This window comes from Cynocephalus volans, chromosome 4, assembly GCF_027409185.1.
Source record: "Cynocephalus volans isolate mCynVol1 chromosome 4, mCynVol1.pri, whole genome shotgun sequence".
Classification (NCBI taxonomy): Eukaryota; Metazoa; Chordata; class Mammalia; order Dermoptera; family Cynocephalidae; genus Cynocephalus; species Cynocephalus volans.
Genome location: NC_084463.1, coordinates 72,896,507 through 73,184,864, shown reverse-complemented (window position 1 = coordinate 73,184,864; position 288,358 = coordinate 72,896,507). Strand labels below are relative to the sequence as shown.

General features: G+C 37.9%; 1 protein-coding gene and 1 non-coding gene across 2 annotated transcripts; one reads left to right on the top strand and one right to left on the bottom strand.

The window, feature by feature from the left end:
* Positions 1-61,666: 61,666 nt before the first annotated feature.
* TRPC6 (transient receptor potential cation channel subfamily C member 6) lies at positions 61,667-192,715 on the bottom strand. Its single transcript, XM_063094302.1, has 13 exons — positions 192,546-192,715; positions 107,916-108,690; positions 92,991-93,173; positions 90,856-91,020; positions 81,664-81,880; positions 75,302-75,535; positions 73,097-73,361; positions 71,574-71,769; positions 70,616-70,819; positions 68,900-68,974; positions 64,110-64,193; positions 62,368-62,443; positions 61,667-61,818 (listed from the first exon to the last, which is right to left on the bottom strand). Exons 1-13 carry the CDS (start codon positions 192,713-192,715, stop codon positions 61,667-61,669), a joined length of 2,796 nt encoding a protein of 931 aa, XP_062950372.1.
* Positions 192,716-193,721: 1,006 nt separating this feature from the next.
* On the top strand, positions 193,722-193,828 carry LOC134377410 (U6 spliceosomal RNA). The gene has a single exon (XR_010023458.1). It is a non-coding gene; the product is annotated as a U6 spliceosomal RNA (small nuclear RNA).
* The last annotated feature ends 94,530 nt before the right edge of the window (positions 193,829-288,358 follow it).

Sequence of the window (288,358 nt, the reverse complement as noted above, 5' to 3'; positions counted from 1 at the left end):
TTTATGAGGCCTCCAGCTTATATTTTCACCATTATAGGAAGCATTAATTGAGCCTTAAATTTTATCTCTACTGCTTTAACCCTTTGCAAATTAAGGTAAGTACACATTATGTATATAGTTAAAACTAGTTTCTTCCTTTATAGAATTTGCAGTTCATTAAGATGTTTCATCTGTCTTAAAAGACCTCTTTCCTTCCTTTGGACCTCTGCCATACCTGGATGTCAAAGACCTATTCTTGACTCATTTAATAGACATCAATTGAGACTACTTTATTCTAGGCATTGTGTTAGATATTGGGAAAAGAAAGTCAACTAAAGGAAAAAAAAAAAAATGACCTGTAAGGAGCTTACTGTCTAAGCAGGGACACTTGGTTTAGAGTCCATGGGGGTTTCTTAGAAAATCCTTGGATAGGTATCTGTATGTCAACTGAAATTGTGAACAAAATATGTGCGAATTTACATTTTTCTAGAAATTGGGTCTAAAGTGTTTACTAGAATCTCAAGGATTAACAAGCAAACAGAAAGGACATTGTTGGGGGGGAGGGGGGGAGGGAGAAGGGAGGGAGGTGTTGGTGATGGGGAGCAATAATCAGCTACAATGTATATCGACAAAATAAAATTTAAATAAATAAATAAATAAATAAATAAATAAAGTGGAAAAAAAAAAAAAAAAGAATCTCAAGGATTTAAATGTAAATGGGCACTCTCAAAAAGTTAAAAGTTTAGTGACAGAGAAATGCCTGCAAATTAAGAGTCATTTTGATGAAAGTATGCATTCATTCTATGGCAGCAGAGAAAGGTAACAAAAATGAAACTGTGGTCGGTGAAGTAGTGAATTATAATAGAGCCGACTTTTGAAACCTGGATAACTACATGCGAGGGCAGAAGAAAATGCTAGGCGAATTGAATGGGCAGGCACAAAGGCATTACACAGGACAGTGCTGTTGGGTTCCTGAGAGTAATTTGATATAATTGGGGAAGAAGAGGGTGATGAAAGAGCAGGAGTGTGATTCTGAGGAGGCTGAGTACTGAGCCTGGAGAGGCAGGCAGGAGTGTTACCACCCAAAGTGTGGAATCCTTCTGTCACTTCCATGATATTCAGGGTCAAGACAGTTTGATTTGAAATTTAAGATCCTTACTCTGCAGCAGAAAGATAGGTGAGGACAAGCTAGATGCAAAGACGATTGCAAAAGGCATGAGGCCGGAATTAAAACTACTACCGAGGTCATAAAGAGGGTGGAACCAAAGGGTAACGGCTGGAGTAGACTCCACAGGCCTTGCTGGCTTTCTGAAAGAGGAATGAGTGAGACGAGGTTAGGATAGCCCTCAGTCTTTTACCCCCAATACCACTCATGAGACAGGGATTTTGGGAGGAGAAGCACATTTGAGAGAAACTGCATATGATTTTAAGCATGTTGAGTTTAGGTGTCAATGGGATAACCAAGGGGAGTTTGATGTACAAGTTTGGAACTCAGACAATAGGTGGAACAGGGGACTTGGAGACATGAGCATATGCAGGAAGGATTGAGTGTTGTCACCAAGGAGAGTACATGGAGTGCTAAGAGAAGCTTGTAGGAAAGCTGGTAGGAAGCATTATCATGGGTAGGAAGAACAGGCAGAAATTGAGAGAAGACAGAGAAAGACATGGTGTAGGGAGAGAGAAAGAAAGGATGAGTAGACAGAGAGAGGTACAGAGGAAGAGGAAAAGGAAAGGGAAAGAGAAAGAGAGAAGAAAACTAGAACAGAAACTGAGGGGAAGGACAGAGTGGCTAAAAGTGTCCAATGGTTCAGAATGGTAATGTAGGGTAAGGCAGGTTAAGTATTCCACTGGATTGCATCCTGATTGAGGCATACCTATGTTTCCTCATTGTTTTGTAAGCGAGTAGGAAGCATATCTCTAATATTGTCTCCTACAAGGTTCCATTCCAGATTTTTCTTCCCTGGAATTGATCTCTCATAGCATGTTATTTAAAACTTTATATTCCACTGTCTTTTCTAGTATGTAATGTGTATTTTATTTCATCCATTAGATTGTGAATTACAAGATGGCAGAAACCATATATTATTTATCATCGTATCAAAGACAGGGCCTATATAGTTCTGGGCATAAAATAGATTCTTAATAAATATTTGCAGAATTGAATTAAATTCGTTTTTGTGGATATAGCCCATTTCCTCTATTTGACTAAATGCCGATGGAATAGCCTTTGTTTTGTGGAGTGACATTATTGGCTCTTTTCTTCCACAGATCAATTTTCCCATGACTCATTTCTTTTTAAAATTGTATAGCTGGGGTTTTGGGTAGCATTCAGCCAGTGATTTCAAATTCTTATTTTGCAACATGGCACAACTATCTCAGGTAGTGTCATTAAATTTTCAAAAAGATTTTAACAAAAGATTTTAGCAAAGATAAAATTTACTCTAAATTTAGAAAACTTGCACATATTTCCATTTCGCTTTTGTGAGGAGAGAGGCACAGATGTTTTGAAATCTAAAACATTACACTACAGAATTTCACAACTCCAAACTGTTTGCATATCAAAGTTTTAGATGTTCCTATTTGCTAGAAGAAAGGACAAATTTGTAATTCACACATGGATCTTGAGATCCTAATCTCGTTTGTAGAGATTTTGCTTTCCCTTTAGTCTTCTCAACAAAACAAGTACAGAATCTGGGTGATTTTGCCTACATATCAAAATGAATTTATTGTATAATAGCAGCTAATTTGATGTTAGTGGGGGATTTGGAGTCTCTGCAAGTTTTAACCATAGTAAAACAAACAAATACAACTCCAGAAAAGCAGAACTTATGGTTTCTTTTCACTTAAAGACTGTTCGCAAGACCAGTTTTGAAATTTCATTTTATTTATGTTGAGTACACGATTCTTGTAGAACATTTGAGAATAATGATTTTGACAATGTTCAGTTGTTAATGTGCTTTAATCCTTAAAGGTGTACATAGTGACTCAGCAGGCAGTGTGCTCTAGATGAAACAGAATGGGCCATGAAGTCTGAGCTGAAATCCTGACCCCAGCCCTCATAGAACTTGTGAGCCAGGACTCATTCATTAAAGGAGAGCCAGGCCTGAGCAATGGTAGAGCATCAGAATCTCAGACTTTGGATCTAAATCAGCTATCCGTCTGTACTAGGGCAAATCGTTTAACTTCTGTAAGCTTTCGTTTTCTGTAGAATGGGAAAAATTGCAATATTACCTGCCAGATAAGACTGTTGTAAAGATTAAATGGAGCGATTATGTAAAGCAATTTACCAGATGTCTGGCTCATAATAATATCCCAATAACTTACATGCTTAAGCATATCAAAAAATTATTTTTTGCTCCTATGAAATGGACATGGTAATAGTATCTTTCTCATGGAGTAGCTGTGAGAATTAAATGGGATTCTGTGCAGTAGGTACCTTTTAATTCCCCGGATATATAGTAACTTTCCTCCTCTCTCCTTATAATCATCATTCATTCATTCCACAAATATTTACTGAGAGCTTAATATGTGATTATTACTATATAGATAATTTCGTGTATCAGGATCTTATAAGAATAAGAGAGACAGAAAGAGCTGGTGGAACAATCACTGGTCCTAGAGACAGAAGGTCAGATTATTGTCTTAGTTTCACTAATCTTTGGCTTTATAAATTTAAGTTTCATTTAATTTTTTGGTGGTCAGTCTCTTTTTCTCCTAAACTTGCATAGTAACAACTGTCCTGCCTGACTTCAGGGGTATTGATAGGACCAACACAATACATGTAACTGTTCTATGTAAAGTGTCAAGTGGTATTATTGATAACGATTTGCTTCTATTCCCCAGGCTGACAGGATATATGGAAGGAAATTCTTTAGTGTGCTAAGAATTCACCTCTGAGAATAATCAGGTGAGAAATGGACTGTCAGAAAACTGTTATTTAGACTTCTTCCTCATTTCTTTTGGAATTATGTTATTTGCAAAGTCCTAAAAGTCAAAATCATCTAAACTCTGAAGGGGATGTCTTCATAGAATTTAAAGACTGAATTTGTCTATGGTAATATGACATGGGCTAAGAAGTTGGTTGTTATATTTTCTGTAATAGTTCTCTTACTCTGGCTAAAAAGATTACCATTCCATGCAGGACTAAACCTGAAATGCCTACCCCAAATCTAGATATTTCAGATGCCAATTTAATGCCATCAACTTCAGATGGATTGGCTGGTATTATAGCTCTATGCAGAACACACCTCCAGGCAATCTGTTCTTACCTGGTTTTCAGGAGAATTCTCCAGACTAGCATATGCTGCTTCGTGCTCTCTTATTAGCAACGTGTTTTCTTCAGTTTCTTGTAAACAGCATTCAAAAATTTAGGAAGCCTTAGAATGGTTCACATTGACAACAACCACTATTGGCTGCTGCAGTCACATTCTGTCCTGTTCCTGTATTTACAACCCAGAGACCTCAAACCTTGTCTAAGAAACTGTGAGGCAGTCAAGAGTAGAGGTGCAAAGTGTCAAGGAGCCCTGGCTTCTAAACAGACATGTGACAACTGTGAAGTGAGAATTTTCTTCCCCAAACTTTTTATACTTTCTCCCATGGGGAGAAGCAATTTAGCTTTCTGACACCAAATCTCTTTCATGTTGTTTGTTCTAGATGGAATTGTCAAAGTTATGTCTTTATAAAAACATTTAAGTACAAGTTTGAGAGTTAAAAAAAATAAAAATTATAATCTCAGAAGTCTTTTCAAAAATCTGGAAATGTCAGGCAAATATTTATAAGTAGTAAAATAATTTTTCTCTGAATTAGAGATATTTTCCTATGTTATCCCCAGGAATAAAAGCGACCATCCTAATTGGCAGAACATCCAAGAACATACATTTCTGAAAGTCAAGAGTGTCATGATTCTGCAACAGGGGCCTTCCATGTTGACAAAGCAGGTGACCCTTTAGGGGTATGACTTGGTCAGAAATATCTCGTCTACCTCAATGCCTAGGTTTCTCGTAGTAAATTGGTGGGGAAATGTGAGCCATACTAGACAAGCGAGCAGGTAGATCAAGACTCTGATAGAAAAGATTCTAGAATGAATGGACAACTTTTTATGGGGAAGCAAAAAAATGGAGTCAGCACTGTGGAATCCGTGAGGTTTTCGTGATAGTAACATGATGGCTTGGGAATGTGACATGGGAAGGGAAAAAAGGCAAACCATGCTTCCTTTTTTTTTCACTTTAATTCAACAAATATTTAAGAGCATACACATATTAGGCTCTAGGAATACATAGTCTCCACCCTCGAAAAGCTTATAGTAGTGGGAGATATAAAGGTAAACAGCTAGTTTTAATATCATGTAAGGTGTGCTGCAACAGGAATAGTACAGGAGGCTATCAGAGCATAAGAGAGGGGGGCCCTAACCACCTGAACTCTTATTTTGGGGAGAAGTGAATTCTGAACTGTAACATTTTTTATTATCTAGGGAAAGACAGAAATACTAGAGGCGAGGACACAGCATTCTCTCCCTACCATCTCCAAGGCTGCATTTCAGAAGAGCTGCAGTGAGTTCAATACAGTTGCAATGCAGTATTGAAAGGGGATATGATCAGAAATGAGGCTAAGTGTGGATTCAATCCAGGAAGGACTCTGCCAGCTTTCTAGGAATTGAACTTTATTCTAACGATGATGCATTTTTAACAATCTTATGAGAAGAGGCAGCAAAATAGAGTATTTAGGATTGTGTCCCCCATGCCTCAGTTTCCTTATCTGTAAAATGGGAATGATAGTAATAAAATCTCCCTTGTTAGGGTTGTTGAAAGAATTGGAGAACTTAAATTACATAAAGCATTTAGAATGGTACCTGGAACATAGTAAGTACTCCATAATGTTAGTTATTGAATTACGATGTGTTTTAATCTAGGGAATGATGTCATTAGATTTGTGTTGTGAAGTAATCACTGTGACTTCAGAAGAGGGAATGGATTCTCAGAACTACAGTTTGTCCAACAGTGTGAGGTTTTTCAATGTGGAAAACTCTTGGATGTGTGTATTAATTGTGGTAAGGGATGTGATTGTGTTCAGAGTAAACATTTTGTTGAAGCTTGAGTGGGGTTTTAGAATTTTAAAACACATAGAATTTTAAAACACATGATCACATAAGAAGAACCTTATGTGATCATTTCAGATGAACCCCCTTATTTCCATATGAGTAAACTGAGGCTCAGAGAAGTTACATGACTAACTCAAAGTCCCACAGCTAGTGGGTGGCAGATTTGGTAATGAATATTGGGTCCTTTGGATCTTTGTCCATAATGTTTTTGGTTCTTTTACTGTGTCCTTAAAAGACCATGAGAGGAGTGGTCAATAGTGACCAAGTTTGTTCCTCAGGCCTTTTTCTCTACAGCAAGTCTCACTCGAGCTACCAGGAAACACTGTGACCTGCATTTAAATAACATCCCCAGACACTATCCACATGTTATTGTAAGATTTTTGTTAATTTTATTTTCTAATATTTCAAAAGATGAAAAGAACTTTCAGTTGAGGATATTCTACCTCTTTTCCAATTTCTGAACCAAATCCCTTAAGTGTGATTAAAAAAAAACCTCAAAAACAAAAAAAACAAAACTACCCTCTTGAACACAACTGGTTCTTAGGAACAAAGACAACCTGGGAAATGTTTGTTTCACAGATAGTATCCCATAATATAACCTTTAAAAAACTGCTTCAAGAGCAGCATTTTTCACTGTGAAAAATGGAGAGCAATTTTGATTTAAAGTCTGTCTAGACAGTCCAATGTCACTAATTCCTCAGGCTGTAGTTTCTACTGATCATTTGTTTTCCTATCTATGGGCTATACTTTTCTGTTTCCTTGCATGACTTATAAGTTTTTGTAGAAAACTAAACATTTTGAGTATGTAGTAACGATGCAAAACAGATTTTTTTTCTCTCCTGAGAATTTGTTCTTGTTGCTACTTATTGTAGTTGTTTATTGTTGTTGTTTTTTAGTACTTTTCTGAACTAACTCTGTAAAGCTTGTATTCTTTGTTGCATGTGCTCCCTGAAGCCTCAGTTCCATTAGCTTAGGGGTCAGGAAATGATCAGATAAATTTTCTTAAATACCTGAAACCAAAAATAGCTTCCTGTCTTTGCCAAAGGGCTCTTTGTATGCATTGGGTCATGCCTTAAACACTCAGCCAGGCAGTTTACAGCTCTGCCTTAACCTCCACTTCCTAATTCCATGACCATTGGGGTCAGCAGGTGGTGAGAGCATAGGGACTTCTTGGGTGTTACCTGAGTATAGAAAAAGCCTTGAGAAGGCACATGGCCTTCTAGATTCCCAGGATTACATTGGAGCTCTTCAAAACTCTCACAGACATATTCTCCAGCCTTTCTTCCCAAGATGTTTGGTGGATTGCTTGTCCCAATTGTTATTTACCACCTAAAGCAACAACAACCTTGGACATTAGCCTGCAAATGTCTTTGACAAATGTTGCCTGGGAAGCACATTTAGTACCAGTTCCAGGTTAGGTAAAATAAAGACCATCCTTCTGATGTGGTTTCAGGGAGCCACCAAAAATAATTAGTTACAATTCTTTGCAAATGAGGCCTATTCTTCTCTATCCTGTACTGGGAATACAAGTTCTTGTTTTTATGGCTCCTGCTTAGCTGGAGGGTTAGGGATGAGACTGGAATAAGTTAAAATGCCCCAAAGTTTGCTGTTCTTATGAGAATCTACCAGGGTTTTTTGTTTTTTCTTTTTTTTTTTGTCTTTTCTTTTTCTTTTTCTTTTTTTTTTTTTTTTTTTTTTTTTTGCTGTTTTGAACAAGCCTTTGGTTAATTTCTAGAGTCCCAACAATGTTGATGTAGTTTTTGCCTATTTTTTAATTGTTTTTATGGAGGTGTGAAATTTAGAGGTTTTTACTCCACCATTTTCACCAATGTCACCCTTTCCCTTTATTTGAAGTAAAAGTTTAGTAAAATTCTATTGGGGCTCCATTCCATTATTTTATCTGAAAATATCTTTATTTCACTCTCATTCTTAAACAGTAATTTTGCTGTCCTCACAATTCTAGATTGAAGATATTTTCCCATTGTTTTACGGTTTTCATTATTACTGCTGAACAATCTACATCAGACCTCTTACAAAGAAATGACAATTATTATGGTTTTATATGGTTGCATGCAAAATCTCTTTTACATGGGTTCTGCTATTTCACTGCATGATTCTAGGTGGGATTTCTTTTTATTCTCTTGCTTGACATACCATGTACTTTCTGTATCTGAGGATTCATGTTTTTCCTCAGCTTAGAAAAATTCTTGGTCACTACCTGTTGATTATTTTCTCTTGTCTAGTCCCTGTATTCTCATATCCTAGGATTTTAATTGTTTATAATATTAATATTGTATAATATATAGCAATAGTATAACGAATATTTGTGTTATTTATTATATAGATTATATAATATGTATACACATATGAGGGTTCTTTGAAAAATTTGTAGAAAGATTCATATTACTTTTAACTTTATTTTTCCATGAACTCTTTGAAGTATATAAGTATATATTTTATATATGAGTATGTATGTATATGTGTGTGTGTGTGTGTGTGTGTGTGTATATAAACACATTCATACAACCTTTTCTATCTGTTCTTCAAATTTTTATCTTCTATTTATGTTTTCCATATTCTTGTTTCTCCAGGTAGTTTTCTGAGAATTTCTTCAGGCTTATACTCTAGTTTAATGATTCTCTCTTCAGCTGTGACTAATATTCTGTTTAACCATGTATTAAGTTTTTAGGGTTTTAATTTTAAAATTTGTTTATATATCTAAAATTCTTACTTAGTTCTATACAAATCTGGATAGTAATTTTGTTGGTCTCTTATTTCTTGATGATTTTTATTTTCTATTTTATTTCTTGAAATTCTGTATAAATGTTTATTTGACTCAGGTGTTCCAACTTATAGTCCACTGCTCTCTCCCTTTTCCTCTTGGCTTAGTATATGACTGCTGATAGTCTTTATATCATCTGTGAGGCAGCATTCAAAACACTACATTTTGTTGGCAGAAAAATTTGCTTAAGGGATAAATAGATCTCAAGGAAAAATTTTTAAAAGAAATAGAAAAAAAAAGAGATGCCATATACAGAAAACGTTGACATTTTGTATACTCTTTGCATTAACAAATTGTCCATTCCTCCAATGATGTTTTTTCTATAATTCCTGCTATATGGTTGTCATGCATGAAATACTTTAATTCTCACCTCCATTTGTAAAATAAGACTAGCATCTTTTCTGCCTCCTGTTAACTGACCTCTAATGTCATCTGTTTCTAGTGGACAGAAGTAACATCCTTTTGTAATGGACTATAGCTTTGTTTTGATCCCTGAATATTCGAGAGTTGACTGTAAGAAGTGAAGTTCATATGTCTTTAACTTTACATACTATATTCTGAAAATTGGCTTCTTGTTCTATAAATGACTTTTTAAAAAATCATCTTCCTTCTGAGTCCTTTTTCACTTTCATTTTTGCTCTAACAACCTTTGTGGTTTCACCAGGAAGAAACAGCCATGGATGGATAAATATCCTCAGGATACACTAGGCAATTTTGCTGCCCAAAATTAACGTGGCAGAATAATGCATTTCTATTGACTTATTTCCTCATTGTGTATGATTAGACAGGCATGAAAGTGTTTGAGGAAAAAAGTAAAAATTCATGTAAAGTTTTTATCCATAGGAAATTCCTCTAAACAAGTCCTGTTTTCCTCTTCTGTTAAGGTTATCTTTCAAGATTAGTTGATTAAGTGGATAGAGACTACTCTTTGTCAAGCCTTGTGTTACCTCTGATAAAGCACTTTATTGGCCAGAAGACTGCCAACCCATTTTGGTTTGGGGAACTTTTAAGGATATTGGATTTAAATTTGATTCATTTATTTCAGATTCCAGGAAGTTGTAATCAGTTCCGCAAGTAATTTATTAATCAACAAGCAGAACATATTGAAACCAGAGTTTGTAGGTTGTAAGAATAACATTTCTCAAGTTTCTGCTTTTTACTTGCATCTAGTCATTGTTTGGCAGAAAAGTTGCTATGGGTCAGATGAAGTTCAAGTGTTAGAAACTTGATCTCTACTGGAACAGTATTAAGAGGGTGGGAAATCCAATTATGATATTTGAAAGGTGGGTCCTGTAATGGGTGATTAGATTGTGAGGACTGTGCCCACGTGAATGGACTGATACATTCATGGAGTCATGGGCATGGTTCTAATGGCTTAATAAGGAGAGTGAGTGAGTGGGTTAGCGCTCCTGCTCAGCTCATTCTTGCCATGTGATACCTTGCTTTGTCGTGGAGTCATCACCAAGAAAAGGGCCCTCACCAGATGAGACCCCTGGCCCATGATTTTCCCAGCCTCCCAAACTATAAGGAATAAATACCATTTCTTTACAAATCACTCAGTTTCAGGTTTTCTGTTATAAGCAACAGAAACAGATGAGCACAGAAGTGTAGAATCATGAGAAAAAAGATTACAGATGCAATTCAGTAACATCCTGATGAAGTTTCTCAGTTTGGAATATATCTCCATCCCATATTTGGCTATTTTGATAGTCAGATCATATGCACTTGGCTCAGATTTCTTAGGTGTTTTTCTGATAACTCAAATTTAACATGTCTGAAACAAAATCTTGAAAGGATATGGACTTTTAAATGCAAGACCTAAGTTGAAATCTCAGTTCACTCATACATAAGCTATCTGGTTTGGGGCTAGTTAATAGCTGAAATGAGAATATTAACAGAAGCAGATCAAAGGTATTGAGAGAGTTAGTAAGACTCAATATATAGAATGGTGCAGTGCTGGCTACTCAAGAAATGATATTTGCATTTGTATTTTAAAAATGGCATCTCCCTTCACTTCCATTTCCTACACTTGGACAAGTTGTTCATCAACTCCCAGTGGAAAATAATTTGAATTATTCCAAAGTTAGGAAATAATCCTTACAAATTCCCTTCCACTCACTCTTCTAAATCAGTTGATTCACAGAGATTTGCATTCCTGCCTCATATTCTTCCTAGAATTAGTCTTCTTTTCTCTATTTCCTGTGTCACAAAAGATTCTCTTCCTACTGAACATTTCACTAGCCTTTAACTGGCTTCCCCATGCCCACTTTTGTTTCTCTTCCTGCCTATCCATTTTCTGAGCTTATTTTGCTCTTAGTTTTCTAACTTCTAAAGATGGATGCTGCCTTGGGTTGAATGTCCCCCCAAAACTTCATCCTCACTGTGACAAACGTAAAGAGGGTGGGAAATCCTATTATGGTAATTGTAAGTTGGAGCCTTGAAGAGGTGACTGGATTGTAGGACCATGCAGTAGTGAATGGAATAAAAATGGTAGTCATGGGCGTGGCTCTGAGGGCTTTAAAAGGACAGTGCCTGAGGAAGTATCCCTCTCTCTGCTTCCACAATCTTGCAATGTGAAATCCCTAGGTCACTATCACCACCACCAAATCTGTTCCTTGGACTTTGGACTTCTGAGCCTGCAAAACTGTGAGCAGGAAATTTCATTTCCTTATAAATCACCCAGTTCCGTGTATTTTGTTATAAGCAACAGAAACGGACTTAGATAGATAGATAGATAATAGGCTATATGTATGTCATATTACATATATAATAGGATATATAGATGTATTCCTCCAGGGTTCCCTACATATGATATATATACATCATTCCACTTGGTGGCACTCTTTCCTGTCTTATACATTTGTTATAGTTTTATTCTTATATTCCTTTTTATTTTCCCATTTCATGAACATTTTGGTGGACTTATGTTTTTAATATGCCATCTTGGTAGAAAAAATCTAGAGCCTTTCTATGAGAGAATCATTCAATAGTTGTAGGAGAATTTGAAAAAGTTATTTAGATTTTCTGAAATTCTTCAGTCAATTTTGATGACACAGTTTTCTTTAGAATTTATTTTATTAAGAATGTGTTTAACATTTATACAGCATATCCTCATGTTTATTTTCTATGCCAATGGTGTTACCTTGCAATTTTCTGCCTTTACGGCCAAACTACCTGTTATCAACACAGCCCCTAAAAACTATCAGTAGGTAGGGGGATAAGGGAATGAGAAAGAGGTAGGCCCAACTGTAGAGAAACTAAAGTTGACATAATAAGACAGCTAGGGAATAAGATCTATGGAAATACTTCCACAAGTCTATGTTTTGATATTGAATAAATTTTGAAAGAAACCTTACTTGATCATAATGAATTATATGTTAATTCATGAGTTATATGTTACTTAATTATACGTTAATTATATGTTAACCAGATTTTTTTTCTAGTATTTTGTGTAACTCAAAAATGGTTTCGTTTACATTTTATTACTGATGCAATTGCTTGACATGTCAACTGATACGTTTTCCTCCCACCACGTTTGTGTCTCCCTATTAAAATTGTGGAATCAGAGTAACCTTCTCGTTTTTTGCACATCATAAACCGTGGCCTTTTGATTTGTGAGGCTGTTGATTTTTTACCTCTTTCCAGTTGACAGCTACAGTAAGGGAAGTTAGCCCTGCTTTTACCTGGTGATAACTAAGTGCCTCTTTTCTCAAGCCTTTACCTTTACTGATGTTGCCTTTTGCTGCCCTAGATCACAGAGCATATTGCCTGCCAGCGATTTACTCCCCTTTCTTTTCTGAGATCTCACCATTCTGTGCTTGAAAATGATTCAAAAGTTCTTATTGCAGTGTGACAATGATAGAATCCAAACCATGCAGGGTCAGGGACAAAAAAAATAAGTGAGGATGGCAATTCTAAACTAGCCAAATTGTTGCCGAGAACAAAATAAAACCTGTTATCACTATGCTGAACTTCCAAGGGTACCCGCATGGAGAGCCTCTCAGCCTTCTTAATGCATAAGCTTCCCCCAGAGGTCCCGTTGCCCCAGCACTCATGGGCTGTGGCCCTGTCTTGGCCCTTCTTGTGTCTTGGTAGATGAGTGCTATGACTCACAACTTTAACTACACTCTTGTGCTGCTGTCTGGGGAAAGAGGAAACTTCTGGTCCTGAGGCAGGAGCAACAAAAGGAGAATTTAAGGGTAATCTTGAATCTGGATGATAGTTTATTGTTTTAATGTCTTTTACTGGTTTTGGTTGAACCTCCAATTTTTTTTAAATGAAATAAGTTATAGCATAATCTTCTGCCAATAGCTTTTTCAGGGTCTATTTCTGAGGTACATGTCTCCTCTGTCAGCATAATTTTTATTTTTATTTATTTTCTTCTTTATTTTTTAATTTTTATTTTAGTTTATCAATATACAATGTAGTTGATTTTCATGTCCCTTTACCGATTCCTCCCTCCCCGCTCCCTCTGCCCCCTTCCCCCATCAACATCGTATCTGTTCGCTTGTCTTAACAAGTTCAAGGAATTGTTGTGATTGTTGTGTCTTCTTCCCCTCCCACACCCCAATTGTTTGTATATTTATTTACTTATTTTTAGCTCCCACAAATAAATGAGAACATGTGGTATTTCTCGTTAAGAGTACCTTCTTTCTTCCAAACATGGATTATATCGTGAAGCTTTCTTCCGATCACTTAACCTTGAGGACATCAAAACCCTTTGGCCCTTCTGGAAAACGTTTTCTCAACACCTGACTGCAACAGGGACATTCTCAGCCCATTTAGTTTTTTCCCTCTCACTGATGATTTTATTATTCATCAGTTGTGAGAAGACTACATGAATATATATATATATATGTATATAGATATATGAGCATGCATATATGTACACACAATATGTAGACACACATGAAGATACGTCACAAAGTTCATGGAAGGATTTGTGTTATCTTTTAATTTCATTTTTCCATGAGCTTTTTGAAGTACCTTCATGTATGTGTGTGTATCTATATATTGCCACATAACTGCCTTCTTTCTGCTTTATTTATTTATTTATTGGCAGCTGGCAGGTACAACAATTGAACCCTGGACGTTGCTGTTATTAGCACCGTGCTCTCCCACATGAGCGAACAGGCCAGCCCATTTCTGCTTTAAATTCACTAGCAGCTATATCAAAATATTGGTCATGGGATTGGAAATCTCACTAAGTCTTTCATTCATTTAAAAAAGTGTGTGTATACATTTATATGTATATATGTACATGTGCATATATAAACATACGTATTGAGCACTTATGATGGGTCATGCAATATTCTAGTTGATGAAAAAAAGGTAAACAAAATATTTTTCCTTATTCTAGTGGGTATTGGGAAGACAACATGTAAAGAATTCAACAGACAAATAAGTATTCATAAAGTAGTTCCAGGTTGTCTTAAGAACTATGAACAAAAAGTACAGTAAAAAGATCACGAGATGGGGTGGGCAGGTGGCTCTCTCAGAGACCAGAATGAAGGATTGGGGTAATTTCAGTATGCAGGCATGTGAATGTACTGTTAAAACGAACAGGCTGACCAAGAATGTTAAATGCGAGTCACTGCCCCCCATGCCATGGCTATTAGATGTTTCCTGCCTGGGTTGTCTCTCAGAACTCCTTCCTTCACTGTTACAGGACCTCCCTTCTACATTTTAAGATGTGCTATGCACTCTAAGGGAAAAAATACTTGAGTCAATATCCAGGTCATGGGATATGTAATAAATAATTCTTCAGTCTTCCTTTATAAAGAATTAAATCTGTGTTTCATAAGAATGCATTCCCCGTCATTAATCCTTTAGCTAATCTGTATGATTCTTCCTTCCCTTTTGATCCACAACTTTACAAACGCTTTCAATTTGGAATTGTATACTGCTTGTCTCCTTGTTCCGTACAGTCTTCTTGTCAGTGCTAGGCTGGAAGAGTATGAAAAATCTACTTAGTTCTTCATATACACTTTGAATCTAAATGCACTTATGGCAATATCCACTTGTGTTTTCAGACAAGCCACAAATCAGACTACCACTTCCATTGACACAGCACAGTACTGCGACAGCCTTGTTTGCTTCTTGCACTGATTAAATGCAAAATGACTATCAAATTTTCTAGCCTGCCCCAAACTTGAAATGTGATAGACAAGAACACAGTGGACTTTTATCAAATTGCTATATTAGTGACAGCCTGATTTTTCTTCCAAGTGGTTCTTTTTCCATTTGCTTTAGTGGAGCGATCAGAAAGTAAGTTAATACAACATTCTCCTGCTAAGCTTGAGTGATAAATGGTAAGAAAATCATTCCGACTGCACATAGGTGCCTTATAAAATAAAAAATATGCCCCTGCTCTGTTGTTTATTTATCTATTTATTTATTTAATAACTGGAAGGGAAGACTTATAAAAATAAAATAATTAAAAGGTAAACATTTTCCTGAAATTGAGAGCAAAGTAAAAGAAAGTAATGCAATAAACCTTGAAAGCAGAGACTTGGTGATGATAATAAGGGATAAGGGGTTTCCTTTTAGGATGAGGAAAGTGTTCTGAAATTAAGTGTTGCCTAATTGATAGGCATTACGCTAAGTGCTGAGAATACCAAGATCAATAAAATGTTGTCCTCATCTTTAAAAGCTTATGGCCCATTAGGGGAGATGTGACTTTTACTTTCTTGGTACATGATTTTGGTATTGCCTTTGGGCATGTAAATAAAAACACTGAGGAAACACAGTGGAAAGGGTGATAATCTCTACTGATTGAGGAGAGATCCAGAAAGGTGTTGCAGAAAGTGTTATATCTAAACTGCAACTTAAAGGCTTAATTGGAGTTTATTAAGTGGCTATCGAGAGGGATAGATGGTGATTGAACAAGCATTTCAGGCAAAAGGATAGATATGTGCAAAGGCTCAGACTCATGAAATAGCCTGGTGCAGGCAGGAGTTAGAAGCAGGTGGGTACTCTTGGCATGTAGATGCTCGAGGGGACCAGGTGGAAGAGACAGAGGATCACTGGTGAGACAGGAAGGAGGGGTCAGATCATGACGAGTTTTATGTTTTAAGTAAAAAAGCTTGGCTTTTATTTTTAGGAGTATGATCCCATTTCCAAGGACTTTTTTTTTTTTTTTTTTTGTCATTTTTTCGCGACCGGCACTCAGCCAGTGAGTGCACCGGTCAGTCCTATATAGGATCCGAACCTGCAGCGGGAGTGTCGCCACGCTCCCAGCGCAGCACTCTACCAAGTGCGCCACGGGCTCGGCCCTTCCAAGGACTTTTAAAGAGCTCCCTGGTGTTGTATTTTGTTTTGCTTTTGTTTTAATGCAGCAGGGTTGAGAACCCTGCTTTGAAATTGGCTGGTGGGTAAAGGATATGAAAATACACAGTCACATATAGATCTTTGTACATGTAGTACATTTGCTTTATCACACGTAGCTCATTCTGGCCATAGAGTTGAAGAGAGAATCTGGATTCAGAAGTCATGTCCGGAAATAAGGGAAACAGCTCTATACCTTGCTACTAATCCATGCTAATATTTTTTGAGTGGAAAGAGCATGGACTTCAGGCCTAGTTCACTGTGTTGGCATTTCACCATGAACAGACGCTTACTCTCTCTAGTCCTCAGTTCCTGCATCTGTAGAACTGGAAATCTAGTAGTAACCATCCAACAACGCTGTTATAAAATCATTCATGTGAGAGCAGTTTGTTAAAGTGCCAGTTATTTCCTAGGTAGAAGCAGAAGCAGTCTACAAGTTGAAGCAGACGTTGTTTTCGTTTGTCCGACAACCTTCCACACCAGCTAATCATGAGATTTCCACTCTCTTTCTACAAGTTTTATTATCCTAAGACAGGTCTATATAGAGGAATGGATTCTCTTCTTCCCCTGGACCTTCTTATTTCTGGAGGTGACTCCTGCTTCTGTCATTTTCCTAGAGAAGAAAAGTGTAAAGAGCCTGTGTCCTTGCGGAGTGTTAAGAATGAAACAACCAACCTCGGAGTCCGCACTACGTCTCGGTTTCTTTTATGTGAGATACTACATTTCATTATTGTTTTACCAGTTTGGCTAGGGCTTCTTGCAGCAAAATGTATCCAAATTGACGTGCAAACTATTGATCAAAAAATTAAAAATTGTGGAACAAGTATTTACCATGCTGAAAGCAGACTATTTTATCTTGAGCTTGAGCAGACTGGACTGAATAAAAATAGACCTAAGGAATCTGACTGAGATCTGATTTAAACTTACTAAAAATGGAAAATTGACTCAGTTGGATGGGAGAAGTTCCAGGACTATAATAGGGCATTAAGGACACATGGGGGTAACTATGATGTGAAGTCCATGTACTCTTAGGTCCCTAGAATCAATATGGCTTTACTTTGCTGTTATCCTGGGTATCCCTGGAATACCAGCCTCCAGAAAGATCATATAATGTAATGCAAATCCAAGCTTCAGGGGTTCTCTGACTTAGCTTAACTCTGTTGCTTTCTTCTTTTTTTTTTTTTTTATCGCTGGCTGGCTGGTATGGAGATTTGAAGCCGTGACCTTAGTGTCATAAGGCTGTGCTCTAAGCAACTGAGCTAACTGGCCAGCCTTAACTCTGTTGCTTTCTAATATGTGACCTCTGGCAGGTTACTTGACCTCTTAGTGCCTGATTTTCCTTAACTGTTGCATAAAGAACATACTACCTACTTTGAAGGGTCTGTTGTGAATATTAAGTGAGCTGTTACAAAGTATTTAACACAGAACATGGTAAATAGTAATAGTAATTACAACAGCATTGGTGAGAATATCCATTTGTTAGGCACTTAACTGGAGAGAGAGGAGCTGTGTTTGGTAGTGGTGACCCCACTCAGGTTGTTTCAGACTAAACCTGGTGCTCAGAGCTGTGTCTAAATAGACTTAGCCCCCAGAAAAGATAGCAGGGAGCAGAAGCTGCCTTTTTTTCTTTAAAAATCATAAGTAGCTTAAACATAAGAACACCTCTTTACTCAGTGTAGAATTTCCACAAAATTCTATAAATTCTGTTGATATAAAAAACAGAAATTGTAGTAAGCAGCATAATAACTTCACGCAGGAAAAATTTGGTACATACTTAAAATGCATGAATAATTACCTTTCACCTTGATTTTTGGCTTCTTTCCTTAAACCAACAGCCTGAATTTCAGAAATTACAGAGTTGCCTCATAGTGATTAATGTCTCACATGCTGAAGAGTGAGCATTCAGAGATAGAGAGATGAGATTTCCTTGGGGAAATGGAACATAATTTTCTTCAGAATAAAATGGCAAAACTGTAAAGTTTGGAAGGATGTTAGGGCAGAGAATTAAAAGAAATATAAAATAAGAATACTCTTTGGAGTAAGAAAAGATGTTGAGGTCCAAGTACCATTACTTAGGAATTAGGCTAGATGATAAATCTTTCAAAAATGAATGCAATTGATCTACAAACCAACATGAGGCAAAACTTCGTGAACAGAAAAGCCTGGAGTGAAGAGTGCTTGCTGATGGACTGTTAATAGAAAAAGGTGAAATTAGTAGGTTTAAGGATTGAGCTTCTTCCTTTCAGGATTGTTCCCAACTTTTTTTCATTATCATCAGAAATCTAATCTGATCAAAATCCTGACTCAATGTAATTCCTGGGTCGTGCTACTGAGCCAACTCTATAAAAATCTTCAAATTAAATTAGAGTTGTCCTCTCAGCCCTGCCATGGCCTAGCTGTGTGAATGGCACTGCATAAACTCTATCCCTTTCTGCTGGATGTGTTTAACTGTGCCCTATAGCAAAAAATAATCTTATGTGAAAATGGAAGAAACTGACCTGGTGTTTTGTCTTTCAAATAAAAAGCAAACATAAAAATATAAGAACTAGAAAATATACATTTGGTAAACAATTTATTATCATATTATGCATTTTTTATTGCTGTCCTTTTAAATATATTATTTCCCTTCACATTCTTTAGTACAGCCATCGTAAATTTTAGATCAATAACATTTTCAACTGACTAGAAGAAGCTTGTTGTGAATAACATAAGTATCTATTACATGACTTTGTATCAAAAGAAGCCTATTTGACTTGGTGCATTTTAGGAAATTCATGTATTTCACGGACTTATAAGGAATACAGATCAGAAATTCCTGTAATCCCCAAAATTGTATGTCTAGTTCAACTCCATCATTTTACTAATGAGAAAAAAGACCCTGAAAATAAAAGATTACTTGCACAGAGTCATACAGATAGTGAATCAGTGACCCACATCTTCTAATAACCTTTCCAAAATGAAGTTTACACCAGTCATCCAAATATGCCTGGTTATTTCCTAGAAGAAAGGTAGGCATTTAGCTTTAGAGTTAATTTTATTTCATTAGCTTCCTCTCTACCCAACGGGAATGTTTTATCTAAATTTTAATCAGATGATTGTAAAATGAGAATACAGAATCAAAACTTAGGTGGATTCTTAAAATCTCATCAGTAGTTCTTGATCTTTGATTGAACCCAACCAAGTTTAATACATACAAAGTCAAATTTACCTTTTCTAAACCTCTACCATCAGATGATTATTATTTTGCATGATATTGGAATATTCTCCCAAAATGGAAATATCTTTGGGAGGTAGAAATTATCGGGAGTGGAATCTCAATCAGTTATTTACACCTTAGTGTGGTTCATTTTAATGAGTCAACTCCCCACTCCACCCCCAACAACAACCATAAGCTAAAATCATCTTTTTCTTTTGGCAAAAGAGATTTGATAATACTGTAAGCAGCAGGGATGGATGATTGTAGGCTACTGAAAATTACTCTGTGATGGCAGATTTAGGATAGTAGCAGAAAACAGTCAGTCACAGAGTAAATGGAGGAATTTGGGGTCCATGGACAGAAGGAGAGAAAAACTTCAGGAAAATGAGAGGAGCAGCTTGGTGTCTTTGACAACTTTACAAAAATGGTGTTTAGTACACTTGTTCTAATAAATTAAATTCCAAACCTGACACCAAAACATTCTAGTATCATAGACTGAATATCAACTACAACAAAGCCTTGCTGGGCTGAACAGAAGGAGAAGAATCTCAAAGGGTCACACCCAGGTCTTGGAGATTAAGGGGAGGAGACATTCTCTCCTTAAAGTGGTTCCTTCAAAGAGTTGAGCAGGGGTCAAGGAAGCTTACCTCATCCCACCTGCCCTATGGCATCTCACCAGTCCTATGCAGCAGCTAGGACTGAAGGCCTTTCCCTTCTGAAACCTAAATTCAGGACAAGAAACAAATGTCTTGACCTGGGATTCTTGCGAAGATATCCCTATCTGGTGTCTGTTCAGTAAAGAAAGGCAAGAGGACTACAAGGTATGCTTTTCTCTCCTCCAGCATCTATCTATTTCCAGACCACCTGTCAGCCTGATTCCCAAATACTGTTCCCTCAGATTACCCACAATCCCTAGGGTTTCCCCTAAGTGCACCAAGCTCTTCCCATTGGCTGCTCCACCTGGACTGCTCTTTCTTCAGCCCTTTGCATGAACTGCTCTTTTTAGGTTGAAACATAATTTTCCTTGACTGCCCCATTTAGAAAATGTCTTCTCTGTTACTCTCATTATCAGCCCCCAAATAATTTAAATGCCTTAAAGGAAATAATTGCAGATTCCAATGTTTTCTTATTTATTCTTTGGCCTCACCCTCTTGCTAGAATGTGAGCTACCTCAACAACAGGCTGAGTTTTGTTTACTACAGTTTCTATAGCACCTACCACATGATGGAATTACTTACTGCACAGATACTATGCTGGTTTCAGTGTAAGTGGTGTAGCTGTCAGGTCTGAAAAGGGCCAGGCTGTCACTATGCTGTGGAAGGTCAACCGCAGTATTTTTAGACTTGTCTCGACAGAAGGACACCCCCTCACAGCCTGAGGTGGAGGGAAGCAGGGAGCAGAGGTGTTCGCAGGAGGTGCCAGCACTTTCCTCAGTAAGGAGCTTTATCTCTTCTCCAGCATTTGCACAAGCCCTCTGTTGAAGCTCCAGAATTCTCCACTGAGTGGTGTGAGGGACTTTAGTTTAAAAAATGAAAAGGAACATGGTTTGACCAGATGTTACCTACTGATTTTTATGTCCACAGAAAATAAATGAATAAACAAACAAGGAAACTTGTATAGTCTGTGAACCCAAAATGTTAAGAATTGCTATGTGAAGACTGTAATCTCCTTAGAAGGAAGGGACCTGCCTCAGTCACCTCTATAGCATAAAGCCCTAGACCAAAAAAAAGGTGATTCATTGTTCAAAAAGTGCTAACTTCTAATGCAAACCCTCCAGCATGAAAAGGCTGCCAAGAATACCACAAATAGCTGGAGTAATAAACTGACAGGAGATGCTGGTTGAGTTTAGGTATAACTAATATGACTGTTCCTAAGGTGACTGCCATTTCTAGCTCCCTGCTTTCCTTTGTCTTTCGTGCCCCTGGCACTGAAATTGAGTAATCATGGGGAACAAACAGGAAGGGAATGATGATTTATCAGGTGCTTCCTACGTAACAAAACCAGATCTATGTGCATTCCCTAGAGCATGTTGTGAGAATTACATGAAATAACCTATAATGGGGTGATTGTTTTTACTGTTATACTGAGGAATAAATCTACCCTGAGTGAATCACTGTGCACCATAAATATGTATGGAAACAACATAGAGTACCCCAACAAATATGTACAAGTAAATGTTAATATATTTTTAATTTAAAAAATTGGGATTCAGAGTGCTCATGTAACTTGCTAACACTCATAAAGCTAGAAAGTAGCAAGGCTGAACTTGAAATGAAGCCAGGTATGTTTGACTTAGAAGCAAGTTCTATTTCCATTACATGTCACTTTTCCAGAGCATAATCTGAGAAACTGAACAAATCACTCACATATTAGTAGAAACCTGGGGCTCTCTTGCATAAGCGCTTTCCTTTTAAAAGGAAAGGATGGGAAGAGACCGACACTTAGACCAGAGAAGGGCTCTCTAATAGTAGTATCTCAGACATTGTAATAACTGCACTGGACAGATTTTTTTAGATGAAAATCTTTCTGTGCTTATAAAAATGGTACTCACATGATCATGGGCCAGCCCTCGAGCTTCCTTATTTCTTTTCATCCACTCTTAGTCTACATCTTATTTCCCCTGGGAGTTGGTCATTCTCCTATTTCCAGTGCCTGGTGGTTTTTGCAGAATCCCTGCAGTATACATGAAGTGTTAGTATCCAATTTCTTGAAGGTTATCAAATAGCATTAATTTTCGTTCTTTCTGCAAATACAAACCTTGACTAAAGCTCCAAGTTTGTTTCTGCCATATGACTGCCCATGATAAGCCTGCCAGATGTTGTTCTAACCTTTGCTCTTTCTTCTTCAAAGATCAGACTGACAAACTGACTATGAATCCAGGTTAGCAAAACCCATGTCAAGGTGTCTTGTTTGAAAATCAACTCTGTCACAAAATAATGTGTAACCCAAATAGAGTTTCTAAAAAGATCAGGGCACAAAGATAAAGACACACTCTTTTCAATTCAATTATGTAAAGTCTCTTTGGGAAGCTACAATATTTATCATAAGCTTAGCAATGCGGCACATCTTGTCATAACAAGGATATATCCTAAAATCTAAACATTTCACTTCCACATTCGTTATCTCTTTCATTTCCACAATAGTCCTCTGAGGTAAATGTTGCCATACCTCTTGTTTATTTTAAAGTTTATTTTTCTAGCTTTATTGAGGTATAATTAACAAATAAAAATTGTATATATTTAAGATACGCAATGTGATTCAATATGCACATACATTGTGAAGTGACTATCACAGTCAAATTAATTAACAAGCATTACCACCTATAGTTACCATTCTGTGTGTGTGTGTGTGTGTAGTGAGAAAACTTAAGATCTGCTCTCCTAGCAAATTTAATACCTTGTAAATGAGTGAAGTAACAAAAGTAAAGCAAGATGAAGTAACAATTAAGTTCCAGAACTGGGACTTAAGTGAATTTAGGTAGTCTGGAGCAAGAAAGTCTAGTGGTAGAAAATACAGACATTAGAATTAGAGTTTTTCTTAAATAATGCCTTTATTATTTATTAGCTGTCAGACAGTTGGAAAATTTCTTAACCACTCTATGCTTTGGTTGAAATAGGGATAATCATTATACCTATTTTAAAGGATTATGTGAGGATTTAAAAAGATGTTATTTATGAAGATTATTATGATTACTAGGCTCTCTTCAGGCTTAGCATTTTTTTCTGATTAATTTCAGCTGCAAGTGAACAGTCCTGCACCAGAAAATATCTTTGATCCAGCAGCTATCCAGAGAGCACCTCGCCACCACCCAAAGTGCCGTGTGCAGGCACCTTCATTGTTACTGCAGAACACAACGACAAAGAGCAGTACTGTTTTCCCCCCAAAACTACATCTCAAAGTAAGAATGGTACTTGGTTCTGCCTTTAAGCTTAGATCAATGTGGATACAACTTCCAGTATTGATTACTGTAAAAGCAAGGTGTTAGAGTCTCACTGCCTGCTCATGAAGATATATTTCTTAAGCATACAAGGCCCCCTGTGTAATTCCTTCACAAATTCTTGCAAATATCCCCTCCCAAAGCAGTAAATCTTCAACCACATTGAAGGTCTATGTGTGTGCAGGAAAAGGAAAATAGCATTCTGGATAAGGGTAGCCATGAGAAACAAGGAGTCAAGGTCACAGCGCTGGCAGATAGCAGAAGGACCTGAAAGGACTGTCTGGGGCAGTGGGGGACTGGGGAGAGTAGGGTTTGTGGAAAGTCCCCAAGCAACCCCCAGCCCCAAGGAAGGAAGAAGAAGACATTTATAAAGCACCTGCACCAAGGCCAGAGGTGGGGGAATGGGGTTTGAGGACTTGAGAGAGGAGGGGTTAGGATGGTTGTGAAGTGTCTTAGTGTGTTTGTGTTGCTGTAACAAAATACCAGAGACTGGGTGGCTTATAAACAACAGAAATTTATTTCTCACAATTCTGGAGGCTGGGAAGTTCAAGATCAAGGCACTGGCAGATTTCATGTCTGGTGAGGGTCCTCTTCCTGGTTCATAGATGGTGCTTTTTCCACTGTGTCCTTACGTGGTGGAAGAGGGGAGGGAGTTCTCTGGGCCTATTTTAAAAAGGCACTGCTTTGGATTGAGTGTCCCCTTAAAAACTGACCCCCACTGTGGCAGTGTTAAGAGGGTGGGAAATCCTATTATGGTAATTTAAATGTGAGGACTTGAAGGGGTGGTTAGGTTGTAGGACCATGCTATAGTGAATGGATTAAAAATAATGGTCAGAGGTGTGGTTCTGAGGGCTTTAAAAGAAGAGCACATGAGAGGTTAGTGTCTCTCTGCTCTGCCATTTTCTGCCATGTGAGACCCCTACATTGCTGTAAAGCCACCTCAAGACCCTCACCAGATGTGTTCCCTGGACATTGAACTTCCCAGACTTTGAAACTGTAAGCAATAAATTTTGTTTTCTTTATAAATCACCCAGTTCCAGGTATTTTGTTATAAGAAACAGAAGTGGACTAATAAAGGCACTAATCCTATTCTTGATGGTACAGCCCTCATGACCAAATCACCTCCAAAGACCCCACCTCCTAATACCATCACCTTGAGGGTTAGGTACAAATGAATTTTGAGTGGACACAAACATTCAGTCTAAAGCATGGAGTGTCAAGGCCTGAGCACTCAGATGATACTTGCACGGGAGTGTGTCCCTGCCATTTAGCCTACGAGCAGCTCCTGTCTCAAATATCTCAAAAGCTTCTCAGACTCATGGGAAAGTGTGAGGGTAGTAAGACTTCCAGGCCTGTGTAGGCTGCTTCCAAACCCAGGAGGAATGCAGCAGGCTTGCCAAGAGATGAGCTGCCCCTGTTCGAAAGGAGGGGAGAGCAGTTCTTTATTCTTTCTTTCTCCCACAGCAAAATGAAAGCACACCCAAGGCCATGGAGACCTGTTCTGCAGGATGTCATGACCCTTCACATTCCAGTCTGGACAGGAAATGTGGCAGAATCTGCCATATAAGCTGCCTATCTGGCTTATGAAACTGTTTTGCAATCAGATTTCTAGAAAATGCCATATTGAATGCTTGTACATTTTTATGTCTTCTCCTTGTTTATGAATTGATTAGTGCAAACATTTGGATATGAGATAAAAAGATTTCAAAAAATGAAATTTAGAGGACAGTATTCCTTTGCTTACTAATTTAATATCTTCTTCAATGACTTGTCAACAAACGTATGTAAAATCAGGTTTAATTCTTCTCCCTAATTCCATTTTTCTGCCAAAGTTGAGACTAAAGATGGCTAAAGCATTCTAGAAGATGTAATGTGTTTAAGTTCATGTAATGGTTTTTGTCAAACGTTAACTTTGGTGATAGTGACTCTCCATTTATGTCAAAATGAATTTTAGAGGAACAATGCCTGAATAAAAGTTTGACCAAAGGGAACAATTCAATTAAAAATAATTAAAGCTATCATTCTATTTCTTATAAATGGTAACACAAGATAAAGAAGTGAAGTGAAGGAATTCTGAACACTAAAAATAGGACATCACAGCTAATCTTTCATTCTGCATCATCAACAATGTTCTGTGTTGATATCACTGATATGTATAATCCTTCCTTTGGAAGTTGTTCTAAAGAAGAGGTCTATCATGATGGTCTTTATTTCTACAAGGAAAGTTAAAAAACATTATCCACAGGTTGGTAGAGCCCTATTATTGCAGACATTGTGAGCTATAATAAAATGCTTAAATTGCTAACAAGAATCTCTCCCTCACTACATGCAGGAGGTTTACCTAGGTTCACTATGGACAGCTGTGATTCTCTGCATGGATTATTAATGCAGTAACTAGAGTTGGATGTCTGAAAAAAGATGCAGAGGCTGGAACTAGAAATACAGAAGCAGGGAGACCACCACGAAAGCAGCTGATCATGCTCACAGCAAACCCAAAATGTCTCCTGTTGCCAGTTAGTTTTTGCTAAATTACAAATCTTTCTAAAGTCATCCTACATCGTTATTCAGATTCCACAAGTGTTCCCCCATTATGTGCTAGGAAATATGTCAAAAATGCTTACATTCTTTGTCATGTAATTCTCACCACCGACCTTTAGAGTAGGCTTTATTCCCATTGTAACCCAAACTAGGACTGGGTTCTGGCTCTCACACTTTTGAGTCATGTAACTTTGTATATGCCAATTGACCTTAGACAAGGTACCCACCTGTCCTACAAAATCCCAGGCAGACATGAGTAGTAGTTCAAGGTACATTTGGCAATGTCTGGAGACATTTTTATTGTCACAACAAGGGGGGCGCTACTGGCATCAAGTGGGTAGAGCCCCAGGAAGCTTCTAAATATCCTATAATACACAGGGAAGCCCCCCAAAACAAAGAATTATGTGTCCCCCAGAATTAACAGTGCTGAGGTTGAGAAAGCTTGGATAAAAAGAATAAATTGGGTAGCTAAATCATACATAAAAGATAAGTCTTAAATTTGAGGTATATACAAGCTTGACAAAAGTAAAAGAATGGAAGCATTTTTAAACTGCGTATCATTTTTTAACTCGTTTATTTTTTGACTGTCTAAGGCCTTTATTTTTCAGAAACAGTGAACACAGATTTCCATTATGAAAATCTGGAAATATGGAACACAGTTTTCATATTTATTAAACATTGGTGTATGCCAAATATCATCCATGAGAAAATACAAATAAATAAGACGTGGTTGCTATCTTTAGGAAGTTCAAACTCAGATGAGGAAAGGCTAACCAAAAATCCAATCATTTTTATGTAATGCGTAAGTGCCGTGATGGTCTCACACGGAAGGGTCAAGAAACTCTGTCTGGGTCAGATAGAGAAGGCTTTCAGTTATGAAAATTTAAAAAATATTTTTTTGTATATTTAGGTTTGACTACAATTTGAGATTTATGGCATGCTGGTAGAATCTCAGTCTATTGGATTTTTCATGTGCTTAGTCATATGTACTTTCTAATATGCTTTTAAAATCCCAGAATTCATTTCAAATTTATTCATATGAACTTATGCTTTTATCAAGTGTGGACAAACTAAAAGATGTTCTCTACAATCTGTGAATAGGGTCAGAGGTCTGAGTTAACTGTGTTTTTTGAAGGAAAATGGCCACCCCAACGTCACCCACATCATGTAAGTTCTTAGAATTCTGGTAACGCATCTACTGTAATCCTTTTTAATGCAAACCAAGAGGCATGGTTCATGTATTCAAATCTCTTCATTTCCTTAGCAATTTTTACATGTAGATAATATTTTATAACCTATACTGTCTAAATGGCAACATTCAGAAAGTAAATCAACATCTCTTCTGTGTCATTTGGAAATACAGCCGGCTCTTCATATCCACAGGTTCCAAATCTGCAGATTCAACTAACCGTGGATCGAAAACATTCGGAAAAAAATAAACAATAAAAAATAATACAAATTAAAAACAATAGAGTATAACAAACTATTTACCTAGCATTTACATTGTATTAGGTATTATAAATAATCTAGAGATGATTTGAAGTCTACGGGAGGATGTGCATAGGTTATATGGAGATATTATGCCATTTTATGTAAGAGACTTGAGCACTTGTGGATTGAGGTATCCTCAGGGGTCCCGGACCCAATCCTCTGTGGATACTGAGGGATGACTATACAAATGTGTTGAGTGAACTGATGAATGGTCACAGAGTACCTGTTATGTTTCAGATGTTATGCTAGGTGCTGGGGCTATGAACACAGTTAAGGGCGAGAGACAAGTAAAGGAAGGGATATGATCGGTTTAATGTGTGTGATCTCTCTCCCTTCCCTCCATCCACTCAATCACCAATCATGTTGATTCTGCTCAATACATTTTGAATCTATGCATATCTCTCTAACTTCATAGCCACTACCAGAGTCAAAGTCATCAACATCCTTTTTGGCTGTCTAGCAATAGCTTCTTAACTGGTCTCCCAACATTCCCCCTGGCTACAGAATACGGAATTGCATGAATGGAGGATAGGAATGATCTCTTAAAATTCAATTCTGATCACTTCACTCCTCAGCATGAAGTACTTTAATGGCTACATAGGCCTTTTATGGGAAATTAATTCTTAGAAAACCTGAACAGATCAATGGCCTTGTAGGAAATCAAAAATTGAAATGACCTAACAAGAGTCAGATAATTTGTATTTTCTTATGAACCCATTTATTGCACTTAGCTATTCAAATCTGTTTTCATATTTTGCAAAGTACTCTTATAATTTCTGATAGAATCCACTTTATCTTTTACTATTCAATTTTTTGTCTTTGTGCCTTCTTCCTTTTTTCTTGATTAGGTTATCTAGTGTCTTACCTATTTTACTGAGTGTACCTTTAAAGCACATTACACATATATTAGTGATCCCACTGTTTTTCTCTTTTCTAACTTAGTTTCTAGTATGCTATCATTATTTTCTTTTTTTCTTATTGCTTAGATTCATTTTGTTGCACTTTCTGGCTTCTTGAGTTAATTACATTACTAAAAATTATGTGAACATTCAATCTACTAAAAATTATGTAAACATTAAAATTCAAGCTATAAACTTTCTTCTGGTCATAGATTTACTCATATTTTGTAGATGCTTATATACAGTATATTCAATATTAGTGTCTTTCAGATGTTCTGATATGTTGTTTTTTATTATTGCTGTGAAGCAGTTATTTAGGAGAACATTTTTAATTGAAGAGATGGGAATTTATTTATTTTATAGTTTTCCTTGGATCTATTTTCTAATTGTATTGCTTTTGGTCAGTTAAATTTGGTAAATTTATTGAGCTTTTTTGGTGACTTACTCTCTGGTCGGTTTTTGTAGAATGCTCCATGAGCACTTAATCATCAGTCAGTCTGATGAAAAGGTCTATTAGGTTAAGGGACCTTAAGTCAGGGTGATGAAGAGAAGCAGTAGTAATTATAAGGTTATGAGAGGGTTGTAAAAATGATTGACATCTTAGAGGAAGATTTCAGGTTTAAAATTTCTGAGCAGAACAACTTCAAGATCAAGTTGTAGTGTATAACCATGGGAGTAGTTAGTGACAGACAAATGTGTGAGTCTCAAACAGTGATGGAATTATACCATGAAAACATCATTAAGGGATTAGGAGGATGCTGGCTCCACATTCTGACCTTATTTCATGTAAAATGTGAGAGAATAAGCAGCCCTCATGGAACAGGCCTTCAGTAGAAGTTGCATCCTCTGGGACAGCTATGATTTAGTTAGGTCAAGGAGGTTTGGGGAAAGTTCTTTGAAAATAGTGAGTATATAAGGTAGGATTGACCCTATATCCCTGTTGGGCCAAGACAGTCCCAATCTGTTGCCTGACTAAAATATTACCAGCATTTTCTTTCACTCTGTAGAATGTCTTAGTTTGGAAGATAAACTATATGGTCACCAAGAAAAAAAGGAATATTGTTTTTGAAACCCATACAAAATCATAAAGGATTTTATGTAAATATTGGGAAAAGAAGAGTGATAGAAGTAACCATCAAGGGATAAAAGGCACAGAATGGTTTAGGAATAACAACCTTCCCTTGTCTTCAACTTTAAGTAGAAAAGTAAAGCCAGCTGGTGGTAACTCCTTAAATACTCCTCCACCAAATTCCCACAGTTATGGAATCTACACCTGTATTCTTTCTCTCTTTCTTTTTCTTTCTGTCTTTGTTTTTTTTATTTTTTTCCTATTAAAGAAAGAGGTGTTGTCTTCCTGCCTAAGGATGAGCTCTCCACCTGCTCATCCTTTTATTTCCACAGGTAACATGCTTTCCTGCCTTACTAGTCCCTCATCGCTTCAACTTCTGACCCATCAGCATTTAAATGTGCTTAAATGTCTCCTATCTTAAGAATCATGACTTCTCCAGAATAATAATCTTTCAGCTACTATATCGTGCTTTTCTACACCTATCCCCACTTCCTCACCTTCCATTTACTTTTCAACCCTCTGTAATCTGGCCTCAGCTCTTCAGTGTCATTGAAACTGTAATTTTCAAGGTCACCAATAAACATCTTATTGCTAAATCCAAAGTCACTCTTACATTCAAATGTTTTATATACTTTAAGTGCTGGCCACATCTTCTCCCATCTTGAAACCAGCTCTTCTCTTGGTGACAACACATTCACTGACGTTCTCCCTAACTCTCTCACACCCTTGTTAGAGTTTCCTTCTCAGCTTCTTTTTCACTATCCACCCTTCCACTACTGGCTTTCATTCAGGTTCTGTCCAAGCATCTCTTACTTTCTCACTCTTCCTTGGTAACTCCTCTCCACGTCCATTGTAGTCACTATTACACATTCCCTCATGACTCTGACAATCTCTATCTCCCTTTCAAATCCTGCTCTTCCCTCCTGAGGTCCAGATCAGCATATAAAGCTGCTTACGGAATAGCTCTAGTTGACTCTCCCATAAATACCTCAAATTGGCATGTTTACAACTAAAATCATTATCTTGTCCTCAGACCTGTTGTCCCCATGTTCCTCATTGAGGGAATGGCGCTGCCATCTACCCAATTGCTCTGGCTGGAAATATGGAGTTATTCTGAACACTCACCCTTTCTTTACCTCCGATGTCTAACTAATTTCAAAGGACTTTTAATTCTGCTTTAATTTCAAAAATCATCTACTTGTTTCTATTTCCACTGACACCACTTCACCTTCTGACTGGTCCTCTGCCTCCTATCTTAATTTCCATGTGTACACACACGGACACACTCATCTTCAACCCATTCTCCATAGTGTACCAAGTGATCTCGCTGACATGTGAATATGTCACATCACTCTCTTTCTAACAACAATCCACTTTCTTTACATTGCCCTGAGGAAAATTTCAAATTCTTATCACTAGCTTTTTGGAGGGTCTCAATTTGTTGGATATATAACCTTCAATCGGTTTTAATTTTTCTCCATTCACTGCTGTTGGTCAAAATTGGCTCTCTCCTCCCTGCTCAGAAGAAGAGTCCTTCATGACATTTTGGGCAACTTCCTTAACACCTAGGTTATTTTTGTCTATTAAAAGCCCATTGAGTTTAAAACATTCATCTCCTATTGAGGATTAGCCTTCCCTCTTCCGCTGTTCCTCTAGTCAGTCAGGTGTGTGGGGTTGGGGAAGGGAGCCTCCTCTTGAGCTCTCAGCTTGGGCGAGGCTGGAGGAAGTGTGATATGCCTCTGGGATACTTTCTATTCTTCTCCAAAGTTCTGATCCTAGGCTATGCCAGGGCAGGAAAGCATCAGGCAGCATCTGTCCCTCCCTAAACCGTGCTGGTGGTTCTTGCAGTCCTTTCTGTTCATTGTGGCTGCTTCTCTGACTGACCCTCTAATCCCTTGGTGCTGCAGGCATTCAAGTGCTGGCTCTCCGACTAGGGTGGGGGAAGGATGTGTGCATTCTTTGTAGGGGCCCCCTAGGTGGGGAGGGGTGGGCATTATCTCAGTTCTTTGATGTGAGAGACTCAGCTCCCCTTTGACCTCTTCCACCCTCCTACTACTTCAGCTCCCACTTCTGGAGTCCTTTAATAGGTAACTTTGCTGGAGAAATTCTGTCTGGCTGAAACTTGCTTAGAACTGTGCTGCAGCCCCAGACTCAATCCCCCTCACTTCCTACTGGCCTTCACAGGTTTAAAAGCTGCATCATGGATTAAAGGCTCTCCCCTCCTTTGCTGTTTCCCTCCCCTTAATTCTTAATTGATATCTCCCCCAATGAATCTAATCTGATCTTGACACCTGCTTCTCAGAGGAATTGAACCAACAAAAATGGTGCCAGGAGTAGCCCAAGAAAAAGGCAGTAAGATAACAGTTTGGAACTGGCCAGTGAAGATGCTGTCCTGAGTGGTATATGGGGCACGGATAGTCTCTGGCATGAGATGCCACCTACATTCTAAAGATTGCACAAGTAGTGACCTAGAGAAATGCCCCAGTGAAGGGAAACATCGTTGCGGGCACATTAATTCAAACTTTTGAAAGATACGGGTGTGCAATACCTACAGGACAGCGAAATTGGTGCCCTACAAAGGGAGAATGAGAAACTGAGGAACTTTAACAAGGATTTAAAGGCTAAACAGCCTGTTGAGTAGCTTATCTCCTGCAGTGAAGAAACTGATACAGCTGAATAGCAGACTGAAGATCTGAATGTTAAAGCTGGAGCTGCTACGATACTTTAAATGCTGGGAAAGCTTGGAAAAGGTTGAAGAAACTTGGGACACTGAAAAATGAGATGTGGGCACCTGGGTGGATATCCTGAGGACGTTGGCTCTGCAGACACACCCCCACCTCTGACAGTCCTCAGAGCTTGAGCAGCATGCTACCTTTCCCTAGTAAGAGCTAACACTACCCCCATGCTGGAAGACATAGCAGAGACTTTTTCCCAAGGTAAGAGCACCCCACTCAAGAGATTCTTCCACCTGGATTCCTGTCTGATAACCAACTGAAGATATCCTGGGCCTGATAAGGAAAAGAAGAGATCAGAAACCAGAGGAACTGCAGAAACTCGCTAGCTAATACCAGTATTAGATTTTAAGGATGTTTGATCAAGGATGTTGAAATGTAAGCATGGATAAGCCAGAATTCATTGACTTGAGGGAAATTTCTCAAGAAGCTGAATTGAACACACTGGTAGGGACCCCAGGGGATGGGGCAAATTCACTGCTAAGGTGGTTTTAAGAAGACAGGAGAAAGCTATGGTCCAGTCTGAGTAAAGCATAAACACCTGAATTACCCTGGAAGATAGAGGAAGGAATAAAGAGGCTGGGAACATGGGCATGCCAGCATTGGTATGCTACCTGAGGCCAGAAGATCCAGCAGAGGATTGTGTCTCTGGAAGGCCCAAAGGATACACTGTTCATCAAGGCCATTGCACTGATGACGGTGGCTGCAGAATCACTGAAAAGTTCAGTGGTGGCTGTCCTCTGCAGGCCAGGGTCACAGAGCCAACAGAGCTGGGCTTGTTGATATCCCTGGGGATGATGAAGTCTTGAAGTATTAGAGGCTAGGTGGTGACATTTAACTGCCCAGGCCAGAAGGCCATAATTGCCATAATATCTGGCAGGGATGGAGGGCAGCCAAGGGGGCTTGATCTTCAGAGAGCTTTGTAGATGGTTAATTGAACATATGGTTGCTGGGAACAAAATAGATGGGAGCCAAAAAGGCTGCTATAAAAATCTATAGAGAGAAAAATGAAGAATGGAGGAGTAGGAGACTGAGGACGGTTACTCCAGGGTTACTCCATGCTCAGTACCCAGACCTAAGCCAAATTTCAGAAGTAAAACCGATTGACATACGTCATCCTACAAGGGATGGTAGGATGACATCACCATCCATTAGAAAGCTTACGGATGCAGGGGTGGTCGCCCCTATTATATCTCCATTGAATTCACCAGGCTGGCCTCTGTATGGATCCTGGAGATAGGCTGCAGAATACCGCAAGCTCAGCTGAGCAAGAGCCCTGATCCCAGCTGCTGGCCAGATGTGCTATCATGATGAGAGCAGATTTATGAGGCCGCAGGTGCATAGTATGCAGTTATTTATTTGGTGAATAAGTTTTTTCTATTCCAGTTAGAAAAAAAGGTCAGAAATGGTTCGCATTCACATGGGAGGGACAATACTCACAATTTCACCTCAGAGCTATGTTAATTCCCCAACTTCTGTTTTATAGTACAGTACATAGAGATCTGGACCACCCACACCTCCCACAGAACATTGCACTAATCTATTACATCGATGACCACAGGCTGATCAGACAGGACAGGAAAGAGGTGGCTTGTACACAGGAGGTGCTCCAGGAGGCAGGAGACAGACCCTATGAAGATTCAGGGACCTGCCATTTCAATGACATTTTTAGGAGTCTGGTGGTCAGGGGCATGCTGGAATACCCCTTCAAAAGTATAAGACAAGTTGCTGCATCTTATATCTACTACCATGAAGAAGGAAGCATAGTACTTGGTAGGCCTGTGCGGATCTAGAGACAACACATTCCACCTGTAGCAGTGCTGATTTGGCCCATATACAAGGTGACACAGTAGGCTGCTAGCTTTGAGAGGGGTCTAGAGCAGGAAAGAACTTGGCAGTAGGTCAAGGCTACTGTGCAAGCAGCCCTGCCCACTGGGCAATACAATCCTGCTGATGGACTCTAAAGGCCATGGGTTCCGGCCAGGGGTGGAAAAAGATTCATTGTGGAGCTTGTGGTAAGCCCCAGTGGGAGAATCACAGTTCAGGCCCTTGGCAATCTGGAGCAAGGCTGTGGCTTCCCTAGCAGAGAATTAATTATATACCTTTTGAGAAACATCTTGGAACCCTTAACCATGGGGCACCAAGTGTCCATGCAGCCAAAATTGCCCATTATCAGCTGAGTTCTATCAGACCCACCAAACAATAAAGCTGGACAGGCCCTACTTGCTGTGGCTGTCCCAGCCAATGACTGAACACAGTGGGGGTCAACTGCAGGCTCATTCTTGCAATTTTGGCTGGAGTACTTCAACAGGTAGCTTTGGCCCAAGTGCTCTCCACTGGCCTGCCCAAAACTTCCTTAGGACTGTGCTGCAGTTTGCTGTGGGTCAAGCTTCCTCCCACCCAGTTGCCCTTCTTTCCCCACTCTCTATCACAGGTGCTTGTCTCTGACCACCCTTTTAATTTCCCTCCCCTTTATCCTTACGGGCAACCCCTCCAACACCCCCCCCCCAAAAAATTCTCTTGCACATAAAATCTTGTCTAGGTATCTGCTTTAAGGAGGGTCCAAATTAACACAGGGAACTCTTCTGGTGTGAGTCTATGTATGAGGAAAAAAATCCAGACAGAGTAAGAAACTCCCTAAGGACTTGCTTTTCTCCAGGAACTTTTCCCCCTGGATTTTTTCTCCCATATCTCTGGTAAACAACTTCAAATAATAAGTTGTTTTTCCCAAATTATCCCTATATTCTCAGACTTAGAATTCTACTGCCCAAGGCTGCTCCCCTCTGAGCAGAATATAAATTATAACACTGACTGCAACAGGGGTTGAAGTATGCTAGCTTCAGTTTAGGTTTTGGAAGCCAGAGAGCTCCAATCCTATCCTCAGGGCTCCCATTTCAAATCAGTTTCCAACTAGTGATCATGAAAACAAAAAGAAGCTTGCTGATCACAGTCCTGTGTAGTCTCTCTTTGGCAGAAACTTGTCTTGCTCCCTCTCTTTGCTTTCATTTAATAATGTTATAAAGTGACCCACTAGGGAACCATAAGACCTGTTCCCAATACAGCCCACCCCAGATGAATCCTTATGTGGTTCTGATAAGGTTTTAGTATCCACCCTGCCCAGAGCTTTTTTTTTTTTTTTTTTAAGTTTATTTATTAATGTGTATGTATGTATATATATATATATATATATTTTACATTCTGTGATGTTGTTGCAGAGCAGTTGGGGGGAAGGGGAGAGGAGAAGGAAATAGGGTGGGAGAAAGAAGAAAGAGGAGGGGTGGGGTAGAGGCCTGTGGCACCCCCTCATTCCTGCCGGGGAAACCAGGAGGCTTCCAGTGGTGGCTTGGTCATTGCTGGGCTACGTGCAGATGTCAGGGGGGTGTGGCTGAAGCTCTTGTCTCCCAACGCCCCAGCTCAGGGGCCTGGGGTGCTTCCTGCAGTGGCTTGGTGGTTATCGCTGGGCTGGTTGTGGGTGTCAGGGGGGCATGGCTGAGGCCCTCAGCCCCCCACTTCCCTGGCTCGGGAGAGCATGGGGCACTTGGTTGCAGGTGTCAGGGGCATGGCTGAGGCCCTTAGCCCTACCCCCCTCCCTGGCTTGGGAGCCCAGGGGACTTCCATCCTTCTAGGTGTTATAGGTGTTCTTTGGTAATGTGAGACCATTACTAGTTAGTATCTAACTTTGTCTCTGATCTGTGGGTATTTTGTTTTTTCTTTCAGTTCTGTGATGGATTATTTGCTGTTCCTACCACTTAAACTCTGCACTGGAACTAATTTGTTGTCCTTTGCTTACTTCTAAAATGGGGGAACTTCCTGTGGGGACCAGCACTTGAGCTCTGTGGCTCTGTGGTTTAGCTGAATTGCTGCTTTGCTGCCGATTCCCTGGGAAAGGCTTTTTGTGCAGCTCAGATTTTAATGGTTTACTTTATTGGTACTTCTGGATCTTGTGAGATCCAGCACACCTGGGTTGTGTAGAAACTCTGGTCTGGGTCTGAATCTTTTCATCAAACTGCACCCCATGCAATTCTATATTCCTGACCAGTGTCCACTGAGTGGACCTGTGCTGACTGGGGTGCAGATCAACTGACCTTGCTGTACCCCAGTGTTCTCCTAGTGGGCCCATCTCCCCCATGCTCTAAGCACTTCCCATGGGACAGGCTGTGCTCCAGTCCCTTGTGATGACTCACCATCCTATGAGTTGCTCCTTTTTTTCAGTTGTTCTGGCTCCTTGCTCCTATGTGGGTCCATGGGAGTGCTATTAGTGGTCTTGCTGGCCTGGGGGCCACCAAGGCCCTGTTCTCCCCTGCCACCTCCAAATAACTTCAACGGGAGGGCACAGCTGTGGTTTTTACTGGCTCCTGCTCTGTGTGCTCAGCAGGGCCAGCCTTAAAGCGTCCGGGGATCGAAACAGTCAGAGTGGTTCTTTCTTTCTCTCATTATTGCTTCTCCCACCTTCATGCACTCCAAAGTTCTCTCCTCCTCTTCCCATGAGCTCTAGTGGCCTCAGCATGGCTGTCATTGCTTTTTTATAGTTGTAAATTGGTTGATTTGTTGGAGAGAGTGACACTGGAGACCGCCTATTCTGCCATCTTGACCAGAAGCCCCGGGGCTTTTTTGATTTGACAGGAAGAGCTGCCTCAGGGTTTGATAGAAGTATCTAGAAAAGAGAGCCCCACTGTACCAGTCACTTTCCATTTGAGCTGAAATTAATCACTTTCACCGAACACGTCATCACTTTTAAGCAAGGACTCACCTGGTCAATATTGACTGCCTTCATCTCAGTTTTCTCTGAGACTCCTATATCAAGGATTTATACAAATATTCTTCAGCATCCCTTCTCACCCATGCACAGTTCTGCATCGTGTTAATTTGCCATGTGAGGTGCTCGTTACTTTGGTATGCCTTTCCCGAAAAATGTGTATCACTGAACATTGATTCCTTGAGATGGTAATAACTATTCTGCAAAAATGGTTTCATGGTCAAGTAAATTTAGAAAATGTTGGGTTAAAAAAATACATATGTAAAGGACTACAACAATATAAAAACATCTTAACTTCAGGACTTCTTAGGATCTTCAAGATGACTACAGTACTGTGAATCTTCAAGAGGGAGGTAGAGTATGTAACATTTCTTAAAATTATTTACCACATAATTCACGGAGTTCATTCTGATTTCTGCTGGGTAACTTTCTGCAAGTAATGCCTCGGGGACTGGCACTCGTGAAATTCAAGGCTGAGTGGTGAGAAGGTTGTAGGGCACCTCCCCCTGTCTAATATAGAGTCTCCGCTGGAAAAAGACTGATTCCTCCTGCCCCTCCATGGAGCTTCCTGCAGCCAGAGCCATCAAGACTGGGAATAATTCAATTTTAGAGACCTGGATGCTTCTATGACAACATACAAGTGTTTAATTCTAGTCCCTGCCTTCAACTTTAAAAGGTGCCAGAACCAAATGTGAGGTGTGCAGTTAATTATTTCAGTTCCTTTTTTCCCCAGATTCAACTGAGTCCCATCAAAAAAAAAAAAAAAAAAAAGCTCATGGTGGTTGAGGAAAACAGGTCACAGTTTGAATTCATTTGGCAATGGAGGGTGTTGGATTATGTCCCTGAATATCTCCGTTGGCAGCACTGAAACTCCCAAGCTTTTGATAAACAAACTGTTCCTGTTTATGTGACATACCATGAGCCATAAGCCCAGACTGCCCTTCTGTTTGAAGGCCTCCTAAGTTGTAGTTCATATCCAAACCTATTGCACTTCCCTGTCCAATGTTTAGCAAACCCCTCTAGGGTACATATAAATTCAGAGTGTTCCTGGTACATTCTATGGTCTAAACATAACCTGGGTTGCTTTACAGGGAGCATCTTTGCCAAAAACTCTCTGGAGTTAGGGGCCCATTTCTATGTGGATCTGCATGACAGACCCAAGCAGGGAAAACAGCTGAATTCCAACTGAAAAGATTTAAGTGCTTGGCTGATACAGCAAATCCTCGGGATGTAGGAATTGGGAGAAGCACTCTTGTTGTTGATTTTCTTACCATCTTGAAGCTCAATCTAATTCAATTTTTAAATACTCCAAGGCTAGCTCAAGGAGACTAAGCCTCAGGGGACTCTCTGAGAATGTGAAGGGAACTGCTGTCGCATTGTGGAGTATTCAGTTATTACAGGAGATTTCTTTAAAAGTGTCTGTAAAGTTTCTTCATATACCATTAAGGATTTATTTCAGTATTTATTTATATTTACGTATTTATCTTTCACTAAGGACATGAGAGTATAGATTTATTTTAAGAATGTGAGATTTTTCCAAATACATAAGACATATTTTCTATCCATATGTTGCTCATTCTGCATCAGTTCCCAAAAGTGAACCACATCGCCTCTCCTACAGCGACAGGACATCAGGACTTTCCCCTTTGCCATTTTTTTCTCCTGGAGAAGTGTGTCTTCACCGTGTCTTCAGGGAGGCCTATTTGTTCTGGAATAACAGGCAGGCAGGAAGACGGTCTGTGAAATGAGAGTTAATGACAGGTGTGATTAAGAAGAGATTAAGGGAAAATGAGGACGGAATCAATGAGCATGCTAAGAACTAGAGGATGTCAGGAAACCCTGTGTATTTGACTTTCTAAAGTATCTAATTCAACTATATGCATTTACCTGTGGCTTAACTACATGGAGCTTGGACAATGCCCTTTCTTAGGGAAACACTGGCACTTCTGGCCTGTGCAGACAAGAACACCCTAGCAGAATACATCGTCCAGGAGCCTCTTTTTGTCCAAAGGAAATAAAATGAAAATCATGGAAATTTTTGTAAGATTAAAAAAGAAAGAAATGAAATGGAGTTGGATGCACAGACCCTCAGGTCATAATGAGGCTGAGTGTACCCCTGGGGCATAAGTGGGGTGACTGTAAGGTGCACAGTGGAACCAGGGATGACAATTATCTCTTGGCACAGGAGGTTTGGGGCACGTGGGGAGAAATCTTCATCTATGTAGATGAGAGAGATTTTTCACCCATCAACACTTTTAAAATCAATTTACAGGAGGGAAGAAGTAGGATTGTGTGCTAGAAAGCTGTCTGCATTCCTGATTACGGTGTTCTCATTTCCATGAATAGAGAAGTTTTCTACAATTGTCCTTCTTCTACAGCAATAGCGTAAATTGCTCTCTTATCTGTACTACATCTTTGTAGCTTTTGTGCATAGACCTATTGTTTCAGTCACCACACTATTTTATTGCTTGTCCGTCTTCTGTATGACACTGGTCCTGGAGGGACAGGTAGCATGTCACATTCATCTCACTTCCTCAGTGCCTAGCACACTGCCATGTGTTGAAAAAGAATTCAAATGAGGTTTGTTAGACTTGATTGAATTTGAAGGTGGCCATAACGGGAGTGGAGAAAGGTTAAAGAAGTGTAAAACCTTCCTTTTTTCGTACTCAGAAGGAAATTAAGGACAGAGTTCTTAGGATCATTCAGTTTCATTTTCCCACCTGAAGCCTAAAATCTGCTAATTCCAGTTGAGTTTGCACAGACATGCAAACATTAACCACACATCCTACCTCCTTTATAGTTCAGACTGAAAACCAAAGCTCTATCTCCATAGTTCACAGCCTGAACAAGCCAGTCTAGATTTGTACCAGCCACCAGCTGCTCCTCGTCCTTGTCAGACAGAAAAATGGATACATGACCTATAGCTGTCACAAATTACAGTGCTCATGCTACCCAGAATAGTACAAGCTGTTCTTTCTTCTCTCAACAATCAGCCTAGATGTGGAAAACCCATTAAAGCATCTCTGCTGTGCTTCCCCCTGCCTCCTTCATCCTCTCATTGCATTCCTGCAGGAAGGCCTCTAGGCCTATTTCTTTTTCTTAGTTAATTAAGGCAGGGGACAGCCACTACTGCTGATGGGAGGCAATTATACACATTAGCACATCTTATCATTGATGTCTCCCCCTTAAACTGTTCCATACTCAATTTTCCATAGCTCTGCTTCATTTCTTACTCGTAATTAGAGCCAGATCCTACTTAATTCATCAGGTATTTTTGAAGCATCTACCATGAGAGTAAGGCTGTGTCAGTAAGCACTGGCAGGAAAAGAACAAATCCAAACATCTTCTCTGCTTGATTTTCAGCGTGCTCACTTCTGATGTGTATGTGACCATGCTCAAGACCATGGCAGGATGAGTAGCCGGGAATGTGGAGATCACCTTGTTGCTGTTGGGGGTATTTAAGCAAAGACTTCACTCCCTCTTTCATTCATTAACCACTATTTATTAAGCGCTCCTTGTGGATGGAAGTCCCTGTATCGTCCACTGTTTAACTCCCATGTCCTATAAGTGGCTGGATGAAAATTTAGAATTGGTGGTGGTGGTGGTTGGGAGATGGAGCTAAAAATCATTCTGTGTCAGTTTAAACTCTGTGATTCTTCTGGCAGAACTGGACAAAGCTGATTATTCACAGACTAATCCCCACTTCTTAAAGGAGGAAATTAAATCCATTCCAAGAAAGATAGCAAGAGCTATTGTTTGCCCTTCTGGGTCTCATTTAGACATTTTAAAAACAATTTCTAGTGAGTTTAAAAAATCCTCTGAGGACCACTTTCAAAAATACCAATTTACCTATATCCATAAAGCTCAGCTTGCTGTTTGCTTACAGGGAAATTTTCTTACTGATCTCCTAAATTTTGTGGAAAGTAGATGCTGGAGCTTTACAGTCGTGTAGTTTGGAACCTCTCCCCTGGACCTTTCCTGTAGGCAAGGTAGGTGAACATCTTGGGCACGCTATCACCACATCCACAGGGAGGGGTGATAGCACCCTCTAGTGCTGTACTTTTGTAAAGATGCTCTTCGCTTCTATTCCTGCTTGGCAAATTGAAAGACAATTTGTTCTTTGCCTAACTTCGCTGCCAACAGACGGGAGCAGCTTGACCTGAATTTGAGGATTAGTTCAGTACTCTTCCTTTTGGGAAGAGCCTCTTCTTTTGCCATTACATGCTTGCATGCATAAAATACTGGCCTCAGCGTTCAAAGAGCTGGGGTTAGAATCCTGGTCTTAAGCAAGAACAATTGTTGCACTTCTTTTCTTTATATGGGAGACTGCTGTGAGGATAGATAAGCAAATGTGTTAAGATACAAGATGAAGCACACCCAGAGGAAAACGGGACACATAAAATAAGCCTTCTGTAAGGGGACTGCTCATCTACTTTTTCTTACTCTGTGTATCAGAAGTGCAATTTTTATAGTCAGATGGGATCCAAATATATGCAAATAACCAGACAGGGGCACAGTGATGCTTAACAAATCATTTTGTCTTCTCTATAAAGTATTGAGTTAAATACTTTGCCAGGAGAGTGAAACGAAACTTAGCTATGCATTTATCAGAACCTTTTGTATACATCTTTGATCAATTGCAGAGTTCACGCTCCAAGTTCTTCTTACTAAAGAGCTAGTATTTGTTTTAACTCAAGTGATGAGGGAATAGAAGAGAATTCAGAATAGATCAGCAGCCAGACTAAGAGTCTCATCAAAACAGACCATTCTTTGTATGTTAGCTTCATGTTTTTGGACCTTTGGAACCAACCAAAAATAAGTATTTTGTCCTTATTAACTCTGGACACAGCTGCGCAAAGTGAGAGCTCTCTGCACAACCTGAGCTTCTGCAGACCTCTGGTTGTCACATCTCTTCTGAGCCACCAGTTTTCTCAATGGGCTTGATAGTGTGTGGGGTGAGTTGTTTTTTCGTCAGAGTAGGAACTAAAATGGGAGCTGAAAATATATTCTTTCATTTTTGCAGCACCAAAACAGACCCAAAGTAACACCCTTCAACTGTGCGCAAACCACTTTCCATCCACAAAACCAACCACTGCCATGTGACTTCAGGCATTTAACTCCAATGCCTGCACTCCTTCCACTTCACTGTTATTTTCAAACAGACCCTATTTAAATCCTGATTCTACCACATATTATCTGTATGGCTTTGAGCAAGCTATTTGATCTCACTGAGCTTGAATGCTCTCATCTCTGATGTAACAATAATATCTACGTTATAGGGTTGTCATGAAGATTCAAAGAGACAATACAGATAGTAAATCTACAAGTAATAACTTTTAAATGGTAAAAATTAAAAATGATAAAATAAATATTTTATTATTAAAAAATCCTTAATATTTTTAGATGTGCTTTATGTTATATGTGAACACATTTACTTGCAAAACCCAAAGATTACAGCAGCATCCCATCTATTGCTGGGGAAGATAATGTGATGGAGTGACTTGTGTATAGTCCTTGTACAAGTCAAAGCATAAATGCTCTATAGATGGTCTTCAGGGCTCCATCTCAAACGCTATGGTTTTGAGTAGGGTTATTAAGAGCCTACCAGTGACCTCATAAAACCATTGAGCCAGTCTGTGTCACAGTGCTCCAAGCTGCCTGGCAGGCTGCTCCAGAGCTGGAGCACACACTGCTCCTGGCTGTCTGCTCCGGGCTTCAGAGCCCGGCCAAAGAAACGGCATGCATCAGCCCTCCTCCGCCACAAGGTGGCGCGAGAGAGTGACTCAGGGAATAAGGTTCATCCTGCTCCTGGGTTGCTTCAGAGATGCAAACCACATTTGATGTGCCCTGAAATGCTGGCTCAAGTCAATTCCAAGAGGAGAAAAAAAAAAGGGGGGGGGGGATTTTAAAATTTCTATTGTAAATCAATTTTCCTCTTGGCCTATAATTCTTGAGGCAAGAACTATGCTTATTTTATTGCCACTTCTTGACAGAAATGGGCGGGAAGATGGAGGTGTGGAAGTTTCTAGTTGAACACCAGGCAGCCTGCTACCTATGTCAGCACTAGCTTCTAATAGGTATTTAAAAATCCCTGAGGTTAGCACCAGTTTCATGACATGCTAGGGACAAAAGAGCCCAGGTGAAGGAAATTATGGGGGAAAGGTTGGGCAAAAGGGGAGAAAGAGATTTGGCTAGAAGCCAGCAGGAACACGGAAGGCATGGGGGAGGGCGGCCGGGACCAGAGAGCGTGTGAACGTATCCTAGCAAGGGTCTGTGGAGAACACCACCCACCACACGGGCCTGGGACCCAGCCAGTTCCAATGCTCCCCACATCATGCAAAGTGTCATCAGGTGATGGCAGCATAAGATGAGAAAAGACAGGGCTCAGCCTCTAGAAATGAGGGTGAGAAACAGGTCCCCCAGCCAGCGAGCACGAGAACAATGTTGTTCACTGCCTTCAAAGTCCTGCTGTGGCTCCCTGGTCCACTCGGAGTAAAAGCCCCGGCCTTCCTGCGGCCTTCGCAGTCCTCTGCGACCCGGCGCCTCTTGTTTCCCCTCTGGTCTCTTCTGCCTCACTCTGCTGCACACCCCGCTCCTGTACACCGTCCCTGCAGCACACGGCCATGCTCCTGCCTCGGGGTCTTTGCACTCAGGGTCGCCCTGCCGAGCATGTTCTTCCCGCCTATATGCTTTTCTCCTTTACCCCCTCCAGGTCTTTTCCCGTGAGGCCTTTCCTGAACCCTCTATTTAAAATTGCAGTTCCTTTGCCTCTTTATTTTTCTTCATAGCACATAGCGCCTTTTAACACACTATGTATTTTACTTACGTGTTTTGCTTAAAGCCTGTTTCCCCTTTTTGAATACAAGTCCCATGAGGGGACGGAGGTCTCCCCTGTTGTCTTCACTTCTAGGCAAGAATAGCATCTCAAAATCGAGGTGGGTGTCTGGGGCAGAAGGTGTCAAAGGTGTCGTATCCACCCGCTTCCCGACAGATGCTTAGTCGTGAAATCCTCAAAGACCAAGGACTTCATGTACCTTTTCTTGTTTAACCATCACTTCAACCTCATCAAATGGGCATTTTCATTTGTTTTACTTTTTATTATTTGTATTTATAGTATTTATGGGGTACAGAGTTGACTATCAGTATCTGTGCACAGTATGTGATGATCAAATCAATATTATTACCATGTTCATCATTACAGATCATAATTATTTTTTGTGTCTCTTACCTAGTTATTCCCCATCCTTTCTCCTCCTCTCCCTTTCCCATCTCTAGTAACTATAGATCTTCTCTCTTCTTCTGAAAGTTCAGTGTTTTATGGCAATCTTTCTTCCTTTCTTTGTTTCCTGGCTCCCCTGATGAGCGAGGCCATGTGGTATTCCTCTTTCTGTACCTGGCTTATTTTGCTTAACATAATTTTCTCCAAGTTCATCCATGCTGCTGCAAATGGCAGAATTTCATTCTTTTTTATGGCAGAGTAGTATTCCATTGTGTATATGTAACACATCTTTCTTATCTAGTTGTCCATTGATGGACATTTAGGTTGGTTCGAAATCTTGGATATTGTAAATAGAGCTGCAGTGGACACGGTAGTGCAGGTATCCCTTTGATGTGATGATTTCCATTCCTTTGATTATATACCCAGAGGCAGGGTTGTTGGATCATATGATAGTTCTGTCATTGCTTGAGAAACCTCCATATTGTTTTCCATAACAGCTGTACTAATTTACAGTCACACCAGTAGTGTAGAAGAGTTCCCTTTTCTCCACATCCTTATCAGCATTTGTTATTCTCAGTCATTTTGATAATAGCCAGTCTAGCTGGGGTGAAATGATATATCAATGTGGATTTGATTTGCATTTCCCTAATGATTAACAATGTTGAGCATTTTTTCATGTATCTGTTGGCCATTGGTTTGTCTTCCTTTGAAAAATGTAAGTGTCTATTCAGCTCCTTTTCCAATTTTTTAATTGGATTATTTGTGAGTTTTTTACTGTAAAGTTGTTTGAGTTCCTTGTATATTCTGGTATTAATCCCTTATTGCGTGTATGGTTAGCAAATATTTTCTCCCACTCAGTAGGTTGTCTTTTCACGCTGTTAATTGTTTCCTTTGCTGTGCAGAAGCTTTTTAGTTTGATATAATCAAACTAAATGTAATGTTTATTTTTTCTTTTGTTGCTTGTGCTTTGGGGGTTTCATTCATAAAGTCTTTGCCCAGTCCTACATCCTGAAGTGTTTCCCCTCTGTTTTCTTCTAGTAGTTTTATAGTTTCAGGTCTTGTATTTAAGTCTTTAATCCATTTAGAGTTGATTTTGGTATTTGGCAAGAGTTATGGGTCTAGTTTCATTTTTCTATACAAGGATATCCAGTTTTCCCAGCACCATTTACTGAAAAGTCTGTCTTTTCCCCAGTGGATGTTCTTGGCTCCTTTGTCAAAGATCAGTTGGCTGTGAGTACCTGAGTTGATTTCTAGATCCTCTATTCTGTTCCATTGGTCCATGAGTCTGGTTTTGTTTTGTTTTTTTCTGACCGGTAAGGGGATCGCAACCCTTGGCATGGTGTGGTCTGCACCACGCTCAGCCAGTGAGTGCACTGGCCATCCCTATATAGGATCCAAACCCACGGCCTTGGCACTACCAGTGCTTCACTCTTCCGAGTGAGCCATGGGGCCGGACCCATGTGTCTGTTTTTATGCCAGTACCATGCTGTTTTGGTTACTATAGCTTTCTAATTTGAAGTCAGGTAGTGTAATGCTTCTAGTTTTATTTTATTTTTCTCAGGATTGCTTTGAGTACTTGGAGTCTTTTGTTGTTTCATATGAATTTTAGGATTGCTTTTTTCTATTTCTGTGAAGAATGTCACTGTAATTTTTATGGGGATTGCATTGAATCTGTAGATTGCTTTGGCTAATATGGAAATTTTCACCATATTAATTCTTCTAGTCCATGAACAAGGAATGTCTTTCCATCTTTTGCTGTCCTCTTTAATTTCTTTCAGCAGAATTTTGTAGTTCTCATTGTAGAAATATTTCACTTCTTGGTTAAATTTATTCCTAGGTAATTTATTCTTTTGGTAACTATTGTAAATGGGTTTGTTTTCTTGGTTTCTTTTTCTGCTTGTTCATTGTTAGTGTTTAAGAACACTACTGATTTTTGTATATTGATTTTGTACCCTGCAGCTTTACCGAATTCATTTATCAGCTCTAGGAGTTTTTTGGTAGAGGTTATAGGTTTTTCTATATATAGGATCACATCATCTGTGAACAGTGACAATTTGACTTCATCTTTTCCACTTGGATATCCTTTATTTCTTTCTCCTGCCTGATTGCTCTGGCCAATCCTTCCAATACGAGTTAGTCACCTCTAAACTTTGGGCTGGCGGATGCACCCAGCACTACGAGACGTGCTCAGAGTAAATGGTAACTGGTAGGAGGGGGAGAGAAGGTGCAAAAATTGTCTTCAAAGAAAACCACGACCGTGGGAAGCCATGCAAAAGCAGTCTTAGTACTTCAGTATTCGGGAGAGAAAAATGTTGAATAGGAGTTGTGAGAGTGAGTATTCTTGTCTTGTTGCTATTCTTAAAGGAAAAGTTTTCAGTTTTTCCCCATTCAGTATGATGTTACCTGTGGCTTTGTCATATATGGCTTTTGATGTGTTGAGATATTTTCCTTCTATACCTAATTTGTTCAGAGTCTTTATCATGAAGGGATTTTGTTAAATGCTTTTTCTGCATCTATTGAGATAATCATATGGTTTTTGTCCTTGCTTTTGATGTGGTGTATCACATTTATTGATTTGCATGTGTTGAACCATCCTTGCTTCCCTGGAATGAATCCCTCTAGATCGTGCTGTATAATCTTTTTTATGTGCTATTATATTCTGTTTTCTAATATCTTGCTGAGGATTTTTGCGTCTATGTTCATCAAAGATATTGGCTTGTAACTTTCTTTTTTGTTGTTGTGTTTTTGTCTGGTTTCGGTATCAGGGTGATGCTGGCCTCAGAAAGAATTTGGGAGAATGGCCTCTGTTTCAACGATTTGGAATAGTTTGAGAAGGATTGGTGTTAAATCCTCTTTAAAAGTTTGGTAGAATTCAGCAGTAAAGCCATCTGGTCCTGGTCTCTTCTTTTTTGGGAGACTGCAGATTACTGCTTCAGTCTCATTGCTTGTTATTGGTCTGTTCAGGTTTTGTATTTCTTCTTGGTTCTGTCTTGGTTGTTTGTATGCATCCAGAAATTTATCCATTTCCTCCAGGCTTTTGAATTTGTTGGCATATAGTTGTTCATAATAGTCTAATGATTTTTTGTATTTCTGTGGTATCAGTTGTAATGTCTCCTTTTTTTCATTTCTGATTTTTGTTATCTGGGCCTTCTCTCTTCCTTTTTAGTTAGTCTGAACAATCACTTGTCTATTTTGTTTATCCTCTCAAAAAGCCAACTTTTTGTTTCATTGATTGTTTTGCATCTTTTATTTTATTTTATTTTTTGGTCTCTATTTCATTTAATTCCGTTCCGATCTTAATTGTTTCTTTCCATCTGCTAGTTTGGGTATCAGATTGTTCTTATTTTTCTAGTTCTTTGAGATTTAATGTTAGCTTGCTTATTTGAAGTCTTTCTATTCCTTTGATGTGAGCACTATTGCAATAAACTTCTCTCTTAGTAGTGCTTTTTCAGTATACCATAGGTTTTGGTAATTTGTACTTGTATTTTCATTCATTTCAAGGAATTTTTGGATTTCCTGCTTTATTCTGTGTTTGACCCACTGGTAGTTCAGGAGCATGCTGTTTAATTTCCATGAATTGGTAGAGTTTCTGAAATTTTGTTTGTTGTTAATTTCTAATTTTATTCCATCATGGTCTGAAAATATACTTGACATGATTTCAATCTTTTTAAATTTGTTGAGACTTAATTTGTCATCTAACATGAGGTCTACCCTGGAGAATGATCCAAGTACTGAGGAGAAGAATGTATATTCTTTCATTGTTGGGTGAAATGTTCCGTATATGTCTGTCAAGTCCATTTGCTCTGAGGTGGTGTTTAAATTCAGTATTTCGCTGCTGGTTCTTTGTCTAGATGATCGTTGAATGTTGACAGTGGTGTGGTAAAGTCCCAACTCTTACTGCTTTGGGATCTATTTCTGTTATTAGATTCAATAACAGTTGCTTTATATATCTGAGTGCTCCAATGTTGGGTGTGTATATATTTATGATTTTTATATCTTCTTGTCCATCTTTGTCTCTTTTCATAGTTCTTAGTTTGAAGTCTATTTTATTTGATGTTAAGTATGGCCACTCCTGCTCATTTTTGTTTTCCATTTGCATGAAATATCTTTTTCCATCCCTTCACTATTAGTCTATGTGTATCCTTATTGGTGAAGTGAGTTTCTTGCAGGCAGAATATAGCTGAGTCTAGTTTTTTAATCCGCTCAGCCACTCTATATTGTTTAAGTGGGAAATTTAGTCCATTTATATTCAGGATTGTTATCAAAAGCTATTGCCTTATTCCTGTCATTTTGTTAATTTCTCTATGGTTGTTTATATTTCTTATGTTCCTTTCTTTCCCTTTTATTGTTTATCTTTGCTTTGGGGTGTTTTTTCGTAGTGATAAAATACATTTTCTCTCCCATACTCATTTGCGTATCTGTTCTATGAGTGGTTTTTATTCTTTCTTGTGTATTTATGGTGACCTATATCTCTCTTTCAATTCCAGATGTAGGACTCCCTTGAGGACTTGTTGAAGGGCTGATCTTGTGGTGGTAAATTCCCACAGTTTTGGTTTGTCTGGGAAAGATACTATTTCCCCTTCATTTCTGAATGAGAACTTTGCTGGATATAGTATTCTTCATTGGCAGTTTTTTTCTTTTAGCACTTTGAATGTGTCATCCCTTTCTGTCCTGGCCTACAGGGTTTCTGTTGAGAAGCCTGTGATGAGCCTAATGGGGACTCCCTTATAGGTGATTTGACACTTTTCCCTTGCTATTTTTAGAATTCTTTCTTTGTCTTTTGATAATTTGACTGCAATGTGTCTTGGGTCGGTCCTTTTTGGGTTGAATCTGTTTGAGGATCTTTGAGCTTCTTGGATATGGAAGACCATCTCTCTCCCAATATTTGGGAAGTTTTCAGCTATTATTTCATTAAATAACTTTCAATGCCTTTTCCTTTCTTTTTCCCTTCCCATACACCTATAATATGGATGTTTGTATGCTTAAGATTATCAGAAATATTTCACAGGTTTTCTTCATTTTTTTTAATTCTTTTTTTCTTTTTGGTCCAACTGTGTTAATTCAAGAAAGCTGTCTTCTAGTTTGGAGATTATTTCTTTTGTTCTAGACTGCTGTTTATGTTCTTGGCTATATTTTTTGTTTCTCTGAATCAATTTTTCAGTTCTAGAATTTTTGCTTGATTTTTTTAATTGCTTGTATCTCTTTGTTGAATTTCTCATACATATCCTCAAATTTCTTTTTGACTTTATTATTATTTCTGTCTATTTTTTCATCCATCAATCCTTTCGCATTGCCATTTGGGATTCCTCCTAAGGCAATTCATCTATTTCCTGTATGGGATCTGGTATTGGAGAATTGTAGTCTTCTTCTGGGGCTGTCAAGCTTCCTTGCTTTTTCATGTTTCTTATATCTCTGCATTGGTATCTGGGCATCTGGCAGTGCAGTCACTTCTTTCAATTCTAAGAGTGGGTTTTGAAGGGGGAAACTCTTTCCTGTAGAAGTATTCTATATCGGCAGTCAGGTTGGATGTTTTTAGCTTGGATCTAGGTGGGTGTGATAGCACAGCTTCATGCAACTTCTTCAGCTGTATTCAATCATAGAGTTGCCAGTGTGTGCCTTTGTGGCCTAGGCAGTAGGGCCCTCAGAAGTTTCTTGTTGGGGTTGGTGATCTCCTGTCAGTCGGTGGGTAGTTGTAAACTGTTGTAGCAGTTCCTCGTAGGTCCATAGAGGGCCAATGGTTCAGCTGTTGAGCCTGGAGCAAGCCTGTGTGGATGCTTCAGGACCCAGTGGCTTTCTAGAGGGGTGCTGTAGGAAGGGAAAGCTGCTACCCAATCAACTGCTGAGTTGGGAGTAGGTGTACACAGCTGTCACAAGACTTGGCAGCTTTGAAGGTAGCCACATGATCAGCTGTTGAGCTAGATATAAGCGTATGATGGTGCAGCCAAGGCCAGCAGCTCTGTAGAGGCCTGCCCTGGGGTGTCAGAGATGCTACCTGGTCTTCTGTTGGCCTGGGAGCAGATATACACTCAGGCAATGGTCTCGGGAGCGCTGTAGAGGGTCCCTGGCTCAGCTGTTGAGCCTGGAGCAAGCCTGTGTGAGTGACGCAGGACCCAGCAGCTCTCTGGAGGTGTGCTGTAGGAAGGGAAAGCTGCTACCCAATTACCATTGAGCTAGACGTGAGCCTGCAAGAGTGCAGCTAAGCCCAGCAGCACTATAGAGGCCTGCCTTGGGGATAGAATGCTGAGTGAGTTCAGACATTGGGATTTCAGTCACTCTGTCTGTCCCAAGCTCCCTGCAATCCTCACCCTGATCCCGCCGGCGCCCAAGTGCATGGCATAGAATGCAGACAGTGCCTCCAGACACAAGGACCTAGGCTGGCTAAGTTCAGTGCAGGGGTCCAGGCTCCAAATAACTGGGATGTCAGTGCCTGGGTGGGCGTGTGAAGGGTCCTGGTGGGAGGTAGGGCCTCCTCTGGGCTAGCCATGAGCCACACAGGGACATGTGGCCTCAGCCCCCACGGCCTGTGCAAGCTCGCTGTGAATGCAGGGAATGGCTGCACTCCAGCAGATTTTATGCTCAGCAGGTCTGCCTGCTTGCCTAGAGAAGAGCGAGTGCTGAGTAAGTTCAGATGTGGGTCCCAGAAGACTGGGGGAACTCCTCCGAGGCAGGGATTGCTGGTCTTTGTGGAGGCAGTGGGAGTAGCCGGGGCCTTTTCCAGCCTGCCTTCTCTGCACCTGGTTCTGGGCTGGTCCCTGCAGCAGGGCTGATGCTGGATTCCCTGCTCTGCAATCTCTCGTGCCCTTCCCTTCTTCTGTGCCTCACAAGAATCTCCCCACTCTCTTGGTGATCTGCACTGTGTTTCCTCAGGTTCCAACCAAAATACATTTGTTTGTCTGATGTTTTGGTCTCCTTTTATGGGGAAGGGACCAGCACCAGACTTCTCTAGTCAGCCATCTTGGCGGGGGGGGGAAAGGAAACAAATATTCCAAATGGGCATATTTAAACAGCTAAGAAATGTGGGCCTCAGAAAGGTTCAATATTTTCCCAGTTTCATGTGGGAGATGGTAAGTAGCAATGTGCGGGTCTCTCTCCAGATACGTCTCTGAAGCTATGAGGCACATTGACATGAGATCGGCACCAGCAGGGCCCAGCTGCCTCCCACCTGGTTCCTCGCAGGCCTTGTCACCAGCCTGCCTGAACTGTGTCAGTGTGTCCTCCCAGTCTGAATAGAACACCATGTGGTTTGGCCAGCAGCCAGGCTTAAAGGAAACAAAGAAAACCCAAGGGAAGCCAGGTTTGTGCATTCTTTCTGGCAGTCTGTAGGTAGATTCCTATGGCAACCAGACCAAAATAGCTCCCCCAAGCATTGGAAATCCACGTTCTTCTCTAGGTCCCAATGCTGACTGAGCCTGGAGAAGGTCACTGAGACATCCATGGCAAAGCAAGTCTTGAAATAGTTTCCCGTGGGGGTTTTTCTCTCTAGGGCTTCTTCCACTTTTTCCCTCCCAGGCTGTGGCCATGAGCCCTACTGGAGTTGATAGTGGCTCCAAACAAAGGATTTACTCAACAAATGTATTCATTCAATAAATATTTTTCAAGCAACCCTTCTGTGCCAAGACTTCTGAAAGTGACTGTGAAATAACTCCTTTGGTTATGTGATTACTCCTTGGTCACTCCAAGGTTTGTGCACGCTCTTTTTTGGTGGCAACAGGAACAAGAGGACTGTGAACTAGACCGCCTAAGGGAAAATTAGTCAGTGGTGCTCTTCGCTGCTCTTTATTTAGGCTGCCCTTGACTCTTGCACTCCGTGGAGCTCTCTAATACATTCCTGCTGCCCTCAGACCAAGGATACTGCTATGGTGTTCTTGGCTATGAAGTGGGCTAACAATATGACCCCATATTCTGGATCTTTTCTTGGAATTACCCTCATCTAAAGTTGCCAATTTTGGATCTCATTCTTCAGTGGTCCAGATAAATTCATTCAAGTTAATATTGACAGTTGGTTAATGTATAATCCTCACTAAAACTGCATTTCAAAGAAACCTATTGTACTTCCTCTTAAAGGAATGACAATTGGTGGACAATTTCAAGGGTCAAGGTGCCTCATGAGGAGGTATGTGAGTCTGGGATATCCCTGTAACTCTCAAATCGTATTAATGAAGTGAGCAGCCACCTGTGGAACAGCCATGTCCTTGGAGGGTGCAGACATCACCTGGTTTAACCATAAGTAACCCAGATGTTCCTTGATTTCAAGAGAAGCCAATCCATCTCCTCTGCAGACTCAAAAACAGATACTATTTCTCAAATTTCCAAAGTTCCATGGAAAACCAAATAGCATTTTTGAATTCTGATGTAATCTGTGATTACAAAGAACACTGACCTGGGCACTGTACATTAGGTTTTGAGTGGATATTGTTGGAACTCCTCCTAGATATCTTTTTGGTGTGTCTCTCCCTGAAGTCTGTGTGTTTTTGCTTCTAAATGCCTGTGCCTGCTGCTCTCTCTAGAGGCCTGCCTCGAGCTACTGGAGCCTCTGCTGAAAGTGCCTGGGACTTTACATCCCCCTAAGCCAGCCCTTAGCCAATGACTGTTGGACAAGGGGTATGAAAGTCCAGTTCAGAGATATACCTTCAGAATTCCTCTGCAGGATCAGATTGAAGTTACCTTAGCAGGTTTTTGCCTGAATTGCACAACTGCTTGGCTTTCTCCTTCCTGGTCCTGCTTTCCCCACCTCTTTATCAGTTTTTCTCAGTAGCATTTTTTTCATAAATTACTTGCACATGAATCTTCATTTGGGTCTCCTTCTGGGGAACTCTATTTAAGACAGAGTGTATGAGGACAAGCAGCATGCCAAACAACAGACTTATTTCTGACACCATTGTCCCCAAGAAATGCAAGTACCAATGCTTCAGTCTAAGCGCAGGCTTCTCCAGAATATATGTCACTTAACAACTTCTTTGATCTGAAATACCAGCCTCCTCCCCTACCCCATACACACACCTAGATGCTCCTCTTGGGGGGCTTTCACAGCATTTAACAGGCCACATATCTGATTCAGAACTCTTTGAGGGCAGAAACTGTGTCTTAGTTATTGTTTGAATTTTAAGTGAAGTGATTGAATAAACCACGAGTTGCTGAGCATAAAGTCCCAGGAGCTCTGCTAAGCATAGAGGTGTATAAAAGTCATTGGAATGAGAGTGGTGTTAGATACTTCTCTTTCAAAGCACAAGGCAGGACACATTGAGTACTGCATTATTTTACTTTTCTGCTAATGCATTTCTTATGGATATTTTTGCAATACTCATTAAATACTATAAAATACTGGAAGGTTACAGGCCTGGTGCCTGCTTGGAGAAGGGGGTGTTGGGAATGATGTAAATGATCCCGTTGGTTACAGTAAGCTGCAGATAGGTTACAGTTAATGATTATATTCTAACACTAGGTATAAATGAATTGCTAGAAAAAATCGTTATGTTATTATAGTGTCACAACCTCAGATCAGACTGCATAGAGGAAAATGTTTATTAAAAAACAAAACAGACAAAACCCCTATTTATCCTGTGTCATATTAAATGCTTTTACCAGCCACAAACAATATTGGAGGACTTCTGATTTTTCCCAATTTATGGCCATTCAAGACGCTATAGAGGGTCTTAACTACTCTTCACACCAAGATCTTCTTTATAAAGGCTCCCTGAGCTCTTAAACTATCAGAAAGTTGTCAATGGGTTAAAAGAGAAAAGCTTAAATATATCCCAAGGTCAGACCTAACTGTGTTGGGGATTTGTGAGAAAAAATAATTGTCCCAGAATGGACAGTATCAGGCAGAAGTGACAAACTGAGACAGCCTGCTCATTAGTGAGACTGAATGTTGAATGAATTAATGACACAAGCGAAGGCTTAATCGTATCCTATTAGTGGACCATAAAGAAACAGTTGGATCATGGCTCTGAGGCAACCTGATAGGCTAGAACCATCAGTTATTTACAAGAAAAAGCTGGTGTGTGCTTAATTTATTATTTACTTGTTCGTGAGCCAAAGGATAACTTTCTTATTAAACAAAAGTGTGGAGGTACGAGTCAAGAGTCATTACCTTCCAAGAGGGAGATACAAGTCAATCAGGAACCATCCAGTCAACGACTGGACAAAGTTAACATTTTCTTACATGGGTTTGTATGTCCTCTAAGAAATAAGATGAAACCACACACTGCAGCAGGTAAACCTAATACAAATTAGTCCGGACTTCATTTTCTACTTTGAGGATGTCAAGGAATTTCTCAAGTGTTGCATAGCTATCCGGGATGAATAAATACAAATAGGCTTCATGGAGCTCGCTTGCGTTAATCAGGTCTGCTGCTTATAAATAGACTACTCGTGTTCTGCTCCCAGTACTACTACTGCCAATAACACCAGAATTGCAATGAATAACATAGGTTTTAAATACAAGTTTTACAAGCAGGAGCTAATATGGTATCTGCCTTAAATAACCTTATAATGCTATTATAAAATGAAACAAATGTAATGTCAAGTGAGCAAAATAACAGTGCCTTGAAATCTTCCCAAATATTGTTTAAATGTGATTCATCTTTTTCAAGAATGGCAAATATGTGGCATAAGAGCCAACTTTCCACTTCCATGGCAAGCATTGTCACCTGTCTCTATGTCATTCTTTCCTTCTGATTCCTACTAACTTTCATTAGGTTTTATAAGGTTTAAGAGGGGTAGTTTAACATAGGGTGGAAAAGGGAATTTTGGTGCCACATTGTTTTTCTACAATTGCTAACGTTAACAGAATGCTTACTATGTACAAGTACTATTTTCTGAGCCTAAAATGTATTAACTCACTTTGTCTTCACAAAAACTCAGTGCAGGAGATAACATTAGGTTTTTCATCTGTATAATTGGGATAATGAGGTCCAGAAAGGTTAAGAAACTTTGGCGAATAATAAACAGCTGGTAATTGTCAGAGCCAGCATTCGAGCCCACACATTCTGGCTCCAGACTCTTTACTCTGAAACGCTAGAATGAAAAGAACTCACAAGAAGAGGTAGATAACATAGAGACCAGACAAAGGGGGAACTCATTAAAGGAAGAATAAAAACAAAACGACAAGTGAGAAAATAAAATAATCCATAAACATGATTTTTTTTCTAGGATCATAGATAGCTATGCTTTAAAAAAGTCTTTAACCATATATACATGTGTATATATATGTGTTATATGGCTATTATATATCATTGCAGCCTATATATGTATATGTGTGTATATATTCTTCCACATGTTAACAAACAGTAGCAACAACATGACAACATGTTAACATTTTTTGAAATACAAGAAAATGCTAAAATTTGACCTTTTCCAGTTATTCCAACAAAAGTCCATTTTCTGAAGAGTGAAGGGTAAATGTCATATGGCTGAATCACAGACTACTGAAAAGGTTAAGGCAAAAGCAGAGTATTGCCATAATTCTCTCAGCCTGGGACAGGATAATAAGTAAACCTCCTTTACTCTGAAGAGATTGTTCTTACAGTGGTACGAGAGTCTATTTTCATGGACAGTAATTGGTACAAAAAATGCAGGGCAGTGAAGTTCAAGGTCCACTTCCTGAATGTCAGGATCAAGATTTCCTTTCATGATTTAGAAAAAAAATTATGATGTTCTATGCATCTCCCAGAGGACACACCTGACCATCTGCCTTTTTTACACTGTTCCTATGGTTTATTAGTAGACAATGACAAAAGCCTTGTGGCTTGCAGGGTGGGCATTAGAAAAAGAAAAAAGATTAAAAATTCTTAGATTCTGTACATACCAATTGCTATGGTCTGAATGTTTGTGTCCCCCAACCCCACCAAATTCATGTATTGGAAGTCCATATGTTGGAAGTGATTAGGTCATGGGGCCAGAGCCCTCATGAATGGAATTAGTACCCTAATGAAAAAATTCCCAGATAGCTGCCTTCCGTCTTCCACCATGTGACAACACAGGAAGAAACTGCTGTCTGTGAATCAGGAAGCAGGATGTCACTGGATTCCAAATCTGCTGGTGCCCTGATCTTGGACTTCCCGGTCTCCAGAACAGTGAGGAATAAATTTCTATTTATAAGCTACCCAGTCTATGGTATTTTGTTATAGCAGCCCGAAAAGACTAGGACACCAATCTTTCTCCTGGTTTTCCCTTCATTATCCCAGGTAACATTACATTTACTCAGGAAGTATTATAGTCATTATGAATATATGGTCTCCTTAGTAAATATAATCACCTTTCCTGTTGAATAAAATGGCTTTCAATACATGTTATTTTCATGAGAGTTTGAAAAATATGAGTCACTATCCCTATGATCTACTATACTGGATAAATTGATTATCCATCAAATGGCACTAATGTAAAACAAACAAACAACAACAACAAAAAAACCCTACCATACAAAAAGCTCTGCAAAAATTGATTCCAAAATGAAAGATTTCTGATATATGTAATCATCAAATTTATCCCGGGTGGAAGTGTTTTTAAAAAGTGCCTCTGGAAACTTTTATAGCTATAGTCATAAACACAGAGCAAGGGGGAAAATTCAAGCAATCATTCTAATGATTAACAAAAAGAAAAATGCATTTGCCTTAATTACCCAGGTCTTTCAAAGAGTTCATGGTGTATCTCTCACTTCAGCAAGCCACATTTAAAAGTAAGGACTCAAAGCATAAGTCAATGTTTTGTACAATAACAGATGTTTAGCTGAATTTTCAACTTCCATCCATTTTAGAATGCTGGGCTGCCCTCCCGCACAACCTTTAATTAACCTGCTCGCTTGGAAACCTGTACTCTCTACATCAAAGGGCAGAAACTCTAACATGCAGAAACTCATATCAAGCACCATTCAACAGAGCTGCCGGAAGACTGACACGACTGAGTGACATGACAAGACCGACAAACCCTGCTTGGCACACAGTGATGAGGGAAGGTTCTAGAGAAAAGAGGGAGCCTGTATTTTCATGTTGGAATTAGAGCAGATGCAAGGAAGACTTAGAAGGTGCCATCTGGAGAAACATCATCTGTGTCTGGGGCCCTTCTTTGAACTGAAACTGGTAATTGGTTCTGACAGCTATCCCATTAGGAGACTGGTCACTTAGACTGCCTGGTTGGCAAATGCTGACATATAGTCTCTCCATTTTTAAGTGAAAGTTTGATTTGTTTTTACGACTCACATGGTGACAAGATTCTTTCATACTGAAATAGTCCTGGAAGGATGAGATAGACTGCCAAATAAAGTAAAAATGTTTGCTCCTGAGTCAATCCGTTCTCTTCAGTGACTCATAGCCACTGAATCTACTCTTGCTCTCTGGAGAGCTCCATAAGTGTCCCACACTCATGCCCAGTTCTCAGCCTCACTCACACCGTTCCCACCCCTAAATATACATCTCCATCTTTTATTCTTTTTAATAATTATGATGTGGCTCAGGATATGCTACCCCCAAATATGGCACCTTGGCATTTTAATGTTTTAAGCTGAACGAATTTGAGAGATGGAGGAAGCAGGAAATTCACTCTCACCTTCCCCTCACCCTTCTCCCCAGAAACAAGTTGTGAAACCTAAAAACGCTTTCCTGAACTTCCCCGAAGCAGGTCATAGGACCCCATTCAAGAGGTGCCCTTCCTATACCTGAAGGAAGAGTCTTATCTCTGAAGACACAGGGTCACAGAGGAGAATCTGAACAAACAGGCCTTCTTAGTTCCCTCCAGTTTATTACCACGAGATCATATCCCCCTGTCCAGTTATATTTCTCCACTGCTGTCCACTCTCCATCAAACTTAGCATAAAAGTATGCAAGTTAAACTGTTTCTTTTAGTCTTTATTTCTGAAGGCTCCCATGTCACATAAAACTTATATTAAATAAACTTGCATGCTTTTCTCTTGTTAATCTGTCTTTTGCGATAGGCGCCTCAGCCATAAACCTGGAAAGGGTGGGGAAAGATATTCCTCCTCCCCTACATCTACAATCCTTTTGAAGCCAAATCTCTTTACCCACAGCCTTCCTTACCTAATGCTATTGCCTGTCTCTGGACTGGACATATAATAGGAGTTAGGGTGTTCAGATACAGCCCTCACCTAGAGACTTAACATAAGCTGCACAATGAGACAACCACACTCCGATATGGCCAAACAAGACCACTGGTAAATGTGAGGCAGACATAGGTTTCATTCCTGGCTCTGACACTTACTCTATGTGCAAGTTAGCCTCTATAAGGCCTCAGTTGTCTCATTTCCAAAATGAGGATAATAATAGTGTTTATCTTGTACAGTTATTGTAAGCACTACATAGGATTAAATTTGATAATGCATGGAAAACGTTCATCACAGTGTCTGGCACAATGTAGATGCTCGGTACACATTTCTCATAGTTTTATTAAGTCTTATTTCTCCATTTAGTTGCAAGTACCTTGAGTTGAGACACTCATTTTCTATTCCTTTCAATTCCTGATAGTTTCAAGCAGAAACTAGATTCTGATGAGTTACTTTCTGTGCCTAGTAAAACCATATTGAATTTGTTCTATTTTTCAGCTTTAGAGTAATGAGGGCAGCAGAGTGTAATGCCAGGTGTTGATGTACAAAAACAGGGAGTCTGTTTGGTTCATTGGTGGTGGGTCTGTGCGAGGAGGTGAGGGGTGGGCAGAGCTTGGCCCCTGGGGAGCAGCTGTGTGGTCAAAATGACAAGCATTGCTGTTCTGTCCTCCTCAGGGTGCCCAAATCTCCAGAGAGCATCAACTCAGAGGGGAGAAATATGACAGAGAGAGCAAGTGGGATCAATACTTATCAAAACTTATTACTCAGTTTGTTTTAAAGGGTGAAGCTGACTTTGACATGAACACAGAATTTAAAGCCAGTGGTATTGAGACTTTTATCATGTTTATGACCATCCTTTGGCAATATGCCTTTAAGTAAGCTCTCGTTGGAATTTTTAAATCTTTAAACACCTTCAGTTTCTCTTTTCATCTTCCAATTTAAAGAAAATTAGAAGAGGTGCCAACTTAGCTGCACTTTAAGGAAAAATCTGTTGACTTCAGGACACTAATTTTGAACGATAATAATAGGAGTTACTTGGAAGGTAGTGACTTTTACTGAGGAACCCACAGTTATGCCTGCTGCATTTCCCAAAACTTGTCAAGTCAGTTCAACATAGAAGACATTGAGGAATCTAAACATCTTTTCTAGAGCCTTCTGAAGTCAAGCCCACAGTCAAACTGTCATAGAGCGATCCTGTCACAGAAGCCAATCTTTTGCATGGCACAACACACCAACTTTGTGAATGTTAGATTATTTTAATTTGCTCATAGTGCATTCGATATGAGGTGGATTTTTCACAACTGCTAATTCAAATATTGTCACAAAGCATTTGAAAATGGACCTTTTTCTGTATCGTTAAGTCAATAAGTAATGCCCACAAATACAAAATCACTGAATATAAATTTTCCACTCTATTTTCTGATCTGGTTACATAAAGGTTTTCTAATTTTAATTAAGCCAAAGTTGGGGCTAAACAGATTTTCTGTGACTATTTCATCTTTAAAATAAAGTAAAAGATTTGCATGTAAAGCCTCCCTTTATTGAAGTTAAAGCAGCATTTCCAGTTAATGTCGATAGTCTTCGGGTGAACAGATGAACCTTCATTTCCCTCTTTCAGTTGTTTATGATACAGCCTCACATCATCAGGAAGTCAAACAACAACCTCTTGGTTGTTGAATGCAAAGTCCTGTTTTATATATTGGGGAGGAGGGTAGAACAAACTGAGAATAACAGACAAATATTTGCAAATTCCCATATCACTTTGTTTTTCTTTACATTTAATGACCAAATGTGGAACTTCATCTGTAAGTGCCCCTAGAAATGGTACACAAATGTGCTATTTAATTGGACCAAATAACCACATTGTTTGTGGCTTTGATACCTCTACAATAGAAGTGTCTATAGACAGTAATTTTTCAGTTGCAATAAAAAATTATAAAGACATTTTGAGTGTCCATATTAGCTACAAAAGAGATAGGGCAAACATTTTACATGTGTGTGCACGTCCACATACACGCACACACACACTCACACTCACACACATACACACACACAGTTGGACCATGTTTCCAGGATTTAGCAGAGGGAACACTTTTTTTTTTAACTGTAATACTGTAAAAGAGATGAATCAGAAAATTTAACATAGATGTAAGCCCATTTGGCACAGATAGAATGAATCATATTCTTTGGGGGATAAGAAGGGTAGATTAAAAAACATTCTAAGGATTAATATCCAGAATATATAAGGAACTCAAACAACTTTACAAGAAGAAAACAAGCAACCCAATTAAAAAATGGGCAAAAGAGCTAAGTAGGCATTTCTCTAAGGAAGATATCCAAATGGCCAACAGACATATGAAAAAATGCTCAACATCACTCAGCATCCGGGAAATGCAAATCAAAACCACATTGAGATACCATCTAACCCCAGTTAGGATGGCTAAAATCCAAAAGACTATGAACGATAAATGCTGGCGAGGCTGCGGAGAAAAAGGAACTCTCATACATTGTTGGTGGGACTGCAAAATGGTGCAGCCTCTATGGAAAATGGTATGGAGGTTCCTTAAACAATTGCAAATAGATCTACCATACGACCCAGCCATCCCACTGTTGGGAATATACCCCGAGGAATGGAAATCATCAAGTCGAAGGTATACCTGTTCCCCAATGTTCATCGCAGCACTCTTTACAATAGCCAAGAGTTGGAACCAGCCCAAATGCCCATCATCAGATGAGTGGATACGGAAAATGTGGTACATCTACACAATGGAATACTACTCAGCTATAAAAACGAATGAAATACTGCCATTTGCAACAACATGGATGGGCCTCGAGAGAATTATATTAAGTGAAACAAGTCAGGCACAGAAAGAGAAATACCACATGTTCTCACTTATTGGTGGGAGCTAAAAATTAATATATAAATTCACACACACACATACACACATACACACACAAACGGGGGGGGGTAAGAAGATATAACAACCACAATTATTTGAAGTTGATACAACAAACAAACAGAAAGGACATGGTTGGGGGGGAGGGGGGGAGGGAGAAGGGAGGGAGGTTTTGGTGATGGGGAGCATTAATCAGCTACAATGTATATCGACAAAATAAAATTTAAAAAAAAAAAAAAAATAAAAAACATTCTTTAAATGGACATAGGTTATTTTTCTCCATATTTCAGGGCTGGAAGTCACCAGCAGGGGGATCCACTGAGAAAGCAATAATGTACCTGAAATCCTCTTTGGAGGAAAAAACCAAACCATAGGGAATACGTGAATCTGACCCCTGTCAGCTGAACCCATTCCCAGGCACAATAGTTATACCCAAGAAAGCAGTTTATAAAACAAGCACCCAACGGCTGGGCATAATTTTCAATCATAATCTACAAACGTTAGCCTGAACAATGAAATTCAATCACTAAAAAATAGTAGATATTAGGGTTCCAGACAATACGATGACCCAAGTTAACATTTAGCTTCTTCTTGTTTAAAAGTTGGGCACACTGGCACTTAAAAAAATAAATCAGAAAAAAATATGGCTTCAAGTGGACAAATAAATATGAATTTTGAAGGACGTCTTTGCATTATCTATTGCTTTCCCCTTGATTTGGTTCCGTGGATAATTTCTCGCCAAGTTTTCTAATAAGTTCTGCTAGGTCTTCTGTATTCTGAGACTTTTCTTCAAGGAGTTCATAGCGGAGGCTTGAGATGTCCTGCTTAATTTCCTTCAGTTCCCCTTTAAAAAAGCAAGAGTGATAAGAAGTCAACTGCAAATCCGTAATGCAGAGAAACTAGTGATTCTGCGGTAGGATGAAATCAGTCCTAATTTCAAACACATATGTATTTTGAATCTTTTCAAGGAAATAACTTCCTAATGGAGCAGGTTTCTGGTTTCTCATTTAGGTACTTTGGTGAATGAAGGGATTATAGCAATATGATAAGAAGCAATATGATAAGAAAAGTCCTCCTAAAGTTAAAGGGAAACGGTGGCTAATGCTGCAGGGGTTGGGGCAGCAGCCCTTCCCCTTTCTTAACTACTTTCTCCTCCCTTCAAGCACCCAATAAAAACAATAGCTTTTTATCTAGCAAGTAACATCTGTCCCCAACTGTGGAGAAATAGCTGATTTCGCACTACTTGATGGAATTGAGGGTTGGTGAGATCCTGTTCTATTCTTTCCTTTGAAGCTTATTCTTCCCACGTCATCTCTCCAGCTCTCAGCTCTACATCAAGGCCCCGTGTCCTGGCTCGCACTCAGGGACTGGCTTGTCCCCGTGTTCAACTCACCTTCATTCACCTCGTCACTCTCCTTATCTATCTGGGCTTTCAGTACATATCTTTTAATGAGCCTTTTCATTATTTTCTAGACAGAGAAAGAGAAATTCAACTCAGTTTTATGTTCATGACAAATCTCTCATTTGGAGTAAGTTTCTGTCTTCCTCCCTTCGTAAGCACTTTGGAAGTGGTGGCTCTCAAAGATTAAGATGATTTAGCTGGTGGGGAATGTATAATATCTCTATATTTGGTTTTCTTTTTAAAGCAATTTTCATATCACTTAGGCTAATGACTCAAATGCTAATTCTTGAGTAAAGGATAAGTTTAGACTTGTGTACAGTTATAAAATAGTTACATTTTATTTAGATTAACAATACTTCAGCTTTTATAAATTTCCTCAAGATGCATCTCTGCAGATATGGTGTTTGGATACATCTTCTCCAGAAAATGCTGGAGAGGGTAAATCCAAAGTTTAGTGCAGACTGGAAGAAAACCAGCAGCATAGATTGTATGTTCCCTTTTCGAGAAGCCTGTAGATCCAGTTAAGTCCCAAGGGAACTACAGACTCTACTTTCGATGAAAAATCAGAGGTGACAAAATTGCATCTTAATCAATGTTTATTTGCAAATTTGTTTAAATTGTAATTTTTAAACAAAGTAGTAATTTGACAAAAAAAAAAGAATATACATCTGATCCTTTATGTCCATTGCTTGTATTTTTTTTTAAAAAAGTATTAGAGCAAGGCACAGCCTTTCAGTTGGGCAGGTTAAAGGTGCACAGTACTGAATGTGGAAATGGAGAATTAAGCAATTGTCCACTCATTTGTGCCCCATTCCTGCCCCACCAAAAAATGTAGCCAGTTTTGATTTTATACTTGCTATTAATTTAAGAATGGCTAATTTCAATGTAATAAAGATTCTCCAGTACCTGGGGTTTTATCCTGTGGATGTTGCTTTTATTTTATACTTTTCATAAAAAGCAAGAGACTCAGCCTGTGCTCAGGAAGTCCTGGATTAATAAATATACAGCTACACCAAATCTTGCACCTACACCCAAGATTAAATGCTGGAAAGTAAAACTCCATGTTCAAGAGCTTATTCTAAGGATATAATTTGGTACATAGATGAGTACGTTTATAGAAGTACTACTTATGATAGCAGGAAAAAAAACCCTTAAATGCCTATCAATACAGGACTATTTTAATAAATCATCATATATTTATACAAAGGAATACTATACATCCATTAAAATTGATAGGAATATATATTTTGCAGAGAGAAAAACACAGTCTACAAAACTATTACTCATTATGTAAGTACTATTAACTCGTTTATATAATATTACATATAATTTACATAATATTAAAATATATTTAAAATTATACACATACATACATATAATCATCTGGCAGAATATTCACCAAAAGTAAACAGTTTTTATTTCTCAGTGGTGGGATTTGAGGAGAATTTTACTCTCTTCTTTATGTTTTTCATAAGGTTAGCCTTTTTACAATGAACATGTAGACTCTAAGCTCCATGATTCCAAGACTTTATCTATTTTGTTCACTTATGTTCCCAGCACTTAGGAAGTGCCTGGCACATGGTACTCACAAAATAAATATCTGTTGGATAAATGCATTATTTTGATATTGAGAAAAATATCCTAATAGTTCATTTCCACTTAATGAGTCACATAGTTTGAGAATCTAAATATTACAAAAAACTAGTCTTATTTCTTTAAACATTCATGCTTACCTGATACTGTCTTGGAGGCTTATTGAAACTATTTAAATGGAAATCTTCTGAGCTCCTTATGCTGGATTGTTTATTGTGCCCAAGCTACAATTTGAAAAGAATTAGAAATTGATTCTTATTTAATTTTTATTTTAACTAATGTGATGAGATTGTTTATTAGTTACATATATAAACTCAAAAATAATTTCATATGTATAAAGAATTTTATCTAGATGTATGGTGCCATTTTAGCTTAACTTGTTTAGTATTCTGTCTTCCAAGACAAATCAGTGGCACTTTAGGTGTGTTCAGTCTCTCAATGGTTGTTAGAAGTTGTCTGAGGAACCTCTTAGACCTTGTGGCTGTCAATCATGTTGTCATGAGAGTCATACTTTAACTTTCCCCCCAGAATCATCTATGGTACAGGAAGAGACTAACAAGCTGGAGAAATAATGGTGTTGATCTCAGGAGTCCATTGATAAGGAATCAATAAGCCAGTCTGATAACTACAACATCTATACAGAAGGATCTGATGGGGATACTGAAGAAACACCAAGGAAAGACTTTGTTGTGTGAGAGTTCAGGTAAGAAAGCACTAATTAATCCATCTGAATTTTAGGATCTGTATAGTATCGCGTGTTGGCAGCACTTTTCAAATAATATAAATGAAAGCAATCTGCAATAAAGGTGGTAACATACCATATTAATATGGTATAAGGATGACTGAAAAACTCTTTAATGCATTTTCTAAAAGGAAAAATTAGTTTACAAAGAAATAAGAGATCCTGAGCAAAACAGAGAAGCTCCAAATTTATGTTTTTGGTGGACAACTACCTTCCAAGGGGACTGAAACTTCAAGAATCTCTTCAAAAATACCCATGATTTGTATTTCCCAACGACATCTAACTTACTATAAGTAAAGCTCAATAAGACTCAATTAAAATCCTTGCCTTAACTTCAGTGCTTCAATGCTTCAGTGCTTTCAGTGGCCACATGCTGAGTTAAACATATACACATCCATTCATCCATTGAACAAGCACACTGAGTGTTCTCGGTGCTATGTGACTCTGGGTATTCAATGAAGAACATAAACAATTGTGATCTAGCCGAGTTATAATAATAGGAAAAGTATGGCAAGACTGATAATATCCATTAAAAAAAGATAAGTTTGAAAATATTGCTTAGATAGCATCTTCTTCCATACAGCTATTTCCTTTCACTCCCCTCTAATAAGTCAGCAAAAAGTCCATACGTTTTTACTTATATTCATTTTTTAATTCTTTAGGATAAAATAATACAATTCATCAAATAACCAAAGAGAGGTAGCTTAAGTTTTCAAAGCGAGCACTTGATGGCAGCCTGACATCTAATTACCATCTGGCTCTGCCACCAGCTAACCGTGAAACATTAGGCTAGATGCTTAAACTTTCTATAATCTCTACTGATAATGAACGGAGTTGTCTAGTTGACCCCTACCATCCTTCAGGCACTACTAATTTATGAATTCATGAAATGCTTACAAACTTCCACATAACATTTTTAATAATACAGTGGGAGCCCTGGCTTTCAAACTATAATTTATGCCGGACATCATTAGATGCGAGGACCATATTCAAGCACACTTCATCCCAATGTCCCTAGTGCCAGCACTGCTTGGCAAGTGCTCAAAACCTGTTGGTCGGTGAAATGAATGCTGAAAGAAGTGGTGCTTTTTGGTCACTAGTGAAATTCACTTGGTTTCTGGACAGCTTACTGTACAAGACGTACAATCTGGATTCATCAACCAGTTGCTTGCAGTTCAACTGCATGGTAAAGATACATTTGAAACCTGGGGAACTGTTTTAAGGCACAAGGCAAATGCCTTACAAACTTTAATAGACTGGATAGCATAGAAGAAGTAACGATGCCAGGAAAGGCAGAAAACGGTATTCTTTTCATTTGAGAATGGGTATGAATGCGGATTTTCTGGAGTGTAGATTTTGAGGTATCATTGACTGCAGCTGCAGTATATTCATACAGTTTCAGCAGCACACTCAGCTCTCTTCTGCATGCTCTCAGGGGTAGAATCCAGTATTTCTCAATCTTGACACTAATGACGTTTTAGGCAAGATAATTCTTTGGTGCACGGGGTGTCCTGGGCATTGTAGAATGTTTAGCAGCATCCCTGGCTTCTAACAAAGAGACGCCAATAATAGCTCCCCTCCCCTATTGTGACAACCAAAAATGTCTCCAGGTATTATCAAATGCACCCTAGGGGTTGGGGTGGGGGCAAAATCTCTCCTGGTTGGGCACCACTGGTATAGTGAAATGGTATATGACTACATAGCTCTAAATCCATCTGGATAGTTTTATGTGACTAGTTCTGCTGTTAAGTTTAAAATACCAAGTTTTGGATGCAAACATATTTTTTCAGCAAAAAATTTCTAATACATCATAGATATTCAACAAATACTTGTTAAAATTTGAATAATAATACAGAGAAGTAGTGTGTCAGAGTAAACTAATTCAATGGTGCAAAGAAGCATTTTTACCACTTGGTGGCAGAAAATCTTAACATATGATTGTTTCCATGTACAACTACTAAAATAGTTTAATGTCCGGAAAGTCATGTCTGCAACACTTTCGCACATACAAAGGAACAGATCTTGCAATATGAGTAGTATTTAAACCTTAGGGCTTTGGGTATTTATATATCATGCCAACATGTGCAACGCCACAGGGGCTGGAAGCGGGAGCTTGTGTATTGGAAAGACGGGATGCAAGTTTTGAACGTGTCTAATATATAAATATACATTCTCTCCAATTCTGAATGAACCATTGCCTATCCTTTCTCCCCCACCCACCTTTTCTTATGCCTTTGACAACATTTTCTGCATTCTTTATGCTTTTTCTTTTCCATGTCCTAGTAATTAGTTTGATATTGGCATTTCTCATCTTATAGGTTCACTATACAACTAGAGTAAGGAACACTAAAAAACTTGTTTGTTATTCATTAAGAGGAAAAAATAAACTTCAGCCTTTGGAATTTCTTACATTGCTGTACACAGCAATGGACTGTTCTCCCATTACCCACAAGCATTAAATGGCCAGGAACAAAGCAAAGAATTGAAAAGGTAAAGGCAATATATTCTGTCAGTAGGGAGAGCAGATGAGAAATGAAGACATGTTGTACAATGCTTGTCAACATCTTGCTTTGAAATCAAGTACATGTGGATTTGATTTCTGGCTCTGTCACTTGTCTGAAATGGAACTCTGGGCAAATCATTTTATCTCTGTATCCTCAGGAATAGAACAGGGAAAATAATTTTACCTACCTCCTAGAACTAATGTAAGTATTAAAGAGATAAGGAGTATACAATATGTATACTCCTTGACATATAGTAAGCATTCTACAGTTTTCAATAGCTGTTATTAGATAGATAGATAAATATCCACTATGTGAATTTAGGTCTCTTTCATGGCTAGCTTTAATCTAGTCTATTCATTCTGAAGATACTTTGCCAAATATTGGTTTCTACTCATGTGCCCAAGCCCATGAGTAAGTCCTTTAAGGAATGAAATATTCGGTAATTCCCACATCCAGATAAGCAGTAAAAGCTTCTAAGGTCTTCTCAAAATACATATTATTTTCAGGCCCTACTGCCAGAAATTTTTAACTCAATAGTTCTGGAGAAGTGAATTGGGAATTTGTACAAAATCACATGGAGAAATGGCCCTGGTGAAACTGACATGGTTGGAACCAACACTTTATGTGATTGTTTCATCAGATGATTGAAAAGATAGCCTCTGCCAGGAGTAACTGTTAAAGGACACAGTGTCTAAATACATAACTGATAAAAACAAAACAAAACAAAACAAAAAAACAACACTCACTTAATCCAGTGCAGAACAAACCTAATTTCTAGGGTGTAAAAACCTGCTCTAAACCCAACAACTTGAGAGTGCTCTGTTCTGAAGCTGGAACAGAGCAGTAATTCAACAAGTTATTTACATTTTTAGGTTTACACATGTAATAGTGTATGGCAGAGATGGACTTTTAATTTATGCTATCCTTTCAGACTGTGTATCTGAAAAGCTAACGTTAGCAATCACCAAAGTCAGTGACCTTTAGAATTGAAGGACGTGATCAAAGACAATGAATAGGTCTGCTTACCTTATCTCAAAAAGTATTTTTATATGGCTCATCCTACTGATTACAAAGTATACCTGGAGCAGACGTGAAGGCAGCGTTTGTGTGGCTAACTAAACACTTTAAACTTCAGTGGCATCGGAGAGAAGACTTGAGTAACATAGAAACTGACGGTGCTATCTTAGCTGTAGACTTTATGAAAAGGAAGCTGATGCATGTTTAGGACACATTGTTCATTATGAACTGTGCCGACCACAAGAGCCACTCCCTCCCCATTGCGCCTTTTCCAACTGCTTGATTACTGACAAATAAAGAGGCACCGCTGGTATGCATGCTCTCCACCCACGCTGCAGAGAGTTAAGTTAATTATGCCCTCCCTGAGGTCCCTGACAAATTTCTCTCTTAATTTCCCCTTCTTCACATCACTAGTCCTATATTACATCATTGATAAATACCCATGAATATGTGCTTAAATATACACATAATTCGTTTTTGCTAGTTGGACATCGGCTTATTTCCACCTTTCAATAGCAGATTCTTTGAAAGTTATTAAAATAGTTCAGTTCTTTAATGTGTCCGTTATCTATTTCTTGAAATTGCTTCTGAACATCTGTCCCTTTCTCAGAAAAGTTAAACCTGATCATATACGTGAGTGACTTCACATTCTCAAATATTACCTTACCTGTTTTTTATCAAGTGATAATTTTGAAAGGTCTTCGTGACTTCCTAAAATTCCAAATTTCTTTTCTTCATTTCTCTTTTAAAAGCAGACAGTAAAATGAGTACAATTGCAGAGCCAATTTCACTCTTCATTTCATGTTTTAAAAGCTGTCTAATTCCCCAACAAATTTAATGAGAGAAACATCTTATTGGGTGCTTGGAGATTTCCTTTGGACACTGAATTCTCTCAGGTTGCAGTTCTAATCCGACCTGTAAACTACACACTTAACTACATTAAATGAAGTAATGTAAATTTTTGCCATTCGACCCACTGAGTTCTACAAGTCATACATTTGGATGAATGCCATAGATGGAATATTTTTCCAAAATTCCTATTAATATAATCATAATAATAACTATATTTAACGAGGGCTTTAGAATTATCAAAGCACTTTTAAATATTAATGTGATTTTATCTTCATGAAGTAGGTATAATTTTTATTCTTATATCACAATTGGGGAAACTAGAATTCAGAGAGTTTGTTACTTACTTCAGAACCCCAAATACTAAGAAGCAAACAAAGCAGGAATTAGAATATTTCCCTTTTATTCAATGACAGAATCTCATCATTGCAAGGAACCTTTATAATCATTTGGCCCAATTGTCCACCCAGCGTAGAAAGGAAGATCTTCTATAAATTCCTAATGTCAGTTATCCAGCATTTATTGATTACCTGCAATGATGGGGAGGTCACTACTTTCTAAAGCAGCCCATTGCTCTGTTGGGCAGGTCATATTGTTACAAGTTTGTTCCTATGAAGAACTAAAGTTGAACTATTCACAACTTTTATCCATTGCTTCTGTTCCTACTTTTGAAAGGATAAGAAAAAGTGTACTCCCTACTTGAAGGTGGGAATTCTAAAGAGATTCTCAGAAGGAATAGCTGGCTCCTTCAGTTCTTTCTCATATGATATTATATTCACACCTGACCCCGTCCTGATCCTCCTCTAGATGCACCTAGTATCTCAATGCTCCTCCAGGGTGTAGAGTTCTGCACCCAGCAAAGTTCCTAGCACAGAGTAAGCCCCCGGCTCCCACCCACATTTATACACAACATTCCACATGTGCTCTAAACATATCTGAACCTACTGTGATCAACCTACCTCCTCATCTAAGTGCTATCTCTCTCTTATGGCTTTTTGGGATTGCATCGCCTTCTGGGATTATTATTTCTGATTAATAACCTTAGATCTTTCTTGAACTACTTACTGTTCAGTCTGGTCTCCCATATTGTATGTGAGCAATTGATTTCTGAACTTTTCAATGAAGATGTTATTTAAGAGTCTGCCAAGTTCCCCCCAGTCATAATCAGCTGCTGAGGCTTTACTGGCTGTACAAATTGAAGGTGAAGTAAGGGACATGAAGCCACAATAGCAAACATAGGACCCATTTTTTTAAAAGGAGAATTGCTCTCCTTTTCAGTACTCACTCCAGATAATGCAACACATTACTTTAGTTACATTTTATGAATTTTTCTTATATTTGTTTGAGGTAGGAAATGTCCAATGTGCTCACTTAAACAGACACAAAATTAAGGATCATGCTTCCTTAACTCACTGCATTTGAAAAGGAAAGAGCATGTCATCATGACCTGCCTCTTTTTAAAGGGACATGGCACAGTGGTTTCAATGATCGTAGCACTTAAGAATTATCATTACAAATTATCAAGCCAAATTACCTTATTCATCTCTGCATCTTCCTGGAAACCTTTTTTATGACCCTGGAACAGCTCAGAAATCCATTTTTTGAGCTTCAGTAAAAGATAAAACAGGGACTTTGGACTTGGCACCAGGTTGAAGGGAACAGGAAGTGTTCTTCCCTCCTCAAAGTAGGAAAACCACAGTTTGGCCCTTGCAAATTTCCACTCCACGTCAGCATCATCCTAAGCAAATACACAGGGCAGATCAGCAAGGAGATGCATAAACGGTATTACTGGGATGCCCTTAACATTGTGTAGACAGATGGATGGAGGTAACAATGCCTACAAACACTCTCAGCCCCCAAAGACCACCCCAAGATATTTGCAAAGTGTTAACGTTCTATTCACACATTCTTTTCTAAATCTGTCTACAATCTTATCAGGCTTACAGGACTACAGATCTCAAAGCTTACATATGTTTATGAATACAATGAAATATATAAATATATTTTTCTACATTCTGAAAAGCATAATGAAAAATTATTCTCTCCTTTATTCTGCAATAGATCATTCATTAGCTTGGAACAAAGACTAATAAGATTTCTAGTACAAAAAAATACACTATCACTCTCAACTTGAGAAAGTGTCAATTTTGAATATCACACAAAAAAGATTTGTAAAATAGAGGTATTCATAAGCAATATTTTTTGAATAAATATAAATTTAGGCTGATGTAATATTTCTAAAGATTTTCTTTTTTAATCAAAAACGAATCAGTCAGCATTTCTACTCTTTATTCCTCACTGCCCCACCACACCCCATCAATGTTTTGTTTGGAAGCAGAGTTAAAATTTTCTAGATTACTGGTCAAACAAATGTATAAAACAGGAACAACAAGGGAGAAACAGCAGTCCGTACTTTCACCCCATTGCTCAGTTGGTCCTTGGAACAGTTAGAACACGTAGGCACAACCTATAAAAACGTATAGAGATTATACCTCAATTTCCTGGAATGAACTGTTGATCATCGCAATTAACATATTTAGCAAAACAATGACCATTGTAACGTTATAGACTCCATAAAGAACATAACCGATGTTTTCAATGAATTTGTGGTTATAGTTGATGACCACTGACTTCACTTCAGAAAGCCCAAATATAGCCCAGAACAGTGTCTTAAAACTCTCTTCAACTCTGGGGAAAAATTAAAGAAAGAAAATAAATAAGAAAGTGTGTAAATAAATAACAATCATACAATGAGTTGATTTAGTGTCTTTGCAAATTACTAGGTATTCATGAGAAAATTCTTTACTTCTCTGCACCTCAGTTTTCTTTTCTATGAAATAGGTATGATAGGATTGTTGCAAGCATGAGGTAATATTGTGCATATGAAGTACGTAGCCATAGCTCAATATCTGGCACATAATAAGCACTCAATAAATGCTATTAACATAACTTCATAATCACAGATATTAACGTTTAAATAATCCACAGTTCTGGCAGTGGAAGTATTAAACGTATTACTTAAAAATAATACAATTTGTTACAGTTCTTTTAAGTTTCCTACTTACCTATACTTCTACTTACATCCAATAAATAGATAATAATAGTGTATGTCTTAGGAAAAAATGACAATATAAACATACAATGTTACCAAAATCACTGACATATCTTAGACAGGAATTTGAATTATTTAGGCATAATTATTGAACAAAACTAAGCCATCTGCTTAACCCAGGTGGTTTCATTTCCTGACAAACTGTATTTTAGAGGAATATGGAAAACATTAGGTTATGCTTCAGCTGATGCTTCTTACTTTAACACCGAAGACCTAACATTTGAGTAACCTATTCTAAACATACTTTATAAAAAACACAGGTCCAAGGTGAACATCAGTCAAAACTCGTCACTATTGATAACTCAGATCTTCTCAATGATAAGATCCAAGAAATTGAATTACGGAAACAGCTGTTCTCACAGTCAGTGCCCCAGGAGTCCCTAGCAAGCAGAAGGGCACAGGAATTTAGAGCAATAGATGCTAGAGTCAGTACACAAAGGGTTAATCCTGGCATTCCCACATACTAGCAGCTATGGAACACTCAGCAAATTATTGAACTTTTGTGAATTTGTTCCCTCCTTTTGTGAAATAGAGATAATAAAGGGACGCATGTGAGTTATTTGCCACAATACCTGTCTCTAAAAATGTTAGTTATTATTATTTAATATTAGGAAGGTTCCTACATTTTAGAATTCTTTTAACCTATTTTAAAATCCTCTCATTTGTGAAAGAGGAACTAGAGATAAAGTCATTACTAAAACATTATATATCCCATGTACTTATATAAACACTATTAAACTAACATTTATTTAATCTGCAATCTCTGTCATCAAAACATATGAAAGCACATATATTGTGAAGGCTTCAGTTTGTTCTACACAACATTTATTAAATACGTAATTATTTAAACTGATATTTATTTTATTTGTAATAACCATCATCAAAACATCTGAGATCACATACGTTGTGAAGGCTTCGTTTTGTTTTGCACCAATGTAGTAGGAGTAGAGGTTGAACATTCCAATCATAAAGGCCACAAACACCATGATGAATATGACCATAAACTTGAAGATATCTTTTACTGTTCTTCCAAGTGATATCTGCAGAGGTCCAAAGCTTTCATTTGCTGGTAAAATATAAGCTATTCTGGAGAAACTTAAAACTACAGCAATTGCATAAAGGCCTTCAGATATAATTTGAGGATCGGAGGGGTCCCACTTTATCCTGGCTAGGAAAAAGCAAAGACAGAAGTTATGGTGAGTTTCTTTATTTAGGTAACTTCTTTTCTGGGAAAGAAATATAAATAAATATTATTAAATATAATTAGCAATCCAATTCCTAAATAGAAGTCTCCGATCTTAAAGAGCTTCTTAAGTGTGAGCTATATTTGAGATTCTGAATTTATTGAGAAAATGACCCTTCTGGTTTGCTGGTGATTTTCTATAATAGTATGACAGTTATAGCATAACAGTTAAAAGCTCAGAATATGGACCCAGTATCAGTAAAAATTCCACTGTATATATTGAAAGAACTGGTGCAAATTACTTAACTTCTCTTAGCTTTATTTTGTCATCTTTAAAAATGAGATACTAATAAAATTCCACTCCTACCTCTCTCATCTGTTGCCGGAATTCAATAAGTCAACATATGTTCAGTGTTTAGAAAGTGTCTGGCACTTAATAAATTGCAGCATTTATTATTTAATCTTAAACTATAATTACACTATAACGTAACTTTGTGCTTGTAGGATATTTATAGTTATTTAAACTTACTAGAAGTAATTTTTATTGACCACCAGAGATCTATTTTTACCATTAAAATGTAGCAAATATTCATTTATAAATTTTTTTGGACTTATTATATCAGGTCATTAATACCCAATTAAGAAGCCATTTGTGAAGGAAAATGCAAAACAGTTTGTAGGAAAAATATGATTATAAATTTGTATTTGTTTACTTGCTGAAAAGTGGAATTAAGAAAGGATAACAAGAAACTAATGAAAGCAGTTTCCTTTTTTACAGTGCTTTGGATATAATTACTATATATAAATAGCTCTGACTTGGTAAAAAAAATATATATTTTTTAGAATTTTTTTAAATTAAGCATTAAAATAAATACTAAAAATATCTATATAATAAAATTATATAATATAATCATATAATAAATCATATATGATAAATATATATCATATGTAAATATGAAATAAATTATATGATAATGTAATTATAATATTAAAAAGGAATCATTATGTGATATAGTCAATAAACCCACAGAGGTGCTAATTGAATGTTAACATATTTCTTATCAGAGAGTTTGAAATAGTATCCAAAGGGAATATATTTTCCCTACTCCAGGTTTCTATAAAAAGAGATTTTTATTAAACAGATAACTACACCTTTTTCCATCTCTAGTCCTTTTCCTCCTGGGATGGTAGACGGACTTATCTGATTGCTAAATTTGGATGAATTACTGGGGCATACTTGGTTCAGCTCTATTCTCTTCCTCTTAAGAATTCTCTGGTCCTCCATGGAGGAGTCTTGCTGTCTCCCTTGTGGGGAGGGCTGCCCTGGTCCATTGCTGTCTGGAAACTGGAGGAGAGGTCTGTCTAATTCTGGGGCTCAATATGGCTGAGCCCATTGGCTCAGAACCATGTCTTATACCCTGAACTTTATCGGTATGAGAGGTGATGACCTGGCCTCCACATCAACTCTCTGTGTTATTTCTCAACTAATTCAAAGCCTAGGTGGGAAACCGTGATGTTATTTATAAGGGGCCCTCCCAGAGACCCCAATAATTCCCTTGCTTTCAAGTAGTTTATATGTCTAAAATGGAAAAGGGTACTCAATTGTGAACTATTTTTAATACATAAAAGGAATAAAATAAATCCAAGACATAGACAGGCACTCTCAATGGAGTTTAGTAGTTAGCCAATTGATCTGAGAGATACAGGGAGATGATTCTTGTGATTAAGGAAGGTTTCCAGCCAGTAGAAAAATCAAAGGAAGAAGCAGAAAGCATGTTCCGTCAGATACAGATGCTCTAAAGAAGCTGGAAAATAACCAACAATTTTATGAGAATTGAGCCATAATCAAACTACTACTGACATCTGTTTTATAAAAAAATTCTGCATTTTTATTCATTTATGTTGACTGTGTACTGTAAACTCACCCAAATTGTAGTATTTCACATTGTCTCCCAACGTAACTTTTGTCAAGTCCTTCAACGTATCATTTGCATCAATGATGCTCTGGGCTCTGGAAGCATGCCAAAATGCCATGAATCTTGCAATAAATGACGCTGCAAAGATTGCTAACATACCAAAATCAAGCATATTCCACAATTCAAACAAGTATTCCTTGGGGCCTTGAGTCCAAATTTCTTTACATTCAGCCCATATCATGCCTGCATCAGAAAGGGGTTAAAATATCAATTCAATTTCATTCCAGCCTTAGCTCTTCAATGAAACAAAATAAATTTGAAAGGTCTCAGCCTAACATTCAAAACTCTTCAAAATTTGACCCCAACCGGCCTGTCCAGCCATAATTCACAAATCCCCACAAATCCCACAGTCCAGCAATCTCAGTGCATTACCTGAAAGCAATTTGACAAAGCTTATAGACAGCCTTAAAACAAACAAAAAATCCTGTTGATCCATTAATTCTACATATAAAAGTATATATTGAAAGATGTTCATTGTAGGATACTTTACAATAACCAAAACACAAACACTCACACCCACACACTCAAAATAGAAGTATTCATGGGACTTCCACAGATGGAGTATTAATAGATACTTTATTAATTTCCTTGGGGTAGTGGCCATGAGAATGTGTCTACAAACCTCCAACTACAGAAACCTGACCAAGGTCCTTAGCTACTGCTTTCTGACAACCACTGCCACTTTTGCCCCAAGGCCGTGCTTCCCCTGGGCTGCTCCCAGCCAGTGACTGAGAGTGCCCCTTTTGGGGAGATGTGGGACTCTTCTGCAGGCTGACTTTGGCTCAAAGATTTCCTGACGACCTTGCCAAATTTTTCTTAGAATGCATGGAGATCTGGGATGCTTCTACCCAGCCTCCCTTCCTTCTCTACATCCCTCGTGGTTTGACTAGAATCCCAGTCTGACAGTCCTTGCGACCTTCCTAAGCTCTCTCCCCATTTTCTCTCACACAAAATTTTCCTTAATAAAATTTCCATTTCCTTTAATAATACTGCTGTACACTTAATCTTTGCACCTGCTTCTTAGAGGACCTGGACTAACACACACTGGAAAATCTTTATATCATCATGTTAAGTAAAGTTTAAAATGTTATATATTCCATGACTTCATGTTTAAAACAAACACGATGAAAGATTAGAAGAAAATGCAGGAGCATATTAATAGTAGTTATCTCTTTCTGATGAATTATTAATAATATTGCATATTCTTTCCAAAATTTAGTGTGGTATTTAGGAGCACAGGTTTTGAGATCAGACCACCATGGATTTTAGATCTTGTTCCTCCACTTATCAGCAATGAAGTCTTTGGCAAGTTATTTAAACTTCCTAACACTCATTTGTAAAATGGAGATGATAGTAGTTTGTACCTACTTCATGGGATTGCTATGAGATTTAAATAAAATAATACATGTAAAACACACAGCACGATGTCTGGCACTTTGAAAATATGAATAACATTTATTAGGAACTTACTACTTAAAATTGTCCATGGTTTGCACATATTTTTTATTTTAATTTGAAAAATCTTACTTAATTAGAAACAAGTTACTTTACCCCTATTATCTTTAAGATACCCTACTCTTTGACATCATGTCTCTTCCTAGAGCCATCTGGAGAAATACAATCCGAAGTCCAACAACCAATGAAAACCTACACCCATCAAGAAGTCTTTCTCAACCCCTAGTTGAAGTTAATCTTCTCCTCTGACCCTCAGTCACCACCTGCTCCAAATTCTCACATTTGTCCTGAATGTCTATCACAGAACCTGCCATGTAAGTGGCTGTGAAACCCTGTAGCATGGAATAAAATGCTATTGTTTCTATTCTGCAAGAGAGTATTACATGCTTTTCTCAAAACCAGCATCCGATACAGCACAGAGGATGTGGTTTTAACAGAAGACAACTTCATTACTTATTTTGAGTTACTTCAAGTTCAGAGGGGATGAGAATTGAATTCAGATATACCCCAGTGAATCAAATTTGAAAGAGGAAATACTGCACGGGTGCACACACACACTTACACATGCACACATACACGCACATACACATGCACACATATACACACCTGCACATACAAACATGGGCAGAGATGAAAATCTGAAGGCAGCTTTCTTTTTGTGGTCCCTGGATTCCTGCCAGCCTCAACAGGAGACGAGGGTAGTTCGGAGTAACAAGCATGGGGACTAAAGGGACATTTGAACTCACAAAGTCTAGTCATTTCCAAAGCCTCCCCCCTCTTTTTCCTCCCACTTCTCTTCCATCTTCTTTTCTCTCTGTCCTTAAGAAGTAGAATGATTGGTACAAATGATGTCTTACCGAAGCGTGAAAAACTAAAACAAATACATGAACTATTCTGCCTGAAGGAAGAACTCCTGTCTTATTTCTCCCGAGGACCCTTGGGAGTTGCTAAGCACAGTTTGAAATCCCCCATCCAGTCCCAGCTCTCTCAAGCACAGGGCATCTTCACGGGGATCAAGCCTCCGCTCAAACACATCTGGAGGTGAAGTGCTTATTACTTCTGAAGGCTGCTCATTCCATTGCTGAATTTTCAGGAAGTATACCTTCAGCGTGGGTCCGTTGGTTCCATTTCTGCTCTTTAGAGCAGTAGGGAATGAGTCAGCTCCCTCTGCCTTTAAATTTCTTTGAAAAAAAAAAAATCATAACCACCTGTGTGCTCATTAAATCTATTCCTCACCAGCAGAGGCAAGTTTACCATGAAGCTAATGAAGCTTAGCTTCAGGATGCTGTACTTGCCCAGGCTCCCTCTCAGTCCCTGTTTTGTTTTCTTTGTCTCTAAATGTCCTTCCAAATATATAAGTCCCAGGTTCCACAATACCTGGATGCCACCCCATTCCTCACCCTCCAGGATCACCTTCCACAACCCCTTCAAGTGCTGTTCTGTGGAGAAGCCACTTGGTCTTCTGGGATGCTGTGCACGGAACGCATGCTGCCTAATTTGCCAGCTGCCTGCACATGGCACCCAAGCCATGCACAGTCCTGAAGATGTGGTCTGGCCAGTGGGGAATTACAGCTCTTTTCTGCAGTCCCCTCCTACTGTTGGAGAGTAGACCCAGGAGTGCATTTGCTTTCTAAGCAGGTTACACTGGCCATTAAGTTATAAGCACTGCTTAGGACCTTCTCACATGAGGGTCATCAAGCGTGTCCCTCCCTGTTTTCCTGCTACACATCCTCTCAGTGGTTTGAGCTCACTATTCTGCCTTGCCCAGATCTCCTGGAACATTGGTTCTGTCAGTCAGCCTTTCAACTTTTTGTCAAATAAAAGTTAGATAAATTTGCTTTCTGTGACCAACAATGCGAGTCTTCTCCCTCAGGCCAACATAACACACCGAATGTCTAACCTAAGTAGGTCACTTATCAATATGCCCAGAAGGTACAACAGCTTTCTTTCAAGAATAACTTCAAAAAGGAAAATAAATACCAGTGTCAGAAACTGAACCAAGAGTCTAAAATATACTATAAAATCATTGGATATCTGTTCTGAATCATTCAATGTTTTCCCTTTAAATAAACACTGTGAAAAATACACCAAAGTGAAATATAAAGGTTAGTGGAACAATAGTTTCAAGGAAAATGCTTTTATTCTTAAAATTAAAGGCTAATTTAATATTCTTGGTTTAGGCTTCTAAATGAACAGGAAAAAAATCATCTGAAATTTATGAAAAAAATTAGACTATTTTGAGGAGAACAAATTATGACAAAGATAAAATGAACATTCATGATAGCTAATCTCCTTATATAAAATTTAATTTTTTCAAAGTTTCATCTTATACTAAAAGAGTCATGTCTTGCCTAATATGTCTTTTGTAAGAAATACCACTCCTTTATAAGTGGTATAATACCACTTCACTCTTAGTTGAAAGCTTAAAAATAATTATAATTACCTGAAATTTATTGAACATTTCCTATGTGCCAAGCACTATATTTACATACTTTACATATGCTAACACCTAAAAAATAAACCATAGCACATAGGCTTTTAGTCTAATAAGATAAAGGCAATGCCCAAATAACTGTTTATTCCTATTTAAATCAGGTATTAGAGGTGAAATGTAATTTATTTGTTATAGTTTCATCAATTACATTAGAAAAGAAATAGTAGAAAATCGAAAGTCCTCTTATTTGTCCAAAGCGTATCGTTACTTTGGTGGTGCAGTCCACGTTTTACGCACTTCCACATGTTTCCTTGAAACATATCCGGGAAATAAAGTTCTTCAGAAGTTTTGAATAACTCAATTGCTGTTGAATTACCTCACATTCACTTTAAATGGTCATTTGGTAATTTGCATAGGGCTTCATAATATTCCAATTTATTATCCCGCCAAGCTCCAGTGTAAAGAAGCCAAGAAGGTATGCCCTGCCCTAGAAGTGATAAAAAGCAGACTATAGATGCTTCTCCAGGTCACTGGGGAGGGGGGAAGGATGGAAAGGGAAGGGTGGAACCAAGTTTATAGACTATTAAAGGTTTTGTATGAAGATCCCCTGAGCCCTCTTCTCTTTACACCTGACATATTTCCACCCTAGGTAATTTCATGCATAGTCAGGTTTTAAGTACCATCTGGGAATTGAGAATTGCTGGAAACTTATCCACAGCCCAGACTTCTCCCAGGGGTTGTGCTTTCTGTTACTTAGTGGACATTTCCACCTGGAAGTTCCATGAGCCCTTCAAAGTCAACCACAAATCTAACTTAATTACCAGCTCTTTGTACCTCCAGCCCCTTCTGTATTCTCCCTCTTAGAGAATTACAATCACCACCTACTAATCCATGTCAAAATCCACAGCTCCTCTTTTGATGTGCAATAATCCCAAGTTCTTTGGAGTTTATCTTTCACTAGCTCTCAAGTGTTTTTTCCCTCATCTCCTGAATTCCACCCTCATGCTCCTCACGGGTTCACTTCAATCACGTCTCAGCCTCTGGACTCATCCCTCCTTTAAGCCATCCTCTACCTCACAACCACTGTGACATTTCTAAAACGTGATCAGATCGCATCACCAACCATCCTCTGGCCATTTCTCCACCCTTATTCCCGTCAATCACATCCGAAAATATGTCTGGGCTCTAGCTCTGCCTAACTTATAATATTTCAAGTTGTCGTGGTTCCACATCTCTGCATCTAATCTTTCCATGGCTTGTAGAGTCATTATCCTCCAAACACTGAGTCCATTTAACAATTTCTTATCCTCAAAATCTCAAATTGAAGGTACTGTCGAGGAAGGGCTTCTCTGCCACTTTCCACCTTACTCAGATTTAGATGCCCAGTCTGTGTATGGTCATAACACTCTAACAGCTCCTCAGTTATGGCATTTGTCACACTGAGTTTTAATCATTGTAATTATTGATTTACTTATTGATCTCCCCTCCCCCAGCTTAACTTCCTTGAGTGCAAGAACTGTGTCTCATTCACCTCAGCATCTTCATTATATAACAAAGGCACCTAATAGCTATTCAATTTATTTATTCATAAACATCCAATTAAAATATTTTCTCACTTACGTTATATTTAATGACAAGCCACATGTATGATTGATTCTTTTTTTTTTTTTTTTTAAAGATGACAGTAAGGGAATCTTAATCCTTGGCTTGGTGTTGTCAGCACCACACTCAACCAGTGAGCGAACTGGCCATCCCTATATAGGATCTGAACCTGCGGCCTCGGTGTTATCAGCACCGCACTCTCCCAAGTGAGCCACGGGCCAGCCCCTTATGATTGATGCTAAAGACAAATAGTGTAGTAATTAAAATTGAATTCCTTCTCTTTCACTTACCACCTGGGAGAGCTAAAGCAAATTATTTAATCCTCACATAGATCTTGTAAGATAGATATTATATGTTACAAATTAGAAATCTGAGGTATAGAGAGATCACATGATTTGATGTATGTAAAGTGCTTTGAACAATTCCCCGTACAAAATAAATGTTCAATAAATGCTAGTGGCTATTAGCTTCAGTTCCTTTAAAATCTCAACATCATATGGTTGTTTTAAAGTTCGAAATCACAGCTCTCCCAAAATATGAACAGCAGTTTTGTCGCTGGTAGGGTTTGATTAATACAATCCTGTCGGTTTTCTTCCTGGGTTTTTTTTGTAAATGCAAAAAGCACAGGCATGTGAGAAGACTATTGCTCTGATAATGAACCCAGGGCAACTGTGCTTTAAGAACACAAAGAAAATCATGGTGTGTGGTGCATTGCATCATGCTGCATACATTTGTATAACTGATGTGTGAAAGAATCAGTGTCATTCAGTTCAACTGCTAAGGCTGCAAAAAGAAATGACGACAGAAAATCAGTCTTTACCTATTACCCAGGATATAATGAGCATCTCCATCCATGAGAAGCAGGATGTTTTCATCCTGAACAGCTGTTTTGCATTATCTGTGCTGGTTTCATTAGGAAGGAGTTTGGTGCCTTCAAATCTGTCAGCTGCATTCATGACTAGCAGTCCCAGAAAAATGGTGAAGGAGGCTGCGTGTGCTACAAACTTCATGAATGGCCCACGCATTATCTTCCCCATCTGCCACAACACACACCAAAAAGAAATCTTAACTTTGTTTTGTACACTTTGCAAAACACACACACATAAACACAAGGATAAACAACTGTATATTCCAGTTTCTTTTAAGACTTGGGAAAGCTAAAAGTTCTCCTAAGATAATTACAAATATTTATATGATCAGTGATGAAATAATTCTTTATGCTGTCATAAAATTTCACTTGCATACTTCATCTACATGTGCTCTTTTCTTGATTAATAATGAAATTAACTTTTCTATTAGAAAATATTTAAGTTCTTAAAATTTTATATAATATTGGTTACAAAACACAGCATAATATCAGCATAAATCACAGAAAGCAAACTAATTTACTGGGACCCAGTATTAAGGAAGCAGCAATAAAAAGATTAAACTGAGTTTACTTTGCCATGTATCGATCCTTGGTTGTTACCCTCATGTGCATTTCATTGACATGCATGTAGTTCAGGCCTCAGCTGATGTTGCTGTCTTAGTGATGCTGTAAATGGGTAAAAGTGATCAGCACCCAAAAGAAAACTTGCAACTGAGGACAGGACAGCAGGGCTGTCCCCATAGTGTATTTGAACAATGTCTTAGAATGACACTGGATCTAAGTCCAATGTTTTAGGTTCATATTCCAGTTTCATTCCTTCATTAGTTAAGTGACAATAAGTACATTTCCTAAATTACGTAACGATCAGATTCTTCATACGAAATATGGGGACAATAAAAGCCATTTTCCCTCTGTAGTTCAGGATCCATTTCCATCTGAGATGCATGAATCTTAGCCTAAGCTTAGGGAAGGAGTAGGATATGTCTACAGGGCGCCAGGCATGCTCTGAAATAATGAAATGGTAAATAAAATCCAATAAGTCTGTGTAATTTTTTTCCCCTTAGGAGGAAAATCACAGCTTTCAACAGCTTTTCAATTGAGTTTATTATTACAGAAAATTTATGAATTAATAATAATACCAGTAACACTCAGTACTTGTATATGCCAAGTATTGTTTTAAGTGCTTGACTATGTTAAATCATGTAATCATTACAACAATTCAAAGGGGTAGGTCCTGCTAAAATGCCCATTTTGGATGAAGAAATTGAGGAAGTGAGGCTGAGAAACTTGTTCAAGTCAAACAGCTCATAAGTACTAGAGCTGGAATGCAAATCCAGGCATTCTTGTTCCAGAATTAATGTTTCTATCTGGTTTACAAAACAATTTCATACTTTCTCTTCAAAGCACATACATTTCTCAATTATTAGATAAAACAGAGAAGTTTCTTTTAAGACTTGGTAAAGCTAAATGCTATAATGGAAGAAACAATTGGTGTTCTCTGTTCCTATAAGCTTTATTTGTCCATACGGTTTTCAAAATCATAAAAGTGAGAGCTAGGATGAATCATTAGGTTTAAGTCCCTTTTCACGTGATATTTTGAATCTTAGGCCATGCAGAACATCAGGAGATTATATATATGTGGTTTAAAGCCAATAGATCCATCTAGTACTGCAAAGTCAATCAAAAGTTACTTTGTAAAAATCTGCTGTAAAAATAATATCTTAAAACCATACTTCCATAAGATTTCTCACTAAATTGATTCAAAGACTATCTTTTGTTTTAGTTTTATTAGATCCTGTTAAAATATAACTTAATCAAATGAAGACAAAGTTAAAACAAATGGTAGACAAACTACATTCGATTTTCTTTTGCCTATTGTCCTTAGCTGTTTTTTTTTCTTTAAATATAAACAGTTAACAAATGAACATCAGTGTGTCTTTAAATCTTTTTCTATGGTGTGCCAAATATACAATTTTGATTCTACAATGTTTATATATGATTTATTTTAATCACATATTAACACAACTGAAAATTTATTGCAAGATTCAATGTCTTCCTTGTGGGAAAAGCTACTATAAATCTTCAACCAAGTTTTTAAAAATCTCAATTTATTTGACTATTTTGGGAAAACTGGGATTGGAGGCAATGACTGTTAGCAGTGAAATCCATAGAAAAGTTATTTATCACCTACCTTGCTCCAAAAAGTATAAGAAGCCATATTTGAAGACATCAAATATATAAGACAGCATAAATTTAAATAGAACCAAAGAAATAAGTAAAAAAAAAAAAAAAAAAAAAAAAACAGGAAAGAAAAGAAAGAATCAAAAATGAGGTTGGGGACATAAAATGGGATTGAGCCCTGACCTGGCTGGCCTTCCTTCTCCACTGGGCTACTGGCCCTTACATAATATTACTTGGAGTGGATTGCATGCTTCCGCTAAACTCACTGAAGCTTGGTTCCCACTGTAAGAGTGTTCAGAAGATGGGAAATCCAATTATGGTAATTGAGGTGGGGCCTTGAACAGGTGATTGGATTGTGAGGACTATACCTTTGAATGGATTGATCTACTCATGCAGTAATGGGTGTGGTTCTGATGGCTTTCAAAGGAGAGCAAGGGAGAAGCTAGCTTCTCTCTTGCTCAGTCATTCTGCCATGTGACACCCTGCTTCTCTGTGAAGAGTCACCACCCAAGAAGAAGACCCTCACCAGATATGTTCCCTGGACTTTGGACTTCCCAGCCTCTGGAACTGTAAGAAATAAATTTTGTTTTCTTACAAATTACCCAGTTTCAGGTACTTTGTTAGAAGCAACAGAAATGGAGTAATTCATTACTTTTTTATTTTATTCCAAAGGGAGGGATGAGAATCAAACCAGGTATTTTTGCTGTTTACTAAAAGCTTCAGGTTTTTTGGTTATTTTTAAAGCATGTGAACAGATAGACAAAAAGTAAACAAAAGTTGGTGAGCAGGAAACCAAAGTTTCAATCCTCATAGCCTTTATTTCTTACTACAAACAACTTACAGAGTTGTATTTTTCTTTAAACTAAGGGATATTTGGGTACCTCTTTAGGAACTGAAATGTTATCCATTTTGGTAAAATTTGCCATCTTTATGTTCTGAGATATACAGATGCAAACAAATTTCTAAAAAGTAATTGTAAAGAGGGAGACTTAGTTGAATAAGTTGAACAATTGAAGTACCCAGCAAATTATTCAGGGTAAGCAATTAAAGAAATACTTGCCTTTAAATTTTATATATCATACTATTTTCAGGTATTTATTGATAACCAAATGCCTAGCTACCCAACACCACATGGAAATGATAAAGGTTGAGGCTAGCTTAAAACAAAATGATTTGAAACCACATTATAACCTACTATTATTGCAATGAGAATAAAAGAATTGAAATTTGGGTTATGGTAGAAGAAAGAGAAAAAGTAAGGACAAAAAATGTTTCTGAATGGGGAAGAGAGAAAGCTTGAGAATAGAAAACCAAATTTATTATTTTATTTATTATTTTTCTATTACTTTTATTTCTACATATGTATGGGGTACAGAGTTAACTATCAGTATTTGGTGATCAATCAATATTACTAGCATGTTCATCATTATGAATTATAATTACCCTTTGTTTCCCTTACCCAATTACTCCCTATCTTCCCTCCCCCTCCCCCTTTCCCACCAAAAGTTCAACGTTTTATTGTAGCCTTTCTTTCTTTGTTTCTTAGCTCACACTTATGTCTGAAGATGTGCAGTTTTTCTCTTTCTGTGCCTGGTTTATTTCACTTAGAATTTTCTACAAGCTCATTCATGTTCCTGAGAATGGCAGAATTTCATTCATTTTTGTGGCTGAGTAGTATTCCATTGTGTATATATACCACATTTTCCTTATCTAGTCATCCACTGATGGACGTTTAAGTTGGTTCCATATCTTGGCTATTGTAAATAGAGCTGTGATGCACATGGGACTGAAGCCCTTCCTTTGACATGATGATTTCCATTCCTTTGGGGGTACACCCAGTAGTGGGATTGCTGGATCATATGGTGGTTCTCTGTAGTTGTCTGAGAAACCACCATACTGTTTCTGTAATGGCTGTACTAATTTACAGTCCCACCAACAGTGTAGAAGAGTTCCTTTCTTTGCACATTCTCACCAGCATTTGTTATTCTCAATCTTTTTGACAGTAGCCAGTTTTTTAAAAAAATTTTTTATGTAGATATACTCTGTTCATTTTGATTGCTTTATATCATTTCATTGTATAAATATTTCATTACACATTTACTTATTCCACTGTTAATGTCATATTTGGGTTGTTTCCAGCTTTGAGAGATTACAAATAATATTTCCATGAACATTTGTGTGTGTGTCTCTTGATAAATATGTGCACACATTTCTATCGGTTACCTGAGGGTGGATTTGCTGGATCCTCAGGTATGTGTCTTCAACTTTAACAGAGAAAGCTAAACTATGGTTGTATCGCTTCTGCCAGCAGTGTGTGAGAGTTCCCAGTGCTTCACATGGTTGCCAACAGTTGTTATTGTCACTCTGTTTAATATTAGCTATTCTGGTGGGTATATAGTATTATCCAATTATGATTTTAACTTGAATTTTCCTGATTACTAATCAGGTTGGTCTATTTTCATGTATTTATTGGCTATTTGATATCCTTTTTTGAAATGCCTGTTCAAGTCCCTGGACTATTTTTCTTTTTTATTTTATTTTATTTTATTTTGTCGATATACAATGTGGTTGATTATTGTGGCCCATTACCGAAACCTCCCTCCCTCCTCCCTCTCCCCCCTCCCTCCCAACAATGTCCTTTCTGTTCGCTTGTCATATCAACTTCAAGGAATTGCAATTGTTATGTCTTCTTCACCCCCTCCCCCGGTGGTTTGTTTGTGTGTGTGTGTGTCTGTGTGTGTGTGTGTGTATGTGTGTGTGAATTTATTTATTTATTTTTAGCTCCCACCAATAAGTGAGAACATGTGATATTTCTCTTTATGTGCCTGACTTGTTTCACTTAATATAATTCCCTCTAGTTCCATCCATGTCATTGCAAATGGCAGTACTTCATTCTTTTTTATAGCTGAGTAGTATTCCATTGTGTAGATATACCACATTTTCCGTATCCACTCATCCGATGATGGACCTTTGGGCTGGTTCCAACTCTTGGCTATTGTAAAGAGTGCTGCAACGAACATAGGAGAACAGGTATACCGTCGACTTGATGATTTCCATTCTTCTGGGTATAATCCCAGCAGTGGGATAGCTGGGTCATATGGTAGATCTATCTGCAATTGTTTGAGGAACCTCCATACCATTTTCCATAGGGGCTGCACCATTTTGCAGACCCACCAACAACGTATGAGAGTTCCTTTTCCTCCACAACCTCTCCAGCATTTATTGTTCAGAGTCTTCTGGATTTTAGCCATCCTAACTGGGGTGAGAAGGTATCTCAGTGTGGTTCTGATTTGCATTTCCCGAATGCTGAGTGATGTTGAGCATTTTTTCATATGTCTGTTGGCCATTCGTATATCTTCCTTAGAGAAATGCCTACTTAGCTCTTTTGCCCATTTTTTAATTGGGTTGCTTGTTTTCTTCTTGTAAAGTTGTTTGAGTTCCTTATATATTCTGCATATTAATCCTTTGTCAGATGTATATTTTGCAAATATTTTCTCCCACTCTGTTGGTTGTCTTTGAACTCTGTTAATTGTTTCTTTTGCTGTGCAGAAGCTTTTTAGTTTGATATAATCCCATTTGTTTATTTTTCCTTTGGTTGCCCGTGCTTTTGGGGTCGTATTCATGAAGTCTGTGTCCAGTCCTATTTCCTGAAGTGTTTCTCCTATGTTTTCTTTAAGAAGTTTTATTGTCTCAGGGTGTATATTTAAATCCTTAATCCATTTTGAGTTGATTTTAGTATATGGTGAGAGGTATGGATCTAGTTTCATTCTCCTGCGTATGGATATCCAGTTATCCCAGCACCATTTGCTGAAGAGGCAGTCCGTTCACCAGTGAATAGGCTTGGTGCCTTTGTCAAAGATCAGATGGCAGTAAGTGTGTGGGTTGATTTCTGGATTCTCTGTTCTATTCCATTGGTCAGTGTGTCTGTTTTTATGCCAGTACCATACTGTTTTGGTTATTATAGCTTTGTAGTATAGTTTAAAGTCAGGTAGTGTTATGCCTCCAGGTTTATTTTTTTTGCTCAGCATTGCTTTGGCTATGCGTGGTCTTTTGTTAATCCATATAAATATCTGTATATTTCTTTCCATTTCTGAGAAAAATGTAATTGAAATTTTGATGGGGATTGCATTGAATTTGTATATCACTTTGGGTAGTATGAACATTTTCACTATGTTGATTCTTCCAATCCAAGAGCATGGGATATCTTTCCATCTTCTTGTATCCTCTCTAATTTCTCTCAGCAGTGGTTTGTAGTTCTCATTATAGAGATTTTTCACATCCTTGGTTAACTCAGTTCTTAAGTATTTTATTTTGTTGGTGGCTATTGTAAATGGGCCAGTTTAACTGGGGTGAGATGATATCTCAGTGTGGTTTTGATTTGTATTTCCCTAATGATTAGAGATGTTGAGCATTTGTTCATGTACCTGTCGGCCATTGGTATGTCCTCTTTTGAAAAATGTCTATTCATCTCCTTTTCCCATTTTTTCATTAGATAATTTGTTTTACTTACAGCCAATTGATCTTTGACAAAGAAGTCAAGAACATACATTGGGGAAAAGACAACCTCTTCAGTAAATGGTGCTGGGAAAACTGGATATCCTTGTATAGAAGAATGAAACTAGACCCATACCTCCTGCAATATACCAAAATCAACTCAAAATGGATTAAAGACTTAAATATAAGACCTGAAAGTATAAAACTCCTGGAAGAAAACATGAGGGAAACACCTCAGGATGTAGGACTGGGCAAAGACTTTATGAATAAGACCCCAAAAGCACAAGCAACAAAAGAAAAAGTAAACAAATGGGATTATATCAAACTAAAAAGCTTCTGCACAGCAAAGGAAACAATCAATAGAGTGAAAAGACAACCTATGGAATGGAAGAAAATATATGCAAACCATACATCCGATAAGGGGTTAATTTCCAGAAGATACAAGGAACTCAAACAACTTCACAGTAGAAAACCAACTTGAAACAGAAACAAAGACTCTGTCAAGGTGCAGAAGCCCGCAATTTGATCTGAATTAATTTTCATGGATATATAGAAAAATATAAAATATTTTAAATAAAAGCATCAGTTTAGTTGGATTAATTTCCACCCGTACCCCCATTAAAAAATCAATTCTGTGACCTGTAAATAATGTTTATATTTATTGCTAAAGGGAAAAATTGGAAAACAGATTTTATCATCATGCTTCAAAAGACAAATAATAACAGTCAGTAAAACTGACTTTAGATATGAGAAAAAAAATGCCTTCACAGTATCCTTTTAATTGATTATTTGCCTCAGTATTCATAAACAAGGATAGAAAACAGATGCCATAAAGAAACAAAGCCAGGGAAGAAAAAATATTGAAGGAAATCAAGTTAATTAGGATTCGATCAAAATTTAAGAAATATGTAACTCTACAGACTGCCAAAAATAGTCTGTGTCAAAACACCAGACATTCTGGAAGGAATTATGCTTTTGAATTCACTGGTTAGGGGAGAGAAAAATTATTCAGTTAGAAAAGAGATGATAATTTAACTGATCACAGAGTGATAACAGGGATAATTCAGAAATTCCCCCTATTTTACTTCAGTTTAAATCTCTGAAGACTCAGGAAATGTGAGCAGAAGCAGAACAAAGAGACTGCATACATAAATGTAGCTTATGTTCTAGTGATGACGAATTTTTTAAAAAGTGAAATCCATCATTCTTATAAAAAAGAAAAAATACAACTTTCTAGAAGAAAATATGTGCTATAAATGTCATTTGAAGTAAATTTCACTATTTTTATTTCATGTTCCTCATTTATATCTTATGTATACAAGATCAATTTTTGGCCTTATATATTTTAGGGGAAAAAAATCTGTGATAATGGATCTTACTCTCCTGGGAAGATGCCCAGTTCCCAGCAGATCCTATTATCTCACTAGAAATAATTAGGAAGTTCCCACTGTCTAAAAGGGTTTGCACCAGATTTCTAGCATGAGTCATTTTGAAAGGTCCCTATATAGCTAAAACACCAACTATGTGACTAAGTAAGAAGACCACAACATATTGGTAATGGCGGTTATGTGTTTGCACCCACGCATTACAAGTGTTTGAAAATGAGTCATACCCATGTTTAAGAACAGTAAGTGATCCAACTGGTATTTCTACACAGAACATAAATAGACGATCCAGCAGACATTGTAGGCGCACGGCTTTAGAATTATTTCAGTTTGCCTCTCAGAGTTGAAACTTAAACAGATCCAGACATGTGGCTTCAAAAACATGAAAAATGAGGCTGTTGGCAATGCAGGACAGAAATTTCTGTGCCTTTTAGAACGATAGGTCAACATTTCTTGAATTTGTTCTGTCACACTAATGAAAAGCTAAGTCCATTTGAACATATTATTTTCACCAAAGCCTAGGCGGATATATTTTACTAAGAAAACAGGCTATCTTTGCTGTTGAGTTCCGGTGCACTTTGTCTCTAAAATGAATGTTATTTACTGAAAAAAGTAAAACATTAGTATTTACATGACTGTCCTTAAGTTAAGAAGTATCTGGTTATATTAGAAAAAATAAATACAAAACAAAACTTTCATCTCCAATTTTGCCAGAGGAGAAACAAAGAGAGAAAAAATGTTCATCTTTTAGGATGCCATTTGAAATATCTATTCAATGGTACTATGACCTCATTAAAATATATAAAAGTATAAGAATAGACATGCTTAGAGAAAAGGCTAAAAGGAAATAAACATAGTAACTGAGGTTTTCTTTCACACTAACAGTGCTGGTATTACAGATGAATTTTCTCTTTCCATTTTTTTCTGTCTTCTATAGCAAATATGTATGATTTTGTCATATTAATAACAATAAAGATTATTTAAACACAACTATACACTTCCCTGAAATTTTCATTTCAGAAATAGAATTTTTCCCTTCTTAAGACATACATAGATAATAGAGGTCCAGGCTTCACAGACGTACCTTGCTGCATGGAGCAAACCAGTAAATGAGAGCGAGGAAGGGAAGTCCAATGGCCACAGCGAGAACCACGAGAAACTTGACTGCCATCGTCTGCTGCCGTAAACCAGAAAGATTCTCATACCATATGGAGAGAAGCTGCTGCTGGCAGTTTGGATGAGCTACAAACTAGCAGGGAAGTGACAAAATATTGAACGGCTTGATTAAAGAAAGGTTCAGCACACTCTGTTTTCATGTGTTCTAATATTTAATTCCGTGCTTTCCCATGAAAAATATTGTTGGAATTAAAGAACCAACATAAAACACCTAATTAACAGGAATCAAGCAAGATGGCAACAGCTTCTAAAAAGTATTATATAAATTGAAGAGTTCAATTTATTGAACTTTTCCTTTATGACTAATAGGTTTACTCTCAAATCATAGAAAAATTTTTGAAATTTAATGTTATGAAAAAATTCATCAATGTTTTTACAGAAGGGCTTTTATGATTATATGGTTTTGTTTTCCATCTAGAAGGAATGAGATAAAGATCATACCGACCCAGATGTATAAATACTTTTAAAAAATATCACCTTTCCTGCACTGACCTAAAATGCCATGCTTATTTTACACTAAATTCTCATTTATATATAAATCTGTTTCTAGACTACCTGTTCTGTTTCACCGATATCTCCTTTTATTCTTGTGCCCAAACTTTTTCAAGTAATAAAACTTTAAATTTTACTTTTTATTTTTTCTGTTTTTGAAATTCCCATATATTTATGTTTTAAAAATGAAGCATACTTAGGACAGAGGGCAAAATTATATAAAAGCAACAACCAAAAATAAAAATTGATAAAGAATATTAAAAGGTTATATAAAGGACAGGTTATATAAAGGAACTACAAATTAGTCTTAAGGATGGTTAATCTGGAAGATAATTTTTAAAAGACATAATGTTTACTCAGAATGGTAAAGTTTGGTAATCCCCATGTGGGTGGAATAGTAAGCCCTCTCATAAACTGTTGGGTTGTGTGTAAACTGTGCACCTTTTCTGAAGAGAAATTTAGAGAATGTTTTGAAATTTAAAAATGAAAATTTGACATATTAATTCCACATCTAGGAATGCTGTCTGCAGATAAAACTCATGCAAGTAAGCAAGCTATATAAACAACTACGTCTACTTTATATAAAAAAAGACAAATATCTTGTAATAATAAACACCTAAAAATATAATAAGCATCCTTAAATAGTAAACTGATTAAATGAATATAATGATATAACAACACAGCCTTGAAAAGACAAAAGTGGGTATTTACTGACTGATATGTGAAGATGTCTGATATATAAATTTGTGGAAAGAAACATAATGGTGATCAATTACTCTCTATTAAGAATTGGAAAGATTGAGAGGGGACGTGTCTATATCATTTGAAAACCTACCATAAGCATGTATTACTTTTATTATAAAACCTAACTTTAAAAACTTTAAAAATATATATATATCCTTTTTGTTTTTTTTGTCTTTTTCGTGACCTGGGTACTCAACCAGTGAGCACACCGGCCATTCCTTTATAGGATCCGAACCCGCGGCGGGAGCGTCGCTGCGCTCCCAGCGCCACACTCTCCCGAGTGCGCCACGGGGTCGGCCCAAAAATATATATATATCTTACATAACCGAAGAAAGCAGTCAAAGGAGGGAGGGCCACTGCGTGAAGACTGAGACTAGAAATATTCCACAAATAAAAATACAGCTGGAGGGGATTCTAGTTCACTCAAGGAGGAATTGGAGGCATTGGTCCCAAATTGAAAAAAAGGAATAAATGGGAAAATGGAGTTGGGTCTGAAATAATGATGTTCTTATCATATAACAAATGCCTTATAATTTGGGTGCATGAAATCACTGTTATGTCATTAGCTGAGTCAAGGAAAGTGGCAATCACTGCAATGTTCTGTATAAATAAGTCTAGATTTTAAAGAGTGGCATTCAGTGTAGGTTAAGTGTCTCACAACTATGTGCTTAAGATTCATTAGAGAATCTGCCTAGTGCCACTGTTGATTAGGAAAACCCAGCTCAACCTAACAATGCCAACTCTTTATCCTTATTTGGCACCAATAAGAACTGAAATAATGTAAAGGGGCTCCATGCCTGACCTTACTTTTTTTACTTCATATTTAATGGCAAGTTTTAAACGGCTAAGATTTGGACGACCGTGATCACCACTGCAAAGCGTTTCAACATCTCCATTCAGAATGGCTTCGACTTCTTCAGTATTTCTGCACAGATCAAGGAGTCCAACGACAAAATCTTTGCATTGCATTGACAGTTTTTTGTAGTCATTCTAGGAAAGACAAAGCAGAACAAAAACAATAATGCAGAAGTAGCACATTTTACTATGCTACACATTAGAATTTTTCAGAGACTTGCAGGACTGTAAACTTCAAGAGAAAATTTTTAGTTTTAGTTTTATTATTCATTTAACACATTTTAATTGCTGTTCTGCTGACTAACTTCTAAAATATTTTAGGACCATTAATATTTTCTTCATACCCTAAAAAAGGAAATTTGCCTAAAGCATGATCAAAGTTATTTAAAAAGGAGTATGCTGTGCCAAATTCACCTGTTGACTCAGGAGAAATATAAAATAACCAACGTTTTCCTCAGCACAATTATAGTATTTTGTATACATCATATCCATTGTGGTCATAACTTATTCAGCTAGGTACATGATATACATTTGGTAGATCTTTAGAAGAATTTATAAACTGTGTTGGTAAACTTGAGAAACATAGAACATTTGCAAAGTTTTCAGGGAAAAGCAAGCACATATTAATTATTTATTTGACAAATTGTTATGGAGGAACTTTATGTACCAAGCACATGATCAAAAGATAAGATCTAGATATAAAGTCTACAGATTGAGATCCTTCTCTGTAGAGAAAAAGAAGTTTAATGAAAATTCTTTCATTCTAATTTTGTAGCTTGTTGCTGATGACCTAATCTTCTGTTGGGAAGACTTAGAGAGTGCAGGTCATATCAAACTACCATGAAGTCATGTCATCCTACTATACAGCATCTATTCATATCTTCATTTGAGTCTTTCTAATATTTCCTTCCTCTTTATTTTCTTACACTGAAATAAGGCCATGTATAATGATGGAGTTTGGATGTGTTGTCCCCTCCAAAACTCGTGGAAATTTGATCTCCAATGTGGCGGTGTTGGAAACTTATTGAATCATGCAGGCGGATCCCTCATGAATGGATTAATGTTCTGCCTGGGGGAGCAGGGAATGAGTGAGTTCTCGCTCCATTAGTTCCTGCAAGAGATTATTGTTTATAGGACCCTGGCACTTCCTCTCTCTCTTGCTTCCTCTCACCATGTGATCTGCTTGTACCTGCCAGCTGCCTGCCACCTTCTGCCATGAGTAGAAGCAGACTGAGGCCCATGCCAGATGCAGCTGTCCCAGAATCATAAGCCAAATAAGCCTCTGTTCTTTATAAATTACCCAGTCTCAGGTAATTCTGTTATAGCAACACGAAACGGACTAAAACAGGTGGCGAACAGAATGCTGATAGAAATGTGGACAATAAAGACCATGTGGATAATGAAGTCTCAGGTAGGAATGAGGAACTTATTGGGAATTGGACAAAAGATCACCCTTGCTACACTATAGCAAGGAATTTGGCTGCATCGTGTCCATGCCCTTGGACTTTGTGGAAGGTGGAACTTAAGAGTTGTGAACCAGAGCATTTGGCAGAAGAAATTGCTAAGCAGCAAAGCATTAAGGATGCTGCATGGCTACTTCTAACAGCCTGCTCTGAGTTATGGCAGCAAAGGCATGATGTAAAGCCAGAAATTAAAAGGGATGCAGAGAGCAAAGTTTTGGAATATTTGCAGCCTGGGCATGTGGTAGAGAAGCAGAGAGCAGGAGAAAAACACAAGGGTGAAGCAGATAAACTGGCTGCTAAAGACATTATCTTGGCAGTGAGGCAGCCAGATGCTAATAGCAGAGACAATGAAAGGAAAGCCCTGCAGGCATTTGAGAAGTCTGAAGGTTGCCCCACCCATCACAGACCCTGAAGCCTAGAAGGACTTTGTTGTCCCAGAGGACAGAGCTGGGGCACAGCTGCCCTCAGGATCCTGTTCCCTGCATCCCAGCTGCTCTGGCTAGAGTGGCCCCAAGTGTGGTTTGTGCAGCAGCCCTGGAGAGTAGCCTGAAACCTCAGTGGCGTCCACGTTGTATTGTCTGCAGGCCAGCAGGACATGAGAGCACTGGAGGCATGGTAGCCTCCACCCAGATTCCAGAGGATGTATGGAAAAGCCTGGGGGCCCATGCAGAGACCTGCCACAGGGGCAGAGCCACTGCAGAGGACATCTACTAGAGCAATGCCAAGCAGAAAAGTGGGGTCAGAGCCCCCACACAGAGCCTCCACCAGGGAAATGTCTAGTACAGACAATGCAGCAGGGCTGTCACCAGGACCCCAGAACTTCGGGGCCACTGGTAACATGCAACACAGGCCTGAAAAAGCCACAGGCACCAGCATGGCCCATTGGGCTGTGTCTGGCAGAGCTGTGGGAACAAGTCTGCCTGATGCTTTGGGGGCCCAGATGCCCAATAGTGCTCAGCATGTAGGACTTGGAGTCAAAGAACATTATTTTGGAGCTTTAAGACATAATGCCTGCCCTGCTGGGTTTTGGACTTGTTTGGGGCCTGTTTTTCCTTTTTTATGGCCTATTCCTCCCTTTTGGAATGGGAATGTATACCCAATGCCTGTTCCACCACTGTTATTGGCAGTAGATAAATTTGGTTTTGACTTTTACAGGTTCACAGCTGGAAGAACTTTTGCTTTTGGTCTAGGATGAGACTTTGGACTTTGGACTTTTAAGTTGGTGCTGGAGCAAGCTAAGACTTTTGGGACTGTTGGGACAGAATGATTGTATTTTGTATGTGAGAGTGACATGAGTTTTGGGGGGCCAGGGGCAGAATAATGGAGTTCATGTGGAAATTTGATCTCCAATGTGGCAGTGTTGGAAACTGATTGAATCATGGGGCGGATCCTTCATGAATGGATTAATACTCTCCCTGGGGGAGTGGGGAGTAATGAGTGAGTTCTCGCTCTATTAGTTACTGCGAGAGCTTGTTGTTTATAGGACCCTGGCACCTCCTCTCTCTCTCTCTCTCTTGCTTCCTCTTGCCATGTGATCTGCTTGTACCCGCTGGCTCCCTGCCGCTTTCCGCCATGAGTAGAAGCAGCCTGAGGCCCGTGCCAGATGCAGCTGTCCCAGAATCGTAAGCCAAATAAACCTCTCTTCTTTATAAATTACCTAGTCTCAGGTATTCTGTTATAGCAACACAAAACTGACTAATACATATAACCAAATGTTAACCAAGAAAACCTATTAGTTAGAGCTTGTTGTGTTGAAGGTGGATGATAATATCTCATTTAATCTTAATAATAATCTTGCTCAGTTATGTTAAATAGTTTGTCCAAAATCACACAGCCAGTGAGTGTCAAAATCAGGCTTTAATCCTAATCTGTCTGGCCCCAAACCCTTTGCCTTTGAGAATAAGTCTCTTCTTTGTAGTTGCTTTCCTATTTTGATCTTTGAAACAACTGGGGGACAAGTAGGGCAAATACCATTCCCATTTTTGCACATGAAAAAACTAAGATTTCCTTAAGTCACACATTCTCAGTGGCAGAGCTTGCTCTTAAATCCAGCTTTGTAGACTCCAAGACAGTTGCCTCCCCATCCTGAAACTACCAGTGTGTTCTAGGATGAAAACCATCCCTTAGAAAGATCAAGGAGGAAGATGCTGGGGAAACGTGTGGTTCTGGATGTCATCGAATAAGGTAATATTTGGGAAAGTCCATATGGAACACAGCTTTATACTGAATACGTGTATAGCACCGACTTAGGCTCCTCTCTGCAAATCATGCCAAGTGAACAGTTTAGTAATATAGAACAGGCTACACCTTGTTAACTGCAGGTCCAAACAGATTCTATAAAAGAAAATTGATAAAGCAAGTTATGTTTTAGCTGAGATCAGCTCAGGTATCTCTTAACAGGTGTCTGGTCAAATAGTGTAAACAGGTTTGCAAGGAAACAGCTTTGCCCCTTTCATAAAATAGTCAGTTAGGGTCATGGGGACAAACGAGATATGGAAGTGCATATGTTGTCTATGTCCACTATACTATAGTATAGTGGTCATAGTGTAGTGGTTACGAGCTTGGGCTTTTAGAGCTAGACATATCTGTAGTCAAATCCCAGCTCTTCCATTTATTAGATATGAGACCTTAAATAAGTTAAAACACTCCATGAAATAGGTGCTATTATTAAGTAACCAGTGACTTTTCCTTTAAAATTTACTCCCTGCCTAAATTGCTTGTTCTTTCAGTACATTTCCATAACTAACCTCCCATTCTGTTTCTTCTTATCTGCCTTTTAAGATAATGCCGCTGGCATAGGAGTCCCAAGTTGTGTGCCTGAAGTGTTTTTGCAGGACCATTGGAGTTAGCTTGGCCCAATGAAAACCAGGCTATACTGGTTGAGTCCACAAACCTCTCTACTGAGCCCATGCAAACGTCTGATGGGTGATTTTTTGATGTCAGAGGCCGAAAACTGCACTTCCAGATCCTGCTAATGCCACTATTTTCTAAACATGCTGAGGCATGCAAACGGCTTGCGTCTATGCAGATCCCTGAAGAACTTCTTCAAACACTTTAACCAATCTTGATCTCCCATACCTCACACCACCCCTAACCACTTCCCCATAAAGATCCCTTCCTTCCCAATGGGACAAGACTTAGATGTATTTCTCACATCTCCTTGCTTGGCCACCTGGCAAATAAATCTTTTCCTCTGCTACAAATACTGGTGCTTCGATGTCTGGCTTTCTGTTGTGCACAGGCAAATGAATCTCATTAGGTTTGGTGACAATTACTCCCATTCAACAGATGAGAAAACTAATGCTTAGTGAGATTGAGTAAGTGTTAAAGACATCATGCATGCAAAGACTTAGTATGGTGCTAAGCATTTAGCAAGCATTCTATAAAATTTAACTTTTATTTTAGACCATCAAAGGCAAGATCTGAAAACAGGCCATCTCTTGACATTCGTAAGATAACATAAAGCCATGACAGAATTTAATGCACTTGGCTTTTTTTTTTTTTTTTTTGCATACAGAGATCAATTGTAGAAGTATCCTTAGTCCTTTTAAAGGAAACAAAGTAGCAGTCAAAATCAATGCTCTCTAGCTAAGAAGGTACAGGTGAAATAAGATATTTTAAAAGAAGAGTATAATCCTTCAAGTGTGGGGTAACATTTTTTAGTAGAAACCATGTGGACTGAAAAAGTGAAGTGCAGGAGTTTTGTGGTAATACTTAATAGCTTAACCTAAAAAATTTTTCAAATTCACTGTTAATTCTCAAGACATATTCTTAAGCAAAAATACCTATTTAAAAAAAAGAAGAGAAAGAATAAGACTCTGCTTTTAGAAACACATGTTTTTTTCAATTTGAAAGTCCTTCACAAATGTTTTTATACTTTAACTTTTCTCAAATTGGCGTGTAAACTCACTTAAAATAAAAAGTTGGCAGCAACTCATTAGACAGAATGCAGCACTGCGATTTTGGTTCTTTGAAAGAAAAAGGGAAGCTGACAGGTTGACTTAAATCTGGGTCATGTCTTTGGGCCACACACCCACACCACACGTTAATAAATTAGCAATGGGTGCTTGCCTATTTACCCTTCCGTTGAAAAGAGATGACTGATAGTGAACTAATAAAACAGAGTTTAGAGACTATAAAAATAAATAAAAATATCCTTAGCCTTTCAAACAGTTTTTTAAGTTGTATTTTACATGGTAGAAAAGATGTTATGATTTGTAATTTTAATCGCTGGCTCTTCTTTCTATATAGAGAATGAAATTTACTTCATAGAAATTAAAAGAGTGAGAAAAAAATACTTACCTTGATTCTCAGTAATGACCTGTATGGGCTTTGGAAAAAGGCAGACCTGGGTTTAAAACTAAGCTCAGCCACTTACTAGCTGTGTGACTGGACAAATGACGTAATCCCTTAAATCCTGATGTGTAAAATGGGTGTAATACTAGTACCCACTTCTTCCAGTCACTGCGAAGATTACACAAGGTAATGAATGCCAAGTTCCCAGTACAGGGCAGTGCTGATCAGTGGCAATTATTACTGCTGTTTTCATTATTTCACAAACAATATCCAGCTCTTCTCAGTCCCTCATCATAAAGCTATGCTAACAAATATAAAGGCATGATGGAATTCCTGGGTATCATCTGAAAATATATGGAAAATAAAACAATTATTCATTCATGCGTTCTTTCAATGAATATTCTATGCACAAGTGCTATGATAGATACCACAGCATTACTAAGCCAGGAGTTTTGTAAAATGGGATTATGTACATGAAGATAAGTATATATTATTATCCATATAGTGATGAATTGATCAGCCATGCTTCTTGGGACCCAGTGTAACTCTGAGGCTTTCCTCTCCCTCAGGATAACTCACTAAATGACACATTGATCATGTCACAGTTGACGTGGTAATGATTAACAACCATTTATAGAGCACCTACTATGTGGGGTTGTGAGGGATGCAAACATTAATCAGTCATTTTTATCCTTCCAAAAAGGTAAAAGGAAATGGGATACGATTTCAAAACAATAATTGAAGAAAAACATTTTCCTAGATGTGTCAGGTGCTACTGGCTTTTCCCGTGATGGTTACCACCAGCAGTGGCTGTCCATTTAACTTAATGTAGTGTTTGGTAACCAGCTTTTATTCTTCCCTCTGCATAGGAATTTTCAGGTCCTATTGCAGCTGTGAAGCTTGAACACCAGGGGTGATGGTGAACAGGCAGTTTCAGGGGCTGAGGCCACACTTACCTTCCCTCTTTAACTGTCGACTTGTCTCAGAACTAAAATTCTGCCAGAAGGGAGTTTTCTTTGCCCATATGTTTCAAGCATGATAGGAAATTCAAAGGTGAGAATACACACACACACACACACACACACACACACACACAAGCACACACACAACCATACCACTTGACTGCATGTATTTGATTCCATACCTGCCTCTCTTGAATAGATTCAAATGTCCTTCAGGACAAGGACTGTCTTACTCAACTTTGAGTCCCCATACCCTAACATGGTGTAAGGCACAAAGTCAGTAATCAACAAATTTTGTTGACTAATGTAAAGAAAAGAACATGGCTGGGTACAAATAACACCTGGATTTGAATTCCTGCTCTGCCCCTTAATAACGACATATCTTGGAAAGATTAATTTATTTTCTGGCCTTCTCCTAATCTCTCCTAATTATGAACTTAAATGCTGCTATATCATATGGTTAGAGTATAAATCACTTAAAATAATTTGTGAAGCTCAATAAAGGTACATTTCCTCCTTCCTCTTTGGTCGCTGCCCCAGCACTGTGCTTCTGATGCTGTGACCCTGCCCATGCAGGCTACTTTGCATGAAAGTGACACCTTTTGTCATCCTGTTAAGGTCTGATACCAGCCACACCACATCTCAGCTAACCAAAACTACCTTTTAATTCAGCCAGTTTCTTGGAGAATATTTATCTTTCAAACAATGCCAGACATTTTTGAACATTATATACCAGAACATAGCAACAGTTTAAAAACAGATATGGCAGGAGTTTCTCTACCCTTCCTCTTTCTCAAAGTCAGCAGCTGAGGCATCTGGAGGACCATGTGCATGTCTATGCACAGAAAACTAAAAAGACATTAAAAAAAAGCTGGAAAAGCTCCCAAAAAGTTATCTATCCAGAATGGCAGAAAAGAGGACAATCCCTGCTGTAAACAAGAGGTTGTTTTAGGGGGGATACAAGGAAACATTGTGTGTTCCTACAAACACCCTAAAATATAAACATGTATGAAAAAGCATTTAGAGACCTAAGTCATAGGTACATATTCAGATACTAAAAGGAAATTAGGAATTTGGGGGAATGCATTTGTTGACAAGAACATTCTTGGTATTGATCTCCTTGTCTTTAAATTTGCTATCCCTTATCTGAGCTTAGATTTGAATCAAGGAGAGAAGCCAGGAGTTTTGTTCTCCTTCTTTAGAATCAAAACCAGTCAAAGTTCTGGCTTTTCTATTTTTTACTGATTTTGTGTTTGTTGCCAACTTCAGGCTTAACCCAATTTTGAGCTTAAAGTGGCCCAAATCTCATGCTACCAAAGCCTAAAAATTGAATTTTTTTTAACCCATTTTCTTTAAAGATCAGCAACTCTCCAAGGCCTACTGGTTTTCTTCTTGTTCCTGTAGCTCCATCTTATATTTCCTCTGCTGTGGTCTGGTGTCATTTCTGCTTGGAGCTAGCTACAGACATGGTGATATCAGCAATAAAGCAATTTATTTGGCTTAGAAGATTCAAGAAACAAGGCTAAAATTGAGTGAGAAAATGCAACTCCCCTGTGGACTATGTGTTATTATGGAAGAGGAGACTTAGAGAAGGTACATATTGAAGCTTACAAAATCTTTGTGAAAGTTCTCATTCTCTGACTGTCATGAAATAGATTAGTTGTCTTCAAACAGAGGTACATAAAGACTTTCCAAAAGCCTATAGAACATTGATAATTTTTAAGGAAATCAATTTCCGTATCTTCAACTTTCCTAAAACTGATTTTCTTTAAAATAGATCTTCTGCTCCTTTACAAAATAACTACCCACCCACCCATTCATGTGCCAAACAACAGAGAATCGTCACCCTTTAATGGTTAATCCAGGTATCTTAAACCCTGCAAGGATTCCTGGATTTCCCGCCTTAATTCACATTTCTGTTGAAGATGAAACTTAGAGATAGAAATGCAACACGTTGCCTCATGTTGAGATATTCCGGATTCAGATGTATAATGCAGTGTGGTCTTAGAAACAAAGATCACTTTTAATGGGATCCTTCATTCTCCAAAAACTGTCAAAGAATGTGCCTCTCTTTAGTGAGAGTCCAGTAAAATTAGAGCATAGAAGGCATCAACAGGGAACTTGAGTACAAAAAATTGCCTTTTCACTTATTTAAATGTAAGTGATTCTTTTAAACTATTCTCAGTATTCATCTTTTAGACGTACCATTAGCTAGAAAGAAAAGCATCTCAAAAGGCAAAGCAGAAAAAGTTAACGAGGACGATTCTTTCAAATAAGACTTGGAATGGTTTCCAGGACTCTAAATTTTCAAAGGACATTAGCTAAAACCCATGGATAAAACTTTCATGTGATTTCTTTCAGATTCAGTGTGTGTAATTCAGTAAGATAGTTATCAAATCACATCAAGAAACATTTTTTCCAACTACAATCAACCCTTTTCTAATTTTATTCTATAAAATCTTTGATAATTTATATATCCTATTAACAAAGATTAAAATAACATGCTGGCTGCCTTATCAAGTAGTTTTTAGCTATACATATATATATATATATACACACATTTTTCTTTCATTAAATATATAGCAAAAGTGTGAACATGACTAATACCACTAAAAATGCAGTCCCAATAAGAATTGCATGTCATATGTTTAAAACTTATTTTTCAAAATTTTTATATATTTGTTATTTTGAACTGGATTTAATTTATGTAGTTTTGATCAAATGTACTAATAAGAGTGGTAATGGTCACTCTTTCCAGAATATTTTCAATATCTAGAGGCTTATGATCACAAGAAATAAAAGAAATTCTAAAATTTCAAATATAAATGTGTCATAGATATACTTTTTTATATGTATGATATATATGTTATATACAATAATACTGCAAAAAGGTTGTGGAAAAATAGAATTGAAAGATAATACAAATCTTCCAAGAACATTTTCAAGTACCCTCGTGTGTGTATGTGTATGTGTGTATGCATTTATATGTGTGTGTGTGTATATGATTATAAGAGACTTTAGAATAAAAAACAACACTAGGAATCACATTTGTGGAAGAAATTACACTAGAAATACAAGCAAAGATGTAACTATTTGAACATTAAAGAAGACACTGTTCACTTTTCAAAATAGGTGACGATGGGTATCAAATCATTATAGTGTTTAGAGTCCACCGAATACATTTGAAAGAGCAATTTAAGAGTTCTATTTTTATTTTTATTTATTTATTTATTTTGTCCTTTTTTGTGACCGCGCTCAGGCAGTGAGTGCACCGGCCATCAAAAAAAAAAAAGACTAGAAGGATATGAGCTGGCATGTTTGCAGTGTATCATTGTTTATTTCTTGGTGGCAAAATTAAGAATGATTTTTTAAATTTTCTTCATTTTTGTATTATTTTAAAATATGGTTGTATATTACTTCAAAATAAGAAATAAGAGGTTATTTCTGATGAGTAGAAGCAGCAGACATAGCAGGAAAGCTCACCTCACAGACTCTAACTTCTCCAGCCCTGTTGGGTCCCACCTCATTGTAAACTGAGGCTGGGAGGCTGGGAACAGATTCAGTGTCACGGTAGCCATGGATAGTGGGAAAACATAGTTTTCCGAAGAGCTTACACACAAAGGCCGTGGCTGCTCCCCTCACGTGAGACTGTTCTTACCTCCACTGCCCAGACTAGTCTCGGAGAATAGAATATTGGTTTTAATGCTTGATGTCTGGTGGAAAAGAAAACATATGCTTTTTTGTTTTGTGTTTGTAAAAGGCTTTAGAAAAAAAAAGGCAAGAACTTCTCTTTCTCCTTAGGCAACACAAGGACCTTTCAAGTCAGGTTTCTAAACAGAAATACTACTGATTGTCAAGTTCTAGGATATTCTTTAAAAAATACTTTTAAGACAGCTACCCTCTGCTGGGGAGATGGTGGAATCCCCTTTGCCTATTTTTGCTTTAGTTGCCTGTGCTTCAGAAGTCTTCTCGATAAAATTTTTGCTTAGACCAACATCTTGGAGTGTTTCCCCTGTATTTTCTGCTAGTAGTTGTACAGTTTCGGGTCTTACATTTAGGTCTTTAATTCACTTTGAGTTGATTTTGATATATGATGAGAGATGGGGGTCTAGTTTCTTTCTTCTGCATATGGATATCCAGTTTTTCCAGCACCGCTTATTGAAGAGGCTGTCCTTTCCCTAATGTATGTTATTGGCACCTTTTTCAAAAATCAGATGACAGAGTGAAGAGGCAATCAGCAGAATGGGAAAAAAATATTTGCAAACTGTTCATCCGACAAAGGATTAACATTCAGAATATACAAGGAACTTAGTACAGCAGAAAAAATAATAATAATGATGATAAGTAATAATCCAATTTAAAAATGGGCAAATGACCTAAATAGACATTTCTCAAAAGAAAGCATACAAATGACTAACAGGTATATGAAAAATGCCCAACATCACTAATCATCATGGATATGCAAATCAAAACCATAGTGAGGTATCATCTCATGCCAGTTAAAATGGCTATTAGCAAAAAGAGAAAAGATAGTACTGTAGTTTGAATGTCTCCCCAAGCTCATACTGGATCTTAACCCCCAGTATGGTGGAGGAAGATGGGTGATTGGATCTCAAGGACTGTGCCCTTGTGAATGGATTGATCCATTCATGAAGTAATGGATTGATGGCTTAATGGGTTGTCACAGGCATGGTTCTGATGGCTTTATAAAAAGAGCAAGTGAGAAGGTTAACTCTCTTGCTCATGCCAGCCTCACCATGTAATGGCCTTGGTCACCACAAGACCCTGTAGAGAGTTCCCACCCAGAAAAGGGCCCTCACCAGATGTGCCCCCTGGATTGTGGACTTCCCAGCCCCCAAAACTGTAAGAAACAAATTTCATTTTTTTATACATTGACCAATTGCAGGTATTCTGTTATCATCAACAGAAAATGGACTAATACAATAACAAATGCTAGCAAGGATGCAGAGAAAAGCGAACTCTTATACATTGTTGGTGGGAATGTAAATTATGTTAATTAGTACAGCCATATGGAAAACTGTATGGAGATGCCACAGAAAACTATAAATACAACTAACATATAATCCAGCAGTCTCATTGCTGGGTATTTATCCAAAGGAAAGGAAATTAGCATACCAAAGAGATATTTGTACCCCCATGTTTATTGTAGCACTATTCACAATAGCCAAGATATAGAATCAACCATCTGTCCATCAACAGACGAATGGATAAAGAAAATATGGTATATATTCACAATGGAAAAAAAACGAATAAAATCCTGTCAATTGCAGCAACATGGATGAGCCTGGAAGACATTATGTTAAGTGAAATAATTCAGGCACAGGAAGAGAAATATCACATGTTCTCACTCATGTGTGAGAATTAAAATAAAAACAAGTTGAGCTTATAGAAGTAGAGAGTAGAACTGTGGTTACTAGAGGCTGAGAAGGAGAGGGTGGATGAAGGACAGGAAGAGGTTGGTTAAGGGATACAAAATCACAACTAGGTAGGAAAAATAAGTAAGTTCCAGTGATCTACAGCAGTGCTAGGCATCTATAATTAACAACAATTTATTGCATGTTCTCAAATGGCTGGAAGAGAGGAGCTCAAATGCTCTTATCACAAGGAAATAATAAATTTTTGCAATGATGAATATGCTAATTACCCTTATTTGATCATCCCACATTGTATACATGTACTGAAATATAACTCTGTACCCCATAAATATGTACAATGTGTCAATGAAAAAATAAATAATTAAAAATAAATAAATAAAATTGCCACCTTCTTTGAACAGTAAACTAACTTAAATTTGAAAATGATATTTTTGTAGTGATTATGCATCTTCATGCAGCGGGAGGGAGGTCCGGGAGGAGTTGGGTGGGGGACACGGGGAATAATTGCTATTTGTGGTAATAGACTTGCTGATAGTATCGATCTGATCATCACATCTTGGGCACAGGTAGTGACAGTTAGTTTTGTGCCCCATGAAAATGATTTTTAAAAGACATTAAGAATAATATGCTACTAAAGAGACTTGTTTTCAGAGAGATTTATCTTCTCTTTGCCTTTTAACCTTCACAGAGGCAGGGCATTAACAATGGCAGCTCCCATTTAGAGGAGCTAAGTAACTGCTGAAGACAGTGGAGCTAATAGAGAAATCACGAATGTAGGGAAAGTACTTCATCCATATACCTCACACTTACATGAGCAGAAAAAGCACGTGGGATGAACAAATAAAGGAATGTCTGGATCTCTAAATCCTCATAATCCTCTGGGGGTCTCCACATTTTGCAAAGCACTTGGGGACAATGAAGAGTTCACATCCTGGTTAGACAGGATTCTTTGAGCCACTGGCCCGCACCTCACTCCATGAGGTCATGCCTAACATAATGGTTATTACACACAGGTCTTTACTCTCCCATTAGATTATAAGCTAATTGAGGGCAGGATTATTGACTGAATGATCTTTGTATTTTGCATATATCTCCATCCTCATCTTCAGCTATTCCCAAAACAATATTTGGTACAAAACAGGGACTTTGTAGGCAAGTGAATGAATGAACAAATAAAGAATGTAATAACTTTCAGTGGTTTAGAGCAAGTGTGTAAACAAGAACACAATAAAGGAAACTAAAATGTTGAAGCCTAACCAGCAAGATTACTAAAACTTAAATACAGATTTTAAAAAATATTAATCAGATTTCAAAGAAACTGCTTTGACATGAACCTGGCAAAGTTCCCTGAAGCACTAAGTCCTAGGAGTCAAGTGAAAAGTAGGAGGGAAATCTGAGACAAGGTTAGAAAGGATGACTTGCTCGTGCTGCACTCTTAGCTCCAGGTAGCCAGAGGAAAAGCACCTTCCTCCATCGTGGAAGCCAAGCACATACTGAGCGTCTCAGCAGCCATTTACCTTCTCCGCCCCTCCCTGGATAGATAGGACCTGAGGATAAATGGGCACATGACATCCCACACTGGGATGTAATACTATTCTTTCAGTAACAGTGGCACCAAGAAGCTGCCCAGGAGAGACTGGGCTGCGATCTCCCAGGGCTTGGAAAGTAGAGACAAGCTTTCTCACAGCATATAGGCTAAAGAAAAAAAAAACAAAACAGTATTTATTTGTGTAAGACACTGTACTCTATGAATCAGATGTGATTCCAAGCCACATATAGTTTAGTAAAGGAGAAAAGCACATTATATACAATGATAATGCACGGTAGGACATGATGAGCACTATAAGATAGGTCAGATAACCCATGGAGGGAGTTTAGAGGTGTGTGTGGGGATGACCTTGGGCTAGGTACCTGAGTTTTCATCCTTTCCAAATGCAACACAGTCCATACAGATAACAGCAGCATCTGACACCATTTATCTCTCCAGATACCTTTTATTAAGAGATCTATGGCTCGACGTTCTATGTGTTTGCTGCTTTCATATCTACAACTTTTGCTTTTGCTGTTACCTTGACCTAAAATATATTTTCCTCATTCTCTGCCTTCCAAAATCCTACTCATTCTGCCATATACAACTGAAATGTCATCTCACATGTAATTTCCCTGAAGCCTAATAGGAATTAAATATTGCTTTCTCTGAATTTCTCCAGCACATTTCCCATACCTCTGCCTAGTAGTTTCGTTTTGCATTATCCCATATTTATTACTGAATGCATCAGTCTCTCAAGTCAAACTGTGACTTCCTTAAGTTTGTTCATCTTTTTGACCTCAGCAGCATCAATTAGCATGCTCTGAACATAAAAAGTAGCATTTTATAGAAGAAAGAACCTGGGTTTTAGAGTGCAGCACACCTGGATTCTGATGTCAGCTGTGTTATTTACCAGTTGTTGATCTCGGGCCTTACTTAACCTTTCTATGCCTCCATTTCTCCATCTGAAAAGGAACTAATCATATCTTCTCAAGGTTGTGATAAGGATTACACATACCAAAAGTAAAATGTCTTGTAGATAGTAGAACATCACTAAACGGTTGCAGTCACAGCTTTTACTACAATAAGTATAATAAATAACTTGTTGAATAGACATATAAAATCACCCAGTGTCCTCAGTAACTAGTACAGTGCTGAGCACATCATGGAAGCTCATAATACAACTTGACTTTGACTTGTGGAGGGTGACGTTCCTATTGTTAATGACCTACCTTGAACTCTTTCTCAATGTTGGCCAGAACTGCCAGCTCATTGCTAAGTTCTAAAGCCGTCATGACTGGATCTTCACTAGACAATGACAGGTAAGATGGACTTGCCAGGCCTTTATAGGCATTAATTCTAGATCTGGAGTGGCTAAAGGAGTCATGCTTTTGTTTCTGGTTGCATTCACTGCACTTGCAGAAATAATCATGAGGCCGTTCAATCCGAGCACCCTTCCGCAGGAGGGTGTGCACAATTTCATATTCCTGGCAGTGGGCAGCCAGAATGATTGGAGTCACATCATGGGAGAACCGTGTCCCATCTTCATCATAGGCATAAAAATCATCTTGCTGGAGTTCAGATTGGCTAGGGCTGGTTGCTAACCTCTTGCCTTCAGCAAAAGCTGGATGACTGAGAATTGCTTCCACAATCCGAACATAACCTTTACTAATAGCTAGAAGCAAGGCATCCCCAACCCGAGAAAGGTTTTCTTTCTTGAGAAGCAGCTCTGTAATTTCCAGGTGCTCGTTGGCCACTGCCAACTGCAGGGCATTCTGGCCCATGTAATCCACACAGTTAACGTTGAGGGAGAGGCATTCTTCTAGCATCTTGCGCACCACTGGGATGTTGCCATATTCTGCTGCATCTAAAAAGCGTTCCTCCTCAATAGATAGGCTTGTTGAGTGATCATTAAACATGTATGCTGGTCCTCGATTAGCTAACCTTCTCCCCTTCTCACGGAGAACTGTCTGCCGCCGATGGGCCAATCTGTTGTCGGAGCCCCGGCTGCAAAAAACCAGAAAGATTGTGAACAAATCATATTAAGAGTGTTTTAGTGTGCTGAATGACCTGCCATTCATCTAATGCAATCCTCAAATATATTAGATGTTGTCTCATCCTCTCTAGACCTACTACATTATAAAATGAAGATGCATTAATTTGTTAATGAATTCTAATTACTTCTCCTTCAAGAAAGGCAAGTACTTTGCAAAGTTTAACACTCCAACTTGTGGAGGAGTCTGGCAATTGCCATAATCTCTCTGTGCCATTTACAGAGAGATTAATACTAGGGTATTTCAAAAAGTTCATGCAAAACTAGAAATTAAAAGATAATAGGAATATTTCCACAAACTTTTTGAAGTTTCTCATACGTGTTTCTCAATTATAGATGTGTTGAGAAACCTCATATGTGTTTCTCAACCACAGATTGGTATAGATCTATGAAAGACAAACTCTCCTGCCCATAATCCATATCTAAATATGATTTAGAGTGTGAAAAAGTAGAGACAATAGCAAATCCACTCAAGTCAACACATATTTACTGAGTCCCTCAAATGTCAAGGCCAGGGACTATATGAGTGTATTTCAAAAAGTTCATGGAAAGGTTCCTATTACCTTTTAATTCTATTTTTCCATGAACTTTTCGAAGTGCCCTTGTATTAGGCCTTGGAAAATCAATAGTGCAAAAAAAGTAGATACCTTTCTACCCTTACAAATATACCTTATAGTCTACAGGGAGAAATGGGCAATTAGCACACTGCCTTGTTATCAGTTATTCGTCATGATGAGCATATAGCAGGGGCATCTAACCTGGCTTTTGAGAGAAAATGACATGCTGACAATAGAGATGAGAAAGAGTCAGGTGACTGTGTTTGGAAGACTGTGACAGGGATCAGGTGCAAGTGGAATGCCTTTTCCAGCAGAAGGACCCACTAGATGCTAGAGCAAGGCTTTCATTATCACGGACAATAATGTTTGGACTCTGTTGTCCTAAAAAATCACTGGAAACTTGAGAAGATGGTGACCAAGGTGCCAGGTGGGAAGAAGGAACATTACTGTGATGGAGACAGTGGTCGAAGCAGTGGCCAGCCTCCAATGTAGGCCTTCAATCTGTGACAAAGAGAGAAAGTGACTCTTCCTCTGATCAAAATGGTACCATGGGGAGTTGTTTTTTTTTTTTTTCCTTATTGATTCTTAACATTATGTTTTAAGGTCTTTTTGAGCCTGAAGGATTCTCATTAAAAGTAGAGGTTCAAGCCTTATCACTATCACTAACTGGGAATCCTTTAAAGAGGGCAAGTTCTCACAGAATTAGGGAAGGTCCAAGTTATGAGGGATCCTGAAAAAAGACAGAAAAAGGTATGACAGATGAGGATTGTTTCCTCTCCTCATAAGTGTCCTAAGGGTCATCTCTATTTAAAGACTGTCACAAACTTCCAAGTAGAAAGAGAACAAAAATGGATCCAAAGTCCCCATAAGCCATCTTCCCCTCCAATGTCACCAGATCTAAAGAACCTAAATCTATTTCCCTGCTAGCCCTTATCCATCTAGACACCAAATGCCTAAACAATGTTGTTGGTGGCAGTGTGATGTCCAGCAATACAAAAGAGATCAGTAAAATCAGAGCAACTCACAAATAGATTTTATGGTTCTCCAAGGTGCTTGAAGAGTTTGTTGCCATATTCACAAATATTTTTTATAGATTTTCACTTAATGACTGTTCCTCTGGCTATCCAAGGCCTCTTCAAAACTAACTAAACTGGTGTTTTATTAAAGAGTTAACTTTGTGCATTTAAACAGTGACATCAAGGGCTAGCAGCCAGACATACGATGTGATACAAATAATTTCTAAGATGGATCTTTAGATTATGCATATGTAACTTTTATTAAGTAATTAGGGAATGGTTTCTATCATTATCTTGTTTTGTACAGCTATTATTTTGGTTTTTACTCCATGTTTAATTTTATCAAAGTTATATATGTGCATATTTTAAGGACTCCATAATCTTGTTACAAAAACAGCAGGCCCTTGTCTCTTATTCTCTTCATTTCCTGAGCCCCAGAGTCAATAAATTTTAATTCAACTATTTTAGCTGTTATTTAAAAATTTAAAGCCTGAGCTTCTGGTCAAGATGGAGGAACAGACAGTCCCCAGCATAACTCACTCCCACAAATCAACCAATTTACAACTATAAAAAAGCAAAGACAGCCAAGCTGGGGCCTCTAGAGCTCAGGGGAAGAGGAAGAGAGATGTATGGAGTTCATGAAGGTGGGAGAAGCCATGGTGAGAGAAAGAAAAAACTGCTCTGACGATTTCAAGCTCCTGCTGTGTCCAGGCTGGAGCTGCTCAGCACATGAAGCAGGAGCTGGCCAAAGCCACAGCTGTGCCCTTCAGATGAAGTTGCTTGGAGGCGGCAGGGGAGAAGAGGGCCTTGGTGGCCCCAGGATAGCAAGACCACTAATAAGGTTCCCATGGACCCACATAGGAGTGAGAAGCCACAACAACTGAAAAAAGGAACCACTCAGACTCTGGTGAGTCATTGCAAGGGACCAGCCCACAGCCCATCCCATGGGAAGTGTTTGCAGCACGGGTGGTGGGGGAGATGGGCCCACTGGGAGAACACTGGGGCATAGCAAGGCCAGCTGATCTGCACCCCAATCAGAGTAGGACCACTCAGGGGATACTGCTCAGGAATATAGAATTGCATGGGGTGCAGTTTGATGAAAAGACTGAGGCCCAGAACAGAGTTTCTACACAACCCAGGTGTACCAAGTCTCTCAAGAGCAGGAAGTACCTATAAAGTCAACCATTAAAACCTGAGCTGCACAAAAAGCCTTCCCCAGGGAACCTGCAGCAAAGCAGCAATTTAGCTCAACCACAGAACTCAAGTACTGATTGCCACAGGAAGTTCCCCCATTTTAGAAGTAAGCAAAGGACAACGAATTAGTTCCAGTGCAGAGTTTAAATTGTGGGAACAGCAAATAAATCCAACACAGAAATGAAAGAAAAAACAAGTACCCGCAACCAGAGACAAAGTTTCATATTAACTAGTAAAGGTCTCATTTCACCAGAGAACACCTATAATACCTAGAAGGACCAGAAGTCCCATGGGCTACCAAGCCAGAAAGGGAAGAGTGCCAGGGGCCTTAGCAATGCTCCCTGATACTCCCAACCAATCCCAAGGTGGGGGAGGAGGGCTTCCACATGCCCCGCTGACACATGCAGACAGCCCAGTGGTGACCACCAAACCACCACAGGAAGCTATCTGGGCTCTCCCAGCCAGGGCAATGGGGGGCCTCAGGCCTCAGCCATGCCCCCTCAACATGCACAGTCAGACCAGCAGTGACCACCAAGCTGCCACAGGAAGCTATCTGGACTCTCCTGAGCCAGGGAAGTGGGGGGTCTTGGGCCTTAGCCATGCCACCCTGACATGTGCAACCAGCCCAACAATGACCACCAAACTGCTGCAGGAAGCACCCTTGGCTCTCCCAAGTCAGGGCAGTGGGGGGCCTTGGGCCTCAGTCATAGCCCCCTGAACATATGTAACCAGCCCAGTGATGACCACCAAGCCACAGCAAGAAGGGTTTCTCAACACATATGACTAATTCAACCAAATTCTCTTCTCCTTCAATGTAAATCTATTTTAATACATTCAACAAATTATGTGGGGTTTCTTTTGTTGTTTTTTGTTTTTTTAATTTTGCCTTTTTGAGGAATCTCTCCTGTAGTCCTCTGATAGGCTAATCTGGACCAGTTGCCGCCGAGACTTCATACACATGTGCTGTCTTCAAATCTTTTTGGTATCATTCCAAGGATTCTCTGCTTTGCTTTTGTGTTGGGTTCCTCATTTACCATATCCCAGATCTTTCTGTTTCTTAGTTTCTCCCTTGTTCTAGTACAGCACATCCTCCACTAGCTGGCTGACAAAGCATACACAGGAGGTAAATTTTTTGAGACATTGCTGTCTAAAAATGACTTTGTCCTATATCTGAGCTTAATTGACAGGCTGGGTAGAGAGCTCTAGGTTAACAATGATTTTGAAGGCCTTGCTCTGTTAGATTCTAGATTTTTGTAGTTACTCTTGAGAAGTATGATGTAATTTTTATTCTGGTGTCTTAAAATTACAAAATTGCTTATTGGAGGGAGTGTCTTTTTCTTTATAGTGCTGGGCACTCAGTAAGCCCTTTTAATCTGGAAAAAAAATGTCCTTTTTTTGAAAAATACTTTTACCCTATTCTCTGATAATTTTGTTTCCTGCTTGCAATGTTCTGTTTCTGGAACTCTTTCTCTTTGGATATTGGACATTCTGATTTTCCCTTAACTTTTTATCTTTTCTCTTATATTCCAATTATTTATCTTTTTGGATTACATTCTGGGAGATTTCTTCAACTCTGTCTTTTAATATATCAATTGAAATTTTTTCTGCTATTATATTTTTAATTTTCAAGAACATCTTTTTGTTCTTCAAATGTTTCTTTTTATAACATATTTCTTCTTTCAAAGGTGCAACAGCTTCTCTTATCTCTCTGGGGACATTAGTGATAAAGTCTGCACAGATCACACTTCAGAGAGCTTATCCTTGCCTTTTTATATTTGTTTGCTTTGGTCTCTGTATTTTATATTAGAGTTTTTCCTTAAATAGCTAATGATTCTTAGTAGATATTCTTTTTCACTTTTTAAAGAAATATTTCTTTGAATGTCTTTTGCAAGAGAGTGCAATTTTCCCTTATAAGAACTAGACTGAATCTAATGGTTTTAGCAAAAGGTGATTGTTGAGTTAGAGGTGAGTTTGCAGAAGAGCAGCATTATTTCTGAGTTAACAGAATGGATGAGGTAGAAGAGACAGGAGGTCGCTAAGGTTTGATACGTGAGCCACCCATTCATCATCTTTCATATGAAATTCTTAAACCTCTTCTCCTCTTTTCTGGCTTCTAATAACCTTGTTAGCTTTTCACTTCCTTTCTCGTCTTCTATATTTATTACTTTCCATAGTCTTTGTTGCAGACAAGAGGAAGCTAAAAGTTTAGGGGGAGAGGAGGTATATGCTGAACATGGAGAATGCTTTGAAAAAGAAAAAAATGTAAAATTAAGGTAGAAATTAGCTGGATCAGGGGATTTTTAAGAGTTAGATGCAAGTACAGGGAGTGAGAACTTGCAAAAATGTTCACATGTAACTAAAAAAAAAATGACACAAAATACCAAATAACAAAAAATCAAGAACCAAGCCTCTTTTTTGTTTTTTCATCCATTAAAATGGGAAAAATAATTATCCCAGTCTATCTCAAAGGATTATTTTCAGAGTCAATTGAAGTTATAAATATGGAAAGCACTTAAATTTAGATTTCATTGTTTTTACAACCACAGGAATATGCACTTATAGGAACAAAAAGGACACTTGAACTATATCACTTTTCAGCTATTATTCAGTTAGAAGACCCATGAAAAAGACAAGGGCTGGGATGGTAACTAATGTATGTGGTTTTGTCTTGTTAAAGAAAAAAATTATAATCAACAACTTTACTTATATCTCAATTTCTAATCTGGTTTTCAAGGTTTTATTGGTTCATACAATACTTCTTAGTTTACATTGAGATACAATAAGCCTGAGTCATGACATATTTGTGATTAATGATTTTAATGCCCATTTATTTGAATAACGGCAAGTTCTATCTTGGCAAGACACTAATCCTAAAGATATGTCCTATTCCCTTCTAAAGTACTATATGGCTTTCATAACTATAATTTCCATCCTCTTTGAAGGAATAGCAAAGACATTTCCATAGAAAATGTTGGGGGTTTTTTTTCCCCATTTTAAAGCATTTCCTGTCTTGGTCGTTGTGGCTACAAATATTAATTATACACAGTAATATTAATTTCAGATACATTTTTATAAAAAGGCCTGGATGACCACATCTCTTTAGCACTCTGTCAACAGAAAAGCCAGATACAGAATGTTTATATAGGCATTTTTGGTTGCTTTTTAGAAAGATAATAAATGCACACACAATGAGGTCAGTAGCCCGTGCATGAGTAGTTAAAGTGAAAGCTGCTTGCATGTTGACAGAACAAAATGCATGCTTTGCTGCTCTCCTTTTTTTTTTTTTTTTTTTCTATTGAAATGTGATTGTAAGTATCTGTGGGGTACAGAGTTGAATATTAGTACCTGTGTGCAATATGTGATGCTCAAATCAGTATAATTAGTATATTCAGCATTACACAATGTAATCATTTTTTGCTGCTCTCCTTGTCTTTCTTAACTGCACTCTAGAAAAGCAGCAAAAGATTCTACATGTATTTTTTGTCACAAGTAGTGTCACTTAATCCCTGATTTTCATATGCAAAAGCAAAATGCATAAAACAAATTTTAAGCAACAAACATTGACAACCTTTCAAGAAAGATACTGCATGTTACTAGATTACATTATCTCTCTGAAAATGGATTTTATAAAACTGTATTGTAGAATTGTACATTAACAGCAAATGTAATGTAGAAAAAAACATCTATTAAAAAGAGAAACAACTCAGTTCGCAGCACTACATCAGCAAAAGAGATATTTTCTTTTTGGCTAAAGGGCACATTTTACAGTCTGTGCTTCTCTTTAAGAAAAATGTTAAGAAATTTTCTTCATCTATTTAGCCACATTTAGCATGGTAAAAAGTTTAGTAAACTACATTTTCATGTCATTTTTTAAAAATTTGTTTTATAACGGTATATAAATACCAGTTCTAAGAAGGAGGGTAATTAGCTATTGCCCCCATGGCACTCAAATATCAATTAGGTTATGAAACCAAGTTTTTACATACCTCATTTTCCTGACTGTTTTGCTGGCAAAATAGTCCCAGTTGCTCCAGATAGTGAGAGATAGAATAATCCATCTCTGTTGAAAATGCCAGCAACACAAATTAGCTTCTGAGTAGAATGGACTATGTGCTTGAGTCCAGAGCATGTGTGGTAATTTTCTCTACTTCCTGTTCAAATATGATGCACTTTCATCAAATGGAACTGTTCCTATACCAACTAAGCTCTATACTTAGTACCCAGCTTCGGTTTTACTTCTCGCTTCAGAAATTTTTCCAAATATTTGAATTAATGCACAATTCTACTAAAGTAGAAGTGTTAAAAATGTAAATGGCATGTAACTATTCCAGGCGGCATCAAGAACCACAAGAGTAGGCTTCTTAGATTCATCCTAGGAAAGTAGAAATAAAGGTACTTCCAGAATATATGTTTTATTACAAGCAGTATTATCCATGGGAAGAATTAGACTTGGGATATTTAGTGATTAATGATCAATACAAATAGCACATTTGCAGACCACTATAGGAGGATGAATGATGGAAGTAGTTTTATTCCAATTTTATAACACTGAGACTGTTTTCACTCCGTCTACTTAATCTCTGGCCACATACCCTAAGCCCTTCCTCCGAAGCTGAGAAAACAGTGAACAATTAGAGTGGTTTTCCTCAGTCCCATGAGAGTCAGGACTATTCAGCCTTATTTACCACTAAATTCACCACTTTTAGCAGAGTGGCACATTGTAAGCACTAAATACATAACTGCCGAATGCATGGATCCCTTCCCTCAAAGGAATAAAGTTCAAAGCCTGTTTGTTCCCTATTAACCTTACAGCAAATCACTATACAACCCTACAAACAAAAAAGGAGCAAAACATAAATGTTGAACCACAGTGTGTCCTGGTGTATATTTAATATTTTATATTCATTTCAAATAGACAGCAAGCTCAATAAGGAACAAAACAGTAGAAAGGCATATTTTTTAATGGCATCGTGGTGACTTGCCCTTGATACAGAAGAGATTTTCTTGTCCTTAAAGGCAGAACTAATAACCCCTCACTGCTCCTGCTCTTTCTGCCTGTTCCTGACATTGCACATACAGCATGACCACTCATCTTCACAATGCACTACCGAAGTCCTTTAACTTCTAGATAGTTTTCTAGATAGCAGTACTTCATTCTGATTCTATTAACTTCAATTTCCCCATGACCTCCTCTCATTTTATCAAATACTAAATTTCTGTTTGATCAGTCACACTCCATCACATCCTGCCTTGGTCCTCCAAGATATGAGCTTTTGCTGCTTGTCACTTTCAGCTGGGAGCCAGCCAAAGTGTTTCTGAAAACTATCTTGTGCCTGTCACATATTTTTGGTTGGTTAGTTTTTACCATCAATGGGCATCTTATTTGTATAAATTAGAAACCTAACTGTGTGAGAATGAAAACATGAGTAAATAATGGAACAGTTAAAGAAACTTGGCTTTTTATTAAACAACTATGTCTGAAATGCCATTGCTCCTCTTCAGCCTCCGGTTTGTGGTTTAATTTGTTTTGTGTGTCAAGTTTTCCTTTTTTGAAATGCTCTTTGGTAGAGCTCAGGCACAGTCATATATTTTGATCTATTTTAATAGAATACTCTTCAGAATATTAACAAGTTTATGTGTAATACAAGCAAAACATGTCCCAATTATCTCATCAAAAGAAAAGGTTTAAACCATTTGCTTCTATTTATCAACAACTGTCACAGTCCTGTGTATTACACAAGCATATTTTCCCATTTCACAAATAACTTCTGTATAGGACAGATTCTGGGCAGGAAAAAACATAGTGCACTGCAATTGGATGATCTGAGGAGTTTAATAAAGGGACTGACTCTAGGAGCATGAGGACAGGAATTTGGAAAACTCAACATGGCATCATGCAGTGCCCACATCTAGGACAATGTAGGCTTACACCTGAAGGGACATAAGGAGGGAAGGGCCATTTGACAGAGACTCTGACCTTTGCTAGAGGGTAAGAGCCAATTTTCAAGGAAAGAGCCAGAAGAATTGCTTCCCTGACCTCACTCTCCTGCCCTCTGATATCCCATAGGTGCCTCCCACGGGCTGGACCCAACCCAAAGCCCAAAGACAAAGGAGCCCTTGGATGCAGTCTACACAGGTTTACATTGACACTGTCCCTCTAGGCAGGGGAGAGTGTGCAAAGGGTAGAGAGTAGACCAGGAAGACCAAGCCAACAACACCCAGCACAAGCTCTGTAAGTGAATTTGACTTTACCACAATTACCTCCTTCAGAAATTCCTGATGAAAACACACGCAGAGAAAATGGTAAGTGCATTTTTTATTATGAGTCATTGATGCATCATCGGCTCTCACCTTTCTGAGCTTATTTTTCCCTTCTGTGAGCTATCTGTCAGGAAAGACACCCACATTCAAGTTCAGGCAGTCCATTATCTTAAAAAATAAGGCTGTAACTAAGATTCATCCACCTGAATTTTAAGTTGATGTTCACATGAGGTTTGAACCATAGGATGAGCCACTCTGATTCTGAGGCTGAGAATAAGGGTAAACTGATGTCATAGAAACATGAAAATGGGTGTGAAGAGCACAAGCTGAAGCTGCTGGTTTCTAGAGATAACAGTGCTAAAGAAATGGAAGTCCATGATAGGTCTGGAACATGATCTCAACCTCTGCTACAGGGGCTAGATCCAAACGCTCACAGTACAGGAGTCAGCCTATAAGATACTGCCATGTGTAAGAGAATACACATACAGACAGTAAGAGAGTTCGAACTTGCACTACTACATAGTTTTTATTTATTGAAATCAAAATTGTGGAATGCCTTTCTTCGCTGATGGGGTATGATTTTAAACACCATTACCAAAACTCACAGCCACCACTGGGATGTTAATAGTTCATTCATTCATTCTTTCATTCATTCATCAGTTCAGATATTTACTGAACATCCACATCAATGTGTTCCAGGCACTGTGCTAGGCACATGGGGCGATGCAGCAGGGAAAGACAGGGTGTGGCAGAAAAGAGAGAAGTAAACAAAACGTTACAGGGTGATGAGTGTTATCAAAGGAGAAGTCGTGTGTTATATAAGTGAATAGCAAGCAATTTTCAACCCCGTCTGGGGGTCAAGGAAGGCCTTCTGAGGAAATGTCACTTAGTCTAAGAACGAGAGTTGGCTGGAGGAAGGAAGAGGAGAAGCAGCCCTCCAGGCACAGAAAACCACGCTTGTATAAGTCAGTCGTGCAGAAAAAACTGAAAAATGTCCCTTATAGCTGGAACATGCAGGAGTTCATCCCCAAAGGGGATTTCTAGTTCCTGGCTTGGTTTAACTGAAAATCTAGGGCTCAAGGTTAGAAATTGAACATTCTTTGATGTTAACTTATCCACCCTCAGTGAAAATGAAATATAACATTGTGGTGGAGTTTGGTTCTAAGCATATAGTTGTGTCAACTAAATTATAAGTTTACTATATGTTTATTCCTATTTTTCTAGCTTTATAAATAAAACTGTTAGATAAACTCTTATGTACACAGATATTATATTAATTTGACTGGAACTGGGAGGATGAAAACTAGTGGAATATATTAAAAAACATATGTACTTCACAGGGCCTGGTTTTCCAAAGCCTTGCAGTTTCAAATATTGACCTTGCAAAGACAGGAAATTCTCCTCAGGCTATAAGTCTCTGTTGCAAGATAAGAATTGTGGCACAGCAGGTTGCCGGCTCAAAGACAGACTAGTTACTGATTGTTATGCAAAGATACTGAGAAATTGCTATAGGAAGGAATGTTTGCTAAGATCAAACTGTTGTTGATAGGACCACTTAATTGTCCACTGGAATGTCATCTGGCTTGTTTCACTGAAAGTTACCAGCCTATATTGTTAAACTGTAACCCCACCTATGTTCTCTTCCTGTAACTTCCTGGTCTGGAAAATAAACGCAGGAAGAGAACCCCAATTCGGCATTAATTTCCCAAGGAAGGGTTCCCTCTTGCTTGAGGGTTCCAGTGGGAGATTAACCACTTCGGGGCCTCTCACTGCTCAGTACAGATGGGCTTTGAGTAATCCTTTGCGTCTCCGTCACCCAGGGGAAGTGGGGTGACAAATCCATGGTGGGCGAAGCAACACAAAGCAACCAAAACTAATATTTCCTAAAAGTTTACTATGTGACAGACACTTCATAGGTTTTATTTTACTAAGTTTCACTGCAGTTGGTGTGGTTGACTTTGTTATTTCCTCTTCATACATGAAGAAATGTTTGGAGATCAATCCTTAATAAGCATGGTATAATAACGAATGGTGTTGTTGGGCTCTTTTTTGGGGGGGGGTTGTTTTTCAAATATAGCTTAAAAAGCTGACTGATATTCACCCACCCCCACTCAACCCCCCCATCCTCCACCCCTGGAAAAAAAAGAAAACCAACATTTATGAACTCTCTGCAATACCTAGGACTAATTATGAACTGACATATAGAAACCTCCTTTTTAAGTTGATGTTAATAAAATAAATGGTAAAGCAAGATTGTAAACTTCAATTTGCCAATGCCCTATTTTATTTTTTAAATCTTATTTTTATTATTGTCAAACATACATGCAGAAGAGAACTACAATTTTAAAATTAATAATAAAATTAACACTCTTTACCTACCCCTCTCCACCTAAGCATTAGTCCACTGATAACTTGGAAAACCTTTGTGTGCCCCGTTGAATTACTATCTTCCTCTGAACCCCAACAGGTAGGTAATCATTACCTGGCCTTTATGTTAAACATTCTCTTGATTATTATTTTTGATATCTTTTCCATCTTTGTATGACTAAATGATATAGATTAGCTTGGACAAAGTAAGTACTTGGCACAAATTGGCAGAATAGGAGGGGAAACATTGTTTCTATTATACTATTGGAGGAAAGCTCTTAAAATAAGGTAAGCAGAGCAGAGTCTGTGATTTGTTTTCTGGCTCCAGCTTCCCTGAGAGTTTACAAGGGTCCCTGTGGACTAGTCAGAAGCTGAGCATGAATGAGTCCTGGGAAACAAGGTGCTCATCAGAGCTGCAGCATCTGGCTGGGCAACCCACCGACATCTGGCCATGCATCTGCTGCTCTCTATTCTGCTGCAAAGCAGCAGGTCAAAGCACATCAACTCAGAGGGGAGGGGGGACTCACATTCTTTCAACTACTCCATATTGGCTTTAGGAGTTAGGCTGTCAACCAAGGCTTTTTGCCTCATCTCCTCTTTTGTCTGTATTTTTTAAAACTCATTTTACAAAACAAAACACTACACTGAAAGCTACATAGTGTGACCTGCCAGTAGCTGGAAAGTTACCAGTTATGTTGAGCCAAGGATGGAATGTGACTACTTGCATTTGCAGCTATATCCAACTTTAGGGGATATGGTCAATATGCATCATTTATAATGGGATTTTCAAGGTGACTTGAGCTATAAAAGTTATAGGACTTCCCCAAAGGAGGGTAAAAAGGACAACACAAACTCAGTGAGGCCATTGCTTTGGTATCACAGGCTGCAAACCTAGTTGACTATAGCCTGGATGCTTTGGTGTCACATGATCAAAAAACAAGGTTCTACTTTCCCACAGAGGTGTTCTTATCTTACTCTGTCTTTTATGGTAAAAATGAACATCCTCGGTCCCTACAGATATAACTCAAACCACTTTTTATTAACTGCGTTATATTGTATGCAAGTAAATTTGAACTTGAGAACTCTGTCCAAGGCTCATGATATTTTCCTCTATGCCTCCTACTCTGTGATTCTTTATCAATGCCACTAATCACTGAGTGAATGTTAGTTACTTAAATGTTTGCATACATGGGATACATTTCTGCATTACTTCTCTTTACCCACCAAACTAAATAATGGTAGAACCACAAACTGAAAGTGACAGAAGAGCACTTAGAAATTGTCTCTTTCTACCTTGTCACTTTTTAGGTACCTGTCTTAAGTTTTTCTAGAAGAAGGAATGTATAAAAATTATTATTGATAATATACTTTCTACATGAGAAAACTGAGGGCCAAAGTAAGCTGCTTAATATTAAACAGCTGCTTATAACTATGGACTGTTGACTCATTTTTACTCCAAGATACTATTATCCCAAAATAAAAGTTATTTTAAAAAAATTAGTTTCTAGTTCTGTTAAGAGGGATTTTCTTATGATGAAGATCGAATTTAACAAACAATATACTGTTCCCCAAATATTCCATAGTTGGTGTTAAATTTACTCCCATTTAAACTGTGGCCAGATAAAAGCAACAGAATTAGTCTAGGCCAAAAAGTTATTTGAGTCGATATTCCTCAGCTCTTAGCTGAAGCCCAGAGTGGTGATATAAACCATGAGATATCTGCTCATGAGATGTTATTGTGGCCCCTCGCCAGTTGAATCAGCCAGATGTTTGCCATAAGTTCAACTCAAAGAAAAGCACCATTTATTCTCTTTGGTCTTCTGTTTCTTTGCACTTAAAGCAATCTGTAACAAACTTTCCAGTTAATACAGTATTTAATTTTACTTCTTTATTTTAAATAAGTGGAATAGCTACCTTCATTTTCAACAGCTTTAAGAACAAAGACTAAGGTGAATAACCTGAAGTCAGGTGAGAACTTGGGTAAAACAGTCCACAAAATGATGTTCTCTTCCAAATCTGCTTCTCCCATCTGTTCCCTATGTCAGTTAATGGCACACCAATCTTCTAGTTACTCAGGGAAAAAAAATCCTGCTGACATCCTTGACTATTTTCTTTCTTTCATACTTAGAAACCATTTAATCAGGAAATCCTGCTTGTACTTCAAAAGAAGTGACATCATTACAGAATCCACAGAATTGAAAGGATAATAGAATATTATGGACTAGCGTATGCCTATACGTTTGACAACTTGAATTAGCAAAAGATTTTTAGATATGACAGCAAAAGCATTGATCCATGAATTTAAAAACTTGGTAAAAAGGGCATCATCAAAATGAGGAACGGTTAAAAAAATTAAGAGGTAAACCACAGATTAGGAGAAATTTTGCAAATCACATACCTGATAAAGAACTTGTATCTAGTATGTATAAGAAACTCTCAAAACTCAAAAATAATAATCCAATAAAAAAAGGCAAAAAATAACCCAATAAAATGAAGAACTCAATTAAAAATGAGCAAATATTTTGACACTTTATCAAAGAATATATATAAATGACAAAAAATAAAAATAAAAAAATGTAAATGACAAATAAGCATAGGAAAAGATGTTCAACGTCATTAGCCATGAAAAAAGTGCAAATTATAAACTCTGTGAGATACTACTACATACCTATTAGAATGGCTAAAATTAAAAAGAATGATCATACTATGTATTGGTGAGGATTGGGACAACTGAAACTACTTTCCATTTCTTTTTTGCATTTTATAAGATTCAATGCAAAAAATATTTAGTGGCACCCTCTTCTGTCAGTAGTTCAAGTTAAGAAACTTTAGTGGATTATTGACTGTTTTGGTAGTGAGAGATGAGGTGGTATGTCTTCTAATATTTTTATTTCTGTTGTATTAGGGTTCTCCAGAGAAATGGAAATAATAAAATATATACATGATTTATTATAAAGAAGTGGCTTGGCTGAGAAGTCCCACAATATGCCATCTTCAAGCTGGAAATCCAAGAAAGCTAGCAATGTAGTTCAAGGTCAAGTTCAAAGGCCTGAGAATAAGGTGATCTGAGTCCCAGCCCAAAGGCAGGAAAAGACTAATGTCTCAGTTCAAGCAGACAGGCAAAGAGAGAATTCAACCTTCTTTTACCTTTTTGTTCTATTTGGGCCCTCAACAGGTTGGTTGATGTCCACCCACATTGGGGAGGGCAATCTGCTTTACTCAGTCCCCCAATTCAAATGTTAATCTCTGGAAACACCCTCACAGACACACCCCAAAATAATGTTCAGCCAAATATTTGGGCATCCCACGGCCCAGTCAAGTTGACACATAAAATTAACCATCACATCTATTGTCTTCCAGGACAAAGACTTCTTCCCCTTTTGCTTCTTCTTTCTTTTACTACCTAAAAGCCAAAAGGCACTTTTTACTTCACTTTTGCCTTTCTTCCCCAGAAATTACACATTTTGAATAATGCGCTTTCAGATGATGCATATTTTTAAGTCCTTTCCCTATAGTTCATGCTGTGATCTACCAAGGCACCTTTTTGAGTATTTTTCAGACTTACAGTCAACTTAGTCTTTTTCGCGGGGTTTTAAATGAACCAGAGGCTTTCTTCTGCTTTCTTCTCTGTAGTTTTTCTTGGTCTGTCTTTGCTTGCCCCAAAGCAGACCAGGGTGCAGGCGGGAGACAGGAGGATGATGAAAGATCCTGTGTTAGAATTTATTAGGTTTTTTATTTTCTTATTCTTGTTACACTTACTTTAAACTTTGGTCATTCTCTGTCTTGCAGTTATGAAATAAGCATGGTTTCTGTGAAGTTTTATTTCTCCTTTCTTGTTCTACATTGTTTCTAAGATACATTAGACGAAAGAGCTAGGTAGTTGCCACTTTGTTGAACTACCTGGAATGTTCTGTTCTTTTGTCTTTCTTGTGAAATATATTAAATCAATAGTAGCAGAAATAAAACATAGATTCCACTAAACTTTAGAGACTAACTTTGTAATGAAACCAATTTCAATCTTCAGTAGAGAGTAAAAAAGCAAAAAATTTTATATTTTCCTTTAGGTTAGACAGGAATTCATTTCACAGATATGTATTGTTGGGTTGAAATTGAATAGAACAAATTGAAAGAGTCTAAAAACCATTCCATTGGTTCTACATTTGAGATAGAAATGTATTCAATCTCTACTTAAATACTCTGCTCTACTTACAATGATCATTTAAGACATGTATATGTGAGTAGAAAATAAAGTTGTTTAAAAATTTTGTATTATTGCATAAAATGATTAAGAATGGATTTCGTGATTCCATGTGAAATTTTCTGCTCCTCTCCCTAATAACATTTGAGTAAAACATATTTTCCTTTGTTACTCCTCTCGCCCTTGTATCCTTTCATGTTTTTAAAATTACAGTGGCTGTTAATTTGGGATGCATCTCTCTATGAGAAACAGGCTTTGTCCTTGCTGAGTTCAGCTCAGGATTACTCAAAGAGAGCCAGCTTCCTGCATCTGATTGGTGAGTCATCATTCCTTCAATCTAAAAGTAGCCTCTCACTCATATTACTTTTTGTCTTCCCAATAGTCTTCCTTCTACAAATTTGGGACTATAGACCTATCATGGCCACTCAGGTAAATTAACCAACATAGGGAGAAACAGGGGCTTCAATCTCTGTCAGGCCTTTCTTATTCCTCGAATTTAAATCTAATTAACTCACAAATGTAATTCTACCATGCTGTAAGAGCTTTGATTTCAGGACTGGGTCTTTCATTTCAATATTCCCAACTTCTCAAAATGAGATACGAGGTGCTCAGTTTCCCTGGGTTCGGGTTTCAGGACACACCTCTGGGTTTCAAGCACTTCCTCAAGGTCTCAGGGCCCTGCTCTAAGACCTCCCCTAGAGAAGAGTTACTGTTGCTAGTTGGGCCTATTTGGGACACCAATTGGAGACCTCAGGGTGCTGACTTATGCAAATCCAGTGGCTAGGCATGCTCAGTAGAAAGTGGTTATATAACCCTAACCGCCGAGCACGCTCAGTAAAGTGGAATTTATATTCGTTAGATAGCATGAATATGTATTAGAAAGCAAGACTATAAAAGTTGAATCCCGGCAGAAGGCGGTGTCGTTGCTCACTTTCTTGGAGGCAACCCAATCGCTCGCTGAGGTGTGTGTGTTTATGCTTTCTTTTGTATCAAACTTACTTTTGGCAAGCAGCTGCTCATTCTCTTGAGCCAGCCTGCACTCTGTACTAGACTTTAAGGGGATATCTCTTACTTTTTTATTACACTTGGTGTGGGCCCTGCTGGGTCTCTGGAGCTAGTCCCTGCTCTCTCTGTGAAATCTGTTTCTCTTATTCGTTCCATTAAACCTGTTCTCACTTTCTACTGTGACTCTGTTCTTGAATTCTTTCCTGTGGTGTAGTCAGGATCCTAAGAGGGTGAGGTGGGTTAAGGCTGACTACGGGGTCCTCCCAGACCCTTTCTCCTCTGGCATCAAAAACAGTGAGTAGCATGTAGTATGATATGTACATACAGGTTATACATGGAATCCTCATCAACAAAATTTGATGCAATGGGTATCTAGGGATGGTATAATCATAGATGATTTTATTTTTCACTTGTTTTTTGTTATTATTTTATGAATTTCCTACAGTGTGCCTGCAATACTTTTTAAATAATGTTTTTCCTTGGTACAAAATGAAACAGCACTTGATTCACTTTCCAGTTATTTCTCAATTTCTATGCCTTAGAAATACATATGCAATTATCAAGTCTCACCGTCTCACTTAAAATAGCCACTGCTTTAAGTAGAAATCTTAAAGGAATCGTTGAAGAGGTGAAAATGTTTAAAATCTAGTGCCAGTCATGTTAGCCCATTACTGATTTTTGTATAACCATGGAAGAAATAATTAAACAAAATGAAGTTAAACATCTTAAAGTAATATCGTTTTGGAACAAGAAAATGGTTGCTTGCATATCCTTTGCATTGGGAAGGCAGCACGTGATAGAGCATTTTGGCTTTGGAGTCAGAAGAAATTTGGATTGAATCCCAGCTTTGGGACTTATTGCGTGATCCTGAATAAATAACTTAATCTCTCTTAGCTTCAGTTTCACCACCAGTAAAAGAGACCAAGAAAACCAACCTTGCAACTTTGTTTCAATAAGTAGGTGGGAAAGTTTTAAGGAGTCCACAGCAAAGATGCTCAGTCTTAGAATTTTCAGGATTTGGTGGTGAATTGAATGGAAAGGAGGAGATAAAAGGAAGAGGGTAAGACGACATCATATTTCTGGCTTGAGAAGACCAGTGTTATCCTCACAAAAACTTTCAGTGCTAATTTCCAAGTGAAATTGTAATAAACACTTAACATTAAGTTAAATATGGCCTGTTTTCTGCGTTTAGAAACATATATAAAATGCATTTTTTGAATTTTCAAAAAAATAAATTACACTGTATTTTAGTTTATCTTCCCCCTTTTAAAGTCAAGATCAATAAGGGTATGTAGCTGTTTTTTATCAAGTGGACCTTTTCAGGTGTGTTATTCCTCAATTGTCTCTTTGTATATATAAAAACTTTCTAGAATTTTCTGAATACCAAAAGATGATTTAATTAAATAGGATTTGCTCTCAAACTATAGGAAATGTATTTTTTTTAGACTACAGTATAACTGATTAGGTCATGTTTCTAGAGTTATGCTGTTCAGTGTATACATAAATGCTGGATGGATTAAAAAGGCAATAATCTCAAAAGATATTGTATAAGTACAAGACTGTTCAGTGTTTTGTAAAGCATAGTATTCGCCCTGGGGAAAGAAAAATTGCTGGCATTATAAGAGTAATTTTAATTATTTATAATTTTTCAGGACTTAAACTAATTTACTCTTTTTGTTTTTCATTTATCGCAACATATTTATTTCCCTCTGAAATTTATACTTCCCCTGAAAATGCCAAACCGGCTCTTTCAGTTTTGCAACGCTCTGTCGAATTACTGTTTCTGCGTCTTGGTTAAATATGTTTCCACAGTTATTCTCAAGTCTGAAAAACAACACTTGAATTTGCTACACTCAATAATAGAAGTCTCTAGGACACCTAAAAATTTTATGAAGCAAAGTCTTTTGCTTGATCATTTCATGCCCATAATGATTTGACTGCACAAGCTAGTGTTCTCACATAACATTTAAGGAAACATGGATTTCAAAATTTACATTTTTGATGACAGAGTCCCAATACTGTATTTTATGGTCCACAATTTGAAATTTGCTATTTAATCAATTTTATGAAATTAGTTGCAAAAAGATTTTTTAAATTATTTTAAAATTTTTTTTAATCATTACCCAATGTAAACATTTTTTGTGGCCCTTTACCAATTTCTCCCTAACCCTGCCCCTTCCTTCCCCTTTCTAACCTCTGGAGTCCTCAGTTCTGTTCTCTCCTTTTCAGAGTTCAAGAAATTATTGCGATTGTTGTATCTTTCTTCCTTTTTTCCAGCTGTCACGTATGAGTGAGGACTTAACAGTATTTATTTTTCTGTACCTGGCTTATTTCACTTAACATAATTTTCTCTAAGTTCATCCATGTTGCTGCAAATAGCAGAATTTCATTCCTTGCAAAAAGACATTTTAAAATGAAGTAACTAAGTAGTTGCTCCTTTTGTTTTTTGGCTTTTGTTTGTTTGTTTGTTAAAGTTTTGATCAAATTCTTGATACAGTACCACAAATATTTTCTGGAATGTGATGAAGCAGAAAATATTTTTTTCTGTCTCTGTCAGTTTATCCATCTATGGCCAGATTTATATCTATCTATATGCATAAATAAATCTATGTTAAACTTATCTATTCTTTATTATCTTAAAGCACGTGTGATAGAAAAGTTAAAAGTCAGATTAATGGAGTATTATCCAATCATTAGATCTCAGTAGATACTGAGATACTGACATGAAAAGATGTGACCTGCAAAAACAAATTATATCATAAGGTAGTATATGCAATATGATCTTATTTATTAATATGATTATATTATAAAATGCTTCAGTTAAAAAAATTATCTTTAAAATGCAGATATTACTTTAGAAGGTTGTTGTCCTCTATATCACATGACCTGACACATTATAAAGAGCTGCTTGGCTTGGCACTTGGCATACATTAAACACTCAATATATGTTATTGTTACTATTTTATTCTCATTGTTGTGAATACTCTTACATGTGGTCTGTTTTCTCTTATCATAGAAATCTATGTGCATGTAGGACCATTGCCTTTGCCATATGGTGCTTCCTTAGCTTGTGCATATTAGGAAAATGTAAACACACTTAGGAATGTGAGGTGATAAGTAATCATGTCGATAAAAATTCTTTGAGTGAAACAGAATTCTGACAGACTAAAACATTCTTAAACGTTTTCTATAGGCCAAGTTGACATAAGAGTACATACAAAGGAATAATTTATTTAAAAAATACTACAGGCCAATGGCATCTGAAATCACAGAAAATATTAATTATTCTCTCCAAGCCATATATCCCGGAAAATTTCAACTAATGAATGCACAGCCACATTACCAAGCAGGAGGCATGAAGGATGGACAGGCACCATTTTCCTCCTTTTAACAACTAATGAACTAAATTTTAGTTGAAAATCAGGAATAATAAGTACATTTTCTAAGGAATTTCCACATACATTAAATCCCAGAGTTGTGAATCCACAAGACTTCACTTTGTGACATAGGGGTTCACAGATGAAAAGGTTAGAAAAACCTTTAAGCTTCACTAAAAGCCTAGAAAAATCAGAAAGGATTAAGGGAGTTCACCACCTGACACATGCTCCTGAGGATGGGAGTAGGATAATGCATATGCAAGTCTATTAACTAGGCAGGATGGACAGACACAGGAAATGGAGATCTAGGCGAAATACCAGGGTGGTATCCTAATGATGAAACCCTGCCTTTGGAGCACTCCCCTAAGGGAACCAGTAGATGTGGCTGTTTCATTAAAGGAATTAAATAGCCTGGATAAAAGCATGAGTGTGCACTAAGTGGTCAGTTGTCCTTTAAGTAGGCCCTCTGACATACATAGTGTTTTGACATTGTTTGTCTTTATACAGAATCATCTGAAGGCAAAGTAAACCAATGCTAAAGCTTGGGAAGAATAAATCGTTCTATAGAATTGGATAATTTCAGAATCAGGAAGGACCTTAGAAAACATTTATTTATTTATGAAATACTTAGATATTGCTTACTATGTACATGTCAGGTGCAATTCTAAACATTCATTTTTAAATAATGACTCAATCCAGTCAGCAAGACGGATGGCACAATAGGAAGTCCCCTGCTCATATCCCCACATAGCAATAAGAATTTGGCAGCCATCCAGACAAAAGAGCTTCCATAGGAGATTTGGGGTCCAGGGAGGTGGTTGCAAAACTCTGGTGAAGCCCAAGACCAAGGAGGGCTGATTTGAGAGGGCAGGCCCACACCCAGGTGGCAAGTTTGCTGGCCATAGTGTAAGCTATGGAACAGAAACAGTCTGTCCCCCTGTAGGTTCAGCTGCAACCCTGTTTGGCCTTCATCCTATCACCAGAACCATCCACCAGGGGACCCAGGAGGAATCACACTCACTCTTGCCTCAGGTAACAGGTCCACCAACCATGGTGCCAGCAGTGGACTCAGAAGTGACCCTATAACTCAGGTCAGCCCCACTCAGCTATGGTCTGAGGGCAATCCTGCCCACCTAGGAACCCTCAAGGAGTCACACCAATCTGTACTTTAGGAGGCAGGCTTGCTGGACTCGTTCCCACAGCAGATCCTATAACAGCCCTGTAGTTTGGCTCTAGTATCATTCAATTGGGGTCCAGTGGCAGTCCTGCTCACCCAGGAACCCAGCAGGAGACCCACCCATCTGTGTCCCCAGAGACAGATCTTCAGATCTCAGTCTTGTCTATGGACCCTGAAGTAGCCCTGTAATTTGGCTCCAGTTCCTCTCAGCTGCAGCCTGGGGCCAGTCCTGCCTGCCCAAGGACCCACTAAGTGACCCAGCAGGAAAGCTACATCTGTCTGCACACCTGATAACAAGCTAATTGTCTGCAGACCCTGAAGTGGACCCTTGCACCAACACCACCTCTACTGACTAAGGTCCTTGAGGCAGTACAGTCTGCGCAGGGACCAGACAGGATCCATGCCCACTCAAGCCCCTGGTAACAAGCCTGCCAACCACAGACCCCACTTCAGACCCAGCAGCAGTCATGTGACAGGCTCCAACCCCACTCAACAGCCATCCCAGAGGCAATCCCATCAGCCCGGGGTCCCAACAGAACAATGTCTTTACCTGTTGAAACCAACCTATAAAGACTGGAAGAGTTGTATGCTCCTTCAAATGCACAGACACCAACACAAAGCTACATGGATGAAGAATCAGGCAAACATGACATCACCAAAGGAAACTAATAAAGCTCCAATAATCAACCCCAAAGAGATGGAGATTTATGAATTGCCCGACAAAGAATTCAAAATAATAATCTTAAAGAAGATAAATGAGATGAAAGAGAAAAGAGAGACAAATAAACAAAATCAGAAAAACAATGCATAAACAAAATGAGAAGTTTAATAAAGAAAAGAAACCACAAAAAAAACCAAACAGAAAGATAAATACTATATGATCTTACTTTATGTGGAATCTGAAAAAGTCAAACTCATAGAAGTAGAAGTAGAATGGTGGTTGTCAAAGGCTAGAGGTTGGGGAAAATAGGGAGATGTTGGTCAAAGGGCACAAACTTTCAGTAATAAGATGAATAAGTTCTGGAAATCTAATGTACAGCATGGTGACTATAGTTAGCAATACTGTATTGTTTGCTTGAAATTTGCTGAAAGTAATCTTAAGTGTCCACACATACACATACACACAAAGGTAAAAATGTGAGGTGATGAATGTGTTGATTACTTTGATTGTAGTAACTACATAATGTGTGTGTGTATATATATATATATATCATTATATTGTATACTTTGAATACATACTATTTTTATTTGTAAATTATACCTTAATAAAACTAGGGGAAAAAACCCTCAATCCCCATAGGAACCCTATGAGGTACATACTATTAATATTTCTACTTTATAGATGGAAAAACTGAGGAATAAAAGTATAAGTGACATGCTCTTGGTAGCTCAGTTCCTAAGTGGCAGAGCAGGGATTTGACCCCAGGAATTCTGGCCCCAGAGTCTGCATCTTTAACCTTTTTAATGCATTGCCTTTTATCTTGGTAGGTATCCAGTGTTACTTTTTCTAGATATAAAAAGCTATATCAGTATGTATGAGCAGCATCCTTAGCATTTATTCTAAAAACTATTTTAATTCACAATCTTGACTGTAAGAATATATGTTTGGTTGTACTAAAGGAAGGATTTTTTTGCTAATTGTTTTTCCCAAATCTTTTAATGTGATAAATGCAGTGGATATAATTTGAGACTTTTTGTATTTAATACAATTTTACTGCCTTCCATATCTTCAGCCAGTCTAAATATGCAAGGCCCAAATAAGCAACTTTTCCACATCCATTTCTCCCACTCCCAGTTACTCATTACTGACATTGTATGTTTCCTTATATCTAATCAAGTTCATCTCTTTTCTCCCCATTTCTTCTACTCCACTGAAGTTCAAACCCTTATTTCCAGATTATTTCAGAAATGTCCTAAACATTCTCTCCATCCCCTATCTACCTAGTTTAGCCATAGTGGGAATGGCTGGCCAGGGGGACTTGGGAGAAAGTCAGCTCTGCAGATTGGAGGTGAGGCAAGATGTGTCATAAGACAGAGGCATTGGCCAAAGCCAAGGACCAAAATCAGACCAATCACTCATGGTGCTAAACCAAAAGCAAGTTCAGGGTTTAGGTCATGCAACACACTATAGTAGTTGAACCCAGGACACATGTACCTTGAAGCTAAAGAACTCAACCTTCAGAGCCTCTCACAAGCACAGATCCCTTTCCACGACTTGGGAGAGACTCTGGGAAGGGCCCCCAAATTACATAAGCACCATCCCCCACAAACCTAGATCTTCTCCTGTTGAAGCTGTGGTTGCAATCACACCTGCAAGTTGGAATTTGATTCAGCTATTTAGAAAATTGGAAATCAGACAAAATGCATCTCAGGTGTCCTACAGGCTGCCTCATGCCACCTTTGAGAAATTCTTACTTTGTTTTATAAATTAAGGAGGCTAACCTGAGTTTGAGGTAGATGTTCTCCCTCTAAAAGCATCCAGGGATAAAAATGATTTGCCAGAATTTACCAAGTCCAAGCCTAGGGTCAGTCAGTATCACTCATAGCATGACCTGAGAATGAGAGAAAGATGCATGGTCTGATCACCAGACTGTCCAAGGGGTGGAAATTAGGGTGAGTGGACAGTGTAGTGAGTTGAGGCAACCTCCGAAAGAAAAGCTAATCAAAAGTGTGGCTCCACCCCTCAGCCAACATTGTTAAGCTAGTGAAATTAGGCTGACTTCGTTGCTTTGAGGAGGAGAAAGAATTTGCCGAGAACAGTCAGCAGCATGGCAGGGTATGTGGGAGAAAGGGAGGAGCTGTCCCACTCACTGTCATTTGTGGATGGCAGTAAGAGGGTGAGGCAGTGAAGGGAAGGCACATCAGATTTCCAAGAGCAAAGGATCTTGAGACTATGTGACAGCCTCAGATCCTTCCTCTCCCCAGCTGCCCCAAGGAGTCATTGCCAAGCCAGCAGCAGCTCTGAGCTCCTCCAGAAAAGGGATCACGACACGCTGGTTTGCCAGTCCACAGCACAGCTGTGCTGGCTGACCTGCAGGCTAGTAGTTTGACAGCACCACGGAGATCCTAACCAGGAAGGTTAGGGTAGAGGAAGTACTTAGAAAAATGGGCCTGAGAAGAGAGAAAATGAGCAACAGATGGGGCCCAGTCTTGGGGAGATGATTAGGAATGAAAAGAATGGCAATTAGAGTAGAGGTCTCAAGTCCCAAATGGAACTCAAGTGTCAAGTTCAGGGAGTCACAGCAGAAAGAGTCACACTATATTAGGATTTTGGTGGTACCCCCAAATTTAAGTTTTGGCCCCTATTTTCTTATGATATCTCAGTCCCTAAATATGAACATCTTTCTTCTGTCTTTCTCCCTGTTCCTTTAATCCAGCTACTTTCCCACTTAGGATTCTATTCCCTTCTAGGTCTTGTTCCTACCCTGAACTTTATCCCAATATCAAGAACCAGCTACTTTGCTGAATTCACAGCCCCACTCAGGCAACTGAGGGCTCCATAATATATTGACTTATGGCTGACCACACACTCCCCTACCTCCACACTTGCTAGATTCCTTGATGCTGTGCTCCACATGCCTATATGGAAGCGTCCATTCCATCTAGACCAGAAGGCTGCTCCTCCACAATCAGGCTCTGCAGTCAGGAAGTTCCCTCTGTTCTTATCCTTCCCTAATGTTTGGAGTCTGAACTGGGCCCTAACTCCCCTTCACTTCTTATATAATCTGTGCTACTGCCCACAATCAAGTATCATTACAAGACACCACAGTAAGAATATGGCATAAAGTTATTTAAACCACATAATTCTAAAACAAACGAATTCACCTAGAATTACTTTTTGATAATGTCAAGGAAGTTGAAAACAAAACAAAAAAAGATAGCTAAATAATACTATGGACAAAAGATCAATAACCCTATACCTTCCTAATCTAGTTAAGGGAAGATTAAATAACAAAGGATGTACATTTAGAATTGTTCATTTAAAAAGAGATGGCTCACATCTGTTTAACACAATCACTTAACAGCTGACTGAGGTTTTATTCCAATAGGACTTTTCAGAAATTTTTTTTTAAAAAGGTCTATTAGGAGATTCTTACTTACATAACAGTAATATGTACAGTTTGTGCACAGCCATAAGATGTATATAAGAAAATAAACACAAAAATCATCTGTAGAGCCAAAGCATTAAGAAATGTATAGTAACATTTTAAAAAGTTAAAACTTTCCAGAATGTTCAGAAGTAGCATGTCCTGGTCAATTTATTTTTATGGTTCACTTAGCCAAGCTGCTTTAACATTTGTTATTGAAAGCCTTTGTAAAAGGTATTTGTCCACTCTGAATCCGGTTTTTTTTTTCATGACTAGGAACTTCAGAGAACTATATGGTCATTATTCTGAACATTTATGTTCACCTCAAATATAGAAAATATAGAAAACTGGGCTGACTCTAGGATAAGTTTTAGTAGTTTTATTTACATATTAGTAAAATTGCTGATAGTAGATTATTTCCCCTTCGTTATTTGCCTAGTCTGATGAAAGTGGAGTGTAAAAGCATTACTGACTGGGGGTACCAATCAGCTTTTATTGTATTTAGAAATTAGGGTGGAAAGAATGAAACATTTTGCAGGCAAATGAAATGACGTGCCTGGAAAAGTTTTAAGAACAAAAAGTGAGTAGCCAGATTAATGACTGTGAAATGTGAGAATATTCCATAAATAATTTTGCTATAAATAAAATATGTAACACCATGCTTCATTTTAACTAAAGCAATGATTATAGCAGGAAAGATAACAGATATTTCTGTGCCCCAATCCTGTCTATTTAGACAGCCGTTCCTTTTTTCCATTCAATAAACATTTATTTAATTAGCAGCAGCTATGTGCTAGGAAATGATGAAACTATGCAAAATGGGCAGATGGGTTTCTCTCCTCATGGAATTTCCATGTTGATGGAAATATTTGACATTGAAAATGTAATTTCTAGTGCTCAGGGTCATAAGAACTTCAGGGCATTATACATTAAGCTGAAACCTAAAGAGTAAGATATAGTAAGGTGAGGAGAGAGCATTCCAGGGAGAGAGAGTAACTTGTGTGATGGCCCCTATGACCTTGGCATGTTTGAGGAGCCAAAAGAAGTCCGGTAGAGCTGGAGAATCAGTGAGCTGAAAGGAAGGTGTGCGTCTCCGAGCTCAAGTGTGAGCCAGGGTCCATACCATTTGGGCCATCATAGCCATTCCTAGGATTCTGGGAAGCACTGATGAGTTTAAAACATAGTGTGATCCAATCAGATTTGTTTTGGAGAGATCACTTTGCAATTAGAGTAATGGATTGGAGGGTGGTGAGATTAGGTGCAAAGATTGCATTACTCCAGATAAGAGATGATGGTGCCATTAGGATGGAAAGAAGTGGATGGATTTGAGAAATACTTCAAAGGTATTGATAGGATTTGCAGACTGACTGGCTGTTAAGAGTGAAAAGGAGGAAGGAATTAAGATTTAAAGAGTTAAGTGTGTTTACTGAGTTTCTGGACTGAACATCCTCGGTTATAGTGGTGCCATCTACACTTAGAGTACTAGGACTCTGAGATAAAATAACGTAGCCATTGAACATCACTTACTTCCTTTAGGAAATCTTTTAAAAGAAAAAGTTCAAAATGATACTTACAACTCAAATCCAAATTCAGGACCACAGTGTTTTTCACTTAAACTTTTTAATATATATCTGCACTTCTTTTTACCTATGCCAAGAATCCTGATTCCCAAGGACATAAGGGATGAAAGAATACCCCATATATATTCATTTAATTTATCCCACATTGTACACATAACAGTCTCAGAATAACAATAATAAATGCTAATAACGCCTACATAATTACTAAGAATGGGTTAATTCCCCCTTTTTTTTGTAGTTGTACTATATTCCGGCTGTGCATACAGTCATTATATACTATACTCTCCCTTTTAACATCATTTAGCCTGAGTTCTATAAGTAACTATACATTAACGCCAACACATGGCCGTATTTTGATGTTTCTCTAGTTATTTTGGTTGTCTGGAGCACACACTCTAGAATCGTCTTTATGAAGGGATCTTGAGAACTATTTCCCTGAATTCTTGTATGTTGTTCACAGTTAGTCTATATACCCTTTATACTTGAAGGTCAGTTTGCTAAATATAAAATCCCTAGCTAACATTTCTTTCCTTGAGATTCTAAAATATGTTACTCTGTTTTCTGTTAGCATAAAACACTGCTGTCAAAAAAAGTCTAGTTATATGGAAACGGCACAGGTGCCCATTGACAGATGAATGGATACAGGAAATGTGGTATATGTACACAATGGAATACCACTCAGCCATGAAAAAGAAAAAAGAAATCCTGTCATTTACAACAACATGAATGAGCTTGGAAGACCTTATGTTAAGTGAAATAAGTCAGGCACAGAAAGATGAATACCTCATGTTTTCATTCATATGTGGGAACTAAAAAAAAAAAAGCTGAGCTTACAGAAGTAGAGTAGAGTTGAGATTACTAGAGGTTGAAAAGCAGAAGTAGGGGGATAAAGACAGGTTGGTAATGAATACAAAATTACGGCTAGATAGGAAAAATAAGTTCTAGTTTACAGTAGTACTAGACATCTGTAATTAACAATAACTTATTGTATATTCTTGAATGGCTAGAAAAGAGGAACTCAAATGCTCTCATCACAAAGGAGTGATACATTTTTGAAATTATGAATATGCTAATTATCCTGATTTGATCATCACACATTGTATACAAGTATTGAAATATAACTCTGTACCCCATAAATGTGTACAATCAATATGTGTCAATCAAAAAATTAAATGTTTAAAAATTGAGATTTTTAAAATTGTTTTTAACTTCTCAATATCCATTGTAGTTGATTTTCATGTCCCTTTACCCGTTCCTCTTTCCCCTCTCCTTCTGTCCCCTCCCCCCCACTATATCATATCTGTTCACTTGTCTTAACAAGTTCAAGGAATTGTTAAGATTTTTTTTAAAGTCTGATGATAATCTAATTTTCTTTCTCTTATGTAAATCATTTTACTGGTTTTGTCTAGATGCCAAATTATTTTTTTCAAATGCAGTAATTGTAATAGAATATGTTTTGATGTTGGTCATTCTGGGTTGATATTCTTACTCAGTATGCTCTCAATATATAGAAATTATACATATTAAATATGTACATATTTTTAGCAGTTTTCTTGCATTACAGTTAGTACTTTTTTCTGTTGCTTTGCTTTTTTTAAAATTTTTTTCCAGAGACCTCATTACCATTACGTTAAAGCTCCTTTGCCTATTCTCAATAATTTTAACTTTCTGATTCTTTTTCAAACCTCTTTCCTTCTTCTTTTAATTTTTATTTTTAATATGTTAACGTTTTCCTTTTCACCTTCTGTTTCTCTTAAATCACTCTGTTTTGTGTTTATTCTCTCTTGTGTTGATTTTTTTCTTTTATTTCTAATACCTAAATTCCGTTACCTCCTTTCTGAATTTTTTTCATTCTGATGAATATTGTCCTTGCATCATTTTCTTAAGTCTTTAGCTTGTTTTCGAAATAAAAAGCTATGTCTATATTTTCTTTTACTCGTTTTTAAGTGAAATTAGTTTCTTTTAAATTTTAGGATGCACACAATTCAGGGTAACTTTCTAATGTCATAGAGCTCCCTCTTCTGTCATTTTTCTATGGCATCTTTGCTTCTTGAGACTTCCTGGCTCTTTGCCCCTCCTCCAATGTGGTAGGCTGAATGGTCTCCCAAAGATGTTTGTGTCCTAATCCCTGGAACCTATGAATATGCTATTTTACATGGCAAAAGGGATTCAACAGATGTAATTAAGGTTACAGACCATAAAGTAAAATCCAGGGAGCTTATGCTGAATTATCTGTGTCAACAACACAGTCTAATCACATGAGCCCCTAAAAGCAGAGAACTTTCTCCCGCTGAAGGCAGGAGAGATGAGGCAGAACAGGAGGTCAGAGAGATCTGAGAAATGAGAGGGACTCAACTCACATGAGAGGGCCACTGTTGCTGGCCTTGAAGGGGAAGAGGAGCTAAGAATGATCCCCAGAATAGACAGCAAGGAAATGGGGACCTCTGTCCTACAATCGCATACCAGAGAGTTCTGCCATTTGTCTGAATGAATGTGGAAGTGGATGGACTCTTCCCAGTCTCCCAATAGGAGCCCAGACAGCTGATACCTTGGTTTCTGCTTTGTGAGACTCAAAATAGAGAAACCAGCTGAGCCCATCCAGACTTCTGACCTGTAGAACTGTAAGAAAATACACTTATGTTATTTTACATCTAAATTTGTGGCAATGTTTTATAGTAGTAATTTGAAAACAAATATACCCATTTTGATTTGAACCTTTTCATTTTTACTCTGTTGTCCTTATCATGCTCAGTTTTGAATCCACTCCTCATTGTGAGGTTTTATCCCAGAAAGGAGCCCTAAAGGCTCAGTTTTGAGATTTCACATGGGCTAGACTCCAGTCCTGGGGGCTAGACTGCTCTCATGTTTAGAATCTACCATAAGCCCCTTGTGCTCTGGTACTGGAGTGAGCAAAACCCTCCCAATTTCTGCTGCTGTTCTCAAATAACCCGGGCCTTCTAGTCAGCACCTATTGGCTGTGTGCAGCTGATCTGTTAGATGTACACTGAGCTTTCCTCTGCTTTCTGCAGCACAGACACGTATATCAAGCAGGCCTTGTGGCTATTGCTGGCTTTTCCCACCAGCCTGCATTTTCAAGGTCTGTGAAGATACCTTGTCACCAATTTTGTTGTAAATGTTGTCCATTGGTTTTTGGTTTTGCTAAATAGTTGCCTTGGTTGTTTACAGATGGGAATTTGAAGACATTTGAAAAACTATGCTTCTTCTGTCACCATCTTCCCAGAATCCTGGGCCTGATCAAGACATACTTTTTAAAACATTGCTCATAAATATTATTCTTAAATTAGGCTATATTTAATTTCTCAATGGCAATTCCTCTTGTAAAGAAATTTAGTAATAAGATTCTGTGTGATGAGAGTCACTTAAAAATATATTTATGTCCTGGGCCATCTGTTACAAATTTGGGGTGTTTGTGGAGTGAAGCTTTCTTGTCTAGGTACATTGATGCTGAAAAACTGTCAGGGAGTTAAGAAACAGCCATTCAGGGTCATCACAGAAGTTCCAATGGGATTGTTTATTTTTGTTCTGTGATTGATTACACATTCGAAGTACTAAATCCTTTTTAAGCCTCCAGTTATATCAAAATACAGCAAGGAATTGAGTGAGTTATATAAAAAACTGAAAAAGTTATTCAGAACTTCTTTAGCTCCTCTCAGCACTGAGCAATGCATGCGTGTTAAAACTTCCTGTTCTCTAGGAAATGCTGAAACAATTATCAGCAGTGGAAATGAGGCAATACCACGGGGGCAGAGCATCAAAGAGTGTGTAAGGACGTGGCTCTCCAGCTGTGATGGAAAGGATACAGAAACAGAGCAAGAGCAGATAAGGAAACACAACAAGGCACCATCTCAAGAACAATTTAAGAACTAAGTAGACAGGTACTCAGAGCAGTTATCTTTTTTATTTTTATTGTTCTTAAAGATATAGAGGAAAGAAAAATTTGGCATTCTTCACAGCACATATTTTTGAAAAAATAATTATCATATACATTTTTCCAGGCTTAGGTAATATTAAATGACTGCATCAAACGTGCTTGGAGTATACTGAAACCCATTTTTGTTTAACTGTGTTGTCATATGTACCGTGAAGTAGACATCCAAGGCAACTGAACGTATAACTCAGATGTCACATCCACTTCATCAATGTGAAGACGGGAGACGAAATGAGTACATATAACTAAATATTAAAAATAATAATGATAATTCAAGTATAATAATTTTTTGTTCTCAAATATCCAAACAATTTGTTTTGAATATGCACTCTAAAGAAAGTTGAGCTAAAAATCAAAATAGTTTGGTTATAATTCTAATTTGGCTACCATTGGTGATTTTTGTTGATTCACTTTTCTGAGTGTTTATTTTCACATCTGTGGAGAAGAGATAAAGGCACACAGGAATTGTGAGGATTAGATCAGATAACCTACACAAAAACCTAAGAAACTATAAATGCCTTAAGGTTAAACTATAAAATTTAAAACCTTAAAACACTCTTTTGAAAGTTTGCTAATGCACAAATGAAACAAAATCAGGCTAGGAATACACCTACATAAATCGCCATGGTTTAACAGATCCACGATGTGCAAAACAAACAAATACGTTTTATAAATAAATAGAAAAATCTATTAATGTTCACAATTAAGTAGATTTGGTGGAAATGTTTGTGAACCTAAAGGATTTTTTAGTTGTACCAACCTCAGAAATAAGTCCCTTTGATAAATAAAAGACCATCCTTTTTTTTTTTTTTTTCTATAATGAAAACATATCAAAAAGGTTTTAAAACCATTCACTTTGCTGGTTATCTATTATCCAATTATATGAGGGTTTTGGCAAAATGGGACAGAGGAGTTATGATGCTTTAAACAAAGAAGTCTTCTTTAAATTTCTGTATTTCTCATAGTCTACGTGAGACAGAAAGCTTGGGCCAGCACAAGCTAAGTAGATGGAATATGGAAGGAATTTTCCATGGACAACTTCTGATTAGGGGCTCTGCTCATGCCTACTTTTGCCAAGGACTGAAAACCACCTTGGAGGATGTTGGGCTGGAGGATGACTTTTTCCTATTGCCATGCAGTGCAAGAAAAAATCAATATTACCCTGTTAATATTCTTAATAATGCAAGAACTAAAGCTCAGAGCGTGTAACGTATAAGGATGTTTAACACTGGTAATCACAGTTGTTCTCAAGTGGCTTAGGGGAGGACCTGGAGCACAGCTCCTCCAACCCGGAACCACCCACGTAGTTGCTATTATCTTGGAAACTATACCATGTATGGAAGTTTGGAGTATCTGGAAATATCAGGCAACTCTTGGACAATTCAGATTAAGATAAGCAACTGTCAGTTCTAAAATATTATTGGTACACTGGCTGGTGCATTCTCTACTGGAAGAGAAGAAGGATTCATAGGTCAGCTCTTAAAAGAATTGAATTGAGATTAGAACCACAATTGTACTTAGTTTATTGATTGTGCCTTGATCTACAGTGTTTTGACCATTATAATTTCAAGGATACAATCAGCTGGGATACAAAGTCAAATAGAAGGACAGGGTCTGTTGTGCACCCGCCTGCGATGCCCATCTAGATAGGTAATAAATTAATACTGGAATCAATCATAAATACAGTGCTAACTAACTTCCTCATGACCGAAAAAAAATGTAATTTGGTCACTCTGATAAAGATAGTGTCCTTTAATGAAAATCTGCAAACACATCTTGCTGGGACAGATATAGGTCTGTTGGGTAGTTTTGCAAGTTTGTCTTGTATAAATACTGATTTCAACTAGCTGATAGTCACAAGTAAAGTCAGAAGTCAAACCCAACTTATATTCGAAAACTAAATGATACTTGTATCATTTTTCACCTAGAATAAGTGATTCATTATCTAAAATTCAAACCTTTTATTATAAATTAGAAAAAGTCACACTATTCAGAAAAACACAAAGAAAATGAAGAGAAAATAGTGTTCACTAGAGAGTAAACATATTTTTCCATTATGAAGGCTGGTAAATATAGTCAACAAATTTTGAATATCTTTATACCTAGATTTATTTAAGCTATCACTATGCTTAGTGAATGTGATGAATGATAAAAACTGAAAATGAAAGTTAAATCTAAATAGATTAAAATTCTATGAACTTTAGACTTCAACAGAAGAGAAAAACCTGTACAAGAAAATACATGAGAAAATCTTTGTGACCTTATATTAGACAAAGCTTTCTTAGATATGATATAAAAACCATGGACCATATTTTAAAAACTGACAAACTGTACTTCATTAAAATTTAAAAATTCTTTGATAAACACTCAAGAAAATAGAAAAACAAACTATAGACAGGGAGAAAATATTTTTTAAATAAATACATGATAAAGGACTTCCATTACCCAGAACACATAAAGAACACTTACAACTCAATAAGACAGCCCCAAAAGTTGGGAAAAGATTTAAAAGTAATATACAAATGTCCAGTAAACACATGAAAAGATGCTCAACACAATCTTCAAATGGCTAATGAAGATTGACTATGCCTAGTTTGTCAAGGGTGCAGAATGCCCAGAAATCACACATTGCTAGTGGGAATGCAGAATGATACACCCACAAAGGAAAGCACTTTGGCAGTTTCTTATAAACCTACATGTCTCCTATGACCCAGAAATCTCACTCCAAGATAAATAAAAACATATGTTTTCTTAGTCTTTTTCAATTAATACTTTTGAAATTTTCTAGGAAGGTAGGAAGGGGTACCAGTCTGCTCTACATAGAAACCCTGCCCTGTGAAGTAGCATCTGAGGAATTTGTTCAGCTCATGAAGATCATCTAGCCCATTAAATATTATACTCCTCGAAGAGTTATGGTTTTGGATGGGAATTAGGTCTGTATTAGTCTTTATACAAATACATATCATGTATATGAATGTATATTCATAATATTACCACCGGATTTGAAATACAACTGACATGTTTACAAGGCACATTAGTCTCTGTTTTATAATCCATACAATAGCTTTCTTGAGGCTGTTAGTATGCCTGCGTCTTTTGACTGCTAATCCAATACTCTGTTAACCATATGACAGAGTGTCCAGATGAAAACCAAACAGTTGTACAAAGCACTCATTTAGCTTCAGCCTTAATACATTTCTTACAGTTTAGTTAACACATTAGAAGTTTGTCTCCATTACTTAAAATAATTTTTAAGCAGATAATGCAGGCATTTATAATTTTTTTCTTCCTTTAACTATGATTTGCCTTATTCTTTCATATCACCTACTAAACAAAGGCATCAATTTTATCTGACTTATTTGCCCTTGTAGGATCCTTGGTGCCATCTAGTTTTTACACAGATTTATTTGTTTGCCTGTAATGATCAACTTGTACCATTCTGTGAACAGGGCAATAAAGAAGAGGAGAAAGTGAAGATAAATTATTTGAGTTCACAGGAAATAGAAAACTGATGGTCTAGCCTCACATTTTAGAACTCTTTATACTCAGACTCAGGTAATATGGAGATAAAGGCAGCAACTGCAAAGATTTCAAGGGAACATGGAGGTTCCCCTGTAACAATTTATTGAATAAATACATGCATAAATTAATGAATGAGTAAATGAAGTGGCCAGAGAAACCTGAGTCTGAATCCCGGGTCTTCCACTTATTACCTAGAAATTTGGACAAGCTACTTAGCCTTTCTGAGCCTTGGCTTTTTCATTTACAAAATGGGAATAATAATACTTTGTAGCACATATCTGTGGATTAGACATGCTGTATATAAAAACATTATTTGGGAAGCAGTGGATTTTCAAAAAAATTATAGTGTAGCTACAGAAAAATGCTTTATAAAGTTTAACTTCTAGTCATAACTAAAAAAAAAAAAAGTCTGTTACTAAATCTAGAATAGAAAGGAACTTAGTCTGACAAAGCATAGCTATAAAAAACTGGGAAATGAAACGGACCAATAGTGGCTGAGAAACTATTGAAGAAAAACAACAAGTTAGAAAGACTTATCGAAAGGCTTTTCTAATAATAATAAGAATAAGAATAAGTGTAATATTGATGTAGGGTTAGAAAAACACACCAATAAAGCAGAACAAAGTAATAGAAACATACCTATGGACATTTTACATACAGCAGGGATGATATTACAGTCTTTTGGAGAAAGAAAAGAATTTCCAATAAATGCTGCTGAGAAAATTGGTTTTCTTTATTGAAAAAAAAATGTTATGCCTACCTAAAATAAACAAAAAACAATCCCAGGTAGAAAAAAATGACCTAAGTGAGAAAAACAAAACTACAAGGTTTTTGGAAGACTATACAGGGAAAAAAAAAAATGTTTATAACCTCAGGGTAAAGAAGGATTTCTTGAGAAGACACAAAAAGTACCAATCATAAAGGAAATGCTTATTAAATTAGGTATGTTACATTTAAGAACTTATTTTTATTTAAAAAAATAAGTAAAAGGCAAACCACAGAGTAAGAGAACATAATTGCAACACATATAATAATACTTTTAAAAACATGCTAGAATTCAGAATGTAAAAAGAACTCCTATAAAGCATATGAAAAAAGTAGGCAGTCTACAGAGCAATCAGACAAGCGAAAGAAAGGGCATCCAGATTGGAAAAGATGAAGTCGAACTGTCCCTATTTTCAGATGATATGATACTATATAAAGAAAAACCTAAAGACTCTATCAAAAAACTCTTAGAGCTGGTTAATAATTTCAGGAACATTGCAAGATACAAAATAAATGCCCCCAAATCAGTTGCATTTATATTCTCCGATAATGAGCTAACAGAAAGAGAAATCAAGAAAGTAAGTCCATTTACAACAGTCAAAAACAAAATAAAATACCTACAAATCAATTTAATCAAGGAGGTGAAAGATCTCTACAAGGAGAACTACAAACCACTAGTGAAAGAAATTAAAAATGACACAAAAAGTTGGAAAGATATTGCATGCTCTTGGATTGGAAGAATTAACATTGTGAAAATGTCCATACTACCTAAAGTGACCTACAGATTTAATGCAATCCCCATCAAAATACCAATGACATTCTTCACAGAAATGGAAAAAATAATCTTGACATTGAAAACAAGAGACCCCGAACAGCCAAAGCAATCCTGAGTGAAAAAAATAAAGCTGGAAGCATAACACTACCAGACTTCAAATTATACTACAAAGCTGTAGTAACCAAAACAGCATGATACTGGCATAAAAATAGACTCAGACCAGTGGAGCAGAATACAGAACCCAAAAATCACGCCTCAGGCTCACAGCCATCTGATATTTGACAAAGGCAACAGAAACATACAATGGGGAAAAGACTGCCTCTCCAATAAGTAGTTCTGGGAAAACTGGATATCCATACACAGAAAAATGAAACTAGACATGCACCTCTCACCATATACCAAAATCAATTCAAAACAGATTAAAGACTTGAGTATAAGACCTGAAGCTGTAAAACTACTAAGGGAAAAATATAGGGAAACACTTCAGGAACTAGGTCTAGGCACAGACTTTATGAAGAAGAGCCCAAAAGCACGAGCGACAAAAGAAAAAATCAACAAATGGGACTTTATCAACCAAAAAGCTTCTGCACAGCAAAGGAAACAACCAACAGAGTTAAACAACAACCTACAGAGTGGGAGAAAATTTTTGTAAGCTATACATCTAACAAGGGATTAATATCCAGAATATACAAGGAACTCAAGCAATGACACAGTAAAAAAACAAATAACCCAATTAAAAATGGGCAGAGCTGAATAGACATTTTCCTAAGGAAGATATACAGATGGCCAACAGGTACATGAAAAAATGCTCAACATCACTAATTATCAGGGAAATGCAAATTAAAACCATATTGAGATATCACCTCACCCCAGTTAGACTGGCTATATTCAAAAAGATGGAGAACAACAAATGCTGGCAAGGATGTGGAGAGAAGGGAATGCTCCTACACTGTTGGTGGGACTGTAAATTAGGACAACCGCTGTGGAAAACAGTATGGAGTTTTCTCAAACAACTACAGATAGATCTACCATACAATCCCGCAATCCCACTGCTGGGGATATAACCAAAGGAATGAAAATCATCATGTCGAAAGGATACCTGCACACCCGTGTTCATTGCAGCTCATTTTACAATAGCCAAGATATAGAATGAACCTAAATGTCCATCAATAGATGACTGGATAAGGAAAATGTGGTATATACACACCATGAGACACTACTCTACCATAAGAAAGAATGAAATTTTGCCATTCGCAACAACATGGATGAGCTTGGAGAAACTTACCTTGAGTGAAATAAGCAAAGCATAGAGGGAAAAATATCACATGTCCTCACTTATAAGTGGAGCTAAGAGAGAATAAAGGAAGGAAAGAAAGACCACAGTGGTGCATTGGACTTGCAGAGGGAGAGCATACCTAGGGTTGCAAAGTGGGATGGGGGAAAGGGAGAGGGGGAAGGAGGTTAAGGATTAATTGGGTGGGGGACACAGTGTATAACTGCAAATCGTGGTAATGGGCATGCTCTCAGTGTTGATCTGGCTGTCATATCTTGGGCACAAGTGGTGATGGTCAGCTTTGTACCCCATGAATATTCATAACCAATAAAAATAAATTAAAATTAAAGTTAAAAAAAGCAGGCAGCCTAAAAGAAAAAAAGTGTAAAAACTTTAACCAAGCACTTGAAAAATAAACAAAAAACAGATTACGAAATGAGCAATAAACATGTGAAAAATGTGTTCAACCTCTTTTGTAATCAAGGGAAATAAAATTAAAACTACAATGCAGTGTCATTCCACTTCCACCAGATTTGCAAATACTGAGATACCTGAACTATCTGTTATGGGTTGAATTGTGCCCCACCTCCCAATTCACATGTTGAAATCTTAACCCCCGGTACCTCAGAATTTGACCTTAATTGGAGATAAGTTCTTTACAGAAGTAATTAAGTTAAAATGAGATCGTCTGGGTGAGCTCTAATACAATGTGACTGGTGTCCTTAAAAAAAGGAGAAATTTCAACCCAGAGACATACACAGAGGGAAGACGAAGTGAAGACACAGGGAGAAGATGTTCATATACAAGCCAAGGAGAGGAGCTTGTAACAGATTCTTCCCTCACAGCCCTCAGAAGGAATCAAGGCTGCTAACCTCTTGATCTGAAATTTCTAGCCTCCAGAACTGTGATACAATAAATTTTTGTTGTTTAATCCACCCAGTTTTTGGTACCTTGTTATGGTAGCCCTAGTAAACTAATACACTGTTTAAGCCAAATGTTGTTAAGGTTGTAGAAGAGTTAGGAGTAGAGATTCTCATGTACTGTTGAGTGAAATATAAACTGGACAACCACTTTGAAAAACAGTTTGGTAAAGCTGAAGAAATGATCTAACAATTCCACTCCTTGGTATGTATCCTAGAGCAGGGTTGTGCAATAGAACTTTCCAAAGTGACACAAATGTTCTACAATTGGTGCTGTCTGATACTATAGCTACTAATTACATATGGCTATTAAACATTTAAAATATGACTGGCACAACTGAGGAACTTAATTTCTAATTTTATTTCATTTTAATTTATTTAAATTTAAATAGTCACTGCCTAGTGCTTGCCATGGTTGACAGTTCAGTCCTTCAGCAACTCAAATAAACATACAGGATATACATAAAAGAATGTTTATAGCAGTATTGGTTATAGTAGTTCTAACCTTTATATAACCCAAATATCTATTAAAAATAGAATGGATAAATAAATAATCATGTATTTATACAATGGGATACTGTATAGTAATAAAAATAAATGAACTAGAGATACACAGAAATTGATGAATCTGAAAATTATAATGAGAGCAAATTAAGGAGGAAATAGAAGAATACAAGTGGCATGATCCGTTTACACGGAGTTCAAACAATATTTTGTTTAAGGATAAATACATAAGTTGTAAGTGATTAAAAAAAGCAAAGAAGTGATCATCACAAGACTCTGAGGTTGGAAAGAGGTATATGGGAATCTTCTAGATTTTGCAGTGTTGTGTTTTTTGACCTTGGCATTAGTTACATGGAGTTCATTTTATAATTATTATTTAAACTGTACATGTATGTTTAATTTATTCATCTATATATGTGTTGTGTCTCATAATACTGAATGAGAACAAAAATGTAGTTATTATCATTACTCTTAGGCATTATTTTTAATTAATTGATGCTGCTTTTCTTTCATAAACACGTGACATCTAAGTACATGAAAGCATAGTCAGAGATTTCCAGTAGAAATTTAGATCCTTATCTTTAATACATCCAAATCCTTCAATTAAAGGCACAATCCCACAATTGTATACACGATACTATCTTAACTGACCTCCTCTTATCTAACTCCTAGAATAATCAATGTTCTCCACTTGGAAAACAAACTCACTGGTGCCCTTAGCACACAGAATAGTTTGATTAGTGTACACGACACTCTGTTCTAACAACTCCAACAAAAATCAGTTACATATACTTATTAATAGAATACAAATGTAAAATGAGACTTGCCAATTCTATGGAGAGTAAATTGCATACTTTGGGAAGACTTGATAGGGAGAATCTATTAAGAAAAAGATTGTTGTACAATTTGGTTGAGTGAAGCAACTGCAAAGACGGAAAATCATGAAAATCTAGAAGAATCCTATACTCAGATTGCTTTGGAAGAATTTTTACTTCTCATTCTACATCAAAAAAATTGACACTAAAAATCAAAGTGCTTTATGCTTTTTAGTATGGTTGATGGAAGAAAGACATGAAGCACCAATCTTGAATATGCTCAAGGAAAAACCTTGGCAGTACACTAAAATATTGGTCAAGCAATCTTAATTTATGTTTTAACTTATCATGTTTTAAGTTAATATATTACATATGGATAAATCATTTTTCATAATTCTCTGCTTCAGTTGACCCTGCCAGTTAAACTATTAACTACTGGTCCCAATAGAGTCAGATAAGAAAGCATCCACTGTATTTTCAACAGGTTAACATAGGAAAAAAGGGGCAAAAGGAGGGCACTAGGAGTTTGGTTTAAAAAACTCCCACCAGATAGCAAAAGTTCTCAAATGTGTTGTATAAGCCAATTGTCTCCATCTCCTCAATGTGGAGTATACTATAAAGAAAATATATTTCACAGGGTCTAGTTTCTTGTACTTTCAGTTTTAGTCTAACTTCTTAAAAGTACATGTAAAATGTTGACCTTGCAAAAAAACAGGAAATTTTCCCCAGGCTATAGTCTCTGTTGTAAGATAAAGAATTGTAATGCATCAAGGCTGCTGGTTCAAAGACAGACAAGTTACTGATTGATATGTAAAGATACTGGGAAGCTGTGAAGGGAGAAGGAATGTTTGCTAAGATCAAGCTTTTGTTGGTGGATCACTTAATTGCCTTACGGAATGTCACTTTGCTTGTTTTACTGAATGTTACCAGCCTATATTGTTAAACTATAACCTCACCTATGTTCTCTTCCTGTAACTTCCTGGTCTGGAGAATAAATGCGGGAAGAGAACCGCAATTCATGGTTAATTTCCAAAAGGAAGGAATGCCTCTCTCTTGAGGGTTCTGGGAGATTAACCACTTTGGGGCTTCTCACTGCTCGGCTTCTCGCTGCTCAGAAGAGATGGGCTTTGAGTAATCTTTTGCGGCTCTGTCACCCAGGGGAAGAGGGGTGACAAATCCGTGGGAGGCAAAGCAACAACTCAACCTATATGCTCCTCAAACTATTCTAATTGGAATTTTGTACTGATAACCAAAAGAATCTGCTCTGAACAAGTAAGCTGAATTACAGTTCCTTGGGAGATCTGGGATAAGTCAGCAATCATGCCCACCTGCTCTGGAAGATGTTATCATAAGACCATTGTACTGGGAAGCAGCCATAATGGTGCCAGAAAGCCATAAAACAACCCCAAATACTTCTTTTTACCCTTGCCGTAGATCCCTACATGTAGAATGTAACCTAGTTACAATCCCAAATCTATGTATCATGTACAGCCAATAGTAAAGCCTGATGAAATAATTAAGCAGTGCTATCCTTCTCTCTGTCTCCTCTGACCCTTCCCCCTTCTTGTGATTATAAAATGCTAAGCTCTGCTAGCCCTCTTTGGAACACATTTTTCAGGACTACCTGATCTGTGTGTCTCTCTGGTTGCAATTGTCATATTGGCTCAGAAATCCTTGCTATATGTATTTGGTCTCCGTTTCTTTTTTAGGCCAACAGTACTTACTCTACCAAACACTTTTTATCAAGGTTATTATTGACTTCAATCTTGCAGATTCAACAGTCAGTCTCTCTGTTCCCATCTTGCTTGTTTTCTCAGCATCAATGACACAAATGAGTATTTCCTTCTTCTTGAAAAACTTATTTCTTCCCAGCCTTTTGAGGTGGATACCAAATCTCCCTGTTCATCTCCTATCTGACCAGCTGCTCCTTTTCAATCTCTCTTGCTACATCCTCCTCCTCTGCCTGACCACTAAATGTCAGAATGCCCAAGCACTCTCGTTCTGGTTCCCTTCTCTTCTCTGTTTTCACTCCTTAGAAGAGCTCATCCAGTATCTAGCTTTAAATATCAAATTGATATACCAGTTCAGCCTGATCCCTGAGTTTTGGGCTTATAAATCCCACTTCTTGATGCCTACTAGGCATCTAAAGTTTAATACAGTATGACCAAAATGATACTCTCATATTCTATTTTTTCTTGTTCCTCCATCTTCTTTAACTCGACAAATGGCCTCTTCCTCCACCTCACACCAGAAACCTTGGATTAGTCCTTAATCTCTTTTCCCTGGTTCAAACTACCAGCATCTGTTCTCTGATCTCCAGCAATAGCCCTTTAACTGGTCTCTTTGCATCCATTCTTGCCCCAAACAGAGGTCTGAATATTTTCTCAAAACATAAAATCAGAACATATATTTACTATGGTAAAAGACAAACAAACTCTAACAGTTTCCCATTGCAATCAAACCGCACAGAACTCTCCCTCAAGACTGATCAGGAAAAAAGAAAAATCAAATAGGTAGGTAGCCGCTTGATTATCTTCTCATGCTTCTCTATCTTCTGCTACGCTCCAGAGACCCCAGCTTTGTGGTTACTGGTGTTCCTTTTTCAGGGTCTCTTTCTTGCACCTGGAAAGATCTTTCCTTCAAATCTTCATACAGTTGCCTCAGTGACACCACTGGGCCCTGTGCGCTTCAGATGGTACTTTCTTGCACAACCTGGCCAAAGTAGCCCTCTATTCTACGCACTTATATTTTTCTACAGTAAATACCACCCCATAAAATTATTTTATTTGTTTTATTTTTATATTTGTCAGACTAAAAAATGCTTCCTTCATTAAAATATAGGCTCCATGGGCAGGAACTTGGATCTAAACACTGGGCCACAATCATGAGTGTGAAAGTGCCATGAATAAATAAATGATTATATGAATGAATAAGAGAATTCTGCTTCTAAACAGATAAGACAGAATCCCAAGGCTATGTATGGTTCCAGATGGAGAGACAAAGACGGAGATTCACAAAGACTTTTTAGATCCAGTGTTCTCAAAATTCCCAAAGTATCTTATACCTAGGAGCCAAATGGCCCTAAGATTCCAGGCGCTCACAAACATTAATGTAGAAAAATTTTTCTTTTTGGTATGGAAATTATTAAGGCATCTCAAGTACTCCAAAGCACATACAGAATGAATGGCATGGAACAAAGTCTCTGCTACCTGCCAAGAAAATCTTGCAGGATGCTAGCTGCTGATTTAGCAATTCCCAAAACCTTCTTGGTTCAAACTAAGGACAATTCTTGCTCCCTGTGGGTTTAGCATGAACCCTTTCAATTGTACCAAGCATATCCCAAGCATACCAATGAGGACCATCAATTTCTGTTACAGTTCAGTCTTATGAATGGTTCTTCCTGTCTGTAATGTAAACAGCAGTGAGTTATCACAAACTTTGTGTAGAAGACAGACTATGTTAACATGCATCCAGGGGATAATCTTTCTGTGAGTGTTTCTGACTTGTGTTTTAAGAGACTGCCCAAAGGCCAAGTGTACACTAACACAGAGATGTAGAGAATGGGACAGGGGCCCAAAAGTATATCTCCTTTGGTCCCTGTAGGCACTATATGCTCCAAGCCTGCTACCCTCTCATCCTACTCATGGATTCCCAGTATTCAGAATCACACAGCAAATTAAGGAACACTAAAATAAGACTACTAGACAATTCTGACACCAAAATGTAACTGTTATGTCAATAAATATGCTACATTCAAATATATTCACACATATTTCTCACATATAAACTGTCTCTAGGAGATGTCACTTATGGTGTGTTTTTTTTTTTTTTTTTTTTTTTTTTGTCTTTTTCGTGACCGGCACTCAGCCAGTGAGTGCACTGGGCATTCCTATATAGGATCCGAACCCGCGGTGGGAGTGCCGCTGTGCTCCCAAGCGCTGCACTCTCCCGAGTGCGCCACGGGGCCGGCCCAGGAGATGTCACTTATGACTTTAAGTTTCCTTAAGGCTGTTCAGAGCATGAAAATCTTGCCATATATAATGAAGCTATTATCTCAGTAATAGGTCTAAAACAGGATTTCTATGAAACCAATGATAATCTAAGAGAAATGCAACAAAGTAGGCATTCTGAAATGTTCACTCCTTCTTTCCCTTCTTATACTCTATGTCAGGCATTTAAAATACACCATATTACTTAATCTTCCCAACATTATAAGAAAATACATTCAGCCTTTCATATCCATAGATAGGTAGATGTGTAGGTTATATGCAAATACTACGCAATTTCATATAAGAAACTTGAGCATTGTGGATTTTGGTATCTGTGGGGATCCTAGAATCAATCCCCTATGGATACCAAGAGAAAATTGTAAAAATTTGTTGAGCAAACTGATGAGCAGTTTGCAGAACACCTGTTGTGGGGAAAATAGGATAATTTAGTCAGGCTCCCTCAACATTTCTTGTAAACAAGTTGTATGGGTGGAGTTAGTGCACATGTGCACCAATGTATCTTTTTAGTTTTGTAGCTATTGTGTGTTCTGCAGTTTGTGAAGCAGGCTGGTGGCAGAGAGCTCCCGTCTAACAAGAGCATGTTTACTCTACTGGCAGCTGCTCAGTTTCAGTTTTTCTTTGGACTTTGCCAGTAGCAGTTGAGTTTCTGAGTTTCTCTGTGTGGACTGCTTAGCTCTTAGATGTGTGTGTGCTGAATAAAGACTACTCTTTCTTCAAACAAGGCTCCAAGGACCTTTTTGCTGGTTACCTGGCTCATAGACCTGCATGTGAAGGGTTTGTGAATGGGCTCGAGGGGTCTGTGAGCTCCAGACCCTAGCCCTAGCTCTACACCTGTTATATGACAGATGTTATGCTAGTTGTCAAAGCTACAAAGACAATTAAGAGGGAGAGACAACAAACTTATATGTGAGTAAAACATTTATTTACTGAACTATAAATAAAAACTGATCTAAGAAAATAGCAAAAAAGGCAATTCACTGTTTATCAGACCTTGTACTGGTAGTTATAAACTTTGGCTAATTACTAAGAAGAGGCCATAACAAAAATAAAGATTTAAATGTTTATAATAAAATAACTTCAGTAAAAAGAAAATGGCAAAAAGAAAAACATTATATTGAATAAGATAGCAAAGGGTTAGTTACTTCATTTAAAATTATGAGAAAAATATTATGGCCCTGATAGACATACAGGAAATTTCATGTAAATATAATTCAAACAATATAAAGTACAATTACTAAAGCAACACTTGAAAAAATATTCAGTCACCCACAGTGATCATGTGCCCCGTGGCACCAGCACTCCACCTAGCAAGTAGGCCTTGCCACCACCAGACCCCATCCCCAGCCCGGCCGAGTGCATGCCAACCAGATAGGCACCCCCCCCCGGAGAGCCCCAAGACCCAGGGCTACCATGAGCCTCATGGCACCAGCGCACAACTGAGCAAGTAGGCCTCACCACCACTGGACCCCATCCCCAGCCCGGCCGAGTGCATGCCAACCAGAGAGGCACCCCCTTGGAGAGCCCCAAGACCCAGAGCGACCACACGCCCCACAGCACCAGTGCATGACTGAGCAGGTAGGCCTCGTCGGTGCCAGACCCCATCCCCAGTCCAGCCAAGTGCACGCTGACCAGAGAGGCACCACCCAGAGAGGCCCAAGACTCACGGCAACCACGCACCAGAGGTGCTGGTGGGAGGCAGAGCAGACACTGAGGCAGCCGTATTAAATTGGCAGCCCCAGCAGGATGCTAGCCAGACAATAGGGTCAAACCATTGGCCCATGAAATCGCTTCCCACAATAACTAAACATCAAAGGAAACATACCAGAAATATGAAAAATGAAGAAAGTACACCACCAAAGGTAATAACTCGCAAGCTCTAGATCCTATAGAACAAGAAGCCCTTGAAATGTTTGACAAGGAATTTCGAGTGATAATTCTAAGGAAACTAAATGAGATACAAGAAAACTCAGCTAGACAACACGATGAAATGAGGAAAAGTATACAAGACCTGAAAGAAGAAATGTACAAGGAAATCAATGCCCTGAAAAAGAATGTAGCAGAGCTTGCCGAGCTGAAGAATGCATTCAATGAAATAAAAAACACAACAGAGAGTTTAACCAGCAGGCTTGCAGAAGCAGAAGAGAGACTTCTGACTTTGAAGATGTTTAAAATAACACAGGCAGACAAAAAAAAAGAAAAAAGAATTTAAAACATTGAAGAAAATCTAAGAGAGATATCAGACAACCTTAAGTGCTCAAATATCCAAGTCATGAGTATTCCAGAATGGAAGGAAAAACGAGATTGCATTGAAAACATATTCAACAAGAGTGGAAAAAAACTTCCCAGGTATAGGAAAAGACACAGATCTTCAGACTCAGGAAACTCAAAGATCCCCAACTGTATTCAACCCAAAAAGGTCTTCTCCAAGATATGTTATAGTCAAATTGGCAAAAATCAAAGACAAAGAATCTTAAAAGTTGCAAGAGAGAAGCATCGAGTCACCTATAAGGGAGCTCCAATCAGACTAACATCAGACTGTTCATCACAAACCCTAAAAGCCAGAAAGGAATGGGATGATATATTCAAGATACTAAAAGACAGAGATTGCTATTCTATCCCACATGCTATCCTTCCAAAATGAAGGGCAAATAGCATATTTCTCAGACAAACAAAAACTGCAGGAGTTCACTACCATACGACCACCCTTACAAGAAATTCTCAAGGGAGTACTGGGTTTGGTACCTGAAAAATAACTACCACTGCCATAAAAACTCAAGAAAAATCAAAACCCACTGTTAAAATAAAAATGTCAACAATGAAGAGAAAAATAGTTTATCTGCAACCCAAGAAACCAACAAATACAGAAGACAAACAGTAAATCAGAAAGAAAGAAAGCAACAAAAGACACTTAAAACATCCAAACCAAAATCAATAAAGTGCTAGGAGTAAATCAACACTTTTCAATAACAACTTTTACTGTAAAAGGATTAAACACCCCAATCAAAAGATACAGACTGACTGACTGGATTAACAAGGAGGACCCACCTATATGCTGCCTTCAAAAGACCCACCTCACCTATACAGACTCACATAGACTAAGAGTGAAAGGATGGAAAAAGATTTACCATGCAAACAGAAATGAAAAATGAGCTGGAGTAGCTATTCTTATATCTGATAAAATAGACTTTAAACTAAATACCATAAAAAGAGATAATAAGGGCCATTACATAATGATAAACGGATTCATCCATCAAGAAGACATAAGAATCAAAATATATATGCATCCAATGTTGGAGCAGCCAGATTTATAAACCAAACTCCATTAGACCTAAAGAAGGAGATAGACACTAATACCATAATAGCAGGGGACCTGAACACCCCACTATCAATATTGGACAGATCATCTAGGCAAAGAATCAGCATAAAAACACAAGATCTAAACAACAATCTAGACCAATTGGACTTGGCAGATATCTACAGAACGTTCTATCCAACAACCTCAGAATCTTCATTCTTCTCATCAGCACATGGATCATTCTCCAGGATAGATCACATGTTAGGTCACAAATCAAGTCTCAACAAACTCAAAACAATTGGAATTATCCCATGTATTTTTTCAGATCACAATGGATTAAAATTAGAAATCAATAACAAACGAAATTGCAGAAACTATACAAACACATGGAAATTAAACAGCATTCTCCTTAATGACATATGGGTCTAAGAAGAAATCAAACAGGAAATCAAAAAATTTATTGAAACTAATAAAAACCACAATACATCATAACAAAACCTGTGGGATTCTACAAAAGCAGTACTAAAGAGGAAATTTATCACATTAAATGCTTACTTCAGAAGAACGGAAAGATGGCAAGTGAACAACCTAATACTTCACCTCAAAGAACTAGAAAACAAGAACAATCCAAACCCAAAATTAGCAGACAGAAAGAAATCATTAAGATCAGAGCAGAACTTAATGAGATTGAAACCCAAAAAATGATACAAAAGATCAATGAATCATAAAGTTGGTTTTTTGAAAAGATAAATAAAATTGACAAACCATTAGCACGGCTAACTAAAAAAAGAAGACAGAAGACCCAAGTAACAAAAATTAGAAATGAAAAAGGTGATATTAAAACTGATACCTCTCAAATACGAGGAATCACTAGAGACTACTATAAACAACTATATGCCAACAAATATGAAAATCTGGAGGAAATGCATAAATTTCTGGGCACACACAAACTACCAAAATTGAGCCAAGATGATGTAGAAAATCTGAACAGACCAATAACAATAAAAGAGATTGAAGCTGTTATCAGAAGGCTCCCAACAAAGAAAATCCCAGGACCAGATGGGTTCACAGAAGAATTCTACCAAACAATCAAAGGGGAATTGACACCAATTCTCTACAAACTATTCCAAGAGACTGAAACAGAGGCAATTCTCCCAAACTCATTCCATAAAGCAAACGTCACCCTGATACCAAAACCAGGTAAAGATACAACAAAAAATGAAAACTACAGGCCAATATATTTGATGAATATAGATGCAAAATCCCTCAATAAAATACTAGCTAACAGAATACAGCAACACATACAAAATCATACACAATATTCAAGTGGGATTCATCCCAGGGATGCAAGGTTGGTTCAACATATGCAAATCAATAAATGTGATATGCCATATCAATAAAATCAAACACAAGGAACATATGATCATCTCCATAGATGCTGAAAAAGCATTTGATAAAATTCAACACTCATTCATGATAAAGACTCTCTACAAGTTAGGTATAGATGGAAAGCATCACAATATAATTCAAGCCATATATGATAAACCCATTGCCAATATAATCCTGAATGGGATTAAGAAGAGGAACTAGACAAGGATGCCCACTCTTGCCACTCCTATTCAACATAGTGTTGGAAGTACTAGCCAGAGCAATCAGAGAAGAGAAGGGAATAAAGAGCTTCCAGATTAGAAAAGATGAAGTCAAACTGTCCCTGTTTGCAGATGACATGATCCTATATATCAAACAGCCTAAAGCCTCTACAAAAAAACTCTTGGAGTTGATAAATGATTTCAGCAAAGTTGCAGGATACAAAATCAACACACAAAAATCAGGAGCATTTCTATTCTCCAATAGTGAACATGCAGAAAAAGAAATCAAGAAAGCTTGTCCATTTACAATAGCCACCAAAAAAATAAAAAACTTAGGAATAGACTTAGCTAAGGATGTGAAATTCTCTATAATGAGAACTACAAACCATTGCTGAGAGAAATTAAAGAGGACACAAGAAGATGGAAAGATATCCCATGTTCTTGGATTGAAAGAATCAACATTGTGAAAATGTACATACTATACAAAGTGACATACAAATATACAAATTCAATGCAATCCCCATCAAAATTCCAATCACATTTTTCTCAGAAATGGAAAGAACTACCCAGACAGTTATATGGAATAACAAAAGACCACGCGTAGCCAAAGCAATGCTGAGCAAAAAAAATAAAGCTGGAGGCATAACACTACCTGATTTTACGCTATACTACAAAGCTATAAGAAACAAAACAGTATGGTACTGGCATAAAAATAGACACACTGATCAATGGAATAGAATAGAGAATCCAGAAATCAACCCACACACCAACAGCCATCTGATCTTTGACAAAGGCACCAAGCCTATATACACTGGGGAAGAGACTACCTCTTCAGCAAATGGTGCTGGGATAACTGGATATCCATATGCAGGAGAATGAAACTAGACCCATATCTCTCACTACATACTAAAATCAACTCAAAATGGATTAAAGAATTAAATATACACCCCGAAACAATAAAACTTCTTAAAGAAAACATAGGAGAAACACTTCAGGAAGTAGGACTGGGCACAGACTTCATGAATGTGACCCCAAAAGCATGAGCAACCAAAGGAAAAATGAACAAATGGGATTATATCAAACTAAAAAGCTCCTGCACAGCAAAAGAAACAATTAACAGAGTTAAAAGACAACCAACAGAGTGGGAGAAAATATTTGCAAAATATACATCTGACAAAGGATTAATACCCAGAATATGCAAGGAACTGAAACAACTTTACCACAAAAAAACAACCAAATTAAAAAATGGGCAAAAGAGCTAAATAGGCATTCCTCAAAGGAAGATATACAAATGGCCAACATACACATGAAAAAATGCTCAACATCACTCAACATTCGGGAAATGCTAATAAAAACAACACTGAAATACCATCTCACACCAGTTAGGATGGCTAATATCTGAAAGACAGTGAATGATAAATGCTGGCGAGGTTGTGGAGAAAAAGGAACTCTCATACACTGTTGGTGGGACTGCAAAATGGTGCAGCCTCTATGGAGAATGGTATGGAGGTTCCTCAAACAATTGCAGATAGATCTACCATATGACCCAGCTATCCCACTGCTGGGAATATACACAGAGGAATGGAAATCATCATGTCAAAGGTGTACCTGTTCTCCAATGTTCATTGCAGCACTATTTACAATAGCTAAGAGTTGGAATCAGCCGAAATGTCCATCATTAGACGAGTGGATATGGAAAATGTGGTATCTCTACACAATGGAATACTACTCTGCTATAAGAAAGAATGAAATACTGCCATTTGCAACAACATGGATGGACCTAGAGAGAATTATATTAAGTGAAACGAGTCAGGCACAGAAGGAGAAATATCACATGTTCTCACTTATTTGTGGTAGCTAAAAATAAGTAGATAAATACACAAATAAACTGGTGGGAGTGGGAAGAAGACACAAGAATCACAATTCCTTGAAGTTGATATGACAAGTGAACAGATATGAGGTTGTTGGGAGGGAGGGGGAGAGGGAGAAGGGAGGGAAGTTTCGATAATGGGCCACAATAATCAACCACATTGTTTATTGACAAAATAAAATAAAATAAAATAAATAAATAAATGAAAAGAAAAATATTCAGTCAACTAATATTCAAACAAGTGCAAATTAAACCCAATATGAGATATTATTTCTATATACTAAAGTATAAAGAATGATATCATTAAAAATATACAAGACTGAAGTAAAATTTATATTTTCCCTTTTTGCTCATGATACAGAAATTGGAATAGCCTTTTGGATAGTAATTTTGTAACACATATAGTCTAAGATTCATGAAAATATTTATACTAATTTTTTGTGCTTTAGAAATTCTCCTTGACTAAATGCAGTCTAAAAAATAAATTATTAAAAAATATATAAAAGATGTTTTTGATGACACTACGTATAAGAACCAAAATTTAGAAACTTAACCTATGTCCAACAATAAGGAAATTGTTAATCTTGTAATAATTCCTCAATAAAAAGTTTTTAGACAAATTTTATAGGCCTTTTAACATCATTATGAAGAATGCATATTGCACATATGAAAACACAGGTTTCATGTTATATTAAATTATAAAAGATACAGAGGTATATGCTATATTATAATGTCATGCACATATGAGTATATGGATGGGTATGAGAAGGTAACTGAGAGAAATACAATTTGATCTGTTAGATTTTAGATATATTGACACTTTTTAAAAAATTTTAGTTTGATATATGTTAATGCTGTTATGAAAATATTTGTGCAAATAATAATAATTTTCATAACCTTTAAACATGGTGTAGTGTTTTTAAGACACAAAAAGGATAAAGAAAAAATTACCTCAATACCAAAATCTGTAATATTTGTCAAAGCACTAACAAATAAGGACAAAAGGAAGTTGAATACCAATATTATTCTTTATATATAAATGTTTCTTAAGGCTTTGTAAGGTGTTATCTTAAAATACAAACAGAAATTAAGTAAAAAATATGTGCAACATGCAGAACAGGTGGTCTTAACCTCTCTATGTTCAGGAAAATGTGTTCTTATCAATTGTAGTACTTCCTAATATTCCATATTGACGTATTTCATTTTTATTTTTAAAATAATATATGTGCTTAATTATGTTTGCTTAGTTCACCTAATATTGTTGTGGGATAAAAGATGATTCCTATATCTTATTAGATGGTAATATTTTAAAGAGATTGAACTACATTACTTAATAATAAAACATTTAATTTGGGGGCTGCATTAACCAGTTAAAATAATCATTTCCATTAAGAGCAGTTATTTGAGTAAAAATACGTAAGTATTTAGGATAAAGTAATATCTGTAGTCTTGTTTTCTTGAAGAAAATGCTTCTACACTTTAGTAGTCAGAAAATAGTTTCTCCATACGAGCATATTTTCAAGGCAACATACTTCTGTAAGTAAATAGTCCAATTTCAAACTTCCTGGAAATGAGTATTTAACATTTAATCAGTAAATACTTTCAGTGAAACTACTAAATGAACTAAAAGAACTAAATGAATATCATGAATTGGCACTCATTAAGCACAACTACTTTAAGGCATTAAAGAATAAACTATATTTATAGACAATCTAGGGCGACAATATTAATAACCGAATATTTTATAAACAGTTTGTCAGTAAAAAACCAAATTTTATTAGTCTGACCCATTTATACTCTTTTGGCTTAATTTCTCTTTTTTAAAAAAATAAGTAATTTTATTTGAATTATTCTCTCAAGAAATAACATTTAGAAAAAACCTGATTCACCATTTTCAAACCTAAGGTAAGTTGTTTCTCATTTCTTCCTTATACAGTCATAAGTCTGCAATTCTAATAGAATTATTTAGAATAAATTTTCAATATTATTGTATTTTTATTTCTATTATTATTTTACTTTTATATTACTTATTATTATAAAATTATTATAAATTTAGAAATTGATGAAATTTCTAAAATAATTACTTAAAATAATTTTAAATAAATAGTCTCTACCAATTAACAGTTCAAAAAAAGACTCCTAAAATTCAAGTATTCACAGATGGGTCTGGAGTTTCTATACATCTTGCATGCAAAGCAATGTTTTCCTTTTGATCCAAACTATACTTTCAAGGATGTTTGCTATACAAAAGGATAGAGACCTAACCTTGAAAGACAGAGTGTCCCCTCCAGGGCACAGGACCATTCCTGGTTACTGATCATTACAAAAGATTTAGGTTCTCTAAGCTCAGAGTTCCTCTCCTGTAACACGACTCACTGCGAGTGCAGGTGCCCTCTCATCCTTTTCTGTCTGCTTGTGGAAACTGTGGCTTTGGGAACTCATCCAAAAATCAGACTACACTGGCTACTGTTATTGCTACAATGAAAACTGTCCTTCATCTTTGACCCAGGAGGTTCGTGTCTTCTATCAGCATCTGTGAAAGTATGACAGGTATTTTGTAAGTTTGCAAGTGAAAATCTCAGAACCTTCACAGTTTTTGAGATCACATACTTTTATAAAAGTTTTCTTCAGGACCTACAAGGTTCTAATTTTCTTTAACTAAGTGAAACCAGGCCCATACCTTTCTGTGGCAGGTCACCTCTAGCTGTAGGAAACAAGTGAGACAGACAGCAAAGAGAAGAAATCAACATAACCCAAATTTGAAACACACAATGACCTATATTTGGATAAAAATATGAGGTAAATCTTTCTAATCATCCAAAATTATTTGGCTCTAAATATTTTTATCACCTTCTGTCTCAGTAGTTTACATGTCAAGAAACAAAATGGTCCAGGAAGCATTTGTACCAAATAATAAAGCTTTAGTCAATCTATTCTGGCACAAAAGAGAAACTAAGGAGCTGAGTCAAAAACTTCAAATTTTGCTCTTAAGACATCTTTTCTTCTTACTATTTAGGTTTGTTGATTGTTAGCCAAATCAAAAAGAGAACATTGGTTGATGCTCCAATAACAAATTTTAAAAGAAATTTAGTCTTAGCTATCAGATTACCTAATTTAAAAAATTCTTTATCTAATTAAGATTATGAATATCTCATTCTCTACATATTTCCTCTACAATTCCTACATTATTTTTTAATAATTTATTTATACAATATCTTTCTAGAGATATAATTTTTAACATTTAAAAATTTGTGGCCCTTAACCAATTTCTTAGTTAGTATGTATTGATTGTACATATTTATCAGGTGCAGAGTTATATTCCAATACATGTATACAATGTGTGATGATCAAATCAGGGTATTTAGCATATTTGTATACTGATGCTGAATATACAACTTACCCCAGCAGATAAGGATCAGATCTAATTCTGGGTTCTGGGTAGTTCCTAGAACAACTTATGTGTAAATGATAATAGCATAAATATGAATGATAGTGACAAACATTTTTGGACATTATCCAGTGTGGAATATACTAACATTTATAAAGCAAATGTATTTCACATGGCCTAGTTTGCAAAGCCCTATAGTCACAGGTTTAGCCTAACATATAGAAATGTTGGAATTACATATAGAAATGTTAACCTTGCAAAAGACAGGAAACTTTTCTCAGGCTAAAGTCTCTGTTACAGATAAAGAGTTGCTGGCTCCAGGACAGACAAGTTACTTGATTGATATCTAAAAATGCTGGGGAATACCACATGTTCTCACTTATTGGAGGGAGCTAAAAATTAATATATAAATTCACACACACACATACACACACACACACACAAACGGGGGGGGGGAAGAAGATATAACAACCACAATTATTTGAAGTTGATACAACAAGCAAACAGAAAGGACATTGTTGGGGGGGAGGGGGGGAGGGAGGAGGGAGGGAGGTTTTGGTGATGGGGAGCATTAATCAGCTACAATGTATATCGACAAAATAAAATTTAAAAAAATAAATAAATAAAAATAAAAAATAAATAAATAAATAAAAATGCTGGGGAAGTTTCAAGATGGCGGCGGCTGCGGCGGCTGGCGCGGAGTAGCTGAGGTGGAAAAGGTGGCCACGGGGCCTCAGGCAGCCGGGAAACTTGTGGACCTTCCTCTGGCCATCTCTTAAGGGAGGACTGCTGCTGCTGGCCGGTCGTGGGGGCTCAACGCCACTTTGCCCCCGGCAGGAGAGGCTGCCTCATTTACAGGCAACAGCTTTGAAGTGTGGAGCAGGAAAAGAACTGATTCTTAGCTGCAAAAGCGAGTCTTGAAACAGGGAACACGGCGCCAGGGCTGCTGTGGATGCAGCCAGGATCCCGGAGGCTGGGGCCGCACTGAAGGCGGCCAGCTGCCCTATTCAGGATTCGAGGTTTCAGACCGGCATTAAAGAAGATTCCTGGGAGCGCCCGAGCGGCGCCGCGACTGAACAGCCCGAGGCGGCAGCGCCGAGAACACGGAAGGCAACAAACCAGAGACAGAGCGAGCGCCCGACCTGGCACAGCACTGTGAGTGATCCCTGGCACAGCTCTGTTCGGGGGGTGGATGCCCACGCGGCTCCCGTCTGCACCACCAGGCCACTCACTGCCCCAGTGCTGCCTCCATTTTCCCAGGTGCGGGCAGCTCCGCCCTGCTCGGCCATCACTGAGCCCATTTGCTTGGCCTGGCGCGGGGCTTTCCGGACCCTGCGGGCCGGCCTCCTCTCCCACTCCCTCCGCGGTTCTCTGGCGGGGCTGGAGGTGTGGGGCGTCCCGACCAGTGTTGGGAGGGCTAGGAAGTACGGGCGGGCCGACTGTCACTCCACCACACCCTGGACTCCGCCCCGGTAAACTTCCTGTTACTGGGAGGCAGATACCATCTCTGCGACCACCAGTTTGGAAAAAAGCCTAACGAATTTCTGGTTGGGAATAGTGTGGTAGGAGAGTTCCCAGGTCCGCTTGAACCTGCCGGAGAGCAGGCTGCAGGCGGGCACAAGACTCGGTTTATGCCGGGGGGATACAAAGGTGAACAAGACCCGAGAAAGATCTACACAGTGCTACAAAGGCACCCAGAGAGACCAGTCGTCTGTGCCTAGCAGAAACCTGGTAGACTTCCTGGGCGAGGCGGTGCTGAGCAGGGTCTTGAAGGCCCAGCTGATAGACGAGGGGTGCAGAAGACACACCCCAGCCCAGCACAGTGTGCACAGAGGGGGGAGACGTGCGGCCACGGAGGCGGAGACTCGACAGAAACCACACACCCGGTGGGGTCGCCACTGCACGATCTAAAAGCCTGGGCCAGAGCACACGGAACGGGGAGAAGTCCTGTACAGAAAGTGAAAGCTCAACAGAGATCACACACCCTGTGGTACGTGATCCACCAGCCCAGCAGAGTACAAGCTGACCAGAAAGGTGGATCCCCGGAGAAGCCCAAGACCCGAGGCAACCACACACACAAGACACTAGAGGCCAACTGAGCAGTCACGGCGGGAGCCATACCAAATTGGCAACCACAGCAACATCCTAGTTAGTCATTAGTCTCAAACCGGTGAACTGTGAAACCCTCGGCCACAATGAATAAACACCAAAAAAAAGATACCAGAAATACAAAAAATCAAGAAAGTACACCACCAAAAGTTAATAAATCTCATACTCTAGATCCTATAGAACAAGAAGCCCTTGAAATAACTGACAAGGAATTTCGAGTGATAATTCTAAGGAAACTGAATGAGATACAAGAAAACTCAGCTAGACATCATGATGAAATGAGGAAAAGTATACAGGATCTGAAAGAGGAAATATACAAGGAAATCAATGTCCTGAAAAAAAATGTAGCAGAACTTGCTGAACTGAAGAAGTTATTCAGCGAAATAAAAAACACAACGGAGAGTTTAACCAGCAGGCTTGTCGAAGTTGAAGAGAGAACCTCTGAACTTGAAGATGGGCTGTTTGAAATAACACAAGCAGACAAAAAGAAAGAAAAAAGAATCAAGGACATGGAAGGAAATCTGAGAGAGATATCAGACAACCTCAAGCGCTCAAATATCCGAGTCATGGGTATTCCAGAAGGGGAGGAAAATGGAGAGTCCATTGAAAACATATTCAACAAAATAGTGGCAGAAAACTTCCCAGGTATAGGAAAAATCACAGATCTTCAGATCCAGGAAGCTCAACGATCTCCAAACGTATTCAACCCAAAAAGGCCTTCTCCAAGACATGTCATAGTCAAATTGGCAAAACTCAGAGACAAAGAGAGAATCTTAAAAGCTGCAAGAGAGAAGCGTCAAATCACCTATAAGGGAGCCCCAATCAGGTTAACATCAGACTTTTCATCACAAACCCTAAAAGCTAGAAAGGAATGGGATGATATTTTCAAAATACTAAAAGACAAAGATTGCCAGCCAAGAATACTCTACCCTGCAAGGCTATCCTTCCGAAATGAGGGGCAAATAGTATATTTCTCAGACAAACAAAAACTGCGGGAGTTCACTACCACAAGACCACCCTTACAAGAAATCCTCAAGGGAGTACTGGGTTTGGTTCCTGAAAAATAACTACCACTGCCATAAAAACCTAAGAAAAATCTAAACCCGCTAGTACAATAAAAATGGCATTCATGAAGAGAAAACAAGCTAACAAAAACACTATCTACAACCTAAGGAACCAACAAACAAAGAAACCAAACAGTAAATCAGAAAGCAAGGAACAAAAGACACCTAAGACAACCAAACAACCAATAAAATGCTAGGAATAAATCAACACCTTTCAATAACAACTCTTAATGTTAAAGGCTTAAATTCCCCAATTAAAAGACACAGACTGGCTGACTGGATCAAAAAGCAGGACCCAACTATATGCTGCCTACAAGAGACCCACCTCACCCATAAAGATTCACACAGACTAAGAGTGAAAGGATGGAAAAAGATTTACCATGCAAACAGAAAAGAAAAACGAGCTGGAGTGGCTATTCTTATATCTGACAAAATAGACTTTAAACTAAAAACCATAAAAAGAGACAATGAGGGACACTACTTAATGATAAAAGGACTGATCCATCAAGAAGACATAACAATCATAAATATGTACGCACCCAATGTTGGAGCAGCCAGATTTATAAAACAAATTCTATTAGACCTAAAGAAGGAAATAGACACTAATACCATAATAGCAGGGGACCTGAACACTCCACTGTCAATATTAGACAGATCATCTAGGCAAAGAATCAATAGAGAAACACAAGATCTAAACAAGACTCTAGACCAATTGGAATTGGCAGATATCTACAGAACATTCCACCCAACAACCTCAGAATATTCATTCTTCTCATCAGCACATGGATCATTCTCCAGGATAGATCACATATTAGGTCACAAATCAAGTCTCAATAAATTCAAAAAAATTCCAATTATCCCATGTATCTTCTCAGACCACAATGGATTAAAACTAGAAATTAATAACAAACGAAACTCTGGAAAATATACAAACACATGGAAATTAAACAGCATTCTACTTAATGACATATGGGTCCAAGAAGAAATCAAGCAGGAAATCAAAAAGTTTATTGAAACTAATGAAAACAATGATACATCATACCAAAACCTGTGGGATACTGCAAAAGCAGTATTGAGGGGAAAATTTATTGCATTAAATGCTCACTTCAGAAGAATGGAAAGATGGCAAGTGAACAACCTAACACTTCACCTTAAAGAACTAGAAAAACAAGAACAATCCAATCCTAAAGTTAGCAGATGGAAAGAAATCATTAAGATCAGAGCAGAACTGAATGAAATTGAAAACCAAAAAACAATTCAAAAGATCAACGAATCAAAAAGTTGGTTTTTTGAAAAGATAAATAAAATTGACAAACCATTAGCATGGCTAACAAAAAAAAGAAGAGAGAAGACTCAAATAACAAAAATTAGAAATGAAAAAGGCGATATTACAACTGATTCATCTGAAATACAAGGAATCATTCGAGACTACTATAAACAACTATACGCCAACAAATTTGAAAATCTGGAGGAAATGGATAAATTTCTGGACACACACAAGCTCCCAAAACTGAACCGTGAAGACGTAGAAAATTTGAACAGACCAATAACAATAAAGGAGATTGAAGCTGTTATCAGAAGGCTCCCAACAAAGAAAAGCCCAGGACCAGATGGATTCACAGCAGAATTTTACCAAACATTCAAAGAGGAATTGACACCGATTCTTTACAAACTATTCCAAAAGATTGAAACGGACGCAAATCTCCCAAACTCATTCTATGAAGCAAACATCATCCTGATACCAAAACCAGGTAAAGATATAACCAAAAAAGAAAACTACAGGCCGATATCCTTGATGAATATAGATGCAAAAATCCTCACTAAAATACTAGCAAACAGAATACAGCAACACATACGAAAAATTATTCATCACGATCAAGTGGGATTCATCCCAGGGATGCAAGGTTGGTTCAACATACGCAAATCAATAAATGTGATACACCATATTAATAATCTCAAACACAAGGACCATATGATCATCTCTATAGATGCTGAAAAAGCATTTGATAAAGTTCAGCACTCATTCTTGACAAAGACCCTCTATAAGTTAGGTATAGAGGGAAAATATCTCAACATAATTAAAGCCATATATGACAAACCCACTGCCAATATCATGCCAATGGGGAAAAGCTGAAAGCTTTTCCTTTAAGAACAGGCACTAGACAAGGATGCCCACTCTCACCACTCCTATTCAACACAGTGTTGGAAGTACTAGCCAGAGCAATCAGAGAAGAGAAGGAAATAAAGGGCATCCAGATTGGAAAAGATGAAGTCAAACTGTCCCTGTTTGCAGATGACATGATCCTATATATCGAACAGCCTAAAACCTCTACAAAAAAACTGTTGGAATTGATAAATGATTTCAGCACAGTAGCAGGATACAAAATCAACACACAAAAATCAGTAGCATTTCTTTTCTCCAATAGTGAACATGCAGAAGGAGAAATCAAGAAAGCCTGCCCATTTACAATAGCCACCAAAAAAATAAAATACTTAGGAATTGAGTTAACCAAGGAGGTGAAAAATCTCTATAATGAGAACTACAAACCACTGCTGAGAGAAATTAGAGAGGATACAAGAAGATGGAAAGATATTCCATGCTCTTGGATTGGAAGAATCAACATAGTGAAAATGTCCATACTACCCAAAGTGATATACAAATTCAATGCAATCCCCATCAAAATTCCAAAGACATTTTTCTCAGAAATGGAAAAAACTATTCAGACATTTATATGGAACAATAAAAGACCATGAATAGCCAAAGCAATGCTGAGCAAAAAAAATAAAGCTGGAGGCATAACACTACCTGACTTTAAGCTATACTACAAAGCTATAAGAACCAAAACAGTATGGTACTGGCATAAAAACAGACACACTGACCAATGGAATAGAATAGAGAATCCAGAAATCAACCCACACACTTACTGCCATCTGATCTTTGACAAAGGCACCAAGCCTATTCACTGGGGAAGGGACTGCCTCTTCAGCAAGTGGTGCTGGGATAACTGGATATCGATATGCAGGAGAATGAAACTAGATCCGTACCTCTCACCGTATACTAAAATCAACTCAAAATGAATTAAGGATTTAAATATACACCCTGAGACAATAAAACTTCTTAAAGAAAACATAGGAGAAACACTTCAGGAAATAGGACTGGGCACAGACTTCATGAATACAACCCCAAAAGCACGGGCAACCAAAGGAAAAATAAACAAATGGGATTATATCAAACTAAAAAGCTTCTGCACAGCAAAAGAAACAATTAAAAGAGTTAAAAGACAACCAACAGAGTGGGAGAAAATATTTGCAAAATATACATCTGACAAAGGATTAATATCCAGAATATATAAGGAACTCAAACAACTTTACAAGAAGAAAACAAGCAACCCAATTAAAAAATGGGCAAAAGAGCTAAGTAGGCATTTCTCTAAGGAAGATATACAAATGGCCAACAGACATATGAAAAAATGCTCAACATCACTCAGCATCCGGGAAATGCAAATCAAAACCACATTGAGATACCATCTAACCCCAGTTAGGATGGCTAAAATCCAAAAGACTATGAACGATAAATGCTGGCGAGGCTGCGGAGAAAAAGGAACTCTCATACATTGTTGGTGGGACTGCAAAATGGTGCAGCCTCTATGGAAAATGGTATGGAGGTTCCTTAAACAATTGCAAATAGATCTACCATACGACCCAGCCATCCCACTGTTGGGAATATACCCAGAGGAATGGAAATCATCAAGTCGAAGGTATACCTGTTCCCCAATGTTCATCGCAGCACTCTTTACAATAGCCAAGAGTTGGAACCAGCCCAAATGCCCATCATCAGATGAGTGGATATGGAAAATGTGGTACATCTACACAATGGAATACTACTCAGCTATAAAAACGAATGAAATACTGCCATTTGCAACAACATGGATGGACCTTGAGAGAATTATATTAAGTGAAACAAGTCAGGCACAGAAAGAGAAATACCACATGTTCTCACTTATTGGAGGGAGCTAAAAATTAATATATAAATTCACACACACACATACACACACACACACACAAACCGGGGGGGGGGGAAGAAGATATAACAACCACAATTATTTGAAGTTGATACAACAAACAAACAGAAAGGACATTGTTGGGGGGGAGGGGGGAGGGAGAAGGGAGGGAGGTTTTGGTGATGGGGAGCATTAATCAGCTACAATGTATATCGACAAAATAAAATTTAAAAAATAAAATAAAATAAAAAATAAAATAAAATAAAATAAAATCTGTTAAAAGGGTAGATCTCAAAAAAAAATAAATAAATAAAAATAAAAGTGCTGGGGAAATTGCTGTAGGGAAAAATAGTGTTTGCTAAGATCAAGCTTTTGTTGGTGGGTCAACTTAACCTTTTGCAAATTGCATTATGGAATGTCGCTTCATTATTTCACTGATGTTACCAGCCTCTACTGTTAAACTATTCTTAGGCATAACCCCACCTACATTCCTTTTCTATAACTTCCTGGTCTGGAGAATAAATTCAGGCAGAGAACCCCAGTTTGTGGTTAATTTCCCAAGGAAGGAATGCCTGTCTCTTGAGGGTTCCAGGAAATTAACCCCTTCGGGGTCTCTCACTGCTTGGGAGAAATGGGCTTTGAGTAATCCTTTGCATCTCCATCACCCAGCAGAGAGAGGTGACAAAATCGTGTGAGGCAAGGCAACAATCCAGTGTGGTTTTTCTGTTTCAGGTGGCAGAAATGAAGTAAAAATATCAAAACTTCAAAATCGTTCTTTTCTCTGAAAATGGAAAAGAAATATGTTGTATTCAGCTAATGTGAAAAGAGAAGCTGCCTTAAAGTCTCTGTTTGCAGAAATTCAGGAAGTAAGGTTTTAATGGGACGTAAGATAAGGGCTACAGGGTGATGCATAATCAAAAACAGGCAGTGTCAGTCCCTCCTTTTCCTGTCTGACACAAGATCATGAACCTGAGCTAGCTCTGACCATAGCAGTTACTCTAGCCAGTGAAGTTCACCACTGAAACAGGCCTACTGCAGAAAACAAACTCTTCCCTATAATTTATCCTACATCTGCCTATCCTGATACCAGCCTATTTTTTGTTTTAATTTTGCATGTATTTTTCCCTAACTAGGCTTTGTAATACACTACCTGAACATTTTCCATAGTTGGTATTCTATTTCAAACCGAATGAATAAAAAAATAAAGATGGAGTTAGTCTGGCTGTTATTAAAAAATCATAGAATAGCAAATGCTGGTGAGGATGCAGAGAAAAGGGAACCCTCCTACACTGGTGATGGGACTGTAAATTAGTGCAGCCATTATGGAAAACAGTATGGAGGTTTCTCAAACAACTACAGATAGAACTACCACCATATGATCCAGCACTCCCACTACTGGCTATATACCCAAAGGAATGAAAATCATCATGTTGAAGAGATACCTGCACTCCCATGCTTATCACAGCTCTATTTTGAAAGGCCAAGGGTTGGAACTAACCTAAATTTCCATTGATGGACAACTGGATAAGGAAAATGTGGTGTATACACAATGGAATACTATTCAGCCATAAAAAAGAACGAAATTCTGCCGTTTGTAGCAACATGTATGAGTGTGGAGAGAATTACATTAAGTGAAACAAGCCAGGTACAGAAAGAGAAATACATGCATGATATCACTCATAAGTGGAGTAAAAGAAAGAAACAAACAAACAAACACAATCACAATAATGTGTTGAACTTTCAGAAGGAGAGAACAGAACTGTGGCTCCTGGAAGCAGGAAAGGGGGAGGGAGAGAGGGGCAATTAGTGAGAAATTGGTTAATGGACATGAGAAATGATTATATTTTGTAATGATGAGCATGCTAATGATCCTGATTTCATCATTACACAGTGTATACAGGTATTGATATTCAATTTTACTCTACAAATATGTAGAATCAATATTTTTCTATTAAAAATAAATAAATAAAAATGACACCATAATCTGAATCCAAATATCTGATTGCTCATTATTTCCTATTGTCTCGACCACCCACCAGATCATATTATTGACATTGGGTTTCAAAGTTAGCTTAAACCAAGTAATGATAGTCCCATGCTATGTAATACTCTAGACTGCTGATCAATACTTTAGAATTCACCTAGATCATGTTCCTAATAGTTTCCAACTTTCTTCCCTCTCAACCAGCTCACCTGCAAAAATCTCAGCATATATTTTATCACATCCACTAAGAATTATAAAATATTCTACCACATATGTATGAAAAATCTCCTCTACTTAATTCACATCTCTTTTGGCTCTCATAGTTAGTTCTAGATGAATAAATGCACTCATACATCATTCTCTCCACAAAACTGTAGTTAAGATTTATTGTGTTCCAGAAACTAAGCTCAGTAATAGGGTGTGTATACAAAGTAAAATGACGCAACTGCAAAAAAAAAAAAATTTTAAGTACATGCTCTGTACTAGATGCTATTGCTAATGTTCACAGTTTGGTGGGAAAAATGTTCATGTGAACACTTTTCACACATGGTTCAAGCTATACCATAGGTATGTACAATGCACATGGAAATACAGAAACAGACATGCTGAACTCTACCTGAGTTGAAGCTGAATTCACAAGGAGGTGATTTTTAAATTATATGTGATCAGGTGGAAATGGGGTTCTATAAGTAAAAAAGAAGGAGAAATCAGCATTCCAGGCAGACGAACCAGCATGAGCAATGGAATAGATGTATGAGACAATATACTGTGTACTGTGTCATTTCAACAGGAATAACTGAATTTGGAAATTGTTCTTTTTGCTTCTGTTTTTTAATTAAGGGGCCAGTTGTGGAGAAGCTAGACTAAGAAAAAAAAAAGTTTAAGATTTGCATATATTTTTTAAACTGTTGTTTGCATTTATGTTATGCTTGTTATATTAACTGGGTACCAAAGCTTATTCCAAAGTTGAGCAACAATGAACAATTATTCCATTAGGAGAATTAATCAATAGCCTGATTGTGTGGGAGTCCTTGATGTTGCCCATGATTTCATGATTGTACATATAAAACACATATAGATTGGGAATATGGCTCCAAGTTCTTCCCTGGCTCCAATGAGAGACACTGACCTCAACAGCACCCCTCAATGCCCAGGCCAGTTTCAGGTGTTGGCTTTCCAGAGCCAGGCAATGAGAAGAGGCAGGTTATCAGCCTTATTCTATCCCTTTCCCTACTTTACCCAGACAGTGAGGCAAAAATTTTAAAAATGAAGATGAAAAACAACCAATCAACAAAATTCTTTATTAACTAAAAGTGAATAAAATTTATTCTGAACTCCTGACAGAGACAGACAGCATCCAATCTCTCAGAGCTGGATGCTCCCTCAGGCAATCCCAGCCCTATTTCCTCCCCCTGCCCTGTCCTCCCACCAGGTGTGGACAGATCACCCCTCTGATTCTTTCCTCTCTCTGTTCTCCCTAAGCTTGTCTTGTTCTCGATGCCTCAGAATCTCATAACAGTCCACGAAGATTTTACTCCATGGGTTCAGGTTGTTCCAGATTATCTTAGTGTTTACTCTTTCTTGTTACCTAGATAATTTTCAGTGCTAAAACAGGTGGTCTGATAGTCACTGAACCCACACCCAGTGCTAGACCATGGGAACACTGCCAGGAACAGGAGAACTGCAGGTGTTGGAGCCCAATCTCTGGTCTTGTGAAATATATATTCACTAGGTGATTATACAACTAACTCTCACTTAGGTGAAATCAGCTTTCTTCACCTATTCCTCAAAAGCAGGATGTTTCAGGCTTGGTGTCAAGTGGTCATGGAACATATGGGGGCTCCATATTATTTCTTCTGTTCCAAACATCTCTTTTTTCAACTTTGCCACGTGGCACTCTACTCTTTCACCATTCTGAAATGGACCTCCCTTCTAGTCCATTATTTGTTTTTAAAGACTTTCTCTTAGCTCCCCTAACTTCCATTTCCTATCTGGGAAGGGTCCTATGTACTCAGTGTATTTGCTCATGGAATGAACTTGTTGAGTGGTTGAGCTGATATTTTCCATTCATAGTTATCAATATGAGTCCTTGTCATTTCCCAGCCCTAGTATGAGTACCCCTGAGCATGTGGTGTGACCTAAGGACATACAAAGTTATGAATAAATATATTTCATATTTTTGGAGGAAGGAGCAGTAGAAAAACAATTTTATTTTCAGATGAACATGGGAACATTATGAAACTGGATGCAAACTTTCAATGCAAAACAGATGTCAAAAAGTACTTGTGCTTATGATGGGCTGAACCAGATTTCTATGAGAACCAGTCATTTTTTCTATAGTCAGGGACACAAAATGTTGAGAATTTTATATAAATATAATTTTATTTATGAAACTTGAGGAGCACTATTCCAGTTATCCTCTAGGGAGTGGTTTTCCGTGAAGTTATCACTGTAGGAGTTAAAAGAATTTCTTGGTAATTTAAGGGGATTTTTATCGCCATAATTTTTCAAGATTTATTTCTCCATAAGCTTGAAAGCATCAACTATCAATTCAATCTGTCTTTTATGACAGTTCATTTTTAATGCAACAGCTAGCCATCTTGTGGAAAAGTAACATCTGTCAGCCCAAGTTCAGAAATAACAATAAAACCTGTATGACACCAAGATGATAACTTTAGTTTTGTTTTGTTTTGGATCAGTAACATGGTTTGGGATCATTATGATGGCATATAAGCAAGCAAAATTTGTTCAACTTCTAGTTAGAGATTCAAGGAAACTGACCTTTGTTCATTCTAAATCTTTTCAGATTATCAGTCCGGAAGTTAGATTTTTGTCTATAGTCATTTTGGGACATTTAATGTTTGAGAAGTTGGAAAACTTCACATATAAAATCTTACTCTGGATTCTCTTAAAAAAATCAGAAGACTTAGGATACAAGCCTCTAGTGCCTCATAATGACAATTGACCAGTGCTGAATTGAGACTCCCATTTTTATGTAGGACATCCTCTCAAGGTCACTACATTCCCACCCCTCACTGCCTTTATAGCAGCTTGCTTTACTTGTTTTTATTACTTGCCCAGGCATTTGAGTTGGTACAACTGATTCATTCAATCATCCCTCCACAGAACAGACATTTTTAGATATTGTGTGTGACACACTCTTCTCCAACTAGCAAGTATATTACTACTAAGTCCTACCCACTGCCCTCAAAAACTCAAAAGTCCCAAAAAGCAGACACAGAAATGAATCACTGTACTACAGTGTGGTAAGAACAATAGCAGAGATCTGCCCGGAACATTAGGAGAGCTCTAAGACAATCCCATGTGGAGTTCAGAGGAAAGTTCAGGGAAGAATTCTCTGGAGGGGTGTTCCTAATGAAAAGGAGTCAAAGGTAATCTAGACAGAGACACTAGTGAAACAAAAGGCAAGCAGTCAGAGGCAATGCTCATTTATTGTTAGAGCACAAAGGTCAGGAGGAAGGTGAGGAGAGCTGACATTGTAAAAGAAAGGCAGAAGTCAGATTATAGAAACCAGTAAACTGAGTTATCACACAGTAAAGTCTCAGTTATATCTATCTGATTGCTGCCAATGAGTTAATCCACATAAAGGAGTATTCTAGTTAACCATCACATCTTACGGCATGAACATCTTTGTTAACTATATTGAATTTTAAATCTTTCTAAAATGCACTGCATACACCTCTCTTTAATTATGTTCACAATGCTCAATTTAAGTTTCTTGTGATGACTCAATATTATATAATGAATGTCAATTACTATACCATGCTGTCAATAAAATATTGATGCTATCAGTGGGTTTGAGAGTTATGAGACTTTTTCTCCTACACTAATAATATTCTATAAAAGTAACTCATCTCTTTTATGTATAAAGCTGTTAGCCTAATTAAGAGCAATGAAAAGTAGTAAGTCTCAAGTGCTGTTTCTCTTTTCTCATCTGTTGTTTCAGATATACTATCAGCTAAAAGTGAAGGATTCAAGTCATTAGAAATATGTAAAGTAAGTCTTATATTTAGGTTGTATACATGGGCTCCATGTCAACTCTTCTGTGTACGTACGAGCCCACACACACTTTTTTTATTTTAAATTTTCATGAAAACTCTTGATTACATTCGAGAACAGTGGTACTCATCCTTTTTCTCCTTCTGCTCTCCCTCTGATCTGGTGAATATCTGAAGAGAAGCTCCCTTGGACTGGATATAGGTAGTATAGGCCGGGTTATGAACAAGCCCCATTCTCCTCTCTTTTATGCAGAAAACATATGAGAAGGTATGTCAGAATTAGACAGTCCTAGGGATATACTTAAATCCCCTAAAATTCATAATAATGTTAAATGGGAAAGAAAAAAACTTGCAATGTAAGTAGGCATAGTATGACCTCATTTTTAAAATATTTATTTTACAGACTTATTTGAGGCTTCCAGTCAAGATGGCAGAATAGAGGGTCCCCAATGTCACTCTCTCCCACAAATCTACAAATTTACAACTACTGAAAAGCAAGGACAGGCAAGCTGGGGCTGCTAGAGCTCAGGGGAAGAGGAGGAGAGACCTACGGAGTGCATGAAGACAGGAGAAGCCATGACAAGAGAAAGAAAGGATCGCTCCCACAATTTTGAATCCCGGCTGCTTCCGAGCTAGAGTTAGTAAGCACACAGAGCAGGAGTTGGCAAAAGCCACTGCTATGGCCTTCCTATGAAGTTGCTTAGAGGCAGCAGGGGAGAAGAACCATTAACAGGGTTCCTGTGGACCCACATGGTAATAAGGAGCCACAACAACTGAAAAAAGGAGCCACTCAGAGGACAGTGAATCATCATAAGGGACTGGCACATGGCCCGCCCCATGGAAGTGTTTGGAGTACGGAGGGTGGGGGAGATGGGCCACCAGGGAAACACTAACTAGGGCACGGCCTAGACAGCTGATCTGTCCCCCAATCAGCAAAGAACCACTCAGTGTAGACTGGTCAGGAATACAGATTTGGAGGAGGTGCAGTTTGCTGACAAGACTCAGGCCCAGACCAGAATTTCCACACAACCAAGATGTACTGGAACTCACAAGCATCAGAAGTCAACAATTAAAACCCGAGCTGCACAAAAGCCTTCCTCGGGGAATCAGCAGCAAAGCAGCAATTTAGCTCAACTACAGAGCTCAAGTACTGGTCCCCACAGGAAGTTCCCCCATTTTAGAAGTAAGCAAAGGACAACAAATTAGTTCCAGTGCAGAGTTTAAGTGGTGGGAACAGCAAATTATCCAACACAGAACTGAAAGAAAAACCTAAATACCCACAGATCAGAGACAAAGTTTAATATTAACTAGTAAAGGTTTAACACTACCAAAGAATACTTATAAAACCTAGGAGGACTGGAAGCACCCTGGGCTCCCAAGCAAGGGAGCAGGGAGGGCTAGGGGCCTCAGCCATGCCGACATCTGCAAACAGCCCAGCAACAACCACTGAGCCACAGCAGAAAGCACCCTCGGCCCCCAAGCCAGGGCAGTGGGGAGCCTTGGGCCTCAACCACACCCCCCAACACCTGCAACCAGCCCAGCAACAACCACCAGGCCACCAGAGGAAGCACCCTTGGCTCCCAAGTCAGGGTGGTGAGAGGCCAAGGGCTTCAGCCACATATCTCTGACATCTGAATGCAGCCCAGCAACAACCGAGTCACTGCTGCAAGACCCTTGGTCTCCCCTGCAGGATTGAGGGGGTGCCACAGACCTCAGTCATGCGCCCCCTCCTTCCTCCTTCTCCCACCCTATTTTCTTTCCCTTTGCCCTCTCCCCCTCCCTCCAACTGCTCCATGACATTTTAGAATGTAAAAAAATAATAACATTAATAAACTTTTTAAAAAATAAATAAAAACAATATTTAAATCAATTAAAAAAATAAAATACAATAAAATTACTTATTCACTTTGTTTTGTTCCCCCATAATTTTTTCCATATCATTCAGTTCATATGACACATCTCCTGTTTTTCTTACTTGATAATACATCAGCTCAATGCTTAGCTTTGAGATAAGCTTTCAGTACATGAACTTTCAATACAAAATCTCTCAATAAATATTTGTTGAACAAAAAACTAAATAAAATAATTTATTTCATGTATAAATAGAAACATATTAAAGGACATACACAAAAAAAGTTTTAAGAAAATAAATTCATTTAAGAGTTTTATTATTTAATTCCTATTATGAATAAGTGGCCTGGGGCATACCTAAAATACACCATAGTATCACAAAAAGGTGATGTCAAGTTCCTGGATGAGTGAAGTGAATCTGTGGTAAATAAATACCCTGAGATACTGAAGATCCAGAACTATTTTGACTGTGGGTGTTTCCTAAGTGTGACTTCTCTTCTTCCTCTAATCCTTTTGAAAATGGATAAACCAGGTTATAGAAGGCAAGAGAACAATATGAGGGATTTAAATATAAAGACTGTAACTGAAGAAAGAGATGCAAAGAGGAAGATAAGAAAGTAAGGGAAATCACCCAATTTCTTTTTTTTTTTTTCTTTTTTTAAATTTTATTTTGTCGATATACATTGTGGCTGATTATTGCTCCCCATCACCAAAACCTCCCTCCCTTCTCCCTCCCCCCCTCCCCCCCAACAATGTCCTTTCTGTTTGCTTGTCGTATCAACTTCAAATAATTGTGGTTGTTATATCTTCTTCCCCCCGCCCCCGGTTTGTGTGTGTGTGTGTGTGTGTGTGTGTGTGAATTTATATATTAATTTTTAGCTCCCTCCAATAAGTGAGAACATGTGGTATTTCTCTTTCTGTGCCTGACTTGTTTCACTTAATATAATTCTCTCGAGGTCCATCCATGTTGTTGCAAATGGCAGTATTTCATTCGTTTTTATAGCTGAGTAGTATTCCATTGTGTAGATGTACCACATTTTCCGTATCCACTCATCCGATGATGGGCATTTGGGCTGGTTCCAACTCTTGGCTATTGTAAAGAGTGCTGCGATGAACATTGGGGAACAGGTATACCTTCGACTTGATGATTTCCATTCCTCTGGGTATATTCCCAACAGTGGGATAGCTGGGTCGTATGGTAGATCTATCTGCAATTGTTTGAGGAACCTCCATACCATTTTCCATAGAGGCTGCACCATTTTGCAGTCCCACCAACAATGTATGAGAGTTCCTTTTTCTCCGCAGCCTCGCCAGCATTTATCGTTCATAGTCTTTTGGATTTTAGCCATCCTAACTGGGGTTAGATGGTATCTCAATGTGGTTTTGATTTGCATTTCCTGGATGCTGAGTGATGTTGAGCATTTTTTCATATGTCTGTTGGCCATTTGGATATCTTCCTTAGAGAAATGCCTACTTAGCTCTTTTGCCCATTTTTTAATCGGGTTGCTTGTTTTCTTCTTGTAAAGTTGTTTGAGTTCCTTATATATTCTGGATATTAATCCTTTGTCAGATATATATTTTGCAAATATTTTCTCCCACTCTGTTGGTTGTCTTTTAACTCTTTTAATTGTTTCTTTTGCTGTGCAGAAGCTTTTTAGTTTGATATAATCCCATTTGTTTATTTTTCCTTTGGTTGCCCGTGCTTTTGGGGTCGTATTCATGAAGTCTGTGCCCAGTCCTATTTCCTGAAGTGTTTCTCCTATGTTTTCTTTAAGAAGTTTTATTGTTTCAGGGTGTATATTTAAATCCTTAATCCATTTTGAGTTGATTTTAGTATACGGCGAGAGGTATGGATCTAGTTTCATTCTCCTGCATATGGATATCCAGTTATCCCAGCACCATTTGCTGAAGAGGCAGTCCCTTTGCCACTGAATAGGCTTGGTGCCTTTGTCAAAGATCAGCTGACAGTAAGTGTGTGGGTTGATTTCTGGATTCTCTATTCTATTCCATTGGTCAGTGTGTCTGTTTTTATGCCAGTACCATACTGTTTTGGTTATTATAGCTTTGTAGTATAGCTTAAAGTCAGGTAGTGTTATGCCTCCAGCTTTATTTTTTTTGCTCAGCATTGCTTTGGCTATGCGTGGTCTTTTATTGTTCCATATAAATGTCTGGATAGTTTTTTCCATTTCTGAGAAAAATGTCTTTGGAATTTTGATGGGGATTGCATTGAATTTGTATATCACTTTGGGTAGTATGGACATTTTCACTATGTTGATTCTTCCTTAAAGTATCTCAACGAAATCACCCAATTTCTATGTGACTTGCAAGAATCTGAATGAGCAGTTATGTATTTAGCACCTATGAATTTGGGGCATTCCCAAAACTCAAGAAGCTTATGACTTCATCCTGAGTCCCAGAATGTTTCCAGATTAATCCTTTTGCAAATCATATGTTTTAAAATTCTTTCTCTGTTATCTTTCTTTTTTACTCATTTCATTATATGAAAATGCTTGTTTCTGTAAAACCCAAAATTTAAGAACAAGGAATTTAGATTTTGCCCCACAGATATACCAAAAATCCTAGTTTGCATAATAAAAAATTCTAAGCCATACTCTACCTACTGTTGTGAATTGAAGCATGATAGGAAAAATGTCTTTGTCCTTGTTTCTGACCCCTTTGGAATATATTATTGAAAGTGAGTATTATAAATAGCTTATCTGAGAGAGTCAAGAGTAATCATAAATAATACAGACTCTGGAATAAAACTGGTTGGGTTTGAATCCCAGCTCTGCAATTACCTATGTGACTTTGTAAAAGTTACTTTATATGTCTGGGCTTTAACTTCCTAATCTGTAAAATGAAGATAATAATAGGCCTACCTCACAGGGTCGACGTGAGGTATAAATGAGTTAATATGTGTAAAATGCTTACGACAGTGCCTGACACATAGTATGTTATTAATTAGTGTTTCCTCTGTCAGGAATGTGGAAAACTAATCTGTGTAAAGGGGTTAGAAATGGGCTGTCCAATATGGTAACCTCTGGTCACATATAAAAATTTTAATTGAAATTAATTGAAATTAATAAAGCTAAAAATTCAGTTTGTCAGTTGCACTAGCCATATTTCAAGTGCTCAATACCAGTGGCTGTCATATTGGGCAGAGCAGATATAGAACATTTACACCATTGCAGAAAGTTCTATTGCATAGTGTTGTATTAAAAACTGATAATAATAATAATAATAGTAGTAGTAGTAATAATAATGATAGACACCTAAGGGAGTGGAATAAGGACAAGAATGTGTGAGGATGCTGTCTATGTGTAGGTGTCTGCTCCCTGTGCCTACATAAGTGTGGGGTAGGACTGATGTGTTAGGACAATGAAGTCTTTAAACTGGAGTGCCTATCCCATGGGGTACACAAAGTCTTTGCAGCAGGTACAAGCACAGAAATAGTTTTGCTCAAATTTATTTTCAGATCCTCCATATCTATATGTATTCCTTTAAAATAAATATCCCAAAGTTCAAACTAATCCTCCTTTAATCAAGGCTCCAAAACCCTCCTCACCTGTCTTTTTAAGAGATACATTTCTAATAATTATTAAGCAAAAAATAAACTATTACTGATCAAAATGTGTGAGATTTTCATCCAGAAAATTCTAAACTCTGGACCCAAAATGAGTAAGATCAAGTCATGAACTCACTGCTAACTAGCTATTTAGATTTATGATAAAAGCTTTTAGATGTTAACTTAAAGATATAGGAAGGTATATATTTTTTCATTGTTCTTGAAGGGTATACACAACCTGAATATCATCAAGACCACTGCCTTAGGTATAGGTCAAGGAGTGAAACTGTAGGTTATAAGATATTCTCATCTTCACCATTTACTAAGTTTTGCAATTTTTAAAATGAGGTTATATCCCTTTGGTGTACACTCCCAGTAGCTGGGTATATAGGGTTTCATTGATCTGCATCATCACAGACACTTGATATTATCAAGCCTGTTTATTTTTTGCCAATTTGGTGGGTGTCAAATGATATCTCTTTGGGATTGTTTTAACATTTTCAGGATTATTAATAAGACACTGGATAATTATTGATAATTTGCATTTCTGCTGCTGTGAGAAAGCATGCATGTCTTAGCCTATTTTTTAGGGAATTTACAAATTGTCAGTATTTTATATGTGGTCAGTATCTTTTTCCAGTCCCTAGTTTTCTTTTTCTACTTATGGTGCCTTTTGATAAATAAAGTTTCTAATTTTTATATAGTATATTTATAAATTTTATAATTTATGTTTTTTGTTTTTGTGTCTTAAGAATTGTGTCTTAAGAAAGTCATCAAAATTTTTAAAAGAAAATAAAGGCAGATGCTTTGCCTCTTAAATTAAAATTCATCTGGAATGGATTTTTATGTATGATGTGAAGTAGAGATCTGATTTGTAGTGTTTCTGAAAAAAGCTAAGACGAAAACATGGTACCCTAAAAGGCAAAGTCTAGCAATACTATATGAAGCCCACAGAGGAAAAAATTTTATAGGTAATGGCAATACACCAAAATAATTTCGTATAAGGTAGGTATTGACTTATTCATCCTACAAATATTTATTGAGTCCCTACCAAATGCTAGTCACTGTTTACAGACTAGATCCCTGTCCTCATGGAGCTGCTATTCTATCGGAGGGGAAGAAGTGCAGAACAGCGAAGGTCAAAAACAAGCAAGCAAGAAAAACAGTCAAATATGAGCTTGACAGGCTCAGATAATTGAGTGCCATTAATTCCTAGGCGAGTTATTTTACCTTTCTGAACTTCTGTTTCCTCATTTGTAAGTGGAAATAATATTATTTACAACACAGGTATGCTGACAGGATCAAATAAGTTGATGTAAATTTTAAAAAGGACTGGCATGGTTTTATCTGTGTTTTAAAGTCTGCTAGAGAATAAATTCCAAACCTCTAAAATTGCAGACAGACCATAACGGATACTGTTTGCCTTGTAATTTTCATGTCTCCTCTTCTCCCTCTCATTTACCATAACTCTAGCACACCAAACATCATATTTCATTGATTCTAAGACACATATTTCTCCCATTTTAACTTCTCTAGAATAGAGCATGCCCTGTAATCTAAGCCTTCTTTCAATCACTATCAGTCAGGTGTCAGTTGTTGCAATGATATAGTTTTCATCACCAGTGCATGTACAAACATTAAAAGTAATGACATCCAAAGTTTCAGAATGGATGACGGTGGCTTGAAAATGAATGCTGGAAATAGTAGTGAAGCCCTGTTTCCAAGACTAAGAAACAAATACATGTGTGCATATATATGCGTGTCTTGGGAAAGGTAGGGAATACATAAGGAACCGTGGTGAACCAGATTTATTTAGCAACATTATGGAACTGTTAGTAAAAATAAGCTAGTTCTAAATAATTGCAAGGTCAGTTTAACTGCCTAGCACCAAAAGCTTTTTGGGTCTATCATGGATTCTTAGGATTCTTTCAAAAAATGCTTTATTACCGATGTTCTTCTAGGCACAGAGGACAATACTGTGTGGGAAAACATGGGCACTGAAGATTCTGAGCTGAAAAGTGGCTCAGGAGAGTCCGTCCCTCAATGTGTAAAAGATTTAGGAATACATAACAAATTTATTTTGTTTATATTTTCTTTTTTTATGTACATAAAAGTTACATATGGCCAGAATCTATATCTAATTAAGAGCTGCTTCAATAGGTATAAAATAAAAATCTAACATATATTTTACTTGATAGCACTTTTTTTCTTGTTTCTTGAAGGTACATAAAATATCAGGGCAGTTTACAGTTGATAGAAGCTTAGACTTGATGAAACACGGTGTTCATGGTTCCCAAAAATGGTGCCTGGCACATCAAAGGAACTTAAACAAAACTTTGTTGAAGTAAATTAATGAGTTTTTCACATGGAATTTGGTGTCTGGCCCTGAATGCCTCTCCAAGAAAAGGGGTCCTGCAGAAACCATTTCCTGGGTAAGTGTGGGATTTTCACACTGCCCAGCAGTAAGCTTTTCATAGCCCCCACAACACCCCCTCCACCCCTGCCACCTTCAATCTACTCAATGCAAAATCTAGTTTCAAGAAAGCTAGCACAGTAATAACAAAAATGAGTTTTATCTACAGCATTTTGATTCCCTAAAAGAATTTTTAAACTACCTTTAGAAGTCATGTCGTTTCCAATTTTTAACATAGCTCTAAAGATAATTTTGTCAGTAATTCCCACGAAGAGAACTCTGCCCAGGTTTGCGTGAGGGTTTTGCACTGATCCACCATAGGTCAGGACAAAATGCTCTTTGTGCTGCAAACCAGAGCTCCTGTAATTGAAACCTGAAATCTGCCTCGAATAGGCAATCAATCTCAACATGACTATCCACACTGTAATTGATTTCTGGCGATACACATCTTCAGATGAATACCACGTAAAATGCTTGAAAATTATGCAAATTCTGCAATGAAATCTCCAGTTTCATCCTGCTATTTGAGTCCATTTTTCTAATGCTACTTGCATTATAGCATAGAAGTAATTTCATTCCATGACAGAGAAAAATAAAGAGTAAAAGAAAGTTTTGCCTCTTGTAATCTTCAGTCATGGTCTGTTTGTGGACCTTTAGTAAAATTGGTAAGTAATCTACAGACTAGTTAGTTTTGATACATTCACAGTCTTCCTTTGGTGACAAAGACTGGTAATTTTTCAAAACCTAGTTTCACTGTTTATTCAGATAAGTGATAAAACAATCTTTTGCTCCTTCCGTTCTCTTCCATTTCTGCCAACTCCAAGCTGTGTAGCATTTGGCAAGTCACTTAACCTCCTTTTTCTGTGGTATATTTTTTTCTTTCAGTAAAATTTGTATTATAAAAGTACATACCTCATAGGTTTGTTATAAGGATTCAATGAGGTAATACCTATAAAGCGTTTAAAGAAGGGCTTAGCACATAGAAGTCCCCAGTAAATCTAGCTATTATTTTTATTATTACTGGATATAACCACATAAAGTTAACAGAGATGAATGAAAAAAACAGATTAATGAATTAGTGAAAGAAGAAGTGTAATATAAAGCTTGACCTTCAAAATGGTTATAATTTCAAAGGAGAGAGAAAGTGGGAGTCAAACACACTTATTACTGCCTTTCATACTATTTCATCCTGTCTTCTCCTGTCACCCAGAGTATAACTTAGATATAATGAGCATAGCACAAGGAATCTTGGTTCAGTAGATCAGAGCCAACCTGTGGCTCCCCGAATACTTATGAAAAGAGAGAGGAGAATGAATGATGAGTGTACTTTCCAAGAGCACAACCCACCTGTAACCTGCTGTGCCTGAGGCAAGCATGATATATGAGATGCTGAGAGTGGGGAGGACTCTATGCAACCTGCAGGCCCTTCTGTCCACATGTTCCAGCCTGCTCTGAGACATATTGGGTTTTGCCCACTTGATAACTTAATGGCTATGTTAACTTTCAGCATATTGCTTAACATCTCTAAGTTTCAGCATTGTCATTTATAAAATGGCTTCTCTGAAGTGCAAATTACAAATTTGTATGACATCATCTTTTCCAATCTGGATTCCCTTTGTTTGTTTCTCTTGTCTGATTGCTCTGGCTAGTACCTCTAGTACTATGTTAAATAGAAGTGGTGAGAGTGGCCATCTTTGTTCCTGTTCTTAAGGGAAAGGCCCTCAGTTTTTCCCCATTCAGAATGATACTGGTGGTGGGCTTGTCATAAATGGCTTTTATTGTGTTGAGATACTTTTCTTCTACACCTAATTTGTTGAGAGTCTTTATCATGAAGGGATGTTGAATTTTGTCAAATGCTTTTTCAGCATCTATTGAGATAATCATATGGTCTTTGTCCTTGAGTTTGTTGTGCACTCCCATGTTCATCGCAGCTCTGTTTACAATAGCCAAGATATGGAACCAACCTAAATGTCCATCGATATATGACTGGATAAAGAAACTGTGATATATATACACCACGGAATACTACTCTATCATAAAAAGAATGAAATACTTCCATTTGCAACAACATGGATGAGCCTGGAGAAACTTAGTGAAATAAGCAAAGCACAGAGGGATAAATACCACATGTACTCACTCATAAGTGGGAGCTAAGAGAGAAAGAAGGAACCAAAGAAAGACCACAGTAGTATGTTGGACTTGCAGAGGGAGAGAACATTCCTTGGGCTACAAAGTGGAGTGGGGGGGGGAAGGGGGAAGGGAAAGGACGTTGGGGATAATTGGGTGGGGGACATGGGGTACAAATGCAATTTTTGGTAAGGGGCATGCTGCCAGTATGGATCTGGCCCCCACATCGTGGGCACAAGGGGTGACAATCAGCTTTGTATCTCATGAATATTCATAACCAATAAAAAAAATTGTATGACAACTAGAAAAGGACCTGTTACAGAGTGGCTATTCAAAAAATGTTAGTTGCTCCAAATTTATACAAATATTTTTGATTAGTTCTCTACAAAAACAGCACCTTACATTGAATTGTATATCATTCTAGTAAACATCATCTGTCCTCTTTGTCGTGGCTGAGTTAGCTGAATTAGGTAGAAAACAGTTCTGCCACAATGACACATGTTGTATGGGTATCCGTAACACTCATTTTGATATGCTGCTCTAAACAGTCTATAAGAAATGTGATTCAGTCAAACCCAATGGCTTAAAGAGTCTTGAGCAGCATACCAAATTTTAGATGCCAAAGTTTAATTGAAATTTGGCATATAGATGAGCACTTCTCCATGGTATTGAAAGCCAGCAAAAGATTCCTAAACAAAGAGCAATCATAAATGGTAATTTTATCCAACTGGATCCAATTATATTTAGCAAATTTTTATGAAAGAGAGAGAAAAACAAGAATGGACTCAAGAAAATGCTTTCCTTTTATGATTTTTTACTCTCTAAGAGGCAAAGATGCCTTATGAAGTTACTTCTTATAACTCAAGAAATATAACTGTCTAGAGAAAAAAATTATGCAATGTCTTCCTAGAGGTAAACATGCATTTTGTTGCAGAATAAATGTGGGCTTCTAAGCACAGCTGGCACTCACTCCACAACCTACAATGCTGGCACCCTAAAAAAAATTTTTCATGGTAATAATTTGTTACCAGTGGATGTTGGTTACTTCAAGGGGGGGGGGGGAGTTGGAAACAAAATAGGTGATTTCTGACCTGCAGAACACAGATGTCCAAAATGTCATTCAAAAGAAGCCCACCATTACTCCAAGTGGCTGGAGGAGTTACTAATTACTAAATGAAGAAGGGGAATCAGATCCAAAAGTGTATTGTACACGTGCTTTTTCCCTGGGGAGCAGCTTCCAAACTGCAAACCTTTAACCAAGGTCCAGGTCTTGACTTTGTTATTTCAAAGGACATAATAAATATTAGGATTCTCTCTGAATTCTAACCCACTTTATATGTATAAGAAATTATGGTATCACACATGCTCCCTTTGATTGATTGATTTTTCATTTGATACATATGTCTTGCACAGAAATGAGCCCTTTAGTTTTATTTGGAAATCCCTTCTATTGCTGCTGGGCTGTCCTTTTCTGATATGACTGCCTCTTTTGGGCCAGAGAGTGAAGCTACACCTCTGTGGATAAGTAAGTGATGGGGTCTTTGCTTAAAGGAGTTGATATACTTAATGTCATTCATTCAGGAAAGAAGGAGATCCTAATAAAGAAATGGAATTTGAAAAGCAGATCTTACATTGAAGAAAAAAGAGATGGGTTGGGATGTGGGGGGTTCCTTCCTCTGTCTGAGCTAGGACTATGCAGGGCCACGTTGATTGAGGATGGTCTGAAGACTGAAGAGAAGAATGTTTGCTGACAATTGGATGAAGCTTGGGGCTAGACAAGGGTCAGTCTTCAGGAGACTCCATATTGAGCTGGAAGAAAAGTTATATATCCAGCCATGAGTTTTTGTATGTTAATTTTCTTTTGTTATCCCTGAGCATTTAATAGGTCCTGGTAAAGTTACAGCCTCATTTCAGTGTGCATAGGGAACTTTAAGGGACAAGACTAGGCTAGCGAGCTAAAAGAAGAGCAGCATGGTGGTGTGGTAGTAATTAGTGAAAGATTTCCCAGAAAAAGATGAATCTTAATGACATGCAGCTGGAATATAAGATATGGGTATCTCTTTCTGTGTGGACATTCACTCCTCTATTTAACTTAGAGGATCCAGATGCTGTTTTACTAAAGGAGCTGGCATCACTTTATTCCTTAGTAAAATAAATATTGTGGAGAAAGAACCAGTCTTTGCTGAGCAATAAATTAATTGTCACCTTCTCCTTGCCAGGCACTATGCTAAGTGTAGGGAACGAAGGACAGCCCCACTTCTGGAGGCTTACTGTCTAGTAGAGGAAAAGAGGTATATGATCCATAGGCCTGAGTTCATCTGCCCTTCAATCTTAAACTTCTTTAAAAGAGTAGTCTGCTCTAACAGCAATTAATGTCAGAAAAACATTTCTAGCCTACAGTCTGAATTTTTCATTCCCTTCTTTATACATCAATGTGTTCAAGACTGAGTTTATTTGCCTGGAGAAAAAAAGGCTATGTTTGGGGAATTTTACTTATCTATGGTTTCTAACATTAGGTCACCTCTCTTAAATCAGGAATTCAAAGTCTGGGTCCTCAGGGTCATAAATAGGTTTCAGATCATCCAAAACCCTCCTATAGTAAATAAAAATGTAAAAGAATCTGTGATCCATTTTTTTAAAAAATCACTTTTGTTTTCATCAAGTGAAACAGGAGATAGAATTAAGAATCACTTTGGATTTCTCCTAAGACTGTGATTCAATGATAAGCCTCTCTATGAAAGGGTTTTGTCCATAACTACGTTTGAGGAAACCCTATCAGCAGTGGAGCACTGACTCCATGTAAAACACCACATTGATAACTAGAGAGGAAAGTGTTTTATGTAAAAAAAAAAAAAAAAAAAGAAAGAAAGAAAAACATACTTCTTACAAGCTATACATATGAGTGTATTTTCATTACAAATATTTGGAATTTTAAAACTCACTCCTTCAAATCCTTGTATTTTGGTTTGTTTTTAATAGTTCTTCTTGTCTTTGGTGTTCTGCAATTTAAATGGTGTTTAAATGAGTTTATTTTTCTGTATCACACTAATATTGTTGTACTTCAGGAACATGAGAATTCATAATTTCTGGAAAATCATCATCATTATCTATTCAAATGTTGCCTCTTCCCCATTCTCTGTATTTTCTCCTCCTGGAACTCTTACCATTTAATTCCATGACTCTTAATAATGTTTATGTTTTCCATTTCTTTATGTCTCTGCATTTTAGGTATTCTCATCAATGATACTATGCCTAATCTATATTTTAACTATTCCATTGAGGTTTTTTTTTTTATTTTAAGAACTATAATTTACAGATGTTCTATTTGTCTCCTTTTTAAAATAAGTCTTATTTTTTTCTTAGGGTTTGATTTCTTATTTTGCATTGTCAACATTTTATACATACCTGTTTTATATTCTCTTTCATGTTGTTACATTATCTCAAGTTCTTAAGGATCCAGTACTGCTGTTATTTATACAGACCCTCACTCATGGATTTCATTGTCTGCTGACTCTCATTCATGGTTGATTATTTCCTTGCAGGTTTTTGTCATTCATTATAGTGAGCATATCTGTAGCAGGGCTTGGCTTTTTTCTTGAAAATCCTAGGCAGTCTAGATGGTTGGTACTATTCTTTCATAATGGTTTTGTGTTTTACTCTTGTAGGAGCCCCAGGGTATTTTTCGGCTTGATGATTTCTAGGTCAGCTAGGTAGAGTAAAAAAACAAAACAAAACAAACAGAACAAAACAAAACAAAACAAAAAAAACTCACATAGCATGCAGGCCCAAAAATGAAATTCCAGGGAAAGATATCTTTTCTTACTGACAAAGTTTCTTGCTCTCACCCTGTTGTGGCAGGCATATTTATCTAGCCTATGTTTTCATTACAATAAGAGTGAGAGTTTTATGCAGAAGGCAGGAATGTCTCAGTTCCAACTCTCTGCTCCATCTGGGACACTGGCCTTACCTTCTTTCTGTCTCATATGGATATTTGACTCCAAACTCCTTGGTCACTGAATCCCATAACTCTCCAGGGCAGCCACAGCATCACTTCCCAATCTACACTTTGTCTTTTAACTTCTTTGTTCTTGGCACATAGTAATCCCTGTTATTTTTTTGCAATATTGGGTAGTCATTTTAAATATTTTATCCAGTATTGCTAGGTTTTTGTAACCATAAGGTTTTTAGATTATCTCAGTCCATATTGTATTGCCAGAGCTTTAGTTTACAAACAGGTCGCTGTTTCATTACTCATAATTCATCAATTAGTTCTTCTCAAGCAGGAAGTTTAGTTGGACTGTGTTTCAGATCATGAAATTTTAGAAAACCTTAACTTTTTTTAGATGTCTGGGATTCTTCCCATGTTCAGAAGTTACAGACTAGAGATATGTTTTTAAAGTTCTAAATACAAGAACTCTGATATACCTCCTAGGACCTTGGCAGAACACGAATCTTTATTGCTAATCACCATTACGAATTGATGGTGATAGAGTATATTAACTGATTCCTGAGTGAAAGTTGGAAAATGGGAAAATTTAAATCTTTTTCTTTAAAACCCCATTTCAAAATGTCACTACTTGTGCTATTAAGACTTGAGAATATGTAATTGCTCTCAAACAAGATAATTTACCACAATTTTCAGTAGCAAAAACTCCATAAATGTATGTAAAAATCTTTCTACATAAGTGAACTGTGAAACAGAATTTTTTAGCCAGAGTCATAGAATTTATCCCACGGAAATGGCAACTTACAGTGATTCGGGATCTTATAATGGAAAATCTCAAGGATTTGAGAAAATGGTAATACCTGTATCTAAAGTATACTACTGATTGATGCTATCACTAATAATACACCTGCCACTCTGAAAAAAATACATGAAATTACTTAAATCACAAGTCAAAAGCATATGGGAGTTTATTTGTACTCTCTAGCAGAGAGAAATAATTTTCTTTAGCTTTTTCTCATACACGATTGCTGTGAAGTACTTTGTTTATTGCTTAAAATTTTTCAGTTACTTATTATCCAAGTGGAAAAAGTAAAAACCTTATCAGAAAAAAACAGTGGATGAAAAGTAACTATAGAACCTTTTGGAAATAAGCGATTCAGAAAAGACCAAACTCTAATTCTGGAGCATGGCTCATTCTTAAATTTATTATACTGCCTCCGATATGACACAGGGGTGCACATTATAAATTGAAGCATGTTAAAATATTTTTGTTCATATCTCTGCTGCTCTCTTTTAGCAGTTAAGAGTGGTCTGGAATTCCTAAACTAAGGGAGAAAAATACTTATTCTCTAACTAGTAGACAATGTAAGGAACTAGATAAATCAATTAGGCAGTAAGCTACATTTGAAGAAAGCATGGAGAAAGTTTTCAGAACAACTTGGAATTAAGACTCTATTTAGTCTCTCCCACTACTAAAGTTAAACCACAGGTTTTTACAAATCATTTTCCCCACAGACATGTAACAAGTGATTATGGAGGGAACAGGTGATAGAAAGAAAAAAGAAAAAAAGAAAAGATTTTATTCATGGGACAGTCTAATTTTTAAAAAAAAGAAAGAAAAAAAAAAGCAAGATAGCTTTTTTAAGTCACTTAATTTAGCCAGCAGTTAATGTTACCAAACATATATACAACCCCCAGGCTTAGTAGAGTGCAAGTCTAAGCCAATAAAAAAGTCCATCTATGTTTTAAATATACACCTTCAAAGAAAATTTCAAAATAGCTGCATTCAGATTATCCAGAACTCATATTTTTTTCTTTCTATTCTTATTTTTTCTTGGCATATAGTTCTTTACAACGTTCCAGAAGTATGTACTATGAGACAGAAATATTTTCAAATTTAACGTCAAGTATAAGATTTATTTTAGGGGTGATGAAAATTTCCTGGAACTAGATATCGGTGACGGTTGCACAACTTTATGGATATGTTAAACAACACCACACTGCACAACTTAAATGGGTAAATTTTATGTTATGTAAATTATATTTTGATTTTTTTAAAAAAGAGAAAAGGCAAGTGATACTAAATGATTTCTAATTGTACATATAGATGAACGGAACCAGTTCTAACTTTTTTCTTTGTTTGGGGAAAAATTAGATGCCCCGTGTCCTGGGGCTCACCTCTTATTGCGAAAGGGAACCACAGCAGGCCTTGACTCTGGCGCGCCCTGACCAGTGCCCCAAAGGCGCACGTATCCAGCAGGAGGGTCTGCCAAGCGCCTGTGGGGTGAACCCTCCCTCCGCCTAGAGCTGCTTACAGAGCTGACAACGTCACGTCGGGAAACCGCTCACGGATGGCTGTGACAGATCAGGAAACCCGACTCCCAGTCAAGTAAAGGGGCAACGAGGCAGATAGGCTATCTGTCCGCCGCACATGAGGTCGCAGACGTGTGCGGAGGGGATACTTTTCTTCTCCTTGATTCCACTCTCTGCCTGACCCCTCCTTTCCCCTCCCCTAAAAATCCAGATTCTTAAATAAAGGCTCCCGGTTACTCAGAGGCCACCACAAAAGAGCGGACGCCCTCACCGGCCCGCGCCCCTGCCAGGCTAGTCTCTCCAGACGCGCCTGTCAAAAGCTCCGTGCAGAAGCCTGTTGCTTCTGCTTCTCCGTCTTCTAACCCCAACGCCCAGGTGCGGAAGAGAAGACGTCCCGGGGGCAGGTCCACCCCCTCCCACGCACACCTGCGCACCTCCCAGCCGCTGAGTGCCGGAGGACCAGTGCGCCCCACCTGAAAAGATAGATAAGGCAGACAGCGCGTGGAAACTGCTCGACTGCTCCGCGCGCGGGTTCTCCAGTTTCCCGCACGCACCGAGGGGGCACCAAGGACCCTCAATTCTAGTCATGCCTCGCACCTAGGCTAGGAGTCACGGGGGCGCACATTCGAATCAGCCCTCCTTCCCTTCAGATCACGCCTGTCGCGCAGCAATACTGAGTCTCTTGAGGGCGCAGAGTGTCCTGGGCTAAAGAAATTGACCATTCACCTGATCACCTGTAGGGTGTGGGTGCTCCGCGGTCTCACTGTCGAGGGCTCCCTAGGAGCAAACCCAGCCCCGCGCGCTCCCCGCCACCCGCTCGGGTCCCAGCCCCGGCCCTTGGAGGCACACACGCGGGCTGCCACGGTCGTGCGAGCGCACGGCCTCCCGCCGCGCAGCCCGCGCCCGCGCCGTCCGCACTTACAGGCAGGGGTAGTAGCCGTAGGGGGGCAGCGGGGGCTGCGGGCAGCTGTCGTCGCCCAGCTCCGAGTCCATGAGCAGATAGTCCTGGCTCTCGTTGCGCCGCGCGCCGGATCCGGCAACCACCCGGGGACAGCCGCTCCTCCGGGGCCCGAACGCGGGGCTCTGGCTCATGGCGGGAACGCCCGACGGGCCCGGACCTCACTCCTGAGGGAGGCGCGTCGGCAGTTCCAGCGGGGACGCGGTGCGGAAGGGCCGCGTCACCCGCTGAACTGGTCCGGGGCAGAGCGGTGCCCAGGAGACGAGGGTGAAGCGGGGGTGCAGACGCCTGCGGTCTGGTCTTCGCGAGTGGCTCCCCGATGGCCCGGAGAGAGCTCACCACCTAGGGGGGCGCAGAGGGTACCGCGACAAGAACGCGTCCGGCCGCGGGGACGCCGAGAGGATGCGGCCCGGGGCTCCCGGGAGAAAGAGCGCAGGCGGGGCCGCGGGTGGCAGCGGAGCCTGAGAGCGCAGAGCAAGGGAGACCGAGCTGAAGAGTTACTATGTCAACCGAGACTCTCCAGCCCTGGGCTCCCGCCTTCTTCCCCCGCACCCTCCGTCATGGTCCCCACCTTTAAAGGGATCGGAACGACGTTTTAGAAAGCAGCCAAAGCCTGTCCAGTAGCCACAACTTTCAGGGCCGGGATGAACCTAAACTAGGTGGAGCCAGACACGCATTTTTTTTTTTTTTTTTTTTTTTTTTTTTTTTTTTTGACTCTACTGCTTTCAGAGTCTATTTAATAACGACACCAACTGAGGGCTTTCTAGGAAGCCTTCCTTAAGTAACACTCTTGGAGAACCAAGGAAACGTGTTTTTTAAAAGAGACACGAGCTTCTCCTTTCTCCAGAATATTTTCATTTTCTTAGGTCATTTTCTCTCTTACTCCAAACCCCTGAAGTTATTGCGACTCTACTTCAAAACGAAAAGCACTCTAGGTTCCCAGTGCCAGATGTTCCCAGTCCTGAGCAAACCAACAAAAATGAGCAAGCATTTTCTGGTAAAGAAGCCAACAACCTGCTTACTTCAGAGAAAAAGTTTTCTTACATCACTTCAAAACCCGGAATTATTTCTCTGCCAGATGTTTCCCGCATTTCCAAACTGCTTTGAATTCTAAGATATACTTTTAAACTTATCAACAAGGTGCTCGCTTGTGCAGCACATATACTAAAACTGGAACGATACAGAGATGATTAGCATGGCCTCTGCACAAGGATGACCCACAAATTCGAGAAGCATTCCATATTACGATTTGTAATGATGAGCATGCTAATAGTATTGATTGGATCATCACATACTCTACACAAAAACTAATAGTCAAATCTGTACCCATAAATATGTATAAATAAAATTAGTAAAAAATGTTAAAAAAAATAAACTTCTCAACAAGAGTGAATCAATATTTGTAGTAGTTCAAGCAGTAGTAGTCAATTAAGAACCCATTCATTCATTCAACAAATATTTGATGAATGTCAACTGTGTGCCAAGCACTGTTTTAGGATCCAGAGGCAAGCAAGCAGATAAAGCACCTTCCTGTCATAGCACTTTCAAGGAATGTAGGGAGACAGAGACTAAACATGGAAATGAGAAAGTATCAGAGGCAAAGGCTACAATGAAAATAAAACAGGTTGATGTGATGATAACTGGGGACTGACTACTACTCATTAGACGGTTTTTAAAAAGGCCTCTCCAAAGAGGTACTAGTTAAGACATGCATAGCAAGAGGCCAGCCACAAAAAAATAGGAAGCCCATTGCAACTGGATTGAAGAAAGCCAGACTGTCTGAAATCCTGTCTGTAAAGGTATTTTTGCTTACCATGAATAAGTGGACCATGAAATGGATATTAGAAGTGTCAGCAAAAGTAATTAACTGGAGGTGGGGTGGGGGGTTGGGGAAAAGGTCACAAAGTTAGAAACTTGTAAATTTGCTGGTACACTAAGAACTGAAGCTCAGAGAGAGCAGAACCCATTGTATCCTGAGGGCCTAGCTTTGTATTTAACAGAAGAATAGGGAATGAATGGATGGATGATGAAGTATAGAAAAACAATAAGGAAAACGTTCTTGGCCACTGAAAGAACATTTACCCTGAATGAACATTTATGCTGCATCATTCTGAAGTCTGTTGTTGTTGATTTAAGAGTCTCCCTTTTTGATCTCTCAATATGTGGAGTCATGATTTAAAATTCTTACTATTTCCTAGTAATTATAATTAGCAATAAGATATCAGCCTTGAAATTTGTTTGCTTATGGCAACTGCTCTCTGTAAGTACTCAACAGCTTTGATGCTTGAATGAATTAGTTAATAAATGTTTAATTTAAATAGTGCAAGGTAATCTGTTCGGAAACATCAAATATGGGAAACAATTTAATAGGGAAAGTAATATTCAAACGTTTTCTGCCTGACTCAAATTCTATAAGTTAAAGCAAACTCAAAAAACACTTACGGTGTTAGTTGACATGTTAGTCTTTAACTTAAAAACAAAAATTGAGACAGAATTTACTTTGTTTTTGTTATAGTTGGTTGAGCTGTTTGTGCCTTTTCTCATAACACTGTTTTTCATTCACAAGTAACAACTTTCACACTGAAAAAATTATTACAGTAAACTTATAATGTGACATCAATTTATCATTTGGCAAGATAAGACATGCTTTTCTCTGTTATTTGAAGTTTAGTGAGTACTAGACTGATAAAATGCAGATTCATTTATAGAATTCCCAGGAGGGGGAAGTTGGTATACAAAGGATTAGAAGATTCTGAAAGAGCACTGGACTGGAAGTCTGAAAGCCTGGCTTTTCATTCCAACCACTGCCCTAACTGAAGCTGTGTGTTTTCATCTAATCTCTCTCTGCCTCTGTTTATTTATCAGTAAGCAGATATATAATTACTCAGGACCCCTCCCTCCCTAACTTTCCACATCCTGTAGTCATCTATGCAGTTTTATCACTTTAATTACATTAAAAACAATGAAACCAGTAAAGAACAAGATGAAACTTCTCAATCAAATAATGTATTTTTGAATCAAGTACAAAAGCATCAAACAGATCTGGGGTAATAAAGAAAGTTACATGAATGAGGAAACAATAGCTCTCACTGAGTTAAAAAAATTGTTGGGTGAGTGAAGAACTCATAGTTCTCACAAAGTTGGAAATTGCTATGCAATTTTAGGTTATGTGTGTTTATGTAGTATGTTTATGGAATTGAAATGAAAAAAATCACTCAGTTGTTAACTCAGATGTGAGGATGAAGGTGGGTTTATGTGTCTCTGTGGGTGGAGGGAGGGATGTCATTGAGAGAGGACTTCTGCCTCATATACACATCTGCACTATTTGATTGATTGATTTCACAAAAACTGGCATTACTATTATAAAACAGTATTTTGGGGTTTTGTTTTATTTGGTTTGGTTTTTTTTCCTTGTGGGGCCCTTTTTTTCTTATTCAAAATATCTTATTTTTTTGTACATATCTGTGGGGTTCACTGTGTTGTTTCAATACATGTATATACTGCACAGTGATTCACTTAGGATACATAGCATAGTCTTGTACCCATTGGTCCCCCACTTTTCCTCCTCCCCTTCCATGCCCCTGGCCTCTGGTAACCATTATTCTACTCTCTACATCTATGAGAACTATTAGATTTCACATATAAGTGAGATCATGTGGTATTTGTCTTTTTGTGCCTGACTTGCTTCACTTAACACGATGGTCTCCAGTTCCATCCATGTTGCTGCAAATGGTATGTTTTTTATATATAGCTGAGTAGTATTCCAGTGTATGTAACATAATATTTTGAAAAGTCAATATAGGCAAGATGAGTAGGGAAAAAGGGTTGTCCTCTGGAAGGTCTCAGGCTAGGAACTCAAGGGGAAAGAAAAAAAATTGTCACTAGGGGCAAAAGGTTGGGAAAATGTTACTAGATGCTTAACAGCTCAAGAGGAAGCTAAGAAGACAGAAAACTTAAAGCAGCTGTGGTTTGTGAGATCCTGAGGTTGATGAGAAACCACTAAGACAAGATCCTTTCTGGGAAATGCAGTTGGGGTTAGCTGGCCAGAGCTACAGATAAATGTTTAGTCGCAAATTCATGCGGATATTCTAAAGCATGGAAACCCTGAGCCCTGACTCCTAACGCGTGTAGAATCCACAAGGGAAAAACAAAAACACCCTAGAAGTGTCAGAAAGGCTGATCCTCTATGAACAGAGATCCTCTGTAAATTGTGGTTTGAGTGAAACAGAAGCAGGTGCTACTAGATCTTTGAACCTCAATTTCTTAATTTTTAAAGTAAAGAGATTATAATAATTACATATGATATCTTTCTTGCAGCTAAAATTTTATTATGTTATCAACTATTAGAAACATATAGAAAAATTAAAATAGCAATCTATTTCAATTTTTGCTCTGATTCAAGCTTGACGTAGATATACAAAATTCTAACATCATTGTATGGGTATTTTGTAAGCATTTGTGATTAACGTGTTTTCACTTAGAACAAGTCATGATGGACTAAATTAATTTCTTTGGATAGAAGTATTAGGATGCTTTCAGTAAACTATTTGACAAGGTCATTGTGTAATATATTTGTCAGCAAGACTGAAAAACATGGACTGGGTAACAGAGGAGCAATTCATAAAAAGTCAGAAGACTGTGGAGAGGACTGCTGATTTATGGATGAATGTCGCCCATAACAGGTTCAGTAAATGAAGACATTTCAAGAACGAATTGAGCTGCTTTAATTTTGTTTTGGTTTCCTATCACTGGACATGCTGAAATGCAGCCTGGGCCTCAATTTTCCACATATAGTATAAAGTAAATTAGTATATCTGTGGAAATTAAATGGACACTAAGATCCTTCAGGAAAATGTCTAAAATTCAGAAATTAATCACCATCTCCATGGATCCAAAAAGCACAGTTAATAAAATTCAATATCTACTCGTGATTGTAAAAATAACAATATTAAAATCTTAGTAAACTAAGAATAATAGATGCATATTTAACATGGCAAAGGCCTATTTTGGATAAAAACAACATAGCAAAATACCAGAGATGTTACCATGTAAGAAATAAGCTAAACATGTTATTATGGTTACTATTATTCATTAGGTAAGAACTTCTACAATAGCTCATATGTGGAGCTAAAAAAAGAGAACAAAACAAAACAAGCAAACAAAAATAAATTAATAATAATAATAAGTTGAAGAGGAGAGAGAAGAACTATGGTTACTAGAGGTGGGAAAGGGGATGGGAGAGGAAGAATAGTGAGAGGCTGATTAATGGACACAAAAGTATGGCAAGATAGGAAAAATAAGCCCTGCTGGTGTACAGTTGACCCAGAAACCTATAATCAATAATGATTTACTGCATGTAACATAATGACAAGGAGAGTAGAGATCAATTGAACACATCACAAAGAAATGAATAACTTTTGTAATTAAAAAGTTAATGCATAGGCTAATCACCCTGAATAGATTAGCAGACATTGTATACATGTACTGAAATATAACTCTGTACCTCATAAATATGTATAATCAATATGTTTCAATAAATAATTTTTATAAAGTAAAAAATAATAAATAATAAAAATAATAAATAAGAGAAAAAAGCTTAAAAGGAAAATATAAAACAATTAGTTTATAGGTTACATAATTGTTTACTGTAAAAAAAAAAGTCAAGATTTTTTAACTGAGTAGTATTAGAATTGAGAAGTGAGAATTGTATTTGGTACAGTGTTAGATAATAAAAGTAAATATGGAAAATTAAGTAGTTTTACTACATACTAGCATTAGCCAAAATATAATAGCCAAAATAAAGTAAAAGCTATTATGAAATGAATATAAATTTAACCAAAAATTGTAAGACTATGTAAAGAAAATTATAAAACTCCATTAAGACCTAATTGAAAAATGAATCAAGGGCTACATCAAATTATATAATATATTTTATTGATACCAATTATATTTGTATTAAATTTATAAATTAATTTGAATAGAATGTAGTATTTTCAATGTTGTCTTTCCATCTAGGGACAAGTTTTATCTACTATTCACTTTTTCACATTTCTATAAATAAATGTGTCAAAAGCAAGAAAAATCCAAAATTAAGAAGCAATGAAATGAAGTTGGTTTATAAAACCTCAAATAATTTTGCAAAGCAACACTAAATAAAATACATTGGCACTCAGAAAAATGGAAACATCAATAGAATATAATAAAAAGTAGAGTAAACAACCTTAAGATACAAAAGATTTTAAGATATGATAAAGATCACATTTTAATTCATGGTGGTAATGAAGGAATATTAAATAAATTGAATTAGATTTTTATCTCATACCTTTGCCAAAGTAAATGGAATGAATTAAGAAGTTAAACGTAATTTTTAAAAATCATAAAATATACTACAGAAAGATACAGGTATAACTTTAAGTACATGTACATATAATCTTAACAAAGTTGAGAAGACTGAAATCATATCAAGTATCTTTTATGACCACAATGGCATGAAACTAAAAATCAGTAACAGGAGGAAATTTGAAGAATTTACAAAGATGTGGATATTAAACAGCATGCTCCTGAACAACCAATGGATCAAAGAAGAAATCAAAAGGGAAATTTTAAAATATCTTGAGACAAACAAAATGGAAACACAACACACCAAAACTTATGGGATGCAGCAAAAGCAGTGCTAAGAGGAAAAAGAAAGATTTTTTAAAAAAATAAAGATATCATAAACAACCTAATGTTATACCTCAAGGAACTAGAAAAAGAAGAATAGACTAAGCTCAATGTTAGTAGAAGGAAAGAAATCAGCAACTACCAGAGAAGAAATACATAAACTAGAGAATGGGAAAACAATAGAAAAGATTAACAAAACTAATAGTTGGTTTTTGAAAAGTTAAACAAAACAGACAAACCTTAGCTAGTTAACTAAGAAAACCAGAAAGCAGACTCAAATAAATAAAATCAGAAATGAAAAAGGATACATTACAACTGATACCACAGAAATACAAAGAACTATGAGACTACTAAGAACAGCTATACACCAACAAATTGGATAATCTAGAAGTGAATAAATTCCTAGACACATACAACCTACCAAGACTGAACAATGAAGAAAGAGAAAATCTGAACAGACCAGTAATAAATAAGAAAATTGTCTCAGTAATCAAAAACTCCTGTGAAAGAAAAGCCGAGTACCTGATGGTTTTCACTACTAAATTCTACCTCACATTTAAAACAGAACTAATACCAATTTTTCTCAAACTCTTTCAAAAAATTGAAGAGGAAGGAATGCCCCCAAACTTATTTTACAAGACCAACATTACCCTGATACCAAATCCAGACAAGGACACTAAAAGGAAAAAAAAAAAAATACAGGCCAATATCCTTGATGAACATAGATAAAAAATCCATAACAAAATGCTAACAAATTAAATTCAACAGCACATTAAAAGCATTACTAACCACGATCAAGTGATATTTAACTCTGGAATACAAGGATTCAACATACACAAATCAAAAAAGGTTATACACCATATTAACAGAATGAAGGACAAAAACATATTATCTCAATGGATTTAGAAAAAGCATTTGGCAAAATTCAACATTGTATTATTGTAAAAACCCTCAAAAAATTAGGCATAGAAGGAATGTATTTCAACACAATAAAGGACAAGCGTACAGTTAACATCATAATCAATGGTAAAAACTTGAAAGCTTTCTCTCTAAGATCAGGAAGAAGACAAGGGTGCCCACTCTCACCACTTCTTTTCAATGTAGTTTGTGAGTCCTACCAGAGCAATTAAGCAAGAAAAAGAAATAAAAGGCATCCAAATAGGAAAGAAAAAAGTTAAATTGTCTCTGTTTGCCGATAACATGATCTTATATATATAGAAAACCTAAAAGATTCCAACAAAAAACTGTTAAAACTAACAAATGAATTCAGTGAAGTTGCAGAATACAAAATCAACATCTAAAAATGAGTGGCATTTCTATATACTAACAGTGAACTATCTGAAAAAGAAATCAAGAAAACAATCCCATTTGCAACAGCTTCAAAAAAATATTTAGGAGGTGAAAGTTCTGTATACTGAAAACTATAAAACAGTAATGAAAGAAATTGAAGAAGACACAAATAAGTGGAAAGATATACCATGTTTATGGATTGAAAGGATTAATATTGTTAAAATGTTCATACTACCCAAAGAAATCTACAGAGTCAATAAATTTTTCATCAAAATTTCAATGATTTTTTCACAGAAAAAGAAAAAAAAAATCTACCCTAAAATTCGTATGGAACTGTAAAAAACCCTGGATAGCCAAAGCAATCCTGAGCAAAAAGAACAAATAGGAAGCATCATACTGCCCTATTTTAAAATTTACTGCAAAGCTATAGTAATCAAAACAGTATGTTACTGGCACAAAAACAGACAGATAGACCAATGGAACAAACTAGGGAGCCCAGAAATGAATCTATCCTATTATAGTCAACTGATCTTCAACAAAGATGCCAAGAACACACAAAGGGGAAATGACCCCATAGAATGATGTTGAGAAAACTGGGTATATAACGTGCAGAAAAATAAAATTTGACCCTTATCTCACCCCATATATAAAAATCAACTCAAAATGGATTAAATACTTAAACATAATACTTGAAAAGATAAAACTACTACAGGAAAACATAGGAGAAAAGCTTTTTGAAATTAGTCTGGGCAAAGAGATTTTGGATATGATCCCAAAAGCATAAGCAACAAAAGAAAAAATAGACAAATGAGATTGCATTAAACTAAAAAGCTTTTGTATACCAAAAGCAATAAATAGAATGAAGAGATAACCTATAGAAAGGGAGAAAACATTTGCAAACTATATATCTGATTAGGGGCTAATATCTAAAATATATAAGAAACTCAAACAACTCAATAGCAAGAAAACTAACAACCTGATTTTAAAATGGCCAAAAACCCTGAAAAGACATTTCTCAAGACATTCAAATGGCCAACAGTCACATGAAAAAATGCTCAAAATCACTAATCATCAAGGAAATGCAAACTAAAACCACAAGTTATTACCTCACACCCGTTAGGATGGTTGTTATCAAAAAGACAAGCAATAAGTGTTGGTGAGGGTGTGGCGAAAAGGAAACCCTTGTACACTGTTGGTCAGAATGTATATTAGTACAACTATTTTGGAAAACAGTATCAAGGTTTCTCAAAAACTTAAAATTAGAACAACCATATGACTCAGCAATCTCACTTCTGGGTACATTTACTGTAGTGAATTCTTATAATTTTATGTTGCCTTGGCCTTCATTTCAAATGTAAGTTGGACTTTTTCATATTGGAATATTGGAAAGAGGGCTTATTTACCCTTGACACAATTTCCAGTCTCCACCTCCTTCCAATTCCTCAGTGTGATCGAGGAATATGCAACTGCCTTATGCAACTGCCTTATGCAACTGCCTCTCAGTAACCATGTCACCACTGGACAGCTACATACTACGTACTTGGCTCACCTCACGTATCCCCATTCCCCACGTGGACTATGCAGATATGCCACAGTAACTCCCTCTCAGTTACAGTGTACATACACAGAGCTCATGCCTCTTGCTTTAAACCCACCAATTAGAACTCCCCTTAGGAGACATGAACTTTTTGAAGAACCCTTATATGTTATTCCACTCAATATTGTCCCACAATTGTACCTGAAGTTCAATTTACTTTCTTTCAATCTTTTTTTTCTTGTTGTTCAGATTACATATTTTATATTAGCCTATCTTTAACTTCTCTGTTCTTTACCCCTGTCATCTCAATTCTGCTGTTAAGAACATTTGGTAAGTTTTTAAATTTGGGATATTGTATTATTTACATCTATAGGTAAATAATGACATATTAAGGAATAAAGATAAAGATTATATATTATTCTTTTTTCTATATTTATGCAAGATACATCTTCCTTTACTTTAGATATTTTCCACGAATATTTTCTTTTGCTTCATTGCATGTAGTTATAGCAGCTCCTTTAAGAACCTGTCTACTAGCTCCAACATCTGGGTCATCCGTTTATTTATGTTTTCTCTTAAAAATAGGTTACGTTTTTCTGGTTCTTTATTTGTTCATTAATTTTGGATTGTATCCTGGGCAAGGTGAGTATTATGTTTTAGAGATTCTATAAAAGTCTGATATTTTTCTTTGGAAAGCAATTCATTTGATTGAACTTAACTTGCAAGCTATTTCTTTTGGGTGGCAGCTCAAATCTCAACACAGTTCTTCCATATTTAGTTGCGCTACTTTGAGTTTGCCCCCATGTATCCATAGTTCAAGCCAGAGAACTGGCCAGAGTTTATTCATATAATTTGAGAATCACCCCACTCTGGCTCACTTTCAGAAATCTTCCCTAACTTGCCACTGTCTGGAACTGTCATGAATTGTCTTCTTGTCTATGGGCCATAAAGATTATGGGTTTTCTTTTTTTTTTTTTTTTATTTTTTTTATTTTTATTTTTTTTTATTTTTTTTAAATTTTATTTTGTCGATATACATTGTAGCTGATTAATGCTCCCCATCACCAAAACCTCCCTCCCTTCTCCCTCCCCCCCCCCCCAACAATGTCCTTTCTGTTTGTTTGTTGTATCAACTTCAAATAATTGTTGTTGTTATATCTTCTTCCTCCCCGCCCCCCGGTTTGTGTGTGTATGTGTGTATGTGTGTGTGTGAATTTATATATTAATTTTTAGCTCCCTCCAATAAGTGAGAACATGTGGTATTTCTCTTTCTGTGCCTGACTTGTTTCACTTAATATCATTCTCTCGAGGTCCATCCATGTTGTTGCAAATGGCAGTATTTCATTCGTTTTTATAGCTGAGTAGTATTCCATTGTGTAGATGTACCACATTTTCCGTATCCACTCATCTGATGATGGGCATTTGGGCTGGTTCCAACTCTTGGCTATTGTAAAGAGTGCTGCGATGAACATTGGGGAACATTTTTTGGGTTTTCTACTGGGGATTTACCCACCCCACTTGGTGGCTGTTTTGACATGTCTTCCAGTAAAGTTGTAAAAGGGATGAACTTACTCCATGGGGACTTCTTCCAAGTTTTGACTCCCCTCAAAAATTATCATGCTTTCATTCACTCTCAAGTGACTGTGTGTATTTTTTTTTCTTGTTTTTTTTTAAAGAATTAATAGCTGTTACATATGGCAGGTTTGAGTCTTGTAAAAACTTAATTGTCGGTACATCATAGTTTAACTGCTGAAGACCAAAGACAAAGAGATAACTTGAAAGAAGCAAGTAGAAAATAACACATTATTTACAGGGGAACAACAATTCAATTAACCAATGATTTCACTTTAGAGGTCCAGAAGACAGTATACCTTCTTTAAATTTTATCAAATCTGGATTTTGAGTCATAGATTGCCTTTCCCCACAGCCAGGGTGTGGGGGAAGTTACACTTCCTAGTACTTGCATAGCTTCATTTTTACATCTATGTATCTGGTTCACTTTGGAGTTTATTCATGTGCATGGTGTGAGTTATGGATTCAATCCTATCTTCTTCCAAATGGCCATCCACTTACCCCAGCAGCATTTATTAAAAACTTCACCTCTGAGTATTTTTAGATACCATCTTTATCGCATATTAAATTTCTGTGTGTACTTGGGTCTATTTGTCAATTTGCTATTTTATTTCATTGATATGTTTGTTTATTCATTTGTGAATTCAACATTGTTTTAATTGTAAAGGATTTATAACATGTTTTAACGTATTGTGAAACTCATCCCTTCCCTTAGCATTTCTTTTCCATATTTTCCTAGCTATTCTTGTGTGCTTATTTTTCCATATGAACTTTGGCATCAACTTTTCTAGCTCCAGGAAAAATACTTGTTGATATTTTTATTGGAATCACATTAAATATATAAATTAATTTAAGAAAAACTGACATCTTTGTGATGTTGAGTCATCATGGCCAAATACAAGGGATGCATTTTTTATTTGGTCAGATCTATTTTTGTGTCTTTCAAAATTGTTTTAAAGTTTTCTTCATGTAGGTATTGCACATTTTTGTTAAGCACATTCCTCAGTTTTAAAATTTTTATCACCCCCTATTTATATATAGTTTTATCTTCCATTATATTATCTAAATACTTCTTTTTGCTTATTTAGGTCATTCATTTCTGTATGCTAATTTTTATAAACTGTTACTTTACTGAATTCTTTTATTGTTTCATCTAATTTTATCATTGATTCCCCAGAGTTTTCTGGGAGTACCGTCATATCATTTGCAACTGAAGGTAACTTTCCTATTTTTTTCAAATCTCTATGACTCTAGCTGTTTCCTGTTTTCTAATTGCATTAGTTAATACCATCAGTATAATGTAAAATAGTAGGGTAGTGTAGTTATATGTGTGTATTATATTTTATTTTTAATTAATAAAATCAATAAACCTATTGCAACATTTATCAAGAAGAGAAAAGACAAAAAAAGCAATTTTAGAATCGCAAAACGGAACATCACTGCACATCTTATAGACATTAAGAAATAATGGAAAGATATTATAAACAGAGTTAGACCTAAATGAAAACTGAAAATTTTCTAGGAAAATATATCTTATGAAAACTAAAACAAGAATAAATAGGAACTCTATTTCCTGACTAGAAGATTGAATCAGCATTTAAAACTCTCCCATAAAGGAAAGTGTCAAATGGCTTCACTGGCAAATTCTGCTAAGCATTTCAAAAACCAGTGAATTTAATCTTGCACCATCTCATCCCTAGAATAAAAGAGGTTATAGTCTCTGGTTACTTCCACAATATCAACTTGGCCTTACTATCAAAACAAACTACTTACTATCAAAACAAACTAGACAGGATAAGGGAAAAAAAATTGCATACCAATCTGACTCATTAACGTGCACTCATGAATCTCTAGAAGTCCAAAAACGTATTAGCAAACCAAATATATAAATACTTAAAAATCATGTACATCATGAACAAATTGATCTTATCCTAGGAATGTAAGGGGGATTTAATATTAAAAAGTCAAATGTTATTTGCTGCATTAATTGTATAAAGGAAAAAACTCAAAAGATCATTTGTCTCACAAGTCCTACTTTTTGGTTTTTATTCTAAATGAATAGTTGAGGATGTGGGTAAAGATTTTCCAGGAGAGTCCCAATTTCGTCACCCTGGATTCTGAGGTCTGAGGTTGGCTGTGTGACTTGCTGGGGGGATGGGACAGGGGAAGTATTAGCAGATGTGGTGCCTGCAGAAACTTGCAAACATGATTCTGCATTTCCACTTCCTCTCTTGCTGTTTCTCAAACATATCAACAGTGCTTCTGCCTGAGGGTCTTTGTCCTTTCTGCCCCCTCCATCTGGAATGATCCTCCCTGTGGATATCAGAACAGCTCACTCCATTGTCTTTATTTATGTCTCTGCTTATTGTCACCTCATTAGAAAAGCCCTCCCTGAATAGCCATAGAATAGTGCATTCTTGAAAAGAAGTTTAAGGCATCACTCTCCATCCTATTTTCCCAGTTTTCTTTATGGCACTTATCACCACTTGACATATAGAATGCTACTTTGTTCATTGGCCATCTCTACTGATTCAATTATGAGCTCCATGAATATAGGGACTTTTTCTATCCTACTCGCCACTGAACTCTTTAGTGCCTAGAATAAGGGCCCGGCATACAGCAGTATTCAAGGATTGTTTGCCATATCAAAACTATGCCTTGGGCCTTACTTATTCAACCACTTCATTCTTGATTAATTTGGTGCAAACTGTAATGCTCCAGGACCTGATACATGTGGGAGTAGGGGTGATGAGGTGAGATGGGAGTTAGAAATTGCTGAAAGATGGAATAGTTACTTACTTTTTTAGAGAGCACTCGTACTGAAAGTGATAGAAATATACTTGCCCTTGTTCTTTCCAGCCATCCCACACTCTGAGAGAATTACAAACTGAATCTTCATGAAGCTTCATGAAAGCATAGAGATGATAGATATATTCTGTAGACGTTGAAGGAATTTTGAAGCAAGAACTTGAAAAATATAATGAGTAAGAAACCTAAACATGGATAAAGCATTAGGGAATGATGATCACAGTGTGCAAGGAAGAAAATAAAAGTTGTATTATGGCTCAAATAGATATATACAAGGGTCCTTCAAAAAGTTCATGATTTGTATTATCTTTTAATTCTATTTTTCCATGAACTTTTTGAAATACCTTCATTCATGTAAAAAAAAAAAAAAAAACCACAGGGACTTTGAAATACTCAGTATAAAGTGTCCTATGAAATACAGAAATTAAAGAAAGGAAAATATATAAAACTATCTACTTTTCTTCACTTATAACCAAAATACTTATATGTTGAAAATGTGATTGTTTGCATAGTGGAATGTGTTCTTGGTAATCAGGTAGATGATAAAGGATTTATGTTTATAAAATAGTAACTTAATGAGTAATAAAATGAGTTAGAAAAAGAAAGGATAGATGCCCAGCAAAAGCTGAATTCTGAGAATTACTTTCAAGGAAGTGAATCAACATGTACAGCAGTCTGGTCAGTCTTGTTCATACCACGTAGATACTTTCATAGTATTAATGGAATAACTAGACATTTGGAAAGGGATACAAACAACTGTGTACAACAGGAGAAATAGCTTGCCTAACTGAGCCTAAATTAGTCTAAGTTATTTTTAGTCTGTGATTCTGTCCTAGCAGGCCCTTGGGAATTGGAGGGAAATATGGATAGAGAAAATTTGCTTTTTTCCCAGCTTAATGATACTGAGATAGTCCTGAAATACATTTTAGAAGGCTCTATGTTCCAAAGATAACTCAGTTTCTGTCAGTTTCTATTTTCCGAGAGAAAAATAGAAAGGTGGAAAGTTAATTTTATAACACAATATTTCCTCCAGTGGCCCTCTCCAGGGTAACTACTGTGCCTTACTTACTACAGGCAATGGAAATAAAGAGGGACGTCAACTCTATAAGCAAATTAAACATGTATAAATCAGACAATGAATCTGATTTTGTTTAGTTTTGAAAACATTCTTTTTAATTTTGTTTGTCTGGATATCTCGGCCACACACCCCCAACCCAAATCCAAGTCTAGATTGTTCTCAGTCCAACATTACTTGTTCAGTATCTTTAAATATATACATATATTGAACTCTTTTTGGAGCTTAGCACTGCTGAGCCGCCGTGAATACGATGGTGAACCATTTCTATGGCCCCAGCTCTAGAACCTCAGTCTTGCTTTTTGTCTTGTGGGCAAGATGGATGCACGTTAATGGCACCTCTGATGAGGATAAATGCAAACTGGTATAGAGGTGGCTGGGGTGGGGACTTTGTTTTTAGCATCAGAAGAGATATAGTGTCTGACATTAGAGAATGACATGGTTAGGAGTTAGTGGAGGAGATGAGCGTGTTCCAGGAAGAGGGAAGAACCTGAATGTGAAAGGAAGCCGGAATTCTGGAGAATTCAGTGTGACTGGAACACAGATTTGAAGCAAGAAGTGGGATGCCCCACTCCCTCAACTCAAAATGGATTAAACACTTAAGCATAAGACCTGAAACTGTAAAATTACTAGGGAAAATATAGGTGGAACACTTCAAGAATTAGGTCTGGGTACAGACTTTATGAGCTTGAGCCTGAAAGCACAAGCAACAGAAGAAAAAATAAACAAATGAGACTCTATCAAACTCAAAAGCTTCTGCACAGCAAAGGAAACAGTGAAATGACAACCTATAGAGTGGGAGAAAATATTTGCTAACTATGCATCCAACAAGGGATTAATATCCATAATATACAAGGAACTCAAGCAATGACATGGTAAAAAAAAAAAAAAAAAACAAATAACCCAATGAAAAACTGGGCAAAGGAGCTGAATAGACATTTTTCAAAGGAAGACAAACAGCCAACAGGTACGTGAAAAAATGCTCAAAACCACATTGAGATACCACCTCACCCCAGTTAGACTGGCTATAATCAAAAAGACGATGAATAACAAATGCTGGCGAGGGTGTGGAGAGAAGGGAATGCTCCTGCACTGTTGGTGGGACTGTAAATTAGTACGATCATGATGGAAAACAGCATGGAGGTTTCCCAAGGAAAATCTGACCTACCTTTTTGAAATAACTCCCTGCTCTTCCTGAAAATGCAATTTCTTTCAAATATTGTCTAGATCAAAACCTCCCCAGCTAACTTTCTACCTCCTACTCCCCTACATGAAGTTTGAATCTATTCACTCTCTTTATCCTAAAATCTTAGCAGTCTTTCAGATACCAGGAAAAGCAGTTTTCCACAAAGTGTGGACAAGCTGTCCTGTCCCCTCGTCTCCTGGCAGTTAGCTCAAACCAAGGATAACAGATCCTCACACTGCTTCCCTTCTCGTGTACAGAAGATAACAGATCATGCCTTGCAAATGGATTCTCAAGATTTCCCTGGCCCAGAAGCAAAGGAGGGAACATTTCAACGTGCATGTGCATGAATGACAAGGAGACCTCTAAGGTCATCAGATATGAAACAAAGCTACCCCAGACTCCTGAACTATTTTGCTGATATTTCCATATAATGTTTCTCTAACTAGGACAAATCCTCTAAAGATTTCTCTGTCCCCCACATTTAACAAAGTCCCTGGCTGGGGAGAGGATGATGGATACTAAAGCCCAAGTAGCTGTTGTGAGTGTGGGGTGGGGATTTACACTCTGGAGGACAGAAGGAGGATTTGGTCTCTCAGAGAAACATGGAGAAAAGAGCATTTCAGCATGGCTAAGTTCCAGAAGGTATCCATAAGGGAATGTTTATGTAGACCCTTAACTTTTGGTGTGCTTTTCTCATGGACTGTAAAGATTATCTCATGAAGCATACAAGTTAAAAACTACCGTGACTGCTTTCTACCAAGCACACACTATATCGTGCTTTCCTTGTTAAGTTGGACATTCCATTCCTGTGTAAGGATGATGTGGGGAGTAAAAGAAAGAGTGTCCTGATGCACATTTCCTTCTCCACTCCTCATACACAAAGGGGCAGCAGTGCAGGAGAGCCCCAAACACCCTGCCCCAGGAGGGACTTCTCAAGGAGCTCATTCGATTGTCTACAATATTTTCACTTTCATAGCACAGACCAAATATTCATGTTAGAAAATATAAACAGGGAAAATACTAAAAAATAAAAATTATAATCCTACCTCTTCAGAACAACCATTGTTAACATGAGGTAGTCTTCTGAAATGTTACCTTTCCATTTGTACTTATCTTCTCTTTTATAAAAAATGGCATATTCTATAGATACTATTTTGTGTCCCACTTTTTAAATCTAACTATAAGTGGTAAATATTTCCACGTGTAATTTAAACATTGTTTTACAATAACATTTTTATAGCTGTATAGTATTCCATTATGTGCCTGTATCATATTTGGTTAAGAATGCTGTCTGATGGTTACATTAATTTTGTATGGTTTGTTTACTCATGAGCTCAAACTTTTTCAAATATTTGAACAATGGCTATCTCAGAGTGTTTAAATGTTTGAATTTTGGTTATACTCACATCTTTATTTAATAAACATTTAAAAAATTCCATCTAGGTGCCAGGTAGTGTGTTAGCCTAACAAAGACAAAGACCGATAAATTTCATAAATGTTCTGATTAGAAGTTACATGATTACAAGGAAATCTTAACCTTCTTAACTCTAATCCTAACCCTACTAGTGGAAGACAGGTTCAAAGATGAACCCTGATAAAGGGTCATTTGTGTAGAGTTTTGTGAGATGAGTTGGAGTTAGCCAGGTGAAGAGTGAGGCCAAGGGATATTTCAGACAGAGAAAGCCATATATCCCAAACCCCCTGACTATTTTATTACCCTTAGAGGCTAAAAGGAAAGGTGGGGACAAGAAAGATAAGACTGCAGAAATACACAGGGTCAAACCATGCCCAGAGGTTGAGTCATTATCCTGAAGTGTATGGTGAATCTTTGAAAATTTTTTAAGCAGGTAAGTGACAGAGTTAGATTTTAGAATAACACTCAATTTCTCTGGTAAGAATTTGGGATATAGATGTACTAAAAGGAAACAAAATTTTTAAATATGCTGAAGAGGAATAGGAATACTGACTCCAATGTTCTGATTCAAGTCAATTGAAATTAATGTTGATATTTGACATATCATCAAATACCACCTTTTAAACTGGCACCAATTCATTCATAGGCACCCTTTGGATATGATTGCTTAAATCAGTTTTCCAGCTAAGTGCACTAAACTACTGTCTACATTTCCCAGTTAACTCACAGAGCTATCATGATGGTCTTAATACCTACTGAAACCTGAAGGATCCCTGATCTACTAGTAATTTCATCAAAAAAATTAAATGAAATCTACTAGGAAATAATAAATTTCCTTTCTCCCTATTTCTCCTTCCATGTTACCTAATGTTGCCAGAAAACTTTCTGCAGAGGGTCAATTCTGCCTGAGGTTTCAAGTGGAACTTGAGTAATACCCAAATGTCATGAGAGATTTAGGTCTCTGAAGACCTACCTTTTTCCTCACTATTCTAATAAGGCAGGAGATCTCAAAAGTTATTAATTATATGCATTTTCCATCAGAAGGAATTTAAGTAAAGGCTGAGAGGAAGATCGTCCAAAGAGTTTTTAATACAAGAGGTGGTGTGAATTTCTTCATTTTGAACCTTCTTCGACCCCTCTTTGCTAAGTTCAGCTCCACTGAGTGCTACAGACAGAACTTTTCATAAATTAAGTTTATTTGATAATATTTTAACTTAAGCCATAAACTCATTGTTTTACCCCTGATTTTTTCCTGTATTCTCACTGCTACACTGATAAACTTTGTATACATTATTATGAAAATCTGGATCCCAAAGGACCTTGTTGGGTTGGAGGAGGTCATGAGATCTGCCAAAATCTCTCCCTTTACTTCACCAACATTTGGTCACCTGAAATACATTTTTGCATTTTCATCTTGATCTTACTTATAATGGAATCCCATATTTCCCATATGCAGTCAATACTAATTGTTTAATATATTATAGAAATTCAATGCTAAATTGTGTATTGTATACAGTTATACAAGTGTAACATATATTGCATTAAGTTTTGTGGGGAGAACTTTTAAAGCTGTAAATTGATCTTATTATTGTTCAGCAAAATAAAGTCCAGCTCCTTACTGTTGCTCAAAAGCCTTGCATGCTACCTCTTTTGGCTTTTTTTTTTTTTTTTTTACTTCAACCTCATGCTATGCACCTTCCCTTCAGTTTGTGGCCTTTCCCACCAAACATATCTACACAGGTCCCCCATGGTCCTTAGTCCCTGGTGCAGTGCATTATTTGCCTCAAGTTAGTTTCACCCTGGATTTATTGCAGGGATAACAAGAATGCAAGTGGCTCAGGGAATTGCCTTATTTGCCATTTAGTCAATCTGGGCCTCTCCAAAATTAACAATAAAACTTAAGTGATCTACCTACTTCTTCCCACTACCCACTCTTGACAAAGAGCAAATTTGATAGTGTCAGGAGCACTTCATATTGGATTGTGGCAACATAGTGTAGGTTTTCTTTTACTTGTCCAATAGCCAGGGAAGAAGATTTCAATTACTTGATTCTTTATGCTTAAAGGAATTACTTGGCACCATTTTCCTGTGAAAGAGATGGTGTAACCAGAAGGATTTGGGGCTTCATGGTCTACCCAGCACCTAGTTCAATTGTAAGGCCACTGCATTCTTGTCGTGGCTTTATCACCATCTGGTACATGTGCCTGGCACACTGTGGACCATAAAAATACTTAAAAATAAATGACTTTGAAAAATAAGTGACTTTAACTAAGTCTCTTGCAAACTTTTGAGCCTTTTTTTCTTTCCACTGTAAAATGAACGTTAGATTATTTGCTTTCTGAGACCCCTGTAACTCTAACATGGCATGATCTGAGCAAAGAATGCTTTCCAGAGCTCCCTTACACTAAACCTTTTGAACAAAATGAAATTGGTAATTAAATCAACTGCAAAAATCTTTTCTAAACCCTGATCTTTCATTACATGAACATTTCAAGAGGATAATTTAGTGGTCTACCCTACTTTGATAGCCTCAAGTTCCCATTTTGCTAGTATAGAACTCTCTCAGAAACTTCCTATTGAATATTCTTTTTGTAGTCCTCTATCTTAGGTTTTGCCTCTCCATTCTCTTCTTAACTAAATTTTAGCATGATTCCAGAAGCTCTGATGCAAGATGGAAAGATTGAAGGGTGGCCCTCTTTGGCTCACAGGCAGGGATGGCAGTCTGATGAGGCTCTCTCTTACCAGTCACAGACCAAAGGTGATAGAACAGAAGCTGCAATGTTGCTTTTACGCCACCAGGGGGAACCATCCAGGGCAACTTAGAGCACATCACAAATGTTTTCTAATCCCATCCTGCCTTTCTGCATCACTCATAACTTCCTTGGAAGTTTAAAAATCACTCGCTTCCAGAGCCGAGCTATAAACTGCTTACAATTCTGTGTTCCTCCTCTGTGGTCCCTCACTTTCATTCTTCTTGGGTTTGATCTAGAATCCCATCTTTCATCCAAAGAACCTAGAGTCCCGGGAGAATAAAGGGCACAGGTGTGAGCTACCCTAGCTCATGATCTGATCTAAGTGATTGTCACTTTTGGCCTTCATTCCAGAGATTTGTTTTTACACTTGGCAGCTTTCCTGCTGGTGATAGAACGAGCCACATCATTTCTCTCATCATCCAGTCTTCATACTGGGCACTTAGATAATATACGGGACACACACACATTTAAAGAAATATACTATTATGTCAATATCCCAAATTCGATATGGGACAAATCAGTACTTTATATGTCATATTAGATAAAACTTCACTCTAAAAATGGATTTAAATAGAAATGTGGTACTACTATGTTTCAATGTATTAAAATGCACTTTCTTAGATTTTGTATCAAACTTCACACATTTGTAAATTTTCCAGGAAGAGAGGTAAACGAATTTTCATATGGTACTAGGCTCAGGAGGTTCCTTGTTTTATGATTATTTCTAGCTGATATTCACATATGCAAGGTCATAAAGCCTGCACATAAGCTCTCTTAAATGTAGCTTGTTTTCCACTAAATCTTTGTGGCTCTGTGTCCTGTTTTCTCAGTGTGGATCTTTCTCATTTTACACAGATGGACTCTGTTTATAATATGGTGGAACTGAAAAAGTCCAGCAGTCAGATAACCCAGACAGTCTCATCTTCATTCTGTTTCAAGCCCTTAAATATATCTAGGTCTGTCTCTTCTCTCACTGAAGCAGCAAAAATAAGCACGGGTGACCTTTACTGTTCTGCTTAAGCAGAACCTGACCATTTCCTTTGAGCTTCTGTCAGGATTTACTGGAGGTTCCACCACTAGTCCTATGATTCCTATTTCCTGGATTTACCTGTACCCATCCTCCTTGGCTTGTCTTTTCATATACATGGAATTAAAACTTAAGGGAATAATTTGAATTATTTTTTTGTTTCTCTGAAGTGATGGGAGATATTCCATTAACACGTCAGAGCTCTGGTGACAGCTAACATCGATGTTAGGAAAAATCAGGAACTCATTTCTACATTTCAGTAAGAGGACATATAGTTTTTGCCCTGTACAATAGTAGATGAATTGAGTACTGTTAAAATGGTTCAAAAGAAAGGAAGTAAAGAAGGTGACTCAGAATTTTTAACTCCATTTCGTTCATGACTAAGCACCTTCAAACAGCTCTGCAACACTTTCACCTTTTCCATTTCTGTTCTCATGTCCTAAAATAAAGTTAGAATAGGATAACTACCGATTATTGAGCAATTGTGACACATCGAGAACTATATGTACTCGACATTTTTTACCCAATATTTTAAGAAACTTACCTGAGTTTGTCAGTTTAGCAGTAGACCTGAGGTTTCTAAGGCAGAGCTGCTTGAGTCCAAAGCCTATGATTTGGGATATATGACGGCCACTTCATATTTTTTTTTACCCTAATCAAGTGATGAGCTAGGCAAGATGTGTGTGATCACGGATCGTGAAAGATCCCCATAGCAAAGGTGAGTGGTGTAACGAAACATTTAGTTAGGTTAGGGAGGTAAGGGGGAAGGAAAATAGCAAAGTGACTAGTTCATTAGAGTTGATGGGAAAAGTTATTCTCATTCCTTGTCTTGCCCTTTCACCCCACTTCCTCAGCTACTGGTTGGGTCTTCGTTTTAGAGATTGCCCTTGGCTCCAAACACCTATAAGAAAAGCTGTATACATCTTTTAGTGTTTCTGAATATTGATCTATGGTGAAGTTTTTAATGATCTCATTTATAAGAGGAAAACAAGGACACTATCTAATAAATTACATGTAAGTAAAAGTATTAAATTGATGGAATATCTTATATTTGGTAAGATGTTCTTCCTACTATTTTAAAAATTATTGCATTAAAAATATTAAGGAAAAATAGTTTTTAGCTTTTATTTTGTTTTGTTTTTTGAATAAGGCTGGGTGAAATACTCTGAAATCCCAACATTTTGTAATCATAATTCTAAATTCATTTTGTAAATCATAATCTAAATGGATGATTCAGGAAGATAAATCTAGCAGGCATGTATTGAAAAGGAAAAACAGAAATAGAAGAGTAGAACAAATGGTTAAGAAGTTATTGCAATAATTCAGCTTGGAGTCAAGAGCCTGTTGTTATACTGTAGCAAGAGGAATCAGAAGAAGGGTTGGGATGTAAGGCGTAATTCCAAAGGAAGAACCACGAGGACTTTGTGCTAGAGGAAATAGATGGAAGAAAAGAATTGTTAAAGACATGTAGTGATTTTATAATTAGCTAAGCAGCTGTAGTACACCTAACGGTCTTGAAATTAACTCCATAGGTTCAAATTTAATGAGACTTCCACATCACTATGAGGAAAGCAGTCCGAAGTACTGCCCCATTGAGAATAAGTAGGGTTCTAGCAGATTAGTAGCTGAGTGAAACAGTTCCAGGCTCATAGCAGGTGCTTAATAACTGTTATTCGCTTCCAGCTATATGATTTTCTTTAACCCTCACAACTCTCTGAATGTAGGTATGGGTAGCCCACTTTGCAAATGCAAAAGCTAAGTTTTGTAGAAGCTAATTTTATGTGTCTGGACACTAACACAGCAGAGATCTGAATACAGGTCACAGAGCATCAGACGGGACCCCAGACGTCTGCTCTTTGTCAGAAGCACTACCACAAGCTACATCTGCATAATTTATCAGATTAACAGAAGAGACAAAATGGGATCCTCTTATGGCCTTGTTGATAAGACTCTTCTGCAATAAATTTAATGACAGCAAATGAGCAATCATACACTTAATCCCTATTATGTGCCAGACAGTGTACTAAGTTCTGGGCTTCAGAAGATGAATAAGACACGTGCTGCCCCAGAGGAGTGCAGTGCCTCACAGAAGACAACACAGACAGTAACATGGTAGGTGATACCAAGACTCTTGACTACGAACTCACCACTACCAATTTGCTATGTGGGAAGAAATATATAGACTTTTCTGCTTCATAATCTGTGAGATCATCAGATTTATATTACGCAGAAGCCTCAAAGAAAATTCACTAAGAAAGAGAGTTGAGCTTTATGAGACTATAAATTTTCAAAGCAGCTGTATAAAATAATTTCAAATAATCTTTCAATTAAAAATGATAATTAATTTTGTTCTATATTTGCTGAGTAAAGTAAGATATATTTTAATTATAACTAAGTCATGGAAACACTTCAAAGTCTTTTTTGCGTTCATATATTACCTCCATGAAAAGTATGGGTTTTACTTTCTTACTAATGTCCGAGGTAGGGTCCAGGGGGCCTGACAGTCGGCCTCATCCTGCCCCATCCTCTAACCAGGTTCTTGACTCTGCCATAGGAAAGAATTTAAGAGCAGAGACACAGTAGAAAGTGAGAACAGGTTTGATATAATGAATAAGAGATACAGATTTCACAGAGAGAGGGTGTCATAGCTCCAGAGACTGAGCAGGGCCCACACCAAGTTTAATACAAAAGTAAGAAATACATGCTTAAAGTTTGGTACAGGGTGCAGGCTGGCTGAAGAGAGTAAGCAGCCACCTGCCAAAAGTAATACAAAAGTAAAGCATACATTTCTCAGCCAGTGAAGTGCGGGTTGGCCCCAGGAAAGTGAGCAACAACTTGCTGAAAATAAGTTTGATACAAAAAGAAAGAAATACACACTCCACAGGCAGAGTGCAGGCTGGCTCTAGGAGAGCAAGCAACAACCCCACCTTCTGCTGGGATTTAGCTTCTATAGTTTTTCTGTCTAATGAATATTCAATTAAGGGGGTGGTCCCTAGTTATGTAATATAGTCTTGCACATGCTCAGTTAGTCTCCTCTTTGGAGCATGTTCATTGGTCAGATCCTATCACATGCACCAGACATATTCAAGAACATTCTGTGCTCTCTAGCACCTCTAGTGGAAGGTCATTCACCTACCAGGGTTATATAACCCTTCTCTACTGAGCATGCCCAGCCACTGGATTTGCATAAGCCAGGCCCCTGAGTTCTCAATTTCTCTACTGAGCATGCCCAGCCACTGGATTTGCATAAGCCAGGCCCCTGAGTTCTCAATTTCCTCCTGTTGGTACTGAAAATAGGTTCCACTAGTAACAATAACTTTCCTCTAGGGGAGGGTCTAGAGGATGGATCTGAAACCTTGGGGAATGTCTGTAACCCAGAGGCATGTCCTGCAACTTGAGCCCAGGAAAACCGTGCACCTACCTCATTACTACCCAGATGAACCAGCAGGTAGAATTATTTAAAATAGCCATCATCTAAATTTTAAATACTTATTTGAAAGTATTTAAAAGGGGAGATATTGGTCAAAGGATACACAATTTCAGTTAGAAGGAATAAGTTCAAGAGATCTATTGTACTTCATGATGACTATAGTTAATAACAATGTTGCATGCTCTTGAAAATTGCTGAGACCAGATTTTAAATGTTCTCACCACAAAAAAAATAAGTATGTGAAATAATTCATATCATAATTAGCTCCATTTAGCTATTCCACAATATGCACATATTTCAAAACAACATGTTGTACATGATAAATATTAGGATACTTCAAAAAGTGAGTGGAAAAATAAAATTAAAAGATATTAATAATAAATAAAATAAAAATAAATAAAATACAATCTTTCAATGAACTTTTTTTTTTTTTTTTTTTTTTTATTTATTTATTTATTTTTTTTTAAATTTTATTTTGTCGATATACATTGTGGCTGATTATTGCTCCCCGTCACCAAAACCTCCCTCCCTTCTCCCTCCCCCCCACCCCCCCAACAATGTCCTTTCTGTTTGCTTGTCATATCAACTTCAAATAATTGTGGTTGTTATATCTTCTTCCCCCCCCCCCCGGTTTGTGTGCGTGTGTGTGTGTGTGTGTGTCTGTGTGTGTGTGTGTGTGAATTTATATATTAATTTTTAGCTCCCACCAATAAGTGAGAACATGTGGTATTTCTCTTTCTGTGCCTGACTTGTTTCACTTAATATAATTCTCTCAAGGTCCATCCATGTTGTTGCAAATGGCAGTATTTCATTCGTTTTTATAGCTGAGTAGTATTCCATTGTGTAGATGTACCACATTTTCCGTATCCACTCATCCGATGATGGGCATTTGGGCTGGTTCCAACTCTTGGCTATTGTAAAGAGGGCTGCGATGAACATTGGGAAACAGGTATACCTTCGACTTGATGATTTCCATTCTTCTGGGTATATTCCCAACAGTGGGATAGCTGGGTCGTATGGTAGATCTATCTGCAATTGTTTGAGGAACCTCCATACCATTTTCCATAGAGGCTGCACCATTTTGCAGTCCCACCAACAATGTATGAGAGTTCCTTTTTCTCCGCAGCCTCGCCAGCATTTATCGTTCATAGTCTTTTGGATTTTAGCCATCCTAACTGGGGTTAGATGGTATCTCAATGTGGTTTTGATTTGCATTTCCCGGATGCTGAGTGATGTTGAGCATTTTTTCATATGTCTGTTGGCCATTTGTATATCTTCCTTAGAGAAATGCCTACTTAGCTCTTTTGCCCATTTTTTAATTGGGTTGCTTGTTTTCTTCTTGTACAGTTGTTTGAGTTCCTTATATATTCTGGATATTAATCCTTTGTCAGATGTATATTTTGCAAATATTTTCTCCCACTCTGTTGGTTGTCTTTTAACTCTTTTAATTGTTTCTTTTGCTGTGCAGAAGCTTTTTAGTTTGATATAATCCCATTTGTTTATTTTTCCTTTGGTTGCCCGTGCTTTTGGGGTCGTATTCATGAAGTCTGTGCCCAGACCTATTTCCTGAAGTGTTTCTCCTATGTTTTCTTTAAGAAGTTTTATTGTTTCAGGGTGTATATTTAAATCCTTAATCCATTTTGAGTTGATTTTAGTATACGGCGAGAGGTATGGATCAAGTTTCATTCTCCTGCATATGGATATCCAGTTGTCCCAGCACCATTTGCTTAAGAGGCAGTCCCTTCGCCACTGAATAGGCTTGATGCCTTTGTCAAAGATCAGCTGACAGTAAGTGTGTGGGTTGATTTCTGGATTCTCTATTCTATTCCATTGGTCAGTGTGTCTGTTTTTATGCCAGTACCATACTGTTTTGGTTACTATAGCTTTGTAGTATAGCTTAAAGTCAGGTAGTGTTATGCCTCCAGCTTTATTTTTTTTGCTCAACATTGCTTTGGCTATGCGTGGTCTTTTATTGTTCCATATAAATGTCTGGATAGTTTTTTCCATTTCTGAGAAAAATGTCTTTGGAATTTTGATGGGGATTGCATTGAATTTGTATATCACTTTGGGTAGTATGGACATTTTCACTATGTTGATTCTTCCAATCCAAGAGCATGGGATATCTTTCCATCTTCTTGTATCCTCTCTAATTTCTCTCAGCAGTGGTTTGTAGTTCTCATTATAGAGATTTTTCACCTCCTTGGTTAACTCAATTCCTAAGTATTTTATTTTTTTGGTGGCTATTGTAAATGGGCAGGCTTTCTTGATTTCTCTTTCTGCATGTTCACTATTGGAGAAAAGAAATGCTATTGATTTTTGTGTGTTGATTTTGTATCCTGCTACTGTGCTGAAATCATTTATCAATTCCAACAGTTTTTTTGTAGAGGTTTTAGGCTGTTCGATATATAGGATCATGTCATCTGCAAACAGGGACAGTTTGACTTCATCTTTTCCAATCTGGATGCCCTTTATTTCCTTCTCTTCTCTGATTGCTCTGGCTAGTACTTCCAACACTATGTTGAATAGGAGTGGTGAGAGTGGGCATCCTTGTCTAGTTCCTGTTCTTAAAGGAAAAGCTTTCAGCTTTTCCCCATTCAGGATGATATTGGCTGTGGGTTTGGCATATATGGCTTTAATTATGTTGAGATACTTTCCCTCTATACCTAACTTATAGAGGGTCTTTGTCATGAATGAGTGCTGAACTTTATCAAATGCTTTTTCAGCATCTAAAGAGATGATCATATGGTCCTTGTGTTTGAGTTTATTAATATGGTGTATCACATTTATTGATTTGCGTATGTTGAACCAACCTTGCATCCCTGGGATGAATCCCACTTGATCGTGATGAATAATTTTTCGTATGTGTTGCTGTATTCTGTTTGCTAGTAATTTAGTGAGGATTTTTGCATCTATATTCATCAGGGATATTGGCCTGTAGTTTTCTTTTTTGGTTATATCTTTACCTGGTTTTGGTATCAGGATGATGTTTGCTTCATAGAATGAGTTTGGGAGATTGCGTCCGTTTCAATCTTTTGGAATAGTTTGTAAAGAATCGGTGTCAATTCCTCTTTGAATGTTTGGTAAAATTCTGCTGTGAATCCATCTGGTCCTGGGCTTTTCTTTGTTGGGAGCCTTCTGATAACAGCTTCAATCTCCTTTATTGTTATTGGTCTGTTCAAATTTTCTACGTCTTCACGGTTCAGTTTTGGGAGCTTGTGTGTGTCCAGAAATTTATCCATTTCCTCCAGATTTTCAAATTTGTTGGCGTATAGTTGTTTATAGTAGTCTCGAATGATTCCTTGTATTTCAGATGAATCAGTTGTAATATCGCCTTTTTCATTTCTAATTTTTGTTATTTGAGTCTTCTCTCTTCTTTTTTTTGTTAGCCATGCTAATGGTTTGTCAATTTTATTTATCTTTTCAAAAAACCAACTTTTTGATTCGTTGATCTTTTGAATTGTTTTTTGGTTTTCAATTTCATTCAGTTCTGCTCTGATCTTAATGATTTCTTTCCGTCTGCTAACTTTAGGTTTGGATTGTTCTTGTTTTTCTAGTTCTTTAAGGTGAAGTGTTAGGTTGTTCACTTGCCATCTTTCTATTCTTCTGAAGTGAGCGTTTAATGCAATAAATTTTCCCCTCAATACTGCTTTTGCAGTATCCCACAGGTTTTGGTATGATGTATCATTGTTTTCATTAGTTTCAATAAATTTTTTGATTTCCTGCTTGATTTCTTCTTGGACCCATATGTCATTAAGTAGAATGCTGTTTAACTTCCATGTGTTTGTATAGTTTCCAGAGGTTTGTTTGTTATTAATTTCTAGTTTTAATCCATTGTGGTCTGAGAAGATACATGGGATAATTCCAATTTTTTTGAATTTATTGAGACTTGATTTGTGACCTAATATGTGATCTATCCTGGAGAATGATCCATGTGCTGATGAGAAGAATGAATATTCTGAGGTTGTTGGGTGGAATGTTCTGTAGATATCTGCCAATTCCAATTGGTCTAGAGTCTTGTTTAGATCTTGTGTTTCTCTACTGATTCTTTGCCTAGATGATCTGTCTAATATTGACAGTGGGGTGTTTAGGTCCCCTGCTATTATGGTATTAGTGTCTATTTCCTTCTTTAGGTCTAATAGAGTTTGTTTTATAAATCTGGCTGCTCCAACATTGGGTGCGTACATATTTATGATTGTTATGTCTTCTTGATGGATCAGTCCTTTTATCATTAAGTAGTGTCCCTCATTGTCTCTTTTTATGGTTTTTAGTTTAAAGTCTATTTTGTCAGATATAAGAATAGCTACTCCAGCTCGTTTTTCTTTTCTGTTTGCATGGTAAATCTTTTTCCATCCTTTCACTCTTAGTCTGTGTGAATCTTTATGGGTGAGGTGGGTCTCTTGTAGACAGCATATAGTTGGGTCCTGCTTTTTGATCCAGTCAGCCAGTCTGTGTCTTTTAATTGGGGAATTTAAGCCTTTTACATTAAGAGTTGTTATTGAAAGGTGTTGATTTATTCCTAGCATTTTATTGGTTGTTTGGTTGTCTTAAGTGTCTTTTGTTCCTTGCTTTCTGATTTACTGTTTGTTTTCTGTGTTTGTTGGTTCCTTAGGTTGTAGATAGTGTTTTTGTTAGCTTGTTTTCTCTTCATGAATGCCATTTTTATTATACTAGCGGGTTTAGATTTTTCTTGGGTTTTTATGGCAGTGGTAGTTATTTTTCAGGAACCAAACCCAGTACTCCCTTGAGGATTTCTTGTAAGGGTGGTCTTGTGGTAGTGAACTCCCGCAGTTTTTGTTTGTCTGAGAAATATACTATTTGCCCCTCATTTCGGAAGGATAGCCTTGCAGGGTAGAGTATTCTTGGCTGGCAATCTTTGTCTTTTAGTATTTTGAAAATATCATCCCATTCCTTTCTAGCTTTTAGGGTTTGTGATGAAACGTCTGATGTTAACCTGATTGGGGCTCCCTTATAGGTGATTTGACGCTTCTCTCTTGCAGCTTTTAAGATTCTCTCTTTGTCTCTGAGTTTTGCCAATTTGACTATGACATGTCTTGGAGAAGGCCTTTTTGGGTTGAATACGTTTGGAGATCGTTGAGCTTCCTGGATCTGAAGATCTGTGATTTTTCCTATACCTGGGAAGTTTTCTGCCACTATTTTGTTGAATATGTTTTCAATGGAATCTCCATTTTCCTCCCCTTCTGGAATACCCATGACTCGGATATTTGATCGCTTATGGTTGTCTGATATCTCTCTCAGATTTTCTTCCATGTCCTTGATTCTTTTTTCTTTCTTTTTGTCTGCTTGTGTTATTTCAAACAGCCCATCTTCAAGTTCAGAGGTTCTCTCTTCAACTTCGACAAGCCTGCTGGTTAAACTCTCCGTTGTGTTTTTTATTTCGTTGAATAACTTCTTCAGTTCAGCAAGTTCTTCTACATTTTTTTTCAGGACATTGATTTCCTTGTACATTTCCTCTTTCAGATCCTGTATACTTTTCCTCATTTCATCATGATGTCTAGCTGAGTTTTCTTGTATCTCATTCAGTTTCTTTAGAATTATCACTCGAAATTCCTTGTCAGTCATTTCAAGGGCTTCTTGTTCTATAGGATCTAGAGTTTGAGATTTATTAACTTTTGGTGGTGTACTTTCTTGATTTTTTGTATTTCTGGTATCTTTTTTTTGGTGTTTATTCATTGTGGCCGGGGGTTTCACAGTTCACCAGTTTGAGACTAATGACTAACTAGGATGTTGCTGTGGTTGCCAATTTGGTATGGCTCCCTCCATGACTGCTCAGTTGGCCTCTAGTGCCTTGTGTGTGTGGTTGCCTCGGGTCTTGGGCTTCTCCGGGGAGCCACCTTTCTGGTCAGCTTGGATTCTGCTGGGCTGGTGGGTCACGTACCACAGGGTGTGTGATCTCTGTTGAGCTTTCACTTCCTGTGCTGGACTTCTCCCTGTTCCGTGTGCTCTGGCCCAGGCTGTTAGATCGTGCAGTAGCGACCCCACCGGGTGTGTGGTTTTTGTCGAGTCTCCGCCTCTCTGGCCGCACGTCTCCCCACTCTGTGCGCACTGTGCTGGACTGGGGCGTGTCTTCTGCACCCCTCGTCTAACAGCTGGGCCTTCAAGACCCTGCTCGGTACCGCCTCGCCCAGGAAGTCTACCAGGTTTCTGCTGGGCACAGACGACCGGTCTCTCTGGGTGCCTTTGTGGCACTATGTAGATCTTTCTCGGGTCTTGTTCACCTTTGTATCCCCCCAGTATAAACCGAGTCTAGCGCCCACCTGCAGCCTGGTTCCGGCAGGTTCAAGCGGACCTGGGAACTCTCCTACCACACTATTCCCAACCAGAAATTCGTTAGGCTTTTTTCCAAACTGGTGGCAGCACAGATGGTATCTGCCTCCCAGTAACAGGGAGTTTACCTGGGGCCGGAGTCCAGGGTATGGTGGAGTGACAGTCGGCCCGCCCGTACTTCCTTGCCCTCCCGAAACTGGCCTGGGACGCCCTCCGCCACCAGCCCCGCCAGAGAACCGCAGAGGGAGTGGGAGCCAAGGCCGGTCCGCAGGCTCCGGAAAGCCTGGCGCCAGGCCAGCAAGTGGGAGGGCTCAGTGATGGCCGAGCAGGGCGGAGCTGCCCGTACCTGGGAAAATGGAGGCAGCACGGGCGGTGAGTGGGCTGGTGGTGCTGGGGTGCCGCGTGGGCATCCACCCCCCGAACAGAGCTGTGCCAGGGATCACTCACAGTGCTGTGCCAGGTCGGGTGCTCGCTCTCTGTCTCTGGTTTGCCGCCTTTCCCAGTTCTCGGCCGCTGCCGCCTCGGGCTGTTCAGTCGCGGCGCGGCTCGGGCGCTCCCAGGAATCTTCTTTAATGCCGGCCTGAAACCTCGAATCCTGAATAGGGCAGCTGGCCGCCTTCAGTGCGGCCCCGGCCTCCGGGATCCTGGCTGCATCCACAGCAGCCCTGGCGCCGTGTTCCCTTTTTCGAGACTCACTTTTGCAGCTAAGAATCAGTTCTTTTCCTGCTCCACACTTCAAAGCTGTTGTCTGTAAATGAGGCAGCCTCTCCTGCCGGGGGCAAAGTGGCGGTCACCCCCCACGACCGGTCAGCAGCAGCAGTCCTCCCTTAAGAGATGGCGAGAGGAAGGACCACAAGTTTTCCGGCTGCCTGAGTCCCAGTGGCCGCCTTTTCCACCTCAGCTACTCCGCGCCAGCCGCCGCACCCGCCGCCATCTTGAAAAGCCTCCATGAACTTTTTGAAGTACCCACATATATACAATTTTTATTTGTCAAATAAATAAATAAATAAATGCTAAAAACAAATACTTAATCTATTTAGCTCTAAATGCAATCAGTGCTTGCAAGGCGCTGGCTTAGATATTATACTTATCCTGTCATTGCTCTTGCTCAGTAGTCACCAATGACTCCCTGTTGCCTGCTCCTTCACTCTGGTTGTCTTCAATATGACCACTTGCTACTGGCCTGGACTTGCTCTCCCTAGGACCCCCACACGACCTTTTGCTCCCCTAGCAGTGTCATGACTCTTCCAGCAAAAACACTGTACATCCTAACCCTACACCCCCGCTGCACCATATCCATACATACCCAAGGTAAGTGCTGTGCCAATACTGGGCATTCTTGCTCTTAAATCTTTGTCTTACTCTTGCCCTTATGTGCCTGTATTGGGGGGGGGAGGGGCGGGGAATGGAGCATTCCCTGGAGATTGGGGATGAGGGAAGGAAGAGGAAAAGAGAAGTCAGAGTGTTTCTCTCCTCCCTCTGTGCCAGGGGCTCCTTCTTTAGTAATAGCATCAGCTTTTCTGTGGCTCCAGCTCCTACTCCATATGCCCACTGTGGTTCCATCTTTCACTGGGTGACCCTGGTTGTAACATAGACTCTTCCTGTCTCCCTCCAGCCTAAGGAAGGTAGTGGCTTTCTTGCTACTAATCTCTGGGCTGCCTCCCCCGCTTCCTGTGGTCTTTGTAGATCTTTCTATCACCTGTGTAACTAATTATGAGCATTTCATTGCCCATTTCAAATACTCGAAGTGGTTTCTGCTTACCTGACTGTACACTTATGATGCAGTTCTCAAAAAATGGGAGTCATTCCCTGTGTGCAAGCCATCATTCTTTTTATATTCATCTTCTTATTTAACCCTCACAGTAATCTAAAGGGGAAGGTTTTACATCTGTATGCTATAGAAAAGGAAAGTGTTTCACCTCTCTAAGCCTCAAGGTCACACAGTTAGTGACGGAGTACAGATGGGAGCAAAGTCTAACTACTTTCCACTCATTTTTACCTTTTTATTTATCTGCCAATTTAGATCATAACCTTTTTAGAGTATCTTTTTGTCTCCTCCATTGTATCCGGCACAGTTGGGAACAGTATGGGTAGAGGCTCAATAGTACTTACCAACTAATTGATTCATTGTATAAGAAACATTCAGCCACAGGACACCTGTCTTTTAAGAGCATACTTTAATCATTTCGGTTGTTTGCTCCCATCCATTTTCTCTCAGCCCATCTGACATAGGAAGACAACAGGGAGGAGACAATTCAAGGAAGAGAAGTGAGGAGGCACCACCAGGGGTAGAAATGTTTGATCCTAAGAAAGCATGGCCACCAAGGTTTACATCAAGTGGCAAAGGCTCAAGGCTCAAGAAACAGAACAAAGGTTTGATTCAGGAGGGCAAAGCAGAGACAGAAATGGCAACCGGATGTCAGAGACATGCGCTGGATAATCTCTTTCTGAGATGAACCATGGAATACTCAAAATAGGGCCAAGTTGAAAGAAACAGAACTGTGTAGGAATGAGAGAGGAATGCAAGTCCCAGCCAGCTGGCTTGGATATAATGCAACATGCCAGATGGAGATCAACGATCTAACACACAGAGAGAAATTCTAGAACCCCAAAGACGGGGTTGAATGGACTCCATGGGAGTGGCCATTTGTTCGTGTCACTAAAACTCACACTGATGAACTTAATTTCTCCCAATATTTCATCCTTTTGGTCTGAAGCTATATAAGACCCTTTCGACCCCCTGGTCGTAGTGATATCATGCCCAGCTCAACTCCATCAATTATGAGGACAGCTTTCATATGGCAGCCAGTTTGTAGCTAGGCCTGAGGGTGGGTGCTGACAGAATCCAGTCTACTAGGAACTATATGACCTTCGACATCTCCTTTCCTTTTAAAGAGAGTTGTGGCACTTTTACCAGGAATCTCACAGTTGTTGGCATCCATTTAGTTGGAATAAAATAGGAGGTTTGGCCTTGGAGATTGCTGGGGATGTTGGGAACGACCTTCTGAAGCCTTTGCGAGTAAGAGCTGTCCCTTCTTTCCTCAGCTAGCATGGCCTCCTCTTCTGTCTCCTTCCCATTGAGAACGTTAGCCCTTTCCTTTTTAAGAAAAAAGGGGAAAACTTTGAGGAACTAGTCTTAGCAGAACTAGACAAGTAAGGAAAGAATTTGAAGAAGGGAGAAATCAATGGAATCACACACAGCAGCAAGTTTTGTATGAGAAAGTCCTATTGGATTTGGTAAAATGTGAGTTTTTGGAAACCTTTGCCAGACTTAAAGACTGTAAGGGCAGAAATCAGGTGAGTGGGAAAACCATGTGTATGTTCCTCTTTAAAGAATATTGGCTAAAAAATATATAGGGAAGGAGGATGTTAGAGGAGAACATACGGATTAATTGATGGAACATAGTTATAGCAAGATGACATGTGAGCATAGGCAGACTTACAAGACTTAGATTAAGGAAGGACCGTTCTTTCTTTGAGAAAGGAGGTACAAGAGTAAGGATGGGTGCAATGGAGAGTTTTGTAGTGGTGAAGGGCAATGGGAAAGTTCACGACTAGGTTTCCTCTAAATGCTTTTCACTAATTTTATAACTTATTCACCTCTTATTAGTTCAAATGCAGATTATTAAAATAGCATTTATGCAGGTCAATACTCTGTTTTCTCTCAAATGTATTTCTTATTACTCTTCCTTTCCTATGCCCTGTATTATAGGGAGCTGCATATCCTAGGATCTCTTTCTTCTGGTCTCATAGGAAGTTTGGGTAATTGGTGGCAATTATGGAAGATTGGAGGTAGGAGGAAGGGAGAAACTAGGGTACTTCTTTCCCTCCCTCTTTCTCTCTGCTTCTTACGTGTCTGGCAGGCGTTACACCTCCACCATGGCTCAAGATCTTTCCAAGCTGTGTTCCCAGCTCTCATCCAGCAACTCCTGCCCTCCTTCTGGCACCTTCCTGACAGCCCCAGTGTCTAGGGTCTGGAGTCACTCCTGCTGTTGTCTTTCTGCTTCTGCTAATCTCTAGGTTGCCTCACCACCTCCTTTTGGCTGTTTATCATTTCTGCTCCGTGTATAACTGATTTCTTCTTTGATTAAATTAACTCTATTTGAAAGAATTAAAGTGATTTCTCTTTTTCCAGCTGGACCCTGACTGATGAAGCATCTATCCCCTCTAAGTCACTTATATAACCACATGTAAGGTGTGATTCCAGTGCATCAGCAAATTAACTTTAATTATATGTATTCTTTCTGAGAAACATACTCAGCTACAGTCAAAGTTTTCTAAAATATAGACCACCATGATAATTTTTCCCTTTGTCAGAATTACTATTGAGGTTAAATGGTTATGAAGTAGTATATTAGCTTTTGAAAATATTTTTTAATTGTTGAATTTAATTAACCAGTCACTCCACAGAAGAGTAATAGAATACTATTTCTAGATAGATCTCTAATCTATAAATAATTGAAGCCTGTGGTTTATCTTTATTTTGCAATGTTCTAAATGTCTCAAAAAGAAACTTCCTCACTCTGGAATATATTATGGCACACAGAAAAATAAGTATATTCTCTAAGTTGTTATGTAATAAATAACAGTATTGTTTGTCTCGTAGAAGCTGGTATAAGAATTCCTCATAAGGCAAGGATGGCTTCTTTTGACAAATTGCTTGTAAAGTTCTTGAGATGGGAAATAAGTTCTCCAAAAAGGGCCGGGGGATTTTAAATTCCTGGGGGAAAATATAGAAGGATGGGAAAAAGCACCAATGAGGTTCCAGAGATGCTGCTTGAAGGAGAAAGAGAAAACACTTTCCCTTAGCCCCAGTATCCCTGGCTAAGAAAGGACTTGGAAAAAAGTCCATTGTCATGTCTTTTCTTTCAAATTGTTGGCTGTTGGATGTGCAAGATAAATCTCCTCTGCTTCCCCCGTGAAGTCTTTGGAAAATTTTGTGTACCTTACTCAGATTTTCATATAATTGAATTCAAAGAGGATGATAGAAGTAAGGTGGTAAATGAAGAGACAGCTTTTAAGAGAAAAATGTATCTAACTGAGCTTCCATGAGTGTGTTGTCCTCTTTGTACTTTTCTGAATTTGAAGATATGGGATGCTGCAAAAATAGAAGACTTCGCTCATTCATCTTGTGGACATGCGGGCACTGAGCGTGTTCAATGTTCACACACTACTAGAGTTGGAAAACGATAAGTCAAACTTATCAGGTCAAAATATTCAGATGAATTTTGGATTTTATGGTATGGAGTTTTATTTTAATACTGAGATTCAGTCTAGTTTACACAGGTCTGAAGAATAAGGAAGTGGAGCAAGGTCACAGAGAGGGATGATGGAAAGTATTAGTATTGGTCACTTTTTCCACAACCTGCCTAGAGCAAAAAGAAAAAGGAAAGAAATGAACTTATTTTAGGTGCACATTCTCTTGTAATTTTCTAGATGATCACATGCTGACCTTAGTGTCCAAGATGTCTTTGCAAGGCACCCAAGCAGTTCTCCAACTACATTTATTTCTTTCATCCAAAATGTGTACTCTGTGTGTGGGGGAATATGCCTATGTGCCTGGGCAAGCTGCAACTCTTGAGAAAATGCCTCCAGACATAGCCTTCTGCTTTGAAGGCTCAGAGACAGGATTGAGTCAGTGACTGGAAGTGGTCAGAACCTAGGAACCTGACCTTGGCTTGCTAAAATACACAGAAGACTGGTGTTAGCCAGTGAAAACTGTCACAGCCACAGGTGTAGGGAAAGCACATTCTCCTTCTGTTGTAAACAACACGGGAAGCTGTTGAAAAACCATAAAATGTGTCTGCTTCAGAGACCAGAAATATCTGAAAACCTTATTGTCAACACACTTTTTCCCTGTAGTCAGACCTTTGAGATGTTCCTTTGTGAACCTTGACTCAGAACAAGGGGAGTGGGCCTGAATGACTCTAGTGTAGACGGAGGCTCCTTCTCAAAAGGCTCCCTCCTGTCACTGTGCACTGCGAGGCAGCAAGGTCATGCAGTAAACTGATCAGGGCTAACAGGTATGATGCGCTGATGAAGCAAAAAACCATATGTACACACATACACACAAACACACACATGCACACACAGAGGAACAAGGAAAATTGTCTCATACTATCTCATCCTGACAGTGCTCATTTACGGGTATCTCTCAAGCATACCACACTTCATGGGGGCTATTAAGTAACCAGTATTGCTGTGTAATCCTATTCTTCAGACTACAACATATATGTGATTGTGTTTTCCCTTTCATGTTGGCCCTTCTCCCTTTCACTAAACACATCCCAGGTCAATCTGTATACTTGGATCATAAGGTGGCGCACACTGATGAGTGACTCTTTTAATGATGTCTGTCCGGTGAAGGCTTGCAGACTTGCCCTGACTTTCTAGTTGTCTCCTTGGAAATCTTTTGGCTCATGAGTCACTGTTTGTACTATCAGGTTGATGATCTAGTTCATGTACAGTCATTACCATTTGGTAGATAAGGGAAGTGAGGTATAGAAGGCTAACTTGCTAAAGCCACAAGATGGCGACGCTGGTTTCTAGTCCATTCTTGTGGGAATCAAAGTAGAGATTCTGCCAGTGGAAGCACCCCAGACTCTTGAGCCAGGGTGGTGGGAGGCCGAGGGTCTCAGCCATAACTTTCCCTGTCGTCTGCATCCAGCCCAGCATGACCAAGCCACTGCTGGAAGCTCCCTGGGCTCCCCTGCCAGAATGAGGGGGGTGCCACGGACCTCAACCATGCCCCTCTCCTTCCTTCTTCCACCTCCCTTTCCCCCTCTCCCTCTTCTCCCCAACTGCTCTTCAACAACATCTTAGAATGTAAAAATAATAATAATAATTAATTAATTAATTTTTTAAAAGTAAGGGCACTCTCCAGTGCCTAATATTGCCTCACTCAATGCCCGAGCCCTCACTGCTCTGGGCATGTGTGTGACATTCTTTATCCTACTGTCCTAGTGCATCTTCCAGGGTGAGTAATGGTGGATCCTCATAACTATTCACAACTCCTGCTGATTCAGAAGGAGGTAGCTTCAGTATAAATCCTTGAGAAAATTTCCAAATGCCTTCTCACAGGTATTAAACATTCTGTTACATAACACAAACTGCTGCCATCACGTCATGTCTCTTGTCTGCAAAGTTACAGGCAAGAGAGTAGAATGTTCAAATTATAGAATATGGAGATTTATGTTCAAATCCCAACTCGACCGCTTAATAGCTATTTTCCTTAAGAAAGTGGTTTGTACTCCCTAAGTTTCAATTTCTTCATGTGAAAATAAGGGATAATAAAGATCATTATATCAAGGGTTTCATGAAGTTTAAATGAACTAGTGCACAGAAAGCTCTTGGCATGGTTGTAGAAGTACAAGTACTAAATATAGAAGTAGTGATAGCAGTAATAGTAATCTTTGTGAAAGGCACTAAAATGTTATTATTACAAATATTTTTACATAAAGTAACTTCTGTTTCTTATTGTATTATTGTCACCATATTTTTTTGAAAGAACACATCTGTAAGTTAGACTTTATTAAAATGGAAAACTGATGCTTTGTGAAAGATGTTAAGAAAATAAAAAGAAGCCACAGACTGGGAGAAAATATTTGAAAGACACATATCTGATATTGGCCTTGTATCTGAAATATTTGAAGAACTCTGAAAATTCAACAAAAAGAAAACAGATAACCAATTTAAAAGTGGGCAAATATCTGAATAGCTCACAAAAGAAAATTTATAGATGGCAAATAAATGCATGAAAAGATGTTCAACATCATTTGCCATTAGGAAAATGCAAATTAAAATAATGAGATACAACTGCACACCTATTTTAAGGACTAAAATACAAAATATCTGACAATACCAATTGTTGGCAAGGATGTAGAGCAATAGGAACTCTTATTCATTGCTGTTGGAAATGCAAAATGGTACAGCTGCTTTGGAAGACCATTTGGCAGTTTCTTACAAAGCCAAATGTAATCTTACCATACAATCCAACAGTTAAACTCCTAGGTACTTAAACAATTGATTTGAAAATTTATGTCCATACATACAAAAACGTGCATGAGAATGTTTATAGTGTTCATTTATGATCACTGAAAACTGGGAGCAACCAAGACGTTCATCAATAGATGAGTAGATAAACAAACTGGTACATTAATACTACATAATACTATTCACTGATTAAACAAAACAAGCTATTAATCCACTTTCCAACATGGATGAGTTGTAAATGCCTTTTGCTAATTGAAAGAAGTCAGTCTGTGAAGGCTACATACTGTATGATTCCATTTATATAACATTCTGGAACATGAAAAACTATAAAGATCATAAACAGATCAATGGTTGCCAAGGGTTTGAGAGGTGATAAGGGGACTAATTGAAGCACAGGGGATTTTTTTTTTTAGGGTGGTGAAACTGTTCTGTATGGTACTCTAGCGATGCATACATAACATTATGCATTTGTCAAATCCATAGAACTTTACAGCACAAAGAATAAACCTTAACATATACAAGTTTTAAAACATCAACTAGGAGGGCAGGGTATATAAAAATAAAATACAGACTGTGACAACAGGATCTAATTATATTATAAATTTATGATATAACCTCACTGAAAAGGGTAGGGAGAAAGATACTGACCCAATAGCCTTGGAAAGGAGTGGAGTCTGTAAGACTAAAGACAAAGGAATGGTATGTAAACACTGTACTCTGATTGGAAAAGTCATTTCCTATGTGAGTAAGAGTTATCAGTTCTGAAACCATTACAAGAGAATACTTCAAACGATCATGGGAAAATAGAATTAAAAGATAATATGAATATTTACCTGAACATTTTTTTTTAAGTTTTGGCCACAGACAAGTCTTAATACATTTAAAAAGACTAAGATCATAGAAAATATATTCTCCCACCACAATAAGAGAAGGAAATTTAGAAAATTAACAAATCTGTGGAAATTAAACAGCACTCTCCTAAATAAACAATGGATAGAAAGAAAAATCACAGGGAAATTAGAGAGTACTTTGAGATAAAAATCAAAGTGCAACATATCAAAATTTATAGAATGTAGGACTCATGCAGTGCTTAGAGGAAAATTTACACTTGTGAACACCTATATTAAAAATAAGAACAATATCAAATCAGTAATGTAAATTTCTACCTTAAGAAAGAAAAAAAAAGAAAATAGAAAAATAAGAGCAAACTAAATCAAAAGCAAATATAAGCAGGAAAAAATAAAGATTACAACAGAAGAAATGCATAAAATAGGGAATTAAAAAACAATAGAGAAAATCAACAAAACCAAAAGTTGATTCTTTAAAAAGATCAACCAAATTTGCAAACCTTCATCTAGACTGACCAATAAAAAGAAGATTAAAATTACTAAAAGGAGAAATAAAGCAGGGGCATTATTACATTGTCATTTTGGTTGTTTGTGATGGTAAGATTTAGTTTCTTTCTCTTTCTCATTTGTAGTTTTGATCTAACAGTGGATTTTGTTCTTTCTTGTGTATTCATGATAATAATTATCATTTTTCAGACTCCAAATGCAGGACTCCCTTGAGGATTTCCAGTAGGGCTGGTCATGCGGTCGTGAGCTCACATAGTTTTGTTTGTCTGCAAAATACACTATTTTTTCCTCATTTCTGAAGGATTGCCTGCTGGGTACACTATTTTTGGCTGGCAGTTTTTTTCTTTTAGTATTTTGAATATATCATCCCATTTTCTTCTACCTATAAAGTTTCTGTTGACAAGTCTACTGTTAGTCTGATAGGGGCTCCCTTATAGGTGACTTGATGCTTTCTCTTGCTTCTTTTAAGATCTCTCTGTCTTTGGACTTTGCCAGTTCGACTATAATTTGTCTTGGAGAGGATCTTTTTGGATTGAATCTGTTTGAGGATCTTTGAACCTCCTGGATCTGAAGGTCCATGTCTCTCCCCATACCTGGGAAGTTTTCCATTATTATTTCATTGGCTAGGTTTACCATGCATTTTCCTTTCTCCTCCCCTCTGGAACACCCATAATTTGAATGTTTATGTGCTTAAGGTTGTCTACTAGCTCTTTTCTTTTTTTTTTTGGTCTGCCTGTGTTATTTTAAAAATTCGTTCTTCAAGATCTGTCTTCTGCTTGTTTTAGCCTGCTGCTTAAGCTCTTAGTTTTTGGTTGTTTTGTTTTTGTTTTTTTGTTGTTGTTGTTGAGCAAATCTTTCAGTTCCATGAATTCTGCTGTATTCTTTTTTAAGGTATTAATCTCTTTGTAAATTTCCTCCTTCATATCCTGAATATTTTTTCTCATTTCATTATGTTGTCTAACTGAGTCTTCTTGTATCTCAGCAAGTTTCCTTAAGATTGTTGCTCAGAATTCTTTTCAGTCATTTAAGAGTTTCCTGCTCTATAGAGTCTGGTATTTGAGAATTACTGTATTCTTTTGGTGGTGTCATATTTTCTTAGATTTTCAAATTTTTAGTATAACTACACTGATGTCTGGTCATCTAGTAGTTGCTGCTTCTTTTACTCTGGAGTGGGCTTTGATGAGAAAGATGTCCTCTTATTTTTCTGGTCTCTGCTGGTGACTCTCCTCGTGTCAGTACAGTCAAAAGTCTCATGGGCTTCCTGCATGGTAGCTGTGGCTACTGCTGAGATGTTGAGTCATTTTTGCAGCAGCCAGGGCTGTGGCGGTGGTTGTGGTGGGACACCCACAAGGAATTGGTGTTTTTGGCATGTTCTTTGCCTGCTTCTGGGTGGCAGATGCTGCCCTCAGCTTTTTCCTAGGACCCTGGATGTACTCTGCTTCTTGCCTGCTTCTGGGAACAAGGGATTGTATTATCATCATCTTAAAGATGAGAAAAAAGTAACCTGTAGAACTTAAATCATCTCTTCAAGACTAGGTTGATAAGTACCAGAGATGACACTAACATGTCTTCAGATTCTAAATTCTCTGTCTTCCACTACAACAAGTGGCCACACCACTGATAGCCATTAATGGAAAATGTGTTCTTCAGTGGTCATGGTGTGTTTGGTGAGGTCAGGTGAAGCATGAAGGGTCGGGGTATGGGCTTCAGAAATTGGAGTTAGTGTGGCTATTGCATAGAATGATGTATCCTGTAAATATGTAAGCATAATAGTGTAGATCTGTTTAGCACTATGCTCCTAGCTCTGTGCTAGTTGCTCTATTCGTCACCTTTAACCCTCACAACCACTCCTTAAGAGAGGAATTAATGATCCTCATTTACAGATTTTAAAAACTGAGTATTATAGAGGGGAAATGGCTTGCCTAAGATAAAGTCTTGGCAAATGATTGGGCCAATGTTTCAATCTAAGCTGGCACTCCTTTCAATAGGTCCCGCTGCTTCTTCTAATGAATGTAGCTAGCCCCCCAGTTTATTTGTTTATAGATATTAGGGAATACCTACACTGCAGTACTGTATGAGGGTGAGATGAAACAACATAACATAACGTACTTAGAATAAGATGTGGTGCGTAATAGACAACAGAATGCTTGTCCCTTTCTCTTTACTTATTTGAGGAAATAGTGACCTAGAAAGAAGAAAGGCAGGTGCAGAGCCACTGGCCTTATCTATGAGTGACATCTGCACACAGCTCAGTGACATTAGAATTGGGTTTTTCTTGTGTCAAAAGGACCATCTCTCTCTGAGCTCTGTACATAGATTGATGGATGCACAATCCTTTGTGGAGTGGAGTTGAGTGGTGGAACTAATTGCTTTAGGAAATCTGCTATACCTGGGAAACATAAACATCATGGAAAACAAGCAGCAGTGAGAGAAAAAGGAGACACTCTTAACCAGAAATCTCCCAAAGTTCACTCTCTGGCTCCGACATATCCCCTGCCTGCATTACAGGAATAGGAGAGGCAAAGATCTGTTTTGTTGTACTTATTCATTCATCCATCCATCCATCTCTCCTTCAATATTTATTCACTGGTTACTATGTACTAAGCTCTGTGTTAAAACAGGGAATGAAAAATCAAATAAGACATGACCCATGACCTCAAAGACCTCATAGTCCAGGAGGGATATCAATAAATATGCTGGAAACCAAACATAAATCTCTAGGTGCTTTGATAGGTGGAGCAACACATGGGGTGCTATGGAACCACAGAAAAGGGGAATTTAAATCAACTGAAGGGTCAAGTAAGGCTTCCTGAAGGAGGCAAGCCATGAGCTATGTATTGGAGGAGAGTGTCAGCTAAAGCCCTTGGCCTGGAAGAGCAAGTGGTGCTGTGTTTTATCAGCTCTTATGGAGAGAGGCAGAGAGCACTGGGAGGTTTCATCATAAAGTTCCAAATATAAGTGATGAAGTCATAAACTTCTTGACATTTTATACCACGTTGTTGCTCCTATTCTGTTATTTTTGTCTTAGAAATGCTGTATAACTCTTCTATCAGGAACAGTTTTACTTTTAAAGACAAACTGCTTATCATCATTTTGAAATAGCAAATTAACAAAAACTGTTCAAGCTCCATTGAGGACAAATTTGAGCAACAAGATAGAAGTAATGCAGAGAATGAAGATGGGCCCTGCGGATCTCGTTTAAATTTCTCTGTGGTTGTAAAACATAGCACAAAGTTTTGTAATCTAAAAGTTATTCCCTTCTTAAAAATATTTTCTTTGATATATAGTAACATTGTCAGACCAGTGCTAACATCACTCATGTTAATGTTTGAGTACTTTCTCAGGAATGGCATGTGATGTATCACTGTCTAAGAAATCATAACTAAGAGGATAAATACAGCATCAAGACTTCTGAATGCTTATGTAGATTACTAAAAGTTAGTGTGTGTGCATATATATATATGTCTAGTCTCATTAAATCCTTACACAATGAATGTGTATCTGCATTTGAAATTTTATTCTCAGGTTGGTAGGAAATATTGAGTAGAGGAATATTTGTGCAGTCTTGAATGCACGTTAAAAAGAAATTGATTTTATCTTTCAACAGTTTATTAAGCAATTGCTCTATTTAAGTCACTATGCTAAGTTATTTACATACAGAAATTAAACAAAAACACAATCCCAGTCTTCGAGAGTCTCATGATTTAGTCATGTGAAAATAAACTAATAAATCAATTTGCAGGATGTGAGGAGTCATACAGAGTGCTATGGGAGGGAGCATATGAGAGATACATAACTAAAAAATCCTTAGGGATGAGGGGAGTTGGGGAGGGCTTCCTAGAGGAACTGATATTGAGCCACATTGGCAATATAGGGCAGTTTTTACCAGGCAAAGAAAGAAGAAAAATATATACTACACAGAGAGAGGAATGTGTGTAAGGACCTAGGGAGGCAGTATTTTAGACAGCATCAATGAGTGATTAAAATGATTAAACTTGGGATCAAGGCTGGATAGGCAGAATCTCATAGGTTGAGGAAAGATGGAAGATTTAAGTTACTGCAAGTCTTAATGAGGTCCCAGAATATATATTGTGTGAATAAGTGTTACAATAAGGTTTATGGAATGACAAAGGAGTGAGTGGATGAAATGGAGTGGAGAGGTGGGTAGTCAAGGAACTTTGATGATGGAATATTCTATGGGCCATCATGTGAATATTGGTGTCCTCTGGGAAGTTCTTGGAGGTGCAGAGAAAGACTGTGATCCTGGAATCAATGCCAAGTGTCCACTTCATCTGCTCTGAGGAGCCAAGTGCTGCTGGAGAAAATTGTACGGCTGAGTTGATTAGAACTCATGAAAATCCATGATCTTGAACCTCAGTTGGTTCCTCAGAGCTGCTCAGGAAGCCTCCCTGTGATTTCTAGTTGGAGCTCACTCCCAAATCCTTCACGACTATCTCCGACCTTCACAGTTCAGTTCCAATCCTTTACTGTACCAGCTTCCTCCTCATTCTCAGCAGATTTTCTCACCTTCTGCTTTCTAGAGCCAAAGCAAGGCCCACAGTAGCAAGTATCTCGATTTCTTTCCTCACTTAGAAACTTGCCTGCATCTGCACTACTCTTCTTTGTGCTTCACTTTCCTAAGCTATAAAAACGGAATAATAATTATACACATAACAATGTCTGGGGAAGATTAAATAACATATATAATACTTAGGCAGATATAGCACATAGGGATCAATATCCATTAGCTATCGTTACTGCTATTATTGTGATTCTCGTCCAAACCCAATCCTAACACCTGTCCTCGAAGTCCCATCCCAGGCTGCCTCCTGGGGGGCTCCATGTCTGCATTTGCCTCATCTATCCCCTGTATTTTCTTCATTTTCCTATTAGTTCTTTCTTCTCAGCATAGAAGACCAATTTTCTCACATCTGAAAAATACCTTCTTCCTCTGCTTCAATTCCTCTCCCCAAGTCACTGCTTGCATCTTCCTTTGCTTCAGATCAAGCTCCCTGACAGCTATGCGGAACATGCTATGTGCAATTCCTTCCCTCAACATGAGCCCACCACATTCTGGCCTTTAGCCTGCAGGAACTGCTTTTCACAAGTTACTTATAATGTCCAAGATACTAAATATAATAAATACTTTGGGGGTTCTTGCATTATTTTAATCCTCAGGAATAGTGACACTGTCAAAAGTTCCTTCCTTACTCTTTAACAAACTTAAATACCCCTGCTTAGCATGGTACTTGGTACATGATTAGTACTCAGTAAATATTTGTGGAATTAATAAGGATAACATACTGAGCAAAAATGAATTTTCTTTGGAGATTAGGTATATGTTAGTGACCAAGGATTATTATGTCTGAGCTATGAATAAAGGACAGGAAGCTGCCTGCATCGGTGTAGATGTGAAGCCATCCCCTGAACTGTCTTTTTCTTAACAGGATACAAAAACAATTAGCCAGTGCCTAACTAATAGTATTTAAACTTACCCAGGTTTTATTTGCTCTCTATCTTTGGTAGAAAGAGACAAATTACAACAGAACAAGCTCACTTACTGTAAATTCTTTTTATCATCTTGTTTTATTTTTTACTAGCTCATAAAATTGGTGTTGAAAAACTGGCCAACTCACAGTTAAAAATATTCGGTTCTGGTTAGGTGAAGTTACCATGTATAATTTCGTAAATTTGGTGCTTTAAAAGGGAAACAAGGGGTCATTTAATATTTCGCAGCTGCCAGTGGATTGTGATAAGATATACCTACTTAGGGTGTCTCAAATCCCTGGTTAACATTCATGGGACTTGCAACTGTAGCATATTTAAATATCTCACTTAAAATGCTCTGCACTGCTTTTCTCATCACAGTCTTTGTGTGCAAGTACAGCAGAGTCAGACGTGACAAGGGCAGCCCATCAGCTTCTCCATGGCTTGTGACTGCAGCCCTAGAAGCAGTAGACTCAGTATTTCTGAACCCACTCTATTCACAGAGCTATAAACCACATCTGTTTCACTTATGGATTCATTCAGTAACGTATCCATTGATTCATTCACTCATTCGTATTTTCACATATGGTTTGAATGGACTAGGCTGAATCATTTTTGCAGTCACATAGACTTGGTCCTAGCAAAGCCTAATTACAGAATCCCCAGCAACAGCAACTTCTACATGACAGCAAAGCTGTTTCATGGAGGAGCTGACTCCTTCTTTAGGTTGACCTTTCCATTGTAGGTGACACTACTCTAATTCAGGGCCTTGTTGCCCCTCACCTAGACTAGTGTAATCATATTCTGACTAATGTTGCAGATTAGATTTCCTAGAAAACAGACTCTTAGATGGAGTTTAGGGTACAGGATATTTATTAAAGAGTGCCCTTGGTATCAATACCTGTTGAAGGGAGGACAAGGAAGAATGGACAGACGGCAAAGTCAGGCTACTGCCAGGTCTAAGGACAGCCTAAGCCTACCACCCATCCCAGGGGGAGCTCAGAAGCTAGAATGACCCTTCAGAGTTGTCCTGAATTGGGCAAGTATTTCTAGGCCTTTATTTATTGATTGATTGATTGATTGATTATATAGTCTTCTTTCAAATTTTTCCACTATAACATAAGAATTTTCTGAAGTTGGTGTAAATCATGAAAACCACTGAAACACTCTGTTCTCCCAATTGTAAAAGTTAATACATGTTCATCATTGAAAACAAAGTTACAAATAATCCCATCACTCAGAAATAACTACAGTTTACATTTTGTTGCTTTGTCTTTCCTTCATGCATACATATACAGTTTTCATTTAGCATGGTTGGGATTGAATTAGCATTTACTTTTCTGTTTGCTTTTTTATGTTCAACTATATCATAAGCAATGTCTCATGATACTAAAAACTTAAATATGATCTTAATAGCTGCATAATAATGAAAATATACAGTTGATTAGAAATATTTTTGTACCATTTCCAGTTTTCTGCTGTTATACATACACTGTGATAAACAATTTTATGCATAAATAATTTTCTGTGTTTTGACCAAACATTTCCTGCGATATAGTCCCAGAAGTGGAATTACTGGACTATGAAGATGATCATTTTTTTTAACTTTTATTGAATCAAAATTGATTATACATATTTTGGGAGTTCAACGTTGAGATATGTTGATCAAATCAATATTACTAGCATATGTACTGTTACAAATCATACTTATTCTTTATGCCCCTTGTCCAATCTCACCCCATCCCCTGCTCACTCCCCTCCCCCCCTTCTAATTACCCTAGATTTCTTCCCTCCTTCTGAAAGAACAATGGTTACTCTGTTGATTTGTTGCCTAGATGATCTGTCCAATGCTGAGAGATGTGATCAGGTCCCCCAATATTATCATAGAGCAGATGCTTCTTCTGTCACTCTGGAATGGGCTTTGTGATGAGAGACGTCCTCTTCTTTTCTTTATCTCTGCTGGTGACTCTCCTTGTGTCAATGCACTCCAGTGGCTGGTGGACCATCTGCATGGTGTTTGTGGTGTCTAGCCACTTTCACAGCAGCCATGCTTATTTGGTGGCTGTGGTGGGCCACCCACGTGGAAGTGATGTTTTTGGCATACTCCTTGTATGCCATACACACTGGCGGTGTGACTGGTTGTGGGGGTGGTCTGGTCCCCAGCTCCATCCCTCAGGTCTCAGGCAGGCCCCGAGGAACTGGTGCAGTGTGTTTGGCTGTGGGAGGGGGTCTGGTCCCCAGGTCCTTGCCTCAGGTCCCCGGGTGGGCTCCAAGGTGCTGGCACAGTATGCCTGGTTGTGGGACAAGGCTCCTGTCCCTGGCTCCATGCCTCACATCCCCGGGCAGACCCAAGGTGCTGGTGGTGTGTCTGAGCCAGAACTAATTTTTTGTTCTTTCCTTACTTCTAAAGTGGAGAAACTTTCTGTTGGGACCAGTACTTGAGCTCTGTGGTTTAGCTAAATTGCTGCTTTGCTGCTGCTTCCCTAGGGAAGGCTTTTTGTGCAGCACAGGTTATAATGGTTGACTTTATAGGTACTTCCAGCTATCCAAAGAGTCAGTGCACCTGGGTTGTGTTGTAAGTCTGATCTGGGCCTGAGTCTTTTCATCAAACTGCACCCCATGCAATACTTTATTCCTGACCAGTCTCCTCTGAGTGGTCCTGTGCTGATTGGAGGGCAGATCATCTGTCTTTGCTGTGCCCCAGTGTTCCCCAGGTGGGCCCATCTCTCCCACTGCCCATGCTGCAAACGCTTGCTCTGGGATGGGCTGTGCACCAGTCCCTTGCGATGACTCACTGGCCTCTGAGTGGCTCCACTTTTTCAGTTGTTGTGGCTCCTCACGCCTATGTGGGTCCACAGGAACCCTATTAGTGGTCTTGCTGGCCTGGGGGCCACCATGGCCCTCTTCTCCCCTGATGCCTCCAAGCAACTCCATCTGAAGGGGACAGCTGTGACTTTTGCTGGCTCCTGCTCTGTGTGGTCAGCAGCTCCAGCCTTAAAGCGGACATGGCACGAAATGGTCAGAGCAGTTTTTTCTTTCTCTCATCGTGGCTTCTCCTGCCTTCGTGCACTCTGTAGGTCTCTCCTCCTCTTCCCCTGAGCTCTAGTGACCCCAGTTTAGCTATTGTTGCTTTTTCATATAGTTGTAAATTCGTTGATTTCTGGGAGAGCATGACACTTGGGACCATCTATTCTGCCGTCTTGACGGGAACTCAAGTATTTCTAGGCCTTTATATGCACTCATAGATCAGTCATTGGAGGTGAGTGGCTGCTGCAAGGGGCCTGGCCTTGGCTGAGATAACTCACCATATGTGAAGCAATCCATGGCAAGTCTGACAACTGAAGGCTACCTATGAACAGCATTCCGCAGCACTGCCCCACTTGGAGCTATCTCTCCATTATTCCCCCAAACCGCCTCTTTAGGTTTTATCCATAGTATTTACTTATGCATCTTCCATTTAGCCAATCCTCCATTCCCTAAGCCAGTTCGGGTCCTGTTGTAGCAAGATTAACAGTGTGTATATAAGAGTCGTGATGCAAAATCTGGAAAGACATTTTTATGAAAGATGTTTGTTCATGCCCAATCCCCTATTTGTATTTTTGCTTCTAATGTTTCCTTTCTGAATGCCCTTCCCCTCAGTTTCTAACTGCAAAAAGTTCTATTGTTCTTCAAGGCCCAGCTCATTATGCTCTTTCTTCCACACAATTCCTCTTGTAGGGATGTCCAACTGACTTTTTTGAGCTGGGATGTTTAGTATTAAATTTTATGTGGTTTGGTGTGCTGCATCATATCTCCTGCTTATCCTCCAAACTGCAGACTGTCTTGTGTGGGTGACGCTTCCAAGACCTCACAGACAGAGACTGTGCTCCATGTCATGAACATCTCAGAGGCAAGAGGGCAGAATGGCTGCAGGAGGAAAAGCCTGAATAAGACCAAGGTTCTTAGAAACATGAAACTGGAGCAGGTGGAGCATAAAAATGTAAATCCCTGCCAAATTACAGATATTGGGCAAGACACTCTACTCCCCTAAAATAGGGGATGGAGACCTCTAGCCATTTAATTTTTAAATATTGAATTTAAAAGTTTAAATTCATGAATTCAGAAAACCTGGGGATTGCTCATGCCACTCACAGTTGGGTTTCATGTATAAAACAAGAAGGATGCATTAACTGGTTTCCAAAGGTCCTTTACGTACTACAATCTGGCAACCTACGTAACACTGCATATTTGTATGGTCGCTTTGTTTATCTTCATGTTTGTGAGCTCTTTGAGGGCACAAGCTGTACTTCATTCATCTTCCTGTGGCTGACAGAACAGTCTTACAAACAGCAGATATTTAATGAATGTTTAGTCAATGATAATTGAAAGGAATCCTCCTTATAAGTCAGCTCACTATGAAGAAAATTCATCTATGTATACTGTTCTAGGTGACAGATTTAACTACAGAAACAAAATGTTTCCAATGAATAAACTTTAAAGATATCTTGGTATGTGCCCTTTTCATTCTCTCATTCTCTTGACAGCTGTCAGCTGAAGGGGCTGAATATTACAATGGAGAGTTACAGACTTAAATGCAATAAAATCCCCAGAGCCTGGGGTGAGCTTTCTTTCATCTTTTTATTTATTTATTTATTTATTTTTTGGAGGGGAGGGTGGAGTGAGTCATAATTAAATGTTAGAATGAAAGTAAAGCACTTATTCTAAAGTACAGTAAGCATTCAACAAATGTCAGCTATTGCTTACTATTTCTGTAATATTTGTGTCTAGAAGTTTGACCCTAGATGGCATAGTTTATTGCATGCACCATTCTTTCCAGAAGGAGGCCTAATAAGTTGCTATACTAATGATAGTCCCAGGAATCTCTAGGTAATAGCAGGATAAATGCTCCACCCCAAATCTATGAAACTCTTGAGATAACCTCATTAATTAGAGCATGGAAATCTCGTGAATTTAATCTTAATTTCTAGCTGAAAGTATGATCATGTTCTTTTCATGGTTATATATTCTTTGTATACTGGTGGTCATTTGGGGATATATTGCTATATGTTTAAGACAAAGTAGAAGTACAAGAAGAGCTCAGAACTGAAGACTGTGGTCATCTTCTTTACATTTCAAACGTTCATCAGAGTGTTCTTGTAAGTGCTTTGTACTTCTTTCAGGGTAAAATTGCCTGTGTTCCTAGTATGTGTGAGCTAACTTTTAGGGAAGTGTGCAGGTCACTTGTGTGGGGGACACAATATAAATTTTTTTCTATATCCCATGTTCCATGTTTCTGTTTCTAGTTTCAACCACTCTTCCTGGTGAATTCTCTCTGTCTCTCTTATTTTGTTCTACCTCCAAGTCTATTCACTACAATTTGAATGGATTGAAATGTCTCTTCTTTGGGACCATGTGAGAGAACCACCATAGTGTGAAAGTGCTGAGACATATTGGTTTGTTTTCTCCAAAGGAGTGGAGATAGTTCCAGTCCTTTCTGTTATTGTCTGAAACTGATACCAAACATTATCACACAATAATTCTACAAGGCACCACATGGAAGTTAGAAATGTAGACTCTGGAGACAGACTGTCTAGGTTTGAATTTAGACTCTAGCATTTACTAGCTATACAGCTTTGGGAAACTGAGGCACAGTGGTTGAATGGTATGCTCACTTATAAACAGGGAAGTTAACTGTGAAGATTACATGAGTTAACATATGCAAAGTGAAGAACAATGTATAACAAAACTGCACACATGCATGTTTTAGCCCTTTCTTTTCCTGGTGAGAAAACTGGTGCTCAGAGAGGTGGCTGTCTTGCCCAGCTCTTCTGGTTCCAAATTTAGTGTTTCCTCTTTATTGCTCTGGCTGCAAAGTCATGGCTCCCTCATTGTCTCTTGCCATAGGGAGGTACCATAAGACACATAGGTCCAGGTAAGGAGTGCTGGGGAGTAGCAAGAATGTGAAAAGCAGTGCAATCAGATCTAGGTTGAGTCCAATTCCCTCTCAGCCTGTCTCCTCCACTGTAAAATGAGGATGCAAATGTCTTAGTCAGCTCTGGCTAGTATAACAAAGTACACAGACTGTGGCTTTAAGGACAAAAATTTATTTCCTCACATTTCTGGTGGCTAGAAGTCCAAGATAAGGTATCAGCAGGGTTGGTTTCTTTTGAGGCCTTTCTCCTTGACTTGAAGATGGCCACTTTCTCCCTGTTTCTTCACATGGTCCTCCCTCAGTGTACATCTGTGTCCTAGTCTCCTCTCCTTATAAGGACATCAATCATATCAGATTAAATATGACCTCATTTTATTTTGATTATCTATTTAAAGGCCCTCTCTCCAAACGTAGTCACATTCTCAAGTACTGAGTGTTAGTGTTTCGACACTTGAGTTTTTAGAGGACACAATTCAGCCGGTAACAAAAAATAATCCCAATTCACAGGAATTATTATGTACTAATGAGATCATGCAAACTACTAAAACCAAAACTCAAAAGTGAAGAGAGCATTCCTCCACGTTCAGTTTTCAGGAATGGCCAATCCTAAATTTTATCTTTGGTTTCCTCATTTATAAAATAAAAGTATTAGATAACATCAGTAGTTTTCAAATTTTTTTTAAGCATAATCATGCCTTCAAACCCAAATAGTTGGAGGTCAGAGCCAGGTGGCTGACTGGAGTTGTGTGGCACTCATCTCCCCCCACAAAAAGACCAAAACAACAAACAAACAAACAACTATATTTTGACTGGAATGACTGAAAAAATGCACTGCAGAGCACCAGGGGAATGACGAAATCCTTCTGGAACAGGGAAGACCGGAACAGCACCATAGAGAGCAGAGCAAGGAACCCTGCCTCTGCCTTGCTATCTCCCCACCAGGACTGGCTCAGAGTCCATTGGAGAGAAGGTAAGCTGGAAACACCCCAGCTGTTTCCACTGCCACCATAAACACCAGCTATCCCTGCCACAAGAGAGTCCCCCAGACTTCACAGGTCCCAAACCCAGTTTGGAGAGTAGCTGGAAGTTTGCGCAGCTGCACAGTCTCACAGTAGAAGCACAGGTAGAGAAATCCCCACTCTCCTGACCTAAGCATCTATGGCACAGCACCACCTTGAAACCAAACCTGCTGCTAGAGTGTGTCCTACCCTGGGGACTGGTGTAAACTGATTCCCTCCCTCCTGAAGCCTCACTCTCATTCCACCACATTCACACAGGCTCTGGCAGGACCACAGCCCCAGCTGCATGGAACCTAGGCCAGACAGAATGACCAAGACTTCAGCATCTGTACCCACATGGGTACCCTCCTCTCCCAGGAAAACAGGCAAACCTGCTCAATGGGGAAGGAGCCAATAAGTGGCAGTCTACCACATTCATGTGCACCTGCCCTGCACAACCCACTGGCCCACAGAGTTCACAGGTGCCCGTGCCAGCCCAACAACCAGTCCAGCAATAGCTCTGCCTCTCCCCAGTGGCCCTATACAGAGCTGCTGGGGCTTTCTGCACTGGTGCATGCCTGTTCCCTCTGGCAGCAGTTCTGCCTCCCCTCATCTCACCTCCTCAGAGCCACCAGGTCCTGCTACACCCATGTGGGCTTGTTCCAGGCTCAATAGCTGATCCAGTGGTACTCCATAGAGTTGTCAAGCCCTGCTGCACTGGTACATGCCTGCTATCTGCCTAACAGAAAATCAAGCAGCAGCTTTGCCTCCCCTCACTGGCCCACCACACAGCTTCTGGGCCCTGCTGCACCCTTATAGGTCTTCCCAGGCTCAACATCTGATCTAGCAGCTCTCCAAAGAGCTGCCAAACTCTGCTCCATCTGTGCACACCTGCTCTCTGCTTGACAGCAGATCAGATGGTGGCTTTGCCTCCTCTGGTAGACCTCCATAGAGCTGTCTGGCCCTTTTGCACTCCTGCACACCAGCTCCTGACAAGGCAGTGGCATTCATTCTTCTGACAGGCCTTCACAGAGCCACTTGACCCACCAAGCCTACACCAAGGCTCATCTGTTTCTAGCCGAAAAGCTGGTTAGGCAGCACACCACCCCATGGGAGAGACAACTTTGGAGCTGCATGCCCATGTCAGGCCTGATAGCTGGTCAGGTAGTGGCTCCATGCCTCAGAGAGATCACCAAGCAGCCAGTTGGCCCTGTGTGCCCACATAGTCCTGGCCCAACAGCCAGCCTGGAATCTCCAACCCTACAAAACAGAGACAGCATTGGCACAAACTCCTACAGACTAGGCCACTGAGGCATTTGCATACACCACTGAGGAAGATTAAAACCAAAGAAACTGCACAGAGACTATGCTACTGGGTCTGCCCAAAGTCAAAGCCAACATAACATATCCAACAGACACCCTAAAACCCAGCTACAGGAAAATGTCATTTCCATGTAATCTACTCCATGAAATTAGGAAAAGCAACTACTCCATTAGATGCTCAGATATAACCATAGGGACATGGAAACATGAAAAAACAAGGAAACATGACACCCCCAAAGGAACACAAGTCTCCAGTAGCAGACACCAAAGAAAAATACAGTTACAAAATGCCTGTAAAGGAATTTCATATAGCAATCTTAAGGAAAATGAGAAACAAGAGAACACATACAAAAGATTCAGTAAAGTCAGAAAAACAATTTATTATCTGAATGAGAAATTTAACAAAGAGATAGACATCATAAAAAAGAACCAAACAGTAATCTTGGAGCTGAAGGATTCAGTGAGTGAAGCAAAAAATACAATTGAGAGCTGCCTACAAGAAATTCACCCATTAAAGACAAACATAGACTGAAAGTGAAGGGCTTGAAAAAGAAATTCCATGTCAATGGAAACCAAAAGGAAGCAGGATTAGCCACACTTATATCAGATAAAATAGATTTTAAATTAAAAACTGTAAAAAGAGAAAAAGAAGGTCATTATATAATAATAAAAGGATCAATTCAACAGAGAACATACCAATTGTTAATATATGTGCACTCAATGCCAGAGCACCCAAATATATAAAACAAAAATTATAGACCTAAGGGGAGTGATATATTGCAATTCAATAATAGTAGGGGACTTTAATACCCCACTTTCAACAATGGACAGATCATCAAGACAGAAAATAAACAAACATCTGACTTAAACTAGACCACAGACGAAATGGACCTTGTGGACATTTATAAAGCATTTCACTGAACAGCTGCAGAACACACATTCTTTTTGACTGCACATGGAACTTCCTTCAGGAGAGATCATATGTTAGTCCACAAAATAAGTCTACACCAATTTAATAAGATAGAGATCATATCAAAAATCTTTTCTGACCACAATGGCATAAAACTAGAAATCAACCACAAGAAAAACCTTGGAAAATTTACAAATAAATGAAAGTGAAACAACGTGCTGCTAAACAACCAATAGGTTAATAAAGAAATTAAAAGGGAAATTAAAAAGTTTCTTGGGACAAATGAGAATGGAAACACATTATACCAAAATCTATGGGATATGGCAAAAGCAATTCTAAGAGAAAAGTTTATAGCAATGAATGCCTATATCAAAAAAGAAGAAAGATTTCTAATAAATGATGCAACAATGCACCTAAAGGAATTAGAAAAACAACTACACACTAAACCCAAAATTAGCAGAAAGAAAGAAATAATAAAGCTCCGAGCAGAAATAAATGAAATTGAAACTAAAAAAAAAAAAAAATTGAAAAGAATGGTGAAACAAAGAGTTGGTTTTTTGAAAAGATAAACAAAATTGACAAGCCTTTAGCTAGACTATCCAAGAAAAAAAGAGAGAAGATTCAAAGGAATAAAATCAAAAGTGAAAAGGAGGCATTACAACTGATACTACAGAAATACAATGGATCCTGAAACTATTCTGACAACTATATGCCAACAAATTTGATAACATAGAAGAAATGAATAAATTCCTGGACAAACACAATCTACCTAGTTTAAATTATGAAGAAGTATAAAATCTGAACAGACCAATAACAAGTGAGGAAATTGAATCAGTAATAAAATGTTTTCCATTAAAGAAAAGCTCAAGACCACATGGCTTCACTGCTGAATTCTACAAAATATTTAAAGAAGAACTAGTATCAATTCTCTTCAGATTATTTCAAAATATTGAGCAGGAGAGAATATTTCCCAAATCATTTCATGAGGCCAGCATTACTCTGATTCCAAAATCAGGCAAGAGCACACACAAAAAAAGAAAATTATGGGTCAATATTCCTTATGAACATAGATGCAAAAATTCTCAGTAAGATACTAGCAAATTGAATCCAACAGCAAATTAAAAAGACCATTCAAGTGAGATTTACCCTAGGGAGGTTTAACATATGCAAATCAATAAATGTATATGCCACATTTACAGAAAGAAAGACAAAAACCATATGATCATTTCAACTGATGCAGAAAAAGCATTTGAGAAAATTCAACATTCCTTCATGATAAAACCCTAGGTATAGAAGGCGTGTACCTCAAACACAATAAAGGTCATATATGACAAACCCACAGCTATCGTAACAAATGCGGAAAAGCTGAAAGCCTTTCCTCTTAAATCAGAAACAAGACAAGGATGCCCACTTTAACCACTTTTATTCAACATGGTGCTGGAAGTCCTAGCAAGAACAATTAGACAAGAGAAAGAAAAAAAAGGCATCCAAATTAGAAAGGAGGAAGTCAAACTGTCCCTGTTTGCAGATGACATGATCTTAAATACAGAAAACCCTGAAGACTTAAATGCAATATACTCATATTAGACAAGAAGAAACACAGAGCATCCATGATCTAATAAATGGTGCTGCAAAGAAACTGGAAAGAACGTTCTTTTCAATAAATGGTGCTGAGTTAATTGGATATCCATATTAAAATAATAGAAATCTTGACTACTACTTGACACTAAGAATGTAAGTGAATTCCAAATGGACTGTAACTTTAAATGTTAAATTTTTAAAAATAAACAACAGAACATCTTAATGATCTTGGGGATAGGCAAATGTTTTCTAGAGGACAGAAAAAGAATTAACTTTTAATAAAAATCTGATAATTTTACTACATTAAATTTAATAACTTCAGTTTATCAAAAGACTATATTAAGAAAGTGAAAAGATAAATCTTGCATATGTATGTAACAGTGGTCCTATTTGTGCAAAGAATGATCATCTCTTATCCAGCATGATTGAAGATGAACCCAGGAAAGCACAGATTCCCCACATTCAGTGGAGGCAGGAGAAGACATCAAATCATTGGCATTGTAGAACAAAAGTCCTGAAGTCCATCAGAAGTGACAAGCACAGCCACCCCTAAAGATGTGCTGCAGAGGGAACACACAGAGTAAAGGATGCCTGCTGCCACCCCTGGTATCTTCAGGCACCATAGACTGGAGGTGGTACCTTGGTATACAGATGGCAAGAGCCCTCACACAAGCCTGCAAGTACAACTCAAGCCTTGAACTTGTCCTGTGTCCAACATGAATGAGAATTACTCCACATCAATGTTTCAGCATGATTCTGCTGGTCCAATCTCAAACCCAATTTAAGACATCCACTCACCAGACTGGAATTAGAGGTGACCTACTAGAATCAGGACCTGGCCTTGGGACAACCTCATAGGTACAAGTTCCAGAACTTCTGGGAGCAATTGATGGAGCCCACATGTTTGGAGGTGGTGGTTAAAGGAACAGGGAGTACACCAAAGGAGAAAAACAGGACTGGGATTGATATGCATCCAATTCTGGGCTTGGACTACCCTGTCAGGATGTCACTGCCATCCCAGCTGGGCTTATCCCAGGTACTGCAGGGAGACTTAGGAAATTTCCCAGACGAATACTTTTAGTGGGGTTCCCTGAGACAAAAACCTAGGGAAGGGTCCCTACATTGGCCTAAGACTAAGGGCAGTACTAGAGATAAAACCAACATGACTTAGTTATACATCACGCATGAGGAGTGAGAAAAACTCCTAGTTTTTGGCTTGAATGATTGGGTGAATAATGTCATTCACTGAGATGGGAAGCCTGGGGAAGGAACAAATTTTAGGGAAAGAGTAAGAGTTGTATGTTGGCTATTTGGACTTGAGACTCCTACTAGGTATGCAAATAGGGATGTTTAGTAGTCTATTAAAAACACAAGCCTAAAATTTAGGAGCATTGTCCAGTGTGGGAATTTAACTTGGAAATCATTAGAGTATAGAGATATTTAAAGTGATGGAGTTTAATAAGATTAACTCTGAAGAGGATATGGGTAAAGAGGGGAAGAAGGCTCATGACTCAGCCCTGAAGCCTTACCGTATTTAGCATCCAAGCGAAATAGAAGAGCCCAGCAAATGAGTCTGAGTAACATTTGGTACTGAAGTTGTAGGAAAAAAACAGGGCTGGAGCTTGTCTTTTCTCACTGACTGGTTTCCCCCATGAAATAACCCAACTTGACATCTGACGTGACATGCCCAACACACCATATGCACTTCTAAAGCCAGACCTTCCCTCATTCATCACCTGAGCCTTGGATGTCCTTGACCAAACTAGAAAGAAACTGAATTTGTGATGACTTGTATGGTCTTGATTTCTAATTGTTGTTGCCTTTTTAGGCTTCCTTCCTATCACCCTTTATTTACTCCAAATTTTATCAGCTTACAGTTAACTATCAACCTATCTCATTGCTTGTGTAATCTAACCCCTTGCTGAAAGTATTCTCCAATGTTGAATGTGAAATTAACAGGGCATGAATATTTACTTTAGTGATTTTATTTGGGGCCTAAGGTACTGACAACACTGAGATAGTACTATTAGCTGGTACTACCTTATAAGGTTGATTTCTTTAAGAAAAGAAATAGAGTTAGTATTCTCTTTATTAATATTTAATACTAGGATAAGGCATGTGAGCTATGATGTATTCAAAATATTCTGCTTTAAGTTGTTTATATTCTGAGAAGTATTTTTAAAGCTCCTGTTTATGAAACACATTGTCATAGCAAGTTTTTAAAATAGTCTCTGTATACATTCTGAAACCTTTAAAGATCTATTTTGTATGAGAATTTAATTGGACAAGTTAGTTTTTAGCTTAAATTTGATTACTCCCATGATTTCAATGTGTTTCCAGGTTTATAATAACATTTGAACTGTGATGACTCTATTATGGTGCATATTATAGGATTCATTCTATAGGTGGCATTTAATCAGCATTACTGACATCTCTACCTAAACCACAAACGTGTACCTATTTCTCACTTCATCACTCAATACTCAGGGCCCCTGCTACCTAAAGAATAATGCCTATTATTCAGTAAAATAATGAATGTTGTGGGAAGCCTTTAAAATGGCCTCCAATGATCTCCATCTCCTGGTATTCAGTGTAATGCCCTCCCCTTGAGTTTGGGCAGGACTTACAGACTTGCTTCTAATGAACAGAATATGACAGAAGTGACGGTATGTCGGTTTCCAAGATTTGGTTATAAATAGCTTGTGACTTCCATCTTGGGAGCTCCTTTGCACATACACCCTTGTTCTCTCTCAGATGACTCACTCTGGGGAAAGATAGTTGCCATTTATGAGGACATTCGGGCAGCTTAAGGAGAGATTCATGTGGTAAAGAATTGGCCAACACCCAGTGAGGAACTGAGGTCTTCCAACAACTACGTAAGTGATCTTGGAAGTGAATCCTTCAGCTTCGGTCTAGTCTTGAAATGACTATAACCATGGCCAACAGCTTGATTGTAACTTCATTAAACAAACTGAGCCAAAGGCACCCAGTTAAGTTACACCCAGATTCCTGACCAACAGACACTATGAGATAATAAATGTTCATTATTTTAAGCAACTTAAGCTTTGGGAAATTTTTTTTTTTTTTTTGCACATCTATAGATAAACATATTCATACTAAAGTGCTATTGACTTCCTGCATAAGGCCTTAATTTCTTAAGGATTTATAAGAATACCATGCTTAACTCTAAGCAAAAGTCTCTAATGTTATTATTTAACACTATTAAATATTGCTTGGGCACAGTCACCTTCCAGAACACCTGCAAATGCACCATTTCTGCTTTGGAGAGTTTCTCTGAGACTGGGAAGGTACAGGTGACACAAATTGACAATCGACAAATAGCTATCTTAAACATCTAATGACTTCAACAAACCATGCACACATAAAGTATAAACACTCATATGGTAGCATTCACGGCCTGCTGTCATAGTTAGTCACCCTCACTCATGAGGTGATGGTGGCCTCAGGTCTGGCAGTTTCTTTTTGGTCTCATGATGGGTTTATGTCTTGCTGCCTTTACATAATTGAGGCAGACTAGATCACAGACCACTAGGTCACCACTCAAGTTTTAGTTTTACTGCCCAGCAAGCGTGCACTCACTTTATTTTCATAGGTACGACTCTAAATTATCAGTTAACTGATGAATGCCTTCTTAAGCACCTTTTTAAGGCTCAGTCCTGGCCTTCAGATCAGAACAATTAAAGAGCCATCGCTCTTGATCAAGTGATACAGCATTAAGGTCCTCAGGTTGTTGACGTTTCTGATATTACTCCTCTGTTCAGATACCTTCTTTAAAAAAAAATTCACCAAATCTTGCTATTCTTAGCCTAAGTCCTTGTGCCACTCACTGCCTGGTACCTCAAGTTTTCCCATACTTGCTATTTATTAGTTTCATTGGCTTTGGATCTTGGCCCTAACCTCTAAGCCAGGATGTGCTAAAATCTGCCATTCATTTTTATACCTCTTCCAAGTAACCTGGATTTACATGCATTTAGCTCCCAGACTCTAAGTCTATAGCCTGTCCAAAGATTCCATGAGTTATATCATGATGACAACCTAGATTTCAGCTGGATATGTGTTACCGTGGAAATCATGCTATTCTGGCCTGGCAGGACTTCCTCACTTCACCTCAACCATATCGGTTCCAACGGAATAGCCAACTCCATTGTACTGTCTGTTATCTTAGACCCAGGATTGACTACTGAGTCAGCTCTCTTCTACCAACTACTGACTTTGTATCTTATCAATTCCTTTTTTCATAAACTAACTATTCTCAAGAAGGTGAAGAATTCTGGGGAATTCACCTGAGGTTAAATCCAAACTTGTCTGTTCCAGGCTAGGTCCCAATACCCCAACCTCCTGTCTCCTATTCTATTCCCTTTCCTTCCTTCATCGTTCTAAGGATTCAGCCTCTACATCTGCTCTATCACTCTGGACTTCTCCTTTTCCCATGACTCTGAAGCAGGATTCTATTTCTTCACTTCCTTGCTCTCTCTCCAAACAAGGTCTTATTCATGATAATAATCTATTGCACATCAATATAGGAAAATAAACAAAGGAACATCACCAAAAAATGCAGCTCACTGGTATGTTACACAGATTCAAAAACTTTTACAAGGTGTTTATAACAGTCATTCCCATCTCAAATAGAGAATATACAAAGTTAGATCGAACTTTATATTAGCACCTATTCCTAGATTCCTTAAATCATGAAATAATTAGCACAGATGAGAAACAAAAGGACCACTGTATATAAAGTCTGGTGGATGACAGAGCTTATGGAATGAGATGAGATTAAAAAGATGAAAAACAGCCACATTGAGCAGGCATTAAACATCGAGGTTAGGAGTTTAGATTCTGTTTTAACACAATAGAAAGACACTACAGGCTTTAAACTTAGGAGTAATGGGGTCACTCTAGATGCTCTGTGAGAAGTAGACTGATAGAGAACAAGTGAGAAATCAGAAAGAATAGCAGGAAGAGAGGACCAAGTGACGATCCAGGCAGAAGAAGATGCTGCTTAGACTGTGGCGTCAGTGAGGAAGAAGAGACACAAACAAATTGAGGACATACTGTGGAGGTATAAATTACAGTATGTGCTGATAAACTGGAGGGGAGGGTGTTGAATAAGGAGGAATCAAGCAAAATACAAGAGCCATTGGCTCAAGCGGTTGGGTAGATTATAGTGACATTTACAGTGAAGGAAGAAACTAGAAAAGAAATAGATTTTGTGTGGAAGTGAGAACATGTACTATTTAAAAGCTCAGCTTTAAACAAATTAAGTGTGAGATACCCAAAGAATATACAAATGGATATGTCAAAATAGGCAGTTGTTTATATGAGTGAAATGCAGAGGAGAGGGTTGTTAGAGCTGTAAATATGGTGGAATTTAAAGCCATAGAAACAGGTATATCTAAGGAGATAGTGAAGAGAAAGAGAAGATGGCCAAGGGTGGAGACCTGTGAACAACAACATTCAGAGAGAAAAGAGGAAGATCCTGCAAAGGAGATTAAAAACAAACACACAAAACCACAAGTAACCGGCAGGTATGAGGAGGCCTAGAAAGTGTTGAATCATAAAAGCCAGGATAGTGTTGAATTTTGTTAAATGCTTTTTCTGCGTCTGTAATGAGATCATATACTTCTTTATTCTGTTTAATGTGGTTAATTACATTTATTAAGATTTTAATATTAAACAAATCTTGCATTCTTGGGGGATAACCAGACTCAACCATAATGACTTATTCTTTTTATGTCATAATGGATTTGATTTGCTAATGTTTTGTTAAGAAGTTTTGAATCTATAGTCATTGTTCATGATATACATTATTTTATAATTTTGTTTTATGTTTCACAAGTTTTGCTATCAGCCTTGTCCTGGCCTCATAAAACCAGTTGAGAAGTGTGGCCTTATCTTGTTTTCTGAAAAAAGTTTGTATATAATTAATATTATTTTTCCTTACATGTTGGAGGCAATTAAACCATTGGGGTCTATATTTTTTTCTTTGCTAAGAACTTTGATTAAAAACATTCAGTATCAAATAAATATAAAGTTATTTGTATTCTCTATTCCATCTTGTATCTATTTTGAAAAGTTAGTTTTTTCAAGAAATTTTTTTAATTCAATAAATTGTTTAATTTATCGTCAAATTTATAGTTTTTGGAGAGGTGATATCAGCAAGATGGCAGAGTAGAAGAAACCAGTCTTTGTTCCCCTACAAAAAAATTAGACAGCTATCCATGAATAGTAACAGTCCTAGGTGGGTACAACAGTCCAATTAAGAACATGTAACAACACAGCAGAGTAGAAAAAAAAAAAGGAAAGTGACTACACAGAAAGGATCGCTAGGGAGAAAGACATAGCAAAGACATCTATAGATTGCTAGGAACAAAGAACAAGCTGGGTGTGTCAGTATCAGCCATATGGTGAGTGCAACCGCAGTCTCCAGTGGCCTGCTCCACAGAGGACCCCAGCAACTTTGCCACCGAGGACCTCAGCAGCCACTATGGCATCTGCAGATTTCCCCAAGTCTTCACAGTGTAGGTCCCTTTAATGTTCATCAGTGTTTACCCCAGAGGCATGCTCTGCAGAGAGTAATGGCAACTTTCTTGACTGAGGTAATCAACACTCATTGCCACTACAGACTCCCTGGAGAGGGTATATTGCTGCAACCCCCACCCCGCAAGAAGGAGTGACTGTTATGCCACTTTGGAAGTAGGGCTGCCACTCCTCCTAACGCCACACAGGCCCAAGACCTGAAGCTGCAGTCACTCTGTGTGCACCTGCATTCCGGACTCTGGCTCCACAGCTGCTGCATGAGTACCCACGCCCCAAACAGTGGAGTTACTACTGCAGCAGGCATGTCTGTGCTCTGGACCCTAGAACCACAATAGATCTGCACATGCCTGTGCTCCAGTCCGCAGCTCCCTAGCTGCACCACAGGTACATGAATCTTGCACAACCACTACCAATGCTGCAGCAGGGGCACCCTGAGCACTGGTGCCACTTCTGCCCTGGACCCCAGAGCCATCATCCCTCCCTGAATGACTGCACTTCAGACCCCAGTTGTGTGGCCGCTCTGTGGGCACCATATATCAGACACCAGTGCCACCGCCACCATGTACATGCTCACAAGCCAGACTAGTACCAAGAAGAATCTCTTTTTTTTCTGGGAGAAAAAGATTTCAGGCAAACCTTAGAAACCTTCGCCACCAAAGATCACACAGCCCTAATCACTACTGTAGACACCTACAGCCTTGAACTGCAAATTTGGGATCTGGTTTTTTGTTTTGTTTTGTTTTGTTTTTTTGCTATTGAGTAGTATGAGTTCCTTATACATTTTGAATATTAACCTCTTATTGGATATATGGCTTGCAAATATAAAATAAACTGGCAAAGTTTATTATATGAATAGACATTTCTTCAAAGACGACATAAAAATGGCCAAGTACATGAAAAAGTGCTCAACATCACTAATCATCAGGGAAATTCAAATCAAAACCATGATGAGATATCACCACACACTTGTTAATCTTGTTAATATGGCTATTATCAAAAAGTCAAAAGATAACAAGTGTTGTTTAGGATGTGGAAAAAAGAAACTCTTGTACACTATTGGGGGGTTTGTAAACTATTAGAGCCAATAGGGAAAACTGTATGGAGTTTCCTCAAAAAATTAAAAATAGAACTACCCTATGATCCTGCAATCCCACGTCTAGGTGTATATCCACAGGAAATGAAATTAGTATGTCAAAGAGATATCTGCCATGTTCATTACAGCATTATTCACAGTAGCCAAGACATGGAAACAATCTAAGTGTCCATTAATAGATAAGTGAGGAAAATATGATATGTATATACAATGGTATACTATTTAACCTTAAAAAAAAAGAAAATCCTGCCATTTTCAGCAACATGAATGAAGCTGGGGGAAATTATGCTAAGCGAAATGAGCCCTACACAGAAAGACAAATACTGCATGATTTCACGTATATGTGGGATCTAAAAAAAAAAAAATGCAAGTTTATTAATAGAAAGTAGAATGGTTGTTGCCAGGAGCTGAGTGTTGGTGGAAAAGGAAAGATACTGGTCAAAGGATACAAATGTTCAGTTATAAGATGAATAGGCTCTGGAGACCTAATGTATGGCATGATAACTGTAGTTAGTAGTAATGTACTGTATATTGGAAATTTGCTGAGAGTAGATCTCAAGTGTTCTCACCACACACACAAAAATCGCAACTAGGTGAGGTGATGGATATGTTAGTTTGCTTGATAATGGTAATCATTTCACAATGTATATGTATATCAAAATATCACATTGTACACCTTAAATACATACATTTTTGTCAATCATATCTCAAGAAAGCTGGACAAAAAAATTACAGTAGTTAATGCTAGTCCCTTCTTTATTCTCGATCTGTAGGATTGCCAACTAAATTGCTAATATCAGGAATTAAAGACAAGAAATGTGGCTTTTCCTCTGTCTTTTTTATGCACTTGGCCGTGTTTTTAAAAACATATTTTATTAATCTCTTCAAAAAATGAACATTTAGTTTTGTTAACTTTGTGTATTGATTGATTTGCTATAACTTGTAAAGATTTGTAAGTTAGAAGGTTAAAAACGTGGGTTTAAAATTAATGATACCACTTAAACCTGTAAATTTTACTCTCAGCACTGTTTTAGCTGCATCCCACAATTTTTGTATGTTCTGTTTTCATTATCATTAAGTGTTAAATATTTTTGAATTTTTCTAAATTTTTTTGATACATAGGATATTTTAAAGTGTGTTGCTTAATTTCTAAATATTTGGGCTTTTCTAGATATTTATTTTTATTAATTTCTAATTTAATTTTATTATTGTCTAAGAACACCCTGTGTAAAATTTTATCTTTCAAAACACATTAAAACTTTTTTACAACCCAGCATATAATTGATATACATTTTATGTGTACTTGGAAAGCATGTGCATTCCTAAATTGTTCTATAACTGTCAATTGGACTATAAATGTCATTTGGTTGAGGTGGTTGATAATGTTGATAAATACATTCTGCATTTTGTTTATTATTGAATTGTACCATTAATTACAAAAAGAGGGATGGTAAAATCCCCCATTAAAGTTTTGGGTTTTTCTGTATCTTCTATTAATTTTTTCATGTATTTTGAATCTCTTATTATGTTTATATATGTATGATTGTGTCACTTGAATTTTCTTTTTATCATTATGAAATGCACTTTGTTAATATTCTTTGTCTTGCACTCTACTTTGTTGATATTAACATAGCCACACTATTTTTCATATACTTACTCTATAAATGGTATATTTTTTCTATCCTTTCACTTTCTACATATCTGTGTCTTTATATAAGGTAAATGTTACTTTTTTTTTTTTACCCAGTCTGATAACCTTTGCCTTTTCATTAGAATATTTAGTTCATTAGCATTTAATGTAATTATAGTCATGGGCCACATAACAGTGTTTTGGTCAACAATGGAACATATTTATGACAGTGGTCCCATAAGATTATAATGAAGCTGAAAAATTCCTATCACCTAGTGATGTCACAGCTGTTGTAACATCATAGCACACTTTATTTTTTTATAAATTTAGTGCAGCCTACGCGTATAGTGTTTATAAAGTCAACAGTAGTGCACAGTAATGTCCTAGGCCTTCGTACTCACTCACCACTCACTCACTGATTCACTCAGAACAACTTCCAGTGCCGCAAGTTCCATTCATGGCAAGTGCTCTATACAGGTATATAATTGTTTTTATCCTTTATATCACATTTTTACCGTAGTTTTTCTACATTTAGATGTTTAGATACACAAATACTACTGTGTTACAATTGTGTGCAGTATTCAGTAAAGTAACATGTTATACAGATTTGTAGCCTAGGAGCAATAATAGGCTGTATTATATCACCTAGATGTGTAGTAGGCTATAGCACCCAAGCTTGTATAAGTACACTCACACAACGATGAAATCACCTAATGGTATTCACATGCCTGCTTTTAAGTCTACCACTGTACTATGTGTTTTCTATTTGTCCCTCTGTTACTCCCCCCTCCATTCCTCCTTATTTAAGATTAACTGAATAGTTGTATTATTGCATTTTAATTCCTCTTCACTATTTGGGTATACCTCTTGCTTTTTCTAATTGCTGCTCTGGGGATTAAACTATACTCTTTTAACTTTGAACAATATACTTAGAGTTAATATTGTACTACTTTTTGTAAAATGTAAGAATCTTACAACATCATCATTTCATTTATTTATTCCTTTGTGGTGGTGTTTTTATATATTTAGATCTTCATGTTATAAATTCTGGTTACTTTATTTTTACACAAATTAAAAGAAAAATTCATTTCTAAATTTCTAGCACTCTTCATTTCCAACCATAGCTGATTTTCCATGTAGTGTAATTTTCTTTGCCTGAAGAATTCCCTTTCTTATACTGCAGGTCTGCTGGTAGAGGGTTTTCTCAGTTTTTACTTATTTGAAAATTTTTTTTATTTTACCTTATTTTTGAAGGATATTTTCCCTAGATAAAGAATTCTGAGTTGACCTTTTCTTTTCTTTCAGTACTTTAAAGATGTTATTCCCTGTATTCTGGCCTTCATTGGTTCTGATGAGAAGTCGGCAACCACTCATATTACTGTTACCCTCTATATAGCAAATCATTTTTCTTTGTCTGCTTTCAAGATTTTCTATCATTAATTTTCAGCAGTTTGACTATAATGTGCCTAAGAATGTTATTCTCTATATTTATCTTCTTCAGTATTTGCTGAACTTCTTGATTCTGTCAATTTATATGCTTTCAGCCATTATTTTTTTAAAATTTATTTCTGTCGCAATTTCTCTTTTTCCTCTCTTTGTGAGACTACAATTATATGTATGTTATATTTTGTGACAGTGTAACACAGGTTCCTAAAGTTCTGTTCACTTATTTTTTTCATTCTCTGTTCTTTCCATTTTTCAAAGAAATACATAGGTATCACCCAATATTTCGGTTCAGAATTGTTCTTTTGTCATGGTCAATATGCTGTTAAGCTAATGCCATAAATTTTTATCTTACCTGTTTTATATATTATTTATATTATATTTATTTTATATTTTAATCAGCTTATTTTTTTAGATTCAGAATCTCTACTGGAATTTTCTATTTATTCTGAACGTATTTTACAACCATAGTCCAGTCAGGAGGTAGGAAATATACCAAACATTTGATCAGGAAAAATGTAATATAAATAATTATTAACGACTAAGAGATAAAGAGAACTCTAAGGAATACATAAATAGCAAATGAGAGAGAAGCCACAGTCAGTAAGGCTGAGGCAGAGTAACCAAACAATGAACAAGCTTGGAAAAAGTCACCTCCAGCCCCCAAGGCTGAGATTTGGATGTCATTGGAAAGGGAGCGGTGATGGCCCACTGGATGGCAGAAAAATTCATGATGTATTTCAGGTAGAAACGGCAAACAGGAAATCACCTGCTGGGGTGCCTAGCCCAGTGGAAAGACTCCTGGGGAGCTCACTGCTGAGGTGTTGCTGAAATTCACTGGGAAGTATGCACTGGATGTCACTTATTCTACAGGATGCTTCACACTCAGAAGCTAGAATTTTAAAAAGTAAAAAGCATATAAGGACCAGGCGTGAAGCCTCTCCCTCCTGCAGTACCCCTTCAGCACCTTCCATTAACAAATCTTAACATTGTGCTAGCTGGCAAAAGAGGAATGTTTATAGGCTCTAGGGCAAAGAAAGGTAGCCTTGGAGCTGAAAAACATTAAACTGATAACTGCCAGTTTGAGCATAGTTATAATAGCTGCTCTAAAGCACTTGTTTGCTACTTCCAACATCTGTGTCCCCTTAGGACTGATTTTGACTCATTTGTCTCTTGACTATGAGTCATACTTCCCTGTTTCTTTGCATACCTACAAATTTTTTATCTGTACTGGACATTGTGGGTGATATTTTGCAGAGACTCTGGATTCTGTTTTCATCTTCTGGATGGTGTTGATTTTTGTTTTAATAGGCAGTTAAATTATTGGCTGATCACGCTGAACTTGTAGAGATTTGGTTTTACACTTTTTAAAGTGGGTCTCATTGTTTATGCTTAGACCCAGCATGAATCCTTTAGGTTTAGATTCTGACACATATTCTTTACTTCTGAAGCATGAAACTTGTGGGGTTTCCATGAATAGTTTGAGTTTAACAAACCCCTTCAACATGGCCATACTCAAATTCCAAACCCTATCTCCCATACAGAGGGCAGTAATTGAAGTCTTTTCAACAATTTTTCTGCTGGGCTTTTTAGAGTCTCCTCCTTGTATATGCATATCAGGGGTTAGCCAAGAATTTGAGAAGTTTATACACAGACTTGGGGTATCTTACTTCTGTGTCTTTCTCCCAGCTCAGTGTCTTTCTCCACTCAATGTCCAACCCCTCAGGCCAACCTCAACTCTGTCCTCTAACACTCTAAGTCAATAATACAACAGCTTTCAGCTTATTTCCAGCTGTGCCTTTCAGGCTAAAGAGTTCCCTCAGAGAAAAAGCCATATTAAACTGTATCTCATCCAGTGAGGTTTTCTTCCTTTTGGGGTTATATCCTTTACAGTTTCTGCACTGCTTTTTGTCACTTGCAAGTTCTTGAGATAAGTCACTCTATCACTGCTGGAACCAGAACTAGACAAGGTGATTTTTAAGGGACATTCTAACTCTAAGTGCTTTGGATTCAACTTTGAGCAGTAGGTAGATTGTAACACACATAGAAATTGATCTGTGTATTTTTTGAAAGAGTTACAATTGTCACTTTGGTACAATGTGTACTGTACTTCAGTACATACTGACTGCAGTTCTAGACAGAATATTAATTACACTGGAGTATAATAAAGTGGAAAAATAGGATAAATGTAGACATATAATAATTTGTCTGATTCCTTTTCAGAATCAGCATGGAGTATTATGCCTTCATAATGAATAACTTTGTTTAGTCAATGGAGCATGCTTAAAATATATACATGTATACGAAAAAAGAGATCAGTAAGGTATAGAATTCATATTATTCTTGAATTTGCACTATACTCCTCTTTGAAAATATCCAATGCTTCTGCATGGGTGAATTATTGCTCCAGCACAATCCATTGAACATGAAAGATCTCCTGGGCAAAGCACCAGGTCACATAGCACAGCTGGCAGAAGAGAAGTAATTGGGGAAAGAATTTATAGCTCAGTGACAAGCAGACATCTTCAGTGGCCTGTTTCTTTCTTCTCTCATTAACTTGCTTGAAGTTCCATTTCCATGTACTACAAGCTGCACATGGTTTTGTTCTTGCTCAGATGGGCCTCTAATAAATCTAGTCTTGAGTAGTACTTAATCTTGGTGCAAAGAGAAGTGGGGGGGATTGCTGAGTGGGTCAGTAAAAAGAGCAGTTTCTCCATGTAATGGTAAAGGGTCATCAACCTCTGTCTGCAGAAGGGAGATGCTTAGAGGCAGCCTGACTGTATTTCTTTTTCTCTATTTTATTAAGTACTTATATTGTTTTTCTTTTTTTACTTTAAGAGAAAATCTTACTGCAAAAAAAAAAAAGTCTGGAAGACACATGAAAAAATAAAGAGAAAAATTTTAAAGTCACCCTTAAGTGCACCACCCAGAGGGTTATGACAAACATTTTGCTATATAAATTTACATACGCACACTCATACACCCACACAGAAGCAAAATTTACCTCTTAACCCAGATGTACATCTACATTATTAGTTTTAGTAGCAGCATATTGTATGGATGTACATTCTTTTAAACAAACTTTATATATCAATCCTCTAGTTAGGCTTGTTAGTTTATTTTGTTCTTTGAATGATGCTAAGATAAACATCTTTATACATATATTATTTTGCATTATTTTTAGAATTTCCTAGAAATGAAATTGTTGTGTCAAAGGATATAAACATATTGAAGGTTTTTCATGGATATTAACATAGAGTCTTCCAGATAGATTATACCGATATCTACTCCCACTATCATATGAGGATTTTCTTCAAACTTGAGACACATTTTATGCTTAAAAATTTGAGTACAAGTAATAATAATGATGATGATAAAAGCTAAACTTTTTGAAATACCATGTGCCAGCATCTGCTCTTAAGTATTTTACATGTATGGTCCCATTTGAGTTTCAAAGGATTCTATAACATAGGGACTGTGGCTATTCCTGTTTTACAGATGAAAAACCAAAGCATAAGAAAACAACCAGTCAGGTCAACAACTAGTAGAGGTAGTGACAGGATTTGATCTCAAGCAGTCTGATTCTATAGACTGAACTTTTAACGGGGTCTCAGGGAAGACCGTTTGGCATAACAAAAGGAGCGGCATAAAGGCCCTGATGTGACAGCAGTGCAATTTTCCCTTCTTCCCTTCTGTGACACCACTCTTTCTTGGCATCCCTCTGGTCCAGTGGGCAGTTCCTTCATAACTCCTTTGCTGGCTCCTCCTCTGGTTAATTTCTAAGTGGCATGGTACAGTGCTCAAGGCTTAGTCCTGGGCTTTTACCTTTTCTTTTTACAGTGTCTTAGGTGATCTTCTTTTTACAGTGTCTTAGGTGATCTTCCTCAGTTTCATCACTTTAAAAATCACAAAGAAGACAGTGATTCCCATACTGTATTTGCGGTCCTGACCTTTCCTCAGCCATATCTCCAGCTGCCTTTTTCTCAACTCCACTGCAAGGCTGAATCAGCATCTCAAACTTAAAACTGCCAGAACAGAACTCACAAGGTGTCCTAAACTAGTTCGTTTTTCCTCCACATCTCAGTAAATGATATTACTAGTACCAAGTTGTTCAGATCAAAAATCTGAGTTACTATGATTTCTTATTTTTTCTCTTAGCTCTATATCCAATCTGTAAGTAACTTCTATCAATTCTACTTCAAAAATACATCTCAGATCCATTCTTTTCTATCTTCTCTATCACTACCTTAGCGCAAGCTACCAACAGACCTAACAGCCACTCTTATTCTCCCTATAATCAATTCTCTGTACAACGTCAAGAATAATCTTTTAAAACTAAAAATCTGATTATATCTTACAAATATTTGAAAATTTCAATGACTTCCCAGGAGACTTAGAATAAAATCCAAATTCTTACTCTATCTTACAATCATTGCAGAGATCTTGCCTGCCTCTCTTTTACATGCTGCAGATATGTTACTCTCCTTTCTGCCACTTGAAAATATTAAACTCATCCCAATGATATACCTTTCACTAGTTGTTCCCTTTGCTAGGGATGCTTTTCCCCTTAATCCCGTAGTTCTCAACCAAAGGCAATTTTGCCCCCCAGGGGTTGTTGGGCAATGCTTCACCAGACATTTTTGTCACAACTGGGGCAATGCTACTGACTTCTACTAGTAGAAACTATGGATGTTGCTAAACATCCTGTAGTGCACAGGATATCCCCCCACAACATAAACCTATATGGTCCAAAATTTTAATAACGGAGAGTTTGAAAAACCCTGCCACTATCAATGCCTGACTGGCTCTTCTTTTTAGATCACAGCCTATATTTTAATTCTTCAGAGGCCTTCCTTGAAGACTTAAACCTACCTCACTCACTATTGCAATGGATTAATTCCCTGCAATGTATTTATCATTCCTGGATTTTTTTCATGTTTGCTCACTAATTTATTTGTTCATTGTGTATTTTCTCTAGATAATAAATGATGTGAGAGTATGAATATTCTCTTGTTAAACACTCTATCCCGAACACCAAGAACAGTGTCTTGCACAAAGAAAGGTTTCATAATTACTAGTAGTGCAAATGAAAAACTGACTGTGATGTTCTGTTTTTAGTGGAGAGGGTGAGAATATTAGCCACTATATTTGCAGCTTCTTGCTAGGAACCTAGGGCTCAATATAGGTCAGACACTAGGGCAGAAAGATGAGCCTGGAGGGTGGGTACGATGGGTTAGGGCAATCACCTGAAAAAGAGTAATTCCAGGGAAGTAAAACATTTGTAGGATCTCAAGCAACAGTAGTGGAAGTGAAGGAAGGAGAGAGGTTTTAGGCCACAATGGAAAATACAAAGGTGGCAACAGAAGCCCAGGAAGCTCAGCAGAATTCTAAGGCATGTTTCCTTCCCCTTTCTCAACAATTTCAGTGTCAGCATCCAAAGGCATGTTTCCTTCCCCTCTCTCAACAATTGTAGTGTCAGCATCCACGTCGCAGGGGTTCAAAGCCCTAAAAATGCTCCAATATATTTACCACTGATTGACATTCCCACCCAAGCTACCTTTGGCATTGATAAAGTTAGGACCCAAGACTTATTGCCTGAGACCTAAATAGTCTCAGACTTGTACTAGAGTGTTCTCTAAGGAAAAAAGAGCATAACCTGAGTATGTGAAGGAGAATGGCATCAGGAAGACCAAAGAATCTCCTCTTAAAATACAGCTCTTATTAAACTCAGATCACATATTCACCGAGTATCTATTATACGCCTTGACTAGCATTGCTGGCTGTTCTACCTCGGGCGTGGCCTAGAAAACTGCTGTTAATACTGGCAGACTGAAGATCAGAGTGAGCTAGACTCAGTCAATGAGACATGTCAACCCTGGGGCCAGTTATGGCTGTAGGTGATAGAACAGCGTGGTAACCAGGGGCATGGGGATCTCTCCAAACAAGGATCTGGCAACAAAGATACCAAGTAGAATAATGTGATGTCCTGAAATGAAGCCAGCACGCAGTGGGGCATTTCCAGAGGAGGCCATAAATCACCAAGCAGAAGTAAGGCAGGCACTGGGCCAGGACTCCAACCCAAGAGTTTCGGGATCTAAGTGGTGGAGATGAAGGATAGAGTTAGTAAAAACAAAGCACAGCGCATGGCCCATGTGCAGTGGATTAATTCACAGCACATGTTACCAATGCAGGAACTCTGGCAAGGATGGAAAAATCAATGTATCGCACTTTTCATGGTAAAGACACCTGCACCAGCACAGGCAGGGATCAACATATTTTCTGTATTTAGGAGAGGTCTAGAGGCAGGCCCAGGTGAATGGCTTCCATACGGAGGTCAATATTGGCCAGTGAGGTTCAACATTAGTCGGGGCAAGATTATAAGGAGCTCTCAGTGTCAGCATGGCAGAAACAGCAAGTTACCACCTGACATCTATTCTTCTTTCTTTTCTTTTACAGAACCCTGGGTTTATTTTGAGCAACAATAACTCCAATTAAAAATTGCATTTCTCAGCCTCCCTCTCAGCTATGTGTAACTGTTATATGTAACCCTCAGCTATAAGTAACTAAGATTTGGCACACTGATAGAATGTTCTGTGGGATATCCAGGCTGGCTAAGAAAGCTGCTTCAGTTGCAGTGAGTTTTTTTTTTTAATCTTTCCACCTGTTGGTAATGGCTATAGGCGCCAACAGTCATACTCACATTGAACCATGAGGTGATCTTGAGACCAGAGCCATGAACAGGAGACACGAACAGAAGCCATGAACTAAAAATCGCATAGAACAACGAAAGAGTATAGGTCACTGATGAAGAGATGGAGCTGCCACACCAGTCAAAGCATGCCTTCCGCTGGATTTATCTTTTCTTTTTTACATGAGAGAGAAATAAAGATCTATTTTGCCTTAGTCACTGTTAACTTGGCTTTTCCATTATCTGCAGCTTCCCCTGATCTCAATTGATGCAGACGGTTAAGGAGTAGGGCTGGCAGACTCTACGGTGGCTCTCCATGACCCCCACCTCCTAGTGCTCGTGCACTTAGACAATCTCCTTCCCTTGAGAGTGAGCAGAACCCGTCACTTGCTTCTAATTAACAAATGAAAGGATGTCACTCCCATGTTTACATTATGTATGTAAGACTGTGTCTTGTTAGCAGATTCATTCTAGAGACTCTGTCTCCCTAGCTGGCTTTGAAGAAATAACCATGTTGGAAGGTCCACATGGCAAGAAGCTGCGGTGGCCTCTACAAACTGTGAATGGTCTTTACTCAATATCAATAAACAAATCAGGGTCCTTAGTTATTTTTTCTTGTAATTGGCTCTGAATATTCATGAAATACAAAGCTGACTGAAACCACTCGTGCCCTAGATGTGAAGGCCAGATCCATACTGACAGCATGCCCGTTACCACAAATTGGGATTGTACCCCATGTCCCCCACCCAATTATCCCCAACCTTCCTCCCCCTCCCCTTTACCCCCAATTCACTTTGTTTCCCTAGGTATGCTCTCTCCCCCTACAAATCCAACACACCATTGTGGTCTTTCTTTCCTTCTTTCTTTCTCTCTTAGCTCCCACTTATGAGTGAGTACATGCAGTATTTATTCCTCTGTGCTTTGCTTATTTCACTCAACATAAGTTTCTCCAGGCTCATCCATGTTGTTACAAATGGGAGTATTTCATTCTTTTTTATGGCAGAGTAATATTCCATGGTGTATATATACCACATTTTCCTTATCCAATCATCCATCAATGGACATTTAGGTTGGTTCCATATCATGGCTATTGTAAACAGAGCTGTGATGAACATGGGAGTGCAGGTATCCCTTCAACATGATGATTTCCATTCCTCTCAGCAAGTGGGATTGCTGTAGTTGTTTGAGAAACCTCCATACTGTTTTCCATAGTGGTTATACTAATTTACAGTCTCACCAACAGTGCAGGAGTGTTCCCTTCTCTCCACACCCTTGCCAGCATTTGTTATTCATCAACTTTTTTATTATAGCCAGTCTAACTGGGGTGAGGTGGTATCTCAACGTGGTTTTAATTTGCATTTCCCTGATAATTAGTCATGTTGAGCATTTTTTCATGTACCTGTTGGCCATTTGTATGTTTTCCTTTGAAAAATGTCTATTCTGTTCCTTTGCCCATTTTTTTTTTTTTTTACTATGTAATGGTTTGAGTTCCTTGTATATCATGGATATTAATCCTTTGTTGGATGCATAGTTAGCAAAAAATTTTTCCCATTCTGTAGGTTGTCATTTCACTGTGTTGATTGTTTCCTTTGCTGTGAAGATTTTTAGTTTGATAAAGTCCTATTTGTTGATTTTTTTTCTTTTGTTGCTTGTGCTTTCAGGCTCATGTTCATAAAGTTTGTGCCCAGAAGTAAAAGGCCTGAAACTGTAAAATTACTACAGGAAAATATAGGTGAAACACTTCAGGGTCCTTAGTTATATGACCACAAGGAAACCTGCCAACAACCTGAGTAGACTTGGAAGTGAATTCTTCTCTAGTCAGCTTCCAGATGTGAACATAGCCCAGGTAATACCTTCAATGCAGCCTTTTGAAATACTAAGCTAAACCCAGACTTCTGACCCCAAAAAATTACAAGAAAAATGTGCATTGAATTAAGCCCTAGAGTTTGTGGTAATTTGTTATGCAAAAGTAGATTACTAATACAAGGAATGCAAATTTAATTTGTGGTTCTCAAGTTTTTCATGGCTGTAGTTCACCTTAACCTACAAATTTACCATTTCATTATCCCATGGGATGTGCACATGTGGAGTTCACAGTTACTTGATTTCACCTATGATGTGAAACATATTGAATAAACATTAAAAAGTAAAACTGTGATCTTTATCCCCAAGATAAAGTTTGTCAAATGCTTTTGCATGCTTACTAACTGCCTTCACTGGCACTGGCACCAAAGGCAGGCAGGAGAGCTGTTAGGGCCGTTTCAGGCTCCTTAAAAGCAACAGCTAATTGAGACTTCTTTTACTTCATAATGGGCCACACAAATGAAATGCTGGACAAAAAGTAGGTGTTTTGAATTAATGCACATTTTTATATGTACGAAGGAGAACTGGCAGAAAAGAAAATATCAGGTTCACATCTGCCCCCAAATATGAAGTAAACATTGAGATTCTCAGACAAAAGGGTGCCATGGAACTGCAAAACAGTGTTATTAATTAACATAGTTGTGAAAGTTCAGGTTCCAAAAAGAGAAGCATCTTGGAAGCAATTATGAAATTCAGTGTGTAACATTTAGATTAAATAAACACTTCTCATAAGTAATACAAAACTGAGTACATATATCCTTTGAGATTCCAAATATGAGTACTTCAATTTGGTAGCCTCCCACCGATCACTCAGTGGTACTGAAAAATGGTGGATAACCTAATAAACATGGACAGCTTCTAACAATGTCACCTCACTTAAGTGCATTATATTACATCGAACATAATTGTTCGCTATGTTGTGAAAACTGGACAACATAAATGTCATAGAAAGAGTCAGAAACAAAAGAAGTACATTCACTTCCTTTGGAGTTAATAAATAGTAAATAAACTTCAGATAATAAAGCAGCATATGAGACAATTTTTCCCATAAGCGATATTTTGCAGGGTAGGGAATGGATGAGAATAACAAGAGTATGTAATTTATCTTTTAAAGATTTTTCAAGAAGTAGAACTTCTAAGTATGTCAATTACTTCCTCAATGTTCCCATTAGAGATGAACTATTTGAAGCACTGGTTCTAAGTCCAATACTTATAACTAAAATAGACCTTTTGACATGCAGTTTAATTACCTGGGTATAAATTTTTTTAAACTAGGAATCTTATCAACTATAAGGTTGCCCCAAATGTATTTCACCTGACAGTCTTTGCCTCTTCCTCAATTCCGCAACTCCACCAAAGGCAACACGTAACTAGAAAAATTGGTATTGTCAACCTTAAATATTCCATATGACTCCTCAGAAATAAAATATTTTAATGAAAAAATATTTCAGCCAGCAATTGTAAACCTTAATTCTGTTCCATTAGCCTTGTGGTTAGTGGGTAATCTCTCCATATTCTGGCAATAGGTTGACCATCACTTTTAGTTGTCAGTGATGGTATAGTTATTAACATTTTATGTCTTCAAAGGAAGTTAGGTAGTGGGAACTGAAAGGGAAAGAACTTGGCAGACTGAATTAGGTGTTATTTGCTTCACATCAAGATACCAATGGGATACAATATTAATACTACAAAAATTCATATTCATTCATAAAGTCAGTGCCCAGTCCTATATCCTGAAGTGTTTCCCCTGTGTTTTCTTTTAGTAGTTTTATAATTTCAGGTCTTATATTTAAATCTATAATCCACTTTGAGTTGATTTTGGTATATGGGAAAAGGTACAGGTCTAGTTTCATTCTTCTACATATGGATATCCAGTTTTCCAAGCACATTAATAAATAAAAGAGGGCTTTATTTAAAGAATCCCTGCCCCAATATATGTTCTTGGTATCTTGTCGAAGATTGTTAGCTGTAAGTATGTGTATTGATTTCTGGGTTCTCTATTCTGTTCCATTGATCCATGTGTCTGTTTTTATGCCATTACCATGCTGTTTTGATAACTATAGCTTTGTGCTATAATTTGAAGTCAGGTAGTGTAATGCTTCTGGCTTTATTTATTTTATTTATGTATTTATTTATTGCTCAGGATTACTTTGGCTATTTGGGGTCTCTTGATGTTCCATATGAATTTTAGGTTTGTTTTTCTGTTGCTGTGAAGAATGCCACTGGTATTTTAATGGGGATTACATCAAATCTGTAGATCACTTCGGGTAGTATGGACATTTTCACAATGTTAATTCTCCTAATCCATGAACATGGAATATCTTTCCATCTTCTTCTGTCCTCTTTATTTCTTTCAGCAGTGATTTGTAGTTCTCATTGAGGAGATCTTTCACCTTCTTGGTTAAATTGATACCTAGGTATTTTATTTGTTTGGTAGTTATCATAAATAGGCTTGCTTTCTTGATTGCTTTTTCTGCTAGTTTCTTGTTGGAGTATAAAAACATTACTGATTTTTATATAATGATTTTGTATCCTGCAACTTTTCTGAATTCATTTATCAGCTCTAGGAGTTTTTTGGTGAAGTCTTTAGGTTTTCTGTATATAAGATCATGTCATCTGCAAACACAGACAATTTGACTTCATCATTCCAAATATGGATGTCCTTTATTTCTTTCTCTTGCCTGATTGCTCTGGATAGTACTTCCAATACTATGTTAAATAGAAATGGTGAGAGTGGGCATCCTTGTCTTTTTTCTGTTCTTAAGGGAAAATCTTTCAGCTATTTACCATTCAGGATGATATTGGTGGTGGGTTTGTCATGTATGGCTTTTATTGTGTTGAGATACTTTCATTCTACACCTAATTTGCTGAGAGTTTTTATCATAAAGGGATGTTGCATTTTGTCAAATGCTTTTTCTTCATCCACTGAGGTGATCATATGGTTTTTCTCCTTGCTTTTGTTGATGTGGTATATCACATTTATTGATTTGCATATGCTAAGCTATCCTTGCATCCCTGGGATGAATCCCACTTGATCATGATGTATATAGTCTTTCCGATGTGCTATTATATTCTGTTTGCTAATATTTTGTTGAGGGTTTTTGTGCCTATGTTCATCAAGGATATTGGCCTGTAGCCTTCTTTTTTTTCTTTTTTCTTTTTTTGTAGAACCTTGATTTTTATTTTATTTATTTTTATTGGTTATGAATATTCATGAGATACAAAGCTGATTGTCACCCTTTGTGCCCTAGATGTGAGGGCCAGATTCATACTGGCAGCATACCCATTACTACAAATTGCATTTGTACCCCATGTCCCCCACCCAATTATCTCCAACCTTCCTCTCCCTCTCCCCTTCCCCCCAACTCCACTTTGTAGCCCAAGGAATGTTCTCTCCCTCTGCAAGTCAAACGCACTACTGTGGTCTTTCTTTTCCTTTCTTCTTTCTCTCTTAGATCCCACTTGAGTGAGTACATGCAGTATTTATTCCTCTGTGCTTTGCTTATTTCACTCAACATAAGTTTCTCCAAGCTCATCCATGTTGTTGCAAATGGGAGAATTTCGTTCTTTTTTATGGCAGAATAATATTCCATGCTGTATAAATACCACAGTTTCTTTATCCAATCATCCATCAATGGACATTTAGATTGGTTCCATGTCTTGGCTATTGTAAACAGAGCTGTGATGAACATGGGAGTGCAGATTCCCCTTCAACATGATGATTTCCACTCCTCTGGGTATATACCCAGAAGTGGGATTGCTGGATCATATGGAAGATCTATCTGTAGTTGTTTGAGAAACCTCTGTACTGTTTTCCATAGTGGCTGTACTAGTTTACAGTCTCACCAACAATGCAGAGTGTTCCCTTCTCTCCACACCCTCAACAGCATTTGTTATTCATCATCTTTGTGATTATAGCCAGTCTAACTGGGCTGAGGTGGTATCTCAGTGTAGTTTTAATTTGCATTTCCCTGATGACTAGTGATGTTGAGCATTTTTTCATGTACCTGTTGGCCTTTTGTATGTCTTCTTTTTTTGTTGTGTCTTTGTCTGGTTTTGGTATCAGTGTGATGGTGGCCCCATAGAATGAGTTTGAGAGAATGGCCTCTGTTTCAATTTTCCAGAACAGTTTGAAGAGAATTGGTATTAATTCCTCTTTAAAGGTTTGGTATTAAACCTTTAGAATTCAGTAGTAAAGCCATATGGTTTTGGGCTTTTCATTGCTGGGAGACTGCTGATTACTGCTTCAATCTCATGGCTTGTTATTGGTCTGTTCAGGTTTTCTATTTCTTCCTGCTTCAGTCTTGATAGTATGTATGTGTCTAGAAATTTATCCATTTCCTCCACGTTTGCAAATTTGTTGGCATAATGTTGTTCATAATGGTCTCCTATAATTCTTTGTATTTTTGTAATATTGGTTGTAGTGTCTCTTCTTTCATTTCTGATTTTTTGGTATTGGGGTCTTCTCTCTTCTTTTTTCAGTCAATCTAGCTAATGGTTTGTCTATTATGTTTATCTTCCCCAAAAAACAACTTTTTGTTTTGTTGATCTTTTGGCATTTTGTTTGTTTCTATTTCATTTAGTTCTATTCTGATCTTAATCATTTCTATCTGTCTACTAATTTTGCGGTGGATTATTTTTGGTTTTCTAGCTCTTTGAGGTGTAACTTTAGGTGGTTTACGTGGAGGCTTTCTATGGTTTTGATGTAAGCATTTATTGCAATAAACTTCCCTCTTACTGCTGCTTTTGCAGTATACCATAAGTTTGGGTGTGATGTGTCTTTATTTTCATTAGTTTCAAGAAACTTTTTGATTTCCTGTTTAATTTCTTCTTTGACCTATAGGTCATTCAGGAGCATGTTGTTTAATTTCCATGTATCTGTATAGTTTCCAAAGTTTCCCTTGTTTTTGATTTCTAGTAGATTATGTTCATTATAATTTACAAGACATGCTTAGGATACTCTTTATGTACTCTGGTTGTTTGGGTGAATTTAAGACGGCTGTCTTGAAAGCTCATTAGACTATGCATAAGGAGGACAAACAGGAGCCTACAGAGTGAAACTGTGATGTCATGGTCACAGGCACAGGAAGGAGCTTCACATCTTAGTGAAATCAGGGAACCAAGTTGTGCTGCCATCATATCACCCCACAGGGTGTGGAGAATTGGTACAGGAGCCCACAGCTCTCGCCTCTTAGTCAACCAAGCTAATGCTAATCAGAAGTTTGGTTTAAAAAATGTTCTAGTAGCTAATAGTTTTTAAATTTATGACCCAGTTTTTCTATTTAGAGTGGAAATCTGACTTGTTTAAAATGAATGTATACCTCAACTCATAAGATAAATTAGTCTTAAAAAGAGATGTTGCTTAAAATGGAGAAATGCTAAAAATATTTACATTTTATGCTTGGATAATTTATTGGGTACATTATACAGAATGATATTTTTCTTTCTCTTAGGACAGAAAAACAAACATTTTGAAAGCAAAGCAATGATAAATAGTTATTTGACAAGACAATATTAAGTAATAAATAACTGAATCTACTATTACAGATGTTCTTTGGACAAACCCATCTTTTCCTTTCAGTCGTTCTAAGCTGCTATTTAAAATATTTATATATCTATCAACTTGGATTTAGAATTAAATTTAGAAGTAAATCCAAGTTGATAAATATCCTTTAAAGCTTCTATTTTTACACAGATATATGAAAAATGTAAATGTTCAAGCAAAGAAGTATTACTTTCCTAAAGTGGACTTTGTTCATACATTTAAGGTATCAGCAAGATGACTAAATATAACTGACCAAATTTTCTAATTTTCAAAGGAAATATGATCATTCAAGTCACTAGTTTATTTATCACTGTGAAATGCAATATCTGTTCTATATATTGTAACTTACTTTGAAGACAATATACCATTTTGGGGGGAAAGATCGTTCCAAACACATATTACAACAAAATATACTGATAGAAATTCAAGGGAATAGAAAACAAAGTAAACTTGGACTTAAGTAGATTTAAATTATTAATATTTTTATTAAATAACAATACAGACAATTAAGTGGGAATAGCACCTTTAAAAATTTTTTTTGAAATAGCAATATTAGTGTAAAGAGGTTTCACTACATACAACATTTTGTGAATAAATTCAGATGGCTGAACACAACCCTCATGGATAGCTTTATTTGAAATCATCTATATAAGAAAACAAATGAAATATAAGATTTTATTTGATTTTTTCTTGAAGGAAGTTGTCTGAAAAAAATTTAATCCATTTTAATTAAAACAGGTGATATTCCCGATATTATCAGGCATTCATTAAAACATTTGACATATCATTGACATCAAGATAAATATCTAGAAGAGAAATAAAATTAACACAAAAAACTACAAACAAAATTCTGAAATCTATAACATAGATTCAATAATTAATGTGGAAAAAAAGAAAGGAGAAATATCAGTGAGAGCTAGTTTGATCAAGAATAGCTTCCTTATAGATTAGTACCCAAATCACTGAATTACTTTTATAGATATGAATGATATATTAAACCTACTTACGTGAATTTTATCTTTCAGAGCTAAAGCTATTCTACCTTGATCAAAGATCAACAAACAACATAGAGTCAATCATTTGTACAGGCACACCTAGTTAATCACCTATGTACAGGCACACCTAGTTAATCACCAATGATAAATATGCCATTGTGCTTTAGTATGATCTTAGACTTAGGAAATTACAGATGCCTTTCCAGCTGTTGCTTTTCTAATTTATTAATTCAAGCTTCAATAAGACTAAGGAAATTCTGTACTTAATCATCCATTTTAATATACTGGATTATCTTACTTTTCACTTGCTGCTGGTAAGAGCAATAAAGGAAGAGTATATGGAAGAAACTTACAGCTACTCCTGGGTACTGCACTTGGCACAGGGCATCATCAATCTCCTGATGTTACTCTCACCTGTACCTTGATCGCTATTCTTACATTTCTTCCTGCCTGCCTGTCTGCCTTCTTTCATTCCGTCCCTCCTTCCTTTTTTCCTTTCTTCCTTCCTTAATTTCTTTTTTCCTTCCTTCAAAGTAAAGTACATAGCTGAACACTTTCAGAAACTTGGCTTTTGGAACTGAAAAGGCAGCAAAAATGTCTCAGAAAGAGTTCTGCATTTGAAAATCACAAGTAGATACCAACTGAGGTTCTATCATTTACTAACTGTACAGCTCTGATCTGGTCCTCTGTTTCCTCATCTGTAAAATAAAAAGAACAAAAGTTTTTTCATATGCTTGTTGTGATTATTAAACGATAAAATGTAACTGAAAATACTCTTGAAACTTTCAATTCCTATATAAATTAAGGGATTACTATGAATTTCACATGTCCCCAAAGCAGTTATTAATTGGCCCCTGCTGACTATAATCTTTTTAGGATGCTGTATTTGCCTACCAAAATGCTTGGAGATGTCGCTATTTAAAGTTTATTTTTAAATAAAAACTGAAGGGCAAAATGTCTTTTTTAAGATTCATAATAATTTCTTAACTGTGTTGTCTGAAAGGGGTAAACTATTCACTTACTAACATATTAGGAGCAGCGTTTTATCAATTCAGAGTAAAGAATAAGACACCAAAAGAATAAAATGGAAAGAGGTGAGTGTTGATGGAAGCCTGGAAAGGAGAAAAGGATAAGTGAGAGAAGTTAAACCAAGGCAGGAAGTCTGAGCACCATGAGAAGATTCAAGATTAAAGAAACCTGGATAGAAAGGGAGGGTCCCAAAGACTCAGACTTTGATTCCATGTCACCTCCCACAAAATGTTGTAATCTCCTGTTCATTTATGTGTCTTTCTAATTAAAATATAAGCACCTTGATTGCAAGAATTTAATTTCCTAACCTTGCATTACTGTGTATAATTGACAAGCAATAACTTAGTGAATCAATGGAAAGTCTTTTAGTTTTCTTGAGATCTGTTCTTCCATCCATCTTTCATCCTTCTTCCCTTGTTGCCTTCCAACCTTCAGGCACTTATTAAGTACTGAGAAGAGGCACTACAGTGAGTGCTGTCAATTAAGGGGAGAGGAAAGAAAGTCTTTTGAAATTTTCAAATATCAGAAAAGACCATTTTAGGGCCGACCCCGTGGCTCACTCCGGAGAGTGTGGCACTGGAGCGCCGAGGCCACAGATTTGGGTCCTATATAGGGATGGCCGGTGCGCTCACTGGCTGAGTGAGTGCGGATGACACCAAGCCAAGTGTTGCAATCCCCTTACCGGTCACAAAAAAAAAAAAAAAAGAAAAGACCCTTTTATCTAAATTTTATTGTAATTTCTCATATGGAATACATTGGTGATTTTTTGTCCGTTTATGCAAAACTGAAGTTGTGCCAGAAAAGAATAATTTGCTCCAATTTAAACAATTGTCAGTAAGTATTAAAGATGGTTCAGAGACTGGCAGTTTTTCTTTTTCAGTTAATAGTTTCAATAGCATTCATCTCAGGGATTTCTGAAAGTTTCTAACTTATATGTCAAAGTTAGATTACTTTGTGGGGCCATTGGCAGGGGGCAGGGTGGTTACTTGGTGGAAGTATGGATTGATATGTTTGGCTACTTTGTACTGCTCTTTGGATGGTTATTGTTAAGTGCGATTAGCACCTCTTCACAGTGAAATTCATTTCCAGTGACTATGATAGATGGGAGAAATGCCTGCAGCTTGGACAAATGCCAACAATGTGCCTTTCCCAAGCATAGCAATGAATGACTCTGGCCCCGAGTCAGCTTAACTGGTATGCCTGGGAAAATGTTTGGACAGATCATGATAAAATTAATCTACAAATGCTTCTAAAAGAGCAACGTTTTGTGAAGAACAAAGCCTGGAAAATTAATCTCTTCTGCCAATTCAGAGTTCAGAGTGACAGGATCTTGGAAGATAAGAAGATATGTTGGAGTTTGACTTTATAAGGATTTTGATCCTTCATGCATAAAACCACCAACCCACTGGAAAAATAACAGAGGTGAGCCCAGGAAACAGGGGCATGTCCTCCTACACAGGGCTCCAGTGAAATCACGCTGTGAGATTAACCAAAACCACATGTGGGACATGTGGCAATAGGGAGAATGGGTCTCGGTCAGCCATGACTCTATTATTACATAGTAAGCATCAGACTAGAAAGCAACCATCTGAAATTTAAAAGCACTCCCTTGACCCTACTTCCTCCTCTGGCTCTGTTGGTTCTGTTTTTCTGATCCCATTTACATAAAATTCCTTGAAAGAGTTGTCCATAGCCACCGTCTCCAATTCCTTTTCCCAGCTACATAATTTGCAGGGCCCAGTGCAAAATTAAAATGTGAGACCCCTTGCTCAAAATTATTAAGAATTTTAAAACAGTAACATCAGAGCATTAATCCAAGTGTGGGGCCTTCTAAGCATGGGACTGTACAGGTCACGCATCCATAAGGCTAGCCCTACTCCACTGTCCTCTGAGCCCACCCCAATCAGTCTTTCATCCTCCACCAGTTCTACTAAAACTTTTCTTGTCAATGTCACCACTTTCCAGTCAGGGTAAATCTAACAGTCAATTCTTCTTTTCATCATGCTGGATCACTGAGTGGTCTTTAACAGAGTGATCACTGCTTTCTTCTTGAAGCACTGTCTTCACCTGGTTCCAGAACACACTCTTCTGTGCTCTGTCTACCTCACAGACACTGCCCCCTTTAGTCTTATCCTCTGGTTCCTCCTTGTAGAGGACTGAGTATTGGTTCCCCAGAGGTATCCATGTCCTAATGCCCCAAACTTATGAAGACATTACCTTACGTAATAAAAAGGGGGTTGTAGGTGTGACTCAGTTAAAAATCTCAAGATAGGGAGATTGTCCTGGCTTATCCAGGCGGGCCCAATTTAATCATAAAGATCCTTATTAGAAGGAGGCAGGAGGATCAGAGTCAGTATTAAGAGATGTAATGATGGAAATGAAAGGTGGGAGTAATGTGAGGAAGGGGCCCTGAGCTATGGAATGCAGGTGGCCCCTAGAAGCTAAAAAAGGCAAGAAAATAGATTCTCCTATGGAGCCTCCAAAAGGAACACCATTCTGATGTCCTGTCCTGACAAGTCCTTGGTTTTATACTTTTGACCTCCAAAACTGTAAGAGAATAAACTGGTGCTGTTTTAAGCCACTAAATTAGTGGTAGTTTGTTACAGCAGCGATAGTAATCTAATATACTCCTCATCAGTCCAACCTCTATAGATTGGTCTGCCCCAGAGCTCATCCCCAGGATCTCTCACCTCCTGTCTATACCCATCCCCTAGGATAGTTCACCCCGTTCCAAGGCTTTAAAGCACCAGCTAAAAACTGATGACTCCCAGATTTATTTCTCTGAATCAAACTTCTTCCCTAAATTCCAGATTTTTGGGGGGGAGGGGTGGCTGGCTGGTACAGGGACTGACCCCCAGACTTTGGTGTTATCAGCACCATGCTCTGACCAACGGAGCTAACCAACCAGCCAACTCCAGATTCATATAGCCAATAGCTCACTTGACGTTTTCACTTAAGTGTCTAAACGGCATCTCAAATTTAACATATCCCCAAATGCATGGTCCTTCTGCCATCTTCCCCACAACAGTAAACAGCAGCTCCAGCTCAACTCTTCCGGTTTCATAGGCCAAAAACCTCAGATATCCTTCATGCCTCCCTTTTTTCATATACCCCACATCTTAGTTGTCAGGAAATCCTATTTGCTGAGCCTCAAAACTAAATTTAATCTGGTAAACAAATCCAACACTTCTTACCACTTCCCCTGCTACCACTCTGGACGGAGCCACCATCACAACTCACCTGAAATGTTCCAACAGCCTCCTAACTGGTCTCCTGGCTTCTAACCTTGTCCCCCCACAATCTAGGTCCAACCCAGAAACCAAGGTGATTCTCTTACAATATTTGCAGTATCATGTCACTTCCCTTAAAACCCTGCAATGTCTTTTGATTTCACTCAAAAGGCACAACCTTACAATAACCTAGAGGCTCTTTCTGACCTGGCCCCTCTGCTACATCTCTTGTCCCCTCTCCTATCACTCTGACTCACTCACTGTTTTTTCTACGCCAGCCTCACTGCTCTTCCTAAAATACTCTCAAGCAAGCTATTGCCTCAAGGCCTGTGCAATTGTTTTTTCTTCCACCTGAAATGGGAACACAAATATCTCTATTACTTACTCCCTCACTTCTTTCACTTGCTCTACTCAAACATCATTTTATTACTGTCATGGTCGCTGAACACTTTCTCCCACTCAACTCTGTCATTATCCTGCTTTGTTGGTCTCTACAGCTCTATCACCATGTACCACAGATATTTATACATTCACTTGTTTATTGGTTTATTGTTTGGCTCCTGCTGCTAGAATGTGAGCTCTACTAAGGCAAGCACATTGTTTTGTTCTCTAACAAGTTCTCAGTGTTAGAACAGCAACCAGCTAATAGAAGCCACTTTACAAATACTTGTTAAATGAATGAATAATGGCACAAGACTAGAAGTGCTGAATTATTATTTGCCAATGTCTAACATATCAATAAAGACTCATGAATAAGCCATAGCCCAAACTCACATTTTGCAACGAAAGGGAGAAGACTATTAGTAAATTCTGTAATGTCCATTAATTTCATCAAGAGAGTGTGTGACAGCTGTGACCCTGGGGCTGCCTTGATCAGAAAATCAGCTAGTCCTTCCTTTTCCCCTAAACACATACTTCACGGCAGAGCTATCTTCTAAACTAGGTATTTTCAACTGGAGGTGGTTTTGCCTCCAATGGGACATTTTGCAATGTCTGGAGACATTTTTGGTGGGGGAAAGGTGTTACTGGCATCTAGTGGATAGTCGTTAAAGATGCTGCTAAATATCCTGCAATTCACAAGACAATCTTCCACAACAAGTCAATAGTGCCGGTCCAAAATGTCAATAGTACCAAGGTTGAGAATGTGTATTCTGCTGTTGTTGGACTGAGTGACATTTTTTTAAATGTAAATTAGGTAACTTTGATCAATAGTGTTTTTGAGGCTTAAATATACTTACTGATTTTCTTTTTACTGTATTATCAGTTATTGAAACACGGGTGTTGAATTCTTCATCTACAATTAAAGATCTATTTTTCCTTGAAGTTCTATGCTTCATGTATTTTGAAACTCTGTTATAAATATATAAACATTTAGAATTGTTATGTCCTCTGGATGAAGTACCCTTTTATCATTATCAAAGTTCCTTGTTTATTATTGGTAGAATTCTGAAAGCTACTTTGTCTGTTATAAATGTAACCACTCCAGCTTTTCTTTGGTTAACGTTAGGATGGTTTATCTTTTTCTGTTTTTACTTTTGATCTGTTTGTGTCTTTACATATAAAGTGGGTTTCTTGTAGACAGCATATAGTTGGACCTTCTTTCTCTGTCCAGTCTACAATCTCTGCCATTAATTGTGGTTAATAGAGGGAGAAAAGGGGGGAGGGGGAGGATGGCGAGGGAGAAATCGGTTAAAGGACACAATGTATAAGTATGTTTTATAATAACAAAAATGCCAACAATCCTGATTTGATCATCCTATATTGTACACAAACATTGATAGTCAATTCTGTACTCCAAAAATATGCATAATCAATTATGTTTCAGTAACAAAGATTAAATTTAATTTAATATTTAAAATATTAATTGTGGTATTTAGATTTTTTAAATTTACTATGGGAATCGATATGCTTGGTTTAAATCTACCATCTCACTATTTGCTTTATGTTTGTGCCATCTCTTCTTTGATTACTTTTTTTCTTTTTCTGACTTCTTTCGGACTGAGTCTTCTTTATAATTTTATATGGTAAGATAATCCAAAATAGCTACCCCCTAGTGTACGCACCCTATGGTCATGTGTCACTTATGACAAAATAAGTTCTGAAAAATGCATCATTAGGTTTCTGGGTTGTTGCGCATACATCATTGAGTGTACGTACACAAACCTACATGATGTAGCCTACCATACACCAGGACTATACAGCATAGCTTTTATGACCTTATGGTACCACTTCCATTTCACCAATCCTGATCTTTGTGCTGTTGTTGTCATACATCTCACTTTTACATATGTTATAAATTCCACAATACATTGTCATTATTTTGCTTTAAATAGTGAATTATCTTTAAAGGCATTTTGAAAGTAAGCAAAAATAACCTCTTTTATATACTCACATATTTACCATTTCTAGCATTCTTCACACCTGTGTAGAGATCCAGAATACTATCTGGCATCATTTTAAATTTGCCTGAAGGACTAACTTTAACATTTCTTGTAATGCAGTTCTGCTGATAGTAAACTCTTTCAGTTTTTCTATGTCTTAAAAAGTCTTTATTTCACCTTCATTTTTGAAATATATTTTTCTGAGTGTATAAATGTACATTGACAGTCCCCCCCAACCACTGTCCCCAACATGCATACTCAGTAAAAATACCGATCCACTGTGTTTTGGCTTGTATTTTTTCTGACAAGAAGTCAGCTGTAATTCTTATCTTTGTTTCACTTCTCATGTCTTTTTTTTAAAGACACTCATAGTTTTTAAGATTTTCTTTTTATTAATAACTTTAAGCATATTATTATGAGGTAACTTGGTGTAGTTTTCTTCATGTTTCTTGTGTTTGTAATTGTTGAGCTATTTGGATCTATGGGTTTATAGTTCATATCAATTTGAAAAGTTCAGCCATTACTTATTCCAATGTTTTCTCTGCCCTTCTCCTCTCCTAGGGCTCCCTAGTCACACAGATAGCAGGCACCTTAAAGTTGTCCCATAACTTCCTTATGCTCTTCTCATTTATTTTGTCTTCTTTCTTTCTAAACTTAATTTGAGACCATTTCTGTATCTATATCTTAAAGTTCACTAATTTTTTTCTTTGGAAGTGTCTGATCTGCCAATAATACTATCCAGTGTATTTTTCTTCTGACATTGTATTTGCCATCTCTAGAAGCTCTGTTTTGGTCTTTTTTTTCCAGTATCTTCCATATCTTCCAGAAACCTGCTCATGCTTTCCTCTATGTTTCTTTTGATATACTGAGAATTTTTATAACAGCTGTTTTAAAATGCATGTCTAATAATTTATTATCTGCATCATCTCTAAGTCTATTTTCTTTTTCTTCTCATTATGAATTGTATTTTCATGCTTTGCTGCATGCCTGGTAATTTTTGCTGAATGACAGACCTTATAAATTTTACATTATTAGGTGCTAAATTGTTTCATTTCTTTACATATTTTTGAGCTTTCTTCTGGGATCTTGTAAAACGATTTGGAAACAAATACATTTTAAGGCTGCTTTTAAGATTTGTTAGGTGGAACAAAGCAGACTTAAATCTAGGGCTATTTGGATCTTAATACTGAGGTAAAATACGTTCTGCATATTTAACCTAATGCCAGATGTACAACAAGATTTCTCCATTCTGGCTATTGAGATAGAAGTGGCTTTTGAATTACTGGGTCATAAACTTGTCATCTTTTGCCCAAACAAAAGATGATCCCCAGTCCTATCCAACTTTGGTTTTATTTTCAGTATGACTTGATTGTCCCCCTCATCTCACACTTTTTCAAAATGACTTCTGGAAGCCTAAGTCTAAAACAACTCCCAGATCATTATTCTTCATGCCTGAGCAAATACTTCCCTTTATGTTATTTTTGAGGCTTCTATCCCTCTGTATTATTATCATCTGTCAAAAATCTGGTTACTACATGCATCCCCCTATGAGAGCACATCAAAAAGTTTGTGGAAAAAGAATTTTAAAATAATGTGATATAAACACTTGCTAGTGTGAATGTCATCAGAATCAAAATGGAGTCACTTGTGTCAAGCCCTAACAAAAATAAATAAATAAAACTGGGAAGTTAAGAAGGGAGAGCCCAGACCAAAGCCTGGAGCTGAGAGAGAGAAAAAAATGGGGAAAAACAAAAGAAGCGAGGGCCCTCCTGCACACATGCCTATGATAAGAACTGTTACAAAGACTCTCTGAAAGGCTCTTGCACACCTATTGCTGTAACAAGAAAATTTGCCAAAGACTTTTCAAACTGCGGCTTGCTACATAAATCACAAGGACAGCTAGCCGGATCCACAAGCACACTTGCCTGACACACTGTCTCCACTAATGAACTGGTGTCACCTCCTGCAATAAGTCCCTGTAACCAATGTCTTTTTTGTTTCAAAACAAAATTACATGTACTTTTCCCTTTTGCCTTTAAAAGTTTCCCCTTGCCTCAACCTCTTTGGCTATGCCTAAGGTCACCATAGCCCACATATCCAAATTTACAAATCCCCTGCACAATCCCAAATAAACTCATTAGTTTTGGAAAAAATAAAAAAATAAAAATAAATAAAAATAATGTGATAATATTTTAGAACATGCTACTTTAACTTTCTTGCTGAACCCCAGTCCCTCAAAGACAGGATTCATGTCTTTGTAACCACAGTGCCAGACACACTGTAGATGCCCATAAATGTATGCCAAACGATTGGATCAATGGCTTAAAATAATTAATTCCTCCAGGAGTCAGAAATGCTACATACATACTGAAAACCTGCTACTAGCCTAGAACAACATCATCTTTATCTCCTTGACTGGGGTGATTGCTTCTCACAGACAAAACAAAGGAGTCTTTTATGATGCAAACAGATGGAAGGCTGTCGCCTTTAGGTGTCCTGGCTCCACATCATGAATTGCTGATTCATTAACAAACTATAATACACATTATAATGACTTTTTTTCTTCTCCACCCTGTGTATTCACACAGAGGAAGAAATGCATATAGTAAATGTTGACACAGATAAAAACACGGATGTTTCAAGCACTAAAAATGCTTATGCTCAAAACAGAGTACAGTTTAAATATTCAGCTTTTCAAGCATTTATCCCTACAGTCTAACCTAATAAGAGGGTAACAGTGAAAGTGTTTAAGTATTATTTTGTCCTCATTCTAAAAATCAAGTAATTTTATTTATTCTAATGTCATATAATTTTTGCGGACTAAATGAGAAAATATTTATAAAGCTCTATAATCTAAAAGACTTTGTGAGGTAAATCAATTCACTAGCATTTTATAGATAACGAAGTCTAGGCTTATCAAAGAGGTGTGACCTGTCCAAAATCATAAAGGAAATAGCAGAACTGTAACTAGAACATATATCTAACACCATACTCATGATGTAATGCAATGTAGCTCTGCCCAGTCTCTCCACCAAGACAATAGGAACAATGGAGCAGGGTCTGGGTTGCAGGGCTATCCTCTGGAAAACCTGGTGAAAAATGGTAATAGGGTATCTTCACGTGGCTCTGCACTCCAGCCCAAAGTTAAGGCAGCACCTGAAAGCTAGCATCATTAAGAGAACATGAGACAGAGAGCCTGACAGAATATCCAACCATGTTGTTGGTCTGAAAGAGCTCTGCAGAGAGAGGGAACAGGGCAAAAGCTGGAGAAATTAGATGAAAGTAGACATTCCAAGCACGGCATATGAGGCCAAGCCTGGGGGATATGGTAGGCCTGGAGAACACAGCTCTTTGTACAGGCAGCTACCTCCTTGCTCCTGTGAACAGGTAGTTGTCAAGGATCAGCTACAGCTTAGATAAGCTGCTCTCCTCCTCTGCCATGGCTACCCCACGCAGGGGCCTCTGGGAAAAAGCATTCCCTTTCACAGTCTTGAGACTCCTACACTCCCTAAAGCCGGGAAAGGGAAAGTCTGATTTTTGTTTTCCCTGCGTCTGGCTGCCCTAGAGTGAACAGGTAAAAATTATAGACTGACAAAATAGGGACAGTAATACTTGCAAGTTGTATTTACTAGAAAATTTTAAATGAACTGTTAGTTCATATCACCACAGGTAATATAGCCCATAATCTTATGTAGATTTTCTCCCCTAAATCTACCCTCGTAACTCATGACACATCACATCTTTCCACCTGATGCACTTGAACTCACCAAGAGTGAATTCAAGTATTTTAAAGAGAACCATCAAATTCATTTGCAATGGTAAACTAGTATGGGATTTTATTGCATGGCTACCACTCAACTCCAATTTGGGTATTATTTGCCTGAGACTAGCCATGATTGAAAACATTGTTTGAAACTAAATCTGATAAGATTTTGTTGTTGGGGGATCATTCTCTACCTGTCTGTTCCAGGCTTTCTGACAAATTGGTTCATGTTTTATGTCTAGTATATCTGACTCTCACCCTTTTGCATAATTTACAGTTTCCTCAGTCACAACAACATGGCACTGTCTTTGTGCTAGGCAGTTATGTAACCATGAATACTTCGTTTTATAAATAAAAATTTTGCTAGTACTCCAGCTCAATAAAAACTTCCATATTCTGTATAAAGGAAACAAAATGGGATACTATATAACAGGTTTGGAAGAACTTTGATATTGTGCTTCTTAAGAAAAATCTCTGTCAGCAATGCAATGAATATAATTTGTAGAATTTGAAGTGATTTTGCTAGAAATGGGGACTTGACAAGATTAAGGAAGTAGAAGGCAAAAAACTAAATTGAGAACTTACTAAGGCCAGAACTCTATAAACTTTTTTTTTGTTTTATAGTTGTTGCTATTTTTATTTAATCATTTCAATAACCCTGAAAGATAATTAAACTTTTATCCACTTTAAAGATGAGAAAACTCAAGCCTCATAAAAGTAAAGCAAAAGTCAGCTAGGGAGACAGAAGTTTATCCGGGGCTTGAATTTAGATCGGCCTGATTCCACAGCTCAGGCTGCTTCTGTGCATGACATAGTGGTGCATAGGGACACGGCAGGCACTACCCAGCATCCATTCTCTTTCCTCCTTAATAAAAGACAAATGTTGTTAAGGTACCCACCCTTCCATACATCACAATACAATTCAGAGGATGGGACCTCATCCTACCCAAAGTGTGGCTGCTTGAATGGTTATCACTATTCCCTTTGCAATGAGTGCTTCAGGGTGGGAATGTGACTTAATTCTGGCCCATGTCATAGGACGGGTAATCTGCTGGTGGAAGGGCAGTGGGTGGGAAGCACTTTGGGGAACAAATTTTCTTCTCTCTTTAGAAAGAACTAAACAAGAAATAATTCCCTTCATATTTGGGATACGGTTACACCTAGAAATGATGCCTGGAGTTGCTACCAACAACTTGGTGCCAGCCTGAGGATAAAACCTCCAGCAAAGGGGACAGAGCAGAGGAACAAAGGAACATTGGTCTTCAAGAGCCAGTGGAATTGACCAGTTAAGTAACCCTGGAGCCTGCTCTTCCCCTGAACTTCCCCTTAGGAGACAGAAGGCGTCTGTGTTGACCCAAGTTTAAATTCTGGTTTCTTTCACTGAAGCCTAAAAGCATCCTAATGATAGAATGGATGCCAAGACTCCATACAGCAAGACTAAATGGACTTCACTCCTTGTAGATTTCAAAGCAGGTGTAATAGAATGTCTTAAACTAAAGTAAACTTATCTAAGCAGGGCAGATGAAGGGGTCAAAGTGGCTAGGACTTGTCACTAGGACTTCTAAGGCAGAGAGTTTAGAAAATAAGAAACCAGCTGGTACAGAGGCAGGAACATTTGCAGGAATGAAACCTGGGACCCATATCAAAGCAACCTGGCTATTTTAATAAGTAAAGTTGGGCCCTGTTACAGATTCAAAGACCAGGTAGTGAAATTCTACCAAGGGGAGGTCATTTATGGGGAAGTAGAAAGGGGTTACCGGGCAAGAGCAAAGTTAATTAAAATCATCTCCTAAGAATTTCATTTGGGCAGTGACTTTTTTTCATCTACAAGACAATTTTGAAAACTAATTAACCCCACAATTATTCTCAATTTATTGGTTAGGGATTTGAATTTAATGTGGAAAAGTTTTATTTTTAAGATTTAAAACATAATGAATCAGCACAGTTTTAACAAATCTAATCTCTCAATGAAGATTCTAAGTATATAAGCTATTTAAATTATTAACACAATATTTGTATTTATGGGACTGGGTGGGTAGAGGGAGACTGAAAGGAGAGAGAAAGAGAGAGAAAGAATGTTAAGAAACTCCATATTTTGGTCATAGTTCTTGCAATTAGTCATATTCCTTGTTTTCTCTTAGTATGATTCATAACAGAGAAACACGCTTGCAGCATTTTATGATTCACTGCATCTTATTTGTTAGAAATAGTGAAATGCCTCCCAAAGAACCATATGTACAAAAGCACTGAAATAGCTTCCCTGGAGAAATTGAGGGTAGTCACCATTTAAGAATAGAGTTGCATAAACGAATGAACACTAAATTACCTCTTCTTCCACATTGCTGGATTTTCTCCAGTGAGTTTGACCATGAAAACAGGCCAGCTTCACAGTAGACCTAAAGGAAATGGGGAAGGTGTTGCACCCTGACTTGAGAAAGTCATCTGACCAAATGTGATTCCCTATATTTTTAAAGATATAAAAAGGCACACGAATGAACATAGTTTACTTAAACACTGTGTTTTTCCTTTCATTTGAATTGACATATAATAATTGTGCTTATTTATGGGGCACAGAGTGATATTTCAACACATGTATACAATGTGTGATGCTCACATCAGGATGATTAGCATACTCATCACTGCAAACATTTATCATTTCGTTGTATTAGGAACATTAGAAACCCTCTCTTCTAGCTATTTGAGAACATACAAGAAATTATTAACTACAGTCACCCATACTGCTATAGAAAGCTAGAACTTATTCTTCCTATCTAGCTGTAAGTTGTGTTTGTTATCCAACATTTCCTCACTCTTCCCAGCCTCTAATAACCACAATTCAATTCTCTACTTCTATGAGTTCAACTTTTTTAGCTCCCGTATATGAGTGAGAACATGCAGTATTTGTCTTTCTATGTCTGACTTATTTCACTTAACGTAATATCTTCTAGGCTCATTCATGTTGC

Excerpts from the sequence above, each read along its gene's own strand:
- TRPC6 (XM_063094302.1), bottom strand. The coding sequence starts at position 192,715 with ATGAGCCAGAGCCCCGCGTTCGGGCCCCGGAGGAGCGGCTGTCCCCGG. Across the intron at positions 108,691-192,545 it reads TACGGCTACTACCCCTGCCT|CCGGGGCTCCGACAACAGAT; the intron begins GTAAGTGCGGAC and ends GGTTTTTTGCAG. Across the intron at positions 73,362-75,301 it reads TGTGAAATACTACAATTTGG|CCAGGATAAAGTGGGACCCC; the intron begins GTGAGTTTACAG and ends GCTTTTTCCTAG.